Here is a 288,358-nt window from a genome sequence, read left to right on the forward strand (position 1 = left end):
CTCTGAACTCACCAGGAAAGCTTACTCTTCTTTACAGTAATGAGACAGAATTTTATCATCACACCAAAATAAGATGTGACTTATCTAGTGCTGTAAATTTACATTGGTAAATTGGTGTCACTGCATTCTGTTTGGTGATGATTAGAAAGTAATGGATTTTAGCAGGAAAAAGAAAATGAGCAAAGGATATGTAAAAGGCTACAGCACACTTTCTAGATGCGTTTCAGATAAATTAAATTAAATTTCTCTTAGTACACCCAAAGAACTAATCAAGAGCTTCCATGAAAGATGTATGAAATTTCAAAGCACCAGGTAAGGACAAATTCTTAACTATTTTTGAGTTAAAAGAGTAAGTGGAAAATTATTGACCAGTCAGTTCTATTTCAATTTGCCACATTAATCAAACTATTTCTAAGGTTAGGACCTTATGAAAACATATGGAGAAATAATGGTCAATATCAATTTTCTGGGAATAACTATGTCATATCAATCTAATTTATTTTTAAGATGAGCAACAGTGATGAAGCATAAAGAAGATGCAGAAGAAATCATACATGTAGCTTGACCTAGGAAGAATTCCTTTGCTCTGATGATGAACTTTTCATGATATTTTCGTAAGGTAAATATGGATGTCTTAAAATACATACTGTGACAAAAAGAAAGAATATACTTCATTCCTCACGCCCAACCACGAAGCTTAAAATGAAGCAGGGGAGATCTAACAGATACCAAAGAAAACTTTACAATGGGAAAAGGAATTGAACTTTGAAGCAGATTTGTGGCAGCTGTGGAATCTCCACTGCTGTTCTTAGCCTTTTTTTTAGGGAAGGATATAGATATATTTGTTTCCTTATTTTGGAAAATGGATCCTACTGGGGAATAATCCTACTGGCTACATCTATATTAGTAAACTAAACAAGGACACAGATGGATAAGATCACAAATTTATGGTCTTGTGAGCTGCACTTTTCTGTCAGGTACAGAGAAACAGAACATCTTAATTTTATTTATCTGTATGAATGGATCTATTGTGTAGAACATCATGGTTCTGGGAAAATAACAGATGAAAGCAGATTGTTACACAAGCACCTGTGTTAACTTTACCAGGAGAGTCTGTCCGTTCCTCTAATCCCATGAACCAGGAATTAATAAATCATGTAAAGGAAAGTTAAGATGATGAAAAAACAGTGCAGAAATTTTAAGGACAGAAAACTCACAATCAACTCTTCTGCTGGAGATTTTAGTAGAACTAGTATACACGTCAGGCCAATGTGTCTTAAGTACTGCAGTTTCAGTTTTTACATACCTTCATGGCTTTCCTTTATGAATGTTCTCCATACTGAAATGGTTTTCCAACTTCCTGATTAAATATGATGTATGAAAGACCACATTTTTCAAAGTGAAAAGGTAACAAACAATTATTTCAGTAATGCCATAAAGTGAATCTTCAGTGATTCATCACTTAAACATCAGATCAATGTTATTCTATAAGCCTGTTGCAGATTTGACCATTTTTGTTATTGCATAATAATAAATTAATAAATATGTCAGAAAACTTAACATTGAGGAAAGCAATATTATCTTAAAACATCTATAAATGATCCATCACTACTTGTTTTTCCTTATTCCATTGCCAATGTAGACTTATAGAATTTAGAAAACCAGACAAAAACTACATCAGAAGAGAGAGGCAATAGGTAATAGGAAAGTAAATCAGAGTCATTGAAGAAGAATAATTGCAAGTAATGACTTTTCTATATCAAGACAAAGAGATTTCCATAGTGGACCAAAACATGTATTAATACAGTGCTATGTTTTTTTTTTTTTTACTTAATGCACAATTGTATTTGATATTTACAGATATTTTTGAAATAAAGTGACTCTCACTAGGCTCTTGAATACAGTTTAACACAGCTGATTGCTGGAACTTTATCAAACTTTCCCTTGTGTCAATGAATAAACTGCCTTTGGGATGAGTGAAGATAACAGCTTTACTGAAAGTTGGTTAGGTTTATGACTGACTTCCATAATTTTTTGGTTTCAAGAACTGGTACAACTGTTAGATGTTACAGCCATTCCTTATCTCTTCTTACACTGAAATCATATGAAGGGCATATAAATTTCCTTCAAAGGTAAAGGTTTTCATTTTAGAAGGCTGACTTAAAGTGTCCATCATCATGCTTTATAATCAGAATGTTCAGCTTCTTCCTTGCCATAATTCCACTAGAATAAATTAAGTTAAATCTAAAGACAAGTTTAGTCAATGTAGTAAAAATTTTGCATCTACTTGATTTCTAGTGTGCATAAGGTATTTTTCTTGTAAGCTTTCTTATTTTTATGCAAAAAAAAGTGATTTATGTAAATTGCATGCACATTAAGCCCTGACAAAAGAAATTTTGCCTATGAATAGTCTTTGATTTGCTAGATGAGATTTCTCATTTCCATCTGGATTTGTTTTGTACCTCTATTGTATAAATAAAAGTTATATCTGCACATCATCTGTATACCAGCTAAGCAATTCAACTCCTATTATGAAACATGGTGTATGTTTTCTGGAGTCTTAAACATGAATTACCTGTCTTGCAAAATTCCTAATTAGTTCAACCAATTTTCTTTCTGTCTCCAGGTAATATGAGCCAATGATCTGAATCTGATGTTGTTAACAAAATAGAGTGCTGAACAAATGTTTTAGGTCACAGTCTGTTTACAGCACTACAAAGAGTGCCTTATTTGTTCCCTAATTTATATATTTGGATTTCTTTATTAATGTATCAGAAAGAAATAAGAAAAAAAAGAAGTCTTAGACCTTCATAATGATTCGCATCTGTTTCAGAGTATCCATTGATCCAGCTGTCAACTTTCAAGGGAATGCTAGTTTAAAATGTAAGATTTCAGTGTCAAAAGACAAAGGTATTTCTACAGCCATGGTCCACAATTCTGTCTGACTATCTACCTGTCTACTTTAAAACCACTGCAATTTCATTTCATCCATGGTGGTTTCTATTTATCTTAGTCTGAAACAGTTTCATTTTTAAAAAATCACAGATTAATGAACTTGAATATATGAATCCATCCACTCATGTTTTGGAATACAGTGCACGGTTTTGCCTATGTAATGCAGCTCATATTCTGCAATAGAATATTCCCATAATAGACTGGCTGACTGTTCAGAAGCTGAGCAACCTGTGGAAGTTCATATTGGGAGGATTTTTGTGGGATTAAGGAACTAACACAAAATACTTGTCAGGATGAAATTCTTTCCCACCCTTAACTTTAGCAGTGGAAAAAAGTAATCACTGAGGAACCTTCTATAATCAATGTATTTAAACAGACTTCAAAATTTACCTCCATTTTAAAATCCAGGCTGCACCTTCAGTGATGTTCAAACTAGTGAAATTTTAGAGAAATTCTCCCAGTTGACTCCATCCATTGGACTCATCCTTCCAGGGGAGGGCAAAAGTGTGGGAGGGGACACAGCCAAGACAGCTGACCTGAACTGACCAAAGAGATTTTCCATAACATAAAAGTCATACTTAGCAAGAAAATGAGAAGGGCAAGGGAGGGATGTTCCAAAGTAACCATTGCTCAGACACTGGCTGGGCATTGGTCTGCTTTGTGGGAGGTGGTGAGTGACTACTTTTGTATCATTTTGGGTTTGTTTTTTTTTTTCCCCCAATTATTAAACTGTCTATCTTGACTCATGAGTTTTTCTCACTTTTGCCTTTCTGATTCTCTCTGTCAACCCTCTGGGGAGTGAGTGAGCAACTGGGCTGGTATTAACCCACCACATAGGGAAAAGGTAACTTTAAAATTATATAAAAATAAAAAATAATAGAAAAATAAAAAATTATATCATGGTTGTGAAATTCCACTTCTTAATTTTATATTTAACTAATTCATAGAAGTTTGATATTGGTTATTCTCAATATAACTGTTATATAATAGGCATAAAACACATTCAAACACTAATCCCACAGATACCTATGCAGAGTAACTATGTCCAGCTATTACATTCTCAAATGTAATTGGACATGTGAAGATACTGTTACAGATTGCACATTTTCAGAGTCTGACTCAAGTTCTTTTACTTGCTTCAAGGTCTGTCTTTGAGTCAACAGTCATTTCCACTGTGAGAGTGCCTACCATGACAAAAGAAGATAAACATCATGTTATTTGGGTTTATTTATAAATGAAAAGATTAAGTTTTAAAATGGAGCTGCGTACATATGCCATACATGGGCATATGTTTCTGTAATTTCACAGAAGATTATTAGAAGCAATTTAAAGAAAAAAAGGTTGTAAAAAATCTTAATGCTGCCACAAGCATGTTCAGGGGATAGTCTTACCCCATGAAAGTAAAGTGTAGGCAAGAGGTGACCATAAGCAGTGTATACTAAAGCTTTCTATCTTTACCTCCTTAGGAAGAGGGGATAATCTCAGTGCTGTCAAGCAGATGGATACTGCTGAAAGAGACAGCAGAAGGAATCAGAGAAAGATCCAGAAATAATGTTTTTCAGCCATTGCCTGTAAGGAATTTCTAAAACAATTCATAGTGCACTGTGTATTCTGAGAATGCAACATGCAATTTGCTTTCACCTTGACTTCGCATGAAAAGTAGGACTACACATCTATTGGCCAAGTCTTAATTCCAGTGCAATGCATGAATAGAGCAGACAAGCCCTGTAAGTGTTTTAACTTTGGTTAAAAAATACAAAATAAGGTAATGACATTAAATGTTAAAGAAACTTGTTGGATAAAAAAAATTATGTTTCCTTCCTTATTGGTGAAATATTGTTAGACGTAGAGTAACAGTAAAGGAAAAATAACATTAAACAGGAAGATATTGCCTCCATCATTTATCTCCACATTCAGAAAACACCACTGAAAGGGACTTTTTCCAAAGATCTTCACTGTAAGAGGCCTCAACTCAACGGCATCATCTTCCAAGAGTTCATCAAGGTCAGGAAATATGTTTAGGGTTCAGGTGGTTTAGCTAGCTTGCTGCCTTGGTCTGGTCTCTAAGGATTTTCCTCCTCTTGACTGTTCCAGAGCATTTTTAAAAATGTCTTTTAAAAAGTCAACAGCTCCCTTCAGCCTTGTTCAGAGAGCTGTTCTGAAGAAAACAGTAATATTTTATGTTTGTTATCAGCTTAATTTTCTGTACATTTAGGGGTTTGTAATCATAGTCCATTTTCTTCTCTGAAAACCTTTAACACTGGCAATTTCAAGAGAACTTGACAAAAATATTTTTCTATTAAATAAATACTATATCATGTAAAAAATAAAGCTGTATTTTAGGCGTATTTTTTCATTTGGACAGTGAGTTATATTAACCTTCTTTATACTATCTTTTCAGAAAAAAAAACTATCTAAGGAGACTTAATCCAGGCTATTTATTTCCTATCTGACAATCACTAAGGTCCTCAAATGTTCTGAACCAAGGTTAAACTGCTTAAAAGAAATAGAACCAAGTATGGACATCATGCATTTCTTTTTCTTTTTTTTTTGAAAAAGCAAAAATAAGGAGCTGCATATCAGAAAAGGCTAAGCTATTATTGATAATATTGAACTAAACAAAGACTAAAGCAGTGAATCTGAGAAATTTAAGTCAAATGTTAAATAAAATAAATCATACATTAACACCAAAACAATAACACCTTACACACTGGAAACAAGATGTTGAAAAATAAGGTGATAAAAGGGGTTGGCCTATGTAGAAACACTGCAGAATTGTGCAAACGTCAGTCAAACTATGCATAAGATTAGAAATTATTGATGCAGTCCCTCTACCAATTAAAATCTTTCTTCTTAAAATACTACTGTTTGTAATAATTGCTAATATTTGCTAATCCTTCTCCTTCCCTTTCATCACCCTTAAGAGAGATAGAGTAATAACAGATTTAATAGAACATTTTTTATATGTAAATGGTTGTCAGACAAAGTTTACTGGACATTACTGAAAGCAGTTGTAAATCTCCCAAAACTTCCAAACAGATGGCAATCTCTGATTAATAGTGTTAGAGTTTTCTCTGTGTTTCCCAAGGAAGACTTTATGGAGTTCTTATTCATGTGCGCAAGCATATAAGCAGATATTCAGAGCCTGAAGAAAAGGAAAGACAAGACATAGAAAGAAAAAGAAAGAATAGATACAGAATAAGAAAAATCAAGGTATTCAAGAAAATGTAGAGGATGGGAAGGAGGATGAAGAGAAGAAACCCTTCCTTGGCCTTGTGGACAGTCTGAGTTAAAAATCAGACCTGAATTCTAAGAATTCAACAGCTCCCCTGTATAGCACTTTTTTCTAGGTGGCTTCAGAGACCAGGCAAAACCTTCCATTACCTTTTGGCATATTTTTGCCTTCTTTTCGACAAGAAATTTTTGATTCTGGAGCACCTGGTTTTCCTGAGATAGCTTCCTCTTGATTCCTACTGTTACTTTGTCTCCTGTTCAGTTCCAAGTTTTTGAGCAACTAAAGTTCAAATAAAATCTTTGTGCCATGCAGTGTGATCCAGTTTGGTCTAGTCAATAAACATCTCCATTTCTCTTTAAATATCTTACAAGGTCTTTTTTACACACTGCAAAAGCTGTCACTTCTCCTTCTTTCAGCAGAAAAATGAAAAATCTGGATATTCAAGAGCATGTCTGAGACAGTAATTGTTCTAATCCCAGTAAGGATACAATCTTTGAGCAGCAATATTGAAAAAGATCTATGCTGAAATGCTACAAAATTAGCTTATTGCTAGATTTTCTGTCAGGAATTGGTCACTTAATAGTCATCTATCAGCAACATTAAAAGACAAGTTAAGATCTCTATCATTATTCTTCTTGCAACCAAAAGTAATTCATAGAAATCTTTGTTCTCTGAAGCTTGAATATGGTCAAGCAGTTTATTTTACAAATCTTTATTTTGGTAGAGAAATGATACTCTCAGACCTACTAAGAAGACATATACTTATGAAATATATTTCTTAGCATATGTTTCTACATTCATGGATTCTTTCACAGGGAACACGAGGCTCATTAGAATATCTAAAAGCATGTTTTGGGGTTTTAGAGTTTTTTTGGCATCATACACTTAGTTATTAGCCTGCTACAGTCATAAATTACACATCACGAATTACATATAGAAATTATTAAACTGACAGCACCTAAAAAGTACTTTAGAGCAACAGTAGTCACATGAGTCTTGAAAGGCTGGAACCTATCATCAAGGTTAATCAAAGGGAAGATGGTATTAAGCTCCTAGATAAAATCTATATAGAGTCTCAGAACTTCCACTCTTTTCTAGCTCATTTAAAGATAATTTTAAAAGAGAGAACTTTATTCAGAATGGAATTTCTAGATGTTCCTTTAGTACAGGAAATTTGATATATTTATTAAATACAATGTAAAGGAACCACAAAAGTAGTTTTTAATCTTTGCAATCTATGAAGCTGACACAATTTTTCTTTCAATGTTTGTTTAAAGAATGAAAACAATGGTAGATAAATTGAATAAACAAGGGGTTTCTGGCGCAGACTGAAGGACTAAGCTACATTTTCAAGTCAATGTGAACAGAAGTATAAGCTGGTGCTAGAATTTCCATGATACAAATAAAAATAGGTGCCTTATAATCAATGCAAAATGAATGAAAATTTGTAATTTTACTTGTTTTTGCAATGCAGTGTGCCTTCTTGGTTGGTAAGCACATTATGAACTCTTTCTCAGATCTTCATCCATGAAAAATGGGTCCCATCTGCTACCAGATTGAGTTAAGAAGCCTATACACAACTCGCATTCCCTCAGTTTTGTGAACTCTTCTGAAGATCTTGTGATGCTTCCAGGAAAACATTTAATATGTTTATTATTTCAAGTGAAAAAAGGTTTTCGTGTACTGGTCTGGTTATGGGCAAGATCAGTGGTCACTCAGAAATGTCAGACAACAAAGTTTCCTGTGCTTACTATGACAGCACTATCCTAACAGTGCTAAAATAAAATAAAGGAATATCAGTGTCATAAAAGCTGAGCCTATAAGTAACAAATAAAATGGATACACTATGTGCTGTGAGTAGAGATACAGAATGTCAGCATACATGCGTTTATTCTGATATTTTTTAAGAAAGGGAATAGGAGAAGAGATGATTCAGAAAAGTGATAATGACTTTCATCTGTAAATTTGTGGTTTAAGACAAGAAGATTTTTGATGGCTGCCTTCTGATACATCTAGCGTATTGGCTTATAATTATCAAGGATGAAGTTAAGTATATGTTCTTGCTTGTTCTTCTAACAATTCCTCTGAAGTGGAGCACAACAGCGTAAGTTCATTATGTTGTTCTTTGTGAGTAACCAAATGCACCACTAAACATCCATTCCAAGCAGGACTTCCAGCAGTGCTGTTCTGATGTTTACAGCTTGTTAGAGAAAATAGAGAAGCATGTTGGCCCATAGGATTGAATAACCTTGAAGTTGTTATGCATTTCTAGGGTTTTTTTTGCATCAGCTGCCTATAAAGTGAATATGATTGTAAGAAAACTCAGATGACATTCAACATAGAGGGACCTGCCTTCAATTGTCCAGATGGACATTTGTTTTCTGCCTTTTATTGTTGTACCATCTTGCATCTTTGTCTCATTGTAGAATGTATCTCAGTGTCTTCTACCTTTTCTTTGGTCTGAAAAGAAAAATCTATTCAGTGTGAACCCATATTTATTCTACTCCTCCTTTTGGGTTTTAAAATAACTATGGGCTAAGGACAACGGATTTGTGACTATTTTCTTACCATGTTTTATGTTCTACTGCGTCATTATATTCTAAGGCTCATTACATGCCACTCAAGTGTGATCATGAGAAGATTAACTGTGGCTTTAGTAGGCACAATTAGATTGTTTTAAAAGCAGGTGTTTCTTGCAGCAGTAAGATGAAATTACTAGTGCTGTGTTGCAATCCTAAACATTCCCTTGTTCTTAGTACAGAATCATAGAATCGTTTAGTTTAGAAAAGGCCTCTAATATAATTGAGTCCCACCATTAACCTAACACTACCCAGTCCACCATTAAATCATATCCTTACATGCCACATCTACATGTCCTTTAAATACCTCCAGGGATGGTGACTCAACCACTTCCCTGGGCAGACTGTTCCAATGCTTGATAACCTTTCTGGTGGAGAAATTTTTCCTAATATCCAGACTAAACCTTGCCTCGTGCAACCTGAGACCATTTCCTCTTGTCCTATCACTTGTTACTTGGGAAAAGAGACCAACACCCACCTCACTACAACCCCCTTTCAGGTAGTTGTAGAGAGCGATAAGGTCTCCCCTCAGCCTCCCCTTCTCCAGACTGAACGACCCCAGTTCCTTCAGCCTTTCCTCATATGACTTGTGCTCCAAACCCCTCACCAGCTTCGTTGCCCTTCTCTAGACATGGTCCAGCAACTCAACGTCCTTCTTGTAGTGAGAGGCCCAAAACTGAACACAGGATTCAAAGTACAATCCCATCAGTGCCAAGTACAGGGGCACAATCACTTCCCTACTCCTGCTGGCCACACTATTTCTGATACAGGCCAGGATGCTGTTGGCTGCCTTGGCCACTGCGGCACACTGCTGGCTCATATTCAGCTGGCTGTCAACCAGCACCCCTAGGTCCTTTTCCTTCTGGCAGTTTTCTAGCCACTCTTCCTCAACCCTGTAGCATTTCATGGAGTTGTTTTGACTCAAGTGTAGGACCCAGCACATAGCCTTATCTTGGCATTAGCTAATATGTCACTGCAAGGAAGCAATGGGAAATTAATTATCCCATTATAGCAAAAGGTATCAAACCAGAGGTCTAGTAGAAATTGCATCATAATTAAAAATAAATAAATTTAGATGTCAACTTGTAGCTGTCTGTTCATGTGCTAGGTGTCTAAGTCCCTTAGCTGATGGAGGCCTGACTAATACAAAGAATTCTATATAGCTATTCATCTGATCAGCCAGAACAGGAGTCATCGAGTTGCCTAAATACAGTAATCTATTGCCAGTTTAGGCATCTTAAGGTGTCTGACAGATACTCAGAAGGTCATCACATATTACAAAGGACCTGGAAAAGATCCAAGTCCTTCCAAAGTGGCAGCAGGGGCACAGGAAGAATACCTTAGGGCAAGTCAAATGGCACTAGATGTTTGTGTTTAGGAGACTAAATTGAACACCATCTCTCTATTTAGTGTGAACCAAAGGACTAAATATAACCACTTTACTGTGTGTTGAATCTCACCTAATCTCTCATTTGGTTCTTTTGCAAATAATAAAAAAATTTCCTAAGATACACTCAAGGAAGGTTTCAGATGTAGCATCTGTATCTTCACTTTACATCTGTACAAAACAATATATTAGTAGGTACTCAGTTCATGTTACAGTTCTCCTTAATGAGGATACTAAAGGGTCACAGCTATGACAGACTGGTTAATCCACCTACAGAGAAGCCAATTTACAAGTATATGTAGCTGTGTCATGCCAAAGGTAAGTTGTTTCCTAGAAAATCAACCACAATGTCACCTACTGAGCTTCTGTTAGTGGGGCTAAACATGATGTTTAAACAGTAAGTGAGGAAAGCTTGTGGTACTTTGATCTCTACTATTTTTGTGTGTTTTCTTTCTCCTAATTCCTATCATGTCTTCTAGCTCTTATTAATGTTACTTAGATGGAAATTATGTTCTGTGAGATCTTCCATTAAGATCTTCCATTAAGGGCAGCTAGAGGTGCCTTAAGAGTCTGTAACATATATGGCATTAGAGCTGAACATCGCTGTAGTGATCTGGATAATTGGACCTTCAGACTGGGAACTATTTGGAAAGGGAGCATAGTGGGACAGTGCCTATTTGGGCTCTTCAACCAGCAAAAGAGAAAACAGATGATGGCTGTAAGACTGTGATTACCTAGCAGATCCTATGCCTGCATCCTTTTCCTCTTTCCTTCCTTTTTTAGATCAAATACAGAAAAAAACAAGGCTGTACATTCTGAATCATTTTCATTACTATTTCTCTCTCTTGGATTTTTCCATGAGAAAAAGGTACCAGCAATATCAGAAGGATATTTATAAAGCTAAACAAGCAAATGAAAATCAGTTTTCCTTATTAAAAGGATGTTTAATTACCCCAAAGTGCAACATCTATAACATTTAATCTGATAATAGAAATAGGGGACAAAAAATTTTAATTAGTCAGAGTAATTGGACACAAAATTGAAAGCAATATCCATTAACTAGGAAAGAAAAATGACAACATAGTAAAGTGCTGTATGCATTATTAATTGTTTTAGCAGATTCTATTAGAACAACTGGATTGAAAGGTCCTTTGAAGTTGTCTTCATAAGCTCTTATTTTCAGTAATCATAAATCAATTATAAAATATCATTGTTAGGTAAAAGACTTGGCATACTTAATCTCAGCTGTAAAAATTATTTTACTTTGTTCCGATCTCTACTCCCAGGATTCTACTTAACTGTTTCTAGGATTTCATCTTTTTGTATAAATTTAAAAAAAAAAAAAAAATAATTACCAGCTTCAGATAATTGTTTGCCACTTATACTCTGAAAGAAAGAACAGATTGTGCAGAACATTTTATTCTTGCTATGATTCTCACAAAAAAAATCTTCAGGCTGGTTATTTGATATTTAAAAAATCATAACTATCAAGCACTAACCTTTTAAAACTGAGTATGGAACATGTATTATGATATTTGAACATATACATATGATTAGAAAACTTTGATAATGCATACTAGACAACAGCTAGCATTTTTAGTAGTATTTGCATATTAAACTAGTCAGAAAATATCAACCTGTCTGGGGGAACTGGGGACATCAGTTCTAAGGTAGATGGGTAAAATGACAAAGAATGGAACTTTTTTCATCAAAGAGAGACAACAGGTACCATAGCACCAGGAATCTGGCTGCAAGCTTTTTGGATTTCCAGCTCTCTTTTCCTTACACCAGAATGTTTCATTTTTAACTCTGCCCTTTTGTTGGGTCATTACAATATTTCTGTGTGTAGCTCCCATGGAGATCAACTGGAGTTCTAATTTAGAATTCCTTTGAAGAAAAGAAAAAGAAACAACCAAATTTTTCACAGAATTCTTAAAAGAAACAATCAAATTCTTAAAATTGTAGAACTTTAAATGTATAGCTTCCATTATAAAAGATGTCATCAGCTGGTATTTTCTTCCAGGCTGAAATGAAGATACACAAGATTGCCAGTAAATCCTTTCCACTCTCCAAATCAAAGCAACTTATTCTTTTAGTTGTGTTCACTTCATCACTTCTTTTTCTCATAAAGATGCTAGGATATTCAAAATAAAGTGCCTTATCCTGTGAGAGCATTTCTCAGTGTGGCTGACTGTGTTAGGTATTTGTCAGCCTGTAGCCTGGAGGTTCTAGGCCAAGATGCAGATTCAAAAGATTTGGCTTCCCCGACGGTTAAGCAACAAACCCATCTGTGATGTGAAACTCATTTAATGCTCCCCAAACTACATAGATGGAATAGATTTGACTTCATAGAGTACATGTAAAGCTGAAAATTTCATCAGCAACTATTAATTCATCTTGTTTGCAATGTCCTTGAAAGACATTCTCATTACCTTGCTGGTAGTGTAAAAGCTTATTAAGCAGCAGAGTAAAACATAAACTGAAAACAGTAGTTTCACCAACGATGAACTTCACTCAAGAGAGAATGTTTCTTGCTCTGTGTCTGTGGCAATGACTTGTATTTTCAACAGCAGACAACACTTCACAAAAGCAGGGATGCGACACAAAAAACGCAGTAACGTACTTGCTGCCTGCAAGGACCTTGCGGGAAGGCCTTTGGAAAAGACCAGTGACACATCTGTCCATGCCTTCTACTTTCATTGGCTATGATTTTACTCCACAAGTCTGGCAAACCAGGAGGAATTTTGGATTCTTGTTCCAAAGATTATTGCCTCCAGTTTTTCATTCATATTTCAAGGAAGAATTTTCTGGAAGGACACACTACCATACAGGCATATACAAAGATTAATTGCCTGTACAGGAATTTATGGGTGAATGTATGGGTAATGGGAAGGACAGGTGATGTACCTGAGGATACACTAAGAATTGCTGACATTAAATCACAGCAGAGCAGCAGATTTTAGAATAGTAGTTTTGGTTAGCAAACAAGCACTATGTTGGAGCAATGAAATTTTGAGAACATATCAGTGATGCCACTGTAACTATTAGGTGTTAATAACAAGTGGTAACTAAAGTATGATTTCTGTACCTGTATGTATCTATAGATAGATGGATGTTTATGCTTCTGAAACGGATCTTTTTTTTGTAGACTGAAATACCCAATGTCACTCCAGAAAGACTTTCTCTGGTTAGTTTGTGCTAACAAAATATTAGTTTTTATCAGGGAACCACAGTCTGAAGGCTGCTGAAGAAAATCAAGGGCTTGAAACAGAGGCCCTGACAGTATGAGTAAAGATCATGGCATAGTCTTGCAAATATATGCACGTGATACTGGTCACCCCAGGGCCACAAAAATGTGTCACAAATGTTCAGTTACTATTCGCTAAAGGCAGACTTGTGAACTGGGAAAAAATGGTTTTGATGAAAACAAAGCAGCAAAGAATAAATATGCAACTTACATAAAGCAACCCATATATAGTAAAACTCGAATACAGCATGGAAGTAGGAATCAGTGAATAAAGATGAAGTAAGAAGACTGTTAGCAAAAATATATAAATAGAGTTTTAAGTACACTGAAGAGCAAGAGGGAAGAAACCCTCCATCAACATCAGACGTTTCCTTCTGAATGATTCACCACACCTGCATATCTTCTTCTTGAGGAAGACTAGTGCCTTTGACCTTAGCACCCTGGGCAGATTGCAGGGGTGAACCTAGCACGAGGGAGGAGGGTTGTGTTTATCAGTTTTAACTCTGTTATAGTAATTGTAACTGAGTTAATAATATCTCATTCACTAGGCTGATAATACTTTAATGAATCTAACAATAAATGCTTAGTTCTGTATATAAGGTGTAGTTTTTAACCCACAAAAATTACATGCAGTCTTTGGTCTGGTACCCTGCCCTTGAGCTTGTTTATAATTTTGATACAGTACAGTAATGCCAAAATAGCAGACTGAAAGTACCCACAATTCCAGTCATGCTTTCATATTTATTCTGAGTATTCTTGCTTTAATTCATTTGAATCAATCCCTTAGAAAATCATATTCAATTACCAAATTTAATTATTCTACAGTAGTCTCATTGACTATAAATACAATTTCTATGCCTAACACATATTTATTTCACAATATTTAAGGCATTTTTAGAAGCTTGATGTGGCATTCCTTTTTTCACATTTTAATGTAGACATTTTTGACATCCTTCATAGACACTGCCGGGTTGGGAAGCTTAGCTATGGCTTGTAATCATTTCATCAATACAAATAAAGCATTGGTTTTACAGAATGTACTTTAACATTCTGAATTTCAGAAACACAATCAGAGACTAACTCAGCAGACAACCAGACTCATTTAAGACTATAAAACATTTATATAAAGAAATAAAAATACCATATTACAAAATATCTAATGTACTATTTTAATAGTATAATGTAAAACAAAACTGTGAAATTTAGGCCAAAATAGAACTCTGTGATATTCATGTTATATTATTTTTGCATTTCCAAACCAAGCTACAGGTGAATGTTGATGCATGCTAGTAACTTGACATAGTTGCTGTAAATTAAGAATCACTAACAGCTGTACACCAATGAATATCACAAATATAATGAAATCTGGTAAATCAGCATAGCTCCATCGAAATCATTTTGCATTGTTGATTTATATGTTTGGTGTCAGTCACTATCTCCACTTCCAAAACTGCTAGGTACATTTTCGGTGTAGGAAAAACAGTCCATTTCTAAAAAAAACTGGTAAGGATATTGCCCTTACAGCTTAACCAAAAGCAAAATACAAGCAAATAGATAAAGAAATAAAAAAACACTATGAAACTGAAATAAAATGAAACCAAACCAGGATTTTTTTCTCACTGAAAACAAGCAAAAACAACGTTAAAAATACCTCGTCATCTACAAACACCTTTCAGTTGACTCAGAGTTATATGTTTTATTTGGACATTTTTACAAGGAAAGAAAGAGGTAGATTCATAGAACCATTTGCCATTGACCTTGTGTCTTGTAACCTTATCTTCTCCAAGGTATGTGAACTTCTGCTTTGGAGTTCTCTCTTACTCATCTGAGTTTGAATTCATATCTCCCACTTCCAACTAAAATGCTCATGACACTCCATTTTTGAGCAGGATCTTTTGATGAACATTCGCTTTGAATAAGTACTTTAAAAATGAGCTGCAGCCAGGGCTAGAACTATAGTTATCTCTCATCTGAGCGTCTGAATAGCAGCAATAGCCTGTCATTTCACTAATACTTAGTAGTCTGCTTATTGATTAACTTGTACAAAGTGAAAGATCTCCAGATGAGAGTATTTTGTGCATACCTGTTATTTGGTTTGAGGCACAATGGATGCCAAAAGTAGGTACACATTTTTGTGTCATCATCCCATTCTGTGCAGCAGATCTGCCAAGTGTAACTGTAGATTTAGCATAAACCAGGTTAACTTTAGCTTTTTCTCCACATCCCTACCTTCATAACTACTAGGGAGACAGGATGAGAGTGCTTAGTACTCAATGTTGAAGAGAGTCTGAGACAGTTTGTTCAAATCATGTATATGTTATATTTGCAGAAAAATGTGCGCATAGTGGATGCACAAACATATATTCCTTTGAGAGGAATGTAAAGGAAGAAATTAGCAGCACACTCCTTTGAAAGTGATCATAGATTCATAGAATAGTTTGGGTTGAAAGAGACCTTTAAAGGTCATCTAGTCCAACCCCCATGCAATGACCAGGGACAGCTTCAATTGGATCAGGTTGCTCACAGCCCCGTCCAACCTGACCTTGAAGGTTTCCAGGAATGGGGCATCTGCCACCTCTCTGGGCAACCTGTGCCAGTGTTTCACCCCCCTCATTGTGAAAAATTTCTTCCTCAGATCTAGTCTAAATCTACCCTCTTTTAGTTTAAAACTGTTACCTGTTGTCCTATCGCAACAGGCCCTTCTAAAAAGTGTGGCCCCATCTTTCTTAGCAGCCCCATTTCGATACTTGAAGGTTGCAATTAGGTCTCCCTGGAGCCATCTCTTCTCCAGGCTGAACAATCCCAACACTCTCAGCCTGTCTTCATAGGAGAGGTGTTCCATCCCGCTGATTATTTTTGTAGTCTTCCTCTGGACCCACTCCAACAGGTAGTGGAGGGCCAGAATCCCCTCCCTCGACCTGCTGATCACCCTTCTTCTGGCACAGTCCAGGACACAGTTGGCTTTCTGGGCTGTGAGTGCACATTGCTGGCTCACATCCAGTTTTTTCATCCACCAGTACCCCCAAGTCCTTCTCAAAAGGGCTGCTCTCAATCCCTTCATCCCTCAGCCTGTATTGATCCTGGGGGTTGCCATGACCTATGTCCAGGACCCTGCACTTGCCCTTGTTGAACCTCAGGAGGTTCATATGGGCCCATTCCTCGAGCTTGTCCAGGTCCCTCTGGATGGCATCCCGTCCCTCAGGTGTCTTAACTGCACCGCTCAGCTTGGTGTCTTTAGGGTTATTTTAAAAGCCTGAACTGCTAGGGTGTGTTTGGAAGAGAAGGCAGCAATGAGAAATTCACAGATTTCAGGACACAGACTTTGCACAGTTCTGTAGAAAATCAGAGTTATAATTTACAGTTTTAGCTCCAAACTCCTTTTGCCTTTGTGAATTGATTAACACTCAAAAACAATATTCATATTTCTGTCATTTTAAATGACTTTTTTAATCTATACAGTACTCTACAGCAGTGCTGAGTAGTTCAGGCCTATTCCTATTTCATTATCTAAGAATGGCAGATTGAATCCCTAGTATGCAAATTACAGAATGAAACATTAAACTAATAGTCTGATTTCATTATTCAGACTTGACACAAATGAGATGAATGTCATGGATTAAATTAACAAGTAAATAACTTTAAAAGGATAATAGGTGTTTTCATCCACCCCCAAAGTATTTGAGATTAAAGCAAACACCAAGATTTACATCTGATTTTCTGCCTGTTCTTAGATAGTCAGATCTGAAGAAAGTAACATGTGGAGCTCTGCTTTTTAATGGTAGATGACAGACAGAGACCCATCAAGTTTCCAGTTTTACAGAGGTAAAATACCAGCCACAGTTCCTGTCTTAAAATTACACACTGGTATCTATTGTGGCTTACCGAACAACTTAAAGTAGGAAATAATTCTCCACTTTTCCAGGACCAGCCATCAGATTTGCATTACTTCACTGACTGTTTCTTGAAATAAATAGAAATGCAGCCATACCACACTTATATGCCACAATCTGTTGGGACTGCGATGGAGGGAGAGGAACTGGAACCACAAACTTATTCTCCCTGAAGAATATAACACAGGAAAGAGCAAGCATTATAAAAAGATTCAGAAAATTTCATAAATCTTCAGTGTAAGAGACCCACACACATTTTGTGCCTACTCCTGAATAGACAGCCAGGCTCTGCACACGACAAACGCATCACCAGCTTTTTAGTGAATTGTGAAGAATGAAGTTAGTTGTCTCACTCTATTTCTAATATTTTAAATATTTTTATTTTCCAAGTTGAAGATCTGATCTGCTTTTATGGATGTCTTTGAACAGGTATAGGTCTTCTTACATTAATTTGACTTTGATTCCACAATACCGATTTAAAATCAAGTGTCCAATACATTAAGGGTAGTGTTAAGCCTTGAATATCTGTTTAAAAATGAAACAGGCAATGAAGCCAGTATTCCAGACAAGAAATACAAGACAGCTTTTGATGGTGTGATTTATAATTCCTTTCTGCAGCATCATTCTTTCTATCACATCGGATATTTCAGCTTTTAAATAGGTTGTCCTGCCTTAACAAGAACTATTTCCTTCTAAAAAATACAAGGATACTATTAGATGAAGCACAGAATTAAGACTTGAAAGTTCTTGTCCCTGATTAATTTCATACTGTGTTGCTGAAGTTCTTGTGTACAACCCATTCTCCCCTCCTCAGCGCGACGGCAGTACGGCAGCGAAGGCCTCTCCGCTAGTCAAAGTGCTCTGCTGCCATCTTAAGGCAAGCGAGGGGCACCGGCTGTGCAGTAGGTGCGGATGCTTTTAAGTGCCCGCTACTTAAATAGACCAATTAACCTCGCTGTGCAACACACCAAATGCCGCTTTGGTCCTTATGTCACTGCGGAATCTGTGCACAAATTACTATGGCGAACAGCACATTTAGTACTTTCGGTGTTACTGGGCTGCCTGGATAATCCTCAAAATGACAAATCACTGTCTGCACGATTAATTTTCTTTCTGTCAAGTCTGGAAAGATGAGAGATTTTGGGGACATCGTACAACATGTCAAGGAAATGCCAGCTGTCTCCATAACATCTCAGCACTAACAACAGAGAGAGATTGATGATTCGTACATGGTGCTGTTTTTCATAACTTTAACAAATCTGAATTCCTCAGCAGATAAAGTAATGGGATCTGTCAGTCAGCATGAAAATACTCAGAGCAGCAACAGATATTTAAATAATCAATATTGTAACACTTGAAGGTGGCTGCAATAAACCAAAGGAACTTAAATTTTTACACAATGAAAGAGATATTCCTTTTTCTCATTCCTCATGATGGCTGTACTAAAGACATAATCACAGAGAGAAACTCTTAAAGGAATTGTGATATATTTTTCTTTTACAAAGGAAAGTATTTCTTCTTGGCAGGTATTATGATTTGATGTATTTGCGCCAAATATTCAAAACAATGAAAAAGTCTCAGAGCATCAAGAAGTACCATTCAATTAGATATGCTAACAGTAATGACAGACACTTACAAGAATTACAAAGACACTCCTACAACATTTTAAGGGCTTATACACATCACAGTGCAGACTGAGCACGGATTGTTTAAGATTATTTTCTAGATCTGGGAAAGGTCTTCCAGGTCACAAAATAGTAACAGCAGTATCTCTCATGCATCTCCTTATAAACTTACCAAGGTGTTATTTGCTAGAAACGGCAGCAGAAATCAATGAGCTCTATCAACAAATACATCTAAAAAGAACAGTACTGTACCAAAAAAAGACACTGGTGTGTGCCTCAGAAAGAACAGTCTATCAGAACAGGGAGAGCATGCTCTCCCCTCTCTCTGTGGAGCCACTCTCAAAGGTTACTGTGGATTCTAGCTTACAACATAAGTGAGACTGGAACAGCCCTCACAACACCGTTTCTTGAACCTCCTGGACAAAGAGATCTAGATTTTTTCATATATTTTAACGTTTATTTCCTGGGATTTGCAGTCATTCAGATCCATCTGAATTTTTTTTTTTTTTTTTACACATGCCTTTTTCTGAGTTATATAGTTTCTGTTCTTGATGGAGCCCCCACATTATGAAGAAGCTTATACAGAGCTGTCTCTCCCTCTGTTTCTGCCTTTACTCTTATTCTTAGCCATAATGGATCTGAATAAGTATTTTCTTCAGGGCTGAGTTACTAAAGTTAACATAAACTGAACATGTTCTTTTGACTTATCTGCATTCTGAAAAGGGGTGTATTATGTCTCATCCTTGCACAGATGAATGCTAAACAACTTTGATGAAATAAAGGCCAGGCAAAATTGTAGACTTTGCTATTGAAGAGAACTAGCACTATCACAAAAATTGCTTCTGTCGCCACACCCTTTCATAGGAAGCACATTGCTTCCGAACAATGGAAATGAATAAAGAAGGGTGCTGAGGAAACAGACTTTTCCCTCTGAGCTAAACAGTGAAGTGCTCAGCTGCCCCATAAAATAAACTGCCCCAGCTCTCCTCAGGAGTGAATGAGAACAGAAAGAAAACTCAGATATTCCTCTATTCTGTACAATGGTGAACACATTAGTTTGGAATTCAATAAGTGTTTCTATATCAAGAGTTCTTACACTGGTCCCTAATTATCATATTATGGGTGCTACCAGAGGCAAGAGATGGGCTAGATGTACCTTCAGTCTGATCCTATTAAGTGGCTTTTTTATTTTCATGGAAGAAACAGGAGCCATGTGGAAAACCAGAAGTAAGGAAAACTTTGTAAGCAGATAAACTGTAAAGATGTGTAGACACCAGCTACAGAAAGCATATGCATATTATTGATGCTTTTAAGCACTTGAACAGGGATTCAGTTTGAGGTTAAGATACTTGAGGTTAGGTGCTAGCTCGTAGGTGACTACATGTGAGTTAAGTTTCTTAGCTAACATTATGGTTACATCTAATGCAAGATTCAGTTGTCTCGTTTCATTCTTTTCCAAATATTTCCTTCTTTATTTTGTCTTTTATTCCACCTTCTTTGGTATGTTTATTTTTCTTCTTTTATCACTTTTATTTTCTTCTTTTTCTTTCTATCATTGTGTGTTTTTCTTCCTCCTACATTATCAACCACGTGTAAAGTTCCTTAATTCTTTCCCTCTTAATCCCCAGCATGACCTATTATATTAGGTCCTTCTTGCACAACAAACCATGTGTTTAACGAAGCCAGGAATACACAAAGAAGAGTTAACCTCTGTCTTCATGAATTTACAAATAAGAATTCAGATTAACAGGTTACAGATATATCTCTCCATGGATTTTCTTTTTTGACTTTGTCCCTATTTCTTCTCTAGATACAATCTTCCCTCATCTAGTCTTTTTATTTTCATATGCATCATTGTTACACAAAAGTTCTTTCTGAATATTAAAAAATGATAATCTGCTACATTATTTGCATGGGAATAACATGCAGCAATAGAACCATGTAAAGCTAACATATTCTCCATGTGTAGCTGACAAGCAGAATATGAACCCATTCTTTCTGCCTTCTTACCTGTCGAGAAAGCTAGAAGGCAGTCTTCTTGAACTCAGGGAAGGCAGGAACAAAAACGGAAACCATTGAAATCGGGAAAAAAATCAGCTGGAAAACATGAAGTCAAGGTTGAAAACATTTCCTGTAGCAGTGCCAGACCAAAACTCAAGATACAGGCATTCCTTAAGCTCATTTTTTCTTACTGAAGTTTCCACAGCTACAGACCAGGACCAACTTTTCTGAGCTGATAAGATCTGACAAGATCACAGTCTGTTGTGGAATAGCTTCAGGCTACCTTTTTTGTTGTTGATGTTCCTGTACTTGCAAAGAGAGAGAATGAGATAACAGCAGTAGGAAACAAATCCAGATCTTCTACATAATGCTGCAGACTTGTAGAACTGGTTTAACTGGCAGAATTGAATTTAATTTATTATAATATTTAAAGGAGTAGTACAAATATGTGATATTCTGACTGCATCAAGTTGTGTATTTGGTATCTGTTTACTAGATTTTCTGATGGAATACAGTGGTGTATCATGAGAGAAGTAAAAGGTCTGATTTGCATCATCTGAAAATCTGATTGTCTACCACTTTCTATGAAATCTTTCCCCAAATGCCCTCATGGATCATTCCATGATGCATATAAAGAGTTCACAGTCTGTAATTAACTGGCAAATGTTCCTGTGAAGAGAATGCACTGTGTACACACAAATAATTATATTATCTCATTCATTACTGTCTTTTCATATGATCTTCTATCTGGAAATGAAGATTTGGATTAATTTTATCTAACTTTAGATATCTAAATTAGACATGTACTTTCTCTAGCCCCTTACCTCAAGTACCTTTTGTACCTGATTTTTTTATGTTGTGAATGCGATCAGAGTAGCGTCTTCTCCTGGCTTTTATTTTTTAGTTTCCATTGCAATGAACAAGTAACAAACTGATTATTTTTATGCCTTTTTTTCCCCACAATAATACTGGCCACTGGCAGGTCTGATATAATGACTTCACACTAATTTAGAAATTAGGCCAGAACAGATAGATTATTAATTACAGGATGATCTTCTGTATATCACTGGCCTTGAAAAATAATTCAGGGTTCTTAATAGCAAACCTGATGACTTCTGTTGAACCTAAAATTTCAAACTTAAGGCCAAAATATGTCCCAGGTCTAGGGAAAAAAATCACAGCATCATCAAAAAACCTAAGGTTGGGAGGAATCTCTGGGGTCATCAAGTTTGACATCCTGCTCAATGTAGGGCTAGCTTCAAAAGCCCAGACAAGTTGGGAAAGCCTCTATGGTTGAAGAATCCACAACCTCTTTGTTCTTGTGCTTAGTATCAGCATGAAAACATTTTTCTTCTTATCCACAGTTGGAATTTCCCTGTTGCAACTTGTGACCAATATCTTTTTTGTTGTTGCTGTGTGCTTTCAAGAATAGTATGCCTCCGTCCAATTTGTAACCTCCCACCATCAGATATCTGAAGATTATTATACCCCTGATCCATTTCTTTGAGAGCTGAACAAGCCATATTCCTTCAGTCACTCCTTGTATGTCTTGTGCTCCACTCCCCAGCCATCTTGGTGGCACTCCAAAAGTCATCTCTATTTGCTGATATTTCTGTTCCAAAAGTGGACCATTCTTAATGCAGAGGCATAGAGGGGAGTAATCACTTCCCTCAACGTGCTAGCAATGCTTTTGCTGATATAGCCCAGCATGTGCTTAGGCTTCACCATCTCAAAGGAACACATTACTGACACATGTTCAATCTGTTGCTCACCAGGACACCCAGATTCCCTCTCCGCAGAGCTGTTGCCAAGTGTGGGCCCTTTCATGGGGTCATTCTGCTCCAAATGTAGGATTTATCTTTGTTGAATTCCATGAAATTTCTAATTGGCCAATTCCTCCATCTTATCAAGAACCCTCTGTAAGGCAGACCTCTCCTCCAGCAAATCAGCTCTGTCCTGCATTGTGGTGTCACCCACAAACTTGCTAAGGGTGCATTCTTTCCCAAAGTCCAGGTCATTGATGAAAATATGAAACAATGTTAACACCAATATTTACCCCTAAGGAAAATAATTTTTAATTTTGGTCAAAACTTACAGCTTTGATCAAAAGACTGAGGTATGTTACTGCCCAGATGCTATGAATGACGTATCTGTAGTTTCCTTTGGACCACTACTGTAGAGGACAGCATTATTTTTGCACAGTGACTTTTTTCTCTTTTTACTTTTTTCTTCTTTAAAGTAAGGACTTCCCTAAAAGAATGCATGTAAATGGCATTATAGGATTTAACTTGACCATTGCAGATCATCTTAGGAGAGATTTTGAGAAAGGTTAGGTTTTTTTTCTTGTTCCATATCTATGACCTGTGATCGGAGCTTAGAAACCATATAGTAATATGGGTAATTAAAAATAATGCTGTTGATGCTTGCTTTCACCAGAGACAAGTTTCAACCATCTAGGAATTCTGATTGTTTAATGATATGAAACATGACTTTTGGAAAAGCAACTTTTGGGAATACTTGATTTGTGGGAATATATCCAAACTATTTTCATCGTGTTCCCAGGACTCTTTAAAAGTACTAAAGAAGAAATAAATAAACCCACAATAATCTCTAATCCTTTTCCTGTCTACAATGCCAAGTTACTCATACAGCCCAAAGTAGATGCCTTTTGAATTTTATTAGCCTGAGTTTTTCCATGGGATGGTGAATAATGCCAAGTTCCATTGGTCATAACATAAGCTGCACATATGTCATAATGTAACATGACACGCCTTTGACTGGGCATAGCTTGCCAAGGAGGGAGCATTAATTGAAAAGTGGTTTGCTTGCACGATGCCAAAAATGGCATTCATAAAGATAACACTTATGAGTCAAACCAGACAGAAGAATGCCTCCAAATTTCACTGAGCTGCATCAATACTAAACCTCACTTAATCTGAAGTGTCTATAAAAAAGATCATTTTTTGTTTTACTTTCTTGACAGAAAATATGCATATTACACTGAAAAAAACATATGTGCATGTCTACATATGTATATGATTGATTTCTTAAGGACTTGCCTTCAAATTTATTGGCGAATGCTCTAGCAACACTTAAAATTTAGCACCTCTATACAGTTAAATCTTCTAGGATCAGGCCCTTGTTTATAAATTCTCCTAAATACAGAAATTACTTTACAGCTGTCTTTGTAACAGCTTACCTCTTATCTGAAACTTTTCTTATTTTTATCCTTTGTCCTTGATATTTAGTGTTCCTTGACTTCTATACCGAAGAACGGAAAGATATATTTCAAGCAGAAAGGACAGCATCTATTTCTAACAAAGTAGCTTGTGTTTCTGATCAGATAAAAATGAGCGCTCTTTTGAATGCTTGCAAGAGTTAAACAAATGTGTAATAATGGAATAGGTTTCTGCCAGAAGGTCAGAATCAGCATATAATAGGCCCCTTGCTGATACATCAGCCACTCCACTTCCTCAGTTCTACTTTCTTGGAGCCTGATGTGTGCCTCCCCATCCTTTCTGATCACTCATACCCAAAACTACAGGGATATGCTGAAGGAAAAAGTATTGCTACCCTACAGAGGTCTCGAGCTATTGAATGCAGGGAGCAGTCCCTTGGAAGTGATTGCAGGTAGTAAACAGAGAACGGTTCTGAGGCTGCACATTGCTGCTCCTCAGGACTGTCATGGATCCCTCACCCTCCCATTTTCAGATTTTTACCAAGAATTGTCCATTAATTTGTTACTTTAAATTGTCTTACATTATTCTACAAGGCTGTGTTATTCAGAAAGAGAATTCCTTGTGTGAGTCTAGGTCTATTAATCTTGCTGTTTGTGCTCTGTTAAGTATTGTCCACATTCTTTGTCATTTTGCAACAAAAAATCCTTGAGATCCTAACAGACCCACACACACACTAGCATTAGTGATCCAGGAAAAAATGTCAAATTCTTTACTGACAAGTAACCCTTAGGTGAACTGTTGCTGAAATGACTCTTCAGACTTCTGTTTATATTTACCATCAATTTCACATCCTCATAACAGATCTGATTATGATTTCATTGATTCAAAATCATTTCAAATTGGGATTAAGCATCTTGAAACAAACAAAGTTAAGCCTGTTGAAAATTTTAATGAGAATCTGAATTTGCTGAAACTCCTGGGTGTTTATGGAAGAGCATATTTTTTATTACATTTCATCTAAAACACAGTCTATAAGGGACCGTTCATCTATATGGAGACTATGTGAAAACAAGATGTATAATATCCTGCACCATTAGAGGTTAATGAGCAAATCATTAATTTCAACAATTGCATCATACACGCATTGTGATACTTGATCAAAATAAAATATCTGGGCTGCTACACAACCATGTCATTCCTATACATCCTTGTTCCAGATAGTATCTTCTGGCAGTTTCAATAGGCTAAATTCCAACAACTTAAAGAAGAATTGCAGTCATAGAAGGAGCTATGTGGACGACGACTTACCACAACACATGGATTAAGTAGATAATAAAGAAAGAGGAAGGAAAATAACCTAATTTCAGTTTGGTTTCTTTTCTTCAATTCAGAGATTGTCCAGTTGCATACAGCCTCATTCTCTCTCATCCAAATTATTCTTCAGTAGTACTTAATTACTTCTCTACACTGTATATTGAAATGGAAGTGGAAAATATGGAATTTATCTATGTGCAGTAGGTTAAAAAATACTAAAAGTATTAATATAGGGAGTTATTAAGTCTGAAATTAAACTTGAGAGTTCAAAGACAGACTCAATTTCAAGACATACAATCATAGAACATTTTGGGTTGAAAGGGACCTTTAAAGGTCATCTAGTCCAACTCCCATGCAATGAACAGGGGCATTTTCAACTAGATCAGGTTGCTCACAGCCTCATCCAACCTGACCTTGAATGTTGCTAAGGATGGGGCATCTACCACCTCTCTGGGCAACCTGTGCCAGTGTTTCACCACCCTCATTGTGAAAAATTTCTTCCTCAGATCTAGTCTAAATCTACCCTCTTTTAGTTTAAAACTGTTACCTGTTGTCCTATCGCAACAGGCCCTTCTAAAAAGTGTGGCCCCATCTTTCTTAGCAGCCCCATTTCGATACTTGAAGGTTGCAATTAGGTCTCCCTGGAGCCATCTCTTCTCCAGGCTGAACAACCTCAACTCTCTCAGCCTGTCCTCATAGGAGAGGTGTTCACCCCTCTGATCATTTTTGTGGCCCTCCTCTGGACCCACACTAACCCACTCCATGTCTTTCCTGTGCTGAGGGCTCCAAAGCTGGACACAGGACTCCGGGTGGGGTATAACCCGAGCAGAGCAGAGGGGCAGAATCACCTCCCTCAACCCGCTGTCCACGCTTCTCTTGATGCAGCCCAGGAGACAGATGTCCTTCTGGACTGTGAGCGCACATTGCTGGCTCACGTCCAGCTTTTCATCCACCAGGACCCCCAAGTCCTTCTCAAAAGGCTGCTTTCAATCCCTTCATCCCCCAGCCTGTATTGATCATGGGGGTTGCCCCGACCCAGGTGCAGGACCCTGCACTTGGCCTTCTTGAGCCCCATGAGATTCACACAGGCCCATTCCTCGAGCTTGTCCAGGGCCCTCTGAATGGCATCCTGCCCCTCAGGCATGTCAGCTACACCACTCAGCTTGGTGTCACCTGCAAACTTGCTGAGGGTGCCCTCAATCCCACTATGTTATTGATGAAGATATTAAAGAGTACTGGTCGCAGTACAGAACCCTGAGGGACACCACTCATCACCAACCTCCATCTGGACATTGAGCCATTGACCAGTACCTTCTGGACGTGACCATCCAACCAATTCCTCATCCACCCAACAGTCCACCCATAAAATCCAGACCTCTCCATCTAGAGGGAAGGATGTTGTGGGGGACTGTGTCAAAGGCCTTACACAAGCCCAGATAAATGACATCCATAGCTCTTCCCCTGTCCACTGATGTGGTCACTCCATCATAGAAGGCCACTAGGTTGGTCAGACAGAACTTGCCCATGCTGACTGTTTCCAATCATCTCCCAGTCCTCCATGTGCCATAACAATGCTTCCAGGAGGATCTGTTCCATGTTCTTCCCAGGCACAGAGGTGAGGCAGACAGGTCGGTAGTTCCTAGGGTCCTCCGTTCTTTTGACCCACTTTAAAAATGGGTGTAATGCTCCCCTTTTTCCAGTCTCCAGGAACTTGTTCTGACTGTTGTGACTTTTCAAGTATCAGAGAGTGGCTTAGCAATTACATCAGCCAATTCCCTCAGGACTCTGGGATGCATCTCAAGAGGTCCCATAGACTTGTGCATGTTCAGGTTCCTCAGCTGATCTCAAACCTGATCTGCTCGTACAGCTGGAGGGACTTTCCTCCTCCTGTCCCCATCTTGCAGTCCATTAACTTGAGATGTATGGGAAGAGAAGACTGCCAATGAAGACTGAGGCAAAAATGTTGTTGAGTACCTTAGCCTTCTCCTCATCAGCTGTTACCAGCCTGTCAGTCTTGCTCATCAAGGGGGGTGTATTTTCTTTGACTCTCCTTTTCTGGCTGACATACCTGTAGAAGCCCTTCTTGTTATTATGCTCTGCATCCCTTGCCAAGATCAGCATCATCCACACCTTGGCCTTCCTGACCCCATCCCTACACAATCGGGCAGCATCCTTGTACTCTTCCCAGGATACCCATCCGTCCTTCCACTGCCTGTGCATTTCCTTCTTGCCCTTTAATTAACCAGCAGGTCTTGACTGAGGCATGCCAGCCTCTTGCCTTCCTTTCCTGATTTCTTACACCTGGGGATAGAGAGCTCTTGTGCTCTATGGAAAGTGTCCTTAAAGATCTGCCAGCTCTGTTCTGCTCCCCTGTCCCGGATGGCACTTTCCCAGGGGTCTTGTTGACTAACTCCTTGAAGAACTGGAAATTTGCTTTCCTAAAATTCAGGGTCCTGACTTGACTCTTCACCTACCATATATCCCTCAGGACTGTGAAGTCCATCAGTGCATGATCACTGCAACCCAGGCTGCTTCCAATCGTGATGTCACCAATTAGCTCACATGCATTGGTGACCAACAGGTCCAGTATCACATCCCCTCTGGAAGAGTTTTCTATTATGTGTCATAGAAGTCATCTTCCATGCATTCCAGGAGTCTCCTGGATTGCCTACAGCTCACCGTGTTACTTTTCCAGCAGACATTGGGGTGGCTGAAGTCCCCCAGCAGGGTGAGAGCCTGTGAGAGTGATGCCTCCTGTTAGCTGGAGTAGGAAGGCTTCATCAATAAGCTCCCCTTGATCAAGCAGCCTGTAGTAGACACCAACCAGAAGGTTCCCTTTGTTGCCTCGGTCCCTGATTCTTACCCATAAGCTTTCAACCTGCTTGTGGCTGCTCTTCAGAGGCAGCTCTTCACATTCTAGCCATTTCTTGATGTAGAAGGCAACACCTCCACCCTTCCTTCCTTCCTCGTCTGTCCCTTCTGAACAGCCTGTAGCCATCAATAGCCGCACTGCAGTCATGGGATTCATCCCACCAAGTTTCAGTAATGCAACCAGGTAGTAGCTTTCCAGCAGCACGGTGGCTTCCAATGCCTCCCGTTTGTTGCCCATGCTGCATGCATTGGTGTAGAGGCATTTCAGCTGGGCTGTTGGCCATGTTACCCTCTCAGAGGAACACTGCTTAGTTGCTTTTGAGGCCTTTCAGTGGTGCATCAGGCTGAGTCGCTTCGCTAGTAGCCCATCCCTCTAACCTTGGTGTGTCATCCCACAGCTTGTCATGGGTAAGCCTGATATAATCGCCCTCCCACTTCAAGTCTAGTTTAAAGCCCTGTCAATAAGGACAAAGAGAAATATTTCCAGATTAAGAATGTATAAAATAGCGAAACATATGAACAATTACCGCTTGAAGTACATCACAAGTTCTGCATGATAATTGTTAGGTAATTTATGTCACCTGCTTCCATTTTGTTAACAACTGAGATAATCTGGAAGTCTAATGATTTATTTATAGCATTCATAGCAAAATAACAATAACAGATTTCTTAGGGAGAGATTTACATCCAAGATTCTCTAGAAAAAAATGAGCAAGAGGGAAGTGTGTCAAGGTGATATCAAAATGTGAAATTAGGAGAATAACAGTTCCAATTTAATTAATAATATAAAATATATAAAATAAAATACAGTCATCTGTAATCAAATTACTAGTGATCCCTTTATCTGTGGCTGTCACGGTTTAGCCCCAGCTGGCAACTAAGCACCATGCAGCCACTCGCTCAGTCCTCATGGTGGCATGCGGGAGAGAATTGGAAAAGTGAGGAAACTCATAGTTTGATATAAGGACAGTTTAGTAGGGAAAGTAACAGCCGCACACACAAGCAAAGCAAAACAAGGAATTCATTCACTGCTCCCCATCAGCAGGCAGGAGCATCTCTGGGGAAGCAGGGCTCCATCATACGTAATGGTTTCCTGGGAAGACAGACACCATCACACTGAACGTCCCTCCACCCCTTCCTTCTTCCTCGTCCCAGCTTTATATATTGAGCATGACGTCATATGGTATAGAATATCACTTTGGCCAGCCTGGGTCAGCTGTCCCAGCTGTGTCCCCTCCCAGCTTCCCGTGCACCCCCAGCCTTCTTGCTAGTGGGCCAGCACGAGAAACTGGACTGTCCTTGACCGCTTCGCAACAACTCAAAACTTCATCACATTACCAACATTTTCTCACCCCAAATCCAAAACACAACCTCACACTAGCTTCTATGAAGAAAATTAACACTATCCTGGCTGAAACCAGGACAGTGGCCAAACAAAATAAGACTCTTACATTCTTAGTAACTATAAATTGCATCTATTATTTTAGAGTCTCTAAATAACTTGCTGCAATTCATGAAGGAGTTATTCAAGACTCTGTGGATGGCACTATGAAACATCAGCTAGGCTTTCAAGAGGTGTCAAAAAAGGAAAACAGTATGTTAGGAATTATTAAAAAACAAGTAGAGAGCAAAATACAGACTGTCAATATGCTCCTGCTTAAATCCATGGTGAACTGATATCTTGACTGTTATGTGCAGGTCAGGTTCCCTTTTTTTCCATATCTCTAATTAATAGGCAGAGAAGAGAAGCAGGAAGCTGTCCAAAATTAAACTTCAAAAATTGTTCCATGGGATGATATGGAACCCAAAGGTTCATGCGTTCTGAAGAGAAAGCTGATAAATTAAAAGCAAACATGTTCATTAAGTATTATTAAAGGCAAAAATATGTTAATAAGCCCTGATTCAGATTGCAAGAATTTAGGATGGTTGTTGTGGTTTAGCCCCAGCCAGCAACTATGCACCACGCAGCCGCTCGCTCACTCCCCCACGGTGGCACGGGGGAGAGAATCGGAAGAGTAAAAGTGAGGAAACTCATGGTTTGAGATAAAGACACTTTAATAAGTAAAGCAAAAGCCGTGCACGCAAGCAAAGCAAAACAAGGAATTTGTTCACCACTCCCCATGGGCAGGCAGGTGTTCAGCCATCTCCAGGGAAGCAGGGCTCTGTCACGCGTAATGGTTTCTTGGGAAGACAGACACCATAACTCCAAACGTCCCTCCACCCCCTCCTTCTTCTTTGTCCCAGCTTTATATACTGAGCATGACGTTATATGGTATGGAATATCTCTTTGGCCAGTCTGGGTCAGCTGTCCCAGCTGTGTCCCCTCCCAGCTTCCCGTGCACCCCCAGCCTGCTCGCTGCAGGCCAACATGAGAAGCTGGACTGTCCTTGACTACTTAGCAACAACTCTAAACATCAGCACCTTATCAACATTTTCTCATCCCAAATCCAAAACATAGCCTCATGCTAGCTTCTATGAAGAAAATTAACTCTACCCTAGCTGAAACCAGGACAATGGTATATGCAGAAATATATGTAGTCAATACTGCCTGGATGTCAATATTAAGAATCCAGATGTAGAAAAGCCACTGAAGTATGGATATGAAAAACATGAAGCAAGATCAGATTTTAAAAACATGAAGTCAAGGTTGGTTCAATGAAGTAGTAGAATTACAGGAGGTGATGCCTCCATGGGAGGAAATACCCAAATCTGCACAAACACAAATATTTCTTTAATCTGAATGCATTTAAAATCCAGTGATGAACTGTTACCAGTAGAAAAGATATGAAATTGTCATGTTTTTCTTCCTGCAAAACCATGGAAATTTGTTACTACCTTGGAGTGAGGGTGCAATATAGAAACGCTCTGGTCACTATTGGGACTTACTTCACAGTAGTCTGACTGTGGAAATCTAAAACCAGTCCTCTTCATTCCAGTTTTAAGATGTCACACTATCATCCCAGTGATGGTAGACATGTAATGATATTGGTAAGACATTTCCTCCTAGATAACTTGTATCTGTTGGAAAAGTTGCACATATCTAATCAGAAATACAGTGGGGAATGGAAGTGAAGCAGACATTTATCTATTTACAGTTCACTGACTATCTGAATGAAATTCAGGTGTGTGGCCTGGTTTGTGAAAGATAGAAGAAAAAACTTGGGAATGATACAAGAAAAAAAACTTTTTACTTGCTTAAGAGGGCTGATTATATATTCAAGAGACTGTTTCAGTTTGCTTTAAAATAAAGCAAAAATGGTATTTTGCTTTAATCACATAACTAATAAACACTGTTCTATTCCAGCCTACTTAAAAGCATAGAAGAGGTTGATATATTTTTACCACATTTGCCTGCAATGAACACAGTGACATATGGATTGGGATGTTTTTTCTCTTGAATCACAGCCAATTTAGTTAGAAAAATAATGGGAAATATTGGCAAACTAAGGTAAAAGAAAAAAAAAAGAAAAAAGAAAAAATAGAAATACACAGTTACAGGAGCTCAAAGCAATACATTGACTCCATTCTTACAAGTCACCCATTTGGGAAGCTGACAGAGCATTCATAGCTTATGCAGTAAGCCCATGCTGTCTCCCATTGAAATGAAGCGGCAGGGGGCTGAGCAATTCCCATTGAAATCAACAGTAGTTGACTTCAAGCTCATATTTTCCTACAGTCTGTGTATCAAGACTTGCTTTGCAGATAAGGTGTAGGGAATACTGATAATCGTTGTAATTTCACCCTACAAGACTTTCTGAAAGATGCTGCTTGATTAATGCAGGGCTGAATAACCTTTCTGAAATATTCACATTTAAATGAAAAGAGAAGCAAAGAGAGGTGATTGTATGCATTTGAACTTCAAGCTGGATTTAAAATCTTTGCTAAGGGATTTCCTGTGTGACCTTAGGGCTTGCAGTAATTGCCCATATGCCTGCTGTTTTCCTGTTGCAAAGTGTAGAAGCTTCTCTCCCCGAGTATCTCAGATTACCTCATACTTACCATGCATCAGCTGACATAACAAATTCACAGTATGTCTTACCCCGTTTATAAATCTATACTCCAATATGTCACTTTATCTCTTCCAAACCCCTGCTGAGCTGCCAATTAACTCCGCAGGATTCTACATTTCTACCAGCGGACGTGTAACGAGTTGCAAAGGCCTGTGGCTACCAAGACACTAGGAGTGCTAACTTACACCTGCTGAGCTTCCAGCAAGGCTTTTGGGCAGTATATTTCTTTCCAAATAAGGTTTAGCTCTGTAAGTGATCTGAGAGCATGCCTACACTACCAAATCAAGCACGGCACATGAGACAGTCACAGACAAACGTTTTTGGAGACTAACTGGTGCTAGTGTCCCTTTATTCCTTGTAGCTAAAGGCATATATTCAGGAAATGTATTAGAGCCTGTTATATAAATCCTATTCAGTCTGGTTTGAAGCAATCACTCAGATCTTCTACCAATCACCAGGATAATCAATACTCTGTGATGAAGCTTGTTAACGTGTTGACACCTCTTCATCTTGCATATGTTTTACATAGAAGACAAGGACATTTCCCTCTCTGCAACATACAGTGAAGTTTGCAGGGAACCCTTACTCTGCAAAGCACTTGCCTGACCTGCTTCACTGCTCCGTGTCTAATACCATGAGCAGACTTTCATCTCACAGCAATGCTCCTGCAGGGCACTGGATCGTGCCACACAGCACCAGTGCTAGTGCTAGGACCCACCCTCCAGGTGAGGACCAAAGGCAGAGAGGAATGAGGCAGTGTATCTTAGAGAAGTGTGAAATAGAACTGAAGTTTCGATTTAGGGAAATTTGACTTTGTTTGAGATGGGTTGAAGCTAGTGAGCTAGTTTGGGAAGACTGAGTATGCAACAGAAGGTGGAGAGTGATATAGTACTGTTCTTCTAAGTACAGATCTTAATAGCCTATTCACACATTGAAACGTCGCACTCTTACCTATAAACTGAGATTAAGTTTGTAAGATTTGTTTAGATTGAACAAGACAGGGTGATATAGTTTAATTTCCTTTAATAACTTTTGAGAAGTAAGGGGGCTTTCATGCTCCTGTGACAGAAGTGTGGGACAACTGGATGTTACAATTTCTGCACGTTTTTAACCCCATGCTAACAATTGATCATACCTGAAAATAAGTGTTCAAAGAAAAAAATCTGATTGAGATATTTTTGTACTTAATTGACTTTAGACACCTGCAAGTTCTTCCTCTCCTCCTCATTTTCTTCTCATTAGCTAATGTGGCTCCTTATTCCACTCACTGAGTTTTATAAATACCACTCTTCAAGGTATTGAATGGTAGTCTGAATGCTGTGAATTCTCTTAAGAATTTGTAGTTGCTGGCTATGTATTTCAATGCCTACCAATCTTTGTGGGTGTTTCCAAATCCAACAAGTGTATTTAGATTCTTAATTGTATTTCAACTCCAAAATTCCTATTTATTTCAATAGTAAATTAATAATGGAAAGATTCTTAGGACATGTATGTGACAAGACAGCACCTTCTAGATTGCTTTAGGAGGAGGTAATGCTTATTGCTAATAAGAAGTAACAGAACATCATTCAGTTGATACAATTCCAAAAGGAATCAAAGATATATGAAATAAGAGAGAAGAAGTGAGTGAGCAACTCTCTGGTTGAATGCCTGGAGTCACCACGATGGAGCATGACTTCTAGTGAAGTATATGGTCCACAGACTGACTGCTTAATAATGATAATTCTTCAAGGAAGAAAAGAATTAATTCTCCTGCATTCCAGGTGAGTGCTTTACATTAACTTCAAAATTATGTTCATTTTGCCTCTTTTCTTGGCAGTGATACATAAATTCTTTTCCACACTGGAACAGCTTCTTTGGAGATTAGGTTATATCCTGATGGTTAAGACACAGGAGATAGAAGAGTGGATGTGAAGGGCACTGGAACCAGTTTTTCCATACTGTGTAAGAATTCTAACTTGTAGGCTACTGTACAGAGGGAATAATGTTGCTTTCATTTTTTCCCACCTGTGTTTTTACTAAAAGCAGTTGCTGTTGCTTTGTTTCATAAAGACCAAGCCATCTGGTAGGTATGATCGGATGCATGAGGTCCCTCAGGGGAATTAGATGAAGGAATGCATAGTTTGTGAATCTTGATAGGACTTATACATAATACAGCTCTGAAGCGTCTCAGCTTTGATAAGATGAGACAAGTTTCAGGATGACTTAGACTTAGAAACTGAGGCAAACAGGGAATGTTAATAATGAAAATTTCGTCGAGTACTTATGGACTTAAGATAGTCCTGAATGTTCAGTCCCTGGCATCCTTATAAAATACAATAGATAATGAAGGTATGTGAATGGTGAACTTTGAACAAGAATACAACATTTAAAAATGCAAGATGAGATACAAGTTAAATAATATTATTATAAAATACATTTATGTTTTGTGTTATTGGATGAATGTTGTAAGACAAATGCTGGGAACATAGGTCAATAAAGATAAGCATGTATGCAATGTTAGGCACTGATTAGTAGTATTATTCAGAGATGTAATGGTGGTTTCAAATACTATTGTAGTACATATATGGTAGAACTCAGTTCATAAAATGCAGCTTGTGCTATTCATTTGAGTAAAGCCAGGTTTTCTTGTTCTTCAGTCTTTTGAAAAGAAATTTCTTTTACTTAGATAAAAACAGAATACAGGAAATAACAACTTTTTAAAACATATGTTTAAAGATATTATGGCTATCAATTGTTACCAGTTATCTCACTTGCATTGGTGACCAACAGCTACAGTATGTCATCCTCTCTCGTAGGGTTGTCTATTACCTGGTTTAAGAAGTTGTCTTCAATGCATTCCAGGAGTGTCCTGGATTGTCTACAGCTCGTTGTGCTACTTTTCCACCAGATTATATTGACATATTTAAGATGCAGTTAGAATTTATTCTTTTGTCTTACCTAGATTATTGCTATGGTAACATTTAATAGTATTTTATTATAAATATATAGCATCAAAATGCAAACTACAATATTTTACTGCTAGTGCCATGATATATCATCAAGAAAGGAATCACTGACAAAATATTTTCCCCTACAATAAGCAAGTTAAGCAATTCAGACCTCAGCCAACCCTTCAGCTGTTTTGTTGCTAAATTTATGAATCATCTTTTAAAATTGCTTTAGGTTGTTTATGAGCTATTATAATTCTAATTGTCTATAGGTGAGTGAATAATTTTTAAAAAAAGATTTTGATACGGGTATGCAGTTTGATGTACCCATTCACAATCATATCCATACTCTTTACATTTTTAAAGTATAAATTAGGGCTAACTATACATTGAGTCACTTGTATTATATAAGCATTAATTACTCTGTAGATTAAAAAACACATTGAAGTGTTTCAAAGAAATCCAAACTTAATAACATCAAAGTGTTATTAAGCAGACGTCTTTATTACAGTCGGACGCATGAGGGATATCTCCTCCTAACACGCATGCCTCGTGTTACCAGCATCTGAATTACATAAAGTACATACATTTATATTCATTGCAATTGTTAACATATTCATGACATTTCTGAGAAATGTTTAACATACTCAAATGTCCCTGATGCATGCGCTGTTAAATGAGTCGGTGGTCCTCTGGTGGTCTCTGGCGGGTTTTTTGCAGTATTTGGTCCCCTTGTCTGTCCTCCAGAGGAATTCTTTTTCTTACCTACTTGTTTAGCTTGTATTTTAACATTGTACTGGTTCTTATCGGTTCCTGCCAGTTACTTGGTTAAGATAAAAGAAGTTGTCCACAGTAGTTTATCTTACACAATCCTCCCATACAAAAGGAAATTTACAAAACTCACATTTGATTGATTTTGCATGTTAAAACCTTCTTCCTTGTCTCAGACCTTTGTTTCAGAAGTATTACACTCAAAAAATCTTGCTAGGAGACAAAGGTAATACATTTTATTTATTAACCTAAGAAATCTAATGTTATTCTCATTCATGTTTTACAATCTAAAAAAATAACAACACATATTTCCTATTATTTGTCAAGTTACAATGATGTCAACAATTATAGTCCAAGTTAATTTGATTACTTTTCTAATTATTACAGAAAAAAAAGTACATTAATAACACAGTTAAAATGCTGCATGCAAACTCTCTAGTCTCAACTACTTCTCTGTGTTTTTGTGCTCCCACTACCAGTGCTCAGCTGGGTCCCAGGGTCAGTGGCATCATCTCCAGGTGGGACCTGTCAGAGACTGGAGGCCTTTGCCAGAGGGAGCATATGGTCTTAATGGGAGAATTTCTTCCTCCCCTGTTATGAATACATTTTGAGTTATTTTTATTCATTTTCTAACAGTCTGTTCCTTGTTCTTTCTTTATTCGTTCCCAGTTCTGCATTAGACTGGGGTTTTTTTTCTCTTCTGTTTGTTATCACTAGCACAAATTTCACCAATTTATAAAGTTACATGTGTGAAAGTGAGTTGTTTGCCAGACAAGGAGGGAGACAAGGATGCTTATCATAGAATTACCAAGGGAATGTATTCTCTCATGTTAGCTAGGTGCATAGCAGTGCCGCAGCCTAATGCATGGAGGACCCTGGCATAGAGGAAGGCAGGTTTTATATATGTTACAATATAGTTGTGTATACAAAGCAAATTACTTGTGATAACGCGTGGGCTAATAGTTCTATTGTTCCCACAATCAGTACATGCTTGGCAAGTGGTGTAGAATTATGGTCAGTAGTGTGTTAATTTTCTTTGGTCTAAACCATGCAGGAGTGGTTTTATACTAGATTCTGGCCAGTTGCCATTCTGGCTGTGGTTATATGCCTGCTTTCTTGAGGCAAATCTCCTATGGTTTTATCATTGTTATGGGGTGTTCTGAGCTGGGGGAGTTGGCTTAGGTTGAATCTTCAGGACACATCAACTTTGAGATAAAAGCTCATAGTCCCAGGTAGTGTTCATTCTTCTAAGCAGGTCATATTGCAGTCAGTACCTTGCCTTTCACATACTCTGTTATAACTCATCAGTTATTGAATGTAATGATTAGTGTTCACTATCTAGGACTGCCAGTACCATCCTATGCCTCTCTTCTTCTACACCATATTTTCATCCTCCTCAGGATGAATATTTATAATTACTATCTATTAATTAGCAGGAGGTGTTGCACCATACAACTGCACAAAACTAAACAAAAACTAAAACTAATTTAGGCAGCAGTTACCCTACTGCTAGACAATAGTTATCACAGCTAAAACAAGCTAAAACATTCTTGGGCTAAAACAAGCCCAGGCAAGTCATGGGAGCCTGTGTTGTGAGGTCAATGAAAAGGCTGTGGCCCTTTGCTAGTAACGGCAAAGCCAGCCATAGTAAGCTACAGAAATAATTGCATGATTTGCAGGTCTTATTTAAATTCTTCCTGTAACAGCAAATAAGTAAAACAAGAAGCTCTGTTTAAACTGTTAAATATATTCCAAATTTGCTTAAGAATTATTAATAATACAATTCAGACCAACATTCCTAAATGTGCAATAAATTTAAAAATTACCAAAAAATAGATATCGCTATTCACACATAGACCTTTAGCACAGTTCTAGAAGTAAAAAATATTTAATCTGACTTTTCAAAAATCATGCATATTTTGTGCCTAGATTCATTGACATATACAAGCACATGAATAGCTTCAATCATATGTACAATCCCATTGAGTTAACTTGACTCTGTCATTTGCACAACGCTCTCAACTGATCTTTATAGATTTCACCCAGTTGTAAATCACTAAGCCTAAACTTCTGAACTAATTATTTCTTATTCTAAAAATAATATGATATAAATTATCTGTAAGTATTATGATGCATGATAGCAAGAGTACCACCTCATTCACATCTATTTACATGTATCTTTCATTTCAGAAAAGTTAATATATGCTTATCTCTCTCTGACTACTTCAGTATTTCCTTGAAATAGAAATAGTTCTCTGAGAGAAAAATGTGAAAGAAAAATAACAATTAGGATATTACTTGATGACAAAACTTGAAATACATAAGGAAAAAAACCCAATATTGTGTTAGAACTATGCTCAGCAGAAATTAAAAGGTAAAGCATGTTTCACAGCAAGAAAAATTCTGGAGAGTATCTGAAAGGTTACAAATGTGATTAACTGTGGCAGGTTTCATGTGCTCCACTCATAAATCTCACACCTGGTAATACATTAGGAATGGCAGGTGTAAATATTATGAAAAAGTGCAATTTCATAATGCCATACAAGATTAAGACAAGAAAATTAAATTGGGATTTGTAAACTTGTTAAAAAGTTGGTCGTGTATTATTATTATTAATAATAATATTAATATTAATACTAGTATTAGTATTAAACTTAATGCTGCAGCTAGTTTTCAGTTTCAAATTCATCAGCATTTATAAATATGTAGGGTAAAATCCTCAAAAATATTTTTAACGGCATCTTGCAGGTTACTGGTATCCATATGTACCCAACATATGTGCTCTGCAAAATATATCACTTAGTAGATATTATGGCATATGTCACCTTGGCAAGGAGGGCACTGTACACCAAACTCTTTAAACACAGTTTCTTTCATTTGTGCACTAAATATGATTTAGGTAGAATATTATAAAATAAAGCAAAAAAGAGGTTAATTTTCCACATTCTAAATAAGGTCTTACCAAGCATGTACTTAAAACTCTTTGAAATTTTAACAGAATTCTATTTCCTTTTGATAGGGGTATGAATTTGCTGACTCTAAGTATGTTTCCAGAGTTCAAATAAATACAATGATTTTTCACTGTCTAGGAGGTGAAGGGGCTACATTGATATCGAACACCACACACATGCACGTACTCTCCACTAACCCCATTGGATAGCTTTTTTAAGGAACAGTGTTACAGCATCTGGCATGTTTGAATTAAACAGAATATTGTTATAAAACTTAAATGCTAATGAGAGGAACTTCAACTGCACAATACAAACAACTTGATCTTTTCTAAAAAGATGCTTTACTTCATTGTTTAAAAAGAATTACCACTTTCTCTTTAATCCTTTCTCTTTCAGATTTACATTACTTCTTTGTTCTACACTTTCTTCTTTCCTCCCATGGTATACCCTTCTGCTTCCTTTATTTTAATCTCCTCAGTCCAATACAGTTTTACCTTTAAGCCACTCCTTCTCCACACTATATTCTCTTCTCATTAGCCATCTTTCTCTCCCAAAGTATCAAATGGTCAGTACCAGCATAGCATTAATACTTTGAGCATTGCTCAAATACTTGAAAGAATAGTGTTATTAACATGTCAGCTTCTACTTGGAAGAAAACCTGGTGGAATATTTAAGTATAAGAAAGAAAGACTCCCTTTTTCCTAAAGAAACATTTCACTAGATCACTTTGTCTCCCACAGCTTTGAGCTCTTCCACTTAAAGCCACGGTTTGCTTTGTCTGCCAAACCTAGAAGGCAGCTCACTTGCTGGTGGCTTGTTGGTAGACTTATGCCATCAGTGTTGGCATCCTGTTAAACATGTTCGGTTTCAGGGTGCCTACAAAACCAAAATAAACCACATCCATAGATTCCAGGTATTAGAAACATTCATGCTTTGCAGCCATTCAGATGGTCAAAGATAATTAGAAAACTGAGGCTTCATCGGGGGACATTTTTAGGTATATTCAAGCTATTACCAAACATCTTCTAAAAAATATATCTAAATTTCCATTTGTGATAGAATCATAGAACCATTAAGATTGGAAAAGACCTTTAAGATCATCAACCCAACACCACCATGCCTGCTAAACCATGTCCTGAAGTGCCACATGGCAGGGTTTTTGAAGACCTCCAGTGACGGTGACTCCACCACTTCCCTGGGCAGCCTGTTCCAATATTTGACCACACTCTAGGTGAAGAAATTTTTCCTAATATCCAGTCTAAACCTCCCCTGTCACAACTTGAAGCCATTTCCTCTCATCCTATCACTAGTTACTTGGGAGAAGAGACCAACACCCACCTCACCACAACCCCCTCACAGATAATTGTAGAGAGCGATGAGGTCTCCCCTCAGTCTCCTCTTCTCCAGACTGAACAACTGTGAGAAACTGAATTTTAAAACATTTGTCTCAAAGACTGTTTATCTAAGATAAGGATGGTTAGATGGCCACAGAGATCTCTGGTTGATGAAAAACACCCTGCCAAGATAATGGCTACAGGGATGAAAAACACCCTGCCAATTTAATGGCTACAAGACATGGGATAGTCGTGTGAGGAGCAGGGCTGGAGCCACCCACCGTGAAGCATATGTGCATATGCAGGAATGTGAAGATGTGCTAAATTGCAGGCCTTGAATGAGAATAAAAAGGACTGCCAAGACAAGCCCTGGTGCCGGCCACCTCTGAGCACGATCGCCCACCACCAAAAACTTCGAGACACTTGGACCCCAGGACGCTGCGGATCCATGGTGGCGACTATCCTTGCAAATCTATCACGAATGCTTGCTTGATTTCTGTCTTTTTATTCCATTCTGTCCTATTGCTACTAATTCTTTACTTTTGATAATAAAAACTATCATGGGTATACGGCATTTGACCTCGTTTGTGTCTTAATCTTGCTCTCGGGATCGTATTGAAACCTCCCCCGACATTGGATCGGGACAACAACCCCAGTTCCCTCAGCCACTCCTCTAAGACTTGTGCTCCAGACCCCTCACCAGCTTCATTGTTCTTCTCTGGACAAGCTCCAGCACCTCAATGTCCTTCTTGTAGTGAGGGGCCCAAAACTGAACACAGGATTCGAGGTGCAGCCTCACCAGTGCCGAGTACAGGGGCACGATGACTTCCCTACTCCTGCTGGCCACACTAGTTCTGATACAGGCCAGGATGCTGTTGGCCTTCTTGGCCACCTGGGCACACTGTCGGCTCATGTTCAGCCGGCTGTCAACCAGCACCCCCAGGTCCCTTTCCGCCGGGCAGCTCTCCAGCCACTCCTCCCCAAGCCTGTAGCGTTGCATGGGGTTGTTGTGGCCAAAGTGCAGGACTCAGCACTTGGCCTTGTTAAACCTCATACTGTTGACCTCAGCCCATCGATCCAGCCTGTCCAGATCCCTCTGTAGAGCCTTCCTGCTCTTGAGCAGATCAACACTCCCACCCAACTTGGTGTCATCTGCAAACTTACTGAGGGAGTACTCGATCCCCTCATCCAGATCATCGATAGAGATATTAAACAAGATTGTCCCCAAAACTGAGCCCTGGGGAACACCGCTTGTGACTGACCACCAAATGGATTTAACTCAGTTCACCACAACTCTCTGGGCTCAGCCATCTAGCCAGTTTTTTACCCTTCTTGTGTACTGGTCTTGTCTGTAGTATAGTAGGAGCAATGTAATTGCATTAACAGTCAGTAGCCTTAACAAATGGATTGAACATTCCTATTTTCTCAAATTTTGTCCTCCTGTTATCTAGTCTTCTATATATCAGAGCTGGCTAAAGTATCCAAGGACCATACGGCCTAAGTCAGAAGCCAAGATTATGATTAAGCAATAAAAACATGCCAATTTCCACACTAATAGACAGATCCCCGCTATGTTGTGTAAACAAAGCATTGTTTTCAGTTTCTGTCATTGACATTTAAAAGACAAACATTTTAGGAAAGTAAAAGCTAGGACCAATTATTATTACTGGAATAAGTTATGACTTATAAACACAGACAATGATTATGCATTTATGTGTTCAAGATGAATACAGCAAAGATTAAGACTTAACAAGGAGTTGTCTAATGCAAAAGCAGTTCTTGAAAACTAATGCTGCTATATCTATCTGGTTAAATTGTCTGGAAAATAAATTTAAAAAACCAACGATTTTCTCTTTTCAAGTCCTTTATGAATGTATGTCTTCAAAACTGCAAAAAAAAAATCATATATTTCTACTAATACCTTACAGAGAAAAGCTTTAGAAAGGTCAGTTGTTAAAAATGTTTATCAACAGTTCCCCTAGCACAGCTATCACCCACTACAGTAGACAAATAAGATAATCCTAAATGATTGATAAAGGAAAAGATACAATCTGATCAACAGTGGATGACGTATTACTTATTACATTAATTTGATAATTACAGTAATTATCTACAATTACAAGGTATTAAAAAAAACACATTGTTTAATTCTAAAGACAGGAATTTACATGAATCCTTTAAAATTAAAAGAATTTTCTAAATTTCCACCACCCTGAATTGAGATCTGAATTCATTAAAAAATAAGAAATTGTAGTCAAGTAGAAAAATAGTGTATATGCCTAGACTATTATGGACATAGAAAATTTCCATCAAAGTGAAAGTTCAGCAATATTCTTCAGCCCTATTTTTGCTTTCAGCAAAGGATTACTGGTAAAAAAAAAATCCACATTATTTTTCTATCAAAAAAGACTCACTCCAAAGATTATTTACAACATAGTATGTCATGCTTTCTTTTTCCTCTGTCTTTAAATTTTAAGATAAAGGTAAACTAAGCTAACTAATTCATAAAATTATTCAGCAATTATTTCAAGAGGCAGATCTTGAATGCATTGCAAAGTATATTATTCTCCTGAATCTTTTAATCAGCTTCATTAAATTGGAAATTTTTTTTCACTTATATTTTATTCTTTCACTTACATCAGAAATGTTTTTCTCATTAATTTCTACATTAATTACTTTTCTCTTTTCATTCTGTTTTGGTAACCAAAGTTATTGGTTATCATTAACCAAGTTATTATTAACCAAGTAACTTTCTTTAAAAATTACTTCTTTTCTTCCACTGTGTTAGTTACTGTTTATGTTACTCGCAGAACAACACATCTTGGTATGATTAAGAGGAAAGCAAGACAGCTGATAGGAAGTAGTACTGGTTACATTAACATTCAAAGGAGGTAACTACTGAAGTATCACAGTCATTAGACATTTCATTTAGTAAGAGCTAGAAATGGACGTTTCCCACAGATGATTCATATCATGGGTAGATTGAGTTCCTGCTGCTCTTAAAATGTTTATTTTTCTTCCCGGATTATAAGGTGAGCCAAAGGCAGGAAACTTGCTAAAAAAGGTATGTTGGTTATGTAGCTAACATTGGGAGGAAAAAAACTGAAGCCATTTACTGACAGAAAGTGTTACAGAGTATTTTAACTTATATCCTGAGTCAATGAATCCAGGAAGAAAAAATTCAGTGCCTTCACTTTTTCTGTCTATATGACCTTTCTAAGACTGGAGAAGCAGTTTAACAACTTGCTTTAGATAGCAGACCAGTGTCTAAAGCGAGCATTTTTATATTAGCCGTTCAGTACATATTTAACATAGATATATTAACTTCAGTGGTAGCAAGATCTTTAGATGTGTACATTGGTATGAACAGCAAAAATAAAGCAGAGGATTCCTTGTTAGAAAACAGAGCTAAAATTAAGGTGCTGCTGGATAATTCTTTGACTATAATGTGTGAAATAGCCCTTGTTATTCTGTTTCTTTGAGCACTGAACATACAGCTAGCATTTTAAGAAGATATGAGCCCTAGTCAGTTCATTTGCCACCATTTAAAAAAAAAGAAAGATGTCTAGGTTCCTCAAGCTTCCATCTCCAAATGTGAGTTTTCACTCAGATACCTACATCATAGTTTATATGGAGGTTATGCATCTAAATGCTAACTATAATCCAAGAACCTTACCTCTCCTGCCCGTCCACTCTTGGATATATTATGTATGGAGCTTAACAGGCTTGTGTATGTTGGTAGATGAAGGCTTGCACCCTCACAGCCCCAGGGATCGGGCATCTCGCTGGGGATGGGCTGAGGCTGGGCCAAGATGTGGGTCTGTGGGTGGTCCCAGCTTGGCAGGGCCCATGGGTGGTCAGAGCTGTGGGAAGCAAGAGACCGGCACTGCTACTGTGTCACCCATGGCCCCAGGTGTCCTGGGACATGGGCAGGGTTGGGGGAGCCCTGAGGAGTGGACAAGGACCGTGAGGCCTATTCATGCCCTCAGGGTTCTGACACTTATAAACAAACGCCACAAGGCAGAGAATAGTCTGCTCTGGGCTACAATGGGTATAGTGGGTTCAGGATTAAACCCTCAGAGACTGTCCTGCAGGAAACTACATAATTTATGCAGTAATATTTATGCCACAAAGGTTAGAAAATTTAAAAAGTAAAGTGGTTGTTTACAATAAGACAAAAGTACTGGCCTTTTTGAATTTTCACTGGCAAGGTCTTTAATGGACAATGATAAAATCGGAGGAAAATAAGCCCCTGTGGCTCACTTTTTGATAGTGAAGGGAGGCCAGGGCGAGCACCTAACCCGAACAACTGTGGGAGGAGACAAATCCCACTCTAAGAGGTCTGTCATACACACAGGAAAAAAAAAAAATAAATAAAACACCTAATATTATTCATTTTGATAACAAAACTCAAATATGAGTCGCAGTTTAACAAAGGCAAACCCCTACAAATCCTTAAATTGATGTATTGCTTGTTTCTGGCTTACACATACAGGATGGAAAGAAGGAACTTTCAGTACTCAATGGAGTCATGTTTCTTGCTTACTCCTTTGAATTACTTCTATGTGAAGATGTAGTCTTTATCAAATGTGATATTTTATCTATCTTTAGAAGAGTAATATATCATTCAGGTTACAATCCTGTCAGCTTTTATAACCTCAGTTGGGTTTTATCTGATACCTGGAATGACAATTGAAATCAGTTCAGCTATGTAATATACATAATCCACTGTTGTAGAAGTGCTTTATAAAGATGCCCCAACATGGTGCTGTTATACCATGAAAGTAGTGTCTGCTTTTACCCGAAACATAAAGACAATTTAGCAGATTTATCCTTGCTTCTTTTCTATTTGACTAATTATTTTATACAATTTCCAACATAAAAATTGTTCTTATTCCACCTTAGCTACCACCACATTTTGTCTTTTCATTTAACAAATATGGCACACAACTTATAAAATCCCACTTTGGGTGCCATGTAAGCCATAAAATTCATGGCTAATTTTTCCTGGAAGGGGACTTGTACACAAATATTTGAATTCCAGCTGAGTCAAGTAACCAGAGACCTCATCCAAGTAAACATTCAGATATCAAATTCAGTTTATAAACTTTAACAGCAATTAAAGTTCCTATGATGGAAATGGTCTGAAATTCAAAAGTGCAGCAGACAAAACTTCCAGCTAACTCATTAAAGTGCATCAGAGACCCATGTTGCAATAAAATTTCAGTACATATCCACTGATTTTTTTGCCATCAAATTCACCAACATTTCTACAGGATACATCATTATCAGGAGACATCAAGAGATATTGACTCTTAACGGCTAGAAAGTTGGGATTCTCTTCTTTTGCTCATTATTCCTATATTATGTTTTAAAAAGGAACAGAACAAAATACTTCTGCTTTTGAGACATGTTCTTCCTGAAGAGATGCTAATTTTCTTTATGTTGTATCCATCCTTGCATAATTCAACATTTGGTTGTTGGTTGATGAGAAGCTCAACATGACCCAGCAATGTGCACTTGCAGCCCAGAAAGCCAACCATATCCTGGGCTGCATCCAAAGAAGTGTGACTAGCAGGTTGAGGGAAGTGATTCTGCCCCTCTACTCTGCTCTAGTGAGACCCTACCTGGAGTCCTGCGTCCAGCTCTGTGGCCCCCAACATAAGAAGGACATAAACCTGTTGGAGCAAGTCCCAAGGAGGGCCATGAAGGTGATCAAAGGGCTGGAGCACCACTCCTATGAGGACAGGCTGAGAGAGTTGGGATTGTTCAGCCTGGAGAAGAGAAGCCTCTGGGGAGACCTTATCCAGCCTTCCAGTACCTGAAGTGGGCCTACAAGAAAGCTGGAGGGGAACTCTTTTTTACAAGAGTTTGTAAAAAACAAGGGCATGTAGTGATAGGACAAGGGGAACAGGTTGCCCAGAGAAGTTGTGGATGCCCCATCCTTGAAATTGGAAATTGTTCAAGACTAGGTTGGATGGGGCTTGGAGCAACCTGGTCTAGTGAAAGGTGTCCCTGTCTATGGCAGGGAGGTTGGAACTAGATGAACTTTATGGTCCATTCCAACCTAAACCATTCTATGATTCTTTGTTTTTATGATTTTATGAATCTGAGACCGTCAACCTACATGCAAAAAAAAAAAAAGTCTTTTCACCCAGAGTCTTCAACTACACAAAACCTTGCTCAAGTCACTTAATATGACAAGGTAGTTTCTGATAGCCTTTAATTGTTAACCTCTTGTCACACTAGGATGTCAAAGAACTATATTAATTGCATGTTTTACCTTACAAGATTAAAGTTCTTGCAAACGCAACATAAACCTCCAGAAGCACAATGTTTTCTCCAGGATAGAAAAAGGTTTATAAAAATGAGCATCAGTGAGTAAGTACTGTGTAGACTTCATGCTAATTCCCTCTTTGCCTCATTAAGGAGTGTAAAAAATACCACCCTGACAGATTAGACTTGATAGCTTTATGATGGAACCTATTTGCCATTATAAAATGTCCAAACTATAACATTTACAAACTATATATATAAATTTTATAATAATTTCAAAACCTGTTTTTTAATGGTGGAATCAGGAACATGAGGAGAATGCGTTCAGTAAATCTAAAAGCTGATATCTAGAATTCTCCTTTATAACTTAGAACATCACAGTCTTTTTCACTGGCCTAGTTGTTTCTGCCTTTCAGTGCTTTGATACACTCAGTAGCAGCATTCCACAGACCTACTGGTTTCTGTCCCTTTGAAAGAGTTAAAGATACAATCCATATCTCTGAAATGTCCTAACTTCTTCCAGACTCTGAGTATGAATTACGGCAATCATGAGGAACAGTGCAACAGCTCACCTTAGCCAGCTTCTAGTAAAGTTACAAAATACAACCACAAAACACAGGCATGCATTGAATTATGTGGAAGTCTTTAACTGCATTGTGATTCGGTAGAATTCTGGTACTGATTCTTCCCCATCTATATTTACCTCTTCAACAGTTTCTTTTGGGAGGAAGGCCATAGATTCAGTGTTCAGAAAGGCTTGAGAAATTTAATTATTCCTGGTTCCTACAGATGTAATTCAAAGTGATAGCAGCTTCTTTTAGTATTCAGTGCATGTCCTCGGAAAATAAGTACAATCTAGACACGAGAAAAGGAATGTAAGGATTAGGCTCCATGTGTTTCCTTTCTTTTTTTCTTGTAATTTTTTCTTCCTATCACCTCTTCCCCCCAAAAAGGGCATATTATTTATCATTACAGGGTTTTTCCTCTGAAAACTACTTAATACTGGACAAGTGAAGTGGAGGTTTTATTGGATTTTAATATATGTTTGTGCATTTACTATGCTCCCAGTGTTTTAGTTATAGGAAAATAAGAATGCTAAATAACCAATATGTAATTTCCCAGTAATAGGAATATATGCTATTTCTTTACTTTTCCTGTTTCTAAACTGTAAATTATATTTAGAGGCTTCTAAGAGTATGTTCACATTTGTTTTCATTTCAGTTTGTTTTTCTTTGCTGTCTTGTCATTTTCTTTGGGTTTTTGGGTTTCATTTGTTTTGTTGGTTTCTTTCCCATTTACATTTCTGTAAAGTTGTTAAGCCATTATAATATTTTCTTTCTGACCATTACAAATTATGAGTCCCTATTATACAGACATGGAACAGAGAGCCTCACATTCTAATTTACCTCTGGCAAACAATGTTCCCTCATGAATTGTTTATTTTCTTCTTGACATAATCTCAGTGACATGTTTTTTGAGGAAACCTGTTTGTGGAGTTAGTATTACTTTACAAGATTTTCTACATCCAAATGGCATTCCTGGTGTCATTGCTACAATTGGCAAAAGTTCCCCTCAGCTAAAAAAAGGGTTTTTTAGTGGCAGGAAGTTTTTTATTTTTGGTGATAAATTCTGTATCTGTACTGTACATGTTTCCAGTGCAGTTTTCTACAAACTATAGCGGGGTAGCATTGGATCATGTCTTGTGCATTCTGCACATGCTGTCATCGGTGCAAACAAAGCAGAGAGAATAACCTGTTTAAGAGGTGTCTGCTGACACTGTGCTTTGCTGTTTCCTATGGTTTTCTTGCTTATAGATTTTTATACAATGTTGAACTGTTACTAAGAAGCAAGAGACTGAAAATGCTGTCACGTTGACCTTATCCAGTAAACCCAGTGAAAAAAATAATTTATCCAGAACTTTTTCCTGAGCCAAAAAATAAATCAGATTGTCTATCACTCATCCTTAGTACACAAACAGTTCTTTGAAACTTATAATAAAGTAGGAATTGAGATAAAAACAAAAGAACAAAACTCAAAATAAATAGCTGAGAAAGGCAAAAAATGGATATAGTCCAAAGAAAGAAATTTGAGTTTCAGTCATCCGCTGTGCTTTAATAAAGTAATTCTGTCCTCTAATGTAGAAGTGTATGGAAGCCTAAGGAGAGGATCATATTATTCTGATATTAAGACACTTATGACTCTGTTCAGTAGTCAAAACATAGGTTTCTAGAGCCACCTGTGATGATTGACACTATCCCACTTAGGTGCAGCTGCTATAAAGAGTTTGAGTCTGTCATAGGTCTTGTTTCATGTTTGCCAGACCTATGCAGATTTTTCAAACAGTTTAGGATGGCCAATTCAATTGAGCTTCAATTGTTTATGATGGAATCTTAGATGCCTGTATTGCATAGAGTCTTACAAAGAAAACATATATCAATTCTTAATCCTGAGTCATACTCCCTTGTAATTTCATGACACTGTTGTTACAGGTTTAACTGTCATTTGAGCAAAAGTGGCATCTGGATGTCTCCGTCTATGTTCAGGACTCCATTGACGTAAGCTACATACATGTATGATCACAGAAACAAGATTCCTGATAAGGAGGTCTTATAATCAGAGAAGACTTAATTCAATTTCCTAAACATAGGCACGGGCTTACATTTGTGAAGCCGCAGCGTACCTAAAATATCCATGAAGGGATGGCAGACCCAAAAGACTTGCTGGAGATACATGGCCACTGCAAGAAACTGGCAAAGGCACAGAGAAATCTCAAACATCAGTCAATTTGTTAGAAAGTGAATTAAAATTTAAGCAATATCCCATGGGTAGTGCACACACCACAAGATAACAGTGAAATAATTACAGTCAAAATCAGTAGCACACAGGCACAGCATCACAGTTGTCAAGTGCTTAGGTGTACTAAGACATACATGAGTTTTAAAGGGAGATGTGAGGAAGGCTATCATGGAGACCTTCTCAAGAGCATGGAAAGTAGCATAAAAAATTGGATTTCTGCAGTTCATGCAGTTCCCACTTTTGCCTTGCAGCTTTTATGCCAAAACTGCACAGAAGAGTCATTAAAGTACATTAAAGCCAAATTTTATTTTAGTTGGGAATTTGTTACTTCGGTTAGAGAAAGACTAGAATCTCATAATTCAGGAAGTCTGTTGGAACACCAACAAACAGAAAGCTCCTCTGCATGTGCTCTGAAGAATTTCCTAGGCTAACAAATTGTTCCTTGCAGACAAATGACTCATTGTAAACATGCAGATACCAGTTTTCTACATTTTGATTCACAGTCTGGATACAGAAACACAGAGCTGGAACAAGCTCAGAACTGATACCTGTGGTCTGATCATGTCTAATTAGCACTGATAGTACAACACTTTATTACAAGGTCAGTGGATGCTACTAAGTTTCTATCTTTTGTGCATCAGCAGGTAACAAGAACCCAGAAAGTCAGAATGTTGAAGTGCTTGAACTCGTAAAACAGCAAGGTTATAGCCAGACATTGTAGCACAAGAGCTAGAGATGAAATGAACTCAGTGTGAAGATGACAGGCCTTTTAAAAATGCAAATTAGCTGGAAAATATGAGCTTGAATACAGGTATACCTCTTCCCAATGCCCTAATCACTAAACATCATTCCTGAGAAATTAGAATAATTTTGAAGCTGCTCTTTGTGGGGAAAAAAAATAAATCTATGCTCAACTGCCTTATTGATAATTGCAAAAAAAAGAAAAAGTATCCAGTGCTAAGGAATTATTAGTGTGTCCTCTAGAAAATTGAAGTTGAAATCTTCAATGGAAAGAACAACATTTCCCACATGCTGAGAAACCCAGCCCACTCTCTCCGTATGTTTTCCCTTCTATCTCCAGTTCCTGTCCTTTTTCTATCCTCTCAGCCTTAGGAAAAATGATAACTGAACTCTGATGCATGGCCTCTGTCAACAGTCTAGGTATCTTAAAATTGGACATCAGACCAGCATGCATAAGAGAAACAGCCTCAAGGCTTCCAAAGGTGACAGAGAGGCCATGTGCCAATGCTCTCTTCTACTCAATAACTGTGAATGTCTTTGCAAGGTAAGCTGTTGTTGACATATCATCACCAAAACGCTAGTAATCATACCAGTCCAAAGGGGCCTGATGATAACTTGGATTTGTCGGGTTGCACACGATGGCATACAGATAACTTTTCATCAAGATGATTGTCTATGGGTTTAGTGCTCTTCTGCTGTACCCTCTTGTTCATCCTCTCACCCAAGCTCTCAGATTCAAACATAAACTAAAGTTTTGTTTACTCCTCAGGGCATACACTTCTTTTCTCCCTGGGATTCATGAGAAGTACATAGAAGTACACTTCCAAAAAATAAAGAGCAAAGTTGGATTCTTGAATTCTCAGCTGGTGTAAGGTCAAAGTCACATAAACATCTTTTGCATATGGAATGTAGAACACTCAACAGAGCTCTTAGAAGCATTATCATGCATGCAAAGCCCTTTATAGTCAAATCCTTCTAACCTCCACTGCACATGCATATCACGACTGTGAATGTGCAAGCAGGGTACAAATGCCTGTAATGTTCATGTTCTCACAGTACTTGGGGAATTTTAATGAATACATGTATAATTCATTTAAAAGGAGATAACTGGCACGTGGCATACCAGGAACTGTGACCTGTTCCATTGATGTTAATGATAACAGCCTCAGCCAACTGCTGTGATGAACCTCCTTGAACCTTACAATAGCTCATATATTTTCCCCTTGCTATAAATGTTTTATTTTACCTGTTACAGTAATGAAATTGTCAAGATAATGAACAGAGTAATCATTTCACACAAATGGCTAACTTTAATTAAAAATCACGGTGTTGACTGCTAAAATATGGGGGTAACAGACCATTGATCAGATTACAGAGCACTGATAATTGAGATGTGGCTATAGACACAAAGACCTGTGAACTCCACCTTACCGAAGGACATAATGTTTGCTGTCAGTAAGCAGTAGTCTCAACACATCATTAGCCCATATACATATAATTCTTTACTCAGCTGTTAAATCCGCAAGGACAAATATTACCTGTTATACCATCTCCAATGTAACAGTTGGAATTAATGAGGCAACTGTTAAGGTGAGGGATATCAATGTTCTAAGAATGTGGTTTCCAGGAACAATGAATACGAAGGAGTGGTTGTTCTTCCCAGTATTGTGTTTGGTACTGAGGAGCAGAAAGTCTCCCATCTTATGGCTTGCCATTCTGACAGTCCTGCATTCAGGGATATTAGGGCTTTAACTTTTCCAGAGAAGTTTGAGATTTGGGAAGAAAAATGAGGAAGTTATTTCAAAGTAGTGTAAGACCAAGTTTTAAAATATGGTATTGCTGTGCAAAGTGGTAATTACTTCATACTTCAAAACACTACTGCAAATCTCTCCGCCCTAGAATAATCAGTGTGGATTAGATAGGATCATGCCAAACACTGAAAAGGTATGGTCATACCTGGCAACAAGTGTATTTACACAACATTTCTCTAGGTCAGTCTGTATTTCTATAGATCAGTCTCTGCAGACCAGTTCCCTAAGCAACAGTCCTTCTTACATTTAGATCTACCCTTCCATCAGACTTGCAATTCTTCTGAGAAATCATGCCAAGAGTTCAGGATACATCACACTATTTATTCGTATAATCACTCATAACAGGCAAATGTGGAAACTGGGCAGTACTGAACAAGTTGTTCTACCAGGACCCATCAATGCCCTCAGAGAGAAGGCCAGTAGTCCCTTTGCATTGTTTGTGCTCCTACAGAAGCAGAGGAAAACAATGACAACAGTAAAAATTAACAATTTTGATGAGTGAAAGTTAATGGCTGGCCTCCTTTAAAGCTGCATCCCATACTCTCACAAAGTGAAAAAAACCAAAAAGCTAGAGATTAGCATGACTACGGATACATAAACCTGATTTTACATACTCAACAAGCTAAAGAGGTGTTATCTACCAGATCCTACTGCTTATATGGCCATGGAGAAGAGTGTTTGTGATATGGACATATCCTTGACAGCTGCAATGCCACTACACTGTAACAACATTCAGTCATTATCAGTCAAGATGTATCTGAACAAATAACCTAAGGATAAAATACGCAATATCGATTACTCATTAGAAATATTCTGGTTTGTCTTTGGTTTTTTTTACAAAAATAAATAAAAGTAGTTTTAGTTAAGCAAATAAAGATTTAAACACATTTCAAAGTAGGTAAATACGTAAATATTCAGTCAAGACCTGTGTAATTTCAGGAGGACTATCTTTGATAGAAAATCAACATTTGCCTACCTTTGAGCTTTAATAAACTTGACTATGAGCGTTGAATTTCAACTAATGTCCTGCTTAGGGTGTATGATACATAAAATACATTAGAAGCACAGCATGAGACCAAGCAAGCTAGAAAGCTAGCACTTTGGAATGTCTCCAATAATAGACTTTGGGCTACTTTTCAGTCTGCTTTAGGGTATTCAGTGTTTATAAGGTATACCTTAAGAAGTTTCCCTTACAGTATATATGAATAGCAATAATAATAGTTATTACATATATAGCAGGTTATATCTTCAAAAAAGCAAAGATATTGGCAAGGTGTGGTATTTTTTTCAAAAACAGATATCTCTCTCTTTGAAATGAAGTATGATACTAATATTATGCATGGCAGCATGATATTCATTCATTTTATGAATTCTATCACTACTTAATAAATGTTATTAATTCAGCTTTAAAAAGTCAGACCCTATAGTAACTCATAATGGCAAATCAATTCACTTTAAGCAGTAGAACTGAAGTCTGTTTCAAGGGGAAAATTGGATAGGACCAAAGACAAAGCACTACATTATGCCTACAAGCAGAGACTTTCAGAAATGTCTGTCACAGTGACATGCAGATGTACACACTTTCTCCCTTGAGCAGCGTAACCAAGTAAGCTTCCTTTTTCTAAGCCCATTAACATCAACATCGATTCTGTTAACACAAAGAAATACATACTCTGTGTATGTGAATGTCAGTTTATCTCTTCTGAATAGAAATACATATAGCTCAAAGGTAAGAAGTTATTCTGAGAAGAAATAAATGTTTAGTTTTCTAATGTTTGTTCATGGTTAGTATTATAAAGGTGACTTGAGAGTATTTCTTTATTATGGCCCACTAAATATTCTCTTATACAATAATAAAACACTTGAAGTAAGTTAATATCAAACTGTTTTTTATATAATGAATGTTCATGACATAAAATTTCTCCGTAATTTCACAAAATAAAAAGCACTGCTAATGTCTGGCTTTCAGCTTCTTCACTCTCCCAGGGAATTTTCAGATTATAATTAAGTCCATTATATTTTTTTCTTCTAATATTACTGTTCTCTTCATTTAGTATAGTGCAAATGTAGCTATTTTTGAATATGGGGAAGACCAACTATGTCAGCATTTACTAAAAAGAGTGCAAGAACAAGCTGTGTCTTGAACTATCTATCAGCCTTCACATGCTGCAAAGAAAGGAAATGAAACGTAAGTACAAGTTAATATTAGCAGTCTATATTTTACAAGGCCATTCTAATTAAATCAGGGGCATTGTTCATGCTCTAGTCTTGTTCTTGATAACACAGATGTTTTTCCATTATTTTTCACACTCTTCATGTCACATTTTTAAGTAACACTAGTCTGCCAATAGAAATTATATTATTTTCAGTTCTCGTAGATCTTTATTTACCAAACAATCAAACTGTATAATCTTCATTGGCTTCTCCTGTGTTTCCATCTCACAGTAACCCAATGTCAGTTGTTCAACACTGTTAGTTTTCAAGTACTATAAAGCCTAACAGGCTGTCAAAATCATGTTGTCATTGTATTGGGAAAGAGACTGCAAGTAAACGTATGAGGGGCATGGTTTTAAATTATTCTTGTCAACTAATTTTCACAAAAGAGAATCACATGTTTGGAGTATACCCAGGTTGAGGTTCCAGTGGTCTTCCCATGCTAGCAGAGCCATGGTGTCCATTGCTAACAACACATACTTTCATGCACAAAACCTGGAAATGGCTGGAAGATGAAGGTGGCTTTTTTGGTTTAGAAGATACATACTCATTCAACAAACAAGGCTTCGTTTCCAACTCCACTTCCAGATCCTGATTCCAAACTCTGCAGTCCCTATGATGGAGAGTTTCCAAGCAAGGTCATTTCCAGACATCTTCACTGGGGAATTAAACCATAGTGTTACCAAAAACTCACTTTTATTCAGAATATGACATGCAGAAGACATTTTTTTACCTATTAAATGTATTTACAAAGTGATCAGTTGGGTAATTCAAATGTTAAAGCTGCTTATTAACTTTTCCTGTTTGTACTTAAAATATTCATAGTTCCTGGAATTAAATTAATTTAAATTAAATTACATTAAAACCAATTTCTTAATAAATTCTTGGCATTTCAAATTCTAGCTAGATTTGCCTTTGCATGGGTTAGCATTAACTTGGCAGAATTTGCAGACAGCAATTGTAGTTTATTAGACCAGCTGATATCAATGAAAGATACAGATGAGCTTTTAGGCATACAAGCCCTTCTTCAGACCTATAGTCTATTCTCCTTTTGATGACAGTTTGTCCTTTACCTTTCAGTAAATGAAATTTCAGTAAGCAGACCAAGGAATCCTGTGAGAGGCTATACAACATCATGTACTTTTTTAACACCCTTACAGCACTCAAATACAACACAGTTAATAAAAAAATAAAATAAAAAAAACCAAACACAAACTTAAATTTACATCGAAACCTTAAAATGTGGGAGTTAAAGCTTAACTTTCTATAGGTGAACTTGGATTTCAGGTTAAGGTCATTTTATGAAAGTTTTAAAAAATACACTTTGAGACTTTATGAGTTGATGGGAAGAATTATTCTTTAATGCTATCACAGACATTAATCCAGGAATAGGACCTAGGTAAGTGTTGTGGTTTAGCCCCAGCCGGCAACTCAGCCCCACGCAGCCGCTCACTCACTCCCCCACGGTGGGACGGGGGAGAGAATCGGAAGAGTAAAAGTGAGGAAACTCATGGTTTGAGATAAAGACAGTTTAATAGGGAAAGCAAAAGCCGCGCACGCAAGCAAAGCAAAACAAGGAATTCATTCACCACTCCCCATGGGCAGGCAGAGGTTCAGCCATCTCCAGGGCAGCAGGGCTGCATCATGTGTGATGGTTTCTTAGGAAGACAGACGCCATCATTCCCAAAGTCCCTCCACCCCTTCCTTCTTCTTCCTCCCAGCTTTATTTACTAAGCATGACATCATATGGTATGGAATATCTCTTTGGCCAGCCTGGGTCACCTGTCCTCGCTGTGTCCCCTCCCAGCTCCCCGTGCACCCCCAGCCTTCTTGTTAACAGCCCAGCACAAGAAGCTGGACTGTCCTTGACTACTTAGCAACAACTCAAAACATCAGCACCTTATCAACATTTTCTCATCCCAAATCCAAAACACAGCCTCGCACTAGTTTCTATGAAGAAAATTAACTCTACCCTGGCTGAAACCAGGACAGTAAGCAATTTATTTTACCTTCTTATTTGAACTGTTTTGAACTGGCAGGATTCAGCAGAAATGCAACATGGGTGTGCAAAACTGAGTTGAGATTCATAAAGTCACGTAATGTCCCTAAAATATATTCACATAAACCAAAGGCTCATTATTTGTCAAACATAAAAACTAGAAAAGTATTTTGTGTTTAAAATCTGACATAAAATCATTATAGTATGCACTGTTAAAATCAAGATTTAGTATAATTTAAATATATTTTTAATCAAGCTCTCTTTAATGATACTACTAATAAAAAGAATAATAATTTTCTTAAATAAGTTTAGATTTCACCACCTATGCGTGACGCACAATGGAAAGAGTATACACAACTTTTAAGCAACCAAAAGTATAGTTATTTCACTCGTATTTCAAACTAGTTTAATATTGTATGTGCTGTGAAAAGAAAACATATTTTGACATTTATAAAATATCCATATTATGCTATAATACACATGCAACTTGTTTGTTACTGCCTATTAAAAATATCTATTCAAGATATATTACTCACTATAAAAAAACCTCGGAACAAAATAAGATTGCTTTTTCAATATGCACAACACACTCTGCTACTGTTAATGTCCACGATCTATTTTGGTTCTTTGTGTCAGGTGCAACCTTTGGTCACTTACACTACTGGGAAATGCAAGATGGTACTCATTTTATTGACTGTTTAACAGAGTTCAGTCCATCATATTTTACCTAACACAATTTTCCACTGATACCAGAAGAAGAAAGGAAAGGAATGCTTATGCAACTGATGCAGTATTTCTTGTTTTGATTTGCTTTGCTTCTGAAATTTATAAAAAAGGGAATATAGGAAAAGGTAGGTTTTGAAAGTTTAATGCTATCGCACAAATGCCATTATTTTATCAATTACACTAAACACTAAGTAACATTTAAAACATTCCCCAGGGCCATTCAATTTACTTTGCTGACTGTCAGCAAATTCAGAAAAACCTTTCTGAGGCTGACAGAATCTCCTATCATTTTCAAAGTGCACTAAAGCCATCTTGCCCTAAGAGAATGTAAATTTTCGATCAGTTTAACCTCATCATTCAAAAAACAAAGACAGATCAAAGGCAAGACCATACTTCTGCACTAGTCTTTTCTTATCTCAGCCTCAGAATGTGTCAGCTGATCACCTACATTTGTGCTTCTGTCAGGTCCCATCACTGAAGGGGATCAATGCCCTGGATCAATGCCGTTCAGCCCTGGACCTTCTGATGAGACAGTCTGATTCTTTGTGTCTCTGGAAATGTTTCTCACACTTAATAATTTTTAAATTATTTATCATTACTTAATACTTAACATTATTAAGCATTTTTTTATGAGGAGGGAATATTTGAATCTGTTACAAGTTCATCTGCTTTGGGTCAGACACATTTCCACACAGAGCAATCAAAAGATTAACATTTTCGCCAGCTACTGATCTGATCTACCATATATGAAGCTATTATTTATCTACAGTCTTTAAAAAAGTACATGAGTTCCCTTTTTGTGTTAGTGTCACTAACACTGGTGGTCTTCATGCATTTCTAGATAATGATTGTTCTGTGATATGGAATTATTATAAACAAATTTTTTAAATATTTGTGCTTTGTGATGGGTTTATTATAGATTTGTTAATTGGATCTACCAAAAACAGGCTATCGGGAAACTGGGGGTACCATGTGAAATCAAGCTGTCATGCATGTTTTTTCATTAGTACAAGTAATATGGCATGAGATCAAATTTGAGATGTTTGAGGAGGTATACTTGATAAATGCAGATATTAATACTGCTTTATGAAATACCTAAATTCAGACACATCACGAATGTTAACTTTAATGTCATTTTGGGGTCCAAGAAATGTCCATGGCTTTGACAAGTTGTCTAAGTCATTAGGAAAATTTGAAATGGGAGCTCAGACCCACATTGTCATACACCTTTTCTAGCAGTCTAAATATTTTGCAGTTTTACTGCATTTTCTGTATTATGCATAAGCCATACGTGACCTTTTCTGCAAGCAGCATCTGCATGCTGTTTGCAACCCCACATTACCTAACAATATATTTGTTCCCTAAATTTACATATATATCGACACATATATAGCTGTATGTAAGTGAACATTAGTAACTTTTCATTTGGATAAAAAACAACTATATGTCATGAGATATATCAATGTTTGTATGTTTACCTAGGACATGGAGACAATTGACTCTAAAATATAGAATTAAGTTTGACAGGAATAGTCACCTAATATGATCATTAATAGGAATATATGAAACAGTCTCCATATAAATAAATATTTCAAAAAACCTACAGATGAATTATGAGAGACCGTAACAAAGGATGCAGTCAAAAGAATGAATCACTTACATTTTTCATCTTCCCTGTTAACACTGAATTCTCAGTTTTTCTAGCACTGCATTAGAAAGATTTAGACGTCTATCACTATTAACTAGGTTTTTCAATGCCACCATTTTAGATTACTCTTTCAGCGCTCTGAGTCCTCTATGAAGTTAACAGCTAACAACTATATTTGACCCAAAATACCTGCCTGTACAGTGCCTGTGGAAGACAACCATCTTACTCAAGTAAATATTTTCCCATATAGTGAGAATTAACATTTCTAAACCTGTAGATACAAAATTATGTGTTTTGAATGACTGAAAGCTGAGAATGCAGTTATAAATGGGTAATGTTGTACATATAGGAGGAAATCAAACATTGTAATTTTTTCTTAAATTCCACCCAAAAGAGAGTTTATATACATTCCAATAGCACTGAAGCAAAAACCTAAACACTCCAAGAATAGTACTCATAATGAATTACGCCACTACACATCTGCTAGAATAAGAGCTAAACTTACCCAAAAAGCTTTTCATTATGAAAGCACCACAAATTGTTAAGCAGACTGTGTTGCAAATCATTTCAATATTCATGAATATGGATATCCATTTTTAATATCTTTAGAAATAAGGATCAATAACATTTTCTGTTGCAAAGCAGAAAGCTCTAGATTGGAAATTAGTAGACATTAAGGTAACATCACTCATTTGTCCAAAATAGCTTCTCCCAGTTCATCCCAGATAACCTCACATGCACCAGGTACTGAGGAAACCAGGAAAAGAGAAAGTTTTTTAAGATTTTGGCATGATGACATCCAGTGGAAGCTATGCAATCACAAGCTATACAATGACTCTGTCTTCCATAGGAGATGTCATCTCTTCGCAGTACTCATAATAACAAGCTATATCTCTTGTAATGAACTATAGTCTTCCAACTCCATGAGCCACTGTGATGCATTGTAGAACTTCCTATCCAAAACATACTTTGGAGATATATCTGGCTGAGAACCCTGCAATGAGCAGGTGACTATGGATGAAAAAACTATAGATCAAATAAATCATTAAATTTATATTTGGGTTTCATTTTTTCTGTAGAAAACTTTTAGTTTTTATGTGTTACTTTTGACGAAAAGTGAGTGTCCCCATAAAAAGCAAGCATTAAAAAAAAAGAAAAAAAAAACAAACGGATTTTTAGTTTTAATCTGCATTTTATATTGGAAAAGCAGAAGGAAGAATAGACCATAAAGAGGGTGCAGAAAGGATTTTAATTTTTTTCTGACAGCCCTAGTAACTGTGTTCATAAGCATGGTTGTCTAAGCATTTTCACAGTCCATGTCCTCAAAGGCAAAGTATGACAAAAAGCTAAGGAAGGTTCATTGGGGAACCATTGACTCATCTCAGGAAACTGCCTTGAGAACAAGTAGAAAGGGAACATTTCTGGGCAACTGAAATTTGTCCCAAACAAAAGAAGCTGTTTTTGTTTATGGTAATTAAAAATTACCAGCTATCCATTGATCCTGGCTAGTTCTAATGAATGAAAGAAAAATGCTTTTGCAAAAGCATGTTACCAACACTGAGTAGTAAATCCTCACCTCTAAGACTTACTACATTTTGTGAACTAGTAATATATAGGCACAGTATTACTACTGCAAAAAAAAATGTTTCAGACATGACAATAGAGTAATAAACTCCTAGCCATAGAAGAAAAATACTACCAGTACTGTCTTACAACAGGCAGAGGTCTCAGAGTAGAAGCCTGGCCTATCAATGTGGTGTAAGATGGTGCTTGTCATTATCACTCTTCTACTAAAATGCCTTTTTCAGTGACTCTGTAATTGCAGTTGCCAGTGCCAAATACAGAACAGCAAGCTGAATGGAGTTTGAAGGTCTTCATTGGGTTAGGAAAATATTATACTCATCATTAAAGTTAATTCGTAATTATAATGTCATACAACACCAGTGCAAAGAACATTGTCTTTGAATGGGTTGTTATAGAGATTCTAGAAGAGAAAATTGCTAATTCTTATACAATCAAGATGCTAGAAAAATAGATTATAGAAGGGATCATGGCTCAGGAAATATTCAAAGGCATCGGAAGTCTCCAGACTTTGTAATGATCTCTCTGGAATATAAGAAAAGAGTAAAACAGGCTGAAGAAGCAGTAAATAAATTTAGGTGTAGAAAGTGCTATGGCCAGACAAGACATAGAAAATGCTCACTAAAGAATTACCTGTCACAACACAATGTCAAAAGATTACTGAAGTATCTATGAGAAGGAAAGATAAATTGCATTAAAGTCATCAAGTAACATTTTCAAGAGTGCCTTAGGGAATATTCAGGAAAGCTTACTTATCTTGGAGACTTTGATTTTCCTAAACTCCATCTGCAGTTAGTGTGTGAGAGTGATTTCTCCAGAAGGCAAGTCAGAATGGCTAAGTTGGCTCTTGCTTTGAATCACATCTAGAGAGGCCCATTTCCACTGGTGACTTTGGGAGCCTAGAGCAACAAAGAAATGACTATAGAGTCAGATAGAGTTTTTCAGCCAAATATTCTTTTTGACAAAAAAAACCACATTCCTTTATTTAATGATAAGGAAACATTTTTCTGAACTGATTTCTTTTCAAGTCTATTTTTTAATAAAAAAGATTAATGCTGAATCTCTTGCAGGGAGTATATGTGGCGTATATGGCGGGAAAGCTCTTTCTTTGGGGTGGGGTTGAAGAAAGAGTGATGTAATAACATAACTTTTCATTCTTAAATTAGTGATATTATGTAGTAGAGTGAAGAACATACTAACACTTTGTAAACTACTATATTTTTGGTATTGATTAAGTTACTATGGTGTGGATAAGAGCTTGGTGGGATTTTTGCCTCTGTTCTATTAGAAGCCACCCCTAGTTTAATAAATATCAGCTGAGGAGCATGAAGAAAAGAATTTGTGTTTCTTTATGGTTATGCTGCCTTCCTTCTTAGATACTTTCTGATACACTAAGAGCTGTGGGGGATTTTGAATCACGAGGAATTTTAGTTACCATAATTTTAAAAGGTAAAGACGGCAACATGTAAACATGTTTTAAGCCCACAATCATATGATTGGTGTGATACGTTCGTGCAAAAGTGATAGTTAGGAGCTAGTTTAATCTGGATAAGTAATGAAAATGACAGTAGTATCTTCCTCCCCAGGAGGTGGAGGTATTAAAAGTGGGTTTGGGAGATATAAAGCACTCCAGTATTAGTGGTCGGGCTGGCCAGAATGTTCTCAAAAATTTATCCTGTCCATTCTTATTTTCGTAGCTGTATATGTATTTTATATATATGCGCATACAAACACACATAAACACATATGTATATTCCAAACAGATAACATTCTTATATATATTTGTCAAAAGAAAGAAAAAGGTACATTGAAATATATTTAGCTCCAATGTTAAGATGCTCAGAAGTGTTTTTTGAGGAATTACAGTTTCCTTCTTGTTTCCAATAGTACTTATTTACCCTACGTATTACTGATATATCCATGCTAATCAATAAACATCATAACAAAAAGTATGATATACATCACATTTTACCACAACATAATTGCAATAATCCATAACTTCCTTCAGTTGTTATTAACCTAGGAGACTGGGGTCTATAGGAAGTACTAACTATCTGAATCAAAAAAAAGACTTTGTGTTAAAACACTTATATTCCAGCTTTTTGATGTGGTTTCCAGGGAATACCTAAGGGTTAAATATATCAGTCTTGTTCTTATAGAAGCCATTAGCTACAGAAAGAGGCAGCATAGTCTGGTTGCATGAAATGTCAATTTAGAAGTCATTTGCTTCCAGCAGAATCATTCATTATATGAAGGTAAAGGCAGAGCTATATCTCCTTGTTAGATCAAACACTCTCTGCAAAGAAGAATTTAAAGTCTGAGATTAAATACCTAGAAAATATCCACATCTTTATGTGGTTTCCATCTATAAATAGAGTGAAAATACTCCAGTGATACGCACTTAGGACTGTAAAAAATAATAGGAAAGGAAAATATGGAGGAATTTCTGTCACTATTGTTTCGGTTGTATATTTATTTTTCCACAGTGTAATGCTTTAGAAAAGCCTCTATTGCCAGAGTTATCATAAAGAAACATTTATTTTATTTACTTTCTTTCTAAAATTCTGTGTGGCATTTCTAAAGTTACATTGACAGTATAACATATAATTAAATTCAGAAATCATTTGAAATACAACAGCAAAATATTATGAAGGTTGTTTTCAAAATGTGTTATGACATTTCCAAGGTTATACTAGTAACAACATCTGAGTTGCAGGAATCGCGAAGTAAGTAAAATCCTAAATACTGATCAGAGCTCCAAAGACAACTGCGTGATACAGAAGATGAAGATTAATAAATGTCAAACTCCTGGGAGCAAAAAGAGTAAAAAATGCAGAAGGGAAATCTGCATGTGTCCTATGATAGGAGAAAGGAAGTAAACATGCTCAAGCCATTAAATTAGTCTCATTAGATATGAGAAATACAAAAACAAAGAAGTCCGTCTGTAGCTCTGAGACCAGAATAAATGAAGAAGGAGAATCTTAAAAGATTGATCCAGTATATAACCTGCTCAAAAAAAAACCCAAACAAAACCAAACAACCAAACAACCAACCAAACTCAAACACTTCCATAGCTAACAATGAGTACAGTACAGAAGATTAAAAAATGAATGACTGGGCTGACTTATCCTAAAACTACTAAAATTTTGTAATATAGACCCTGATTTTAATCTCAGCTGGAACAAGATAAACTAAAGCTAAACATTTTTTTTTAATAATACATCCTATAAACAGTAACATTTTCCTTGTTCTAAATATATTTCCAAATTAAATCAAAATTTTCTGAATATTCTAGATAAAAAATTAAGCTTTATGTCAATATTATAAAAATGGTTCCTGGGAAGGAGGTAATATTCCAATTTTGTCCACAGCGCTGTGGTTATTCACTCTGAATATGGGATACCTGGATTCAATTCCTCTCCCAGTTGTGTTGGCTTTAAATTCTCCCTTCAAGTATAATGACTTCTGAAGGCAGAAAGACTAAGAGGTCCAGGATAAACAACCAAGAAAATAAACTTATATCAGCAGACCATGCAAGAGTTTGCATTTTTTTCTATAATCAGTTTGTCCTTTTGGTATCAGAAATAAAAAATTAACAGAAAGAGAAACTGCAACAATGGTCTTCTGTCCCCCTGTATAATGCCTTTTGGGTCCTTTTAGAGACATTTCACATTATTTAAGATTGAGCCAACGATCAAGGAAATGATAATGCATAAAAATAGCTACAATAAGATTTCCAGAAGAGCACTAATTCTTGGGCTATTACGTAAAATAGCTTGTGGCTTTGTTTTCTATTAAGAGATTGGTAAAAATACACTTCATTTCCTTTCCTTTTACAAAGACTTAGGATCATTTTTTTCCTTCCAGGTCAAAAGGAACATTTTGAATCAAACATTAATTCCAGATTTTCAGTTTGGAGAGACATCTCCTTCCCCCAGACAAACATGAGTTTTAGCTGACATAATTTTTTTGAAGGTCAAGATAATTTTGAACTGCAAATACCCAATTAGTTATTCGCATAGTCTTCCGTTATGGTCAGTTGATTCGAATTCATTTTATGTTAATGCATTTTGAATGACTTATTTTAAGCCACTCCCAATTTGTAATCATCAAAGGAAGAGGAAAAAAGCCCATCATTTTAAACATGAACAGAGATCTCTGTATAGCTTTAAAGCGCTGGCTGTTTTATAGTGCCATCCATTGTATATTCCTGCATCATTAACAGGAAAGGTCAAGCAATATTTATTTATATTAGACAGGAACCTCATGAAACTATCACCATGAAACTATCCCTGAGACTACAAAACTAATACATATGCAATACTGGTTAATTCATTGTTCAATGAAAGCACAAACACTGCTTTAGAGTTCCAGCTCAACTCTTGTCCTCATGAATAGCTACTTTATTTAGCAAAGCTAATTTCATCAAACAAGAAAGTTCTTCTTCACGAAGACAAAATTATAAAATTCAAGAAAGAATAAATGTGTTCCAGAGATCAAAAGTGCAGTAGCTTTGTCCTTTAAATTAATATATATATGCCTTATATATAATAAATAGTATTCTGCATTCCATGCATAGAAACGATCTAATTTTCAGCCCTTTTTTTAATTTGATATTGTGAACTCAGAGCACAAGCCCAATTGTCATTCGATATTTGATTTGTTCAGAGGTGAAATGCTCTTTAGACAAATAATTTCCCTTGCTTGTAAAGAAAAAAAAATTATAACGATAACATAAAACAAATAAAAACAAATGCAGTCAGAGATTCAAGTAATTTCCTCCTCACACATGCCAAATATTCAAAAAGAAAATGTCACATTTCATAAAGAGTCAAAAAATCTTCAGAATTCTAAACATTTTTGTCTTAGTTTATCATAAACATTTTATTACTATACATATGCAAAAATTTGCTAGACTCTTAGAATTAACAAATTTTATGGACAAGCTGGTTATTCAAAACCTTTAGTGTACAACAGAACTGATATTGCAGAGAAGTTTAATGAGATAACTAGGAGAAAAATTATTCCATGTTTTATTTGATGATAAAATTTCTAGTTTTAGCAAAAACCCTGACAGTCTTTCAGTCCTTACAAGTTCTTTTTGTTACTTGATGTATTTACTGTTAGATTTCTTGTTTATCTTTCCTCATTTGAGACAATCCCCCCTTACTCTCCATCATTATTCTTTTTGTTGGAATTTCGTTGAAGCAGATTTGGCAAACACCATTGTAGAAATACGGAAAAAGACAGGTCCCTATTGAATATAATTTTGCTTTATACCTACTCTTAGATTCCCACTTGAAGAACATCTATGCAACCTTCATACCAGCAGTATGATATCCATTTCTAAATGTAGTTGTGAGGATAAAACATATGGAGAATATTTCTAAATTAAATATGCCGATCACATGTAGGCTGCAGGTGGTACAATGGCTGGCAGCTCTCCAGTTAAGCACAATCGTATGGGATTAGTCATTCTCTTCATCAAGTTTATGGAAAGTTCTATGCTACTGTGAGGTTAGGCTGCTTAAACTGAGAGCAAATAATTTTTGTCATTGGTCTCTACTAACAAGTCAATAAAATTGCTGTTTCATATTCTAAAATTGTTTTATCATTTTCTGATATTTGACTTTCTATAGAAATCTCTAAAACTCAGAGAGGAAAGAAGGGTGCAAAAAGAGAAATACCCTAGATGAGTCCCAAAAATTTTTTCATTTTTTTGGCACAGTTAATAAATTGACAAAAATTATGTGAGGTCAAATAGAGCCAAAAGAAGTGTTTAATTTCATTTTCTTTATGAGCTTTAAATCTTTGCTTTAAAGTTAAAATTTTCAGAATAAAAAATTTAGTTCAACAAGGGGAAGTGCGAAGTTCCGCACCTGGGGAGCAGCAACCCCAAGCACCAGTATATGCTGTAGGCTGACCAGCTGGAAAGCAGATTTGCAGAAAAGGACCTAGGGGTCCTGGTGGACACCTGGTTGAACATGAGCCAGCAGCATGCCCTTGCCACAAGGAAGGCTAACGGTATCCTGGGCTGCATGAGGAGGAGTGGTGCCAGCAGGACAAGCGAGGTGATCCTGCCCCTTTACTCAGTGCTGGTGAGGCCACACCTGGAGTAATGTGTCCAGATCTGGGCTCACCAGTACAGGAGAGACATGGAGATACTGGAGAGAGTCCAGTAAAGGGCTGGGCAGATGATGGAGGGACTGAAACATCACTCCTTTGAGGAAAAGGTGAGAAAGCTAGGACTGTTCAACCTGGGGAAGAGAAGGCTCAGGGGGATCTCATCAATGTATGTGAATACCTGAAAGGAGTGTGCAAAGAAACTGGAGCCAGGCTCTTTACAGTGACACCTGGTAATAGGAGCAGGGGCAATGGGAACAAACCAAAACACAAGAGGTTCCCTCTGAAAATCAGGAACACCCTTTTATTGTGAAGATGACCAGGCATTGGCACAGGTTGCCCAGGAAGGTTGCGGAATCTCCATCTGTGGAGATATTCAGAAGATGTCTGGACATGGCCCTGCTCTAAATAACCCTGGAGGTTAGACCAGATGACCTCCAGATGTCCTTTCCAAACTCAACCATTCTGTGATTCTGTGAAAACATCACTCTGAAAAAGATAATTCCCATTTGAAAATGTAAAACCAAAACCTTTTATTTTTGACAATACTTTCCCAGAACCGACCTCAATTTGCAAATATATGCAGTCTCTGCAAAGTTTATTTCTCAGTAGATAAAATATCTACTAAAAATGTAATAGCTGTCTAGCTCTAGGAGCACACTTGAAACAGAACTTGTCCGTATGTCCTGGTTTCAGCTGGGATAGAGTTAGTTTTCTTCCTAGTAGGGGGTATAGTGCTGTGCTTTGGATTTAGGATGAGAATAATGTTGATAACACACTGATGTTTTAGTTGTTGTTAAGCAGTGTTTACACTAAGTCAAGGACTTTTCAGCTTCTCATATTGCCCTGCCAGTGAGGAGGCTGGGTGGGCACAAGAAGCTGGGAGGGGACCCAGCCAGGACAGCTGACCCAAACTGGCCAAAGGGATATTCGGTACCATATGATGTCATGCTCAGTATATAAACTAAGGTGAAAGCTGGCCAGGGACTGCTGCTCAGAAACTGGCTGGGCATCAATCAGCAGGTGGTGAGCAATTGCATTGTGCATCACTTATTTTGTATATTATTGTTATTCTTTTCCCTTCCTTTTATGTCCTATTAAACTGTCTTTATCTCAACACACGAATTTTACTTTTTTTCCTGATTCTCTCCCCCATCCCCCTGTGCAGGGGGGAGTAAGCGAACGGCTGTGTGATGTTTGGCTGCCTGCCAGGTTAAACCATAACACCATATAAAATATTTTAATGTCTGTGTCTCTGATGGAGAGCTCAAATATGCCTCATAATTGCTATCCACTAGAATGACCTATATTTCTTCTGTTTCATGTGCAAGCACTTGGAGTGCCCCTGTGTAACAGACTGGCAGAGGACAGTGTCTTTAAAGTTTCTTAACATCCTCAACGAAGTTCACGTCTGAATGCCACAAACACACACCACAGGCAAAACTATGTCTCAGCAGCCTGAATAGCTTCATATGTGCCTGCTTTCAGAATGGGTTAAACTCCCGTCTGTTATACCTGGGGTCATCCCTTGATCGTACCACTGATGAGGCTGACTCAGTGATTGCTCTACTTTGGGAATCTCCCAGGAAAGGCCAAACTGCTTCACCGTGAGCCTTGTCCACTGCTCCAAAAGACTCCAGTGCTCCAAAAACTGGGCTGTGCTTAACAGATTTTTCTGAGAACACACTGCAGAAGTTCATGTCCAAGACCCAGGAGCAAAATATTTGCCTATCCATTAATGAAGCCAACTAAATGATCCTCTCCTCAAGCAGGCAAAAGCCATTTTTTATTGTGTTACAGAATTGAAATACTAATTATAACAGAACGGGCAAAGTAGCTCTCACTGTGACAAGCTAGCTACCCTGCTTGTCCTACTGACAACAAATGTTTACAGTCAAAAAATATTTCCAGCTCCCAGGAAGACAGAGATGGACATATCTACAGTGAGATATCATTAGCTCTGAGAAAATGTCTTGCTGTACATTGAAAATACTGAAGCTGAACCAAAAGACAAGTAGAAACCAAGCAGATTTCACCTGGCTTCTATAGCCATTGCAAATACAGTATTTCAAAACCACTTCCATTAATACAGCAGAGGCAGATGAGAAGTTCTACTAAAGCAAAAGAAATAGATGATCAAATGTTGAATAATTTGCTGATGTGTAAGTTACTGATGCCCTGCAGCTCTGGTAAATAATGCAACCTTTTTTAAAAAAAATCCTTCTTTTCATGATAGAGGTCAAAAATAGAAATGCTCTTTTTTCAAAGCTTCAGTCCTCTTTTGAATTTTTTCACTCCCTGGGTGCATAATTAGGAAACAACATGCTCTGCATTGTTCAAAAAGCATTTTTTTAAGTCACAGAAAATCAGACTTTAGATATAAAACTCCAATTAAGCTATATGATGATAGCATGGAGCCAGGAAAAGTAAATTAGTTGTGTCCTTTCCCTTTCTTGCTGTGACTATAAACAAACGTGTATGTCTGGCAAGAAAAAAGTATCAGCTCAGACTTCAGCAACTGACAAGCAGGCAGTGCTACCAAGGTAGAAAGCTAAATGCAAGACCTTACTACTCTACATTTTGTAATAAATTCTTTACACGTCAAGACTTCTGAAAATTGATGAAATGTAAGATGTTCTCACTTCCTTGTCTTATTTTATATTATTCATTTGGGGTGTAAAAATTTTGAAAAACATAAAACTAAATGCAACAAAATGACAGCTGACATTCATTTTAAGCTCCATACCTGATTTTCAGTTAATGCATCCCTCTTCCCTCTTTTGCTGTTCTCAGAAACATACTGCTGCTCAGTTTTCAAAATACAAGTTAAAAAAAAATTACACAGTTTAAAGGTAGAGGTTAGCAGAACTATATATGTATATATCACATACATAATAGATAAAATTTTTATAAACTTGCTATTGTTATTGATAAATTTAAAACTCAAATCAGGGATTTGAACAAGTCATGTCCTAAAACTATGAACTAATGCAGTGCCACTCTGCAGAAGGAGAGACAACAAAAAGGTGAAGAACACAATTTTGCTTGCAGAGCTGTTTCCATATATCTTAAAAGCCTAAAAGGATTTCAGAGGATTATCTTTGTCTAGATTGCTGTCACTCCTATTAATCAGTCTTTATTGATTGTTTGGTCTTTTGGTCTCCTCAAGTTCAACAAAAAGTCTATAATATACTGCCCTTGAACACATAAATGAATCTATTTGAATCACACATGGACTGGAACTATATAGACATATGATTTTTATGCCTCTCATAACTACAGACTGTGGAGGAGTTTACAAGCATTTTTAACAGATTATCTCAATCTATGCATCAAATCTCAGACATTCATTATGTATCAACAAGTAGAATAATTTTTAAGTGTTCTACACCAGTTATATGTAACAAGAATTTATGCTTAAATTATTAAACTGAAAGTGAAACAAACTAAAGCAAGACATGAGGTAGCTGTTCAGAAAATAGTTTTTTATAACTGCTCTGTGTACTGATGCAGAGTTTCTCTGACGTATTGATCTTACCAGCAAAAGTCACTTAATATAGGAAAAAAAAACAGTGAAAACAATGTGCAAAATAAGTGCAAAGTTAGAATATGAACTTCAGCTTGGTCCCTTCATGTTGTAGTTACACAGCTAGACAGCCTTTCTGTATACACACATTGCTTTATATTTTATTTGTGGAATATCCACAGAAATGCTTCCAGAAATCTGTTTCACATGAAAACAAATGTGATTTGAAGGGCTTCTATGACTACATGAAAATAGTGGTATTTTGGATAGGTTAGTTGATTAGAAAATGTTGTCTAAGTTTGGGGACTAACTACAAAGTTCAAAAAGAGATGTTTGACAATTAAATACTTGGATTTGTAAATTATCCTCCATTCTGCCTTGTTAATAAAATAATTTGGGGAATTATTTTGATAAAGAAACAAATTAGTGGGTTTTTACTTGTTTGCACAAAGCTCACATCTTCATCAGAAGAAGAAGTTCCTCAGAAGTATTTGGGTTGGTTTTTGTTGATCACCTAAACTTAAAGGTGATAAAAAAATTAGATACATAGTGTTATATTATGACCCTGAAAAGGTCATCCAAATGCCATGCTAATCAGATTTTTCCTTTCTCAACAGATAAAAATAGGCATCTTCATAAACTATTCATCTGACTTCATCTTTTCCCTAATTTAGGAAATGATGGTTCACCTTCTGAAGGTGTCTGCTTCTCCACAGGAGTCTCCAGGTTCACCTCGCAGTTGATGTTCAGATAGGGTCTTAGAAAAGATGAATCCTAGCTGTGACATGTCTTTTTTTCTTTTAAGAATTTCTGTGGTTTTTCCCCTCCTTTGGTCTCTTAAAAAACACAGAAACACACTGTAGCAGTTGCCAGTCATAAGGATGACGTGTTGCCAGCTGAGCCTGTTATCTTTTGTCTTCTTTTCACCTCTGTAAATTTAGCCGGCAGAACTCTTACAAAATTAGAAAGCTTTCATAAAATGACCTTTGTTGAATAAACTCAATAAAAAAAAAACCACAATGAAAAAAAAAAATCTTCCTGAAAAAAATATAGCTCCATTTTATGGATAAGAAACTCCAGAAAACTGGGCTTAGAAGGACAGCTGAGGGTCATTAAAAATTCAAGCTTGGACATTTTTAATTTATAGTTAGATTAGTAATGATAAAACTAAAAAAAATCTCCCAAAGTTATGAAGCCAGTAACAAAGTTCAAGTGCACAATGTTATGGTGAATAAAGTTACAATCCATATGCTCCTAGTGGTAGATGGCATTTTAATGTTATTGCTTAATGATACATTTGATTTCATTTTATGTTGTTTCCCATAAAAGGGGGGAAATGGCACTAGAAAAGTGTCTGTTTTCAATTTTCATATACTTCATGTATGCAAGACCTGAAACCAAAACAGTACTATACAAAAAGAAATTTTCTTTAAAAGTAATAAAATATGTGCTCCACAGGAGACTTATTGATCTTTAACAATTCTTTAAGGGAACCCAGTGGCTCATAACACTTTTACATAACAGGTTTGCATAAAAAATACAGCTTAAAACAAAGGCATGGATGACTACGAACTTCCCCATACACATTCTTATTAAAATGTTAAGTTTAGCCCTTACACGACTGATAGGTTTTATTTTCAGAGGAGGCACAGGGAGAGCTTCCAATTATAATATCTATTTATATTACTTACAGTTAAAAGAATTAACAGGACTGTTGTCATTATTGTACTTCCATTCTTTTTTAAAATTCTCCTAAAACTTTACTTGGCATGTGCAGATCACTGCAACATATTTATTTTAATATCTTTTAATTGAGGATCTGTCCCAGATGCTTCAAATAATGCATTTTAACTATAAGCCATAGAATTTTGTGATTTTGAATAGATTTTTCACCTAGCTCTAAGTTTTCTAGGGCATGAACCTGAAATTTTTTACCACTGAAGTAAACAAAAATTTGTTCTGTGTAGCATTGTCACTTTCCAGAACAATTGTTGGAAAACCAGAAGATGAAATTTAAATAAACAAAGAGGCTGGAGGGACAGGAAGAGAGGAAGTGATAAGATGCATTTACCAGTACATCTCACCTAATCTTAGCCATCTCCAGAAGGTGTCTTAATTAAGAACATATTTCTCAGCTCCCTGTAGGGAATGGAATGACAGAAGATGCCTCCAGAGGGCAATTAGCTCATCTTAGAACTGAATTGCACATTAAAGGTGTTTGTCATTGACTATAAAGAAAGCTGAGGGTGATTAGGGTCCTAATTGAGGTTCCTCAGTTTATATTAAATGGGCTAAATCTGAGTCCAACTGTTCAGAATCTGAAAAAAGAAAGGAATAGCTAGCACCAGATGGAGACACTGAACCAGTACTTTGTGGACATGTGACTTGAGTGTGATGCTTTGGCTTTGCTGAAAGTCTTCATAACAGCTTGTTTTATAGAGAGGAATGCACAACAACTTGAATTCTAAGAAAGGATTAAGCTTTTTATGTGTTTCATAGGTATGACAGTGGCTTTGTGTCCTCCCCATTTTCCTTACCTTAATCCAAACTGATGTAATCTTTAGCAAGGAAGCCTAGTGTAATGTAAAGAGTAGACTTCCACCTAGGCCTAAATTTAATCTTCCGTTAGGAATTATTGATAAACACCATTGTATGTAACATTCAAGGGAGAATTATGGGTGAGACTGACGGTATTGATTTCAGCACATCAGTGACATCTATTCCTTTAAAAACTTGGTCCTCTACACTTACCACACATACTCAAACAGAAAATATGGTTTACAAATCAGCCACCAGAAATATTTTCTTCAATTTCTAGAACCTCACCAATTATTTTAATGACAGAAAGAGAGGGGGGAACTTCACAATTAAAATGCATTTTTTTTCATTAATTTAAGGACTGGTTCTAGAATCAGGTTAATTGTTAAACTGAAGAAAACACTTTGGTAATCTGGACACTGTCAATATGTGAGGGAAAGTAAATATGGAAAAGTAATTTTAGATATACTAAAGAAAAAAGGATTTTTTTTGCATGCAGATGAAAGAATGAAAACAAAAAATAAAAATCCCCTCTCCCCCAACTGAATATCAAAACCCAAATTACAAAGTGAAGCACTTTGATAGTACTATTTCTGGTACTACTTTTCTAACAAGGTTCATTCCATTCCCCACCTCTTTTCATAAAGGGCAAAACTGGAATAATTCAGCAATTGCTTTCCTGTCAAACTTCCCTCTGGTAGTTAGGTGGCTTTGGGAAGAAAACATCACTCATGCTGTTGATGTGGAAAGACTAGGAAAGTCACAGACTGAAGGCACTGAAGACAAATCATGACAAGTATGAGAAAGAACAAATAGTTTCCTAATTTATTGTGTAATATTTTACAGGAAGAGAAAAATAGTTAAATTACTAATGGCATGAAATTTTAAGACTGCATCATAGACTATCCCATGTTTTGTTTGCATTTTGTCTTTTCATTTCTTTACATGTACAGCACAGCAATCTATGACAAACAAAATTTCAAAACAATGAGTAATATGTTCTAAATTAGTAGTCCAGCACAAGCAAAAATCTGCACTATGAACGCTGAAACCACCTTGTTAATACCGCAGCTGGAAAATTACCTAAGAAATTGCACATGTGATGGTCCTTGTCAGCCTTTTCCAGCAATTTACTTTTTATTCTGACTTCAGCTATCTCTGCCCACTCATGTGACTACTTTTGTGTGATCCCATTTGCTGGAATAAATGTCATACATTTATGGCATACTGTTTACTGGCACTGGAAGTGACTTTTATTTGGTGGAAGAAAAATTATAAATTGTGAAGAAAAGCAAAACTATTGTTTTTCTCTGCAATACTGTGAGTGGATACTGGAATACATATAAAAATAAACATAAGTGTGTGCATGTATGCAAGCACTTTCCCATAGGGAACATTGTAAAGAAGTAGTTAAATGTACTCCCATGAATACAGGGATCATAAAGAATATGCTCTGAAAATAAAGTTATAGTTTCACAGTTTTTAATTTCAAGTTATGGATGATATACAGAGTCAGTCAAGGACAGATGGCCACAGAACCCAAAAACCGTTGTGCCTGCCTTGCCAGGCTAGTTTTAAATTCACAACATGACTCAGTGAACAGTCATGCTGGATTCTAGCAAGAAAACTATGCAAGGCTTTAACATTTATCACTGACATCTTAAATTAATCCTGGAACTAATTAGGAAGCTTGCAGACAACTCAGAATCCAAGTGCTATCTGTTCCTATTGACTTTCTCATACAGAAAGTGAGGATTCAGAACTAAGAATGTGTCATATCACAAGCTTTTGTTCTTGTAATTGTCAACTAAAAGAAGGTGACAGTTACGTGGGAGAGAACTAACATTTCATAATTATCAACAACATTGTGCTAGAACATGAAGGCAGACTCGGTTTTGGCTTTACTTTTTAGAATTAATTTTCTTACAGTAAAAGAGAAACAGGGAACAAAGGTAGCAGTGAAAAATAAAGGGATTTTTTCAAACATTCTGACAAAATTAGAGTGAAATGAAAAACAAATTATCACAATCAAATATGGGTCATAACAAAATCATCCCCACAGTCAATGCAATATTGCAATCATTAATAACTGAATAGCTGAAGAAATCAGTCAAATTGTATTTTGTTTGTATTTGACTGAATGTTGTGATCCTTACATTTGTTATTCTAAGGGGGATTTATTTCAAAATAAAGAGGTATAAGTTTAAAATCCTGTAAAGTGGCCTAGCCTGCAAACTTTCTTTGTCAGAACTCATGATTTTTCCTCATATTCACAGAATCACGGAACCACAAAGGTTGGAAAGGACCTTCAAGATCATCAAGTCCAATCATTAATCCAGCGCCACCATGTTCCCTAAACCATATCCTGAAGCACCACATCCACATGGTTTTTGAACACTTCCAGAGATGGCGACTCCACCACCTCCCTGGGCAGCCTGTTCCAATGCCTGACCACTCTCTCAGTGAAGAAATTTTTCCTAATATCCAATCTAAACCTCCCCTGGCGCAACTTGAGGCCATTTCCTCTTGTCCTATCGCTGATTACTTGGGAGAAGAGACCAACACCCTCATCGCCACAACCCCCTTTCAGGTAGTTGTAGAGAGCGATAAGTTCTCCCCTCAGCCTCCTTTTCTCCAGACTAAACAACCCCAGTTCCCTCAGCCGCTCCTCACAAGACTTGTGCTCCAGACCCCTCACCAGCTTCGTTGCCCTTCTCTGGACACGCTCCAGCACCTCAACATCCTTCTTGTAGTGAGGGGCCCAACACTGAACACAGGATTCAAGGTGCGGCCTCACCAGTGCCGAGTACAGGGGCACGACCACTTCCCTACTCCTGCTGGCCACACTATTTCTGATACAGGCCAGGACACTGTTGGCCTTCTTGGCCACCTGGGCACACTGCCGGCTCATGTTCAGCTGGCTGTGAACCAGCACCCCCAGGTTCCTTTCTGGCGGACAGCTCTCCAGCCACTCCTCCCCAAGTCTGTAGCGTTGCATGGGGTTGTTGTGGCCAAAGTGCAGGACCCTGCACTTGGCCTTATTAAACCTCATGCTGTTGACCTCTGCCCATTGATCCAGACTGTCCAGATCCCTCAGCAGAGCCCTCCTACCCTCCAGCAGATCAACACTCCCACCCAACTTGGTGTCGTCTGCAAACTTACTGAGGGAGCACTCGATCCCCTCCACCAGACCTTCAATAAAGATATTGAACAAGACCGGCCCCAGAACTGAGCCCTAGGGAGCACCGCTTGTGACCAGCCGCCAGCCGGATTTAACGCCATTCACCACAACTCTCTGGGCTCGGCCATCCAGCCAGTTCTTTACCCAGCGAAGAGTAAACCTGTCTAAGCCATGAGCCACCAGTTTCTCCAGGAGAATGCTGTGGGAGACGCTGTCAAAGGCTTTACTAAAGTCCAGGTAGACAATGTCCACAGCCTTTCCCTCATCCACTAGGCAGGTCACCTGGTCATAGAAGGAGATCAGGTTGGTCAAGCAGGACTTGCCTTTCATGAACCCATGCTGGCTGGGCCTGATCCCTTGGTTGTCCTGCACATGTCCTGGGAGCACTCTCAAGACGAACCACTCCATGATCTTCCCCAGTACAGAGGTCAGGCTGACAGGCCTGTAGTTCCCAGGATCCTCCTTCCGGCCTTTCTTGTAGGTGGGTGTCACATTGGCAAGCCTCCAGTCTTCTGGGACCTGTCCTGTTAACCAGGACTGCTGATAGATGATGGAGAGTGTCTTGGCAAGCTCCTCTGCCAGCTCTCTCAGTACTCTCGGGTGGATTCCATCAGGCCCCATAGACCTGTGGGTGTCCAGGTGGATTAACATGTCCTTAACTGCTTCCTCCTGGATTATGGGCAGGTTATTGTGCTCTCCATCCCCATCTTCCAGTTCAAGGCGCTGAATACCCTGTGGATACCTGGACTGGCTATTAAAGACTGAGGCAAAGAAGGCATTAAGTACCTCAGCCTTGTCCTCGTCCTTGGAGACAATGTTCCCCACCCTATCCAGTAAGAGATGGGGATTCTCCTTGCCTCTCTTTTTGTTGTTAATATATTTGTAGAAGCATTTTTTATTATCCTTTACAACTGTGGCCACATTGAGCTCTACCTGGGCTTTTGCCTTTCTAATTTTGTCCCTGCTTGACCTAATGAGATCCTTGTACTCTTTGTGAGTTGCCTGCCCCTTCTTCCAGAGGTGATAAACTCTCCTCTTTCCCCTGAGTCCCAGCAAAATCTCCCTGTTCAGCCAGGCCGGGCGCCTTCCCCGCCAGCTCTTCTTACGGCACATGGGAACCATCTGCTCCTGCGCCTTTAAGATCTCCTTCTTGAAGACTGTCCAGCCTTCCTGGACCCCTTTGTCCTCAGGACTGTCTCCCAAGGGATTCTCTCAATCAGTGACCTGAACAGGCCAAAGTCTGCCCTCCGGAAGTCCATGGTAGCATTTTTGCTGACCCCTCTCCTTACTTCGCTCACAAGTGAGAATTCTATCATGTCATGGTCACTAAGCCCAAGACGGCCTCCGACCACCACATCTCTCACCAGTCCTTCTCTGTTTGTAAACAGCAGGTCCAGCAAGGCACCTCCCCTGGTGGGCTCACTCACCAGCTGTGTCAGGATGTTATCCTCCACACGCTCCAGAAACCTCCCAGATTGTTTCCTCTCTGCCGTGTTATACTTCCAGCAGATGTCCGGTAGATTGAAGTCCCCCACAAGAACCAGGGCCAGCGAATGCGAGACTTCTGCCAGTCGCTTATAGAATGTCTCCTCTGTCTCTTCATCCTGGTTGGGAGGTCTGTAACAGACTCCCAGCAGGATATCTGCCTCATTGGACTTTCCCCTCATCCTTACCCATAAGCACTCTACTTGGTCTTCACAATCATTGATTTCTATGCAATCAAAACACTCCCTAACATACAGAGTAATATAGTAGCAAAGTCCTATAGTAGAAAAGTCCAAAAACCAATATTAGTATCACTTGCACCTATCTACTTACCTGTCACCTATTATTGGTTTTTTGATTGTATGCAAGGTTTTCAAAAAGAGATGCTTAAATCCTACCCACTCTGGTTTATTTAGGCTGCTCATCAGTGACCTGCTTTTCAGAAGTGCCATGGATCCAGCAGTTCTCTGTGCTGATGGAAATTCATGATCAGGCCTTATATAAATCCATGAGTAGAATAGAAGTCTAATTTTAAACCCATATTTTAGAAAAATCTACACTTCTTTTTATAACTAAATAAGTTTCTGCTTTGTTGATGTAGAACTTGCTAGCATGTTTGACAGCCACTCTTCTCCTTTAGGGTGCTAATCACTATATTGAGCAGGGCTGTGCCTAAGTAAAATCATGCAACAGTACTGAACCAAGCTGAAGTAGAAAAGCAAGGAAGACAAGCGGAGAAAGCCATTAAATTGTTTCCAAGTAAGCATCAAATGGAACCATTAAAATTCTGGATTATGTATTTTAAAACTATTTTTGTCCTAAAAGGTCCTTTTCAGTGTTTTTGTGAGAACACTGCTATGATATTTTCAGATGTTCATTTTCAGGCTTCCAAGTTATTAAACTACAAGTAGTCTATCCTCCTTATCTAAAAAAATTGACAAGTAACACAAACAGTAAATCCACTTACTCTACCTGTGTCTAAGTGACCGTGGAAAAAAAAGTCTTTGTCTGACTGAGTCACATCACTTTAAAATTTCAAGCTGAAATTGATGTTCCATACACAAGGAAACCAGAAGAAAGAAAAATTACTGAAGAAAACTGTAGGCATTGATATTATTGGTCATGGAGAGTACCATTCAGGAGAAAATGCTTTTTATTTCCCCTCCTTTTTTTCTTTTAGCTGGATTACAGTAGTGCTATAGCCTGAAGTAACCATCAGGGTGGTTTAAGGAAAGTGGAAAAAAGGTTTAAAACCCTGTTCTTTCATTCTGTTCATTCGCTAGATTTCACTCTTACAAGCATATAGTATGCAGTCTTTCTCCTGCCACACCTTTCCTTTACAAGGGAGATTTGTTTTTCTCCTTTTTAGTACTAGGATAAATGCAAAGAATTTAGTAAGTTATTTCCTCACTTTGTGTAAAATTAACAACTTTGACAATTTGTTAGTCACAGATAACAAGAATGGCTTCTTTTATCTTTTTTTGTTAGGTGATGTTTTGGTTCAAGATATTTTCACCTTATCAAACTAGTATTTCAGGTACCTGGCCTGGTTTGCAAAGCAATCAAGAAGCAGAGGAGCTGCAGCATGGCTAGCACCTAAAAAATCCAACTGAGTTCAAGACTCAGCTGTAAAATCAGATATTGCCCTTGCTAAATACAGCTTAATGGACAGACTACTATCACACAGAAGATATATCTTTTCTCCTTGCAGCAAGGTAGCTGTGAAAAATATCTCTGAATCTAATGAGAGCAGGATTGTGTCCAGTATCACAGGTTCCTTCTATAGCACATTTTTGACAATACTAAAGAAAATGCCGAACCACCCTGTGTCTGGGTTCAGTAATGCTATTTTGTCAAAGTACTGAAAACATAGATTTGGTTGCTATTGACCAGTAATATATTACAGCACCCTGGCTCCAGGCCATGCTCAAAGCCATGAACTGGAAAACATTCATTTATTTCAGAAGCTACAAATTGCTGCTGTGTTTTCTCACTGCTTCTTACAACCTTGAAGTTCTTAGTAAGAACCCACAAGACGGACAAATAGATCCAGATATGGCAGATATTTGTCTTTAGTATACGATGGTGAGGTAGATGCCAAGGTCCAGTCATTTATGACCCCAGAAACAAGTAGTTCAAGGACAAGTGAGTGATCCTGAGAAATGTAAGCGTGAAAAGTATACCTGGTAAATCCCTGTGGCAAACTGAGCATGGAACTGTGAGGCCTGTAGCTTAATTCTCATAACTTAATACTAATACAATAATCACTCTCTATGGATGGATGTACTGATGTGTACTGCCAAAGTAGAGAGCTGTTAGACCTCTGGTATGAATATCTTGTTCCTGTTACTATCACAACTTATGTTGATTTCAGTGGAGTGGGAAGTGAACGGCAAGATCTATATTTCATGTGGTACTAGTAAAACTAGTTATTAGTAAAACTAGATATTGGGAGTTTTGGCTGTAGAGATGGCATTTGATGTATTCACAGTTAGCTAAATGAGTTCCTAAAATCTAATGTTTTGTTTGGAGTGTGCTTTGGCAGCAAATCTCCTCATTGCCCCACTTAGCACACTTTGATCTGCTTTGTGGAAAAATCTTGGCATGTGAAGAAGCACTTCAGCAGTTCATCTAAAACAAACAGGAGTTAAGGCCATTGGGCTGGTTTGCTCTGAGGATCTGCCATTGTTGCACAGCACGGCTTGTGAAGGTAGACAGCTGTTGTGTCCTGGCACGCAGGGACCCGGAACAAAGGAAAGCACCTTCCAGTTGTGAAGTTCCAGGCAAACTCAGCAGACTGCAAAAGCTCCCTATTTATCCATTCATCAAACAACAGGAAGAAACTTAAAGAATTAGTTATGGAAAACATAAAGAACTGTAGTAATTGCCACTTAACTTTATCACTGTATTTTTACTTCTTAGTTTTGTCCTCATACTGCCTTTTTTTTCCCCCTTTTTGGTGTAGTTATACACACCAGTTAACGAAACCATTTAACGGGTTACAGAGATGTGCTCTTTTTCATTCCTCAGTATCTTTTCTGTAAAAGACTCTTGTGTTGAGGTGACAGAAACTGGAGAGTAGTACAGATGAATTGACCTGGTTGACGCATAAGAGAGGTTTTCTCTCCTCTACTGTTTAATAGTTAGACATAACAGTTCATTGGTCCTCACTCTTTTATTATGAACTAAAAACCTAAAGAACCATACTCCTCTCAGATAAATTTGCTCAATTCCTGTTGTTAGAGTGGACTCTCACAAAACAGAACTAGACCCACTGGCTGACTACTGATACCAGGCTGTTATAGAGATATGTTTAAAGACATACAATCACATACAAAATTTTTCTATTCACTAGTCTGAAGTTTATATCATTAATAACATTTCTTTTTTAATTTCCACATGCAAATAAACCATATTACGTATATAATTTTAGTTAGTACTTAAGCTATTAACCACTATTTGAGATGGTATTAGCTTCCTACTTAAGTAATTCATGTGATACATTATTAGAAAACTTTGTAATACCAGTATTAATATCAATTATAATAATTAATATCTTCTGTGTTGCCATTGTATCAAAAAATCAAGTATATTAGGTTAACTAAGTGAGGCAACAGGCTTACAAAACTAAAGAAGCATATTGTGTGACTTGAACATATCGTAAACCCAGAAATGTGTCTGAACCCTGAAGTTCAAATCCAAATCTGAATATTCTTCCACTTAGGAATATTTTAATGTCATGCTGCAATGTGACACATGTTCACAAGGCTCTTTGCTAAGACTGAAGCATCTCATGTTTCTGAGGAGATTGTCCTTAACATTTTAGAGTGTGCTAGCAGGTGTTCCATGCAAGTTCCTTCATATATTAAAATGAAATACCTGAAGGTTCCTTCTGATCCTTTACCAGAGGGATAGTAGTGGATGTGGATACTAATTAGACCTTTCCCACACCTAGAATTCAATCCTAAGAATAATATTCCTAATTCAAAAGATTACTTGAATGCTGACATATTAAATATGGATTCTATATTGCTTGTTCAAGGTGACAATTGGCTGTCCTGTATTCCCAAAATTAGTGATTTATTTGTCTACCTTGGCATGATGTCATACTCAGATCTAATAGCAAGGAAGTGATGGTTATGGAAATTTACATAAAGGAAGAGGGTGTATGTGACCCCACCCTGTTTATTTGGCTTGAAGGTGAAGGGTAAAGCTTAATAAGGTAGAATATTTTGACAGTGATTCAGATACCTGTACAAAAAAAGCAGATAGTATTTCATAACTGACTTAAAAAGTACACTAATTCAAGGAGAAAAAACAGGGGTTGGTACCACTTTTTATTTTTCACTCTCTATTTGTGTGAATATAAACTTATTCATAAACACTAATCATTCGGGTGCTGTAAATAGTTTACTGCTAAGGATATCAGATGCTTTTCATGTTACTGTTCAACTGCAGCAAATTCTAAGAGTTATAAATTCTAACTATAACTATTCTATATATAGTTATATTCCTAACTATATATAAGAAGATATATTCTCTTCTTATATAAAGCACACAGAGAAAGGATAATCCTTTCCCTTTGGATGTTCACAGTACTTGGGCTCATGAAATGTAGAGGTTCCGAAGAATGCACAGCAGCAGGATTCTTCACAAACTTTTCAAGTCTTGTAAGAACCCGTTAAAAAATGAGACCTTCTGATGCCAGTACTTCAGACTGCTAATGCTCTTATCCGTTTCCTTTTCAGTACCCTTTCAGTCCCACATAAGAATATAATGGTAAGATAGATGTTTTTTCTATGTGAAAGTTATGAGATTTGTTTCAGTTGCTGCACCAGTTACATTGGTAAATGTATTCTTATACTCAGTGATACTTAATAAGCTAGTAGCCACTGGGAGAGTATTTTCACATATTTCAGAGGCAGACCCTTTGTAAACAGCCTTGCCCCTCATTTCTCTTGGCCTTTCGTTCTTCCTTTGCAACCCCTCAAAGACATGACACAACTGATGGTAAAAATATGAAAAAATTGACATTTTAAAACATTACTGCTTTAAAAATAAACTTTTTTAATAAAAATTAACCCTGGTTCAGCACACAGTCTTCTTGCACACAAGCACATGAAGAGTTGTACCATCACAGATGAAAAGGCAGCAACAGGAACTAGATATTCAGGTTCATGAAGCAGTATCTGCATAAACTGGCACTGCTGCCAAAAGCAGTAGCATGGCCTAAAGCTAGTTATCTATATCTCTCAGGCACGGTATACTTGAGAGTCATTCAAATGGAAGCACCAACAGGATGGCTGCAGCTGGAGGGAAAGATACCCAGATTGTCATTAAGATCCCAGCAGGCAATAAAAAATGAGAGCAAAAAAGACAAAAAGCAAAAAGACATTTGCTTACTGAGTTGCAAGTATGATTTTTCATTGCCAAATCTGAAAAAGAAGTTTCAGATGAGTCTGCTTGAGGAGATGGAAGGGACTCCAGAGCCAGAAAGACACAAGAGAGAGCTATCAAGCTCTACCTCAGGGTCATAAGAGGAAGTCCAGAGAGAATCTGCTAGAAGAGCTGAGGGTGACCACTGCTCTAAGTGTGTGGATTGCATACATGCTAGGCAGAGGTTATCTGCTCAAGGAGTGGCATTGTGAAAGACACAAAACAACTTTAAACTTCCTGTGAATTTAGAAGACATATGGAACATATCTACATTCTCATACTGTCCACCAGGCCTGTGAAACGAAAGAAGTGGTAGGTCTTGCGGTGGAGCAGGGAGCAATGTTTTTTTCCCCTTTCCCCCAAAGGCTTCCTGTGGTCACACCTCAATGTCTGCATAAAGAAGCATATCCTCTTCTTCCTCCAAAACTTTAGGGTCCAGGCCACACTATCACGCTCTGGGGGCTCTTGTCCATCTGCCAGAGCACCCGAACTCCACTCATTTGACATACATATAGCCCAGAGTCAGTGGAGCAAGTCAATATTGCACAAGTGTAAAACTTTTGACTGTAGAAGGATGTTTAATGTTTGTGCCCATGCATGCATGTATATACATGTGTAATAAAACTCTAGGAGAAAACTGCTGCCTAAGGTGAAACACCTTTCTTTCTTACTCATGCTTTCTTTTTACATATAAAGACCTTTGTCAAAGAATGAGACCTTAAAGCCAGTTCCTACAGAATAACACTTCCAGATTCTCCGAAAGATTTTCAAGGACAGAGGAATTTTTACTTTCTATGTAGAAATCAGGAAATGTAAAAGATAACCAAGTTTAGGTTTCTACAACCCTGAAAGTAGAAAGATTAGTGATGTCAAGAAAATGTCACCTGCAGAGAAGCTTATCAAAGTAGGATGTTTTTACAACCCACTTAAGAAAGGACAACTCCAAATTTGGCTTTCAAGTCAGTATTAATAACTGTCAGGGACCAAAGCAGCTGATACGAAAGAAACATGGAAAAATCTACTCCAAAAAGAGAAATCTCAATATAAATAAGTATACTTCAGCACTCCTGGATCTGTACTTTTTCAGCTCTGTGTGAGTGGGTGTTTCCAGAGCTGAACTTCAAAGCAAATCTTGCTCTGGTCCTACTTATTTGCTGGCTTTGGAGATTATTGTTGATCATTGGTCAAAGACTTTTTCTCAAAATACATTTCACAGAATCACAGAATCATTAAGGTTGGAAAAGACATTTAGGATCATCAAGTCCAACCATCAACCCAACACCACCTTGCCCACTAAACCAGGTCCTTAAGTGCCACGTCTACATGTTTCTTGAGTACTTCCAGTGATGGTGACTCCAGCACCTCCCTGGGCAGCCTGTTCCAATGTTTGACCATCCTCTCTGTAAAGAAATTGTTCCTAATATCCAGACTAAACCTCCCTTGGTGCAACTTGAAGCCATTTCCTCTGATTCTATTGCTAATTACTTGGGAGAAGAGACCAACACCCTCCTTCAGGTAGTTGTAGAGAGCGATCAGGTCTCCGCTCAGCCTCCTCTTCTCCAGACTAAACAACCCCAGTTCCCTCAGCCACTCCTCATAAGACTTGTTCTCCAGACCCCTCAACAGTTTTGTTGCCCTTCTCTGGACACGCTCCAGCAACTCAATGTCCTTCTTGTAGTGAGAGGCACAACACTGAACACAGGATTCAAGGTGTGGCCTCACTAGTGCTGAGTACAGGGGCACAATCATTTCCCTAAAATTAATTGGGAACACACACAAAGCGGGTGTATTTCCATACAGAATACACTAAAAAGCATTTGGATCATCCCGATAATCACCAAATCTTCCTGGTGTCAAATAGAAGAGATTAGGCCAGCTTAGGTCTCCATACTGCATTATCCTCCCTTCTAGATGTGTACGTTTACGAGGAACGGGACACATGGCAGTGGACCATGGAAAGGGTCATCTATGACTAGTATATTGATCTAAGCAGTGAAGGGAACCTGGCCTAGACAGCACATGTGATGAGTAGAGGATAGAAGGTCATTTAAAAGTGGCTCTCAGACATGATTATTTCCATACAGAAAAATCGAAAGGATAAGAGAAATAATTCATCCCAGTATATCTAGACCAACTGCTTATGACACTCCAGAAACTTTCTGCCACGTTTCTATAGCTTCCATGACCAGAGGATGCATTATCCAGTATGCAAAATCTGAGAGAGCTGGAAACTCATAGGATATAAGAAGGTACTGTGCAACTTCTGTGACAGATGATCCTCCTCTAACATCTCCAGCCCTGCCTGAGTCATAAACTTTTGGAAAGGTCCCACAGCACATTATTCAGAATCATCAGGCTATGATGAAAAGGTTGCTACATTAACACATTGCAGATTTTAGTAGGAAAAGAAAAAAAGGAGAAAATGCAACATGCAGAGGTTATGTCTTTTTTGGTCAAATTTTCAAAGAGGATAGAAGCAGTAAAAGCTGATGACATGTAGTAACAACTGTAGAATGGAACAGAGTAGGATAAAGATGACATCTATTTCCCTTTATATTACAGTCCTTCAGATTGTAAATAATAAGGCTCATATTTTTGGAATATTATAACGTCTGGTTTTTCAGTGTGATATGGACAGTCTTGAGTTGCAAAACATTATTAGTATTTATGCACAATAGATAAAGATTGGGATTTAGATTAACTGTGTAGTCAGTAAAACTGTTTGTATAACTTCACAGGTTTAAAACTAAATCATCACAATCAATTTGTAAATTAGTTTCTCCATAACTGACACAGAGCTAATGAGAATATGTTGTGATTTTATTGATCTTCATATAGGATGGTTGGAGAATTCACCTATGACTGACTAGCAGAATAAAAAATAGTGTGGGATCCGCTATCTCACAGTGTATTACCATTAATTTTGTGCTGATGATACAGTTACTAAGAGGACATACATTTAAACAATGTGCATTTAAGAAAATCTAAGAATAATGACACAGATTTAATATGCATAACTCACATTTAATATGTTTAAATTTTAATCACAAATACCACAGAATGATGTCCAAACCTCATGAGTTTCCTCATACTTAACATAAGAAATATTCTAAAGAAACTGATGACACTATGGTGTTTTATAGAAACTTACAAAAAAAGTCATCCCTTCCATCTCCCTCAGAAGTGTCTCAGATAAAACCTCAGAGAAGTATTTTTGCAATGCAGGCCAAATGGTGCAGAGGCTATTTGGGTCCCTAATTAAGACCAGCACAACACCACATACTCAGACATGCAAAGCCAGTGTCAATGTTTGTATAGCTCTTTTTGGTGTCCATTTTGAGCACTTCTTGCCTTTACAAACGAAGTCATGCTCCATAGTTTTGGAAGCATTTTTTAATATGATACCACTAAAATGGAGTACATAAGAGAACTCATAGACTCTAAAGACTTCCTAAAGCTATAGGAATTTATGGTTTTGATGGATTGACTTAAAAGATCAATTCAGATAATTAAGCCTGCCATGCTTAGGTGGTTTGCTTTTTTTTTCCCCACAAATTTTGTATACACAACCAGTACAAGTAATAAAACATTATCTTGGCAGATTTGATGTGTTTTTCTACTATTTGGAAAATACTTGTATGCATTGACAATTTGACATGCCTTAGGAGGCACATTTATCTTTTCAGAAAGATAGTAGTACAATGACCATCTTGTCTGCCTTCAGATTTCAACTGACTTTAACATGGATATGATTAAAATCTGAAATTTTATTTAAACTTATGTTTAGACAGTGATTAAGTATGAGATAAAGAGCATCACTGGAAAGTACTTGGTATAGTTATACATCATGTAATGAGGAGGGATAATCTCTAGTTATATTCAAGTTCAAGTTCTTAAAAAAATGAGTTGTACATCTGTCAAGATACTTACTGCTGCAGAGAATGAATTTAGTAGCTTGAGTAAAAAATATATATAGGTGATAAAAGAAATAAACTTGTGCTCTGCTTTTTTTGAGAAGTATGGCAACATACAGAAAAAAAAATCATCACTTTTCAGCCTTTTTATTAGTTCATGTTTTATCATATATGAAAACATAAAGCCTTAAAAGGAAGATGTCCACCAAAGACACCTCCAGATTATGTAGTTAGCAAATATTTTTAAAGTCAGTGGAGAGAAATAGGCACATCTCTGGGAAATTTTATGTCTTTGCAAAGCCACTTAATGTATAAGAAGAATCATGCACTGACAATTTTGTCCCACAACAAATAAAGGCAGCGTAGGCAAAAAGTTTATATATAGAGGATTACATTCTGTGCATCTGGAATTGGGTCCTCTCCTAAAGAGAAACACTTTCAAAGAACCCCCTTTTAACCCATTATTTAAAATAATGATTAGGGAAAATTCATAACAATCAAAACACAGATTTCAGCACAGTTCTTCTCTATGGACCTCAGGTTTTTTCCAACCTTCTGTCAACATTGTTCAGCCCAAATCTCCTCTACAAGGGATTATTCCCAGCCTCCTTATAATAATGAGCCACCTCCAAAAGCAAGTTCACAATATCCAAAGTTGATTAATTTAGTTTCATATCGGATTAACTGCCCTATCTCCCTTGACTGATGACAAAGGGAGCCTATAGCAACAGAAAAGTTATTGTTCCCCAGCCAGATGATTCTTACAAACTATTCTATGAGAACTGTCATAGGAGAACAATCACTTACAAGGTTATGACCAAATGAAGTTCAAAGCCTTGAATTATCTACTAAATAATTAAATGCCAGCTGTAAATTCCAGATACGGAAGCAGTGACTGTACAACTACCTTATATCCATACAGTATTCCCTGGAGAAAAATACATGTGCCTGCACTGCATACATAAGAGACCCAGTGCCTTTGGCCTGTGTCGTATTTAGTGCGTGTGAATAAACTCTACATTGTATGAGCAGTAAAACTGACACTGCTGGGAATTCACACAGATACAGGAAAGTCATCTAGTTGACTACCAGAAGATCCACATAGGCTGTCTGATGCCCTGATATCTGGATAAATAAAAAAACATACTCATATTCCTCCTGCATAAGCTAACATTTAAAAAAAATTTTAAAAAACAAAACAGAGAATTGAACCTGAGAAATCCAGCTGCATGGTAATCTTGGTTTGTGATAATGATAATCCCGAACATGAACATGGTGTTGTTTACCATGAAAACAGTCCCAGAAAGTTTGCCAAGAAAAAGAATGCCTAAAATCCTTAAAATGTTAAAAAAAATGCCTCCCCCAGTCATCAAGGGGAACATTTGGCAAAAATGCCAAGACTATTCCATAGAATGTATTTACGTTGGTAATAAGTGCCAAATAATAGCACTTGAATATACGTCCAGTGTTAATGCAAATTGCAGCACAGCGGACACAGTTGTAAGGGTTGTTGTTCTTTCTACAGCTCATGACCACTTCTGCCTCCTCAGAGCAATTATCACTTACACAGTAGAAAAAAAAAATGACAATGACTAGGGAATTCTGATAGCTTCTTTTTTCCTTTAGACCCCCCAAAAAATGAATTAAAATAATCAGTTCTTTTCAACATTTTCCATTAAACTACATGAATACTCCTATATTAAAATGTTACATTATTTGTGCTGGCTCAGAAAGCACTCAAATCAGGTCAGATTAATGTTAATCTCTGCACTTGACTGTAGTGTCATTTCTGGTGGGAATTTTATGTGAATCCATACATGAATGGGATAGATTTTATCTCAAATTTTCATCATGACTGTATATAACCACTACTTTTCTATTATTACTGTTAGTATTATTATTATTTCAATAAAACAAAACATATCTGTTCCCTGTTAGTTACACAGTAGAAGTAAAATTTAGCTACTTTTCCTAAATGCAAGAACTAAACTCATTCATTTACACTGCTTTTGCAATAAACACCAGTTAAAGGGCTCTTGGAGTTGATAATACTGGATTTTACTGCAGTTTCAAGAGTGGCCTTGGGCACATCACTTCACCTTGCCAAGCCTTTCAATCCACCCAGACAAAGGGACTAATGATATTTATCTATCTGCCTCAGAGGTGGTATTAGGCTTAATTCATTACTGATTATAAAAGATCTGATAAACATCTAGTTTCCAGGATACACTAGCCATTATCACTAATGGATTAGCTCCTATTCGATACACTGTATGAGTTCAAGCTCTCTATGATATTTTCATTTAACTTGAGCTAAACAACTGTGACTGACAACTGCAAAATGTCAGGAAAGACTTTCCTTTTAATTTTTAGCCTGCAGGAAAATTATGAACTTTGAATGGATATCTCTCAAGCAAATGTTGTTCCTAACAAATAATTCTTTTTTTTTTTTCACATACTGATCCTCACAAAGAAATAGCTCTTACATCCTCACTTTTATGAAGTTCAGCATTATTCATACTATGAACCATGTCAGAGTAAATGAAATTTATATCGTTGTGTCTACAAGTACAGAGTGGTTTCTTGACAAGAGATAAGGGTACAAAAACTTTTACTGAGGTGAAACTGTAGCACATTAATTAATCTCCTGTCTCCAAAAATAGAGTGCTTAGCAAATACCAGAGACACTACCCTGCATCATTGCATTGGGGTTTCGTGTATTTTGTAGTCGCAATGTTATATCATGTCACCAAAATGAAAGAGTGTGACTCAACCACCCTATAAGGAACTAAAGAAACATGATACCCACATGCACAGGACTCAAAATGGAAAGGAAATGTGGGGGGGTGGTTCCAAACACAGTAGGAATAGGGATCCTAATAGAGCTAGAATCTAACAGAGGTAACAGATTTCTTTTAAAAGAGATTGAGCATGCCCTACAGGTTGAATTCAAGGAAATCTGAGCTTTTGAGAGGAATACTGTGATGACAGTAGTTAGGGGAAACTGAACATTTAGCAGAGAACAGTGAGGTCTAACTAACTCACACACTTGCAGACAACTGCTCTGTACTATATGGCCTCTGAGTATGGCTCCTAGCTAACGGGTCCTTTAGGGCCAGCGCATAGCAGCAGATCTAGGGAAGCTCTGAGCTCAGCCAGAGGTCAGCAAAACTGCAAGATCAGTAAGTAAGATCTTTCCTCTTTGAGGATTAAAACTGCCCAGCCTCTGCTGAGCGCAAAACTTTGTAGGATCTATGATCCAATAACCTTTGTTTGTCCCAGAAGCAGACAATAAAGCAAAAGTTTTCATCTTGTCACAAGTGCATACAATAATTTGGGATTCAGCCTTCTCCACTGTGCTTGCAGATCCTCAGAGGGCCCAGTGACTGACAATGAGTTCCTGCAAGCATTACAAATGAAAACGTCTACCCCAGAATTAAAATATAAAGGTTTAATCATCGGGTTTAGTCCTCTTATTCCTTCACAAACTGTATAGCTGGGGAATCAAGAGATAAAGTGAATAGTTTTACGAGGATATAACAATTCATCACAGGTAAGACTTAGTACACTGAATACCTTCATGCCCAGATCATTACAGGAGAGAGGCAAATGTATTTTAAAGGAATGTAAGTAGGCCATAACACATCCAGATGTGCATTTACTACAAAATGCAACAACTATGATCATTTAGAAAGCCTTGTCCAAATGCCATCAGGCACATAGCAAAGCCCTTTCAGTGCCTATATATAGATACAGATATTTACTGAGAGTAGACCCAGGCTTTACTCAAGACCACTCCAAATAATTTTCTACCTTATGAGCCTACAAGAATGGACCCAGGCATGGCCAGAACACTTTAGCATTCCTGTACCCGCTGTATTCATTAAACACCAGGCACACTCATGCAGATTGCCTCCAGACAGTCAACAAGAAAACGACAGGGTTAGAATATGAGCAGGATTTAGATACACTGTGCACGTGGCCTCTCCCATAGGTGCTGTTTCACTGGGCTATAGTCATATACCTGATCTGTGTTGTTCAGTTCATACTTGTTGAAAGTCCTTGGTGTTTTTTAAACTGGACAAGCTCCATTCTTCTATGATTTTTCTCCATTCATTGTAAAAGAATTAATCTGTCTTCCTCTTCTTGATAAAGTACTAGTAATCATGGCATGACTATCTGCACTTGGGTAATTCAGTCTGGGACCTCACTATAGTCTGCGTAGTAGGGGTTAATTGCAATGAGGGTTTCAGCTGACTGAAACACTGTATGGACTCTAATCCAGTCCTAGACAAGTCAGGTAGCCCTTGAGTCACAATGACCTCTTGCAAAGAAGACAGCAACTAAGAGTAATTGATAAAAAAGAATGCAGGCTAGCTCTGAAGTAAAGACCTGCTCAAAAGATAGCTATAGTGAATTTTATTTCTTTTTTTTTTTTTTGTACATGGTTCACTGAGACTAATCTGGCTATTATGAAGGATTAGTATCTCAGAGAAGGGAAAAAGTCAGATTCCTTTGTTCAGTTCTTTTTTCCTAAGCTCTGTTACACTCAAAACCTTGTTATGAGAAAAAGGGAACATATCATATATACAAAGTCAAGTGGAAAACTTATGGCCTTTCACTAGGAACAGCAAAATTATGGCCATCTGTTGCGTTAAGAGGCAGAGCAATTTGGCAGAAACTAAACCCCCTTGCTTTCCAGTCGATCCTCAGATATCAGAAGGACTGGGGGCGGCTGAGCTTAGGTTCTGAGTGATGCCCAAAGTCAGCGTTAGTAGTCCGGTCGCGCCCAACACCTTTGTTGGACTATCACGGGTCCGCATGCACTACTAACATCACACTACCTGCTCAGCCGGACACCTCCTGAACTAACACGGCCGCACTCAGAGGTACGGTCGCGTTCAGGGACCACACACGGCTGAGTCAATCAATAGTGCGATTTATTGAACACACGGCTGAGTCAATCAATAGTGCGATTTATTGAAGCAACAGATATACAGGTTCTTTGGATTGCTGGTGATAAATTCACTACCTATAAAGCACGTGCAAATGCTAAAACTACGAGGGACACTACTTGGCTATAAACGCGTTAAAAGATGTAAAGTGACTCTCTATAGAGATTTCTAAGTTTCCCGGGAAGGCGCTTGGTATGACCAAGGGTTCGAATCTTACCCAACGGCGTCCCGATGGGGGGGAAGAGAGGCTCAGCCCGTCGACTGATCCCAGAAGTTAGAGTGGTACATGACGATGGTATCTTCCCTAACATGCAGCTCTTAAAACATTATTTTATAGTGTTTTACTTCGCAGGTGGAGCTTGAGTGACTCTAGTCATACATACCTTTATCAGGATTGGTGCAGAATTCTCTCGCTTCGCGTTTAAAGGTACAGACTAGGAAAAATTCAGTGCGCACACTCATTGAGGAGGGGTCGCACCTTGGGGGGGTGGTAGCTTTTGAGAGGGGTGTGCGTTTTAGTATTATAATGATATTATAATTAGCAAAGTTCACTCTAAGTACAGCACTTCATCAAAGTTGACAGGTCTTTGGCCCAGGACATTGTAAGCGCAGCTTATCAATGTACATCCTGTGCATCCCTAAACTCCCCTGTTCACAGAGCGTGGCCGCGAGGTCTCCACTCCGCTCCACCCTCCATGTAATCTCTCCCAGAGTCAGCACACCAGGCGCCCCTGATGTTGCCAACATCCAAGGCCGTTCAGGGAGTCTCCATGGCACAGACCCGTTGTACATGGGTGCTATGTTCCACCTGGTTTCAAGGCTGTTCTTAGAGGGTAAATTTCCAAAGTACCCCTCAGCGATTACTCCACACCATCATCATTGGAAAGAGGTGTCTAAAATTCATTGTTGTAGTATGTACTCATTCCAAAGAGGAATTAGGTAATCTTGGCATAACCCTGGAAAAAAAATTATCAAGATTTCTTGTTCTCCTCTTTATCCAATACAAGTCTGATACTCATTTTCTCCCTAAGCTGAACTTGTCAGTGTGTAAAAAGAGGAAAACATGTCCATACATATAGTAAAATTTTCCATTATGTAAATTTTGTTTTGGATTAGTTACTGGTATCTTGTCCAGATGTGGACAAAGATGTGAATCATGTTGGCTTTGTGTGTTGTTTTATCGACATGGACAATTAGCTATTTGCCCACACTGTATGTAAGATATTTCTCTCCTGGATTTACTCTTGTAAAACAAAATCTGGATGTGGTTCTGGGGATATAGGTCATTCCAGACACTCTTTACATTAAGCAGTATGGATAATGTCACACCAATGCATAAAAATCATACCATGCTTAGCTCTCTGTTCTCTGCAGTTCATCAATATCCTTCTGACATAGACTGTCATGTCACATTACAAAGTATGCAACAACTACTGTACTCTACTACAGTGAGCTGCAACATAGATTTCTTACTATTGCAGGTACTTGAAAATAAAAATTACACAAAAAAATCATGAATTATATCATAAGACCCACAGCATTCAAATTATGCTGTGTGGATGTGGCCAACCAGCTCCAGAGGGAGCCAGACCTCATGAGTGAGGGACAAATTCATCTGCACCATATGGCACACGACCAGGAGTTATTCTTTGAAATGGATGATGTCAGTGCTAGAGATGTATCTTTTTTAAGTCCTACCTGGTTTTAATGTTTTCCAACACAGACACAATCTGATTTATACCAAATATGAACTTCAGAGTCCAAAGCAATCTCATGAAGAAGCTGCAGTGCCAGGACAGACGAGGCCCCTGGCCATGCTTAGTACCAAGGTAGTCTTGCCAACTCTAAACTTCAGAGATTGGTTGGGATCACTTATCATCCAAACTTTATGCAGGCATATATATTACCTACAGCAGCTGCCTCCTGCTGTCAGACTTAATTTTCATCATTAAGTAGTCTAACTTGCAGACAGGCCAACCATCCAAAATACTATAACAGTGCTGCTCAGAAAAGTGACAAAGTTGTTTTTAAGCTATTCTGTAGTCTTTGCATTCTGTTTGGTTTTGCTCTGCCATACCTGCTCTCAGAGTCAAGCGCAGAGTACAATGATGGAGAATTGGATCTAGCCTGCTTTATTGATATCTGAAAAGATTCAGGCAGCTTTAAGAAAACTTAAGCTTAAATTTTTCAGCAAGGAAGACTGAATTCATCAAAGCATTGTGTTTCTGATCTGGTAACTAGGTTCCTGTGAAGACAGCCAAAAAATCCCCGCTATGTACCTCTTCGAAAGTATACATTTCCTATCACCAAAAATGCAATGTTTTTGCACTGACTTAACATTTCACATCAAGCTTTTCTTTTTTTCCAGAATAAGGACTCTGATTTCCATTCCCGTCACATTCTTCATTTAATGAAAAATATTTCCACAATGTTGCAACTAGTAACTGATTAAACCAGCAACAGAAACAGAATTTTTGTTTATTATTTTCTTTCCTGACATGCAATGACTATGCAGACATAAGGTACTCCACCTTCCTTTGAAATGGCATTATTCATGAGTATGCGCTTCTGCTTCCAATTTAAATACTCAAGACTTCTACCATTTTATTTTTGTTTCAAATGGCTTGTGTATTACAGTTTGTTTTGGGGGCATTTTTCATATCAGCAGGGTAAGATTAGCATTGACATTTGTCATGAGCTATTGAAGAGACAGCAGGAATGCAGTGTTAATGTTGATAGCGGTTTTCAATTTCCATCATACCAGCCTCAGAGCTCCTGCTGACATTATAACACTAACTCAAATATTAACATAAAATATTGAAAATACCATATGGATGCTGTTTGTGAATACTTACTGAGAATGCTGAAGAGATGTTTCACTCACAATAAATATTTATAACATTGTATGAAATGGCACAGACATTAACTGTAAAAAAGAACTTTCATCAGAGCACTGAAGTTGTGGCAAAGCCCTCCACTTAGTGAAAGCGCATTAAAATACAGCAGTAGTTTTCACTTAAATGGCCTGATTCTGCACTGCTGTGAACTTTGTACAGTAATTCATGCCATTCCAATAAGGCTACTGTATTACAATGGGAAGATTTACAAAGACATAAACTGTCACGACACAGGACAAAGGAGAACCAAACAGAAAAAAATTGCAAGGGTGGTTTTGTGATAAAGTGAATAGAACAAGACCTGGTCTTACAGTGCCAGATCTCTTTTTCGAGCTTGAAAGCTAGGTCCCTGAACTAAGGTTTTCATCTTTTTATTTATCTGTTTTAAAAAACACTCTGCGGTTCAGAAGTAGAAGCTAGGCACTAGATACCAATTATTTTGTTTCTGAATATGGACAAGTCTCTTCAGCTTAAATCCTAGTCTCACTGAAGTTGAGAGGAAAACATCCCTTTAAATTTGATGGAGAGAAATGGGTCTTTAAAAGCACAACTCATTTTACAAATGTAGACACTGTAGAGGTCAGTAAGCCGGTTGAAAGATGTACGTTTTTTAACTTGGTCTACAAAAGAGGTATTTTGATGAGGAACTATTTTCATTTCAGCAAAAACAGTATGTTGTCATCTCTTTGAACTTACAGATCTCCTTTTTGCAATGGGAAAAACAAACAAAACACCGACAATTACCTCCTCATGATATTCTTGTAAGCATAAAATTCAAGGTTAGTGTGGCACTGAGGCACTACGCAGGTGGTAGAAACCACAACTGTACCTTAGTTAGTTGACTCTTTCCAAATTAATGTGCACAGATTTTTGAATATGGTGATGCAAATCTGCAACTGCAAAGGTTACAAGATTACCCTAGCCAAGCTTCAAAAACCTCATTGCTACCTATCATAGATGGAAGGTTGATGGTAACATGACTTTTATATCTGGGAAATTGAGATAAAGTGAAATACAAAAGGTCTGGCAGATGCAAGAAGTCCAGACTCTAAACACTCCTGAATTATGGAAAGACCTGGTCTTACAGTGCCAGATCTCTTTTTTGAGCTTGAAAGCTAGGTCCCTGAACTAAGGTTTTCATCTATTTATTTATCTATTTTAAAAAACACTCTGCGATTCAGAAGTAGAAGCTAGGCTGCAACCCCACTCTTCCTTCCATTCTGTGAACAGTGTTGCTATGCTTAGGTTTACATTTCATGTAGTAAGGCTTGAGAATGTAAACTTTCCATGCTCTCTTTTTCACAGGGCAGGAAATGCATCCATTGGTATCAGTGCTCATATTCTGCTGCTGGGGATGATGTTCCACACCTTAAGCCATAAAAATTGTGACCAACTAACCCATTTATTCTGCTGCTAGTATATTTTAGCTATCCTGACTATTCACTGAAATGCTGTTTATGAACACTCTCAGTTGTCATCTTACAGTTGGTATAAGAACTATATAAGTTCTTTGGATTCAATCCATATACATCCCTTTGAATCCTCTTATATAAATATATAAGTATAAAAACTATAATTGACTTACAGTTAAATTTTGCCCTCATCAATGCAGTTTATTGAGTCCTATGCTGGTGTGAGTCCAGAATGCTGCCTGCTTCTGCACGAGCCTGGGTACATTGATCGGTCTCATATGGACTCACACAGCAGGTTCTTTTCTCCTTTGACACCTGCTAGCCAGAGGTTGCTCTAGAGAACATCTTCTGCAGAAATGTTTGTTCCTACTCAAGCATGGTTCAAATACATGGGAACAGTAACTTCTTGAAGAAGTTGAGGAAACCAGCAACAAGCAGTCACACGCCATGCAGGAATGCAGGCTAACAGACCCAAGACACTCTCCTTCAATGTAAGAATTTCCTGAGAGCCCTCTCCTGAGCAGAAAGACCCTGTCATTACATTAGCAGAAGTTTTGCTGGAAAGAACCTATTCACCTAATTTAAATAGACCAACATTTATTTTATTTTATTTTTATTCAGGCCTCAGATTACTCTAGAAGCATGAAATATCTCAAAAGCATTTTGTTTATTTATGTTTAAGCTGAAAGAGCTGTGTTGTCCATTAGTGAAGATATGGAGATGTAGATCTATCAAATGAGAAATAGACATAACACCCATTAATGGTAATGTGTGTTCTGTGGATAAAAATGTGGAAGAAAACACTTCTGCTTGCTTTTGGAAGTCATTTTTTCTGTATTAAGTGCAAAGCCTCTAAAACAATAGGCACGTCTAGGATCAGCTTTCTCAATACAAAATAGTGAAACCAATATAAATATGATTTTTTTTCTAAAAGTGCGTTTCAGCTGACAACCAGTGAGCTGTGACACAGTGATAAACCCTGGCAAATGGGGTTTATAATGGAAACACTGACACATTCCCTGCCCTCACAGCACTATCGTTATCTATTGCATTGCACATTAAACACACATATCACCTGATAAATACATAGCATGTTAAATCTGATAAAACTTTCACTGAATCAAACAGACAAGGAGTTGAACATGATAAACAAGCTCCTGTATCTGATTCATCAGTTTCAGAAACAGATAAGTAAACAACTGAACATGATACAGTACATCACTGTCATGTGATTAAGGTCACCCCTTGGGAATTGCCATCCTCTGAGTAAAAGTTGTGGTTGAAAAATCTGGCCAGGAGGTTTTATTTATCTATTTTTAATTGGGTTCACAAGCCTCTAACTAAATTTTGTGAATTGACTAATGTAAATCCAAAGAGACTCCTACATTAAAGTATGCAAAAAAGTCTGTAGCTACTTACCTACTTCAACCTCGTCATCTCTGTCAATATGGTCACTTCCTTTATGCAGAATAGCTTACTCATTTTAGCACATAAGTGTATGTTAAAAAATTTTTCAAGGATGACCCAGAAGGTGAAAGCTAGTTAGACCAAGAATGTGTTTGTCCAAGAGACAAATCTTTTCAAAATGGAGTGAAAATTATTTCATTATATTTATAATAGTAGGAACCACAAAAACACTTCCTACTGGAAGAAGCTGTTTTAGTTGGTCAGTTCTACAGGACTGTGAAAAGCTGAAGTGAGAAAAGAAGAGAGCTAACAGCAGGCTACTGAAAAGGATGCAGTGTTAAGAATGTTCTAGAAAGGTGAGTGGATTAGCTTCTGCAAGAGAGAACAGTTTGCTGATTACGTGTCACGTGAGGCTGAACTGTTGGATGTGAGACCTAATATTTTATGGGAACCTTCTAAACCTGTTCAGCATGTAGCTGGGCTTCATGTATTCCTCTGCTCTCAATTTTTTCTAAATGCATTTCTCAGGTACACTTGAATGAGCCTTTGTTTTTAGCTGGTAACAGGATCAAATGAAAATATTCTACATAGCTGCTGCACATATCATATTGGATTGTACTTTAAGTACCTATAGTCTAGCCATGCTCTTTTTTCTACACATCACAGTCATGGTCTTCCCCACTCATCGGTACTCAGAGCCAGAAAATTGTCATTTTGGCACATGACAGTCAGACCCCAGAACATCCAGAATCTTGCCTTTGACTCTGGTTAGTGACTGGTTCCTAGACCAAGGCGTAAAAATCGTCAGCATGGATCATTACAGATGGAACTAATCACAGCGAAGTGCTTGATAACATTTTTAGATATTACCTAATGCCTTGATACACATTTTCATAAATATATTTTTATCACTAACTAATCTAATAGCAGTCCTATACCTACTGAGGCCTGCTAAAATATCACTACAATTCTCTCAACAAAGAGAAAATAAGAAAAATAAAATATTCTTTTTTAATGTTTTTTTCTGTATGAATGCATGTCCTTAAATTTCACTGACAGTCCTCAGGAAAAAACGTTGCCTGACTTTTAAGCATTGACTAATATCTTCTCTTTCATTTACACTTCTTTTGTTCATTTTTCTTCAGAAATTTTCAAGTTTGGTTATCTAGTCTCTGTTACCTCTAATGTTTAATGTATTTTCCCATGCAATTTCATGGTATTAAAAAATGCCAAAGACAGACTATTTTTATATATATATATACTAAGTTGATTCATTTTGTAAAATCCTATTGAAAATAAAAAGGTTACTATATACTCAAAAATTACTTTGGAATTTCTCTTTTATTTTGCATGATTTTATGAATGCAAAAAAAATCTGTTGCCGTATCTTGAAGAACGTCCATTCAATCCTCCTCCATATATAATCTAATATGATGGATAAACTGTCAAACAGGTATTTATCCTGAGAGCTTGGCAGTATCTGACAAGTTCAGAGTCCACCATTCAAATTTTCTTGTGCAACCTTATAATAATTTATACTGCTCTTCTTATTTAACCATAAAGCTTTGTTGGTGTGAAAGATCATCAGTAAAACAAGTCTCTCCATGGCATTAAATATAGCAAGAATAAAAAAATCTAGACAAAGATATTCACTGTTTTGCAACTTATTTGGGGGGATATTTTCCTTGCAAACATACACATACACAACCTTCTTACATATATTTAAAATAAAATTCTATATACAAAGACTCCTGAATATTATGAATCTGAAATCTCTAGGTGTATGTTTCCCTTCTCAACTCTTATGATTTCTAGTTTTTTTCCAAATGCCATTTTTTTAAGGAGCTTTTAAGCTTTATGCTTATTATTTTTTCTGGAGAAAAAAAAAAAAAAGACGACGACACTTTCATCATCAGGAATTTTCCTGAGATCATTCTGCCTGAAGTAGTTGTGGATGAGGATTGTTTTACTAGACTAACAATGACCCACATGAGAAGCAGGATGCAGTAGTATGGCAGTGGGCCCAGAAGCAGGATGAGGATCCATCTTCAAGCTAAGGATGGGTATGAAGCTCCTGAGAGAAGTGAAGCTGTGGGAGGAACATGAGCTTTCTGGCAGTTAAGCATCTGATCACTTCTTTTCTGCCCAGCATATTCGCTGCAGTCTTTGTCATGATGGTTCTGATAAGAGACATCATCTCACTGTCCAGAGGGAAAGGGGATCATCACCATAAGAAAAGAAAAAGAAAAAGGCCGCTTCCCATCACTTGTTAAATGAGCTCCAACGAAATTGTGCCTATTGAGAAGAAGGGATTGTATGGGAGAAGCATGTCTCAAGTAAAAATGAATAGTCCAAATTGACAGCAAATCCCAACCTAGACAAAAATTGTGTGCTAGTTAGCAGGCCAGGCAGTAGTTTTTACTAGTATGTTGTCAGCTGTGCTGTAGAAAATACAGTGAATCACAAAGAACTGGGAAAATAAAAAAAGCAAATGGACATAAGAATAGAATAACAGGAAGCATAATCACTGCATAATCAGGAAATAGAATTATTTGTTGTGGATTTTCTTTTTTTCAAATTATAAAAGAAACTGAAAAAAACCACAAAATATGAAGAACCATAAAACAAGGGGGGGGAAAAAAGGCCCCTGATGTACTTAAAGCAAGACTTTGACATTCTACTTTTAAAAAGACAAATTTTATGTATAGAATCATATAATAGAATTATAGAATAGTTTGGGTTGGAAAGGACCTTTAAAGGTCATCTAGTCCAACCTCCTCTGCAATGAGAAGCAACATCATCAACCAGATTAGGTTGCCCAGAGCGCAGTGTACACATGCTGTATTTTAGCACATAAAAATTTGTTGTGAATTCTGCCACAGGGAGATTATTTGAAAATGTTAAACCCCGGGCTTGTGCTGTTTGTATATAGATCTTAGATGCATGATGCCTTTATGTTCAAAAATTATTTGTATATTTATAGACAAATAAATAAAAATCCATTCATATATGCATATATGCACACACATATGAATATATCTGTCAGTGGCACCATACTGAGTGCTAGAAATTATTGCACGTTGGAAGAATTAAGCTATTCCTATGTGAGGGTTTTTCATCTCTACTAGACATCTGCCACCTAAAGTAAGTAGTCTAATACAACCACAGTCAATTTAGTTTTATTGAGAACAGCTGATTGAAGCAGGAATCAAAAAGAGAAGAATTCAAGGAAATACCCTCACTCACACAGATACACACATGCAAAAATACCCTTATGCCAAAACTGAGTACCTGGCTGGCTGCTACAAAGGATCCTCAGAGACTGTGGCTCCAGAAGCTGATGGTGCTTGGCAGCTTTGGCTTAGCACACACAACCAGACAAATCCCCTGGTCACCTCTGCCCTCGGTCGTTCAGTAGCTCCAGTGGTGCTGGCTCTCTGCTGGGAGTTTTGTCATGGCCAGGCCACATCTCCTCAGGGCCAGCTGAATTCACACTCCAGTCAGGCTCATCACAGATTTTTCGGTTAGAAACTCCATCTCTTCAAACCTCTCTCCCTCTGCTCTTTGGTGACTCAGCCCATCCTTGGCCACATTTCATTCACCCTTCCTCAGTAAAAAACAAGGAGCTACAAAATTCTCCTCTGCCTGTATAGTAATGTCCTGGTTTCAGCCAGGGTAGAGTTAATTTTCTTCATAAAAACTAGTGCGAGGCTGTGTTTTGGATGTGGGATAAGAAAATGTTGATAAAGTGCTGATGTTTTGAGTAGTTGCTAAGTAGTCAAGGACAATAGTGCTTCTCGTGCTGGCCTGCTAGCAAGAAGGCTGGGGGGTGCACGGGAAGCTGAGAGGGACACAGTTGGGACAGCTGACCCAGGCTGGCCAAAGAGATATTCACAGAATCACAGAATCACAGAGTCACTAAGGTTGGAAAGGACCTTCAAGATCATCAAGTTCAACCATTAATCCAGTATCACCATGTTCCCTAAACCATGTCCTGAAATGCCACATCCACATGCTTTTTGAACACTTCCAGAGATGGTGACTCCACCACCTGCCTGGGCAGTCTGTTCCAATGCTTGATCATCCTCTCAGTGAAGAAATTTTTCTTAATATCCAATCTAAACCTCCCCTGGCACAACTTAAGGCCATCTCCACTTGTCTTATCACTAGTTATTTGGGAGAAGACACCAACACCCTCATCGCCACAACACCCTTTCAGGTAGTTGTAGAGAGCGATAAGGTCTCCCCTCAGCCTCCTCTGCTCCAGGTTGAACAACCCCAGTTCCCTCAGCCGCTCCTCATAAGACTTGTGCTCCAGACCCCTCACCAGCTTCTTTGCCCTTCTCTGGACACGCTCCAGCACCTCAACATCCTTCTTGCAGTGAGGGGCCCAAAACTGAACAGAGGATTCAAGGTGCGGCCTCACCAGTGCCGAATACGGGGGCACGATCACTTCCTTACTCCTGCTGGCCACACTATTGCTGATACAGGCCAGGACACTGTTGGCCTTCTTGGCCACCTGGGCACACTGCCGGCTCATGTTCAGCTGGCTGTCAACCAGGACCCCCAGGTCCCTTTCCGCCAGACAGCTCTCCAGCCACTCCTCCCCAAGCCTGTAGCATTGCATGGGGTTGTTGTGGCCAAAGTGCAGGACCCTGCACTTGGCCTTATTAAACCTCATACAGTTGGCCTCTGCCCATCGATCCAGACTGTCCAGATCCCTCTGCAGAGCCTTCCTACTCTCCAGCAGATCAACACTCCCACTCAACTCAGTGTCATCTGCAAACTTACTGAGGGAACACTCGATCCCCTCATCCAGGTCATCAATAAAGATATTGAACAAGACCAGCCCCAGAACTGAGCCCTGGGGAACACCGCTTGTGACCGGCCGCTAGCCGGATTTAACGCTGTTCACCACAACTCTCTGGGCTCAGCCATCCAGCCAGTTCTTTACCCAGCGAAGAGTAAACCTGTCTAAGCCATGAGCCGCCAGTTTCTCCAGGAGAATGTTGTGGGAGACGCTGTCAAAGGCTTTACTAAAGCCCAAGTAGACAACGTCCACAGCCTTTCCCTCATCCACTAGGCGGGTCACCTGGTCATAGAAGGAGATCAGGTTAGTCAAGCAGGACTTGCCTTTCATGAACCCATGCTGGCTGGGCCTGATCCCTTGGTTGTCCTGCACATGTCCTGGGAGCACTCTCAAGACGAACCACTCCATGATCTTCCCCAGTACAGAGGTCAGGCTGACAGGCCTGTAGTTCCCAGGATCCTCCTTCCGGCCTTTCTTGTAGACGGGCATCACATTGGCAAGCCTCCAGTCTTCTGGGACCTGTCCTGTTAACCAGGACTGCTGATAGATGATGGAGAGTGTCTTGGCAAGCTCCTCTGCCAGCTCTCTCAGTACTCTCGGGTGGATTCCATCAGGCCCCATAGACCTGTGGGTGTCCAGGTGGATTAACAGGTCCTTAACTGCTTCCTCTTGGATTATGGGCAGGTTATTGTGCTCTCCATCCCCGTCTTCCAGCTCAGGGGGCTGAATACCCTGCAGATACCTGGACTGGCTATTAAAGACTGAGGCAAAGAAGGCATTAAGTACCTCAGCCTTGTCCTCATCCTTGGAGACAATGTTCCCCACCCTATCCAGTAGGGGATGGGGATTCTCCTTGCCTCTCTTTTTGTTGTTAATATATTTGTAAAAACATTTTTTATTATCCTTTACAACTGTGGCCAGACTGAGCTCTAGCTGGGCTTTTGCCTTTCTAATTTTGTCCCTGCTTGACCTAATGAGATCCTTGTACTCTTCATGAGCTGCCTGCCCCTTCTTCCAGAGGTGATAAACTCTCCTCTTTCCCCTGAGTCCCAGCAAAATCTCCCTGTTCAGCCAAGCCGGTCGCCTTCCCCACCAGCTCTTCTTACAGCACATGGGGACCGTCTGCTCCTGCACCTTTAAGATTTCCGTCTTGAAGACTGTGTCCAGCCTTCCTGGACCCCTTTGTCCTTCAGGACTGTCTCCCAAGGGACTCTCTCAACCAGTGACCTGAACAGGCCAAAGTCTGCCCTCCGGAAGTCCATGATAGCAGTTTTGCTGACCCCTCTCCTTACTTCGCTCACAACTGAGAATTCTATCATGTCATGGTCGCTAAGCCCAAGATGGCCTTCAACCACCACATCTCTCACCAGTCCTTCTCTGTTTGTAAACAGCAGGTCCAGCAAGGCACCTCCCCTGGTGGGCTCACTCACCAGCTGTGTCAGGAAGTTATCCTCCACACACTTCAGGAACCTCCCAGACTGTTTCCTCTCTGCCGTGTTATACTTCCAGCAGATGTCCGGTAGGTTGAAGTCCCCCACAAGAACCAGGGCCAGCGAATGTGAGACTTCTGCCAATCGCTTATAGAATGTCTCCTCTGTCTCTTCGTCCTGGTTGGGAGGTCTGTAACAGACTCCCAGCAAGATATCTGCCTAATTGGCCTTCCCCCTCATCCTTACCCATAAGCACTCTACTTGGTCCTCACAATCTTTGATTTCTATGCAATCAAAACACTCCCTAACATACAGAGCCACCTCACCACTTCTCCTTCCCTGCCTATCCCTTCAGAAGAGCTTATAGCCATCCATTGCAGCACTCCAGTCATGAGAAGCATCCCACCATGTTTCTGTGATGGCAACTACATCATAGCTGTCCCGCTGCTCAGTGGCTTCCAGCTCCTCCTGTTTGGTGCACATGCTGAGTGCATTGGTGTAGATGCACTTGAGCTGGGCTATCGATTTCAACTCTGGCACGCCACCCCTAGGCTCAACTCCCCTCCCCCCTCCAAATCTAGCTTAAAGCCCTCTCGATGAGGCCTGCCAGCTCATGAGCAAGAATCCTTTTGCCCCTTGGAGTCAGTTGCACTCCATCTGCTGAGAGGAGGCCCGGTGCCGTGTAAACCACCCTGTGGTCAAATTCCATACCATATGACATCACACTCAGTATATAAAGCTGGGACTAAGAAGGAAGGGGTGGGGGGAGACGTTTGAAGTTATGATGTCTGTCTTCCCAAGTAACCGTTAGCCATGATAGAGCCCGAACACCTGCCTGCCCATGGGGAGTGGTGAATGAATTCCTTGTTTTGCTTTGCTTGCGTGCGCAGCTTTTGCTTTCCCTATTAAACTGTCCTTATCTCAAACCATGAGTTTCCTCACTTTTACTCTTCCGATTCTCTCCCCCGTCCCACCGTGGGGGAGTGAGCGAGTGGCTGCGTGGGGCTTAGTTGCCGGCTGGGGCTAAACCACAACAAGCAACAAACCCTTTATGTTATACATCCTATAGATGCTACATATTAAAGAGGTACTACCCATTCTCTGTATATCAATGTCATTCCTACAGGATGGTTTCTTGAAAGGACATGAACATATCTTGACAGTGGGTCAGGCTGTTAATGATTAACATTTCATGGAATTACACCAAGACTTTTCTTTTTTTATTCATAGTCAGATGGTCAAAAACCTTTCAGTGCTTTGATGTCACATAACTATGTCTGATTAATCTGTGGAAGCTAACAGTGAGTCAACCTTAACTCATCACTGAGGCTGAATGAAAAAACAGTGGATAAAGAACAGGTTTTATTCTGGACAGAATGCAGTAGATACTAGGTAAGTAGTGAAAGAAAATTATGTAAATACTACCTGCTTTAAAAGAGCGAGAAGACCAGCCACCAAACCCTGCCTTTATTCCAAATGATCATTGGAAGTAGTTTGTAAAATGTCCTTTTAAACAGATATTTTTGTAGCCAAGCAGATGGAAGATGCATGATTTAGAACTAGCATTTCCTTTTACAACAACTTTTAGGTTGGAATTCAAGCCACCTAGATTCCCTTTGCTAAAGAAAAGCAACAGAAGATGGTGGTTTAGTCTGGAGAATATTAAGATGTCTGAAAAATATGTAGAAAGTAGATGGAGATATGTGTCAAGGTATAAAACTGAGTAATGTGACAACAGGAAAAAAAAAATCAAGATCCTCATAAAGCGTGAATATATAATGTTTGAAGGACAGGTTTTTTAACCTCTGCAGTTCTGCAAAGAATAAAGAAGTACAGTACATGAACAAACATGAGAAAGAAAGATGGTCTCAAGGATTATCTCTTTCTGCATTTCCCACAGGATTCTCCTGGAGAAACTGGCTGCTCATGGCCTGGACACATGTATTCTTTGCTGCATTAAAAACTGGCTGGATGGCTGGGCCCAAAGAGTTGTGGTGAATGGAGTTAAATCCAACTGGTGACCAGTCACAAGTGGTGTTCCCCAGGGCTCATTACTGGGACCAATTCTGTTTAATAGCTTTATGAATGATCTGGATGAGGGGATCGAGTGCTCCCTCGGTAAGTTTGCAGATGGCACCAACTGGGCGGGAGTGTTGATCTGCTGGAGGGCAGGGAGGCTCTGCAGAGGGATTTGGACAGGCTGGATCGATGAGCCAAGGGCAACTGTATGAAATTTAACAAAGCTAAGTGCTGGGTCCTGCTCTTCGGTCACAGCAATGCCATGCAACGCTACAGCCTTGGGGAAGAGTGGCTGGAGAGCTGCCTGGTGGAAAAGGACCTGGGGGTCCTGGTTGACAGGTGGCTGAACATGAGCCGGCAGTGTGCCCAGGTGGCCAAGAAGACTTGGCAGTGCTTGGACTAGGTTAATGCTTGGACTCAATGAACGTAAGGGTCTTTTCCAACCTAAATGATTCTATGATTCTATGAGATCTCAGGAAAGAGTTTTTTTTTGTCAAGAAATCCCTCCAGATCCAGGATACTGTCCGTATTCCAGGCACCATAAGTGGAACACTTACTGAAGATGGGTTATTACTTATTAAATCATACTCGTCCCACAAAACATTTAGTGATCTAGAAAGTACTGATTCTATAAGACGTAGAAAAGTAAAGCATTAGAGTGACTGTTAGAAGGGAGCCTAGAGTATGCTGTCCTGTGGAAAGTCCTCTCTGAGGTTCCTGTTTTCTCTCAATAAATAAACGCTCTTGATGATCATCTACTTTTGTGATACGGAGAAGTTTCTTGTAGCAACCATGTCAGGTTTTAATTGCAAATAAAGTTATTTACAGAGTTCCAACAGCGTGTGTATTTTGGTTTTTTGGGAGTTTTTGTTTGGGGGGTTTTTTTGCCACTTGCAAGACTTTCTAAGTAGAGAGGTCTCTTTGTGAATTCTAAACAATTTTGAAGCTTAGACACAAAGCGAATATTTACTGGTTTGATTAGATTTTTGAAAAAGAAATCTAGTAAAATTACCTTTTGTGTTATAGAGTTAACACTCTTGCTCATTAAAAGTTGTTTATGTTTTAAACCAACCACATTTCCACAAGACTAATTCAAGCAGTAAAATCAGCCTCTATTTTTATGGTAAATCAATGCTTACTATAGTAAATAAAAAAAAAATCACCTGCATAGTAATGCCTGTTCTTCCAGCAATCCATTCTACCTCTCCATCATGAATCTTTAGAATTAAAACCTTTCCTATTTGTTAAATATTTACATTTGCAATCAATTAATTTTGCTTTTACAGCTTTCATTTTTAACTTCTGTATTATGAGTAAAGAGGTATACAAAAGCATATCCATCAGCAAGAACAACTTTGAGCTCAAAGTACACTAATAGAGTAAAACTGCTGTAATAAATTTATTTCATAGTACCAAGATGTATTTATTATTGGTATACTCGCAGGTGCTGCTATACACTGGTATGTGTGATAATTTCTGTCACAAACATAGTTTTTCAAGGTGTTATAGCTCATCTATAATACTCTGTTTTGGTCTGACATAAAAATCATAGACTAATTCTACCTCAGAAAAAAATCCATGTTAAATTCTTATGCCAATTCCTTCTTAAAAAGAAGTGCATGTTAGGGTGTTTTGTTCAAGAAGTTTCTTGGTTTGGTTTTGTTTGGAAGGCAAAATGGTGCAGTCGGAAACATTTCCATGGTGATAACTATTTGTCTTCTTTAAAGCATTAAAATAAGATTAACATGAACAAATGAAAATTAACATCATTTAGATCCCTGTTAAAGATAATAAATTGCAAATATGACAGGGTGGTTTGCAATCTGTAAATTAATTTCTCAGCCATAAATTCACAGTCTGTCATCACATGCTCCCATTTATCAAATAGTATACAGGAGGTTAAAGACAAACTTTTATTACAGCATCTTGCTTTTCTCTCAACTATGTTTGAACAACATTGTCATCTTCATCAGCCAATTTCTATTGCTATACATTGCATGATATGGAACCTCTGTAATGGGATACCACATAAAGCACAGTATACTCAAAGCAAAGTCTCTTCTGAAATATGGTACTCTATCCAAGTACTGGCGTATTATTTGCACTTTTGGGACAAACACTTAGAAACTTGATTTGCTTTAAATTCCATGCTAGTAAAATCTGAACTTGTGATTCTCAAATTCTTTTATTGTTATTTTTGCTGTTGTTTTCTTATGTTCCCTTTTAAGAGATACATGAAGACTTTCAGACTTATTTCCATATCTACTGTTTCCTTGCCCTTAGATTTAGTTTGCAATTGGATGTGATTTTTTTCTTTTCCTCAGGCCTAGGCTTCTTTGTTAACTAAATCTTTAAATACCTCTACGTACTGACTCCTTAGAATCATACAATCATTTAGGTTGGAAGAGACCCCTAAGTTCATTGAGTCCAACTGTTAACCTAACACTGCCAAGTCCACCTCTAAACCACATCCCTAAGTGCAACATCTACACATCTTTTAAATACCTCCAGGGACGGTGATTCAACCACTTTCCTGGGCAGACTGTTCCAATGTTTGACAACCCATTCAGTGGAGAAATTTTTCCTAATATCCAATCTAAAGGTGCAACTTGAGGCCATTTCCTCTTGTCCTATCACTAGTTACTTGGGAGAAGAGACCAACACCCTCATCACCACAACCCCCTTTCAGGTACTTGTAGAGAGCAATAAGGTCTCCCCTCAGCCTCCTCTGCTCCAGGTTGAACAACCCCAGTTCCCTCAGCTGCTCCTCATAAGACTTGTGCTCCAGACCCCTCACCAGCTTCGTTGCCCTTCTCTGGACACGCTCCAGCACCTCAATGTCCTTCTTGTAGTGAGGGGCCCAAAACTGAACACAGGATTCAAGGTGCGGCCTCACCAGTGCTGAGTACAGGGGCACGATCACTTCCCTACTCCTGCTGGCCACACTATTTCTGATACCGGCCAGGACGATGTTGCTCTTCTTGGCCACCTGGGCACACTGTCAGCTCATATTCAGCCGGCTGTCAACCAGCACTCCCAGGTCCCTTTCCGCCAGGCAGCTCTCCAGCCACTCCTCCCCAAGCCTGTAGCATTGCATGGGGTTGCTGTGATCCAAGTGCAGGACCCAGCACTTGGCTTTGTTAAACCTCATACAGTTGCTCTCGGCCTATTGATCAAGCCTGTCCAGATCCCTCTGCAGAGCCCTCCTACCCTCCAGCAGATCAACACTCCCGCCCAGTAGGTGTCATCTGCAAACTTTCTGAGGGAGTACTCGATCCCCTCATCCAGATCATTGATAAAGCTATTACACAGAATTGGTCCCAGTAATGAGCCCTGGAGTTCACCACTTGTGACCGGCCACCAGCTGGATTTAACTCCATTCACCACAACTCTTTGGGCCCAGCCATCCAGCCAGTTTTTAACGCAGTAAAGAGTACATCTGTCTAAGCCATGAGCAGCCAGTTTCTCCAGGAGAATGCTGTGGGAGATGGTGTCAAAGGGTTTACTAAAGTCCAGGTAGACAACATCCGCAGCCTTTCCTTCATCCACTAGGCGGGTCACCTGGTCGCAGAAGGAGATCGGGTTAGTCCAGCAGGACCTGCCTTTCATAAACCCATGCTGACAGGGTTTGATCATCTGATTGTCCTGTATGTGCCACATGATGGCACTCAGGATGATCTGCTCCATAACCTTCCCCAGCACCAAGGTCAGACTGAGAGACCTGTAGTTCCCTGGATCCTCCTTCCAGTCCTTCTTGTAAATGGGCATCACATTTGCTAACATCCAGTTGACTGGGACCTCCCTGGTTAACCAGGACTAGTGACAGATGATTGAAAGTGTCTTGGTGAGCACTTCCAGTTTCCTCGGTATCCTTGGGTGGACCCAATCCAGCCCTATAGTCTTGTGTGTATCTAAGTGTTGTAGCAGGTCACTAATCATTTCTCCTTGGATTATGGGAGCTTCATTCTGCTCCCTGTCTTCCAGCTCAGGGGACTAGATACCCCAAGAAGTATCATGTTGCAGTGTCACAGGACATATCGACACGTACAGCTGAACAGCAACATAAGCAGAACGTCTCTGGTATGACTTCCCATACTGTTTTTCTCTTGGGGTGTCCATAAGTGGCTTAAGACTGTCCAATAGATAGAACTGGTCTCATTGGAATCACAATATGGTGCTAAACAGAGGTAAGTTTGGATTTTTGGAATATTTATTTTTTGATAGAAAATTCCTGTACAATTTTTCCACATTTTCACTGTTTAACATATTAATATTCATTACACGAAACTCTTTTTTGAAATACCAGCTATTCTTATTGACAAGGGAACCATTTTCAAATAGTATATTCAGGAGGAAGTCAGTAATATCAGCAGGTATTTGGTAATACAAAATATGTAAGGGTACTGAAGGTGGAGCACCCCAAAATTTAAAAACAGACAGGCATCCTTCTTTACCACTGGTCGCAGCTGTGAAACCACAGGCAGCGACAATAGATTCATCCTTGTGGATGAAATGCAACTCTTAGTGCTTTAAGATTGCTTTCTATTTGTAAGGAAAACATCAAAAGCAAACCTTAAGCTAGACTTCTTCATGAATTTATGTAATTACAATTAAGAGTTCAGGAATCATATTGATGAGCAGTACATAAATAGATTGATATGTCACTTTAATGGAGGTTCCTAATGTTATTTTACTGTGAAATAATTCTGGATTTCCCTGCGTCTGAATGCTGAATTCAAAAGAAGAAAAATACATTTGATGGAAGTAATGAGATAATTTTAAACACTTGGTGAACTGAGACAGCTACATTGTTTTTAAAATCTAACTTTACTCTGTATTATTTACCGTAGAAACATCACAATCTATCATGTCATTTTGCCGCCATATAGACACCTAAATCAATGCATTAAGTTCCTTGTGATTTTTTTTAGATGATTGTTTACATACAATAACTGTTTTTCCAGCAAAAATAATTCACATGAGCATTTTTCCTTATATTTAGAGAACATGACTGAGTCTGAATTAGAGGCACTCAGAAATGAAAGGTAATGCTAATACAGAGATACTATTAGGAGCGATGAGATATTACCATAGTAATTCAATTAGTTGTACAGACTCTTCATTGTATTTCACACAAAAGTCATGTAGATCCAATTCATATTGTTTTTTTCTTTGTTTATCTATTTATTTATTGCAGCAAACCCAATGGTGATCCAAGGCTGAATGTGCTATGTAGAAAACTTACGCAGGGCTGGAACTCTATCGCCTATCTCCTGTCTGCCCTTGGACAGCATTACATTTGCCCTTACCTGCCCACAAGGTATTCCCAGGACAAACAGCTGTGGGTGCTGGTGACAGAAGCCCATTTGTGCTTCCACTGCCACTAAATGAGAAATAAAAAATCATGTGACCTGCATATGCAGCTGATGTTGACATTAAAATGCATAGCAGAGATGAAGGGAGAGGAAGGCAAGAGACAAATCTTTTCATGTGAGGTATTTGTGCATGCAAGTGAAAAGAATATAAAAGGTGGCAAATACAACAGCCCTGAAGGTCTGTATCCTCAGCAATGTCTGTGCATCACTCAAATAAGCATTGCAATGCAAACTCTGTACACAGCTTGACATTCAGGGGTATTTTCCATCAGATTTCCATCTTCCTCTTCACTGAAGAAGGTAGAGGGGAAACTTTTCATTAGCTGATAGAGGATCTGAGTGGGAAGCTGCTGAAATTATCCAGAAATTATATGGGCTGTGAGAGAAAAAGGGGAGCTTAGATTGGAGATCGAGACTGGCCTCCCTGCATTCAAAATCATCAGCTAAAAAAGCCCGTGGCATTATGTCCTTAGGCCAAGTCAGTCACCCATATCAGTCATCAAATTCCAAAGCTAGCTCTCCTGTTTGCCTTTTATTTCCCCAAGCAGTGTCTGCAGCAATTCTTGCTGCTGGCAGCAGCCCTGTTGATGCAGGGTCTAGCAGACAATAGCTGTTACACGTGTTTTCAGCTCACCTCTGAGATGGAGCTCTCTAATGAGGTGCCTGGATTGTGATACTAAAGTTAATACAAGCCACTGTATTTTTGGTTTTTGTTGTTGTTGTTTTATTTGATGTTATTAAAAAAACAAAAAAAAAACCCAAAAACCGCTGAGTAGCTTGAAGAGTTTTGAACTTTCATTGCCTTCTTTCCACGATAGTGTGCCATCACCACCACATTACGGAATACTTTGGAAATGAGCAACTTGCCGCTCTCTTTGCTGAAACTGAACCACTCTGAAGTCACACGTCTAAAACCCAAGGAACTGAAGAGGGAAAAAATAAGTTCAAGGAGCCTCTCTGTTTTGGCAAGAAAGTAACTTTTTACAGAGATAGGTCTATTGGGTCCTGGTACTTAGTAAACATTTTGTCAAATAATTTTTATATAAACAGGATCCTTGGAGAGCACAGCAGGGGGCAAAACAGTGGTGATTTGTTTTAGATGGATCCAGGCATTAGGTAGTACCTGAAAGTAGGCACCTGGAAGCACTCCGTAGACTGAAGGCATATCAGAGTTGGATAAGTGGGGGTATTCAGCCCCCTGAGCTGGAAGATGGGGATGGAGAGCACAATGTACTCCTCATAATCCAGGAGGAAGCAGTCAAGGACATGCTAAACCACCTGGACACCCACAAGTCTATGGGGCCTGATGAGATCCACCCGAGAGTACTGAGAGAGCTGGCGGAGGAGCTTGCCAAGCCACTCTCCATCGTTTATCAGCAGTCCTGGTTAACAGGGGAGGTCCCAGAAGACTGGAGGCTTGCCAATGTGACACCCATCTACAAGAAAGGCCGGAAGGAGGATCCTGGGAACTACAGGCCTGTCAGCCTGACCTCTGTACTGGGGAAGATTATGGAGCGGTTGGTCCTGAGAGTGCTCACAGGGCACCTGCAGGACAACCAAGGGATCAGGCCCAGCCAGCATGGGTTCATGAAAGGCAGGTCCTGCTTGACCAACCTGATCTCCTTCTATGACCAGGTGACCCGCCTAGTGGATGAGGGAAAGGCTGTGGACGTTGTCTACCTGGACTTTAGTAAAGCCTTTGACAGTGTCACCCACAGCATTCTCCTGGAGAAACTGGCAGCTCATGGCTTAGACGGGTTTACTCTTCGCTGGATAAAGAACTGGCTGGATGGCCGAGCCCAGAGAGTTGTGGTGAACGGCGTTAAATCCGGCTGGCGGCCGGTCACAAGCGGTGTTCCCCAGGGCTTGGTTCTGGGGCCGGTCTTATTCAATATCTTTATTGATGATCTGGATGAGGGAATTGAGTGCTCCCTCAGTAAGTTTGCAGATGACACTGAGTTGGGTGGGAATGTTGATCTGCTGGGCTCTGCAGAGGGATCTGGACAGGCTGGATCGATGGGCAGAGGCCAACTGTATGAGGTTTAATAAGGCCAAGTGCAGGGTCCTGCACTTTGGCCACAACAACCCCATGCAACGCTACAGGCTTGGGGAGGAGTGGCTGGAGAGCAGCCCGGCGGAAAGGGACCTGGGGGTGCTGGTTGACAGCCGGCTGAACATGAGCCAAGAAGGACAACAGCATCCTGGCCTGTATCAGGAATAGTGTGGCCAGCAGGAGTAGGGAAGTGATTGTGCCCCTGTACTCGGCACTGGTGAGGCCGCACCTTGAATACTGTGTTCAATTTTGGGCCCCTCACTACAAGAAGGATGTTGAGGTGCTGGAGCGTGTCCAGAGAAGGGCAAAGAAGCTGGTGAGGGGTCTGGAGCACAAGTCTTATGAGGAGCGGCTGAGGGAACTGGGGTTGTTTAGTCTGGAGAAGAGGAGGCTGAGAGGAGACCTTATCGCTCTCTACAAGTACCTGAAAGGGGGTTGTGGCGACGAGGGTGCTGGTCTCTTCTCCCAAGTAACTAGCAATAAGACAAGAGGAAGTGGCCTCAGGTTGCGCCAGGGGAGGTTTAGATTGGATATTAGGAAAAATTTCTTCACTGAGAGGGTGGTCAGGCATTGGAACAGGCTGCCCAGGGAGGTGGTGGAGTCGCCATCTCTGGAAGTGTTCAAAAAACGTGTGGATGTGGCGCTTCAGGACATGGTTTAGGGGACATGGTGGTGCTGGATTAATGGTTGGACTTGATGATCTTAAAGGTCCTTTCCAACCTAGTGATTCTGTGATTCTGTGATTCTGTGAAGTGGGCGTTGGGCAGCATGTACTTGTTCTGAATAAGCACTTTAGATGGAATTTATTTACTTAACTTTACCAAAAGTCTTAGCTTGTCCTAATCTGTTCTACTATAAAGGAAGAGAGATTCACCCTTCCAGAAGAAAAACTAATTTATCCTAAGCTAAATGCTTGAACTAGATCAGGCAAACAGTCTTCAGAATTTATAGTTGGGAACCTGTCTCTCCCCAGTGATTAGAAAAACTGCCTAAATTGCTATCTTGTCTGATGCCTAGCATGATGCCTAAAATTCAGACAGATCAACTTAGGTATTGTAAATGCCACATTAAGGTTCCAACATATAATATTCTAATCATTTTAAAGCAATTTTTCTCTCCTTTTATGAGTATATTATTTTATTTTGAAAAGAACAGGAACTCCAACTTTTGATATGTCAAGTTAGGTGGCACTTCACAGTCCTGCTATGGAGAAAAAAAATAACTGTATTTGTTCAAAGGCATCACTCGCAGAAGGTTACTGTTTTCATACTAAAGAAAAGAAGAAAGGGAAATAATTTACATCAACAGTCTAAGCTGACCCATTATTCCTCTTCTTTAGCACAATGAATGTGTACATGACTAAGTTTTTAAACACTGATAGAAAATGAGCTACCAAAAGTACAGAACCTACCAGACATGTTCTTAATGTTTGACATTTCCTTTAAAGCTTCACTGCCTGCATTGCTATGGTAATTAAAGCTGTTCTGGCATTTGATAAAATCATATCAACAAAGGTTAAGTGAGCTTTTTTAAATACCAGAATTCCAGAGCCCAAACTCTATTTAATGTTTAAAATTTCTCTCTTATTTGCAGAGAGATTTCAAATTTCTTATTTGAAATTCTGGCAAAGAACATATTCTAGACCTGGAGTACTGCATCCAGCTCTGGAGCCCTCAGCACAAGAAAAATATGGACCTGTTGGAGAAGGTCCAGAGGAGGGCCACAAAAATTATCAGAGGGATGGATAACTTTTCCTATGAGGACAGACTGAGAGAGTTGGAGTTGTTCAGCCTGGAGAAGAGAAGGCTCCAGGGAGACCTTGTTGCAGCCTTCCAGTACTTAAAGGGGGCTTATAAGAAAGATAGGGACAGACATTTTAGCAGGGCCTGTTGTGATAGGACAAGGGGTAATGGTTTTAAACTAAAAGAGGGTAGGTTTAGACTAGATCTAAGAAAGAAATTTTTCACAATGAGGGTGGTGAACCACTGGCACAGGTTGCCCAGAGAGGTGGTAGATGCCCCATCCCTGGAAACATTCAAGGTCAGGTTGGACAAGGCTCTGAGCAACCTGATCTAGTTGAAGATGTCCCTGCTCATTCCAGAGGTGTTAGACTAGATGGCCTTTAAAGGTCCCTTCCAACCCCAAATATTCTATGATTCTGTGATTCTATGATCACACCTGAAACTTTGGTATATTACCTGTACCAGGATAATAAGATATGCTTTTTTCTAGAAGTATCTGCTTTTGAGATTTTTTTTAAGTGTACAAGCCAGATTGTCCATTGGTCTAACTACACTTATTATCAATACTGTTGATTACTATGTGCATAAAAGGAAACATCAAACATCTTATTTATTATCCTTATTATCTGTTACCAGCTTTCCCCTTGTAGTGTCATTGTCTTAGAAACTCTTTAAGGTAGGCCACTGAAACCTCATTCCAGGTTGCATCTTCTTCTGCATGTAAATAAATAGGACATAAGGAGAAAGATATTTACTGTTAATTGCCACCTACTCACTCTAGAGGTGCAGCAGAGCCAATAGCCAGCCAAGTTAGGTTTTCAATACAGAACAGTACCTAGCTCTGGAGTATTTGATGACAGCTGCTTGACACTTCATCATTTTTCGATGGTACTTCAGGATTTTGAGGGATTGTTCCATTTCTTTCAGAGTCCACCATAACTGAGAGACTGACCCAAAAAATGGAATGCCTCATGCTGTTGGGGACTTCTGTGGCTCCCCAGTCTTTGTAGAAAGGTAGACCTAACCTTGTCAAAATGCATGTGCTTGCAGAATAGAATTTCAAAATTTCTTGGACCTAATATTCTCTGTGTTGACTTCCTGCATTCACACTATTTTCTTCAAAATATCTGGTTCCTCTTGAGTAGCTTAAACAGCTTCATGACATGAAAAAAAATTGCTTTTTCCTTTTAAGTTTATTTCAGTCTTCTGCACAGTTTACTACAAAGGACTTTATATCTAACCTTCCTGGTTCCATGTAGTTTGGGTTTTGTTTCCAGTAGCAACTTTTATATGAAATATTCTACAGAAAACAGACAAAAAAGTGGTAATGAAAAGACAGATAGAAAAATGGCAAACTAAAATCCTGTGAAACGTGTGCCATCAATCAGAGGAAATCCTCAGATATTGCGTCTGAGAAAGAGCTCTCAGTAAGCCTGGCATTAGCAGCAATTTCTAGGTTTTTCCTAACATAGTGATGCCTTTGGGCTGAAATCTTCACACCATTGTGATAGGCACAGGTAAAGCCTAAACATTGAATTGAGGAACGTAAGGATATTGGGCTACTACCAGGTGATGGTCCTTCATGACATTCTCCATGATTCTGGTCCTCCCATGTGACTGTTCACTTATGGGATAGTAACGAAAGATTGGTAAGGAGGATTGTAAACACCCTCAAGTGACTTTCAGCTGGGGTGTAAAAAACCACATATATCGTTCTAACTGTCGTTTGTCCTTGAGTGTTGGACAAGGAGAATATCTGTGTTTAGATTGCATATGCCTGTGATAGACTTAGAGGCACCTTGTCGAACATGCTTGAGATTCCTGCACAGCTATGGGAAAGACCAAAGCACAGTGGTAAACTACACCCATGCAAATCTCTGATAAATAGGTGAAAACAACATGTTCAGTGATCCTCCAGCATCGATCGAGCTCAGCAGTGCCTGTGTCCCCACTTGTGTGCCTCTGCCTGGGTGCTTCTTTGGGGATCTCCTGGTTGGCAAGGTAACATAAATAAATTTACTGTTTGCGTTTCATCCATGGTTTTGTGGTTGTTTTTGTGTCCTGCCTGTGCTGACTCACATATCACTCAATTCTTTTTCAGGATTTGGCCTAAGACAGCTCATGCTAAGGCCTGATAGATGCTGAGAGAAGGACCATTAGGTCGAAGCAAGAACTACACCCACACAAGACACAATGAACTGGAAGACATATGGGCTGTTCTGCAGCCATTATCATCTGCAGATAGGTATGATAGATTACTGTCTCAATCACCTCCTAGATTTTTGCATACTAACTGCTTGGCAGTTTCCTGGGAATCCACTAAGTTGTGGAAATGATGTAGACCAATCTTTCAAGTCTGGAAGGTATAAATGCATCAGGTTACCCAAAAAGATTTTGATGCAGATCCAACAGCAGCTGGGCTGGTGAGGCTTTCATGCTTCCTGGTATGATACACAACTTGACAGAGGAGAAAGGATGAGCACTCTCACAATTGGCTAGGTAAGTATTCTGTTTGTAGGCACATGAGTTAGAGAATTTGTGAGTTAGAGAATTTGTGAGTTACTTGTGAGTTATTCAAAAGTGAACTGATTAATTACACAATTCACGTGTTACATGAGTCTGTAAAAAAGGGATTGAACACCTGTTGGATTTGTTTCCTTACTTAATGAGCTCATGAAATAAAGCTTAATTTACAGAGTATGTTGTCCTATAAAGCTGAGAGATCCAAATGGACCATGACATCCAGTCATTTAGTTCACCTGAGCACACTGTTCATGACTGAGATTCCTTTACAGAGTTCATACTGGAAACTACAACAAAACATAATGGGAGTGGGCTATAGCTTAATACATCAGGACAAAGCATATGCCCGCAGCTGGTAACAGGGAAACTATCACAGAACTGCAGAATCACAGTATCACAGAATGGTGGAGGGTGGAAAGGGCCCCCCTGCTGAAGCAAGGGCCACCTGGAGACAGTTGTGCAGCACCATGCCCAGACAGCTTTTGAATATCTCCAAGGACGAAGACTTCACAACAACTTTCAGCAACCTGAGCCAGTGCTTGGTCACCCTCACAGTGAAAAAGGTGTTTCCTGATGTTCAGAAGGACCCTCCTGTGTTTCAGTTTGTGCCCATTGCCTCTGGTCCTGTCACTTGACACCACTGAATAGAGCCTGGCTCTGTCCACTTTGGACCCTCCTTTCAGATATTTATATACATTAATAAGATGCCCCATGAGCCTTTCTTTCTCCAGGTTAAACAGTCCTAGCTCTCTCAGCCTTTCCTCACAGGAGAGTTGCACCAGTCTCTCCACCTTATTTGTGGCCTTTCACTGGACTCTTCTCCAGTAGCTCCACATCTCGCCTGTACTGAGGAGCACAGAACTGGACACAATACTACAGGTGTGGCCCCACCAGCTCTGTGTAGAGTGAAAGGATCACTTCCCTCATCCTGCTAGCAACATTCCTCCTCATGCAGACCAGGATACCATTTGTCACCTTTGCAGTAAAGGCACATTGTTAGCCCATGTACAACTTGGTGTCCACTGGTATCGCCAGGTCCTTTTCTGCCAAGCTGCTTTCCCCCAGAACTTCTGCAAATCTGCTGGGCCTGTCCCAGTATATACTAGTTGTTCCTCCCCAGGTGCAAGGCTTCATACTTCTTGTTGAACTTCCTGAGGTTCTTGCCAGCACATTTCTCCATCCTGCTGAGGTCCCTGTGGATGGCAACATGACCCTCTGGTGCATCAGTCACTCCTCACAGTTTTTTGTCATCAGTAAACTTGCTGAGGCTACACTCTGCTCCATCATTCAGATAATTAATGAAGATGTTGAACAGTGTTGGATCCACCTCTGACCCCTGAAGTACACAGCTAGTTACTGGCCTCCAACTAGACTTCGTGTCATTGATAAACACCCTCTGGGCCCAGCTGTTCACCCAGTTTTCAATCCCCCTTTCCCAAAATAAATATTTTTTTGGTAGATCTATTTGGTAGATTTGCAGCATCTGCGTGGTGGTTTTGAGTATCGTAGTGACACTTAAAATCTCTGTGTGGATTAGCTCCGAAAAGCCAAGGGAGGGTTTTGAAGATACATAATTTCTACTGACCTTTTTAAAAGAGCTGGAACTAGACTCACAAGGAACTTCAATGTGACAACATTGATTTTTTTTTTTTCTTTGAGTATCTGACAGTGTATTTTTAGTTTCATTTCAGAGTATCCACATCCTTGATATGGATGGATAATCTTTTCCCCGGCTTGACCCTCATATACTTCCTCCCTTCTGTTCACTTTTCTACAAGCAGGACCATGCAGAACTCCCAGAATATCAGCCATAATAGCAAAATAAATGAGAAAGTAGATTTACCTCATATAAAAGACTATCTTTCAGTTGGTACAAAAGTATCTCAAATCACCACAAATATTTTTCTTCTTTTTTATTTAAAAAAACTAGTCTGTGTGCTGGTTTTGTCTAGGATAGAGTTCATTTACTTCATAGTAGCAAGTATGGGGCTGTGTTTTGGATTTATGCTGAAAACAGCATTGATAATATAGAGACGTTTTCACTACTGCTTTCACAGAGTCAAGGCCTTTTCTGCTCCTCAGTCCACCCCACCAGCAAGGAGGCTGGGGGTGCACAAGAAGCTGGGAGAGGACACAGCTGGAACAACTGACCACAAGGATATTCCATACCATATGGTGTCATGCTCAGCATATAAAGCTGAGGGGAGAAGAAGGAAGCAGAGGACATTTGGAGCAATGGCATTTTTCTTCTCAAGCAACTGTTACATGTGATGGAGCCCTGCTTCCCTGGAGATGGTGGAACACCTGCCTGCTGACTGGAAGTGGTCAATGAGTTTCTTGTTTTGTTTTGCTTGCATGAGTGGCTTTTGCTTTACTTATTAAACTGTCTTTATCTCAGCCCACGAGTTTTCTCGCTTTTACTCTTCTGATTCTCTCCCACATCCCACCGCAGGGGGGATTAAGCAAACAGCTGTGTGGTGTTTATTTCCTGGCTGAGGTTAAACCATGACCATGTTTAACACCATTAGTCACTTATGTCTTTTCCCCAGTGCTATCTTTTTAAATGTACTTAGTTTAAATAACAAAGTGGGGGGAAAAAACCCTCTTGAAACAGAGAAAATATACTGGAAGTAAGCAGGAAAGTCATAATACAGAAAGTGGTACTCCAGGTGGAATATTACTGCCTACTGCCTGAGAATTGATAGCTTTCCCTTTATTGGAGCAACCAACCTGGCTGAACTTGAGCCCTACAGTAGCACCCCAACAAAGCAGTGAGCAATAGAAGTGGGAGGCTCCCTGTTACGGGGGACAAAGGCTTCCATCTCTTGACCTGACCTGCTGTTTAGAGAGGTTTGCAGCTTGCCACAGACTCAGATCTGAGACTTTGTGGAGGCACTGCCAAGGTTTGTCCAGTCCTGCCCACCATATGCTTGTGCTGCCATTCAGAGGGACCTCATCAGCATGGAGAAGTGAGCAGAGAGGAACCTAATGAAGACCTACAAAGGAAAGTGACAAGTCCTGCACTTTGGGAAGAATAATCCCATGGACTAGTACAGGCTGGGGGCTGACCAGAAGCTGCTTTGCTGGAAAGGACCTGGCAGTCCTGGTAGACGAGTTCAAGATGAATCACCAGTGCACCCTTGGAGCAAAGAAAGCCAGCAGCTTCCTGGTCTGTGTTATCCAATGATCCTTCTCTACTTAGCACTGGTGAGACACACGGAATGCTGTTCTCATGCTGGTCTCCCCAGGTACAAGAGCAGCATTGACATACTGCTCCAGCAAAGGACAGAGAAAATGATAAAGGGATTGTAGCATATGACACGCAACGTGAGGCTGAGAGACCTGGGACTGTTCAGGCTGGAAAAGAGAAAGTTTAGGGGGAATCTTATCAATATATATGAGTACCTGATGAGGGGAATAAGAAAGATAGATCCAGAATTTTCTCAGTATTAATCAGTGAAGGATAAGAGGCAACAGGCACAAATTGAAATACAGAAAATTCCACTTAGACATCATAAAAGAAAATTTCATAAAGAAATTTTACAAAAAAATTACAGTGTAGCTGAGCACACAGTATTGGAATACTTGCCCAGAGTGGCTGTGGAGTCTCCACCCTTAGAGATATTTAAAACCCAAATGGGCACAGTCCTGAGCCACCTGCTCTAGCTGACCTTGTTTTGAACAAAGGGGCTGGACCAGGTGATCTTCAGAGGCTCCTTCAGACCTCAATGCTTCTGTGATTCTATAATTCTATTTCAAGATATTTGCTTTTATGAGTTTATCTGATATGACCTTTTGTGGAGCTTATTATTCTAATGAACCATTAACCTTTAAAATATTTGACCTAAATTATGGTAAAGGTATTTCAGTTATCTTTATAAGCTCATAGTGAAATGTGTAGTGTTAAGTATTACCACAAGGAGAACCTTTCCTGGAATACCTTGCAAAAGGCAGCATTTATTGCTGACCACAGTAATATCTTAGACTTTACTTTACCAGACAGATCCAGTATACAAGTCAATGTTGTTATAAACTGACAAAATCCCATAAGAAAATGAGCTCTTTCATAGTAAATTTTCTTGAGGTTAATGACCACAGCCTTCCAATAATGCTTAACTGAAAACTGTAAATAGAGTTTTATAATATTCTTAGGTCTGGTTTGTGACTGAAACCATAAATTCCTGATCTTAATTTGCTTAAGTAGCATCAGCACTGATAGGTCAGATCCTAGCTCCATGCTGGATTGCTCATATACATAAGATGTTGGGCAGCTGAGTTAGTAGCTGCATACCATTCAAAAATTACTTGGATAACCAAAGTGGTGGAAGTTCTTGTATATAAGCTATACAGACTGCTGATACTTAAGGCCTGAGAACAAAGGGGAGTGGAGAGAGCATTTTCTTTCATTAGCCATCACGGTCCAATCAATGCAGAAAAGACTTTAAAATAGCTTTAAAAGTAAAAGAAGAAAGAAGGGAAGGCATTTTGGTCATTTCTGAATCATTCAGTGTGTTACCCAGCTGGATAAGCTAAAGCTATTTATATATCATTCATTTCACAGCATAGTAGTAAGTCAGTCCCAGTATTATCTGTTGGTCAGCAAACTAGTATGTCCTTCATTCTTCACACTGTTTGGCAGCTGGTTTGGTTTTTTTTTCAATTAAATTATATTTAAGTTCATGTGACATATTAGATGTTCCAGCATCAAAGAAAAGAGATCTCAGAAATAACTTCAAGAGTTTATCTTTCTTCCCCAGGACAGGATCACCTCCACCTTATTCAGCCTTGAAAATTGTCTGCCCAGTCTGTTCTCAAAAACTTCCAGTAATGATAATTCCACAGTCTCCCTAGACAGTCCTTTCCCATGATTTATGGTTGAAAATCTTTTCCTAATACATAATCTAAATTTCCTTTGCTCTAATTTAAGACCATTACTTCTTGTTCTACCCAAGGCTGACACAAAGAACAGATTATTCCTTTCCTCTTTGTAACTACCTTTTGCATATCAAAGAGTGCTATTTTATATCACTTCCAGTCATTTTTTTTCTTCAAATCCTATCCTTTCTCCAGAGGTCATGTTTTCAAGAACTCTGCTCATTCTTCTTGTTCTTTTCTGCAATTTCTCTTACAAGCACCATTTTATAGTAATACAATGTTAAGATGATGAATTTAAAAATTTGAAATCCTTCTAATTTGGAAACCTGACATTGTGTGAATGCCTACTTTCACATTATTCTAGTTTCATAAAACAATTTCAGGGGCATAGTGTGTAATAAATTTCAAAATAATAGCTTTACTCTTTATGAAGTTAAGTCACTCCTAGATTTAGCTGCAATGGTTTAAGGTGTTGCTGATCCCAACAGTCAATACCTCAGCCACTCAAGCTGTCAATCCATACCTCAGCTGTAGAGTTTGCCCTCATAAACCAACCTGTGAATGGCAACTGTTGAAATATGAGTGCAGATTCACTTCTGTCAGCTTTGCAAAGGGACAGAATAAGCAGCTGGAGGCTGCAGAGCTTTACATACCACAGTTGTTTGCTTCAGTATGTGCCTCAGAGGTTTTTAAGTAACCCTAACTAAATCTATCTTGATGTATTCCAAAAGATAGATACAGTTTTTGACAACAGACAGGGCAGACAATTTTCCAGGCTGAGTGAGGTGGAGGTGATCCTGTCCTGGGGAAGAAAGATAAATTCTTGAAGTTTTTTTTGAGATCTATTTTCTTTGATGCTGGAACGTCTAATGTATCACATGTATTTAAATAAAATTTAATTGAAAAAAGCCAAGCCAGTGGCAAAAAAGTCTTCCAAAAGACTACCGTTGGGGAGAATAGGTGTTTGTCACCTCCCTGAAGGGTGATGACTTCCCAGAACAACTGTGGTCATCAACTGTGATTCTCTGTCAGCTACTGCCCAGACAATTCCTTACACAGGACAGTTACTATGACTAATGGAAATATGGCTGCTCAGATCATATTTCAGCACCTTCCTTTTGTAACAAAAGAGTGTGACCATCCATGCAACTGTCATGAAGAATTGGGTTGCAGACACACTGGGGAATCCTTGCTGTCCCAAAACACTAAGAAAACCTCAGACTCCCAGGCAAAGGGAAATCAGATTTACAAGAATGGAAGGAGAGAAGTGTCAGTTTCATGCACAGGGGAAAAAGGTCTGAGAAAAAATGTTTTTTAACTAAAACTTATGTTAAAATATTATTTAACAAAAATAAGAGGAAACAGTATTGATGATGTGATAGTGTTAATAATATTACTTAGTTTTAATATCACTATACAAACAATTCTACAAAAAGGCTTAGGCCTCAAAAAAAAGGTCAAATGTTTTCATCCATCACCTCTCTTCTTCCTTGTTCTCCTCTCATCACTTTGTGCTCAAATGTTCTCTGGTCACCTGATCTTCTGTATAGCTATCAGCACTATACACCCTTTTCTTGAAAACTGAGGTTAATAGCTAGTTGGTTTTGTACATCACTCACCTTCCCTGAAGGCGCTTTCTTTCATTTTTTGCCCTAATTTCACATAAAAGCTATTACGCTCCATGAAAGGTGTTGAGTTCACAGCTTAACATACCTTTTCCTTAGGTGTCTCCAAGTGTGCTAGATAGCTAAGATCCCATTAAACTCAAAGGAGATCTAGTCAAGAAAGTCAGTGAAAACATTTCTGGTTTTGTAGACTGAATTCACATGAATCCTCAACCAATTAATTCACAGTCCCTATCAAGGATTCACAAGAGGTTCCAGTTATTTCCAGCTAAGGGATAGAACACATGACCAGTTTTGACCCTGATCATTAATAGAGTCATAGAATCATAGAGTAGTTCGGGTTGGAAGTGACCTTTAAAGGTCATCTAGTCCAACACCCCTGCAATAAGCAGGGACATCTTCAACTAGATCAGGTTGAATGTTCCCAGGAACAGGGCATCTACCACCTCTCTGGGCAACCTGTGCCAGTGGTTCACCACTCTGTGAAAAATTTCTTCCTCAGATCTAGTCTAAACCTACCCTCCTTTAGTTTAAAACCATTACCCCTTGTCCTATCACAACAGGCCCTGCTAAAATGTCTGTCCCTATCTTTCTTATAAGCCCCCTTGAAGTACTGGAAGGCTGCAATAAACGTCTCCTCAGAGTCTTCTCCAGGCTGAACAACCCCAGCTCTCTCAGCCTGTCCTCATAGGAGAGGTGTTCCATCCCTCTGATCATTTTTGTGGCCCTCCTCTGGACCCATTCCAGTAGGTCCATGTCTTTCCTATGCTGAGGGCTCTAGAACACAGGACTCCACGTGAGGTCTCATCAGAGCAGAGTAGAGGGGCAGAATCATCTCCCTTTACCTGCTGGTCGTACTTCTTTGGATGCAGACCAGTATACGGCTGGCTTTCTGGGCTGTAAGCACACATTGCCAGCTCTTGTTGAGTTTCTCATCAACCAACACCCCCAAGTCCTTCTTGGCAGGGCTGCTCTCAATCCGTTCTCCTCCCAACCTATATCTGTGCTTGGGATTGCCCCAACCCATGTCCAGGACTTTGCACTTGGCCTTGTTGAACTTCATGAGGTTCACATGGGCCCACCTCTCAAGGCTGTCCAGTTCCCTCTGAATGGCATCCTTGCAGTGTTGGGACATTTGAAGCCCATAAACGATGTAGTGAATCACTTGGTATTTGGTAATCTGGTTAGAATCCAAGAGTTCAAAGTTAGTTAATAAATTTGAAATACTTATTTTGTAAATAGTTCCAACACTTTCAACTGTTAAGAATCCAGATGTCATAGAAATGGCCAAATTCTAAAATGTCTCAACAGAACAGAGATATTTTCAGGAGTAAGCACTTTCCAGGGAGTTTGGAACCCATAACATGTATTTAGACCAAAATAGTGCAAGTGTAGACTGAAGAATGTAGTGTTTCTGAAGTCACTGTTCAGATTATTCCATTAGGAAAGTCAATAGGGATTTTGTTTTACAGAAGATGTAACTGAGATGAAGAAGGAATAATTCCTCTGTCCTTGTTCTATGATCCACCGGCTTTAAGTGAGGCAGACATAAATCAGGCTTCCCATGATAATTCTTCTTAACTAAAATAATCTGTTTGAATTGTCTCCTTTATTTCACTTCAGTTTCCAAAGCTTGAAGGCATTGCCTATTTACAGTGTCTCTGATGCTAACCAAATAGCACAGAATAAATATTTGTCACAAGTGCGCTAGGTGATACATATTTTTTGGTCTTACAAGTGGATGTGGGACTTTTGTCTTCATATTATGTGGATAAAAATTCACTGTATATATTCTGCATCTGCCACACCACAGGTTCATTCTGTTCAAGATGTTCTCTGTGTGTCTGTTGCTGATGAAGTCTCATCTTTGATGCAGTTCTACTGATAATTTCTTTTCCACATCATCTCTCTTCTGAAGATTTAATGTGAACACAAAAACTTTCAGACTATACAGGCCTGTTAAAGTGATGGGAAACATTATTTCCAAACCTGAAGAATCTTGCCAGTTTTATAAGGTTGTACCTCATATTTAGTTTCTTCTAAATCCTAGTGCAGAACCTACTTCTACAGCAACAAGGTATGAAGCTAAACCCTAGGCTGAATTATGACGCCCATCTGAAAAACAGTTGAATTTACTACATTCCAGGTATGATCATGTCTCTAAGGCAGTAAAAGCAAAAGAATCTTCAAAATAGAACTTAAACGCTGCAAATAACGTAGCTATTACAGGTGCCTGAAATCATATACAGTACTTTTAGAACTTGATATGGCAGAGCTAAGAGCATTGTGGTATGCATTTCCAGGCAGAATTTATAATTTATTTTCTCTGATGGAAAAAGAGAAAATGAAGGTGGAATAAAGAACACTTTTATTACAACAATATTAATTGTATTTGTTAAAGTACATAATGGTTGTAATTAAGGTATGATGTACAATTACAAGGCAGGAAACTCAAAATATATGGCTCTTTCAAAGTACTGTTGTTTTAAATACCAAATTGACATCGCAATAAAGAAAACTGGAAATTACTTCAACTCTGCATCCTCATGTGAAAGGAAACATATTTTTGCACGATGAATTTTCTACAGCCTGGAGATATAGATTGAAACCTACTAGACACAATACTCAGCAGACATATCTAGATTGACATGATCACCATTGCAGGTATTCTAAGGTGACACAACTCCAGGACTGTTTGTTTATGCCTAGACCCATGGAAAACCCTAGGTTCTACCATGTACAACAGTACTCTAGTGACCAGGCGTGACTTCCATAGGGGATAATGGAGTCTTTTCCCATCAGAGCTTTACCAAGGGTCACCTGAGTAAAGATTTTCCAAGTTATTTTCTTCTCAATAGGGGCAATGCACATGTCAGCAGCAAACCCAGCACCATAGCATATTGGCTAATTAAGTGTAAACTGGAATGAGAATATTCTGCCCCTGCACAGTGGCCCTTGTTCAGAGGGGAGGGCATTCACCAGCACAAAAGCTTTAGGGCCACCACAGTTAAGGTTTAAGTTCCAGGCACCTCTTTGCTTATTGCACCCAGCAAATCTGAATTAGGCATCCAGTTTTCGACAGGAAGTATGGAAAAGCATAGTCACCTGAAAATGGATTTATATCAACTTATATATTGAGCAGAGCCTGAAATTAATTTACAGGATATATTGGGAAAGTTGTGTTTTAAATCATCACCATCTCCTGGATTTAGGAATCTTCCTGGAGCCACCCTCATCCTATTCATAGCCCACAGCCGTGCTTTGTCACCTGGTACCTGCCACCTGTCTTCATCATCCAAGAAAGTGAACCGTTTTCTTCTTTTCTCACTATAACACAGGATGCTATAAACTAGCAAGTATCAAAGGACAACAAGTTATCACATCTCAGCCCAATCATACTAACCATTGTGTGCAGTGTGCTATTTTGAAGATCAGCATACTGGACACAGATTTTTCTAATTCCTTTCTGAGTCTGAGTCTCGCTGCACTTACAATTCAGTATTTTATGCTACAGTCATGTTCCCACTGACTTCAGTGGGAACAATGAATATTCAGATCTGTACACATTTTCACAGGATGATGTGCTGACATTCATTTTCCCCAGCACCCTTCCTCAATAACATAAATCCTGTAAAAAATGACTGGAAGAGATTTTAAGTGTAAAGCATTTCATTATATACATCTCTGATAAAATACCCCATTAAAGTATATAAACCACCCATGAGTAACAGAAATAGACATGTTGCATTATTTCTTCTCTCATGTATTTCTGGAGTATTTCTCACACTTCCTTGTGACTAGAACATTATTCAAGAATACAGTAATAACAGAAGTCTGGATTGCCTTTTTGTTACAATACTATTCATTCAACCATGGTATCCTACATAAATAATAATAATAAAAAAACATTCCTATGTCAGAATTTTTAGTTTTCAAAGGGCCCTTATCTCTGACCTTGGAAATACCAGGCTGTGTTTTAGGGAAAGTCATCATCTATATTACTAAGTATTATTTCCCATCTTGACACTGACTACCTTAGGGAGGAGAGGCTCTGATGTGTTGTTCAGTTCAGGGATAATAAAAGTGCTTAAACCCTCAGACGACTCCTTACAATCATTCCCTTACGCTACATATGGTTCTGTGGGACCCTTTTTCTTTGAAAGAATTATGTACTTATTTTTATTTAATAATCTTACTCTCTTTAACAGAAATCCTTGATAGAACTTCTACATCCCACAGATGTATTTATTTTACACAACACTTCTGCTCCAGGAGCATTTGCTGTTGCTCTGGTTATGACGTGATAAAAAACCAGATTGTTTACATAAGTGAACAACAGTGTTCATTGACATGCTTGCACTGTCTAGCCCTATTTATTTCTTTAATGAAATTTTCTGAAGTTTTAACATTTAACAATTAGCTGCCTTGATTCTGCAGGTTTTTTCTACATATCCTGGATTAAAGGTTTTATCTATATTAACTTTTTAATAGCTTCATATTATGGATGGACCTAATATATAGTCATAACTCTTTCAGGACAATTATGATGTATTATACCAAGCATGTGTTTCCTAGTGTCTCCATGTGTGGCTCTACAAAGAATACAATTTATTAGGGCAACATTTTGCTTAATTAATTTTTTATAAGCCATTAGTTTTTATTTGTGCCATTGAATTTCAAGAAGAAGTTTCCAAGAACAGAAACACTTTCCATAAGGTTAAAGCAATCCAAAAGTTTCCAGCATGAAGAAGATAACTTTATCATCATTTAATTTGGCAACTGCAAGAGAAGGAATCTTCTGTCATTTTGCCATATTATGTTATTTTTCAGCATCAGAATGGCAGAAGCTGTTTTTAAATCAATTCTCAATGGTTGTTAGGAAGATTCTTATTAAAATTAGGTGGTGTTGGATAAGGCTACTGTGTTGGTTTTAGCTGGGATAGAGTTTGTTTTCTTCATGGTAGCTAGTATGGGGCTTTGTTTTAGACTTATGCTGAAAACAGTGTCAATAATAGAGAAATGTTTTTGTTACTGCTCAGCAGTTCTTACGCGGAGCCAAGGCCTTTTCTGTTTCTCACACCACCCCACCAGCGAGTAGGCTGGGAGTGTACAAGAAGTTGGGAGGGAACACAGCTGGGGCAGGTGACCCCAACTGACCACAGCAATATTCCATGCTACACGACATCATGCACAGTATATATAGCTGGGGGAAGAAGAAGGAAGGGGGGGACATTTGGAGTTACGACGTTTGTCTTCCCAAGTAACCGTTACATGTGATAGAGCCCTTCTTTCTTGGAGATGGGAAGTAGTGAATGAATTCCTTGTTTTGCTTTGCTGTGTGGCTTTTGCTTTGCCTATTAAACTGTCTTTATGTCAACTCATGAGTTTTCTCAATTTTACTCTTCTGATTCTCTCCCACATCCCACTGTGGGGGAGTGAGCGAGTGGCTGCGTGATGCTTAGTTGCCAGCTGGGGTTAAACCATGACAGCTACACATCTTAGTTTAAATAAGGAGATATACAATTAAAATGTACTTAGAAAAAGGAATAATAAAATTAGTTTTCATGTGCAAATAAGGAAGAGGGAGAATCAAGGAAACACAAATAAAAATATTCCTATACATCACAACCTTCTCAGCTGTTTAACTGTATGCCACTTTAGTAATAATCTCTCAGTGGAGTTCATCCCACCTAACTACATATGACTAAAAGTGTGCAGCTGGTTTAAGCTGATCATGCAGACTTCCTGCATAATCAAGAGAAAGAGAAGTGCGTCTTCCCACCTGTGCTAGACATATATTTTAGGATGAATCATCTCTTAGAGGTTCTTATACCTCCCAACAGAAAAAACTTAAACTAGTGCAGAACAAGAATTAAGTTTTACCTGTTTAATATTGGTAGAGTTAAAGATATGTGATTCCTCCTCAATTGCAGAAATGCTGTAATTTTTAGCCACAAATAAGCTAGTCTAAGATAAGTTCTTTCTATTTCCTTATGCTTTGCTTTTACTAGTTTATGGTACAGGTCATCAACATTTTTCATCATATTTATTTATGTGATTATTTATTTCTATAGCTCTCAGCTTAGTCTATATAAATAGTATTTCTTTCACCTATCTAGTAAATTTTGTCTCCTATACAGAACAAGAAGTTGCAATATTTATAGAAAAGTCATGAAAATATTTAATATCAGTTAATAATCTTTATTTTAATTAGTCTCCACCAGATTCATATAAGAAGGACTTACTGGACATCAACATGGGACTTACAGTTTAGTAACTGAACTTATAAGAGGTAAACATATAAAGTAAAGACTGTTAAGATCAAGGTCCCAGACCTTGGACTTAATAGCAAAAGTGTTTTTCTCTTCTCCACTGAAATTGTCATTTTGAAAAAATTTGCAGAGAAATTTTGTAGGTGTGAAATCAACAAGTATGGGTGTTGTTTTTTTTCCATTAGTAAGAGACATAAGGAATGGAATGAGTGCTCCTTTTTTTTGTATGCTTCTGTTTATTGTCTGTATTGCTACAGCGATCATGCAGTTAGCAAATTAGTGAAACAAAATACTCGCTTAGCTGAAGAAAAATCAAATATATGTATCCAGCAACATAGTAAATGTTACAATTAAAGAAATATAAATTAAGAACTTTTCATTTGCTTCAACTGTGATTAGAAGTAGTCTGCAAGGAATGGGCTGTATTCTCCAAAGACAGGAAGACTTCTGATCAACAAGGGGTTTTTTTGGAAGTAATTATGATATTAATTGCCTAAACCTGACATATTAAATAAGGGTTTTTTTGACAACAGGGTGTAGAATGAGATCGAGAGGGTCAGACAAAACTGGTTGTAATAACCTCTAACGCTATTTCCAAGACACAAAGAATATCCTGGGAGTTGTTCTACTCTAATTAGTTGCTGTCTTTAATTTCATACTTTAAACTCCATACGTTATAGGGAGGATTTATCTGATGAAATTTATTGAGGTCAATCAACTACAGCCTTTTAAGAAGAATGAAAGAAAAAGGTACTTCTACAGCATGGCTCATCTCATTCAGTGTCTAAGATAGGTTGAATGCACTGTGTCCTACAGTTCTCCCTGTTACTACAATGGATGCCTAAGTGACTAGTATAAATGGAGACACCTGCGCTATAGTTGTCTATAGTCAGGTGAGAACATCACTACAATAAATTTCTTTCTTACCAGAATAAGAAGAAGCTTAGAATAAGAAGAAGCTTCCTTTTATAAACTCAGATATAATAATACAATACTTAATTGACACTGTTTTGCTAAGAAATTCTCATTTGAAAATGCACCTATAAAGAAATTAAGTTAATGTTCTTGTGTGTTGTCATTATTTATGAGGAGTTTCCACCAAAAATCATTAACAAAAGTTAATCTTTAGTCCCAGGGTCTGCTATTCTCTAAAAAATTTCCATTGGGAATCAAGCACTGTTCGTGGAGATGGAGAAAGGCAAGCCAAAAATCCAACCATTATTTTGTTTTCTGGAGTTGCAGAAGTAGTAAAGTTACCCTTGCAAAACAGTCATGAGATGAGACATAACTGAACATTGAGCCTACAGGAATTAATATAGGATTGTTGGTTTTTTCCCCTTGTTTTGGGGGACCACACAAATAATCTGTAGAGTCAACATGGTCACTTAGCAAACTGCAATACATTTCACCTGCTAAGCAACAGCACAGAAAGGAAACCAGATACAAAGGACATTCACAGCCTTAGCTGAACACTTGCCTTATCAGAATGAGAAATCATTTTGTTGACTCCCTCCTAAAAGATGAACTGGGAAGAACTCTATTCCCACTGTACTTTCTGAATTTGTAACTTCCTTTTTTTTTTTTCCCTGCACAATCCCTCCATCTCATTTAAAAATAAAACCGGAAACTTGAGCCTCTGTCCTGGTTTCTGCTGGGATAGAGTTAATTTTCTTCCTAATAACTGGTATAGTGTTGTGTTTTGGATTTGGGATGAAAATAATGTTGATAACATACTGATGTTTTGGGTTGTTGCTGAGCAGTCAAGGACAGTCCAGCTTCTCGTGCTGGGCTGCCAGAGAGAAGACTGGGGGTGCACGGGAAGCTGGGAGGGGACACAGCCAGGACAGTGACCCAGGCTGGCCAAAGGGATATTCCATACCATATGACATCATCCTCAGTATATAAACTGGGGGAGTTGGCCAGGGAGGTGCTGTGGTTTGGGAACAAACTGGGCATCAATTAGTGGGTGGTGAGTAATTGTGCTGTGCATCACTTGTTTTATATATTCTTTTATCATTATTATTATCTTTTTTTTTTCTGTCCTATTAAATTGTCTTTATCTCAACCCATGAGTTCTCCTTTTTTTTTCCAATTGTCTCCCCAGTCCCACTGATAGGGGATGAGGGGGAGAGAACAGCTGTGTGGTTGTGTTAGCTACCTGCTGGGTTAAACCACAGCAGCCTCAAAATAATATTTTTTACTCTATAATTGATTTACACCAGGTTGAAAATTATATGGATTAATATTAATTTCTTATATACAGAAAATCTTTTAATTTTATAATAGTGCAGAAGTTATTTAGTTCTCACATCAAGAAACGGAAGCATCTGCTGTGTGTAAATTAAAACAAATTTACTATTGCATTAAAGGACAAGCAATTGTAATTGCAGTAAAAAAGTAATGCCCTGCAATTTATGTATATAATGGTATTCTTCATATTTAATGACTAACCTTTAAACCAGAAATTCAAAATAATAGTAATAAAATTGATCTAGTAAAATATAATTTATAAATGTTATCAATGTTCAAAAAAATTTTTAAAGAAAGGCTTTACAAACTGCTTTAGCTAAATAACTTTTTCACATTATAAAATATTCTTTCTTCAGAGAGGTTACTTAGAGTAAAATCCTCAATGGGATGCACTATTTTCAGATTCTGGATTGTGTTCCTTACTTTCCTTACTTTTGACTGTTTTAATTTTAACCTTATGTTGAAATTGGGTATGAAAATAGTACCAATTATTCTAGAAGTCGACAATTCCATGCACATAAAGGGGATGATGAAACATGCACGGCAAGGTAAAACTTACCAGGATTTAACCTCTATAATGGCTAATTTTCTTCTCTTTCCACAGCACAAGTAATGGTTGTACCACTGCAAATACTTCTAACAATTCCAACAGAAGTTGCATTCAAACCTCTGAAAGCAGAACTTAACACTGACATTGAAGTGACATGGACAGTTAGCAATACATCCTGTGTTTCTCAGTTGTTCTCTGACTTTGACATTCATTATGGAAATAATTTAGAAATTGCTGCAGATCGTAGCAGTATAAAACTCTACCTTTAGTCTCCATGGTTAAATACTTAATTTAGGTAATTCCTTTCACCTTTGGTTCAGGACTAGAAGAAAATAAGAGAAGGCAGGCACAGAGTTCCTTAAATTTTCACTGAAATTATGTTGACCATCTACAGTCACAGAAACCTTCCCCTGCAAATGCTACTGGGTGGAGTTTAGTGGGGTATTGCAGATAGAAAGTGCAGATTAGTGGGTATCTGTTCACTTTTTATTTTGAGATACACAAGGAAATACATCCACCAATTATTTTGGAGATTATAGTCACTAACAGTGTTATCATAATTTCATTTCAAATATTAGAGAAAATTTTATATATTGGAGAAATATAATTTTGTTAATTTGTGGTTTTATTTCAGTTTCAGGGTAAAAAGTGTAGGCAATATATGTATGTAACAAATCTATGTTTGCCTCCACAAAAACTATTAAAGTATCTCTGAAAATTGCTGTATATAAATGAAATGGTAATTTTTCTTTAAAAAATGCCTAACATTTGGCTACCTGCATTTTAGCTAATGTTTTCAAATACAAAACAATAAAATACATTGCTAAATGTTCTCATGAAGAGGTTTCTGTAGGAGTAGGCATCTGATATACTATTTATGTATTATTCATTTCAACCAGTGCTAGAATAACAATATGAGAAAATACATATATTATATAAATAGCTAGGAAGAGAGAGGGAAAAATTCTTACCTGAATTATTCTTATACACTTATACAACTGGAAATATTCACTGATTTCTTTGAAGTTCTTCTAATGTAGCTAAAATCAGAATTTAATCCAGAGGGGAAAGAAGGACGTAAAACATGAAATAAATACTATTTTTAAGGTAAGGTAATTTTCAATAGCTACTAGAAAAAATAATTATTTACTTGAAATGTACTGCAAGTTTTAAAAAATAATGGTGAATACAAATCGATGCAGTATTTGGGAAATGACTTTTATATCAATAGCCGAGATTACACTGGGCTGAAACCATACATGAATCAGAATAAAATTTTTGCATATATACACCTTTTTCATAGCAAAACAGAAAAAAATAATGTGTTTGGAAATGTAAATTCCATTACAATTTTGTTCTAGTCTGTATATTTAGCATTTGAAAGGAAACAATCTCCTTAGAAATGCCATGGATAAGGCATGTTAAACAAAATTCTATGACTGCAAATAGAAATAGGTCTGTACTTTATGCAGAGGTACGTGAGAGCAAAAATGAACACTGAAATTGATTTGCCAGTACGACCTTATTTCAAACTGCTTTGAAATGGCTTCTGCCTTTAACTGTACATATTTGTCTTCAAAAATAGAGACATGTCTTCCTGCCTGCTGCATGACAGCTAACGATGTAGAAAGCTTTACACCCGTGGCGGTGCATTCCACCACTACTCGCCCCACCTCGCCTTGCACCTGGGCCACTCTACGATGTGAGGAATCCAGTTGCCTGACAAGTCTTGGCCTTTGAACAAAGAGTTTGGTGGTTGAGAGTCCCTCAACTGTACCAGGCGCTCTTGTGTAGCTGAGGTGGAGAATGGCACTGACTGTATCAGGAATGCGGTTGCCTGACCAGGGTGAGGGACTAGAACAGGACTCCTGACAACACTGGAACAACTGGTGCCAGTGCTACTGGAGACTTGTGAAATTACCTGTCTGGGTTGTGGCCAGGATGGAAATTCACTGATGCCTAAAGTCAATCATCTCCCGACCCTTATAAACAGTGATCCCAAGTGAGGCCCTGTGAGCTCTCCTGGCTGCGACCAGCATCTGCCTCTGAGAGGGACGCCCCTCCGAGCTCGTGAACTCTTTAAGTTTGTGGCAAGTTCGGAAGACTTGCCGAAGACTGGCACAGGACATGGGCTGAAACCCCTACACCTCGAGGCTCAACCCTCAGCCGCTGAGAAATGCAAAAGCATTCGATGTGAGTATTTCACTGGTCTCAAGGGGAATTTTTAACAGGTACCTTTGTGCGGGTGTGTGTATATATCTCTATCTATATCTTTTCTTTGTACCTCTTTATATGTTTTTATCTCTACGTCTGTGTGTGTGTGCATGTGTAATTAGAGAATCTTGGTAAGTTTTAAGTTGTTATGTTGTTAAGCTTTGTTAGGAAATTGTCACGCTAACCCGATTTGATTTCCCTGACCGTGCATATCATTCCTCCCGATCTACGTGTACATCATTCCAACCTAATTGTAACTTTGTTTCTCTTTGTATAATTTTTCCATGTTGAATAAGTAATAGAGTGGACTTTTCCATTGAATTCTGTTAAGTCATACTTTTAATTAATTTATATTAAAATCATTTGCTTTCTAGTATCTTTGGCAGTGATTCTTTAAGCAGCCTAAGCCACTCATTCATAACAATGCCACCTTCATTCAGCTTCCAGTTCTGAGCCGCTTCTTACTGATAGGATCTTGTCAATGTGTATATATATATGAATGGAGGCTGCAAAGAAGACAGAGACAGGCTCTTTTTTGTGGTGCCCAGTGACAGGACCAGAGGTAATGGGCACAAACTGAAACACAGGAGGTTCTGCTTGAACATCAGGAAACACTTTTTCACTGTGAGGGTGATGAAACACTAGCATAGGTTTCTCAGGGAGGTTGTGGGGTATCCATCCTTGGAGATATTCAAAAGCTGTCTAAACACAGTCCTGGGCCACTGGCTCTAAGTGGTCCTATTTGAGAAGGGGGATTGGACCAGATGCTCCAGACATCCCTTCCTATCTCAACCGTTTTGTGATTCTATGAGTGCTCTCTCCTGGCATAAGTGAAAGTGTCCTGAGATTATTCTCTAAATTTCAATGTGCATCTCTAATACTAGAAGACTGCAATAGTTCAGAAAGACAAGACTGTACAAGACCGCCACAGAACTGGTCTTAATTTTGCAACATAAAAGAAGAAAAAGAAGTTGGGATAGAACCCTGTAGGTTAATTCAACAGAGTCACAGGGTTTTAGATTCATTGCACCTCCTAATCTGTCTGAAAGTTTGGAATTTTTGAGGAAAACAGAAATTAGTTATAAAGGCATATGTGTTTTTAAGGAAGAAAGAGAAGAAATTCTGTAGGTAATTCATCTACCCCAACTTTTATGGCCACTTCTCTCCAACAGATTTAGATACAGCCAAGATGATTGATTTAAACTTGGAATCTGATATTAGAAGATGGATGTTAGTCACTTTAATGTATCAGTGACTAAGAAGGTCCTTCACAATAATCTCCACCTGAAATGTCCTTATCTGGGCTCAGTGGGTTATCTGCCAGACAGCCAGTTTCTCCCCAGGAGGCTGTCACAAAGGCCATGGAAAATCTTATAAGGGAGGTACAGGATTCCCCTGTAAGGGAAAACTTCAGATTCAACAGATCCAAAGTTTTGGCAATTGCCGTAAGGAGGTTTCTCTACAGTACCTGACACTTTTAAAGGATGAACATTCAAAAGTGGGTACATTGGAAGTGGAGAATTCCATACACATATGTAATCAGAACATTGAAAGTCATTAAGAAAATAATTTACAACTAAATTAAAGGACTTCCTGAAGTCTTATCAATTTAAGAAATTAATAGAAAGTGGGCAGGAGACAACACATGATGACAAGGTGGTTGAGAGAATTGACAGACTTAGAGGCCATTCACTTCATGTTCATGGCTCCAATGTGGGCTATGCCAGCATAAATAAAATTGTGTGTTGCTCCATGACTCTCCAGTAACCTATAAATTGGTATTCTTACGATAACAGCCCCTGGACAGATGCCTTCATCCCCTAATCCTTTGTGAAGTTAACCCAAGGAGCTAGAGATTGAAAGGAGCATAATTATCAATCTACTTATTTTATCACAGAAACATTCTGAAACTGTGAAGAGTTTAATTTGAAAGGATACAGCTAGGCATGCTTTGTTCAGGGATTAGAAACAACAAAGAGAGATGGTTTAAAAGCTACTATAGACAGAGCTTAACTAATAGAATAGCTTAAGTAACCAGTTTGTATTAAAAATTAAAAGTACAGAAAAAGCCAATATGTCTGTCTTCCACTTTGGGATCTTAATCCTTGCTGAAATCAAATGGGAACACCTAGTAATTAGAAATGTGATTTCAATATACCTAAACACAGCCATATTCTATTTAATACACAGAATAAGAGAGTAAAACCAGCACTCATATTACTTATAATTTAATGATGAGTAATTCAAATTTTTTTTGCCAGAAAACAGTTTTTAATGATCTGTGTTTAAGAATTTGATGCAATGATATACTTAAGGTCATTTCAGAAATTTTACAGGCAACAGGTGTTTAAAAATATTTTAGATGAGTTACAGAAAATGAAACACAAGAGGCTGAAATGGAGTGCTAACACCTCATTTAATTCACTCCATCCAGTCACCCAAAAAAATTGTAATAAAAATGGCATCTCACCCTCTACTCTTATTATAGAAGTCACTTATTTGAATCTGTTCATTAGTTTCCCTTGCATTACATATGCCATGTAAGCTTCTTGTTCTCATCTTTAAATACTTCTTTACATCACTTTCCTTTTTGTTTTTAATTCTTCTTTCTGACTTCACTTGTAACAATTCCTTTTAGTACTTTCCATCTCATTTTCCTCCTCCGTGCTTCATATGCAATTCCCTCCTGTAATAAAAAAATTCCCTTTTCTTTCCTGCCATCCTAATCCCTCCTCACAGTCTCAAATATTTCTCTTACACATTTTACCAAATGGTGGTTGGTTTTTTTCTTTGTTTCTCTTTTTCTATTTTTTCTTTCTTAATTCTGTATAATCTTTGAATCTCCATGTGACCACTTGAAAGGAAACTTTACACTGCCAGGCCTTCCTCCTGAAATCCCATATCTGTTTAATATGAATAAAATTAATCAAGTTCAACAGCATCTTTAAGAGTGTTGGTTAGTTGTGTCAGAAGCCCTACATTCCTCCATGTAATATATATTAAAGGTTGCACTTATACTGTGCAAAACAAGAAGTAAACATTAAAAGATACAAGTTAGAACTAAAAACTCACTGGTGGTTTTCAACATGCAATATTCCCAGGACATCCTAGAGGTGTCTAAGCAGTGGGTTCAAGCATCTCCTATCAAAGACTGTCTGGTCATAGTGCTGGGCAACTGGCTCTAGGTCACCCTGCTCGACCAGGCAGGTTGGACCAGGTGACTTGCAGAGGTCCTTTCCAACCATTCTGTGCAATTCTGTGTATCAAGACATTAAGGACATACTTCTATTTTCAATTCCATTAATACAAATCCCACTGATTTTACCAGGAATTACATGTCTATACATCTAAATGCAGAATTTGCTTTTTTAGTTCTTTTAGTTCTCACTCCAGCTACAGGAGGCATCATGCTTGCAGGCTCTCATCGTGCTGGGGGACTTCAACCACCCTGACATCTGCAGGAAAAGTAGCACGGTGAGATGTAGGCAATTCAGGAGACTCTTGGAATGCATAGAGGGTAACTTCTTAAGTCAGGTAACAGACAGCCCTACGAGAGGGGATGTGATACTGGGCCTATTGGTCACCAATGCATGTGAACTAATTGGTGACATCATGATTGGAGGCAGCCTGGGCTGCAGTGATCATGCACTCGTGGAATTTGCAGTCCTGAGGGATAAGGGGCAGGTGAAGAGTGAAGTCAGTTTGAATTTTAAGAAAGCAAACTTCCAGCTTTTCAGGGAGTTAGTCAATAGGACCCCCTGTGAAAGCGCCATCAGGGACAAGGGAGCAGAACAGAGCTGACAGATCTTTAAGGTCATTTTCCATAGAGCACAAGAGCTCTCGACCCCGAGGTGTAAGAAATCATAAAAGGAAGGCAAGAGACCAACATTCATGAGTGGAGACCTGATGGGAAAACTGAAGGGCAAGAAGGAAATGCACAAGCAGCGGAAGCAGGGATAGGTATCCTGGGAAGAGTACAGGGACGCTACCTGGTTGTGTAGGGATGCACTCAAGAAGGCCAAGGCGCAGCTGGACCTGAACTTAGCAAGGGATGCAAAGAATAAGTAGGGTTTCTACAGGTATGTCAGCCAGAAAAAGAAAGTCAAAGAAAGCATATCCTTAATGACAAGCAAGACTGGCAAACTAGTAACAACTGATGAGGAGAAGGCTGAGGTACTCAATGACTTCTTTGCCTCAGTCTTCATTGGCAGTCTTCACTTTTCCCATACATCTCAAGTCAATGGACTGCAAGATGGGGACGGGAGGAAGAAAGTCCCTCCAGATGTAAGAGCAGATCATGTTCGAGACCACCTGAGGAACCTGAACATGCACAAGTCTATGGGACCTGATGAGATGCACCCCAGAGTCCTGAGGGAATTGGCTGATGTAGTTGCCAAGCCACTCCCCATGATAGTTGAACAGTCACAGCAGTCAAGACCCTGGAGACTGAAAAAAAAGGGAGCATTGCATTCCATTTTTAAAAAAGGGTAGGGGGGACCCTGGGAACTACCGATCTGTCAACCTCACCTCTGTGCCTGGCAAGATCATGGAACAGATCCTTCTAGGAGCTATGTTAAGGCACATGAAGGACAGGGAGGTGATTTGAGCCAGCCAGCATGGCTTCACTAAGGGCAAATCCTGCCTGACAAACCTAGTGGCCTTCTATGATGAAGGGACCACATCAGTGGACAAGAGCTATGGATGTCATCTATCTGGACTTGTGTAAGGCCTTTGACACAGTCCCCCACAACATCCTTCTTTCTAAATTGGAGAGATATGGAATTGATGGGTGGACTGTTGAGTGGTTGAGAAGTTAGTTGGATTGTCGCGTCCAGAGGGTAGTGGTCAACGGCTCAATGTCCATACAGAGGTCAGTGATGAGGCATGTCCCTCAGGGCTCTGTATTGGAACCATGTCCTGGTTTCAGTCAGGACAGAGTTAATTTTCTTCACAGAAGCTAGCGGGAGGCTATGTTTTGGATTTGGGATGAGAAAACGTTGATAACATGCTGATGTTTTGAGTTGTTGCTAAACAGTCAAGGACAGTCCAGCTTCTCATGCTGGCCTGCCAGCAAGAAGGCTGGGGGTGCATGGGGAGTTGGGAGGGGCCACAGCCGGGACAGCTGACCCAGGCTGGCCAGAGGGATATTCCATACCATATGACATCATTCTTGGTATTTAAAGCTGGGACAAGGAAGAAGGAAGGTGTGGAAGGACGTTCGGAGTTATGGCGTCTGTCTTCCCAAGAAACCATTACACATGATGGAGCCCTGCTTCCCTGGAGATGGCTGAACACCTGCCTGTCCATGGGGAGTGGTGAACAAATTCCTTGTTTTGCTCTGCTTGTGTGCGCAGCTTTTTCTTTACCTATTAAATTGTTTTTATTTCAAACCATGAGTTTTCTCACTTTTACCCTTCCGATTCTCTCCCCTGTCCTACCATGGGGGAGTGAGCGAGTGTCTGCATGGTGCTTAGTTGTCAGTTGGGGTTAAACCACAACAGCCCAGTACTCTTTAATATCTTCATCAGTGACATAGACAGTGGAATCAAAAGTAAGTTTGCAGATGACACCAAGCTGAGTGGTGTGGTTGATACGCCTGAGGGACAGGATGCCATCCAGAGGGACCTGGACAAGCTCAAGGAATGGGCTCATGTTCATCTCATGAGGTTCAACAAGGCCAAGTGCAGGGTCCTGCACCTGGGTCAGGACAAGCCCGGGTATTAATCCAGGCTGGGGGATGAAGGAATGGAGAGCAGCTCTGCCAAGAAGGACTTGGGGGTACTGGTGGATGAAAAGCTGGACATGAGCTGGCAATGTGCACTTGCAGCCCACAGAGACCAACCATCTCCGACCAACTGCATCCAAAGGAGCTTGTCAGGCAGGTAAAAGGAGGTGATTCTGCCCTTCTACTCCGCTCTGGTGAGATCCCACCTGGAGTCCTGTGTCCAGCTCTAGAGCCCTCAGCACAAGAATGACATGGACCTATTAGAGAGGGTCCAGAGAAGGGCCTCAAAGATGGTCAGACAGAAGGAACACCTCTCCTCTGAGGACAGGCTGAGAGTGTTGGGGTTGTTCACCTGGGAGAAGAGAGGGCTCCAGGGAGACCTTGTTGCAGCCTTCCAGTACTTAAAGGGGGCCTACAGGAGAGATGGGGACAGACTTTTTAGCAGGGCCTGTTGCATTAGGACAAGGAGCAAAGGTTTTAAACTAAAAGAGGGTACATTCAGACTAGATCTAACGAAGAAAGTTTTCACAATGAGGGTGGTAAACCACTGGCACAGGTTGCCCAGAGAGGTGGTAGATGCCTCATCCCTGGAAACATTCAAGGTCAGGATGGACGGGACTCTGAGCAACCTGATCTAGTCGAAGATATCCCTGATCATTGGAGGGGGATTGGGCTAGATCACCTTTAAAGGTCCTTTCCGAAGCAGAGATTCTATGATTCTAATTAGACCTGTGTGGCAAACAAAGAAAAAGTCAATAGCATGCATCCCTAAGAAGATAGCTACTAGTCCTCAGAAAACACCAGAAAATAAAACCCCAGATATTAATCTAAAATTCAAATCAGATGTTAATAGGCATAATTTAAAACCAAGCTTTATCATCTAGACCAATTATTTCTAATTTCTACATTATTCTGCACTGCAAATTTTTAAATACCACCAGAGATACCATGGCAATTGTCCTAGAAGAAAGTATTTATAATTCTATAACGGTGCAGTACTAGAGACATTTTCAGTATAGTTTTGTAAGCCTGCCACTAAGGTTTGTTACAAACTTCAAACAAAATGTTACCCATCTGAAAACAGTATTTAATGAAAATCAAGGCTTTCTATGGAAAGAGCAGTTCTGGTGTAAGTTGCATTTTCCCACCCATGGGGCACCCAGAAGTTTGGCAACAAGGAGACTGCATTATGCATGATGATCAATTGAGTCCTAGAGTACAAAGCTTAAAAAGGAAAGTGGAGAAATGGAAAATGAAACAAAAATTCCACAAAGTACTGTGACTGTGACTGAATAAGCTTAATTCTGTCCTGAAACAAAATATTTAAATTTTCCAAATTATTTCTCTCTTTTAGAACCTGTTGTTTAAACATAAAAGAGAGTTTTGAAGAAGAAAAGCATATGTCAAAATACCAGATACACAGTGGAATTAAACCAAAAAAGAACCAAAGTAACACCCCAAATAACCTTTCTTTCTTGAGAAAGAATCCCAGAGAGTGAAGGACAGAAAATAAGGAAAAGGAAGAGAGTATTTAGAAAAATATTTTTAGTTTTCCCAGTATTTCTTTTTCTCTTTTCTTCCAATTTAGTTCTAGCTTTCCATTGCTCCTGGCCACATTAACCATACCTGAACCAGTAAGCTGACCAGTTCCACCAGCTCTTCATATAATACAAGTACAGGCTTCTCTCCTATGTTTTCAACCCTTCCTTTCAAATTTTTGGATAGCAGTTTAACTTATATTTAAAACTCATAATGTAATTCATATCTAATAACCTAAGTTTGTATATATTTATATTGAGATACTATGCAGAAAATTGCTGATTTTTCTGAATCTTCAACATCTGTTATCCAAGTTTCTCCTCATAATTTCAGTGGTTTATTTCAGTTCATCCAGTCCAAATACTGAGTTCTAGAGCAGTGTAGTTTATTTTCAGAATGAAACTTTGTGATTTGGTAGTGTGTGTACCAATAAAACATTAAGGGAATTATGTCTCCACACTAAACAGATGACATTTTATTCTCAGTTGCTTAGAATATAAGTTACACAGGGACTTAAACTTGCCTGAAAAATAATCATAAGTATGTATTTCAAATTAGAGTAAACTTGATATAACTGCACAGTCTCTGTATTTGAGACAGGAGGAAAAATATATATTTTGTGGCCTGGGGAAGGGAATGAGAAAAGCTTTCTCATGTGCTGTTATTCGCACTGAAAGTAACTTGAAAAATTCTCACTCTCTGAGTTAATCAACAGTCAACATAAATTTTTCAAAACTGAGAAACTTTGCCCTCCTTCAGAGATAATAATCAATATCCTTTGCTTGGACCCCCAAGCTTACAGGCTAACAGATTTAAGTCTATTTGAGTAAAATATGAAAATTAGTTGCATATAATATTACCCCAGGAGAAATCCTATGGATTTCTTGTTCTTTTTTTAGAAAAAAAATTAAAATTCAAACTGTTCTATTATAGATAAAAAAACAGAGATGTAACCTTTACTGATTAACTGAAGAACATCTGAGTGAGTAAGAGTTGCAAAATAGTGTTTCCTCTACTTAATAAACTTTGTCATATCAACACCTAGCAGTGGGTATAATGGCCCATGTTCTGTGTATGTACAGCACCAAGCACCAAGTTTGCTGTTTGCACAGCATCAATCATATATTGCACCGCAATATATTTGAGAAATAATTGCAGTTCTTTCTTCCCAATAGTTGGTCATTGTATACTGAAACATTCATATGAAAACAAAGATGAAAATGGGCAGCAGGCCGTAGGTACCCAAAAAGGTGGAAGCTGTGCATATAAAGTAAAGTAAAGTAAAACTAAAGTTAATAGATCCACTCACAGCAAATGAGATTAAATGTGCACATACAACAGAGGAAAGGTCTGAAAAGAGGTTGTATGGAAGTATGTGACCTATCTATTTAATAACTATGTAATAGGGTTAGCTTTCAGTGGGGAAGGCAGAGGTGTGGTGATGCATTTCCACACACACCCTTGCTCCTGGACACTCTATGACCTTAGGAACTCTCATCAAGCCTTGGCCTTGCTGCAATGATGCTGCAAAATGCCAAATGCTTGGCAGTTAAGAGCCCCTTAACCATACCAAACATTCTTGCATAGCTAAGGTGGGGAATGGTAGTGATCGTTCCAGGGATTCGGTTGTGGGAGTAACTAATCATCTCCTGATAGCCCTGAACCATATTTTATCTAACCACAGCTCAAGTAGATCAGTAGCAACATCACTGTAATTTTGAGAATTCCAGAAATTACTGGCAAATGATTGTGACAACAATGGAAATTTACTGATGCCTAAAGTCAATCATCTTGCAACCCTATAAACAGCAGTCCTAAGTGAAGCCCTTTGAGGTCTCCTGGACCACAGCAGGCTGTGACCAGCATGTCCCTCTGAGTGGGACACCTCTCAGAGCTCAGGAACTCTCAAGTTTGCAATAAATTCAACGACCGTTGCCAAAGACCAATGACGGGGCCTGGGCTGTAACCCCCACTCCTTGAGGCTCTAGCCCACTGAGAAATGCAAAGTCATGCGACATGAATATTTCACTGAACTCAAGGGGAATTTTTAAGAGGCATACCTTTATATATCTCTATATCTATGTCTATATCTGTGTATGTATGCAATTTGCCCTTTAGACATAAACCATTGACCAAGTCTGGGATTAGGAATAGACTCAGCCACACCCAGATTCCTCTCTGAGGAGGAGTTTAGAGAGCAAGGGGGTCCACTCTGAACCTCATGACTCAACAGGAGGGTCTCCATCTTCTTCTTTCCCTAATCCCTATAAAAATCATACCAACTCGATTCTGACTCAACTTCCCTTTGTATGCTTTTTCATGTTGAATAAGGGATAGAGTGAATCTTGCCATCAAATTCTGTTAAGTTGCACTTTTTTCAAATTCATATTAAAAACCTTTCTTTTCCTAATATTTTTGGCAGTGATTCTTTAAGTGGCTCAAACCACTCATTCACAACAAGAGATTTTTGTTACTATTTAGATTGAATTTGTTAAATATCAGTTAAAATCTTTTGTGGAAAAGGCAGATTTAAATAGACTGGTATTTAATTAAGGAGAAAATAGGAGGGAGCATATACATGATAACATCCTGGACAGATCTTTGCATTGTCTTTTGTTCTTGAGAAAGTCACTAAGGAACTCATAAGTCTCGCAGCTTACCTGTGAATTAGGTTGGGAATATATATGGCAACTGAAGTGCACCCATCTTTAGGAATGAATACAGCAGCTGCCTGAAGTATTGAACAACACAACAACACTGAACAGCACATTGAAATGTGAAATGACTTGAAAAAAACTGAAGGGAAAATTCTGGAAAGCAGAAAGTAATTGAAAGACTAGAAAATTGGCCAGAATGCCGTGTTCAGCATTTCTTTAAAAAGGGCATGAAAATATACATGATCATTTCAGAATTTTATCTTTAATTTTTTTAGAGCAGATTTATTTTATGTAGGACTTTCCCCTAGAAGATATCAAAACATCACCTCTATTTTACAGATAACCAACCGAAGTGTTGGCTTGAAGTAATCCAACAGTTGCGGGAACATAGCACACATCTCCACAGGTCTCTGTTCAATATGCTGTTCGCTACCTACATTATTTCTTACCCAGAGTGCAGTACAAGTTCCAGTACCCTCAATCCTCTATCTCTAGACACGGCCTTATATTTGTACCAACTTGTAGGAAAGAGTGCCAGATAATGAAATACCAGCCTTACAGTGACAACCTGTCATCTACATACTGCTTCAGTCCAACTCGCCTTGCCCCTGAGACTTAAAAAAACATTGCATCAAGTGGTACAACCATGCTTTCTAAGATCAGACAGGAAGCATATGCGATAACAAGACAATATGTCATTTCAAAAATCCTATTTGCAGATGCACAGATGTGGCCATTAAGAGAAGGGTTATGCTTTTAAAGTGTCTGTGGAAACTGTTTTCAAAAAGAGAATGCATTTTTCTTCGTGGCGGCAACCACCTGCTGTAAGAGATAATATGATGTTTGAGAAGTGATTTGATTTTATTTTAAGATGATTTTCAACTGCCTACTCATAATACGCCTCAACTGTAGTTATCAAAATAAACTTATTCAAGAAAAAACTTTTTGAAACTGTACACATATATATAGAGTACAATCCCTGTTTTGACAGAAACTGTAGCACATTTAGAACTAGATACAGTACAGTGTATATTGAACTTAAAGGCAAATGGACTGATGGGCTGGAATTAGAGTTTATAACTAATTGAATCCTGAGTGCTTTCCTGAAATTATAATTAATTTCTAAATCATTGTTTCATACCTCAGTATTTCACATTTACAATATTTTTTTTCCTATGAGAAGTTTTATCTTGCTTACAGATAACACACAGGACTAGCTGTTAAACATCTCCACAGCTGCAGCAGCAACAACTCTACAGCCTTCTTTGGCAATAAAAGTTGGTGGATATTTGAAATTCATTACCTTGTCTATCATTATAAATAGGAAGTCAGTCCTTGTCTTTTTCCACATCTACCCTTCACAGGTGAGTAGGGGGTCTAACAAGGATCCTTCAGGTCTCAGATTCCATATTTTGGACTTGTGCTGGCTCATTTATGAACGTGCAGGAAAGCTGCACCAACTTACTGTGCTTCAGCAAGGAAGTAGAGCACTAGAAATTTCTAAAAAGTGGATCATTTTTAAAGTGATACAAGTATTTGAGTGATTATGATTTTACTTTATTTTACACACCTAAAATGTATTGGTATGTTGCGATCTGGTCATGGAAGATACCTCTAACCTCAACAGAGGGAGATGAATACTTCCACAGTGTTGTTCAGTCCATCGTAAAATAGACGCCCAAGATAAGCAGGATAAATTTCTTTTATAAGTGGCTGTTCTTTTTCTGGTGATTACTGAAGGACACCAGCTATATTACATGACTTCCACCCATGCTGGTTTATGGTGTATTTATTTGCAGACTGGATTTCAATATGTTGACCAAATAAACTGATGGTTATTTTGGCCATGGTGTTTATCTGGCTTCTTTGATAAGATACATTTTTTAATCCTATATATCAACCTTAAGGTTTCCTCCATTTGTTTGCAGTCTATCCACAAATCTGCACGTTACCAATTTTTCCTTCTTTACAGCTCACTGACTTGGTATTGATTTCATCATATTTTATATTGTTTATACTTACATGTCCCACTCTTGGTAAGATACAATTGTACAACAGTCAGAGTCTTTATTCAATTATAAGCAAACCTTTCATCTCCATCTTTACACAAGAAAACTTGAAAAAAAAAAACTTTTTCCTACCTGTTCCTGCCATTGTTTCAGTGCAAAGTTATGTGCATGTATGTTCCATACGCAAGGAACCACTGAGGATTTTAAACACTTGAGGATATAATTTGGAGATGGAACACTGAACTCTCTCAATGAAGTGTTAAGTCACGAAGCAAAATTCAGTAAGGCTTTCATGCCTTGTGATGACACAAGACCCAGAAAACATAACTTCACATCACTGGAATTTCTCACTGCTTACTATTGTCGGCAGTGATTATAACGGTGGCTTCTAGCCTAACTCATCTTTCCAGGACTGCAAAAGTACCACTGGAAGTAGAAAGATCATCTGAGCAAAAAAGGGAAAAATTAAAGATCATCAGAAGAAAATTTTATGAATCTGGTGAAGGCAATCTACTGGAAAGCTAGATATTGGACCAATTCAAGCTCACTGGTCCTGTAACTAGTCAGTAAAAGCAACATTCTTCCTCAAGTTGTTCAACATTTTAAGAGACAAACATAAATATCTAGTCCCAATTCTGCACAACCCTTCTCAAGGTTAAGTATAAAAAGAAGGAAAGTGTTTATAATCTTTAAATTCACATATTAATTATAAGTAGTGAAAAAATGATTACCAGATGTGCAGTGGATATTTTGAAGTACATTTCCACTACTCCCCTGAGTACAGACTAAGCATTCATAAGTGGCTGTAAGCCATGAGTATCAATAAATATCCTTTTCAATGATCACACGAACACTATTAAAATATTTACTAAAACATCTACATTTTATACACTGTTCAGAGGCAGAACTCTAAAATAGCATGTAATGGTAAAAATGATTTTGTTATAAACCTCAGGGAAAACTACAAAGTTAAAACTGAAAAAGAGAAATATACAGATGTATATTTAGACAATATTGGTACAGACTTAATTTGTTTCTTGAAGCTTTGATAATAGTGTGATTTTAAGCTTGTTATGAATGCAAAATAAATACAAAGAAGAAATGGAGTTGATTCATGAATGCCCACCAGGGCTATGTAGAGAACAGGAAATAAATCTACTTTACAAATTATATGTCTTTGTATATTAAGCAAAACAAGTTTAATCAAAAGAGCATACAGGAAAAAAAATAGAAAAAAACAAATGGAGAAAACAAATAAGTGAACACACATTCTTTTTTCAATCAAGTTACCTTTATTGAACAAGTTAGCAATCAGCAGAGCCACCGTAACTATCTACATATTTACTTATTTCCTTAAAAAAAAAGTTACTGAGACTTAGTTGAGTAGCAAGAAAATCTCCCTCACTTCTGTCAAAGTAGTAAAGCTTATATGTTGACCTGAAAATACTTGCCACCAAATTAATTTAATGTTTTGCAGATAAGTATAGTTCCTCACTCTTACCCTTCCTATCACAAATGTAAGTCCAACAAAGCAAGAAAATACAGCCTACTTCTGACCAAAATACTTACTAAGTACTGACCAAATTTGTTTTTAGATTATTTAAAAAAATAGCCATTTGTACCCATTCATTTGAAGGGACTCAAGGACTTAGTCCTACACAGTCAATAAGATTTCAGCTTCTCTGAACATGAACATGAGTTGACACCTAAATTCACATGTGATTTTCAGATCAGGTCTCGCTACAGTGGTAAAGAATAATGAATATTGATTGCTAATGTACATGTTGGCTTTCAATAAATAATTCTACAGACTAACTGTAATTACTTCTCCTACCTCCCCAAGAAAGATATTGGAACATGTGAAAAGAAGATATCAAAATGGATTGAGTCAAGCTTAATGAAAAGTATTTTATCATGTGCACTGGGCAAACACACAGTACTATCATCCCAATATCCTTGCTGAGGTTTAGGGTTTGCATTCTCTGGAAGAATTTATTAATATTTAGGCTTAAGCCCACTGTTGTGCTTTCATATTTGTAATCGCAGAATACAGGGTGAGATGGTTCACAGTTTCACTGTAGCCAGTCAGTTGTGCCAACATGGTCAGACTATCATTTGCAGAGACATGAATTTGGCTCTGTATATTTATTTTGGGATTTATTATCTGAACAAGTAATTTCATTATGATGAATACAGCTTTTGCATCCTATAGAGAGTCATTATTTGGGCTGTAGAAACAACTCTCAATTTGATCATCTCAAGCCTTAACATAATTTAGGATCAGACTTTGTTAATGAAGCAAAACTAAGAACATAAGTACGTCCTGTGGCTCCAGAGAGGTCCTAAATTCAGTCCTACACTTGCATATTATTTATTTATTTATATTTAAAGGGACATTTAAAAAAAAGGCAAAAAAGAAGGAAAAAAAATAAAGCAAGCCATATTTCGGAATTTCAATTAAAAAAACTGAGGAGATACTGAGGAGAAACAGATATGATTTGTGGCATTTTTTTATCCCTCCTTCTGTTTGAAATGATCAAATAACAGATTCAGAAAAGTACAAAAAAGAAAGAAAAGAAAAAATACCCAAGGAACATTTAAATGCAGGACCATCTGCTTCCATGAACCACTTACACAACTCCACTGAGGGCCCATCCTTACATCTCTGAATCGCTAGGAGTTTTACCATCAGTTTCAATGAATGCAAGATCAGAGTCTGAATCCCAGCAACAAAAACAGACATACATTTTCACCAATAACTGTATCATGGCGACAATTATGCCCTTCCACTGAGTATAGCTCATTACAGATCTAAACGACAAAAGTATACACATTTCTTTAGACCATAAACACTAACTAGCATAAAGTGTTTGTTAACAAAAATTAGTTCATGATAGTGACACGTTGCTTATCATACATTGAAACATGCGCTTCATGTAGCAGTCCTGTTCAAATTATCAAAACTCTGCTTTGTAAGTGACATTACTTGTTTCTGTAAATACTTACATACTAGTAGTTATTTCTGTTGTAAAAGCGAAGGAGAAAAGCTTGTCTTAGAAATATAGTCTTCAAATTATGCTTAAATATGAATTCAGGAAACTTGTTGTAAATATCTGGATTTGTATATTTATTTTTGAGACTTTGCAGATACAAGGGTCGGATCCTACTCCCACTGCAGGATCAAACCCTTAGCACTTTATGCTCCAAGTGCACTAAACATTTCCAGTGTTCATTGTTTTAAATTGCTGAGAATACATAAGATGTATTAATAAAGAAACATGATGAGTTAAATATGAGCTTTGAAGATTATTTCTGCCTGTCGTATCTGTATTTGCAGGATTAGATGATTAGACACAATGAAAAAATGTTTCTATTCCTTTCTGATTGAAGATTATTCCCTGTCTTTAAACTCAGTGCTAATCTAATTTGTTTTATTTCTAATACTTTTTAGCAATATCCACAAGGCTGAAATTAAGGCAATTTTACAGCAGAATCACTTTTGGCTACAAGTTTTCAGAATTTGCATAAATACTGAAAAATAAAATTAATACACTTAAGAAACAAAGAAACATATCAAATTTATTTGTTTGTTAGAAAGAAGATGGTAGAAAATACCTTTTAGGACATTTCCATAGTAAGACTTGTGTATTGTTTCTTAATAAAGAAAAACTTGGAACAGAGGTGGAAGATTAAAAAATTGATAAAAACTTTGGTTTATATGAACTATTTTTTTATTAGTTCTATGAACACTTTTGTTTCAATTTGGAGTCAACTGTCTCCAAGGGGGAAAAGGATTCTTGCTTATGAGTTGGCAGGCCTCGCTGAGAGGGCTTCAAACTAGATTCGAAGGGGGAAGGGGATAAAACCAGGCTTACTAGAGATGAGCCTAGAGCTGGCATGCCAATGTTGGGGGTGAAATCAATAGCCCAGCTCAAGTGCATCTACACCAATGCACCCAGCATGGGCAGCGAACAGGAGGAGCTGGAAGCCATTGTGCAGCGGGACAGCTATGATGTAGTTGCCATCACAGAAACATGGTGGGATGCTTCTCATGACTGGAGTGCTGCAATGGATGGCTATAAGCTCATAAGAAGGGATAGGCATGGAAGGAGAGGTGGTGGGGTGTCTCTGTATGTTAGGGAGGGTTTTGATTGTATAAAGCTCAATGATTGTGATGACAAGGTCGAGCGTTTATGGGTAAGGATGAGGGGGAAAGCAAACAAGGCAGATACCCTGTTGGGTATCTGTTATAGACCAATCAACCAGGACAAAGAGGCAGATGAAGCATTCTACAAGCAGCTGGCAGAATTCTCATAATTGCTAACCCTTGTTCTTGTGGGGGACTTCAACTTATCAGACAACTGCTGAAAGTATAACACCATAAAGGCACAGGAGCAGGCAGTCCCCATGTGCCATAAGATGAGCTGTCAGGGAAGATGACCGGCCTGGCTGAACAAGGAGCTTTTGCTGGGACTTAGGGGAAAAAGAAGAGTTTATCAACTTTGGAAAAAGGGGCAGGCAACTCAAAAAGAGTACAAGGATCTCGTTAGATAATGCAGAGAGACAATTAGAAAGGCAAAAGCTCAGCTAGAACTCAATCTGGCCACGGTCATAAGGGTTGACAAACAGTGTTTTTACAAATATATTAACAAGAAAAAGAGAGCCAAGGAGAATCTCCATCCCTTATTGGATGTGGGGGGGAACATTATCAGCAAGGATGAGCAAAAGACCAAGGTACTTAAAGCCTTCTTTGCCTCAGTCTTTAATAGCCAGACCAAGTATCCTCAGGGTATTAAGCCCCCTGAGATGCAAGATGGGGATGGAGTGCAGAATAAACTGCCCATAATCCAGGAGGATGCAGGACCCACTACACTAACTGGACACCCACAAGTCTATGAGGCCTGATGGGATCCACCCAAGAGTACTGAGGGAGCTGGCAGAGGAGCTTGCCAAGCCACTCTCCATCATTTATCAGCAGTCCTGGTTAACAGAGGAGGTCCCAGACAACTGGAGGATTGCCAATGTGACACTCATCTACAAGAAGGGCCAGAAGGAGGATCCTGGGAACTACAGGCCTGTCAGCTTGACCTCAGTACCAGGGAAGATCATGGAGAAATTCATCTTGAGAGTGCTCACAGGGCATGTGCAGGACAACCAAGGGATTAGGCCCAGCCAGCGCGGGTTCATGAAGGGCAGGTCCTGCTTGACCAACCTGATCTCCTTCTATGACCAGGTGACCCGCCTAGTGGATGAGGGAAAGGCTGTGGATGTTGTCTACCTGGACTTTAGTAAAGCCTTTGACAGCGTCTCCCACAGCATTCTCCTGGAGAAATTGGTGGCTCATGGCTTAAACAGGTTTACTCGTCACTGGGTAAAGAACTGGCTGGACGGCTGAGCCCAGGGAGTTGTGGAGAATGGAGGTAAATCCAGTTGGCGGCTGATTACAAGCAGTGTTCCCCAGGGCTCAGTTTTGGGGTCAGTCTTGTCTAATAGCTTCGTCGATGATCTGGATGAGGGGATAGAGCATTACCTCAGTAAGTTTGCAGATGACACCAAGTTGGGTGGGAGTGTTGATCTGCTGGAGGGTAGGAGGGCTCTGCAGAGGGATCTGGACAGGCTGGATCTATGGGCTGAGGTCAACTGTATGAGGTTTAGTAAGGCCAAGTGCCGGGTCCTGAATTTCAGTCACAACAACCCCATGTTACACTATAGGCTTGGGGAAGACTGGCTGGAGAGCTGCCTGGTGGGAAAGGACCTGGGAGTGATGGTTGACAGCAGGCTAAATATGAGCCAGCAGTGTGCCCAGGTGGCCAAGAAGGCCAACAACATCCTGGCCTGTATCAGAAACAGTGTGGCCAGCAGGAGTAGGGAAGTGATCAGGGAAGTGATCGTGCCCCTGTACTCGGCACTGGTGAGGCTGCACCTCAAATCCTGTGTTCAGTTTTGGTCCTCTCACTACAAGAAGGATGTTGTGGTGCTCGAGTATGTCCAGAGAAGGGCAATGAAGCTGGTGAGGGGTCTGGAGAACAAGTCTTATGAGGAGCGGCTGCGGGAACTGGGGTTGTTTAGTCTGGAGAAGAGGAGGCTGAGCGGAGACCTGATCGCTCTCTACAACTGCCTGAAAGGGGGTTGTGGTGAGGTGAGTGCTGGTCTCTTCTCCCAAGTAACTAGCAATAGAATGAGAGGAAATGGCCTCAAGTTGTACCAGGGGAGGTTTAGACCAGATATTAGGAAAAATTTCTTTTCTGAGAGAGTGGTCAAACGTTGGAACAGGCTTCCCAAGGAGGTGGTAGAGTCACCATCACTGGAGGTGTTCAAAAAGGGTGTAGACATGGCACCTGGGGACATGGTTTAGGGGGCATAGTGGTGTTGGTTTGATGGTCGGACTTGATAATCTTAAAGGTCTTTGCCAACCTTAATGACTCTGTGATTCTTTGTTTCTTTGAATGGAAGAAACAACTTTAGATATACAGATACATTCCTGGAATTAAAGGGAAAAAATTCCAAGAACTAAAGAAAAAAGATAATAACAAGGCGCTCACAATTATGGTTACAAATGAGCCTCTGTCTCAGCCATAATTTATACTAGGTTCATACAGAGCAGTTAAGTTAGATGAACTCTGTAGGACACTTGATCCTAGCAGTGAATGTCTATTAAGAATATGCGCTTTATGGAATGCTAATAGGAAGCATATAAATACATCATTAAACTCTTTGTTGTCTGAAGGTAGAATTCTCTATACCGACTTTGACAATATTACAAGTCAGGTAGTCATTGGGGGACTGTAAGAGAGAATAAAAATATTTCCTATTGCAGAGCGCCTTATGGAATTTCAAATACTGAGCATCTGTCCTGTGTAAATTAGAGTCCTTTAAGGTGACTCAGGAGAACTAGACAGTTTTTAACGTGCATTTCCCTATCTGCTGGTGGATATATGTGATTGTTTCAATGTAATTTAAAGCAATATGAATTATTGTACATTTGCAGCAACACTTACAGTAAAACTAATTTTTTCTTACTCATTTCCACCCTATTCCCCTTTGAATTGCTAACTCTCCATATTGTAAAATGTTCATATTCCCTGTTGCTAACTGTTTATTTTGCTTTGTTACTCCTAGAAGAACGATCATTCAGATGACAACTCAGCAGAGTAGTTCATTTTTGCCTCTATACTTCTTGGGCCATAGAACTGTCATGGATATTGTATAAATAGAAGATCTTATGGATGTGAAGTGCTGTTGTGCTCATATTTTTATGATTAGCAGTGTGTAATTTACTGTGTTATTTTTTAGGTGATCCAGAGCATCTGTCTGCTAGTAGAACTGTCTTGAATGATCTCTGGGAAACATTGGGTGTCTGATATTTTTATTATGTCCTGATTGGAAGCAAAATCGCAATTCTTAACATTTCTTAAGAAAGCAAACACTGCAGTTCAAGAGCTTACAGGACTGTTCCTACTATATGTCCCTCTTCACAGCTTTCCAGAGGAAAGAAAACTCTGGGCTAAAATCAGAATGTTGGCAAAGAAAGTGTTTGGGGAAGAATTCATTGAATAAAAAGTAAAGTCACAATTAGGTATGAAATGGTGATGGAAGCACAGGTAACTCATCATGTTGGCTTCCAAAGAAGCAGAACTTCTACAGTGCTTTGGTCTCACCATCCGGTGAGCTTGTGAGAACATAGTAGCATTGGCACATCAGCAACCTGTTTACAGGTTGTTGGGGAGATGAGGAGCTAGAAAGATACTGTATGCTGTCTGAAATATTGGGGTGTTCTGTACCTGTATACTTAGGATGCTGAGAAACTAAGAATCTGGGAGCTAGGCTGTCCTGCTTTCCCATGTCCCAGGCTTTGTGTCAGACTGGAGGCAGCTTGCTGTTGGGACTCTATCCAAGCTCTTCTTGGCTCTTGAAATTTCGCTGAAAGTCTTGAGAGATTTTCAGTTCCAGCAGTTCTCCATTTCACAGTGCTGCTGGAAAAAAGAGTTCAACCTGCCAGGGACATGGATGTGTTGCAGTTGCCAGATACTGAACTTGGCTTTTCAGTTCAAGTTGAAAAATCATACTCCCAACTCTGTACTTCACCATTTTCATTACTCATATAACAATTCTTTTACATTTGAATTTTGTACACCCGTGTGCCTAGATTAGGTGACACGAACAGAGGTTGGGGGCACCTCCAAAGAGGGTGGTGTCAGAATGTTGCCAGGAATACTATGACTATCTTATTAGAATTATGAAAATAGAAATAGAAATCTCTATCAACTATTTTCTCAACTAGTTTCCATTTACTAGTGTGCATACTATATAGTTCAGTTAATTAAAATCAGATGCACTGAATGTTCTGCACTCTGTAAACTGGCATCAACCACGCACGAATACTTTAATACTTAATAAAAATAAAATACCTTTATAATTCCATATATTAATTTCTGCTACCTTACTTTGATAAAATTCTGCCTCACTAATTACTCTTATTCCTTGGAGAGGCCATAGACCTTGTGCTATTGTGTGGAAAATTTTGTACACTTTTCTTCAAATTACATTTTTCAGTACACTGATTTCAACTGGTTACACTACTGAGAGTCTTGTCTACTGCTTAAGAAACTTTATATTTTAAATTTATTCCAATTTAAAAAAGACCTACTCTTCATGTAAAGAACTATTACCCAAAATATTTTTTATCGTCACTTTCAGTGCCCTGCATGTCAGGCAAGTCATTAGGTTAGTTTGAGTATCTCTGTAGGAGGAGCTACAATTATTTCTTCTAGAAAGTTAAGACAATTAAATCAAATCAGCTCATAATATGGCTTTCTATGACTGATTTAGACCAAGTCAATCCTCAGAAAAGATCCAATGAGAACAGCGTATATACTTCATGAATGACTTTGGTGCTTCAATTTTATGAGCTTTACCATTTTCTCTTAATATTCATAGGGTTAAACTTTGAAATTACTTTAATTACTACCCTGATGTAACCTACCACCAATATTCTTGCAGTCTAGCATTTCTATCAAAATGAATGTGAAAAAACCTATCTTATCTGGCAGTGCTGGAATCACATTTCCGCAGCATACTTCTCATGTTCAGCATCTGCATAATGGTTAACATAAAAATGACTCATACCACTCTATAACAAACAACAGAGCTGAATGGGTCTTTGGTGTATTAGAAAAACAGTCTACTTATTTTACTGCTTAAAAATTAATTTAGGAGCCTTAATGTATTCTAAAATTTGAACATAGTTCCTTTGATATGCTTAAGGTGGAAGTGATAACACTGCTCATCTTCTAAAACCTTTTGTCTATATATTTCAATTGCTTTATGGTAGAAGCTTATATGCATACAGCATATAAACTGCTTCTGACACTGACCCATGTTCTTGGCTGAGGGCCCTAGGCATAAGTGCAAAAGATCTTTTACACTGTCAGATGTGCAATGATCATAAAATATTATTGTATTCTTTTTATTATCTTTTATTTTTTTATTATTTTTTTATTATTATCAAATGTTAGCAACCTTTCCACAAAGTGACCTTGGGTACATGATTTCTTATATTTACTTCATTTCTAGAAATGTATTTATTTCAGCAAGGAAGTGAGGATTGGGCTTGCCTCTCAGTTTATCTTATGAGTGCATTTGTAATGTAATTAAAAAGTAAATAAAGTTTTTATACCTAAGAATATAAACCTCTACTATATAGAAGTATTTACAAAGCTATAACAGCAAACAATTACATATCCTTTTTTTTTTACTACTTGTGATTTATACTATATCTACTATAATATAGTTATATTTATATATACTATTTATATACTACTCACATACTTAAACTTATGTGCTTTAACATATTAATCTTGTATATACCAGTATATTTTTAATGCTCATTATTTACTCTTCAGCTAGTATTGGTTTCAAAAAAATGTCCGTAATGTAAAGTCCTACTTGCACACTCTTTGATTTATAAATCATTAATCTAATTGAGCTGCTACAATACATTGCAGCTGTATGGGTTCTACATATTAATGGTAAATTCAAGTGTTGAAAGGTACTGTGAACCTTACACTGAATTTCTTAAGTATACAAAATAGTAATCAGTAATCTCAGAGGAACGTAGTGGCTCAATTCCTTAAATTAGCTAGCGGATATTGCAATTATTGTCCAAATTTTTCAATACATTTCTACAACTAAAGCTAACTTGATTCCTTTGCTTTTAATGCAAATTGAGGATTTCTTTGTTTTCTTGACATTTTTATTTGCTCTATAACATCATCATTTTAAGAAGTACTTCCCATTCTATACATTTCCTGTTGTGTTATAGGATTTGTCTGACACTAAAGGTTGTCAAGAATCAGTCCTAAATATTAATATCAATACTACAATACTACCAATACTATCCAATCTAATGGAAGGGACACAGAAGCAGTCATGCTGCAGCACAGTAAAGGTTTACTCAGATTAGTACCCTGTCTTCAGTAGTGGCCATTATCAGATAATGTAAGTATCTCTAAATGTTATTGCAACTGTAAAAATAACCATCTAAACCCCTGTGCCCTACAATGCAACCAAATGCAGTGCATATGAGATAAAGCTGATGCTGCTTTAATTTCTCAGAGGTTTAAACCCCAAAAAACTATGCAGCTGTATTTTCATGAGTGTCAGCATCCCTATACTGAAATGTCTTTTATAAACCCATACTTCATTCTAAATAAAATAATTTTTAAAATTTTTCATTTTACTCTCTTTGTATTTACTAGGGAATTTATCTGTTGTTCAGTTCTCTAACTGCTCTTCAAGCTTGGAAAGGGCTCTCTTTAAACAACTGCAGAGCTATTTCATTAGCTGTTGCTATTTTTCTTCTTACATCCTCCTTTGAAAAGGTGTTTACAAAAAAATGCAGGCTGGTGCTGCCCAGAGAATACAGCCTATGGCATTAGCTGTGCACGTCTTCCGTTACACCTCACTCACTCACCTGTGGGCGACTGTATCCAGGTGTTGCATTTAGGGTTACATTTGGTTGGCAAGTTCTTGAGAGTACAGATTGTCTTGTTTTCCTCCTGAGTTTGCACAGAATCTAGTACACAAGTTTCAATTTCAATAACTAAGTCTCCTAGCTGTCATAATAATATGTAGAATAAACCCCAGCCTCTCACCAAAAAGCTTTTGATTTGATCATATTTAAGAATATGCACCCTCATAAGAAGGTTTGTAGGGTTGCACTAATGTGATTCCCCAAGCTGTGCTTTTAAAATATGTATCCACTCTGCTTTTATGTTATTTCTAGATTTATGGCACTCCTGCGAATGTTCTGCCAATAAATTGCCAGTCCTGCATTATTCATTGAAATAATGCATAATACCATAGGAATCCATTTCAAAATAATTAGCACTAGTAAGCCCTTCAAATTTAACAATAGATGAAAAGCCATCTGCCTGCTGCTTTAGATTCGTTAAGCAACCAAGTCGAAGTCAAGGCATTGCAGAAGCTTAACAGAGCAAAATGATTAGAGCCAAAGCTAGCAACAATTATACATTTGTTTAAAACATTTCCAAGCATTTTGAATGCTAGTATAATACACCTTCTTTAGACATACAAGCTAAACAGGCAACCCACAAGAGTTTCAATCATTGTGAGTCATAGTATTTCAGATACAGAATCACCACTGGCTACAGTGAGAGCTCTATATCTAACTGACATGTAAAGGCAAATCCCTTAAATATTAACTAACTAATGAGGATGTCAGAAAGAATTAAGATTTTAAAAGCCTGACTTTTAAATATAATCCTCTTTCCAAGCATCACCCAGCTACCCTTCCTCCATTAACACAGCCCCAGAGAGGCTGCATAAAGCCCCCTAGTCCACCCGGTCAATGGTGAGTGGGAGGATTCCCGGAGGTGGGACAGAGTTCCTATCACAAATCAAAGGGCACAAAAAGATAGTCAATAAAAACACTTGACACTAAAACAAATCTGAACTTCTACTTTTTCCTGTTGCATATGTATTTCTGCCATTTTCAGAAATCTTATAATTTCATATTTTAGGTAATTTTCAAGATAATGCCAGTGTCAGCAGATACTGAGATGGAGCTGCTGTTTGTCTTTCTATGACCTACCATAGAATGTCAAAGAAATCAAAAACATCTCAGGTCAATTCCCACATTGGACTAGAGAAATTCAAAGTCACAGCTCCCACTTTTCAAGTGGAGGTGAAATTGTCACCAAAGTAGCTGGCTGGGAGAAACTCCCACCTTTTCCGCTGAAGCTGGGTGTCTACATCCGAATTAGAGGAGTAATAGGACAGTTCTGAAGTTGAATTTTTAATCAGGTAGTGGGAACAGGAGGCCAAGAGGAAAAACACTCAACTTACAATCTCCAATTGCTGTTTCCTCTATACATTTTCTCCAGGTATTAAAAAAAAAAAAAATTGACAGAAATATTAAAGTTGTTTAGTCAGGCTGGATGCATTTCTTTTTGCCTTTTGAGCCAAATCATTGGACCATTTTTTGTTGATATCTCAGAACAGCTTCTTTTTAGCTTCCTGGAAATTGTTTGCATAGGAACATGCATGCAAGTGCTGTTCCCATACTCCAGTACACATGGTCCCCAAATTTGACTTGGCCTGTTTTGCTGGCAAGCAATTTAATTCTCTATATGAAGCCTGATCAATAGGAGAATTTCAAAGTACTTCAGCAGACTTTGGACAAATCCTACACTGGCCAGCAACTTTAACATGCTTCTACAATGAAGAAATTTTTACATAGATTTCTTCTGGAGTTGAACATCGCCCATCATAGAATAGTACGAATAGATAAATACTACATAACAATGCTTCTGCCCAATTTGACATCCATGTCATAAATCAGCATTTCAGTTATTTTTCTGCAAGTGTTTTTGGGTGCATACACCATCAAGTTGAATCTTCTTTTACAGGTCATTCAAGCAATGTTCAAACATTATTTTTAATGACCATTTTCTCTTACTGCATGTTTTTTGTTCCTTTCTATCCTTGAATAGGCATAACACTTCTTGTTTTAGTATTTTACACAACTCTCAGTCCACAAAATAAGGAACTGGTAGAATTAATTCAATGTTATTGGATATATGGATATAATGCCCATGAATTTGTCCTTTTTAAAGCATCTAATGCCATCTGCCTTCATTTCATGTTCCATAAATTCACCAGCCACTGCTTAAAGTACTTTCTTTTTTCTGTTTTAAACTGTTGTCTTTGGTTCTCACACACGTTATGTGCACTTTCGGTGGTAGATTGCTCCCACTGAAGTGCACAGGTTCCTGTGAAGTCTCCATGCTCCTGCATGGAGAACTCCTTGGGGCTCATCATAGGCAATGTGTCTCCTTTTCCTTCAGAGACTATTCATCTTGAAATTTAAACACCTATAAATGAGAAAAAGAATCAGAATTTCTGCTCTGTGAGGAGTTTTAAACATTTTTAGGTTTTCAATGACAATTTTGGAAACAGAATTGGTACACAAGTTCTGAGCATTGTCTAGTTCTAATTTCTGAATTAAGTGCAACTTCAGATGCTTGTGAAGCTCAGATTTGTACTACCAAATTTGTTATTACCCTACAGTGCCCATTCGGAACCAGAAACTGCAGCATAACAGCTGCAAGCTTCCTACAATACAAGATTCATATAACTACATCACAGTATAACCCCAAACTGAAACTGTTTTTAGAAAGCATGTTCCCTCAGTCTTCAGGACTTCACAGTAGTCCTTTGCTTACAAATAAACAGACATTTGAATAGGTGTGAATTCTTCTATCAGCACTAGCAACCATAAATAAATAGTGAAAGCTGTTTATCACCACCATTTGACACAGCTGACAGTGTTTACTCAGTTCAAGCTCTTCACAGAGACAGCAACTTCTCATTAATGCAGAAAATTACATTCATGCAGGTCAGGGTTAAGGTAATTGGTGAAGTATGAGAAGGGAAGCATACGCTACAATTGTCAGCCCCAAAATGAAATGTGAATAAATGTATAACATATCACTTTCAATACATCATCCACAACAGATAATACGTGAAGAACACAAACACTTTGCAGAATACATAGTACTGTTGTGAAAGCAATACTGCTGTAAAAATAGTAGTGCTTCCTAGTGTGAAATGCTGATGATATACTTCATTCCAAGAAAATTTAGGGGAAGAACATTTGCTAAATACAAATTCCCTTTTAAAATCTGTCTACAGATAATCTACAAAAACTAAGTAATTGTTTTTTAACGTAATTATTAGAGGAGCATCCACTGTTAGTGGAAAATCTTAGAACAGTTGAGCTTTCTGTAAAAGTTAAGAATGTGTGACCAATGTGATTTACAAAGCATGGACCATGAAATCTATTTAAAGTTTGATGCTGCTACGTATTGCTAAATCAATTGTTCTCATAAATAAACTATGGCCTGAAAAATCAGAAATGGCATTCACTAATACTTTCTCTTTTCTCTTACTTTCAAGAGGCTATAGGAAAACCAATCCTAAGTTTGTGGTTTTTAAAATAGCCATCTTGGTGATGTTCAGTAACAATGCAGTAGACACAGTGATTAGGTATTTTTAAGTGTAGGTCAGGAGGAGCTGGGACAAGACCATTATCACACCCATAAATTCAAGTAGGTATCAAATGCCTGGGTACAGGAAAATATTTGGGGCAAGATGTGGTTGTTGTGATGTGTAGGGATTTATAAGTACAATATCCTGCTCTGTGGGATGAGATCATATTCCCAAAACATATATTACATATAACGTCCTGGATATAAAGTGTTGACACCACACAGTCAAGAGAGAAAATAATGTGTGAGACACTGTGATACCAAAGCTGCAAGTTCTTATTAGCAATGAAAGTTACATCTCATGATACTATGATCCATCTAAGACAAGTCAAACCAAAATGTAATTAACTCCTTTCACCACTGCTGAGACATAAAAGTATCATCTGCCTGACATTCTGTTTCATGCTTCAGTCATGAAGTAAGTTAAATGCTGTGGCTTTTGGGAAATCAAAGTACAGCACTGAGGCTGATAATTTTAATTTTTAACTTCTCAAATATTTTATGGTTCAAAAGGTTAAAAAAATCTAGTGGGGTGAAATTATTTTTTTAATCAAAAAACAAAAGAATTTTTACAGCTTTTTTAATATTTCAAAGTGTTGGAACTTTGAAAAGAAACTCGTTGTGTGAAAATAATGTTGAATTTGATGTCCAGATGTCAAATTTTTTCACTCTGGCTTCACTAAAGCTCTAATTCCATAGCGTTTGTGCAGCATGAGTCTTGTGTTACTACTAAATTTATAACCTGCAAAGGTAAGAAACACATTTGAAAGAAGCTGAGCAAGAACTAAAGAGTAAGATAGAGAGTTTGAAATCTATATGGTGAAGCTACTCAACTCTGCTTTTGCTGTAAAGCTCTGAAACTTGGCCCACAGTGGAACTCAAATCTTTTCTAGTAGTCTCAGCATCTTATCCGGTGTTACAGACTCATCCCTAACTTCTGACTTTTTTTTTTTTAATTCATTTTCATGTCTGTGGTTATTTTTTGCACCTTCTTACCTAATTCTCTGAAGATCCCAAACTAAGCTTGTATGTAGGATGAGATTTACAATTTATGATACATGACAAAACTTGTTGAATAAAAGTATGGCAAGATAGTCATAAAGCTCTCCATAAAAAATTGCTTTAGCACCACACTATTTAAACTGCCTATTATTACTGAAACCAAATAACAAAATATTTCTTTAAATTATCGTTTATCTGAAATTTATGCCACACATCTATCTCATGTAAGCCACATGTTTTAGTCTGATCTATAAATGTAATAGGAAAATTGGAAAAATTGTGTGGAACAGATAAATACCTACAGGAATTTTAGTTAAAGGAAACTAATTGTAAATTTCAGCCTTTGTGTTTGCAAAACAATATACAAATTTGATTTCAGGGTATTCTCACCCGTACATGTGATAGAAACACACTTCAGTTACATCCCCGTAATGAACAAAAAGGCCTCATGACTTTGAAAAAAAAAAACTTGTTGTGGGGTTTTTTTTCCCTCATTGTCAAGAACTTTCTTTCCCTGTTATTGTCATCAGGTTTCTAGGGAAAGGCAGGGAGTCAGGGCAGAGAGGCAATTCACAGCCAAGAGAGGCAATCACAAAGCCAGAAACTCACTTGCTCTTAAAGCAACTTCCCTTATAAAAAGTTGGATGTAGACTGAAGGTTAGGCCTGTAAAGTAGCTAGTGGTGCCTAAAAGCAGAAAGAAAAATGGTAAGAAAACAGCATCCCCTTAGCAACAATCCCTTAACACTCCTAAGAAGGACATAACTAAGAAAAATTTTTAGGCAAAGACTAGGAAGTGGAAAAGTAAACAACAACCATCTCAAGACTGCATGGGAAGACTCAAAAGAAAAATTATATATAGCTTGTTCTGGCCTAATATAAGCACACTGTTGATTGTCTCCTAGTTCATCTTTCAAGTGGTCCAGTTTCTCTTAGACTACTCTCAAGTCCAGTTTCACACTCCATGCAGTGGACAGAAGTGCTGACTCAAACCCTGCTGGACCATGTGTGCTTGTTTACAGTTTTGTAAGTCTGGAAAAGGCTTAATACAGCGCCATGAGAGCCCAGGGATGTTGGCTGCGTGGCACCCAGGGCAAGAAGCCATCTGCCACAGGGCGTACTCTACGTGGTTCCAGAGCCACTTGCTAAAGGCTACAGAGATAGAGCTGACACAGCTGTGTACATAAATTTAGTCAGTAGCAAGTGCTGATGCAGAATAGCTGCAGACCCAAGTGATTTCCTGACAAAAAGTAACATAAAATGAAGTCAGAACTGAAAATATAGTTGCTTGTTTTCACATAAATTTTAGAGGTTAATTTAAGAAAAAAAAAAACCCACAAATAATTATGCAGGACTGTTGAGTGGACACAGCCTAACTTGAGTTAGGTACCATGTTTACTGCTCGGGTTTTAGCCCATTTCTGTTTTAGAAGTACCTTGTTGAAAATATGACTCATGAAACACCTGCTGCACTACCACAGTTTGTAACCTGGCATATTAAGGGAAGAAAACACTGGAGACTGTCCTCTCTGAAAACCTGTGGGAAAGAATTTTTTCCTTTGGTTGCTGAGCAATGGGGAACAAAAATGTCCTGGAATACTAACAACCATTACTAAATGCTTACTGAAGAGTCCTTGACCAACAGACCTGAAGGACATGAACCACTTGAGTGTAGACATGGTAAAATGAAATTCTCACAGAGGATCTCTAGAACCAGAGGGATGTGTAATGCGATATGCCACAGGACTGTTTCTGAGGAAAAACTTCCTGTTCTTCAACCTCTACTCAGGACTGTCCCTGGGAGAATCTGCTCCTCCCAGAACAGGACAATTTCTCTTGTAAGTGACACATGCAGAATGAAAGCCTAACTTTTCTTACACCTTGAGCAGTTTCAGCTCTTCACAAGGACCGGTGTTTCACTCTCCCTCCTCCTCCTCTTTGTCTTTCAGCTATTGCCTCAGAATGACAGGAAAGCAGATAAACTGTGGTTAAATGTCACAATTCACTAAGGCCACATATAACTATTGAGATATATCCTTTTAGTTTATTTGGGGCTGATGACGGATTAGTAAAAGTTCAGTAAACAATCAGAAAAACTTAAGGTATTATTTGTGGAACTTCACTGCAATCAAAACAGTGCATTTTTTTTTACCTTTAGTTCTATCTGTTTCAAGATTGTCTCCTCTCGGTGTCCTCCCCATCCTTCAGGACAACAATAATTTTAAAAAAAGATACAGAGAAGCAGAGACAGTATCTCTACATATATTTCTTTCTTTTCTAAGTCCTATGAAAAATCAGCAAGCAGATATCCTTTCATCTCAAGCAAAACGTTTACATCTAATAAGACATTTTCAAACGTGTTATCCTATTCCATAGCAATATAGTGTTAATTTTTGATAATCTGCTACTGTTAGAGAAATGATGCCCTAATCACCACTAAATATTTTAATTGTGCTGCTTACACTTTGCAGATATTGTTCTCAATTTATAGTTTCCCATTCACTTTGGTCATTTGATTTTTTTGTCTTTTCTTTAGCTTCAGTTATATTTTGTGGGTGCCATGCTGCTATAAAATGTTGGAGTCTTTAATGAGCATATTCTCCCTGTCTTCTGTGCTTATAGTGTGTTTGCTTTTATATTCTTTTCTGATATTGGTTTGAGGCATTGCTGACCTAATATATCCTAGTGACTGCCAAAATAATTACTTAGTTTGAAATACATTATGTCTAGTGAATCCCAGTGCTGAGGTTATTGTTCATTATAGCTTATGTGCATTGTTTTGTTGACTAAGGATCAGTTAATAGCTTACTGACTTCATTAAGGGCTAAATCCTGCCAGGGTCAGAACTGGGATGGAGGTTCAGTTTCATCAGATTTGCATTTTGGGAGGAGTCCCTCGTTTTTAATGAGTAGTATTTAGATAGTTTGTAAGAAGTGCATTCAAACCCTTCCTTGACAGAAAAGTCTGTTACTAATCTGTCTTCACCACTATATATGAATGAGGGATTCATTCTATGAACAGGATGAAGAAAATTAACCCAAAGGTATTATTTAAGAATAATTGGAACAACTACACTTCTGAAAAAGATTCCTGTCTCCTAATTTTAGGTACTTAATGGAACATGAGCAAGAATTTGTTTTGACAAAGAGCAGATGAAATCTGTTTACATAACAGGGAAGGTATTTGGCACATGTTATAAAAGGGAGAAGATTTACCCTATCTAACATTTAGGTGCTTGATTTAGAGGTCTATGTTAGGAATGAAGTGACATTGGGTAAGTGTAAAGAGATTCACATTTATAAGACGACATGCAGAGCACAGGTGCAATGATCCATCTTCTGAAAGCACCTCTCTTTTTCTTCTCTCTCTCAGCTGTAGGGAATCTAGAACAATCAAACTCCTAGCTCTGATAACTCCTAGCCATTTCAGGTACATTTCTAAAATTAAATAAAGAATTCCAAGACTGTGCACCAAAGTCTGATGTGCTAAAGACATTTATTGCTGTTTTCAGAGGCCTTTTGGTCTTTCCTTATACCTGCTTCCTGTGACTTTAAAGGGCCTAACTACATTAATGTCATAAGAACCTAGGGAACAATTAATCTCTCCAAAACTGGGAAAATCAGAGAAATAAAATCGGGATAAATATTTATTATACTACTGAATTTAGATAATATGTATAAATACAGTTCTATGTATGATTAATATCAAGCATTATTAAGCAGTATGCTGAAATACAACTTACATTGAAAAATCAAATCTAATGCTTAAAGCTGGAGATTCATGAAGAACATTCCTCTAAGGTGGATTGTTTGCAGGCATTTTGAATAGCTCAGAAAAGTCAAACGGGACTGTGCTGGTTTTGGCTGGGATAGAGTTAATTTACTTCATAGTAGCAAGTATGGGGCTGTGTTTTGGATTTATGCTGAAAACAACGTTGATAATACAGAAATGGTTTTGTTATTGCTGAGCAGTGCTTTCACAGAGTCAAGGCCTTTTCTGCTCCTCACATCACCCCGACAGCGAGTAGACCAGGGGTGCAGAAGAAGTTGGGAGTGGACACAGCTGGGATAGCTGATGTCAAGCTGGGATAGCTGATGTCAAGTGACCAAAGGGATATCCCATGCCGTATGACATCATGTTCAGCATATAAAGCTAGGGGAAGAAGAAGGAAGGGAGGGATCTTCAGAGTGATGGCATTTGTCTTCCCAAGTAACCATTACGTGTGATGGAACCCTGCTTTCCTGGAGATGGCTGAACACCTGCCTGCTGATGAGGAGTGGTGAAGGAATTCCTCGCTTTGCTTTGCTTGCGTGCGCAGCTTTTGCTTTACCTATTAATCTGTCTTTATCTCAGCCCACAAGTTTTCTCATTTGTACTCTTCTAATTTTCTCCCCGCTCCCACTGGGAGTGATCAAGTGGCTGTGTTATGCTTAGTGGCCAGCTGGGGTTAAACCACGATATGGATCTTCCAAACTGGAAATTTGTACCAGGAAGGGATTTCTGCCAACATCACTTAAGGCCATTGTAGTCTCCCCTAAGTATGACGTAGTGTGGTGGTTTAGCCCCAGCCAGCAACTAAGCACCACGCAGCCGCTCGCTCACTCCCCACAGTGGGACCATCCCTCTGGCCAGCCTGGGTCAGCTGTCCTGGCTGTGTCCCCCCCCAGCTTCTTGTGCACCCCCAGCCTTCTCACTGGCAGGCCAGCATGAGAAGCTGGACTGTCCTTGACTGCTTAGCAACAACTGAAAACATCAGCACGTTATCAACATTATTTTTTAATCCCAAATCCAAAACACAGCCTCAACACTAGCTTTTATGAAGAAAATTAACTCTATCCCAGCTGAAACCAGGACACACAGGCAGATTTACGTTTCCCCTGACATGACAGTCATGGCCTTATGGCTTGAAGACTCCTTCCTGCTCCACATCATGGCTACATTTAGCTTTGTCTAAACTAAGAAAAGTGTGTCCACATTTTCTGTGGTGGATGGTCTGCCAGGGAGTCAGGAGCCAATGTTGTTCAGAAGACAAAGACTCCTGTCCTAGGGGTTTTTAGACCCCCAGCTCACACCAGTGAGAGCTACTGAACTAAACAGCTTTGCAGAATTGCATCTTTCTTAGCTGGGAACAGATACCAGTGGAAACAGATTAAATGGAAATTTCCAAATTCACTAAGGCAACCCATTCAGCTGAATTACATAAGTCTGAAAAATAAAGATATGAAGTCCAGTGCTTCAGATTGCAAGCCAATCTTGGCTTAGTGGTCTTTATGAAAAAAACTTATGGGCATGTTACTTCACAGTAATCAACACATGAAGCTGATTAGACTTACCACTTCCTCTAAACACCGGGTAGTTGCTGGAAACAGGACACCAAATTATGTGGACCACTGGACTTTCCAAGTATGGCAATTTTTATGTTTTACATTTCGGTTTGAGCTATACTTCGTTTTCTCCATTAATTAACGAGGTAAGAAAGAAATGTGTGGCTAACAGTTTATAGTGTTGTAGCTTAAAGGCTTTGATAAATATAGGACATCATTTTCTAGTGATTTGAATAAAATACTTCAGTTGTTCAAGCTTCTTATTCACAAGAGTGGTGTCTGTTACAGTGTGCAAATCACTGAATCTTCTAACATATAAGTTTCTGCAAAATGGAAATAATGACAGAATGTGATGTAGACAGATATGCAGATCTAACTGGGACTAAGAAATCTCAGCCATTTCTTCCTACTTAACTGGAAATTACCTCTCCATAACTAATGTCTTACAAGGTATTGCAAATAAGTATGATACAGCACAGTGATGTGGGCTTACTTAAATGAGATAAAGTTATCAAAGTGCAGTGTATGCTTTAATTTTTATAACACTGAATAAATGAAGGATCTTTTTTGACGGCAAGTTGTAAATAATCGATGCTGTGTCCTAATTTTGCTTCTGTTTTTCAACAAGTCCTATAAGCTCCCTTCATTCTGTTAGAACTGTGTATGAATGTGGTACTTAAACCAGCTCTTTTTTACAGTGTTTTATGGCTCTCTAGCTGCAGGCTGGAGAGCGTCTCAGCTAGAGCATCATCACTTTGTCATTCTAGTGACTGAGCAGCTACTTGTTTTAGATATCTCAAAGGTGTAATACTCTCTACTATAATTTTTAAATAATGGTTAAAGGATACTCAGGGAAAGCAGCTCTACTCCACTTCTTACGTAAACACCTCCAAAATTAAAGAAAAATCGCTATGGTTTATGAGGCCAAACGTCCAAAGAAAGCAACTCACTCCTTTAAAGCTATTTACAAAATAAATAACATAAAGGTACTGAACAAAGGTAGAGGGGAAAGACAAAGAAATGTTTATATTTATAGTATGCATATTTGTGCCATTCTGACATTGTTCCAAAATGAAACAGAAGCTTAGATAAATGCAGCTTTTAAATGCATTTTTTTCAAAATTATTTTTGTCTACCAAATCTTATAAAATGAGAAATAGGACAGCTGTTTTCAATCTTATTGGAAAGAGTTTCTCATTTTCACTCTTCTCATGTATGGTTGTTGACAAAATGTATTAAAGAAAACTACAGAGAACTCAAACTGCTGAAGACATAATGGTATATCCAAGACATGGAAGGTTGCACAGCAGGTGTTATCTAGTTTAGAGGACATCTGGACAATACCAGGAGAACATTTTGCATTCTGGAGATGAACTGCTGTGAAGGAATTTGGGCAGTTTTATTTATTACTGCATGTCCAGGTTGGCAGAAATGGAGTTATTCATCAAACTGAGGGACTATCACAATATGACTAAGGCTTTAGTTGGAGGAATGCTGAAAATCTGAGATGGAAAGGATGAAATGTTGAGCAAATGTTAAGACTAAACATGTCACCAAAAACTGAAAGTTAAGGCAGAAGTTAGACAGGTGTTATGGACCTGCTGTGACACGTTGAACACCCTAAATTCCTTTCCAATGTCTATGGAAATTGCACAGCAATATCTAGTAGGATTAAGTCCTAGGACACAAAGACACTTTCTGCCTAGTGAGTTATGCGCATAGGTTTTTTATTTCTTCACCAGCCTTTTCCACAGACTTTCCACTGACATTGACTTGACAAAGTGCTTAATCAGTCTCTCTCACAAAAATGGAACTAACCCACAATTTCTCATTTGTTGAAGTTATCTGCAATAATCTACATAATAATCTAAAATTATCTGTAATATATATAAAAAGATAAAGAAAGAAAGAAGGCAAAAGTGACTTAAGAAGGACAGCATGAGTCTGGCAAGGCTGCTAATGATATATTTGTTCCTAAAGAGAATATAATTTATTGAAAGTTGCAGAGTGTTCAAGTGCATTAAAAAGCCATTTCAAGGTGTACCGAGCTAAGGAATTTCCACCAAAAATACTCCTCATAAGATTTTGATTAAGCTAGATGCTTAAGCATGGAAGCACTTAAAAGCTTGGTATCAGTATAATAAATGCTGGTTTATGGATCAGTTTAGGCTAACAATTCCCATGTACACTTACGACATCTGCATGTACACCAGACAATCCCTGTGTCATCACCAGCTGAAACTAAGTTCTTACTACACAGGTTCATTTTGACATTATTTGTCAAAACTACAGCCACTCTGTTTTTTCTGTTGTAGCCCATGCTTTGCCAAACACTGATTTGGACTACAGTGATTATCAATGTACTTAGCTATGAATGAGCTGTACCTTTTTTCCGTGCATTTGAAGCTGTCATGGTGAAATCAAAAATGTCCTTAGCACTAGAAAATGCATCTAATTAACTAGCTGAGGGACAGGTAAAATTCATTCTTAATATTACCAAACTGTCAGCATTTGGAAAGTGAAACAGTTGAACAGATATTTCACCCTCTTTCAAAGACAGCATATTTAGAAATTGAGATGACACTAGAATAATTTATAGTAGTCATAAAACTTAGCATGCAATTTTCTCAAAGATAGGATGGTTGCTTACTATTTTCTCCTCTCTTTGAGCTAGGTGTATGACCTCCTGATCTGTACCACTTGCAGATGCAAAGTTCTAGTCAACAGATGTCTTCAGAATTAACACTACCTACCCTAGCCTTGCTTCTTATTTCTTTGTCCTTCCAGTGATGATCAAATTTTATTAGCCCTTCATCATCACCTTAGGTGAAACAACTTGCTTATGATATAACTCTTCTGATGTCAGTAGATTTCAGTTGGAAGAATCTGCAGCAAAATGCAAAGTAAGCTTAGAAAGTCTGTGGAAATCTCTAACACTAATTCTTTGTGTACTGTCCACACCACTTTTGGAAAGAAGATACTTTAGACATCCTAACACTGATTACATTGTGGGCTGAGAGATTTTCAAAGCACATGAATTTTGAAAATATAAAACTTTTTTTTCCTGCCCCTGTCTTTGCAAGTGTTTGTTCTTAACGTTTTCAGAACATTCTTTTTAATTTCATAGCAGCAGACAAGATACATTAACTGTCACCTGCAATAAAAAACACAAAGTAAATCACAGGTGGAAATGGTTTATAACAATTACTCAAGTGTCAGATAGGAATAAGCTGTGAGTAGCTGGTAGCAAACCTGAAGAGGACTTTATGCTTTGGAAGAAATTCAAAAACTGCCACACTGAACCTTTTTAATATTCCTCCTGTTCTTAAGTATAAGATAAAATAATCCAAATGCAGTGAAAGTACCCTGGTATTGACAACAATTACCAGCTGCTACTGGATACCGTGTTCTTTTTATTTTTGTTTTATTCATTCATTTGACAGATGTTTATCCTGTTTTGGAACATACCATACAGAGACAATTCAACTTTCCAAAAGGAAAAGCAGATTAGACTAAATTCTCTTCAGGAAATACATATGAGAGATTGAGGACCCTATGACCATTACATTTGACAGAAGTTCACAGTGTATGAAAATCGTATCATTTTTTTAAAAAAAACAAGAGGGTTTTTTTTAAAACCTGTATATTGCTGCTGAATATTCTATCTAATCTGAATCTAATGCCAATCTTAATGTTCATTTTAAGAGTTTTTATTGCACAATAGTGACACCGCTCTACAGATCCCTACTAAACGAGTCCTTGACTAAATCATCAGGCAGCAATCCAGACTGCAGAACTGTGAGGAAAGAATTACAATTTGATTCTATCTAGTGCCACCTCTGATTCAATAAAGGGTTTAAGAATGGGAGTGATCCACTGTGCATATGTGCACAGTGCTCTGCACTTTCTATCATCAACACAGGAAAATATCTAGTCAGTAAAAATCCCATGGTTATGTTACGAAAGTGTTTTCTTTTCTAAATAGTTCTAAAAGCTATCAGAGAATCACAGAAAATGTACAATGCAGTCATGCTGTGATGAGTTCAAGCAGAGCATTACCTTTGTGTACCATCAGCTTCATTGCCTCATGCAGAACCTAATGTATTTAGGCCACTCTCCTCAGAAAGGAGGAGAAACTTCCTGCTACAGAAGGGTAATCCAATCACAGCAACCATTTCCCAGATCATTGGAAAGAGTATTTGAGGTTTTTCACCTTTAGCCAATCTCCTAGCTTGATAGCGCACAGTCATGTCTGAAGTTAGTTAAGGATTTTTCTGCCCCTATGCCCCACCGTATGAGAGCCACCCATTGAACAGCCAAAGAGTTCAGGCTCCAAACTCGGCCTCTGCCCCAACTTCTGACCAGTGGCTGGCAGCGTAGAATGGTTCAGTGGAAGCATTCATGATGAGACCACAGAGCTGAACCCAGCCTGGCCTGGGGGCACAAAAGTTCTGTAGGTTCTTCTGTGCTGTTATAGCCACCTGCTCCTTAAGTACTGCAACAGAAGATGCTAAAATGAATGCTGATCAAGTCAGTCCAATCCTCCTGGGGATTCTTGCTTCCTTTAATTCTTCCACCACACTGGATGGTGAGAGGGACATAAGGCAGGCCTGGGGACATACTTTGATACGTTAACTTTCCCATCTCCTATCTCAATTTCCCAAGAGTCATCCTATCATGAAGAAAACCCCTGCCTTCCTTTCCTGTACACTTGAAATTAACACAAAGCAAAGGCACATTGCAAGGTATCTGCAAGCTTTTACTGAATTGTGAATCACTCTGGGCTGCTCCCGGCTAAGCAGTGTTATAGCAATTGATATTGTATTGCAGTAAAGTAGTTAGAACATGCAACAATAAAAATGTTAAGAGCTTTCCATAGAAAAGTAGTTGTTTGCATTGTATTCATGGGAAGACAGAAGTTTCAACTAGCACATCTAGTCGTTCTTTGCACTGCCTTTATTCATGATACTTGCTCTTCAGTATAGCAGTTTAGTCTATGTTGCAAAAGCTTGGTTTCGACTCTCTACAGGAAACAAGGTAAATTATAAAAAAATGCAGTTTATCTCAGTGCTATGGTGCAGCTGGCTGCACTAATGCTTGCCACATTAAAGCTGTGAACTGAAACATTGTCTAAGCTGTTCTGGTAATTGACACAGGTAAATTCTTGAACAAAAGAAAAACATGTTTGAGAAAGAACCTTCCAGCTCACCCAACTGGTATGAGCTGTTTCTTCCCTGTTTTCCCTTCATTGACTAAAGGCCTGTTCTATATTAAAATACATTCCGTGTTATTATATTTCTTGCTGTAAGTCTGGACCAGAAGTCTCTGGGTGCTGAGGGTAATCTCTGCATCTATGCAACCCTAATTTGAAGATTCAGAAAAGCTGTTTTTCTAAAACTGAACTTTTTGGTATTTTACTCTACTAATGTCGGTTTGTTATCCTAAACTGCCCCCTTGTGTTTTTTGACAAGAAGCAAACATTTTGTTCCAGTGTGCGAAACAAAGGGACTCATGATAGGTAAATATTTATCAAAATATCTGTTAGCACCTTTTGAAAACAGCACTAAATCTTGGACCATAAACAGAAACAGTTAACCTATGTGCTATGTGTTATAGCTGGAAGCTACAGGTGTTGCCACACTAGCAATAAGTAGTGTTTTGCAATGGCAAAGATGATTTTGAAGCTTAATAATGCAAAAATTATCAAGACGTTGGGCTGTCCATGAAAGTAGGGGGGAAAATTGGTCAACAATATGATAGGATGAGTTTCATCATCAATTTGCACTAAAGAAATAAGTCTCCACCAAAAGGCATAAGCTTCCCTTTCTGCAGATCAATATCAGAGAATTTAGAGGATTAGGTGTGTTCAATGATACCACATTTGAACTAATCTCAAAGTCAAGTTTTTAGTAGACTTTCTACTAGATGACAAGATATACTCTAATAGAAAGTAAAACCAGAACTATCACAGCAGAGCCTCTATCAATGACAAAACACATGAACTAAAGTTGATTAATCAATTCAGAAAAAAAAAAAATCAGTATAACTTCTCTGAATCCTCCTTATTTTTGGAACATGGACAAAAAAAACACCCTTCATATTCTTGGATGAGTTGTGATTCAGAAGTACTGGCATAGTATTGAAAACCAGTTCCCTTATTTCTTGGTAATGAAAATTAACACCAAGCAAGAGAGATGTTTGCTGATGTGCACATCACGTGACAGAAAGATAAAAGTGGAAGCCACTGATTTCCTATTTAGACAAGGGAGAATTTCCAACTTCTTTTGTGGAACTTTATAAATGAACCCTGAAAAGCCTGGTGATAGGAAGTACCCTCCTTATAATTTCTTCTAAAAGAGCAAATAGCTCAGATGGGTGTGGTTTTTTAATGTATGCATGGATTCCCATCTGCAACCTTCAGTCTGGAACACTTGAAATTTGATAATATAGGTAACAGTAATATTTAGTAGTAATAACTTTTCAGTTTAATTCCAGACTAACCTCAAAGTATCTCCTACATCCCAGAGATACTTCAAAAAAGGAATTGTCTTCCTGTGTAAATGTGATTTCAGTAATGCCCAAGTAGTACAATATAACACAAAGGGTTAAACTTAATGATAAGAGAGTGACACAGGTTTGGGTACAGTGGGTGAAGAATGTTATTCACCTTCAGCACTTTCCTCTCCGTTATATTCTGCGTGAAATCATATACAATCTTTTTGTTTTGTTCATGTAGAAAGACTACTCATGACCCTAGTAGGAAGACTATATATCCCACATTTTTATGATAAGATGTAACTCATTTTACGAACATATCTCCAAAAATGTCTTTAGCAAAGAAAAAGGTATGAAGACAGGCTTAGACAGGAATATTCCAGGATGATATACAACCAAAATGTTAGTAGAAAGACCTTAAGAAAAGAATAGAAGGTTTATCCTTCATGTCACCATGTGATGTCTCATTACACAACTATGGTAAATGCAGGTAGAAGCTTTCATAAGGAAGAATTATGCAAGATGAGGGTGTTCTAACTTGACATAATATAGACAGGTCATAGCTTTTGATCTGTGACACTCACCTTCTGTCGAGCACTACGGGCAAGGAGATCATAAGTCATCTTATATAACAGACATAGCCATCACAGAAAATCAATATGAGATTTCAGTTTCACCTACAAAAAAGAGGTAGAAGAGACACAAGATGCTGAAGTAACTGGGAAAGATATCACATTAAGTATAACATTAACAGAGTGTATATTTTTTTCAACTGTGTTCTGCTGTTACAAATTTACAGAGTCTAGCTTTAAATAAATGTGTTCTTTCATACCTAAAACTAGTGACAAAGCTGGCTTTAACTGATTTGGCAAGTGACAGACATGATATCCCTGTTAGAGACCCTTAAAAATGGCATGCTAGCAAGTCCCAACATATTCTTGTTTCATGGTATTGTGGATGTTATTTTTCCACAGAAGCAGCAAAGAGTAACTTAAGAACTGCTTTTGCAGCAAAGAGTAGAGAAAGAATTGGCTTTTTCCAGTAACAATTAAGAAGTTCCTCTAGTGTATAACAAGATGATGGAAAGAAAACTTGAACCCTGAGAGCATCTAGAGAGAATGCAACAAAGCTCAAAGTGAAAATGAAATTAAGTGAAACAAGAAAACTTTGCAAGTTATTCAGCTACCTAAGCACAGACATATGGTGCAGTTTTAGACACGGGGGTAGCCAAGATGCCCTCATAGAGGTAGGGGATGTGGTGCGGGAGGTCCATGCCCTTTGGGGTAGCAGCTGGAGGTCAGCTACACTTCAGTTATCTCAAATGGCATTAGCTTCCTGTGTGCAAGCAATTGAGCCCCTCTGCACCATTTATGATTGACTGAGAGAAACAGACACGCTTAGAACACAGTGAATCTGCTCTGTATTAGATGGTTACATTACAGTGAAGACCTGTCTGTCTCTGCATTGACCACAGCAAGAGTTATGCCTGTGTAGAAATTTATATTTTAGATCTGTACATTTAGATACATCAATCTAATGACAAACGTTCTGACACTGTTGAAAAAAAATCTTAAAATTTGTTTTAGCATCGTTCAATGAAAATATTTTTAAACTGACATTTCAGAAAACTTTGATTTCAGTGAAACTCCAATTTCTAATAGATAAAATTTTGAAGTCACTCTCCTATATACTATTAAAAGCTACAAGGGGATGGGGGGTGGAAAATAATAAAAATACGGATTTCTTAACCATGTACATGACAAACATTATAAATGTATCTCACTTTTCCTCCATATATAGTAATTGTGAGTATATTTGGCTCAACTAAAGTCTACAGTGCCTTTTTACAGGTATGAATTGCATTCTTAGCTACATATAGCTTTATTTATAACTCATAATGAAGTTAATTAACAATTTCATAACTAGAAAATGTTTTGAAGAAAAGGAAATTTTTTTATTAGAACATTAATTCCTGAAAACATTCAGTATTTTGCAACTTGTGTGCCCTTACACTAGTTCCAGTGAAGTTACTCATTAATAAAACCATGAAGGTAAATGAGGAATCAAGCCTCTCACTTGATCAGAACAAGCTGTGAGATAAGCAAACATTGTATTTGGAAACAAGATTTTAAGGCAAGTCAAAAAATTATGGTAAATATTGTCAGGTCTTAAACTAACATTAGAATATGTATTGTGCAACAAAGACATGTCAGAGCACGAACCACAGAAATGTGAGTACCAAGAAAAATGTAGTATCTTAACAGTGCAATAACACATTAGGCAACGTGTAGTTCTAGAAGAATAACAGCCATCCTAAAATAATTCTGACCATGCAATTATGTCCTTCTAACCAGATGGGAAAGCTTATAGAATTAAATTCAGTAGAATTCATATTACAGTAAAGATTCTTTTGGGCCAGTTTTTAAATAACAGCTACCTTGCACAATAAAATTAATTCCTTGACTTTCTAGATAAGAAAAGAACAGAAATCTAAAGGCTACCTTTGAATTTGAATTACATTTGCCCACATTTTGATTGCTCATCCATATATTTTAGTTTAATGACAGAATATTTGCTTTTCATCATGGCCCCTATTTTGCATTTGCACACCTCTTGAGGACATTGTGTCATGTGAGAGAATGAAAGGCAAGAAAAGGTATAAATGCACTGTTAGCCACCAGCAGAAGATTGACACCTGTTTAGTTCACCAGATTAAAAAAAAAAAACAAACAAACAACTAGATCATTTGATATGGTCACCAGCAATTAAATGGAAGGACAGAGCAAAATGCAGAGTAAGCGAGGCTTAGTGTTACCATAACACTGCTATATCAGGTGTACTGCAAACACAAGACAGCGTGACTGATGTACATAACCTGAAGGATCCCTGTGCCAGCAAGGGATTTGGTGTGATTTTACCAAACCAGTCTCGGAATCTTTCAGTGCCTCTACACAATTCTGTAAGATTGTAGACTGTGGCAATAAGGAGGTAGTTTCTGTGGAACTCCTTTTCATTAATCCCAGAGAAGCTGAATATTGAGTTCCCTGCAAGTTGCTGTCTTTTCCAGGTTGTTGCTGCTATTTCTGACCTTGCAATAAATACAGTGTCAAGGAGTTAAGCAGAAAGTGTAACCTGAGGGAGAGAAAAGATTTTCAGTCTCCTCTAGGGAAGCCAGATAGATGGCTGTCTGAGACAGGCAGGTCACAGAGTGATTGTAGTGCAACAAGGAAGGAGTAAAGCATCTTTCAGTGCTGGGTATGAGAATGGGAGTGTCCAGGCTTGAGGTGTGCATGCATTAGATTCAAGATACAGGAGAAAATTTCAGTGAAGGAAAATGTGGTTTATTGGCACATCTGATGGTTCAAGGATACTGCAGGTAACTAGCATGTCAGGGCCAGGTGGAACAGTGGTGGAATGATTCTGGAGGTTATTCCTAGCTGGAGGACTAAAAGGGGCAGCCTGGAGAGCAGAGCGCTGGGTTTACTAGAAACTACCCTCCGCCTCTAATCCTAAAGTGCTAGGACAGTTTTTAATTCCGTATGAGAAGATCATGTCAGAGTATAGTGTATCAGTATCCTTTCTCTTCAAAATTATTATCACTCAAGCTTTGCATGTTGCCCTTATCCTCCTGCTTCTCCCTTTCTATAACAGTCATACACAGAACAAGCAAACGTAGTGAGATATGAACGGACAGGAATGGGTGCATAAGAACAGTCTGCTAACTGAAGACCTAATGGTTATTTTTGGGGGCCAGCTACTTGTGGTGCACTGTGCACACGGTACTGGATGTTTCATTTTTATAACAGATCAATTCAATATGCCTTTTGCCAGTCTGATTCATCTGGGCCTTCCAAAGACTGCGTCTGTAAAACTCACTATAGCACAGACAACATGAAATAAATGTTGAAGTGGATTGTCACTAGCCAAGTTGTTCCAACAGGTTTTTGAGATCTAGCTATATTTAAGGAGAACAATCTACTCTCTATACCAGAGTAAGAAATGAAAAATGACAGCATTTATGCAGTCACACTACCAAGAAAAAGAGCTGAATTTTATCTCTAGAATCTAGACTTAATTAGATATTCCTTGGCATGTAATTTGACAGGACACATTTTGGTGTTACTATAGGGAGAAATGCAAAAACATGTGTTCATAAGGAACGTGGAATACAGTTAATGAAGAATCTTTTTTCTTTCTGCCAAATATGAAAAAAAGAAGACAGAAATACTAGCTGCACTGACATACAACTAGACTGAAAAACTGGAATATTATATAACAATCTTTCCAACTAGGATTAAGAAAGAATGACAGTAACAAACCTTGAGAGGAGAAAGATATAATATTGTCAAAGCAGAACAGAGGCCACAATCTGAACATGGAAATCCTTCATTACAGGCCAACAAACAAGAAAGATATTTCAACAAATTAATTGCATTCCAAGAGTCACACTAACAGACCACTTTGCTTTTTTTGCTTACCCAAACTGCAAAACAGAAAACATTAGCTTACAGTCACAGGTGTGATCTACTTTTTAAATAGGAAGAGAACTGTATGTTCATAGAATGAAGTAATATGCAACAAACTCATAAACTGTTGCAATTTGATTGACTTTACTCAAGAGCCCATCCCCTTCAGTCTGCCTGTATTCCTTCCCTTTAACTGTTGAAAAGGATCTTGTACAGGACCACTCTGTACAATTAAATGTGGATCTGCTTTTTCAAATGTGGATTTTCAGAGCCCTATAACTGACTTGCTGTCTGAAAATTCACTGCATTTTGCTACCTGAAAATTAACTCAGTATGAAAAACTAGTGAATTTTGCCCATTTAAAAGCATTCACAGAACATGTCTGATGTAGCACTTTTTGTCTCATCTTCCATGTCCATCTTTTGCTATTCTTATTTACATTAGGAGCTACTATGTAAAGGCAAAGAGCTCTGGTTTGGTAACATTTTTCATAAACATTAACTCGCCTATAGTTCTATCACTGTTGTGGTAGTCAGGGTCAATGGTGGAAATAATTTCTGCTCCAACCTATACTAAAGGGTCTATCATCATGCATGCATTTCTGTTCCTTTACAGTCTACTAAAACACACAAGACAATCTTAAACCCCTTGTTAGTCTTGTTAAGAGAAAAACATCAGAACAAAGCTGGCAAACCATCTCAACACAGGCTGGCACTTAATAAATTTAATCACACACAGAATCACACAGAATCACTAGGTTGGAAAGGACCTTCAAGATCATCAAGTCCAACCATTAATCCAGCACCACCATGTCCCCTAAACCATGTCCTGAAGCGCCACATCCACAGGTTTTTTGAACACTTCCAGAGATGGCGACTCCACCACCTCCCTGGGCAGCCTGGTCCAATGCTTGATCACTCTCTCGGTGAAGAAATTTTTCCTAATATCCAATCTAAACCTCCCCTGGCGCAACCTGAGGCCACTTCCTCTTGTCTTATTGCTAGTTACTTGGGAGAAGAGACCAACACCCTCGTCGCCACAACCCCCTTTCAGGTAGTTGTAGAGAGCGATAAGATCTCCCCTCAGCCTCCTCTTCTCCAGACTAAACAACCCCAGTTCCCTCAGCCGCTCCTCATAAGACTTGTGCTCCAGACCCCTCACCAGCTTCGTTGCCCTTCTCTGGACACGCTCCAGCAACTCAATGTCCTTCTTGTAGTGAGGGGCCCAAAACTGAACACAGGATTCAAGGTGCGGCCTCACCAGTGTCGAGTACAGGGGCACGATCACTTCCCTACTCCTGCTGGCCACACTATTTCTGATACAGGCCAGGATGCTGTTGGCCTTCTTGGCCACCTGGGCACACTGTCAGCTCATGTTCAGCTGGCTGTCAACCAGCACCCCCAGGTCCCTTTCCGCCGTGCTGCTCTCCAGCCACTCCTTCCCAAGCCTGTAACGTTACATGGGGTTGTTGTGGCCAAACTGCAGGACCCTGCACTTGGCCTTACTAAACCTCATACAGTTGACCTCTGCCCATCGATCCAGCCTATCCAGATCCCTCTGCAGAGCCCTCCTACCCTCCAGCAGATCAACACTCCCACCCAACTTGGTGTCATCTGCAAACTTACTGAGGGAGCACTCGATCCCCTCATCCAGATCATCAATAAAGATATTGAACAAGACCGGCCCCAGAACCGAGTCCTGGGGAACACCGCTTGTGACCGGCCGCCAGCCGGATTTAACACCGTTCACCACAACTCTCTGGGCTCGGCCATCCACCCAGTTCCTCACCCAGCGAACAGTAAACCTGTCTAAGCCACGAGCCGCCAGTTTCTCCAGGAGAATTCTGTGGGAGACGCTGTCAAAGGCTTTACTAAAGTCCAGGTAGACAACATCCACAGCCTTTCCCTCATCCACAAGGTGGGTCACCTGGTCATAGAAGGAGATCAGGTTGGTCAAGCAGGACCTGCCTTTCATGAACCCGCGCTGGCTGGGCCTGATCCCTTGGTTGTCCTGCAGATGCCCTGGGTACACTTCGAGGGCTCTGAAGGAGAATCTGGAAGAAACTTCTATAATAATCACACTGACTTCCTTAAAATCACTGTCTGTACATGTTTTCGCACTGTTGGAAGCAAAGGGTGCAGCAGCCCACCTTTTCAGGCAGCATGGAAGATGCCAGAGGGAAAAAGAAAGTCAGTAGGTAGCCAGCAGGAAGGTGGGTCAGGCACAGTACTTCTGCAGTCAGGAGCCTTAGCAGGGTTGCTTATAGCTTAGCAGCACAGGGAAGGATCAGATGGTCTGCCAAAGAAAGAGACAATGAGACCTCACGCTGACATGATGGGAGGGTCTTCCTGCTGCAGAGGGAAGTGACTGCTGCAAGGAGTGAGGAGACAAGCAATGGGTGTGTTCCCCTGAGTGTGGGCATTGCCCAAAGCTGCAGTGTGGTGGCACAGGGGCTACAAGTCTGCTCTGGCACAGGATGGTCCCTTCCCTTCCCCACCTGCCAGGAGCAACCTGCCAGGAGGAGCCCTCTCCCAAGGAGGTAATGTCTGTACATGAACGTATACGCCAGGCACTGAAATGGAGTGCTCTTTTGTCTTGTTAAATAGTCCTTTCTCAATCTTCCCATCTTATTCTGGAAAATTATAGTTCTTTTCTCTGATTATACCTTTCCTGTATCTTTCACTCTGCTCAAAGTTGCCTTGATGGTAGTAGCTCAGCTACGCATGTATCTTTTTTTCTGCAGGCAAAATAACCTCTCTTCCTTGTCAGGTACTCTTCCTGCCTGTGTTGTGCAAGGTTTCCATTGCTGGATTAATAAATTCCAGCTGTTTTCCAGCTAAATTTTAATCTACTCCAATAAGAATGTAAATTCTTATTACACACTGATCACAGAATTTGGTAACCCCCTTACACTGTTACAGTGAAACAAATACCAGAGTGGTAGTGAGAATATATTTGAGAGATTTGACTGGTAAACATGCAATTTCATTACTGTCAATTTCCTGCATTTTGCAAATTTGCAACAACTATTTCACCCTTGCATAATCATAAAATATTACTGAATCAGAGTAGTTTGTGGTTCTTAATTGATATTTGAAAGTGTGTCAAGTCTCTTTTATTTTGCATACTGTGCAGTCACTCTGTATTTTTAAGTTGATTTCTAAGGGTATGTAGTATGACTTTGTATTTCAATGCATTAAAAAGAGCACTAAAAAGGGGGACATTCACAGACATTTCTTTCTCCTGCACAAATAAACTTCAGCCATGGGCCAGCTATTGAGAAATTCTGTCTTCCATCTTCTTCCTTTCATAATCCATTGCTCTTGAACACAGTAAACAATTTTGAAAGATTATAGTTACAGAAAGAGAATTCATGATATTGGTAGAGAAGTGGTATCTTTGATAGGAATTCTTTAATATCAGGAAGGAAGTGAGCAAGTATGGACATTCAATCAGTATTCAGAGATATATTTGGATAGCCTAAATTCCTTGAAAGGCTGTCTTCCAGGGCTTTTCTAGTGTTGACATGTTCACTTGATAAAGAACTATACTCTAGGTGCTATCAAGCAACTGTGGCAGTTGAAAGGGGCTTTGGAGGTTGAAGTTACAAAAAAGCAAGCTACCAAAAGGACAGTTAATTTGAGAGAAGTCAGAAAGAAGCACAATATTCTAGTTATTAACAAACTAAGGGCATAAAGATCATAGAAATTCATAGAATCATAGAATCTTTGGGTTGGAAGGGAGCTTTAAAAGTCATCTAGTCCAACCCCCCTGCAATCAGCAGGGATATCTTCAACTAGAACAGGTTGCTCAGAGTCTGTACAACCTGACCTTGAAGTTTTCCAGGGATGGGGCATCTACCACCTCTCTGGGCAACCTGTTTACACCAGGTAACGTGAATTTGTTAGAAATGTTATAGTCTCAGTGGTTTGGTAGTGTCTGTGGAGCAGCTCTGCTAATTGACGTGTTGATGTGGGGTCCCAGATTCCCCAGGCTTCCCTCACCCAAGACCACATGCTGTGAATCTCACTCAAAGCACTTCTCCTCCCCCCTAAAAGGACAATGGACTTTAACAGCAAATCATAGGGTGAGGATTAAAAGCAACAGCACAGTACTATGAGAGACAGCTGTTGAAACAGAGTGTGCTTTTTGGTAGCATATTAATAATAGAGACAGGAAATTATGATTCAAATATAGACTGAGCTTATTCAAAGGCTACTCTTGTTGAACCAAAACAGAAATCTATTAGCAGAGCAACTTCTTCCCTGGCTAGTCATTTCAGAGGGTTCCGACGTCTTATGAAGTGTTTCATAACCACAAGGCAAGAGCAGGGATTTACCACTCCTGACAGAAAAAGCCAATGGACTGAACACTGAAGAGGCACAGCAGTATGCTTTCCAGCCATAATTGTGATGCTGACTGCACACAGTTTGGAGCAGTTCCTCAAATTTTCTGCATTTCATTTTCTTAGTTCCTAAAGGGATAATATTTTCTAAATATTATGTTCTGTTTCTCTCCATTTCAAGCACTACTTTATTTACAGGTTGAGAATGCTTCAGATTATTAGACATAAAGAAAGCAGAGGAGTATGTCCTTCACTCTTTGTAAAGTGTTTGAAAGTGCAGTATTTAAGAGTGGAGATGATGTTATTTAGGCAGAGTGTAGATTAATTCAGTTGCAAAGCAGTGTACTCAGTTCATTACAAAGGTTTCTGTGCTGATCTTTGAAATCAAAGAAATTAATACATTTTGAATGAAATAAAACATTGTATTTTTACATATTTTAGAATGTTGAAAAAAAGGCTCTGAATTCAAAGTAAACAAATACTTCAGCATAAACCAAATGAAGAAATATAAAAGATTATTTCACGGTTCAGAGCACTGTATCCATTAAATGCTTCCAAAAAACTTTTGCTTAGACAAAAATATAAAAACAAGAGGATTGGAAAAGAGAAAGATATCAATAAACAAAGGCACAAATAGATAGTGACAGGTATGAATTTTTACAGTGGTGATCAGACTGGAAGAAGCCACTGAAGACAAACACAATATGAGAGTAAGTAGAGATTACTCGGCTGCACTCCCTGAAATCCAAAAACCATTAAACATTTTACTGCAGATTACATCCTCAGCCATAGTGTTATCTGAAATCTAGTGTACACTAAATTACAGTAAATAACCTCAGGCACCTATTAATTGAGAACATGTTTCAGAAGCTTTTAAAACACATCCCCTTTCTGTCAGACTCCTTAATGGTCAGGCATTCCTTCCATATTTTAATTCTGTATTTCACAGTTGGGAATACTGGGTGTAGGAAAAAGTCTTATTGCTTTTAGGTTTTTAGAGTAGAATAGAATAGAATAGAATAGAATAGAATAGAATAGAATAGAATAGAACAGAATAGAAATTTCAGTTGGAAGGGACCTACAATGATCACCTAGTCCAACTGTCTGACCAATTCAGGGCTGACCAACTTAAAGCATGTTGTTAAGAGCATTGTCCAAATGCTTCTTAAACACTCACAAGTTTGGGGCATTGGCCACCTTTCTAGGAAGCCTGTTCCAGTGTTTGATCATAGAATCATAGAATCATTAAGGTTGGAAAAGACCTCCAACATCATCAAGTCCAACCGTCAACACAACGCCATCATGCCCACTATCACCCACTTGGTAGAGAAATGCTTCCTAATGTCCAGTCTAAACCTTCCCTGGTGCAGTTTTGAACCATCTCCATGCATCCTATGACTGGATACCAGGGAGAAGAGATCAGCATCTCCCTCTCTACTTCGCCTCCTCAGAAAGCTGTAGAGAGCAGTGAAGTTGCCCCTCAACCTCCTTTTCTAGTAAATCACATACTTCACATTTTGATTCAAAAATTCGGTTGTCCAGGACTAAGGAAAGTTTGTAGTTGGTTTTATAGTTACAGTAACAGCTTTGTACATGCAAAATTAGATTTGGACTTTGACATGAGGCCACCAAAATTTAAAACTTAAACTCACCAGCCTTGACTTTGGACTGTTTCTCACGAGGTCACTAACTCAAATCAAAATCACTGATTGTCACAGCAAGATCCTTCTAGATAAAACTGTTTCATAGTATGACCATACTACTGCAGCAGTACTTTTGTGTTTTTGATGATCTAGATTTCCCTGAAATATGATGACTGAACCTTTGACAGGAAATGAAAGACAGTTTATACAGCCTAATATGAATTTCTGAGATCCAAGAAACCTGTTTTCTATTTAACTGTTTCCATTAACAATGCCAAATATATCACAACATTCAGGTAGGTAAAGGTAGAAAATACTTACTCTCATCATTCTGATTCAAATGTTATAACAGTCACATTCCATAAATGAAAACATCTGAGTGTGAAAAATTTTCTAAAATGTTCTTAATGGAGCTGAGTTAACCTGGGGAACACGAATATCCTTCCATTACTGCTTGGCTAAACTGAAGTTTAAAGTTAAAAGCCAAATGCTCTAAGACTTACCCATTTAAAACTCATACGCAAAAATGCCTGTTTTTTAGGTGTCTGTGCCTCTTCACAGAATCCAGAACCCAGACTCAATGACCATATTAAAATCTCTGTTCAGTGTACTGAGAAAGGTAGGAACGGCTATTTTAAGTGGCTATTGGCTGTTTAAATAGCTATCTGTAAGGCTGTTTGAAGTAGGTAGTGCAACAAGCAGGGAGCAAGAAGCCACTTAGAGTGTTAACTTCTGTTTTCTTTTCAACCTAAGGGTATTCAAAGTAGTATGCTATTTCCCCAAAGAACTACAGAAAGAACTGAAAGCTGTAATAATCTTGTTAGTGAGTTATGTGCAGAATGTGGTTCAAATCTTACAGGGAAAAGCTTACCAAATCTTATAGCAGAAGTACCACTGTGTAAAACTGATCTGAATATATTTAGTTTCAACATCACAACAGGATCAACAAAGACCAAAAGATGTACTACCGTTGTGCTCTACTTCAGAGAAGAAAGTTATGTAAAAATGAGCTGAATGAGCAGACAGTGAGGTGGATTGAAAACTGTCTGAATAGGCACTGATCATTTCACCAGACCCGGAGTGGGCTGATCAGTGGCACAAAGTCTAGTTGGAGGCCAGTAACTAACAGTGTACCTCAGGGGTCAATGCTAGACTCAGTCCCATTTAACATCTTCATTAATGATCTGGATGATGGGGCAGAGTGTACCCTCAGCAAGTTTGCAAATGACACCAAACTGGGAAGAGTCGTTGATATGCCAGGGGATCGTGCTGCCATACAGAGGGACCTGAACAGGCTGGAGAAATGGGCTGTCAGTAACACCTCGAGAAGTTCAACAAGGAGAAGTGCAAAGTACTTCACCCGGGGAGGAATAAATCCATGCACCAATAAATGCTGGAGGGCCAGCAAACTGGAAAGCATCTTGGCAGAGAAGAACCTGGTGTTCCTGGTGGACACCCGGTTAAACATAAGCCAGCAATATGCCCTTGCTGCAAAGAAATTTAACAGTGTCCTGGGCTGCATGTGGAGGCATGTTCCCAGCAGATTGAGAGATGTGATCCTGCACCTTTATTCAGTGCTGGTAAGGACACACCTGGAGTATTGTGTCCAGTTCTGGGCTCCCCAGTACAAGAGAGACATGGACATACTGGAGAGAGTCCAATAAAGGACCACAAAGATGGTGGAAGGACTGGAGCATCCTTTCATTAGCCTACAGAAGAGAAGGCTCAGAGGGGATCTTACCAATGTATACAAATACCTGAAGGAAGAATGCAAAGAAGGCAGAGGCAGGGTCTTGTCAGTGGTGCTCAGTGACAGGATCAGAGGTAATGGACACAAACTGAGACACAGGAGGTTCCTTCTGAACATCAGGAAAAACTTTTTCACTGTGAGAGTGACCGAGCACTGGCACAGGTTGCCCAGAGATGTTGTGGAGTCTTCATCCTTGGAAATATTCGGCAGCTGTCTGGGCATGGTCCTGGGCAACCAGCTCTAAGTCATTCTGCTTGAGAAGGAGGATTGGACTAGATGACACCAGAGGTCCCCACTAACGTCAATGATTCTGTGATTCTGTAATTCTATGAACTAATACAAAATATTATTATGCTGTTGTACAAATCTATGGTATGGTTCACACACTGAATTTTGTGTGCATCCTGACCTCCTCCTCTCAGAGAAATATGAGATCATGTATTGTATATATACAAACAACTCTACATGTTCATGAAGAAAATGAAAGTTAGCAAGTCAATAGATGGAAAAATCACTTTTTTTAGTAAGAGTTCATGCAGAGGTGGGGGATGTTTGCATGGACTAAAGAAATTAACACGATTTAACTATTCTGGCTGAAAATGCAATGTGTAAGATGTAGAGACAGGAGCAGAATAATCAGGCTTGTCAGTTTGAGGAGATGCTCTTTTTTTCCCAACATCTTCATCTATTAGACTGAACACTTACCATCACTGCATTTTTTCTGTCTGAAGGGGCTGAGATCTTCTAGAACAGTAATCACTTCTAAAAAGTGAAAAGCCATCTTCTCCTTCAGCTGTGATTTTCCTTCTGCCACACCATCCTCCACATCATATACACTAAGTATTTAAACTTGTATTCAAGTCCCTGTATTCATCTCTTCTCAAATACATTAATTCTAATGAGAAAATATGCTTTGTTATCTGTTATCATCCCTTTCAACTATGAGACTAAATTCCCCATGGAAATTTTTCAGTGTGAACACTCTTAGTGCCTTTTTCTATCCAGTCATCTTTTCATTGCTTTGACCTGCTTCCTTACATAAATCAGGGTTGATCAAATCAACCAAGGTTGAAGGATGCAAAACCCATGTGATGAAAACACTAACAGAGCACAGTATTAAACAATCGGCAATAGAACTCTGAAACGATGGATAGGGAAGTAAGGAACAGAGAGATGTTATTTTAGAACTGGAAAAGTTTCAGAGAAGGGCAGCAAGGATTATCAAAAGTATGCTCAACTCCCACATGAGCAGACAATTCCATATGAAAAATGGGTTAGGCTGAGACCCTTCAGTATGGGCAAGAAGTGGCGTACTAGATTCTCTATGGTACTCCTGATTTTGTAGCCCTGAGGGCTACAAAATCAGGAGTACCATAGAGAAGGTGGATAGGGATCAACAATTCATTGTCTCTTCCAGCAAAAGAATTATGGGCCATCATATGAAGCTGGCAGGAATCAAATTCAAAACAAACAAAAGTAAATGGTTGTTCTCTGAATGGGTATCAGACCAGTGGAACAGTGTGCCAAAATCTATGCTAAGTGCAAGAAATGTATATAGATCCAAGGAGAGACTGAACAAGAACTTGCAAGAAAGATCAGCTGAAAAGCTAGTAAACAGACAAATTACATCAGGCTTATGAATTACTCTGACCTGAACATAGCTGAAGGCTGGTAAGCATTTGAGGGAAATAAATAGCATATGTGCTTGTCCAGTTATTTTTCCTTAGGCATCTTCTCCTGCAAGGATTTGATTCCTTTGTTTTACAGGTAGTCTGAAAACAATGCAGCTATAGGGGAGAGTTGAGCAAGAATTTGGTCTTTCTTCTCCCAGCCTATTTGAAAGTGTTTTCTGAAAGTCTGTTTGAACCTTAAAAAACCCTATTGTCCATCATTCATGCCAATGAAAAAGCCATCTGGAAAGAAGAGGGGAAGACAAACAAATAAAGCAATTAACACTTAAGTAAACAAAATGCTATTACTTTCCAAAATGTAATTTTGTTATTACAGTTACTAATATTTTAATTTAAAACAGTGGTTAAGGCCAGAGTCATCTGAATATGCCAGCAGACGTGAAGAACCATTAGAAACTGATACTCATTTCACAAACCAAGTTCTGATGTATCATGTTTCAGTGGACCACAGAATGTGTATCAGAGATGCCACAGATTCAACAAATGTAGAAATTAAATAGTTCAGGCTTATTAAACCTGATGAAGGGAATGAAATTAAGGAGAAGTAAAAGTAAAAAACCTAAACAAAACAAAACAAGACAATCTATTAACACTAGATTACATCAAGTTATGTATGTACGTTTACCTCCTCAAGTTACGTATGTACGTTTACCTCCTCTGGGACATCTTTCAACTAGTGACAGCTACTTTAGGGAATTCCCTTCTTTCATTGGGAGGGGGAAACATTCAACTATATGTGGGCTTGCTTTACAAAGTCATACAAATGTACTGCTAGCTAGCACTACTTTAAGAGAAATTTTACCGATTTCCTCTTCACCTAATCATTCAAATTTAGGCAATGTGTTCTGCAGTATGATATGTCCTCTTAGACTCAGTTTTTCTTTCTAAACTGCTGTGCTTGTAGGACTCTCCTTATTTAATCAGTGACACCTAGCATGCAATAGTTTTTATAAACCACATACCGACAGCAAAATATATCAGATCATTAATAATCACTTTAACCGAATCTGAAGCAGTCTGCAGTTTCTTGTGAAAGACATACAATCATATTTCTGCACATACACCAATAAAAATATTACAGATTAACTACTGATGAACAAACATATTAAACTGAGGTCTGCTATTATTTTGGTTATCCATACTAGGCACATTTTCCAAAAGATGTCACAGAATCACAGAATCATTAAGGTTGGAAAACACCTTTAAAATCATCAGGTCCAACTGTCAACCCAACACCACAATGCCTATTAAACCATGTCCCCAAGTGCCACGTCTACACATTTTTTGAGCACTTCCAGTGATGGTGACTCTACCACCTCCCTGGGAAGCCGGTTCCAATGTTTGACCACTCTCTCAGTAAAGAAATTTTTCCTAATATCTGGTCTAAACCTCCCCTGGTGCAACTTGAGGCCATTTCCTCTCGTTCTATCACTCATTACTTGGGAGGAAAGACCAACACCCACCTCACCACAACCCCCTTTCAGGCAGTTGTAGAGAGCGATCAGATCTGCCCTCAGCCTCCTCTTCTCCAGACTGAACAACCCCAGTTCCCACAGCTGCTCCTCATAAGACTTGTGCTCCAGACCCCTCACCAGCTTCGTTGCCCTTCTCTGGACATGCTCCAGCAACTCAATGTCCTTCTTGTAGTGAGGGGCCCAAAACTGAACACAGGATTCAAGGTGCAGCCTCACCAGTGCTGAGTACAGGGGCACAATCACTTCCCTACTCCTGCTGGCCACACTATTTCTGATACAGGCCAGGACGCTGTTGGCCGCCTTGGCCACCTGGGCACACCACCGGCTCATATTCAGCTGGCTGTTAACCAGCACCCCCAGGTCCTTTCCCACCAGGCAGCTTTCCAGCCACTCCTCCCCAAGCCTGTAGTGTTGCATGGGGTTTGCTGTGACCCAAGTGCAGGACCCAGCACTTGGCCTTATTAAACCTCATACAGCTGACCTCGGCCCATAGATCCAGCCTGTCCAGATCCCTCTGCAGAGCCTTCCTGCTCTTGAGCCAATCAACACTCCCGCCCATCTTGATGTCATCTGCAAACTTACTGAGGGAGCACTCAGTGCCCCCATCCAGATCATCAATAAAGATACTAAACAAGACTGGCCCCAAAACTGAGCCCTGAAGTTACATCAGCATTTTATTAACTCAGTCTAATGACCTTACTACTGTTTATGGGAATTACCATAGAGAAAGGACCACTGAAGTCAATTGTTACCACGAAGCAATGATTTTCTGTCTAACTTCAAGACAGTGGACATAAAAACCCAGTAGTCTTAATTACACTCCTATACCTTCCTTTACAGCTTCTAATATTGCCAGCAGACAAAACACACGGTTAGGCATCTCAACATTCAGATTTCCTCTATGATCAACACAGAGACAGAGCAATTCATTCCACCCTAATATGTGGGAAACAGCTCACTGTAACCCTAACTTACAGGCAGTTGTTAGATGTGTACCTGGGGAGAAGTGAGCCAGACCCTGTAGGGAGAAGCCTGTAGGGCCACATCTCTATGCAAAGAGTCTCGGGGGGACAAATGGAAGGGCAGCAAAGTGGCCATTGAAATGGGTATGAATTCTCTAGTTATTTGACTTTCCAAGCTGTTACAGAAACTACCATGGATTTTTAATTACATGGTCACTTTATGGCCTGAAGGAAGATTTTCTCTTTTGCTGGGTTTCATTCCAGAAGTAGAAAAACAGGTGGCCATTTTTTGCTGACATCCTTATATTTCTGACAACAGCAAAGTTATTCCTCACTAAATTTAACTGGTTTTCCACTGAACTTTAAAATGCAACTATATTCTTCCATTATTTATTACTAGTCTGTTAGCATATTAAGGACATCTAATTTCAAAATGCCACAAAGTGGTCCAAACAGTAAAATCCAGAACAAAATTTCTAGAATTATTAAAAATGAACTTTAAAACCTTAGCAGTGTTGTCAGGAACAGTATATGGATGATGAGAATTTTCTTGACTAAAGGTAAATTACTCAAGTTTATTAGTTGCTGGTAAAAATTTAATGGAGTAACTATCTATAGGTTAAGTGTTGTAAGAACAAAGTATGACATGGATAAGAAATAATGAATACTTACCAAATGTAAAACATAAAACTATATTTTAGCTTGTATTTATGCATGCATTTAGCTTTCAATGAGCTCAATAACCTCTTCAAAAAATTTCAGCAGTGGTAGATTTCAGTATGAAATATTCAATTACTGATTTGCAAAATGTTATTATAATATCATTCCTAAAGAAAATTTCTTGTGTAACCAATGTAGAGGTAAACTTGGAAATAACACAATAATAATATAAATGTTATCCGTTTCAACATGAACAGCACATCCCCAATCCCTGGGAACATTTACATAGTTTCCATATGGAGGGTGACAGACAACATTTTAATGATGAATAATCAAGCTAATCATGTCAAATCTAAAGGTCATTTCTTACATTTATTCATTATGAAAGGGAAAATATCACATTAACCAAACTGAGAAACAGTGAAAAGGTTACGTTTTTGGAATCGTAAAAATATCTCAGATCCTATAAACCTTTTCACCTTTCAGGTACCAGAAATGGCTACACATGCATACATAGGTCACGCTCCCATGAAGTGGCCGCCTAACTCTCTTCTCTACTTGTGTTTGGAGAAGTTTAAACTTTAGCAATATTTGGTCAGAGAAAAAAATCCCACTGGACTCTGTATCAGATGTTATTAAAGATTATTTCCCCTAGAGGACTTTTAAAATTTAGGTTTTAATTCTGAACAGTGCCTTTCTGGGTCGCAGAAAGTAAAAAAGAAAGGACTATCCACCAAATCAAACTAGGAAAGGCGTCCTAAACTGCACGTGTGGTGAAGAACGGTAGAGTGCGTGTGGCCTTCTCTTACAAAAGCTTCTGCCATGGGGATTCCTGAAGTGCAAAACTGGCCCTTTACAAAGCTGTTCAGGGCATCACACTATAGCGCAGGGAGAGATGTGGCCGTAAAAACAACTGCTCACATCAACAGGCTTGTGAAATGTCAGTCTTACTGTAAGGGTGCCATGAGGGCCAGCGGCTCCCTGGGGGTGGGGTGACAGGGGTGTTGGGGTTTCCCCGGAGAGCCAGCCAGGCCGGGCCTGGCAGCCAGGGCCCATGTCACCCCCAGCCAGGAGCAGGGCAGCCGGGGGCACAGGGGCAGCCCCAGCCTTGGGCATCAGGCACCTCCCTGGGGATGGGCCGAGACCAGGCCAGGATGTCGGCCTGCATGTGGGCCTGGCTTGGCAGGGCCAATGGCCGAGCACTTGGCTGCGGGGTGGTGGGAGCTGTAGCTCAGGCAAGCCCAGGCAAGAGCGTCAGCTGTAAGTGGCTCCCCTGGGCCAGGGGCTGGCCCTGACCACGGCCACCTCCAGCACCTGGGAGCCTCTCCCGACTTCACCAGTTGTTCTCTTGGCCCTGAGCCCTGGGGGCCAAGCCCCCAGGAGCGGGAATGCTCTCGGGCCCCTTACACTTATTACTGGGTAAAGGTCACAGATTTTATTAGAGCTACATCTTTAAAAAAGCATTTATATTTCAGTATGCTCTGTATTTTTCATAGGCACACCTGCAAAGGAGGAGCTGAGTTAGTTGAGTGCAAACAATTTTCAGTACCACCAGGCTTTCTGAGGAAAGAGTTGTTGGAGTAAGACTGCTAAGAAATGAAACATCGGTCTAGGTTTCTCTAAGGTATTACTAATGTGCCAGCCTGGGCTCTCAGAGCACTTTCTTTTGGACTGACTGCTCCTTCTCGTCTGGTCAGATCCTTCCCTCACTGTGTCTCAGTTTCATTGTGCTCCCTTGGGACTCAACATCATTTTCTTCCCTGACAACGTCTATCTTCCCTGAAAATCCTTGCAGTTACAATTCAGGGTGAAGTAAAGCCTGATAAAGTGTAAAACTCAAAAATGAAGATTAAAAAATCACAAATAAATAACATCTAAACAAGCGGTACATGAATACTGTTGCCAGAATTGATAAACAAGTTTCTGACTCTGATACGTGGTAGCACCATGACACAATAACTATTATTGCTGCTCTAGCTTGGAACAAACTTGGGATCAGAGGCCTGCCCAGGTAAACAAAGCAGTGCCAGAGCCTGGGCACAGTCCTACAATTATCTTGAATGTTAACACAGCCTCTGCATCACTCGTGCCAGCTAGCACTCTCCCAAGAGGTCCTGGCACCAGAGCATTTCCAACAGGCAGTTCAGCTTTAGCCACCCACCTGGAGAACACAGCCATGGAATAACCATAGTCGTTCTCATCAGGTTCAGTGCCAGAAGTCAGGCAGAGGAGACACTGTCTGGTACTCTGACTTATGAAAGGATCTGATATATAAGATAGCCATTCAAACTGTCATCTTTAAGTATGAACATCTTAAACATGCTGCAAAATTTCTTTTATCAGATAGGTATTTTGCAACGTAAGTGTTCACATCTGCCCAGGTCCAGAGCATGAAATTCACCCAGTGGTCGGTCCATGTTTCACATTCTCCTGACATGGTGCCCCTGTCTCACACGCTGCCATAGTAGGGCTGCAGCTGCCTTCCTGGTCTGGACTGCATATGCCAGTCATGATCTGCCATGTGAGGCAGAAGAAAAGCTGCTGCATTGCACCTAAGGTGTTCTCTAACCCCTTTACGCAGTGCAGAGTCTGCCATAAAGCAGACTGCATCCATAAGCCATGCTCCTCCAAACATCTCAGGATGTCTGCCTGTCACATACCTCAGTACAGTTGTGCTCCTGCATTTTCTTCTTTAGATTGCCTTTTTTTACTCCATTCTGTCATGGTTTTTGTCTGTTTTCTTTTGTCTCTCCATTTGTCTCCTTTGTAGTTAATATTTGTTCAGCCTTTAATTAGCTATACCCCCACTTCTCTTTCTTTTCTCATTCTTTTGCTATTTTACTCTCTCACCCGTGACATCACTCTCAGAACAATCCTTAGTTCTTCAGACACTCCACTCCTGCTTATTCTCATTAAGTCTCCCATTGAATAATTGTCTCACTCTTCCCAAATAGGTACACAAAGCTGTTCCTACCAGAAATCTAAGCAGACCTCAGACAGACTCCTCAGTCCATCTTAAGATGTCTCTTACTGAACTGCTGCAAACATCTCTTCCCAACTGTCACTGTATTTTGTACTACAAAACACTTTTCTGTTTGTTCCTTAAACTCTAACTACCAAATTCCAAAATGGAACTTTAAAAAATATCACTACATCTCTACCACAAACACATTGTTCTGAGCAGCTAAGGGCTCACTTTTCTCCCAGTGAGATCAACTGAACACTTTCCATGGAATTCAGTGGCAAAAAGATTGATCTCAATAAAAAATAATCTAGAATAATATGAAAGTATAATACATCAGAATAATCTTTTTTCTTTGCTGCTATCGTCTTCATTATCTCCATTGATCTGTTAACATATCTTTCTAGTTTTTATTTAATTTCTTTCAGCATTCCTGACAAATTAATACAAATTAGAGAACAGGAAATAAACACACTTGGTATGTACAACTGTTTCAAAGCAGAAGAAAAAGGTGAGTTACACACTCAAGTACTCTTCAAACAGTGTATTTCTTCCAGCTTATTTGCTTTGACATTAGCTGTACAAGTATGTCTTCTAAGCTTGACCAAACAAACCTCTTTTAACAATACAACTGGGAATGTTAGGAAGTCTAAGGAACATCTGAAGTGATCTAGCTTGTTGTCCGGTTTGCTATATCATTTTTTAAAATATGTTTGGCAAAGAAATTTAACACATAGATCCAAAAATGTGTCACTGAATATGCTAGTCAACTTGTTCACATCATTGGTTTCAGTCATTTTTCATACGTGGATGACATTTCAAGGTTTCAGTTTGAGGAGTTTTAAACTCTAGTATGGTACCTCTCTCTCTCCATCAAAACTTACGTACTAGTAGCTAGAAAAGTCAGTCACATACTTCAGTGACACAGTCTGTTATGGAATCGTTCTGAAGTATTTTCTACAGCAAGTGATGAGCAAAGGCAAACCACCACCTATGTAGAACTCACGACAGACAAGAGAACAAGACAAAAGCCACATTTTTGCTACATTTTAAAGCATACAAGACTACCAATTTTCCTGAAGGTGACTGAATTTGTCATGGAACAGTGTCACAAATGAGTGGATTGGCTGCTTAAAGAATCACTGCCAAAGATATCAGAAAGCAAATTTTTAAATATAAATTTGTAAAAAGCACAACTTCACAGAGTTCTATGGCAAGGTCCACTCTATCTAACATGGAAAAAGTATACAAAGAGAAAAACCAAATTACAGTTAGGTTAGAATTATTTACAGAGTCAGGGAAATCGGGTTAATGTGACTTCAGCGTAGATTGAGAAGAGAAAGTGAGGGAGACCCTTCTGCTGAGCCACAACGTTCAGAGTGGATCAAAATCCACCCCCAGTCCCAGAATTAGTCAACAGTTTATGACTAAGGTTAGGTAAGGAAAGTTAAGGAATGCCCTCCCATTGAGTCATGAAGTTCAGAGTGGATCCTCTTGCTTTCTAAACTCCTTCTCAGAGCAGAGTCTAGGTACAGCTGAATCCATTCCTAGTCCCAGACTTGGTCAAGGGTCTATGACTAAAGGAATAAAGTATCAGGGATTCTAGTGTGGTTATATAGCCTATGATTTTGTGCCTGGTGTAACTTCAGGATGGCAACTATCTAATACAAAATAGCAGCTATCAAATTCACTAATGCTATTGAGGTAAATCACAGTATTAAACTGTACTATTTCCTAAATCAAACATAGCAACACAATCAATTTAAAACTTACTAAGATTCTCTTAATCACACACATGCACACAGACATAAAGACACATAAAGAGATGCAAGGAAAAAAGATAGATAGAAATATATATATATATATGTACGAAGGTACCTGTTAAAAGTTCCCCTTGAATTCAGTGAGATACTCACATTGAATGCTTTGATCTCTCAATGGGTGAGGAAGATGAGCATCAACAGGGGTTTCAGCCCAAGTTCATGCCAACCTCTGAGTGGACTGTGAACTTGAGGGTTCACAAACTCTGAGAGGCAGTACCTCAGAGGGAGGTACTGGTGACAGCCCTCTGCGGTCCAGAAGAGCTCAAAGGGTCTAACTGAGGACTGCTGTTTATAGGACTGGGAGATGATTGACTTCAGGCATCAGTGAATTTCCATCCTTACCACAATCCAGACAAGTAATTTCTCAAATCTTGTTCCAGGGTTGTCAGGAGATAATTAGTTAGTTCTGTTCTCGCTCCTCACCCTGGTCAGGCAACCATGTTCCTGATACAGTCAGTGCCATTCTTTACTTCAGCTACACAAGAGTGTTTGGTACAGTTGAGGTACAGAACTCTTTGTTCAAAGGCTGAGGCTTGCCAGGCTACTGGATTCCTCAGGTTGTAGAGTAGTCCAAGTGCAAGGCAAGAGCAGGGGCAGGGATATGAACCACCACAAATGGGAGATTTAACGAGAACATACGACAGTTTCTCTTGATAACAAATGTTGATAAATTTCTCTGTTCTGAAATCAAGGAAGTACTAGATCTCCCTACTAATAATACGTAGAGTCTAGGAAAAAGACATTTTCAAGAAATACATTTAGAAATGCAAATTGGATGGTCTGTTGTTGTCCATCCTGAAAACTCTTCCTTATGCTGCTAACTGTAATTTTCTACTCAAGAGGTTTCCAGGAGAAGGCCCTAAGTTCTTTAAAGAACATCCAACACAAAAATTGTTAGCACTACAACTTTATTTTAGTTCCATGTGTTCAAGAAAAGAGCTAATTATTGCCTAGAAATAAACAAATTGAAATAAGAAATAAAATGCTTACTGTGGACACTGTGTTGTATTGCAAATGAAAGTCTGGAAAAACGGCTATTTAAAAATATTATTGCATAGTGGTTTCTCAATCTTTTAAACAATAACTTCGTCTCAAAGTGGAAACCTCTCAGGCTGATGATTTTATAAAATGACCACAAGTCATAATCAAGTGTAAAACTGAAACATAATGTATTAACCGATGAATTACAGGAAGCTGCTTAAAAGAAAAGTTGTAGGAAAAGTCACATTCCAGGCTAACACTGAAACACTTTTTTTTTTTTAAATAATCTCTAATTTCACAAAAGACAAACTTTCAAAGCCTACCAATAGGGTTTTCTATTTCTTTTCACAATCTTACAGCTATTCTGTCTCAAGGTCATGGAAAATTAAATTTAGACTCTGACAATCCCATCATTTTATAAAACTAGTCAGCTATGACAGCACTAACCATCAACTCAAAGAAAGCTAAGGCACTCAGTGGCTATTGTGTGATATCTGATACCTGCAGTAGATTAAGCTCAACAAGCAAGGATCTGTCTTTCAGTGCGTGCTTAGAATATAAACGAATAAAAAAAATAGGATTTTTTTTCCAGATTCCACTTCCTTTTTCATTCATTGTCCTGTACTTACGGATGTTCCAAACTTCCCAACACCATTTTTGTTAGCAGAAGGGTATAATGATTGTCAGTTAAAGAAGCTGATCCAGACCATTACAGTTTTGCAAATTAAGGTCATCTAGTGCTTTACACATTCAAAACATTTATTAACCCCAAACAAATATTAAAAGACAAATGTAAAATCTACCTGAAACAAATGTAAAATTGTCAGAAGAAGTTGCATCAGACAATTATTGTAATATTAAAACATGATAAAATGTGGAAAACTTGTTTGGTAATGTTACTCGATTTAGAGCAGATCTACCAAAATGGTATCTTCTTTTTAAATATCTGGGGATAAATTGTCTATGTGTTGCAAGAGAAATAAAACATAGATGTCTAATATACATTCATATTAATTAAATTTTTAACACATTGAGCTAAAATATACACTGCAGAATCAAATATATCTGGTGGATGACTTATTGATGCCTTGATTATTAGCAGCTGTTTTGAATCTGTGGCTAACTCCATCTATATGTATTAGTAACTCCATTTCTGACTGCTAGATTTTCAGAAATGAATTACTTTACTTATGCTCACTGCCATGTGGTAAATAATGGAAAGAACTTAGGAAAAATGCTTGATTATCATTGCTGACAGCTCCATGAAGGCACCTGGTCAATGTGAAGTAGTGATTGGCTTGTTATGCAGTATCAAGTTTATTTCCACACATACAGAGAGGTGGGTGGCGGAACCCAAACAACATCCTGCACCATCAACTTCTAGAGCCATTAGAGGAGACATCAGCCCATCAAAGGCCCATTTCCACAAGCTTAGAAGAGCACAGGAGTATAAGGGCAGGAGGGAACCCCAATATCCCAGTTAAAGAAACCTGCTCTGCCTCCCTCCATGGCTGTCCCTGGATAGCCTCAGCCCCATGGGCTATGAGGTGTCACCATGAGCGAGTGGAAGGTGCTTTATGGGATAGCAGGGAAGAGCATTTTGACATTGTACAAGACTTATTATGAGATGTCTGAGGGACGAACCAAAGGTGAAGAAAGAGAGGGATCTAAATGGTTTGGGTATGAACAAGCACAGGAATATAGATGGATAAAGTGATAAAATGGGCTAGTCACATGTAAACAGGTCCTCATCAGTATGCCCGTCTGGGCATCCCCTGCACTTGATCAGCAGTCTGCCCTGTCTTCTCATCAAATTCCATTTCTAACTGTTTTCCTGAGTGAAGGGGCTCTTCCTGCTGGTGGTTGTGTGTATGGAGGTCTGAGTGCCAGTGACTGGAGTCAGATCATACATCGTAGGGCCTGTGTGTCTGCCATGCCAGCAGCTAGAGCAGGTGAGGGTATGTGCACCACAGTATGATCATTAGCAAATATCAAGCTGGCATATCCAGAGAGCAGGGAAATGACCTGGGAGCCAGGAGGGTGAGCTTGTCACTCGGAGAGAGACAACAGGAGTTCAGTACTGGCAGGACCAAGGTTTGTCGAGGCCAAGTGCTGAGGACACTGGGGCTTGGGGAGTCAACTGTGAGACCCATTTGTACATATATGTTTGTCTCTGGGAGTGAGACAACTGGGGAGAGCAAGGATCCAGATGCCAGCTACAAAGTAGTCATTGTGCATCTTGTACATATACATTGAACATATGTATACTTAATATTTCCTGCTAATAGAGCTTCACTCTAATCAGCCAGAGAGGGGACCAGGATGAGGTTTTTAGTGATGTTTGATGTTTGTGTGAGTGCTGAGTGTTTTCTGTCTGGGCTGGTCTCTGTGGCCCATCATGTATACATGTATAAATGGACTATATACTGTGTGTATGTGTGTGTGCCACTGGCAATACACGCTCAGCCTTACTGCTGGTTGGACCTGGGCGAATGGAGCTGCAGCAGCCTTGCCTCTTTCAGACTGCAGGATTCATCAGCCTTATCAGTGATAAAAACAAAAAGATTGGAAATACAATACTGGGATGTCATCTAATCTTTTACATTTTATAACACCACAGAATAAATCAGACAATATCCACCTGTAGAATACTCTGTTCTAATACTAGGTTTTCAGAAAAAATGTGACAGACATGGAAAAGGTAAGACACAAATAGTGAAACTGGCTTTCTGATGGAAAGGCTTAAATAGCAGAAAGGTTGAAACCCGAGAGGATTTTCTCCAATAGGAGAAAAGTTAAAATCTACTGCATTCAGACATGCGTGCAAAATAACTAGAAGGAACTTTGTAAAGGTATGAAAGTAAGGTTGGCTTTGTCCATGTCCTTTCTTAATATAATAAAAAGGGATATTCATTTAAACTAAAACCATATCTAAAAGCAATAAATGAAAATGCTTTGTTACAGTGTGCATAATTCAGCAATGATATTCATTGTCAAAAGTTAATAGTTAACACAAGGCAAATGGTTAAAGATGCATATTAGCTCAGTGAAATATTAGAAAGATTCAATTTGATATGAAGACTGAGAATATTCACAACTGTGAATATTAAGTAGGATAAAATAAAAGGAATTCAAGCCTTCATACCTCAGGGCATAAACTAATGACTAATTAAATATGATATGAAGGTAATGCCCTTCTAAACATATTTTTCTGTAATTGTCTTTTTACAGTATTTCTTGTATCTGGTAGTCTCTGCTGATGAAGGCAGAACACTATAATTGAGTGATCGAGAAACTGTATTCAATATGACATTCTTAGATCTATTTTAGCTTATCTAGTTTTTATTTATTTAAATTACCTTAGCACTATACAGCTATCACAGCTCTCTCACCTATAAAAAAAAAACAGGTTACCCACCTTTGAAAAGTTTAGAATCATTCTAATTTTTATTGCCAGTTTTGTAATGCTGATGTTTCAAGCAGAGACACTTTTAAGTTGACTAATTTTTTTCCACAAATATGTATGTTTTACCATTACAGATAACATTACAAAAGCAGATAGTTGTAACTAATTATGCAACATCTTTGCATAATTATGTTTCTCATCAGCAGAATAAACACCCTAAATAATGAATATGAGTACTTTAAAATGTATGATAGATCATATATCAAAGGCAGATCCTTTGTAATGTTGTTTGCCTCTTAAAGATAATACTAATCTTAACATAAAAGGCCATATCTTTTCTCTACTGAGAGGATTTGTTTTTCGTTAGCTGGAAGTCTTTGTTCTGAATGCTTCACCATGGCGAAATGTACAGTAATGAATTTCAGCATTTTTATTACAGAGTAGATTACCTATTGTCTTCAAGTTGTTAAAAGTCCAGGAATCATACTGTTATTGTTCAAAGCATTTAAAATGGCATCTGCATGTTTTTAATGAGCTGTGTTATCTTTTTATTTATTGTACATTTATTACAATGATATGAACGTACACTGGTGCTTCTATTTTTGATTTAGTAACTCTTCAGATGTGGAAGTCACATCTTTCAATGAAGTTCTCATTTAATATTTTACAAAAAAAAGCTCTTAGCTTGCTGAAATGTTATGGTGCTTATTTTTAAAACTTTGATATTATTTTAAGATATTACACAGAGTGGGGAAGTCCTAGGAAATTATAAAGAGAGGATTACCATTTCAGCTCCAGGTTGTGAATTTTACTAGTGACCTACATGGTTTAAGCTTTGGTTATAAATGCACTTGTTGACAAATGGTTTCTAACTACCTAAACTAATGGTTTCTTTCCCAGTTTTGGAGAATGGGAGGTCTCCCCACTAGGGTCAAGAAATCAGATCAAAATCCCAAGGTTTACCTTGCTCTCTTTGTAGCTTTTTCTTCAGTATACCAGCTCTGTGTGCACAGATTTAGTGTCTGTGAAAGTCGCTGTAATTGTATCTCTGGAGACTGAAGTCTTTTTGTGTAGTCACAAGGAAAACAAAGTGCAAGCAGCAGTCAAATGCATTTTCCTTCTGTCACAGTTCAACTTTAACCTGACAACACACAACTCTGGAGGTGATAAAATGCCATTCCCTATTGTCCTCTGAGGTTATGCTGCTCAACTGCAATTTATAGGAAGGATGTAAGTAAGGTCACCTTAGAAAAAGACACATCCCTACAAGCTTACAAAATAGCCAGAAACAGTAAGTGGTTCTGTAAAAGGAAATATTATGTCCAGACAAGAATTGCAGAGAGCTCAGTACACAAAACAGTCTTAACAAATTATCCTTACTGAAATATATGATCTAGATAGTCTGTGTTCTAATATTCTATGAAGTGCTTATACAGCTCACAACATATTGAACTTCTCTGCCATTGAAATCTTGAGAAAGATTTTACACAACATACATGAAGAATTTAACCTGATTTTTTCCTTTAGCATGCACCTGGCCTCATCAGGAATATAACCAAGAGCCTTAAAGTCCCCAGTGTATTCAGCTACAGACGCACTTTTGCAAATAGAGAACTGTGGTTATTATCATACTATAGCCAGAGAATTACTTACAGAAAAGGATTTAGGCAACAGAAATGGGTGCCTGGGCACCACACCAAGCTAATGTGTTTACAAAGCTTCTTATTTCTGAGGAAGCTTGTTTGAATAAAAAGAGGTAAATGGCACTGACATGTCTTGTGTAAATATGCTCTCTTTCTGCACGTGCATAAGAGTCTGTAGAAAATCCTATAGCTGCCAGTCCTCGTCCTTTCATTTTTTCTGCTAAAAATAGCAAGGAGAACTATTAACTATCTAGCACCATGAGAATTCATTGTGGATTGAGACTGAACAAGATACTTTCTCAGAATGTCAATGAGATGAGGTTAATGTGAGATGTATGTAAAGACAACTTAGTAGATTTCTTCCTTTTTTAAGTGATTTTAGACAGACCATCTGTCAAAGAAATTATTGTTCTGGTGTGAATGTAACAGAGGACAAAAAGCAATTTAAGTCTCTTCCTATCCTTCATCACTCCACTTCTTAACCTGCCTTCCCATCTTATTGACATAATTTCCAAAGCAGCATTGTAGAGCCTTCCTGACCCCTTGACACCAAATCTCAAACAAAAAGGACCAGCACACTTCACTTACTTACAGAATGTTCTGTTACCTCTAGAGCAGGGTAGCAAGGCAAATGATCCAAACAGCTCCTCCCACAGCATCCAGTTTTTCAGTTCAATGATCCATCATTCAGTTTTTACCTTGATAAAACTGGTGATGCAATACAAACTGGATGTACTATTGGAACTAATCTATCATGGCTCTAATCTGCAGTAAGAAAAATAAAGCTACAGCTTTGAGGAAAAGAATCAGTATTGTATTAGTTTGCAAAACCCATGAGATATTGACCTGAACAGGACCTCTCAGATCAGCAAATACTGTTCCATATCATGTTACAAATACCTGTGCAGAAATATAGCAAATTTCATCTTAAAATCAATTGTTTCTAAGCCTTTCTTTGCATACTTTTAGCAACAGTTTTGTAGCTTATCTTGCACATAAATAGCTACTGAACTGAATTTTAGAGTGTGTGCAAAAAAAGAAGATAGAAGGAAAGAAAGAGTCTTTAGGTATAGAGTGGCAGAAAGAGATTAGCTGCATGAAAACATGGCTAGATGAGCAAACACAAGACAGTCTGTGGATATGTCAGCAGCAAAAAGGATGTGTTAAGTTGTTAAGTATATAAAGCAGAAGAAAGAACAAAAAAAAATGGGAGTAGGAAAGAGATTGGGGAAGAAGAAAATTGTGAAACTGGAAACAGAACACAAAACTTCCTTTTTGATTAATAAAGACATGGAACAAAGAAAAAAAAAAGATTTAAAAAAGTTTAAAATTAAATGTACAATGTAAAATTACAAGGAAAGGAAAAATTAAATAAAGAGGGAAGTACGTAGAAAAGATTAAAGATAAATGAACACGGGTTGGATAACACAAATAAGAAATCTTGAGCAACCCACAAAATTTGGTAACTTTCCTTGCTCTACCAATGTGTGTTAAATAAAATTAACAGGGTGTCCAAGTGGTTCTGGTAAATTAAGGAGAGTTTTTGGCCGTTCAACAAGATGTTTCCCAAGTGATTCTTTACTGAAAGTGCAGCTGCAGACTTGTTCAACACTCCCAAATGATAATTAATTCAGCAGCAATTGAAGATACTTGGCAACTCACTGGACTAGGCTTTATAGCCTGCAGTACTGGCCATTTTTAGTGCAGTTTCTTAATCAGCAAAGGAAACTATAGGTCCCTGAAAACAACCACAATATTAACCACTTGCTTGTTTTGAAGAGACTGCAATTTTTGGCAGCCAAAACTGTAATATATACATTCCACCAAGAAATGGTGGGAAAGCAGACCTTATATTGCCCTTCAATACTGAAATGTTCACTTTCTCATATAGGTAACTGGCTCTTCTTCAGAACAGCAAGGACACAAAGGAGACTAGAGTAAATTTAATCAAACACATACTACTATTGCTGTTTGTTAGTTTGTTTAAGGCTTCACTTTGACACAACCACATGCTCTAATTCAGAGGGAAGTTAGAATGACCTGCAAAGACTAGCACTGACTTTTCTACGATCTGAAAGTGTACAGCATTTTAGAAGTATATGTCCTGAAAGAGTAAATTCACTAGAATTAAGGGGAGGGGGGAGGAGAGAGGAAATATAGGATTAAAATAAAACTAATTCAGTGTTAAGCCTGTGTCTCTAAAATTTTCAAGCTGCTGTGAAATGCAGACATTTCAAGAGAAAGAAAACCTCAGCTCTTGCATATAGCCTTGATATTTTCCAATAAAATTATAAGTGTGGTATGACAATAATTGTTAGCCAGGAATATATATGTATGTAGGCTGAACAATAATATTTGAAGAAACATATTTATTGACAAAGAACAAGAAAATCCTATGTTTATATAACGTAGCTCGGATAAGAGCACTACTGGAAACTTACCTATTTCCTATTTTGAAGCAATTCTAGGTAAAATCTTAATACCGTATAAAAGCAATCTTAGAATATGTATACCTGCTTTAAGACAAAGAGGGAAAAAATAAATAATCCATTTTTAATACAGCCAATGCTTCAGTTAAATTTCAATTTTTGTTCGAGATAGGACAATTCATTACATACGAAGTCAGAGGAAACCTTTTGATTACTACAGTTCATAGAAGGTATTTTCTGTGAAAATATTTTTTTTCAACTTGCTGTAGTTCATACATTGTGAAATACTGCTGTCTGTGGGGTATAGGTCACATTCAAAGCTGACTTCTGTCAAAAGGAATTTGTGTGTATATAATGTCTATATCAGGGTTTCCATTCATATCAGAAACTTTTGTTTAGATTCCAAATGGATTTTTTTTTTTATTTTTTTAAATTGCTCTAGGTTATTCAAATCATTTTTCCATTTCCGAATATGCCCAGCTCAAGCACAAAAGGTAAGTGTATCCAAGTCAGTACTCTTAAGCCAGGCCAGGTTTGGGAACAAGGGTACCTCCACTGAAATGCTCGTAACAAGGTTCACCCAGTTCTGGCTACCGCCGTATGTACTGAAGCACTGACTGCTGGTGAGGGAGTATTTCACCTTTTGGAAAATTAGCATCTGCTGTTTTGCCGCTGGTAAGCTTATCCTCTGATGTGGGACAGAGAAAATACAGCCTAGTTTACCAGGTGTCAGGTCCCTGAGTGTGGCAACAAACCATAACTGCCTTGACCAACTTCAGCTGGGATGCCCCCACCAGGCACCCATGGACAAGGACCCCGGCCCTTGCCCAAGCGGATTGCCAGGGAGCAGTGCCAGCAGGGCTGCGCTGCGATGGGGGGTGAGCCCCGTGCTGCAGGTGCCGAGCGAGTCATTTGGGAGTGGTGGTAGCTGCCTGTCTTCAGGGAGGACTCCACTATGTCAGTGCCAGCAAGTCAACAGTCCCACTAATAGAGTATGTAGAAGTGCATATAGAGTCTGAAGAGGGTTTTCTGTAATACCCTTCTCTCTGAGATTAATATATAGGTTATTACTCTCTATATATCTTTTCCCTTCTATTTTTTTCCCAAGGAGCATAAATACACTGTAATTTTTTTCCTGTTGTTGAATTTTTAGTCAGCTTGAATTGTTGCTTGTACCTATAGGAAAAGCATATTCCCATCAAAATACACAATGGGAGCATTCCCACTTATGTTGAAGATGTTATACACAGTTTAGGAGGAGCTGATGTTATAGGACCTTTGCTGTATTTGCCCAGGACCAGAGGTAGACAGAGCTCATGGATGTTTACTGAAAATAAAGGCCAAGTATCAGGTCCTGCACTTGGGTCACAACAACCCCATGCAACGTTACAGGCTTGGGGAGGAGTAGCTGGAGAGCTGCCTGGCAGAAAAGGACCTGGGGGTGCTGGTTGACAGCCGGCTGAACATGAGCTGGCAGTGTGCCCAGGTGGCTGAGAAGGCCAGCAGCGTCCTGGCCTGTATCAGCACTAGTGTGGCCAGCAGGAGTAGGGAAGTGATCGTGCCCCTGTACTCGGCACTGGTGAGGCCGCAGCTTGAATCCTGTGTTCAGTTTTGGAACCCTCACTACAAGAAGGACATTGAGGTGCTGGAGCGTGTCCAGAGCAGGGCTGGTGAGGGGTCTGGAGCACAAGTCTTATGAGGAGCGGCTGAGGGAACTGGGGTCATTCAGTCTGGAGAAGAGGAGGCTGAGGGGAGACCTTATTGCTCGCTACAACTACCTGAAAGGGTGTTGTGGTGAGGTGGGTTCTGGTCTCTTCTCCCAAGTACCTAGTGATAAAACTAGAGGAATGGCCTCAAGTTGTGTCAGGGGAGGTTTAGACTGGATATTAGGAAAAATTTCTTTACTGAGAGAGTGGTCATACATTAGAACCAGCTGCCCAGGGAGGTGGTGGAGTCACCATCACTGGAGGTGTTCAAAAAGGTGTAGACATTGCACTTCGGGACATGGTTTAGTGGGCATGGTGGTGTTGGGCTGATGATTGGACTTGATGATCTTAAAGGTCCTTTCCAACCTTAATGATTCTGTGATTCTATCAATAGCATAACTCTGCCACAAGGAACTTTGAGTCTAATTAGACACAGCACAGAAAAGGTTGACAAGGTACAAGCACACAGGGAAGAGGAACTAGTTGATAAAGGTGAAGATAACAGAATCCAAAATCATGGGTTGTGCTTGTTTTTAGTCAGTGTTTAGGAAATAGTTTATTATTTACCATGTTATGTTAAGGAACAAAGTGATGCTTGTAAGCTATATTATAAACAAATGGAGTACCTTTCTCATGTATACTTATTGAATGACAGTGGATGTCTGCAATTCTATTCACTTGAAGAGTACAGAATTTTTTCTCTCTCCTCAGATATAAAAATTTTATTAGGAATCAGCTATAAAGAACTCAGAAGAGTCAAGCAAGTATTGGGTGAGTTGTAAGAAATGTTACAGACTCCCTGTCATGAATGTTGGAAAACAGAAAAATTCAGTGGTTGGTTTTTTGTTGGGTTTTTTTGGGGGGGGGGTATATTTCAGAGATTTTGATACAGAACGATCTTACCTGTGTGGGAGAGAACAGAACCAAATAATTTCATTATGATATATAACTAATGGGAAAAATGCAATCTTGCTTATATTTGTGAAAGTGATGTTGTGGTTCCTTAGTCTTACTGAGGAGCACTTACTACTGAGTGATCTCACTGACATTTGTGTAATGCATCTGCAGTGCGAAATGGGGATTCTTGACCTAGCACAAACTGAAACAGTAATCAAAAAGAAGCTATTTTTTCCTGAAAAACATAGTTTCTAAAATAAGCCAAAAAAAACCACCGTAGGATTGGTCAGTTAGTTAAGTGAATGGTGGTTTTTGTCATATCTCTCCATATTTAACGTTAGACATGAAGATGCAAACACTCATCACTTCTAGGCATACATAAATCACTACAAAAATAACACAGTTTCAGTTTTCCCAGGAACAAATATTGGACTCTACAGGAACAAAAATGCAAGGAAAATCCAGGGAAGTATAACGTAAATCCTTGGAAACTTGGACACCTAACGTGCATATTTTTTTAACTTGCTAGGTTTGGGTGCCATAAGATGAACTTCCTACTTTAATCAAGTTTGATATTTATGATCATTGCTCATATATCTCTCTTATAATTTAATAAATTAAACAACTAATTGTACAATACAATAAAAAACTGCAGTACAGTGCTGAGCATTTTGTTACTTTTATAATGGACTTAATGGGATAACACACTTTGTAAAACTCTGTTCTAACTATTTTTTACAATGCAAACTTATGCATTAACAGAACAATTTATATAAGCATCAAGACATAAATATTTGATGATAGTTATAAAACAAGAGGGATGCTATGCCTCTAAAATGTTAACATTTCTGGTAATAAAGTCACTTTTTCTATTAAATAAAACTTTTTTTCTACATCTAAGTTTGTTGTCAGGCTCATGTAATAAAGAGGTCAAGAAAAGTACTGCTAAAAATACAACTATGCTTTGTTTACTTTATTAATATCTTTAATCATTCATTCATTAACTTGTCCAGAATGTCCATTTTTATAGAGTATAAAATGTGATCCCTGACAGTATCGTGCTTCATAAAATACTGCTCATAACAATTCTGTGTAGAAATACCATCATATATGTTTCCATAAAGTTTGTCCTCAGATCTGGATCAACAAATCATACCGTTAGAAGCAGAGAAGCCATTCTCATGATCAGATTTAATTCAGTTTATTAATAACCAGTATTTCCCCACATTCTTGTGGAACCTTTGCCCTAATTTCTTAATTGACAGCAGTAGAGTCATAACACATTCTATTGTTGTGCCAGAATGTGGTCCTGTGATGAAATGAGTTGTGACTACTACATTTCAGATCCTCTCCCAGTCCCTAATGCTTGCCAAGAAAGCCCATGCTAACGTTATCAAAAATAGTCTGTTCTCTACGTGCTGCAAACTTGTGCCACCTGTGTACAATCCTGACATGTTAGTGGAGGACTTCTACTAAAGCATTTGCATTTATACATGCAAGTTAATAGCCTGAACACTTCGCTGGCCACTCTTTCTGGAGAATTACAGTTACAATAAACTTTTGAGCATTGGTTTGTAAGCCAGCAAACACACTCTGTCATCAGGATCCACTTCCACACATGGTTTATTGTCTACATTTATTTAAAGTACGTTTAGTGATCTAAGTTTCTGTTGGCACATAAAAGTCACAGTCCTTGAAAACGACTTCTGTCATTATTATCCACAAGGATCACATCTTTGCAGAAGTAAATTTTGCAAAAATCTTTGCAGCTTCAGTATTTTTCTTAAATGTTTTGGAAGCACAGCTAAGTTCTTTTAATAATTGCCATGTTTTTAGCTAATATAATTCCAGGGGATAATTAGGTATTTTAATTAAATTGCATAATTTAATTTTTTTTCTGTACCAGTGGTTCATTTTTATTCATACATCCATGACTGTAGTCTTAGCCTGTGACTTAGTAATAGCCTTATACTCCCACCTTCTGTCTTATTTTGTTATGAAATCTTAAACTTTACTTTCACATCTATGCTTACATATATACAGACCTGAACGGCATTCAGTTTTACTGAAGAAAAAAAATTTAGTACCTTCTGGATTCCTCTTAGTTCTATTTCTTTAATTTTTCAAGAAATTGACAGCTTGGTTCAGAGGTATTACAGAGAGGCTTACTGTAACTCTGTCTTTTATTTTACCTCCACACTTGAATTTTATCTTTAAGTTGTTGTTTTCCCACTTGATTTAATTGTTTATGAGACATTTTTTCTTAATATCTCAAGGCACCATATTCCAACTCTGGTCTGAGCAAGGACACCTCTGCTGAAAGCCTAGAGTTGCGTCCATTACCGCTAGGGTCAGCATGTGGCATTTTATGATGTACTTCATGGCTTCTGATGACAGCACATTTCATTCTAATGTGACCTGGAGAGAAATAAACAAAGCGTTGTACTGTGGCAGAGTGGGAAATGGGGAACACTCAAATGTATGCATTATTTCAGTAGAGGTCAAAGTTTTACTTATCCTAACTCAGAAGGGGTACAAATAATCAGCCTTATTTCCAGGACTCAGCTCAAACGTCAATCCGGAGCACGTATTATGTAGATACCTAGAAGGTTAGTAATAAGAAGACGTAATTATTACAAAACAATACTGAGAGCATTTTCAAGAACAAGTTTTCTTCAGAAATACTGATACTTGAGTCTCTTCTTTGTTCACTCAGTGCATGAGACATGTCCTGCTGATTAACTAATTCAGCCTGTACAAAAAGGAACTATTGTGTGGACACTGTCTCAGCATGTTGAGAGTTTTCAGAAGGGATCCTGCTTCCTGGAGCTTCACATAGCACCCACAGAGAGATGAAGATGATTGCATGATACAACAAGAACTACCATTTCACTCCATTATTTTGTTGCTGTGAGCACTGGGAATTGTCACATTTTTCACTACTCACTTTTAACAATATGTTCCTTTCGGATCCCACCAAATTTCCATTCTCTCTCATGCTTTTCAATCCTGTTCATTCAATATATGTGGGCACTAAAATACTTCATGTTGACTTATGTTGGTATTTTCTCATAAAAAGATAGCTGGAATAAGTATCAGGATAAGCTTGCTCCAGTGTAGGTCCCCCACAGGCCACAGGGAATACCTGGCCTCCCATGGAGTGCCTCCTCCTCTGATATTGGTGTTGCCTTTGTTGTTTCTCACTATTTTTGTTCCCTCTCCTCTGCCTGTATGGTGTTTTCTGCCTCTTCTTAAATATGTTTTCCCAGATACACCGCCATCGTAGCTGAGGGGCTCAGCTGTGCCCTGCGGTCGGTTTGTTGGAGCCAGATGGAATCGGTGGTGTCCAGCAAAGGGGCAGCCCCAGTCTCTTCTCGCAGAGGCCACACAAATGGGTCAACAGATTTTATTTTTTTATTTTTATATTAAAAAATCCACCCTCTATGGAAAAGTGAGCTCATTAGAATTGAAATTTATCTATAAAATTATCTGGAAGGAAGGCTCTGTAAAGAGGATATATTAATAGAACAAATAATTGTTAGAGGCAGTATTATTTTTTCACCTTTCTTATGGACAACACAGAATTTCTTGATAAGAAGGATCCAGAATTAAAATTCATGTTCAATATCTTCTCTCAACATTTCCAAAAGCAAAGGAAATGGGTGGCTTGCTTCCGAGCTTGCTATTCATTTAGCTATAAAACTTTCTGGAAGACACTGGAGAAATGGAAGCTCCATGTTAGTGCTGTACGTACGAAAGGGAGGGGCAGAATCTGGAACATTTAACTTTTCTACCAGCCAAGACACCTACAGTGTAAAAATCAAACCATAAAGTATCAGAATGGGAGGAGGAGGGATAGGAGAAGAATAAAGTTATAATTGATGTGATATGTGTTTTTCTCTCTCTTACACTGAAAGGCAAGGAAATACAGCAAAATCTGTATCAGGTTATAGCATAGCGTAAAAGCCATTCCTCAGCAGAAGGAAACGATTCAACTCATAATTGTAAAGGACATAGCCAAGCTGACTGAGCTTGGCATTTGGGAACAGTATAAATGGCTATTAAAATATGGGTCTCATTCAAATTACTATGACAGGGCAGAGAGATAGAACATTACAAGGTCAGGCCATGCCAATTTTCATGGTAGACTTAAGTCCAGCAAGCCAATCAATCATCCAATACATTTAAGATTTAAACTAAACTAAGCTTGAAATAGAGGTCCACAGTTATATCAAAGATAAATGCGTGAACAAGTGTGGAAGCCGATTTGGACACAAACAAAAAAAGAAAGGATTACCCATTTTGGCTCTAAAATGTTACCAATTTATCACAGTAAGTGTAGCCTTTGGGAAAGTCAGGATTAAATATATTTTTGCTGCATAAATATCAAATAACAAACACTTGCTAAGGGAATATTTCATTTATTTTATATTTCTCATATGTTGCACATTATACTGGGTAAGAACTGCTTTGGGTACACACTTTCTTGGATTAAGTGTGTGAAAAGCCATAGAAATCTGGAGAGGTGAAATTATCAAAAAGGAAGAAAAAAATTATGAATAATGAGAGATAATATTATATACCATCTCGGTCTTTTAATTTATTTTTAAATTATGCTTACATGTTGCAGTGAATGTTATGTAAAGCTATTATCATATTTGCAAACTTTACTAATGCCATTTGTACTCATTCATTTTACTGTATGAAAAATATGAAAAAAGATTTTAAGATTTTTTTTTCTGGCCTAGATCTCATCTGTTTTGTATTGTTTTTAATGTTGGCAAAGGCTGTTTTCACAAAAAAAATCCTTTCCACTTATGCAATTTCATTATTTTGGACTCCAAAAAAGAAGAGCACTGTAGTAGAGAAGACAAAGAGATTTCTCAAACTGCCAGGGATGTTGTACAACAGCATAGCTGTTTGAAAATACATGGTCAGTAGGTACGTATTGCCATGATAGAGTTCGCTTCTCTGGTACATTTCCCAAATTAAGAAAGTCAACAGTTAACAGAAGATCTTCAAAGTAGAGTTCATCTTTTCTGAGACAGAAAATTGAAGCTTGACTATTACAAAAGGAAATCATTGGGGTTTTTTCCAGTTCTAAAGAAGCCTAGGTAAGTAGGGGAATCAAGGACCAAGAAAATATAGCCAGAGAAATTCAGAAAGTATGAAATACTTCAAAAAATGCTAAAATGGATGTGTTTTTGAAGCTTTGAATACTACCAAGTCCCCCCTAATTTGGTTCCAGATGCTTCTCCCAAAGCAAAACTGTAATTTTATCTATTTGTAATGCAGCTTAGTATATTCTCTGCTTTTCCATTAAGCATGTATGAACTGAGGTAGTCATGAGGAACCCAATACCTGTGTCGGGTACATGGGATCACAAAAAAGAAGAATCTGATGGTAAGCTAGTTAACAGAGTTAACACTGCTCACACTTGAAGTTCTACGTATAAAATTCAATTACAAGGTTCTTGGTAAAGACAGAACACTGGTACGTGTGTAGCAAAAGTTTAACTACAGTGCAGAAGAGAGGGTAAAAAGGCAGTAAAAGATTACAAAGTTCTTTTTAAGACTGGGTCAGTATAAGGGAAGGAAGTGAAAATATTTTACTGGTTTAGGTCAATTTTTATTTTTTTATTTTTATATTTAAAAATCCACCCTTTATGGAAATTTGATTTCATTAGAATTGAAATATATCTATGAAATTAAAAATTTTCTAAAAATGTCTATTGCAATGGTTTTCTTCTTGACCAATAAAATTAAAAGAATTAACTGAAAATATAAAAATTATTTACTTTTGGTAAAGAATGATCAGATGTTAATATTTCAGACATTATACAGACATTATGGCTTCCATAATATTTTGTTCTATGAATAATTTTTCTTCTTTTTTAATATACTTAGTCCTCCACTAGTGGTCAGATGGACTTGAATCTAAAAGTCCCGAAGAAGTTTACTGACTAAACTCTCCATTCTCCTTATATTTACATTGATCCCCTAGACTCTTAAGAAAAAAAAGGGAATTCACTCCAAAAATAAGGAGAATGTGGAAAACTATTTGAGGGATGTAATTGCTTGTAAGGATAGAGCAATGTACCTTCTACTAATATAAAGATAATAGATGTTGTGCTTTATTCCTGAATTTCTGTTATTCATATTATTATACATATAATTTTCATATCTACTCCTCTTACCAAAATGCATTATAAGAAAATAAATGCCAATTTTTTCTGGTATTCATTCCTAACTCATATCTGTACATGTTTAATATCTTTATCAATGATCTGGATGAGGGCATTGAGTGCTCCCTCAGTAAGTTTGCAGATGACACCAAGTTGGGTGGGAGTGTTGATCTGCTGGAGGGTAGGAGGGCTCTGCAGAGGGATCTGGACAGGCTGGATCGATGGGCCGAGGTCAACTGTATGAGGTTTAATAAGGCCAAGTGCAGGGTCCTGCACTTGGGTCACAGCAACCCCATGCAACATTACAGGCTTGGGGAGGAGTGGCTGGAAAGCTGCCCAGCAGAAAAGGACCTGAGGGTGCTGGTTGACAGCCGGTTGAACATGAGCTGGCAGTGTGTCCAGGTGGCCAAGAAGGCCAACAGCGTCCTGGCTGGTATCAGAAATAGTGTGGCCAGCAGGAGTAGAGAAGTGATTGTGCCCCTGTACTCAGCACTAGTGAGGTCACACCTTGAATCCTTTCTTGACTACAAGAAAGACATTGAGGTGCTAGAGCATGTTGAGCAGGGCAACAAAGCTGGTGAGGGGTCTGGAGCACAAGTCTTATGAGGAGTGGCTGAGGGAATTGGGGTCATTCAGTCTGGAGAAGAGGAGGCTGAGGGGAGACCTTATCGCTCTCTACAACTACTTGAAAGGGGGTTGTGGTGAGGTGGGTGTTGGTCTCTTCTCCCAAGTAACTAGCAATAGAACTAGAGGAAATGGCCTCAAGTTGTGCCAGGGGAGGTTTAGACTAGATATTAGGGAAAATTTCTTTACTGAGAGAGTGGTCAAACATTGGGACAGGCTGCCCAGGGAGGTGGTAGAGTCACCATCACTGGAGGTGTTCAAAAAACGTGTAGACATGGCACTTGGGGACATGGTTTAACGGGCATGGTGGTGCTGGGTTGATGGTTGGACCTGATGATCTTAAAGGTCTTTTCCAACCATAATGATTCTGTGGTTCTCTGTGATTCTGTGTATTTAGTAACCTAAGTTGGAAAAGTTAAAATTCACAGGTTATTATTTTATAAATAATATAAATGGTCTCTTCTTCAATACCTGTGTGCAGTATTAATATCATCTACTATCTGGAATAAAACCTGTTAGCTTTTCATAGAATGAACAGAGAATTGTCTAGAAGTCCTGGAAAACGACAACTTGAATGTAGTTTACTATAGTAAGCTTTAGGCTTATACACAGATGTAACACTTAAACCAAAGAGATATCTTCATCAGTGACACTTTCAGATAAGAAAGACAGTTCAGGCAAGTAGAGGATCACAACACACTCAAAAAAGAAGACAACCTTTTTGTTAAATAGTCCACAAAACCGCAAAGCCTAGGTAACTGATGAATTTCCCAATTTCTTATGTTATGGCATAGAGGAAAACAGAACTAGAAGACCTGCCTAAAGCTCTAACTGAAATTAAAAAGCAAAATTGACATATCCACAACATTACAATTAAGAAGGAAATAAATAAATAAATAGAAATCAATACAATTAGAGACAAAATAAAATACTAAGATATCAACACACACAATTTGTCCTGAATACTACACGGAAGTTAAAACACTTTTGTGTTGGAGAAGAGTCTTTGAATTGTGTCATTTCAGCTTCCTGTCCTGAAAGTTGTTTTCTAACACTGTCAGATGAACAAGAGTGAACAAAGTATTTCAAGCAGAATGAATAAATGCCTTATATCTTAAAATTATGTTAGAGAACATAAAACAAATCCATCCTATTATTCCAGATGTTCAAGGAGTTCTGTTTGTCTTCTGCTTAAAGAGATCTAATGAGATCAATGAGAACAAAAGGAGAACTGGGGACTTCTCATCAGAAAGACTAATGAGTATTGAAATATTGAACAGACTCAGATAATAAATACCATTTTTTTTTGTCAATGCACATGGTTACAAAAATATGTGCTGCAGTAAAAGGCTGGATTTGTGCCTGGAAATAAGCATAACTATGTGCATATCTGGTAACTGTACCACTGAGAACCCATTTGTATAGGAAATTATGTACTTCTGAACTACAACTTCTCTTTAGTGGAGAGTCTGACTGGACCTAAAATAGCAGGACTTTTTTGTTCACATGGTTACAGATGTTTTTCAGACAGGAAATGCAGTAGAAATCAGGTAGGTAGAGTTGCCCACAGTTGTTTCGATCAATCATGTCAGTGTTGCAGGAAATGAAAATAAATATTTTCAGGATATGGCCCAATCCATAAAGTAGGTTAAGCTATATCCCTGTAGAATATTTTCTTAACCAGTACACATCCAAGAACCGCTTTTTGTTTTGTTTTTGTGAGGAGAATAAGTTACATAATTTGCTTCCTTTTGAATAATTAACCGTTTCATTCTGGATCCACATTTGTGCTTTGAATTGCTATTGACAGTAAAAGACGAATTCTGCCTTGAATATATGGACTGGAAGCAAAAACCACTGTATTAGTGAAAATGAATCATACAGTAAAAACATTTTATTGAAGTAAAATGCATTCTAACTTTTCCTTGCTTACCTTAAAAGTTAATGTTAAATTTCATCTCAACTTTGGTTTTGAAAATTTTATACATCCACCAGTCACTAGATGCTCTATGCAACAAAAACTCAATGCTGCCATGAGCTTTAAGACAGGGAAGAGCACTATGATAACATCTAGCAGTTAGTTGATAAAATTGCACAATATTATGCTACAGGAGATACTGCAGAAAAAGAATAAATAAAACATGGAGCTGAGAATTCCTGAAGATATTAGGATAGAATCATAGAATCATAGAATTAGTCAAGCATCCACCAGGACCCCCAGGTCCTTCTCTGCCAAGATGCTTTCCAGTTTGCTGGCCTCCAACATTTATTGGTGCATGGGTTTGTTCCTCCCCAGGGGAAGGACCTTGCACTTCTTGTTGAACTTCACAAGGTGTTACTGTCAGCCCATTTCTCCAGCCTGTTCAGGTCCCTCTGTATGGCAGCGCGATCCCCTGGCATATCAGCCACTCTTCCCAGTTTTGGTGTCATCTGCAAACGTGCTGAGGGTACACTCTGCCCCATCATCCAGATCATTAATGAAGATGTTAAATGGGACTGGACCCAGTGTTGATTGCTGGGGTACACTGGGCGATCACCCGTCACTGGCCTCCAACTAGACTTTGTATTGCTGATCACCACCCTCAAGGCCCTGCCATTCAACCAGTTTTCAGTCCACCTCACTGTCTGCTCATGCAGCCTGTATATTAACAGTTTCTCTATGAAGACCTTATGAAAAACAGTGTCAAAGGCCTTACTGAAGTCCAGGTACACAATATCCACTGCTTTCCCCTCATACAGCTTTTGATTTTGTGGCGGGTTGACCTTGGCTGGCTGTCAGATCCCCCATTCCATCTCCCTCACACTCCCCCTCCTCAACAGGACAGGAGATAATAAGATTAAAAAGCTCATGGATTGAGATGAAGGTAGTTTAATAGGAAAAGGAAGGGCCATACATAGAAATAAAGCAAAAAGAGGGTATTTATTCACTGCTTTCCATCAGCAAGCAGATGTTCAGCTGCTTCCGAGGACACAGAGCCTCAGTATGCATAGTGGTTGCTTTGGAAAACAAACACCACAAGCACAAATGTCTCTCCCCCGCCTCCTCCTTTCCCTCACCTTTGATTGTTAAGCATGTCATATGGTATGGAATAACCCCTCCCAACATCCCATGCACCTCCAGCCTACTGGCCTTTACTGGATCAGAGTTGGAATGACAGCCACGGTGCTGTGTGAGCAACTGCTCAGCCAAAATATTGGTGCTTTATCAACACTTCTCTAGCCACAAAAGCAAAGCACAGCATTATATGCGCTGCTATGAGGAAAGTTAACTCTATCCCAGCCAGACCCGGGGCGGGGGAAGCAGGAGCGGAGTGGTGGTGGTGTCCCACTTTTAACATCCTTTTAAGTCTTTTGAAGGAAGCAAAGAGGATTAATAGAGTTTTGAGGTCCATCTGCAAAAGAGATGAGACTAAAGAGCCAGCCTGAAAAAGCAGATTTACTGGTTTTAAAAATTTTTAGTTACTTTATTTCATTCCCACAGTATTTAATGATTTTTTTTAATATATTACCTGAAGTACTATAGGATTTGTGACTGATGACAAGATAAAGCTATACATACCAATGTGTAAGCACAATGAAAGAACATATTTTAGAGACATCACACCTAACTTCAGGTGTTTGCAATGTTAGCTACTTAACCTAGGCTCCCTTTATTGTCAGCTGAAAGCAGTACGCATTTTTAGTCACAGTTCCTCAAGATCTATTTTAATTTTTTTTTTCAGAATGAGGTGAACAAAGTCCTATTCTGTCCTAACCTATGGTTACTAGTTCATACTACGATGTCTACCAATAGCTGATAAAAAACATCCCCATTATACAAGGTACATGACCGATTCAAGTGTTAGTGTTTGGAAGGAATTGCATTGGAAAGCTTTCCACTGGATTCAGCTCTATTGAAATTAGTTAGGTCTCTCCTTAGAAAGACAAAAGAATGAAGAAAGTCATGAAGAACTATAAACAAACTGAACCCCTCCAAGTCCTGTTTGCTCTCCTGATAAAGAGTGCTGGCAGGTTCTGGGATATATTTCCGTGCATGCTGCAACAAATGTGCACCAAGGTATTTCTGGATATAAGAAGCATACAGATTCTTCTTCAAGTGTTCGCAATAATAGCTACCTGCCAGAACACTGCTGTTGACTACGAATCATTATTCTTTCATTGGTTTGTAACTAGAACATCATAAATGAGGAAGATTCTCAAAGAGCTCTTCCTTTCCAAGACAAATGTTATTGTTTTGGTTTTTTACCTGATTACTGGCTGTTGTAATAGCAGAGCTTCTGCTGTAGAATGCCTAATTAGGTAATTTGTTGAGTTTTTATTGTATGTTGTTCTTTATCAAGTGACAGCAGCTACAAAGATTAATAAAGCTGTCAGCTGTGGAAAAATTCGTGATTATTTCAAATTTTATTCTCTAGTGATACTTATTAGCATATTGTCTTTTTTATTGAGGGAACTGAAGTGGATAGATTGAGTGGAGTTCTCTCTTTAACATGAGATAACTTTAGGTTTTGTTGAATAGTGCCCTCCCTAGAGAAAGGTCTAGTAGCAGTAGAATTTTAACTAACTGGTAGACAAAGTGTTATTATTAGTATGAACTACATATTTAGCTGGCAATAAGGAGCATCATAAAGTGCTCATAAAAAGGAAGGAGAATTCAGTAGCAATTTCCAAGTATACTTAGGCTAAATATTTAACAAAAATTGCATCCTTTTCTTCTTGAAGTATATAATTAGAAAAGTGGCAGAATTAATTTAAGTACTAATATACTTTTAATTACAATAGTTTTTTTATCAACATAGTATTATATCATTTTCCCTTTCTTAACAGAAGCTTGCAAACTACAAGTCTTTAACTGAAAATGTTCAGTGAACCCATACATTTCTTTCCAAAAAGAATTGCATGATCAGACTGAGTGCCAGAACAGCACTGGAATTTTTATTTTTGATTCCAGTGGATCCCATAATTCATCTTATCTCTCTGCCTCCACCCTTCTAGTTAATGATCACACTCTGTCGTTGGGTGGTTCTTAATTTAGACATTGGTGCTGTAAATGGCATCAGGAGGGATGGATGCGAATTTACTGGCAAGAATCCAGGTGTAGGACAGAGACTTTAAAATTAAAAGTCTTTATGACAGATTAGATTCATATTTTTATTGTAAAACTGGAAAAACTGAATTCAATCCCTTTAAGACACCACATGAAGCACAGCTGCAAAATATAAATCTTGGTGTTTCTTAAATCAAAAACATAAGGGGTTTAAAGGTAAAACAATTATCTTTCACCTACTTAAATAGAAAACAGATAATCATATCTTTACAACATAACACAAACCAAATGTTTACATACTGCTGAAGACACTGATTTGTCTACTTTATATACACACTTACACTACATGAGTTGCTATTACCTGAAATGTAATAAACAGTTGTCTTGCATGTTAATTTTTCATTCTAGGTGAGAAAAATCAGCAAGAATTGTAAAAGGCCATTTTTTTCCTTGAAAGTTAATTTTTTTTTATTTTAAAGTAACTCAACATTTATACACTTACATTTGGAAGAAGTGTCTTATAAAAGTGTTAATTGTAATGGTAAGCTTTATAAAGGCTGCTTTCTTCTCTACTGCTTGGTCTTTCAGGAATATAAGGGTTGTCTGTGGGTCTCTCTCCTAAAGGATAGTCAAGATCAAAAGTGTCTTGACCATAAACCCACTCTGGAGTGCTTCTCTGTCCCCCTTTTTATAATTACCTGTATTCGTGTGTGCATGTTTGTAGAGCAACAGAGGCAGGCACTGATTAGCAAATGAACAAACAGATAAGGTACTTTGGTTTGCCTTGCTTACCTAACGCCTTCTTCTGCTTTCTTTGCTCCGACAGAGTTCCTTAGTCATAAGAATATTGCCTCGTATTAAAAATGACATTTGTACACCATTCACTCCAGAATCTTTCCCGCAGCTCATTGATCAGATTATTATGTGATTCAAGCCCTCCGTACTCACTTTCCGATAACATGAACTTATCAAGTCTGACTGATGAACATATTAATAGAAAACTAATTTTAATTGCATTCACATTGCTTGGTGCTAAATCAGTCTGTGCACATATTAAACTAGAACACAAAAATGTGACTTACCCACAGATATTTTTCAAACAAAAAAGAGAATTTACATTCAGTAAATGAACTGTCCTTTATCCATAGTGAATCAGGGTGGAATTACACTATTTCTGTGTGAGGTCGTGGAAATGATGTGCAGAATCTCATTATCTCTGAAGAAATCCAAGAATAAGTTTTGTTTCAGGACTTACTCAAACTGATGGAATTTCTCTAATTCACCCTGGCACTTTTCAATGCTCACACTTTTTTTGCTTTACTGTGCAACAGTCCAGCTTTCTAGTAGATTATGGTCATCTCTTTATCACATCCATTCTTTTAGGACACACTAACTGCAAGAGAAGTCTCAAGGTCAGGTTTTCCAAGTCTACCCAGAGCTGGACATAGGGCAAACTTCCTAACACATCTAGCCAAAGGGGAGCAAAAGGTGGACACCTCAAAGACTCACTCGGCTTTAAATACCTTTCATACACATATTGCCTTCAGTGAAATCGAGCCTAACCTATTGTGTTCATGTATCCCATCTGCTCTTATTACATGATCAGTAACAGTTAAATACAGTGGTTTGGAAATACTTCTTCAAAGGTTCCCAGTGCTGCCTGTTTAGACAGCTATCATGGATGCCCAGAGTCAAGTCTTAAGGTTACACTGGGCTTTAAGTCCTGGCATTGACCAGATCAAATATGGTACAAAGAAAGCATGTTTGCTTTAAAGTATGAAGTCCCCTTGTTTTCTCGAGTCCAAGCTTTTCAACTGTGTCTGGGTTTTGCATGGATCCCTCAAAAAGGAAAATGTTTCTGCCACATTTTCCCCAAATATCCCCAATTTGATTGCTTACAATATGGTTATTTGAATAGGATCTATATTTTCATAGAGTCCACTGGTTTCACTGATGATGCCAATACTGTAACAAGCCAGAACTGTTTATATTCTCCATCTTGATCTACACTTGTCACTCTTGTCTAACATAATTTATGCAAGGAAAAAAAAAGTTAACCATGTCTTTCCTCAGTCTTTATTGGTAGAGGTGTCTAATTACATCAAAAAACTATGTTTAAAAATATTTCTATACTTTTTTGTAAAAAAACAGATGGTTCAACTAGCCTGATAATATTTAATTAGTTTCCATTACAACAATCATTTGAAATATAACTTAAATTCCAGCTACTGGAACTAGAGTATAAGCTTCATCCTACAGTCACGGAAGAGGAGATCAAGAAGTTTAACTTGACAGAGACAGTTAAGTCATGACTAGATCAAGGTTTAGAAATACTCACTTAGGGAATAGAAAATTTATGATAGAGGATTCTTTAGACTAGCACATAAAGGAATAACACAATCCAAAAGCTAAACAAATTTCAGGGTAGCACTAAAATGTAAATTTTTATCACTGAGTTTTAATTCAGCAGGGGAACAATTCAACACTGGTTGGGTGAATTTTCAATCCATTGTACTTCAAAGAAACTTTACATGTGAAAATTCTCTGGTCTGTACTATACAGGGATTTGAATTAAAATCATCATGACTGTCCCTAAGCCAACATAATATACTGCTGTACGAATCTCCATTGACAAATGGGAGTGAGAATACAGGTGAGATTTTCACAATATATATGTGAATTAAAACAAAGACAGAATAACCTACCCTTAAAAATATACCTATGCTTAGAGTAAAGCAAGTCACCTTTTCCAACAAGTAATTTCTTAAAGTTTTTTAAACTTGAATAAAGGAGAAGAAGGTAACTGCATTGCAGAATATATTAGAGTAAAATGGACTTTTCAAGTTATTTTAGAAAGTTCCACTTGCCATTAGGGAGCAAAGAGCTACTTGAACAAGCTTCGTAAGAAGTGCTTTTTTTTATAACTCAGAATTTTCCCATATAATTTTGTTTCTTCTTCCTTTCTTCTTTCCACATAGGCCCAAAGCAAAAAATATTATTTTTCTGAGGCCTTTCTTTCCCCATTTTATCTTGGTTTTAACAGTCAGAAGATAAACCTGTAAAAATAGGTCTTATATCGGAGACTATGCAAACATGACTGTAATATCATGAGCAAGGATGTTATCCTATCATCATTCTCTCCAATAGGCATTGTAAACATTTTAATGTTTGTTTACATACCTATGGGACTCATTGGATTTCCTTTAGAAATGTAATTTATACAACTTTGAATACTATACCAATAACGTCAGGGATAATTAGTTTTAGCTGGTAGCCGACCTGACCTATAAATTCTTAGGGGAACCACTGACAAGGCAAACCACAAATCTTTTTTTTTTTTTTTTTTTTTTTAGAACTCAAAAGGAATCTATACAGCTACAAATAATATTTTTGGGGGTCTCAGGAGTGAATAATTGCTAAAGCTCTGTTGCTGTGTTTTTATATTCTTCTCTGAAAAATGAGAATACAAGGCATTTTTAGCATAAATCACAATACAAATATGAATTGTTTCAACACTGTAAACAAAATTGTCTTGTTCACTCTGAAAGTAGAAAATATTTTTTGCAAAGAGCTGATTAGCATCTGTGTGCGATGTATTTGGAATCACGTGTTGTGATTTAGGAGCCTTGTGCCATTGTTGACCATTTTCCTTCAGCTGGTAGATCAGACAAAAATTTCCTGGATTTGGGCCATTTGTTGAAACATTTCCATTAAGTCATTAAAAATGAAGCTATCATACTTACTAAAATCAACAAGGACTGTCTTTCCTATGTATATGTTGTTGGGATAGAGACTTTAAAAATAAGTTTAAATACATAAAATAACTCCAAATTAATAGGTAAGCATATTAAGCATTAGAGTTTCATGATAAACAAAAAACTCACCACAACAAAATATTTTCAGGCATTGACCTTCACCATGATATGGTAGAATCCTAAAATCTGAAAACAATACACTAACTTGAATTTTATTCAATCCTAATCTGATTTATACTTTCTGCTCAGCAACTCATCCTGAGTATCCAAATTAAGAATTAAGGTTAAACACCACCTAATTATTTTTAGATTATATATTTTAAACCCAGAAGGAAATATTATGATATCTATTGTAACCTCCTCCACAGCAGACAAATCGTGCACTAATTTCTGCACCAAGCTCATAATTTTTGTGTAAGACATAATATATCTCTTCAAATGCCATCCAGTGTTGATTTAAAGATTGTAAGTGATGGAGAACACACCACATCCCTAAGTAATTTCTACCACTGGTTAATTATCCTCATTATTAAAAGGTGCCTTATTAGGAAGCTGAATTTCACTAGCACAAGGTTCCAAACATTGGCTCTCATAATATAGCATGCTTTGAAGATTAAAAGTATTTTACAACTGATAATTAGTAGTAGCAGTAGATAATTAAAATAGATCTTTTCATGACTATGTTCGAACAAGGAGTTTAGGTGTTCAGCGGTCATATTCTTTTTCTTTTTTTAGTTAACATCAGTACCAATAGTCTTCCACAGAATTTTATTTGAAAAAAATTGGAAAAGATATTTAAATTCAAACCCAAATAAATTGTCAGATTATTTTGATAATTGTAAGGAAACTTTTTTTTTTAATCTCTGTATATTCAGATGTTAACAGACAGTACGTTAGACGTGCTTAGCATATGACAGAAAAATCACACTATCTTTAAACATGAGAGCTCCTTGGGTTTAAGTTTATAAATGTTGTTATTTATACTTAAAGTAGCATATGTTTGCATAATAACCATTATCATACAAGATAGAGAAAAAGGATGAATCACACCAGGTGTTTAGGGATGAACTAAGATTAAATATGGTAGAGAAAGGGAAAGACCTAGAGAAGTATTTTTGTTTGCAAACTCCCTTAAAGCTTTTCTCCCTCCTGTCCCTCTCTTTATAAAGAGGTAACCATAACTTGCCTTTATAAGAACCTCACTAAAGTTCAAAAACTAGCACTTCTTTACTCCTCCTTACACCATTTTTTCTTGAGGTGCCTATGGAAATTAATGAAATGGCCTAACAGAAAAAAGTTGGTAACTTAAATATACATTTTTATAAATATTGCTACACATTGAAAATCACCACATTTATCATTAAAAAAAAAACCCAACAACAATCAAATAAACAAAAAACGTAACTGATCTATTCTTCACTAATGCTGTCAGGTAAGATTCTTCATTATGTTGCCCAACACCTGGAAAATACAAACGCAAAGAAGCTCAGTGAATTGATGTATGTGAAGGGCCTGGGTGAGCACACAACAAGGAATGGATAAATTAGTGCTTCTGTTGCAAGATTTGTTTCATCACTGGTGCCACTAGAAAGCTAGAACACTTAAATTCAAAATCCTAGTCCTAAAGTGGGAGAATTGTAATACTGTCAAGCTCCTGAAGGAGCAGCATTTTGACTCTAATGGAGTTCATTGTGCCGCTTTCAAAAAGCTGGTGCTCAAAATATCAATAGAGACAAACTATTAACTCAGGCTCACAGCTCAAGCGAACAATTTCTGTGTAAGAAATCTCTTAAAGAAATAAGACTCTAAGCAGCAGAATACTGGACGTGACTTTGTCTCCTTGACTTCATTAGCATATGCTCCTCAATTTGGAGGAAGCTCTGGCCTGTGGATCTACAAAGCTAAAGGTCCATCAGTCACTGGACTTCAGACAAAAAAGGGCAGGACAACTTTTAGCTTTGAGTCAACTTCTGGAGTTTACCCCTTCACCCTACTCCACTCTTTAGTAGCAGGTGCAGATATGCTTGTGTATTTATTTCTGACTTTCAGACTTCAAGTTTTAGCTGCAAACATTTCTTCCAAAATGTTCCAGAGTACTGGGCGCTTAATAGATTTGAAGACTATAAAGTTTAAGAGGACACAGACGCTTGAGAGATCTGAACTGGTAAATAGTAGAACTGAAAGTATACAGAATAATCACAAAGCAATTCTGACACCTCAAAACCCAGGACTGTAGCTTTGTAATTCAATATATGACACACCCATGGGATGCAATGCGGTCTTTAAATTCCTTGCGGTGTGCAGTTAAATCGAGACATGTTTATGCTTAGGATATGAAAGACTGCTGGTATTACTAAGAGTTATGGACTGACTCAAGCCAAGTGAAACAGAAAGTCGCTACCAGTGCTCTCTTTATTTGTGCTATCAAAGGAAATGAAAACACACTTCCAAATACCAGTATTATTAAAGTTTTTCCCATTCTTCCCCTTTTTAAAAAAATGAATACAAAATTATTTTAAAAACAATGGGCAAGCAAATTAATAAAACTCCAAGAAGTCCAAGTGTTTTGAAATATTAGGTCTTCTTTTGACTCAAAGAATTACCTGAAGATTAGAACTCTTCTGGTTGTTTCTATAGTGATATTGCCAATTCTTTTGATAAAATTATTTTAACAAAATTCTCTTTATTTACAAGTAACAGAAAATTCTCTTTCCTTGAATACAGAAAGGCTCATACAGAAGCAGGTACTGCCCTAATCTAAGTAGTATAGAGCTACTCAGCTTCATAACAGAGCCACTCTGCTTTAACTGTAGTAGCAAGGAAGTGAGAGGAGGCTAATCTCTTCACACAAATTCACACCTCTTGTGCTTTCTTACTACTGTCGCTCAGCTTCTTGGGTCTCGCCTGAAGGTCTTTCCCAGAAATGGCCAAGGCTTATACAAACACAATTCCAGTTGAATTAGTCTTTCCACTCTTGCCCTTGTTACCAGTTGTCAGGAAAACCCATTGGAGTTCTCTGGTCAAACTCTGCCTTGGTATATGCAAGTTATTTTGGGTGGTGCTCCTGCTCTTTCTACCTGCTCCATAAAGAAACAGCATTATTTACAAATATTTTCGACCGCCTTTATTTGAATCCAGTAAAACCAAATGCTGTTCAAGTGACTTCAAACAAGCACAAGGGAAGCCTGAAGATACTTTTTAAAACCTTGCAGTATATAGCCATTCAGAACATAAGTCATTGTTTTATACACTCAACACCAGACTCCAAATAACCACTTATAGGTTGCCTTTTCCCATCTTTCCCCTTGTTTCCTGACACAAGTATCCATGGACCTGTCAGGAACATATTGCAAATCCAATTTTTTTCTCAAATTCAGAAATCCATGCTTCCTCAGAAGTTTCGCTGAAGACACAGAGATGCTCTTGTGCTGATGGGTGAACATGCCACCACTTTCACATTCTCCTGCTTTTTAATCCTCTCCCAGAACTGATTTTTTTTCCTCCTGCCTCTTTTCTTATCTGTGTATTTCTAATCCCTCTTCATAGCCCTCTTCTCTGATTCTTTATTTCATCAGCTTTCTCAGCCAGGTCATTAGAGCTGCCAGCTCTTCTTCCCAGTCTTAAGTTATCCTTTTTCCATTTTTTTCCTCCCTAAACTCTTTCTGTCTTTCCCTGCTTTCTTTTTTTATTTTATTTTAGTTTATTTTAGTTTAGTTTAGTTTAGTTTTTCCTCCTTCAAACTTTATTTTGTGCTGGGCTATAAGAATTTGGAAGTATCAAGACCAGAGGCAGATGCAGCCCTGAAATGAATGGGGAAAGAGTAGAAAGTTGAGTGGCTGTATCTACATCATGTGACATTTCTACCCATACTATCATGGCTAATTCTAATGAGCAGAAAAAATGTCCCCTTAGCCATCCCTCTTTCCCACAGAATTCAGACACCAGGATTTTTTCATCCTTCCCTTTTTCTATGTCTGTTTCTTCTACCCTGTTTTCCCTCCATGCCCTATCCTACCTTCCCCATTCAGCAGCATGATCCCTACCAGTCCATAATAAAGCCCATTTTATTGGATTTAGGATTTTAATAGAGTTTTGAAGAATATTTTCAATATATTAGTTTCTTCTAAGACAAAGGAGCTGGGGCAAAGTTCTGCCCTGGGAAATGTCCTTTTTTATTGTGAAAAAATGATGGCAAAGGTTTCTCTGTCCAACAGTATGCTTTTAGACATTCTATAGGAATCATATTTTCCTGAGAAGCTGACAGGTATAAAGTGTAATATGGAATAATAATAACAAGGACTCCACACTATTCTTCAACTGAGAGTCACCTCCTTCTCTAGTCTCAACTGTAAACGACTGTTATAAAAATAAAGTCTCAGAAGCCTACTTAGCTCCATATTTAATCTCTTTTAAACCATTAGGATAGCTTGCAAAGAGAAAATGATTGCATATGATTCGTATTTCCCTTAAGCCCTAAAAATAAAATTTATATTGAAGTCAATATAGTCAAGTTAGACTAGTTAGTCTCTCAGGTCACAGGCTGAGAGAACTCATGCCAATGAGCTATAGAATCTGAAGTACAGAACATGGGCTTTATTATTCAACTGAAAAATTTAAATTAGTTTAAGAGTTTAAGCTTAAACTTAAACTCACATGTTGATCAATTAATTATGCTGGGGTTTTGTGACTCTTCCAGTTAATTACTATCAGTTGTATTCTTAGAATACTATAGTGAATATCTTTCATTTCTTTTTTCCTAAAATAAAAATTGTCAGCTGACTAAGAACCTGCTTTCTATTTATGTGTTAGTGAATACCCAAACATGATGAGACAATGTTCTTTCAAATTTATAAATGACATGGACTTAAGTCATCATAAAATCTAACGTCTAAGTATGTGGATGTAGATCATGTAGATGATTCCACATCCATGTATAAAGTATGCGGGTTTCTCCTACAATTCATAGGGGCAGACAGGCACATCATACTAGACTCCAAAAGCCTAGGCTGACAAGAATGACATGCACGTAGGAAATGATAGTAATAGGATGATTCTCTGGACCTTAAGCCTCCTTACTGGGCACAGAATCATTTTGGTTGGCAGGGACCTCCTGGGATTATTTAGTCCAACAGCCCTGCTCAAGCAGGGGCAGCTAAAGGAAGTTGCCCATGACAAAGTCCAGTCAGGTTTTGAATATCTCCACAGATGGAGACTCCACAATGTCTCTGGGCAAACTGTTCCAGTGTTTGACCATAGTCACAATAAAAAAATATTTTTTTAAAAAGTGTCAGGTACTTTGTGTCCTTCAGAACTTTATCTTTCATGGTTTAAAAACCTTAAAAATGCAAGTTTATTTGTAGTTTGATCTCTTCCCCACAGCAGCTGTCTTCAGTTATTCTCAGAAGCCTAGAGATAGAACTCACTTACTCTTTTCAAAACTAGAAAGGAGATGTCTTTTCTACCCATACACAAAGACACCTTCACTGTTTTCTAATAACTTCACCTAGGGTTTTGAAAATATTCCTTTTTCTAAGCAAGTTTAAAAAAAAAAACACAAAAAAAATATAGATGACTTCTTGAACTGCTAAACCTCCAGTTTTCAGAAGAATGTCCAGGCTACCATGATTTATCACCTGAAGGAGCTAGGACATCTCTGTCTAGCAAATTCACTTAATTGTCTGGAGAAGACTAATAGGATCAGAAAGGAAAGGACATACAAGAAGGAATAATTGTATTTAAGCACTTATGACACTCATCATAGAAGGTTAAAGTCTGATTTCCACTTCGTGTGGAACATACACTTATCAAGTGCTTGGAAAACATAGAATATATAGAAATCAGAGAGCAACCTCTAAGCTGAAGAGTCATGCTTTCTGTTTAACCTTTCTTTCTCTCCTTCTGTGCGAAGTTGCGAAGTAACTCAACTTTAAAAGGTCTTCTTCCCCTACTCTTCTCTTTCTGTAGCTGGGAGTTCAAATAGTTCCCTATAAAAGCATTGATCCTTCCATAAGAAAGGAAAGGGCAATTAAACACAGGTTTCTCAAAACCTGAGGTAGATTCCTCATCACCTATCATCTCAGCAATTGATGGTAGTCAAAGGGTGGTGATATCACTACCAATACTTCTACTGCCATGTTTTGAAGGAAAACAGAACTGATTTCTATACTTTTAAGAAAGCCTGATGTGTTTTAAGTATACTTATCAGAGTGATTTCCTTTTGAACATAAGTGAGAGAACATCTCATTTGCAAATCTTACATGGAGTTGATCATTAGCTGAATACCAAGTTGCTTAGCCCTGTTCAGCTGGAAGTACTTCTGGTTTGCCTAGAAAATTACTCTTAGGCATTACAGATGTTGTAAGCTTAGCAATGAATGGAACTTTGGAATTCATGTGCACATCTGTAGGTAGACCAATGGTGGTTTTAAGTACAGTATTTTTGGACTTCTGTGACTTATATCCTGCTAAAGTCCCGTTGTAGACACTAAAGTCTTTCTGCAGGCTTCAAAATCTCCTAAGTGCTAAGATCAATTTTATCTGCATTCCCCATTTTATAATCATATCCAACTCAAATAAAACATGAAGGGAAGCAGTTCTTGGCTTTAGACAAGCAGCATGCACGTCTCTAACTATGTAGAGTTTAGAAAACATGCTTGCTGACTAAAGCCAAGAACTGCTTCCCCAACCACACTTGATTAATTAGCATTTGCCTAAGCCAGTTCTTGGCTTTAGACAACAAGCATGCACTCGTCTAACTACGTAACTTGTGAAAAGCAAATGTTTGAATAAAGCCTATGATGACAATATAAAGAGGTATATAAAGCCCTCTTACTTCCAAGTTTCATACCAGAGACCACGTACATTACAAGTTCCTTCTAAGTACTCCCTACAGAAATACTTCTTTCTCTAGGATCATTGTAAAGATTTGAAGTTCCTTTTCTAACATGAATTTCTGAATCTTGAACTTGTTAAATCTTGAGCTATCTCTTCACTTGCTTCATTATGATTTACTCCTAGGTCTTTCATATTTCTTCTTTCACATAAATAAGGAAAAAAAGAATATGTATTTCCTTCTGGAAAGGGTCATACCGATCACTACTGAGCAGTGAAATGACTTTTCTATCAAACAGTAGATCCTAAAACTGTACCATAGGACACACCTGTATCTTTGAAAATCTGAAACATAGAGGGACTTTGAAGATGGCAGTGCTGTATTTTTTTGTATTTTGAGAAACATGCCTACATCCCTTCTCTCACCTTATCTGTTGGCATGTTCTGAGTGTAATCAGGTCAGTATAAACTCATAAGCATTCAAGCCCTTAAATAAGACATGCAAGTGAAGACAAGTACAGACCAAAATAAAAGCAGCAAGCATGCTTTCATTAGCATAGCAAGCAATTAAACGGATCCAGTGTGGGAAATTAAATGGTCCCTCCACATAGTTATTCATCTTACTTATATGTTCAGGCCATTCCTCTGACTACTATCACCTTCCCTCTGCAAGTGGATTAGAAACAGAAACACACAAAAAAAGCCAATATCATCCCTTCATCCCTGAAAGTATATGAATAATATCTTTGATATATTTATTTTCAGACATTGACTGTTTTGATCTGTTAATGCTACCAGCCACCAGCTGTAATGAACAAAACTTTCATACACTTTTTGGTGTGAATTACAATAGCTGATTTCTATTTTAATACACCTTCATGATGCTACAAGTAAGTCAAAGATATCCTCCTGATTTCTGTTAATTTATCATACTGGGGGAGAAAAATTTCCAACACCAAAGGGTATTGTCAGACTGACTTCTAGTATCCTAATTAACGTATATCACATATTACAAAAACAGAGAATTTGGCTCAGTTAAGCTGAATGAGATGTTCCAAAGGAATTGACCAATGGTTTTATGTGAATAAAGAGAGTGAATTAATAAAAAAACCCTCTTTCCCTCTCTGTCTAAACTGTAGGAGATAGAAAGCATTTGGAAAAGGAGAAGCTCATATACATAGCCCCTGCTGTTCATTTCCCTTTCCCTTTTTCCAGAGTTGTCCAGTTAAGCCCAGTTAAGTTTGCTGTCAAATTAAATAGTTCATGGTATTTAGTACAAAAACTGTTCCAGATTTCCAACGTTAAAAGGAAGGACAGATCACTATAAAATTTTGTGTTCAGGGGCAAATCTGTAAATAAATAGCATAAGGTAACCTCTCAGAAAAAGTAGGTTTACAGATTCATTTCAATGCTGCATGCTCACGAGTGGAAGAGAAATTTTCTCATTGCCACAAGTAAAGCTGCAGTATAAAACAAATGTTCATTATAAATTAACTCAACACAAGATGGAATACCCGTGCTACTTAATAGCTGTCTTAATGCAAAAATATTGCTGGATCAAGTGTTGCTGCATCCTCTTTACTTCTTACAAGAAAGAAGTCTTGAGGTTTAACAGCCCAGAGTCCTAGTGCATATGTTCAGTCTTGGAGTTCATACTCAAGTACACCAGAGGGAACACTTATATACTCTACTGCAAACCCTGGCTTGGTAGACCTTTAATGAGAAATGTGGTTTGTAGGCTTGATTAATTAGCATTTGCCTCTAACAATAAGCTAATGAAAAGAGCTCAATTACCCATAGATCTGCAGAGGACTCACTGAAATTCTTCTACTGCTACAGCTGCAAATAAAGCTGGACTCTATCTGTAACAAAGAGCATTTTAGAGTTCTGGGCTGCCTGCTATCAGACTTTTGCTATTAACTTTGCTGGGAGGTCAACAGAGTAGCTCATGGAAGAGATTTGACCTGGTATACATTTGTGTTTAACATGCTTCAATTTATTTTCAGATCCTGTTTTTCTTAAGAATATTAATTTAGGAGAGAATAGACGATTCATAATGAGAAGAATCACTTAATCATATTCTAAGTTTCTACTTCATTTTTACTCAGTTGTATTTAGAAGATTACATTATGGACCTGTGTCTCTGCTATATTGATCTGTGGTTATGCTTTATCACCTCCTGTTAAATAAGCTGAAGCTTTGAAATGAACAAAGGAAGCATACTCCTCCACACAGTTCATAAACCTGTGGAACTCATTGCCATGAGATGCTGTGGATGTCAAAAGTATAAGTGCTTACAAAGACTGTTACACAAATCATGGATGAAAAGTGTGCTGGGCACTGTTACACAAAAGATGCAGCAACAGCTTTCACCTCAGGAAATACCTGCACTACAGCTTCTCTAAAGTGAGGGCATTTTTCAAGGGAAGTACCACTCTATATGAAGCCTTTCCTTATCATCTTTTTCTGGAGATAGCTCCTATCAAAGACATGATTCTGGGCTGAAGGGTCATTTAGTCTCTTCCAGACACAGCAATTTTTCTTGCTGTTCCTAAACTGCCTATGTGATCCAGCACTACAGCCCCACTTGAATGACTGCAGCTCTTCCAGAACTACTGAAGTAGCCACTGCATCCGAGAAACACTCCTCAGCAATCAGCTAAATGAGACATCTGTCCAAGATGCTCTGTGTTTATCTCTGCTTATGCCTTATCCCTCCTATTAAACAAGTGCCATGTATGGCAGAAATGTAAAGCATAAAATCAAGATATTCTCTGACATACAGACAATTAAAACTGTGATTGTGCTCTCTGCTAGTTCACTGTAAAGCTAATCTGCTAAGATGTGCTACAGAGATGTGTGAGTTGTGCTCTTCACAAAAACACAGTTTTGGAAACTGTTTTAAGTAGAAACAGATTTGGACTTGTAGAAAGATCCTGTAATTTCAGTGAGTCTCTGTGTGAATGGAAGCACCCACCAGCGGATGCCCAGGAGAGGCACTGAAAAAGCTTTTCTTACACAGTCAGTCATCTGAGACTCAGCAGCAGTGTCCGTCCTTGCACGCCGGCACAGAGAGGCACTTCCCTGTGTGCGAGAGGAGGAAGGAGCTGCAGTTGCTGACTGCTTGGCTTTTCCCAGAAAAATTACCTACAAAATTAAACCACCACACTTCTCAGTGACAAACCAGTCTTCCAGTCCAGAATTACCGCAGTTTTCAACGTATGGTAGCATAATGGATGAAATAAGTTTCTGCAGTTCCCAGTTTATGTGAGCTTTTTCTTCTAAATCTTCTTGATATGATTATTAGAAATTAGAATTATCTGGCACCGATACCTGTTCCAAACACTAAAATTACTTCATATTGCACAGCTTTTTTGTATTATCCATTTTTCATGCTAATTCTATGACTTGTCAGTTCTCTTACACTTAAATAATAATAATTTCGACCTCCACGCTTTATTTGGTAATTTTAACATATTCCTCACACACCCTGTCTTCTCTTAGGGTAGTGACTTGACAAAAAGGAAAAAAACAAAGAATCTATTAATAAATTCAGCACGATCTGTAAGAAGGAAAATATATGTTGTATTGGGATAAAACTAAACAGTGTATTTTGGGTTAATCATTGTCAGTTAAACAGCTATGAAAACTGTTATTCCTCACAGGCCTGACAGAAAACTGGGTATAAATGTTTTAATACCTAAACGCTTAGTTATAAAATCAAAGCCATGCAGCAGTCCTCCTTTTAATAACCTTATACATTTTATTACAATCTCATCACCCTGATTTTCACCAAGACATAAGATACTTACTTGGTCAGAATCCTTACTTAAACAATAAATAAAAAAATCTACCTAAAGCAGCATTAATAAAAGACATTTAAAGCTATTAACATTATAAACAACTGCAATAAATCTTTGTAGCCAGGAAACTCAGTCTACTCAGAACACAGTAATTAGCTTTGCTTCATTAAAGCACTATTTGTGGAAAAGCTCACCTAATTTAAAACAGTGCTGCTTCAGATATAGAACTTCTGCATTTCTCAGCTGCATCCTCAGCTGGACTTTGGATTTTGATCGGAAGTTTCTTGTCAGCCCCCAAAGTAACAACATTATCTACATACTATTTATATTTCTCAATGTTCCTCAAAAATAAGTAATTATTTACTTATACAAAGTATAAGTAAAAAATTGAGGACAAAATTGGTTGATTTCTTTAGTTCTGGCTAAGTGATTCCATGGCAGTTCATTTAAGAATAAACTACATGTAATGAGGTACTGGCTTTTACCAGTGGCCATGTACCTTTAAAGCTATCTCAAAAAAAAATCCTCCCGGTAGTCAAAGGAACAGGAACATAATTTAATTTTCTCTATTTTAATCTTGAGGTTCTTTCTCATACTACAAAATGGTAAATAAATGTCAACTCAAGAAGCAGCAGCAATTTATATTCTTGTGTACTAGAAAGTCAGTTCCAAGCTCTTAGATTTATTTTGCTTTTACAACTCTTAGATCATACCACCCTTTTGGTATTTTTAGGGTTGAAAAATAGTTCCCAAGTGTCTAAGTTTGTTTGTATCATATTAACAGTGTGCACCATTCACTCCTCAAGTTTGTTCTTTTTTCTTTTTAAAGATTCTGTATTTATTCTGAGCATTAAATACAGAAGTAAATTTCAGTTATAAACCATAAGTTATTGACAACAAAGTGGTATTCAAGCCTTGTTCAAAGTAATTTTTTTTCCATGTGACACTAAAAGTGCCATTAAAGTCATCTTAATTTTGAAAGTTTAAAATAGATTGCTATTTTCCTTTTAAAACAGAGGAACAGCTTTAAATGAGTTTCCAGAGCTCTTACTTGTACAAGAATATAGCACATATTTGTTCCCACAGAGATAACAGCTATTCTGCATCCAACGTGTACAAGCATGTCTCTTGTGTAGTACCGTTGTGAAAAGGATCTTGCCAGCCTCCCTACTCTTACTCTGTGTGAAGCCCAATTACCCTTGCCATAAATAAGTACAGAAAGCTTCACTTTCACTGAACATGAGTTTGTTTATAGTTACCATCAATTGAAATTAGAAAGCAGTTTAAGCTGGTTCCTCAGAAATCTGACTCTCATTTTTTAAGGTATTAAAAGATCATATGAAATGCTCCTGGATACAGGCTCTTATATTTAAATCAATCTATTAGAAAGAATTAGAAACACAAACAAAACAGCAGTTCTGTATGTCTTCATTGATGTCTGTTGCACATCCTGGGAACCCTTATTTCATCAGACTACCACCTTGTCTTTTGAAGCAGTGACCTTCAGAGGGTGATCTTTGAACCACAGGTGATCCACAGGGCCAGATGGTGCAGTTTGTAGTGGACTCATGCATTAAATTGTGTTTCAATTAAAATTGTGAGAAGTATGCATGTATGGGTGCATGGAATTTTTTGACCAACTTTGGACTTTGCTCAGAGTACCTGGGTATATCTGTTGTACAACTAGATTGCTAGAATAAAATCAAATGTTTTGGATCCTTTATTCTTTCTTTAACTCCCCTCTTCCAATTCTCTGTTTTCAGAATGCAACAACCTCAAAATGCTCATCAGCCCTGACCATCAAAAGGGCATCGCTACCATCTCTGCTTTCAGTGCTGGCACCCCGTTGAATATAATTTGAAGCTCAGTGTTTCAGTCCTGATCTTGAAAGGCCAGCATGTGACTGGCCTTGGCAACCTAAACGATGGTCTCAGTCATCCCGATCACCACCTCCCATGAGAACTACATTCCTCTGCGGAACAGGAAATGTCAAAGAAAGACACATGAGCGTGGCAGACAGTTTTCTCAGCAGCTGGCTTGTGACTAAGAAGTTCACTGTGACAGAGATCAGAGTGACCACAAACAAAACGTAAAGTTCAGATGTTTGACCTAGCTTTCCCAACATCATGATAAAAGCAAAAACATCCACTGACAAGAGGATGAAGAAGAATATCAGACAGATCCTCAGCTGCTGTAAAATATGTTGTTTGGATAAAGTCAAAGGAGATAAGGATCCTCAACCTGTGGGTCCTCACATGTATATAATACTGTTGCTAGAGAAAATTTTGCTGGAAGATCTGTGTGGTAGATACTGATGATTTGATTAAATGGAAGGTTCTTACCAGAGTATATTAATTAACTTTTTTTAAGGTATGAGAAATAACAGAAGTAGCATGTTCTGCTAGAGTTATTATATTTTACTTTGACCTTATGAAACATTTTTAGTTCAATGAAGTCAAAACATGTCAACTTTTATGTTAATTTGATGTGCTGTAATTGTTACACCATGTCAACTAGTGCATTATGCCAAGTCAAAGTAATATAATATAATAGAATATGACACTTTCTGTCATAACATAATATTTCCTGGTATGTTTTGACATATTCTATTATTGACATGACATTGCTAAAATAAAATAAATTTGAAGTAATATTTTAATTGTTCTATCACAATAGAAATATTTCAATTTATAATCCAATTATCAATATAACTATTTCATCTATTGCTTGCAGTCACAATAAAAATTTCAGCATTTTCAGCAGAATGGAATTTTCAGATTTTCAAACTTTTCTCACACTTAATTTTTATAATGCTTAGACAACCAAATACTTCAATGGTAAGTATAACACAATAAGATAGAAAAATCAAATGGCATTCACTGTCTCCGTGTTTATGTCATAAATGGGCTTAGCTATTTAGAAAGACTGCCAATGATGTCCAACCCTTCAAAGATGTTCAGGTGCTAAGAAAATATTTGTAAAAGCAAACAAACCATGGATATATTCTACTTACACAGGGATTCAACAGTTTTCTCTCTGTAGCTTAAAGGCATATGTCTCCCAGTTTTCTTCCTTTACAACATGCAGATGATGAAAAATAGTCTTATCACCTAAATTATTTTAGATATTCGTCATTAAATCGTATTTATTATGCACAGAATCCATTAAGGAGGATTTGTCTCTGTGGTAAAGGCCTGGGTTTTGTAGGGGTGGCAGTAACATCTGTGTAGTCATCCTGGTAGTCCCTTTACAGTGTGACACAGACCTGCATGATAGAATTTTGTTAAGCACTAGGCATTTCAAACAAAGCCTGCAACAGTAGGTAACTGATGTATATAAAAGCTTTGATCCACTAATCACGTGTAAAGCCCTGTTCACCTACCTGTTCGCATCTTGAAAGCCCATGAGAGTATTCAAAGAAATACTCTTCCCGTAGACAGAGGAAAACTTTCTCATTGACTTTACTGGAAGCATGTGAAAAACATAAGTGATATCTCCAAGTGCTCTTTGGTGATAAAGTCTGTTCTTTTCCTATGGCTGCAACACACATGATAAGAATATCTCTACCTTAAGCTATGCACATCAGGTTTTGGGCTCTTTGAGGCTTTTGGGTGAGGACTGAGACCGTAAGGAAGAGACAAGAAGCAAAAAGCATACCCTTTTATGGGTATTTAAAACCCATTTCCCAGAGCCCTGAAGGTCAGAGGGCAATGTTTACTGCTGCAGGCAACACAGGACATGATCAGGCTCCATAGCTTCTTCTCTTTGAGAAAAGCTACTTTTTGAAATACCTGGAAATGATGAATTGTAATTTGTTTATTACAAAACCATAATTTCATATGAAATCAGTATTTATAAAATCTGAAAATAAAGGTAAGAAAGAAATGTAATGTTCTTATGTGGACAGGAGACTGGCTTCAATAACCAAAACTTTTCTGGAAGGGTGCAAGTGTTAAAGTATAAATTTCCTGCTGTTCCATTTCTCACTAAGGTTTGTGTGTTTTGTGGTTGTTGGGGGTTTTTGTAGTTTTGTTTAGCTAACAAAGCTAGCAAAAGTGGGAAGACAATGTGGACTCAAGTACAAGAAGGGACCAGACAACTCACAGCTTCGCTCATTGCTTATTGCTAACTGTCTTGCACATCTGTAAGTTCATCTACTTTGATAAAAAACACTTTGCTCTATTCACTGGTTTCTCATGGGAAAAGGTCTGTTTTACAAAGTACCCATTGGCCTGGACTTAGTAATATAAAAGATCACTAATGCTCTGGCATGAAAACTGTGATCAGTAATTTTTTCTAACAAGGAAAAAGGGACAAAAATTGAAGTTCATTTCTACAGAAGCCAATTCTTTTAGGATCTCTCAGGTGGAGCTAAGAGTAGGCTCAAACGCCCATGAGAGCATCAGCATTCTCTGACACAAGTATCAGATTAATTTCTGTGATTTTGCTTCTTTTAATAAAAAGCACTCAATGTTGCACCCATAACAAATTCTCCATGAACATATAAATCAAAACAAATACCAAAATACAGTCCCATAGTCATAATTCTTCTTTATGGAGGAATAAAGAGGAAAAGACTAAATCTGACATGATGGAAACCAGCAATGTTATTTAATTTACTAGTTTAAGGTACTCGCAGACACCGCCAAGACATCAACAGCATAAGAACCAAGATAGACCAGGAAAGTCTTTTCTACTTGATTAACTTTCACAGCTACCTCCTTTTCGCATACAAGAAGTGTTTCTGCCAGACTTCTGTGCTTGCTAAGTAATGTTACTATCTCAGGCATACTTAAGACTCTTACCCTGAAAAATTTACAGTATAAGTAGAAATAACACGGAAAGAAAATTTTTTATGTATATATATATGTGATCACAGAATTATTATTAATACATTATATTTGTGAAGGGGAAGAGATCTACAAGGGGACACAATAGTTTTAAAGTGGAATTAGAGAATTTAAGTCTGAAAACAAAGAACACTTAAGAAACTACAGGATACAGGCTTTAGATATTTTAGCATTTATTTAAGTGCACTAAATATACAGAAGTAGCTTGGTAGCTCTGCAGCAACTTAGCACCTATTTTACACCCTAATCCATGCTAGGGTTTTTAAGGTTTGCTTTCTTACTGTATACTCCAAAATGACTGATCCAGCAGATGTGCTTTAAAGACATCTGTTTCTTGTCCACAAGACCAAATTCTTAAAAAAAACAACAACAAAATGGCAATTTTTGCTCAAAAATCTGTGTTGCTGTCATCATCCCATGCAAGTAAAACCACTTGGTGTTGTTGTTCTCAGATTGTCCTTTAAAATCAGCGTCAAGAAGATCCCTTTGGGGAAGAAGATTCTTCCCTCCCAAGGAAGCAAAAGGTCCAGACCATGAGGTATAGCAGGTGAAGCAGCAGAAGTCACAGCAAGTAGAAGCTTGAAACATAAGAAAGTCTGAGGAGACTACAATGAGGAGCAGACTCACAGTCCTCAGAGGCAATGGAAAGACCCTCTCACAGGTCAATCAGGAACTACGAAAATTAATTAAAAAAAAAATTAAAAGCAAACAAACAAAAAACCCCCACCACATTGTTATTACTGGTCTTAAAGAAAAATACAGATAAAGCTTCAGGAAAAAAACAATGCAGGGCACACTTACAATCAAATCCTCAACTTGATTCTGATAGAAGTCTCTTCTTTGTATTGAGCATCCAGATACACATTGGGACTATTAGGTGTTTGAATACTCCCAGGTATAAATCATGACTGGTCCATAGCTAGGGTAGTCAGAGGCTGCCCAGAGTTTGTGACATCTCCATACTTGGAGGTACTGAAAACACCACTGGATTGAGCCCTGGGCAACCTGTTTTAGGTTGTCCTGCGTGAGCAGGAGGGTTGCACATGATGACCTCCAGAGATCCCTGCCAACATCAGCCATTCTGTGACCCTGTGATCTCAGATAACGCCTGTTGTTATGGCACAGTGAGGGCCAGGCCAGGGAGCTGGGAGCCGTGGGGTTCCCGGGGGCGGCAGGGCAGGGCCTGGCAGGCAGAGCCCGTTCCACCCTGGCAGGGCAGTCGGGGGCAGCCAGGGCCAGCCCGAGCCCCAGCTCCAGGCACCGGGCACCTCCCTGGGAAGGGGGACAGACCGAGACCAGGCTGGGACGTCAGCCTGCGGGTGACCGCAGCTCAGCAGGGCCCACGGCCAAGCCTATGGCCATGGGGCAGCAGGAGCCGTAGCTCAGGCAGGGCCCAGGTGAGAGTCTCAGCTGAAAGCAGCTCACCTGGGCTGGGGGTCAGCCCTGGCCGCGGCCACCTCATGGCATCCAGGAGTCTCTCGCAGGGTCACAGCAGGGAAGGGGCCGCTCCCAGCAGCACCAGCGCTGAGCTGGCCCCGAGTCCTGGCAGCCAAAACCCCTTCCACCCATGAGGTGAAGGAGGTCTCCTAGTGCTGGGTTGGTATTACAAAAAATAATAAAGCTATACTTTCATTTTCCCAGTAGCTAAGTGCCACTAACTCTGATATTATGCTCCTGAATGCCCGTCTCTGCAGTGTCTGAGAAACTGCGGATCTCAGCCAAGAACAGTAATGGGAATTCACAAGCAATACAACTGTGCTGTGGAAATGAGAAAAAGATGGCCTGAAAGAGGGTGAGAGACAGTTCAAGGGTATTATTATACTTGACTAGGCAGGTCAGGCTGAGACAGAGGAGTCCCTTAAGTAAAGAAACAAAACCTGAAGTGTTTCCTCTCAGTGATAAAGGGCATTCGAATGAATTGCTTGGGGACACTGAGTGGGCCTGCCTATATACACTTTGGGAAAGGGTAACTGCGGTGAAATGAATTCAAATCACTGTGCTTTACACTCGAAGGTCATATAAGTCAATGCCACAACTTGGAACGGGGCTGCAGTTTCTGACCAGAGAAATAATTTCAACATGGAGCTTGCTAAGCTTCAAAGAGCGCCTACATAATATCAAATGTCAAATTGATATGTATAATGTCAAATGGCAGCAGTGGGCTAAACTTACCTGTTACAGGCCTATACTTTTTACTTTCTACTTTTGAGAAAGCTGGCTCCAAATATAAACAAACAGCAGCAACTATCAGCTTAATATACATTTGGAAGAGGTTGCATAGCAACAGTTTCAGAGATAGCTTCCTTTTTCTTGGAAATTTATTGCTGTCATGGTGACTGGTGGGGTTAATTACCTGTTTTGCTGCCTTTTGTCTCTGATGTACTTTGGAATTCATATCTGGAAGAAATGGTATTTTTCCAAAAATATTTTCCATTGGTCTAAAAAAAATAGGCTCTTATCACAGTAAATACAAAGTATAACGTATATTAGATGCAGATGCTACAGCCATCACTCTCACTGGTGATTATAACAGTCAGTTGGAACATGCAAGGCTTAGTTCAAGTCCCTGCCAAAAGCCTGAGCATCCCTTTTCCAAATCAGAGGTGATAAATTCAATGGAGTATTGAATAAGGAAAAGTAGGGATATAATTTCCTACAAATGATGCATATACCACTCATTATTGATTATGCTATTACACTATTGTACTTCTGAGTAATATGGAACAGATGTCTCTCACTAAGATTTTCAGCTGAGAAAGCAACCTATTAAAACTGGGAAACACATCCTATGAATAAGTTCAGTTTCAACAAGTGTACAGTATTTGTGGGAAAATAAGATAACAGTTCACTGAAAATTCTCGTCTACTTCTTACTGAAGATTCATTCCCAGGCTATAACCTGATATTAAACTTATGTAAACAGATTTTATATGTGCCTAGCATGGAAGATAAAGAGTTTGTTTCTTAATCTCTGGACTGGAACACCAAACAAGTGAATTTACCTTTCTCTTGCACTCCATTGATTCTGTTGTAACCACCATCAGGGGATGACCAACACTGGAGTTTTGGGACTTTAGATGTCTGTTCACATACTGTTCACATGCAAGCATCAGTTGAAAATACCTTGTTTATCGGCTACATGAGTAACTGAGAGATATTCAACCATCCAAAGCAAAGAACATTCTTAGGTACTCTTAGCAAGACTCAATTTCATCATTCTCAGGCACTAACCTTTGGAAAGGTTTTGTTGTACAATGCAGAGATTTCTGTGTTAGACTAGGAAACATGGCAAGTTTCTCTATGAATAGTCTTCATGCCATAGAAAATACTGTGCACTGTGGACAGTTGCACAGAGGATTTGGCCTTTGGTGCTACACTTTATTCTCCTTATGTGAATTTTTAAAATACAACAGACACAGCAACACATTTTTAATCTCCAGTATCTTTGTATTAAATGATTTTTTTTAAAAGATTGGATGAAATAATCTACGTAATATGATAACCCATTCATTTTTAAAGACAGACTTAAATATGAAGTAAACTAAAAAATGAAGTTTTAAATCATGTTTATTCGAACATAACATTTCAGCTCTATCCAAGTAATTTTTTGTTAGAACCATAATTTGTGTTGTTGTTTAAAAAAGAGAGTTTTATACGCAGAAGTTTGGGACTGTCCCATGAAAGTAAAATATTCCTGACATAAAGAATCCAGCGATACTGTTAGTCTCCTGCTACTGTATTTTGCTATGGGTTGCTAAGGCATAAAAGACAAACCAATCTCTCTGATTTACTTGGAATAATTCTTCCTACTTTCATAAGATCAACATCATCATCCATCCATGTCCTGGCTGGTCAGCCACTTGATCCTTTGCCTGGTTAAAAGTATATCATTTGTCTGAATCTTCTTGCTTTCACCATTTTTCAAGCCAAGTTCTAACACATAGCTTTGACTTAAGCTTTTCAATGTCATTTCTTAGCCAAGTGTTATCTTACTGCTGACTCTATTCAATACATCTTCTATGATATTATTCTCGTCTTAAAAAGTTCCTCCTGAAGTTGCTTCACAGTTCCTTTTTAAATTGTTTTCAGCTAAATACAACTGTGCTCTTAATACAACTGTGCTGTATATCTCTAAGTGCACAGAAGGTAGATCAAAACCACAAACACAATAGATTTTCTAACATAATTTTCAGAAGAAAAGTCTAAGTAATTCAAAAAGAACTACTGCACATATCTGGAAAGAGCAGATCATGTAAAGTGGGCAAAGATGTGATAGAGTTATATTCGGTTGCAAAAGATAATGTAATGAACTGCTTAGTCCCAAATATCTCTCAAATTGTGTTAAAAGAATGATGACAACTTCAAAAACTTAAGTTACATTTACCGATTCTAGATCAGTTTTCATACAATACATTTTATTATCCCTTACAACTGTATGGCTATTTCTTCTGTTCTTGCAGATCTGTAAGGTTTTACAAATTAAATAAATTGTGTTTCCTCTCCACAATAGCACTGGAGAACTGAGATGGGCAATAACAAATTTAAATGCAATGACTTACATTTATAAATTGCAGAATATGACACATCTTTCTGATGCATGTCAGTACTCAGTTTGGTGTTTTTCTTCAGACTAGACTTTCAGAATGAGGTTAGTTCTACCACCTGCACATTCTGATAAAAAGCCATACAAATACTCCACACTGTCACAACAAGCCAGAACACTGCCATTAAAAAAAAACAAACCAAAAACACAGTAAAAATGCTCTTGTACAATAAAAGCTGTTAGTGGACAAACTGTAAAAGGGTTCATAGACTTTCAGTCTTTCCAATCTTACAAGTTTAAGTATGGGGAAAAACTCCACAGGATGTCTAAAATACATGTCTCTTCAAATATTCTTTAGGGGTCTAAAATACTCTTCAAACAAGAACCTTGAGCATTCACTTTGCATTGTTCTTTTGTATTCGGAGTGACCTGTGAAATGCTGAGAATGCAGAAAAATATGTTAGCCAAAAGACACTGTGGGATAAGAAATAAGACACTGTGAGACGTGAGTAATGGCATATTACGTCATGCCTGGCATGTTGTTAAAGACAAGTGCCATTGGTGAAATGAGGTATGAAATAATACTTCATAATTCACACATAGGAGTGTCTTATTGCAATTATGACTTGCGTTGTAAAGTGGATTTAAAAAAATGTTTGTATATGTTAAGAAATAGGGTTCATAAATTACAACCAATTCTTTTTATGATCATTAGATCACTCAATTTCTACTGTCTATTTCTAATGACAATTAAGGCTGACTTTTATTAAAATAATCAGACAGTTATGACTTCTAAATCTCCTTAAAAATTATTGCAAATTTTCTTTCCATTTCAATGGTCATTTTTTTCCCTTTCTTAAAAAGAACTTAAAAAGAACCTAAAAAGTCTTTCTTTCTTAATATTTTAATACATTTTTTAAAAATACTTTCTGGTTGTTTGATTTATAATCAGTTTCAGACATTATTGTCATTGTGAATTCCCTTCGTCTAAGCAGTGGTATTGAGACAGATCATGTTCCCATCTTTCTATAACTACATGTAAATAAATGTATGATATTTAAGCTCAGTCTTGAGGTGATCAAGTAGTCTGAGCCACTGAAGCCAACCTTCCTTCTTGACCTTATCATCATTATCCACATCAAATTGAACCATATTGTGCTTCTTATTTCTTGAGCCTGACTCCGAGTTCTGTCTCAAGTTTCCTTGCAGAGCTTTCCAGGTATTAATCTGCAAAATACTTGTCTGTATGTCCCTCCAGATTTGTTTCTGCTCATTGGCACTAGAAAGAAAAATTGTTGCACAAACGGATGTAACCCAAAACAGACAAATCTGTGCTAACCAATTTCTTGTGTTTGAAAACTACTCTGTATCTAATCTCTAGCCACTTTGGAGTGGGAAGGTTAGGGAGAAGCCAGGCTTATATGTGAGAGTTCAGCAAAGCCTGCAGGCTCTGAGAAAGCTGTCACTGTAGATTAAGGTCAAAGATTTAAAAGTTACACTTAAAGACAAGCCTTATACAAAAGATGGCCTGTATAACACCCTGTGGGGATGCTTGCATGGCTCACCCTTGGCAGATGGCTTGTATAACATTTGTGAAGAATATGGGTGCAGATGATATGGGTGCAGAGGCTATGGGTGAATCAAATACAGCAAACTCCCTGGGAGGTCATCTGCTCCAGACAGGTCGTGTTGAAGAAGAAGATGACAATCGGCTGGATTAAGAAGTTACCAGGGGATTACTAAGGAAAAAAGAAAAAAAGCGGAAAAAAAACCAACAAAAAAAGAAAAATTAGAAAAAGGGGAGCGGGCCTTAAATGCAGTATACAAGAAACATGAAGATTTGCAATGGGGGAAAGACCCTGGGGAGGAAATGGGGTGGGCACTGGCTGCCAGCACTGCCGCTTCCCCGAGGGAAGCCACAGAGGCAGGGGCAGCAGGCGTGGGGGGCGGCGGGGCACCCTGGAGCCGGAGCACCCGCATCTGCCCAGGGGTGCTGGGGGCACGCCGGGAGCAGGGTGCGGGCTGGGGAGAGCAGGGTGTGTGCGACTGTGTGGTTGTGAGCCGGGGGGACTTAACACTTCGGTGGATAAGCTCTAGAAGGGGGATCAGAAATTTGTGTGTGTCTAGTACTGCAGTTTATCTGGGGTTTTTTTTGTACGGTTCTGAGTTTCTGAGTCTCACATAATTATGCCATTAATAAATCAAATGGCTTTAATCCTCATTTGATGTGACTAAGTGAACTGAGCAGTTTTTCCCTTCAACACAATATACAGTGTGCTTCCATATATATATAAGCAAACTGAACACACATGACTTCGGTCAGACTAGCCCAACAGCCATGTGATCCACATCAGCTAAACACAAGCTTTCCATGCAAACTTGACGGAGACTACTAAGGACTGCACCTCAGCCTGTGAGGATTAAAGAAAAAGGAAATAATACATGCCAGAGGGATAGCTGGGAGGAAAGGGACATTGGGAGTGAATGAGAGGATTGAAGGAAAGTAGCATATATGTCCCTAGGAAGGATTACAGGGTGGAGGAAAAAAAATGAGGTGAATGAAAGGTTGTAACAGGAAGGGGAAAAAAACAACAGTGCTACAATAAAATAAAAAAAAAATTAAAAGGGTGGGGGGAAAAGGAGTGCTAATAAGCTGTCGTTCCTAATTGCTCACCTATTTCTTGAACTAGGCATTCGTAGGATAGTTGTGGATCTGAGGAAACCAATATACTCAGTCTTTACTAAGACTATGCAGATTAGACCCAGAGAGCTGTTTCTGGGGAGAGCTGCACATCTGTTTCGTTTCTGCTCTCTAAAGAATTCCAGAGAAGAGGATCAGTCCTCCTCTTCAGAGAAATCCCAAGCCTATTGGTCCAGAGCAACTGAAATAAATTGGTATTGGTTTCCTTGATCACCATTGTCAAAAGTGTGTGAAAATACATGGATGCTTGATGCTTTTCACTGCTGATGAAGCACTGCTAAGATGACCATAGTTTACTTATTTCTGTCATCCCATAGAAAAAATGCAACAGGGTAATTATAAATAGTTAATTATGGGCAGTTTCAACTGTGTAAAATTATCCTAAGACAGAACTTGCATTCCAAATTTATGCCAGTTGAGATCTTCCTTGACTTCATAAGGATGTGTGTCTTTGCTAGATTAAGCCCAGTTTTGTACACAAAAGGGGATTTCCTTTGGGATACTTAGTTAGGTTGAATATGACTTGAATTACAATAAAAATTGAAACAGAATGAATTAATTCTGTTCTGTTTCTAGTGTTTTCAGGATTCCATCCTGATCCATGAGGTCTACATTGAAATGCACCAGTGTCTGGGACTTGTGAGTACAGCTTCACTGAATTATAGGTAGAATTATGTGTTTGAATTCATATAATGCATATCTTGCTAGAAAAAGTTCTTTCTGAAACTATGTCTTTATAAACCTTGGAAGGGCTCATGAGGACCATTCAGCTGCTTCATGACAACAGCTACTTAGAATATTTCTCTACAGCTGGAAATTTATGCACAAGCTTGAGTCAAAATGACAAGAGACACCCCTGGGATATTCTTTGGAACAGATTTTAATAGCACGGTTACATCAAGCTTTGCATTTAGAGCAACATAATATCAGAATGATTACTAAACAAGGCATTTTTCATGCATGCAACATAGCAAATCCCTTTTAGATTGCATCATGAAAGCTAAATTTATTGATCTAAAAACTTCGGTAAATAGTACAGTCCTAGAAAAATCACATTTTCTTGTATTAATCCTACTACAAGATGGAAGATGAAGAAGAACTGCTTTGGAAAAAAGTGATAGAGTGTAAATGAAGCAAAGTTACACTTCGGCTAAAGCTTTTTTGATTACCCAGAAATAAGATGTGAAATATTTCACTTAATGTACAATAGATATGACAAGCCTCTGATGTTTCTCCCTCCCAAGAAGACAGGGTGAATTTGTATTAGTCAGGGGATTTTATCCATTCACCTTATTTTAAATGCATAGGTCTGGAAAAACTGAGTATCTACAAGTCTTCTGAGGAAAATTCCTGGAGCTTTCGTCTGCCTCCTCATTCTTTATTTCTCATGCAGCTTAAATGAAAGGAGGGATGCTCTGACATAAATTTCATTTAATTATATTGCAGTCTTTTGTCGCTCTTTGGTCATATTCAGTTTGTCCAAGGAATTGATGGCCACTACCAAAAGGGTTAGATACAATAATAAGCTGCAGTTAGTGCCCATTTCTGCACTAATGAGGGTGTTTTCTAAAGTGGACATGTACACATACACACATGCAACACCTCAGCTCTCCTAAAACACTTACTACAATTTTCAGCCATACAAACGTATATTTATTACCAAAGGAAAATAAAATTGTGTAGTTAGAAGGTGTTTTAAATAAAAATTCTCTTATATACTTGACATGCTTAATAATATTTCATTTTGTGGAAATTACGAATTGCATAAGATCATATGACTAAAACTGTTGCTGTCATGGTATTTTGTGTGGTATCATCTCAGATGAATATGTACAGTAAGAAAGTGGCCCTTGTTTTCTTTTCCAATCTTCAGTTTCTTCAATGAGATATTATTTTCCAACCCAAAACTTAGGACAAGAAAAAAAAACATGTTACAATCATTCAGGTAGTTCTCTCTGCAGTTTGATTCAATGTTTGAAGTAATTAAAACAAAGCATGAATCTTGCTAATTACAGTGTGCAGTGTATACAGTTAGCTAACAGGTAAATGCTTTGTTACACATCAAAGCAGTATTCCTTTCCAGACAAGAAGTGGGGTAGTCTTACAGATGTACAAGCATTTTAATTGCTATTAATCAATTTGTACAGAGTCTTATTCACTGTTAACGCACCATATATAATACAACATTTTTAACAGTTAGATTTTGAATCCTGGTAGTTGTCCAAGTAAATGAACTTCTCTGTCAACATATCTTAATGAAGGGTGTGACTAGACTTTACATAAACTTATCAAGGGTGTATTAAATATTGATCTCCTGGTGTGCTGGAGCAGATCATGAGCTCATTTATTAGATTAGCTCTTTTTTTTTAGAATTAAGTTTTTGGAACACTTGAATACAAACTTCACTGTAACTAAGACATCTGAAACTTATTTTTAAATGGAAGACCAGATGGCAATATTCTATCATTAGAGTTCAAACCTATACAACTGTCCTTTCCGTAAAGTTTTCACATTTGTATATTTTGTATGCAATCTCAAAAGCATACAATACTATGAATCAGAAGTGCAACAAAATACTTTGGGAAGGATCCTGTGCTTAAGAAACAGGACTAGATTAGTTACAAGACCTTGCTAAGCACACTGTATGTTTGATGAAGAAAAAACAGAAATCTTTTTCCAGAAGTTTACTAACACAGTGATCATGAAGGATACGTTAAAACTTATCTTCAAATAAACTGTCACAGGACTGAGCCTGGGGCTATTCAGTCATATTTGACCAGGTTCTTATCTCCAAGTACACACCTCCCAGGCGCTGCTTCTACCTCTCCCCAAAGCCAGGACATTTGTGGTAAAAATCATCCCAGTGGCAGAAGCCTCCATCCAAACCTGAATCTGGAAATCTGTCTCCCTACTCCTTTCCCTTCTCCCCATCCCTTTCCCTGCATTTTAGAGAGCACAAACTGCTGGTTTCCTGACCTTGAGTGAACAGCCACACTGCACAATGGAGCTGGGCGATACTGGAAGGACGGCACACTCTTGACCTGGTTAGAAGAGAGTGCCAAAACCAATATGAAGTGTTCCTGTAATAAATAGCTGAACAGGTCTGAAATACTTTCTGTGAGCTTTGCAATGTTGTCTGCTTTAGACTGGCTTTCCAAATTTTTCATGTGATCATACCACATGGTTGCATATTCATGTCCTGTAGCTATTACTTTCTTAATAACTTTCAAATGTATTCCTCAAATCTAACCAATGGGTAGAAGCTTCAAGAATTATAACTCCTTACAAATGAATAAATGGAAAAGACATTTACTACTGGCCTGTTGAAGAAAAATGTTAACAACCTCACTCAGGACTATGAGGCTCCACAAAGAGAGAGTTTCCAGTGATCCAGTTCTTCACAGTATCCCTGTACTTTTCTCAGTTCTTCTCACAGAGTTATTTTTGTTTACCACTCAGGGAGGAAGAAATAAAAAAAGCCAGCTCAAGGCTTAAAACCTTTCTTATATTGTATTGTAGCTGTAGATTTAAAGCATCGAATTGGACATCTTCTAAAATAATGTATTAAACCAGCACTTCAGGAGCCAAAGAGCTTTACCATCTTTTATATGTTCCTGGCAGCGGCCTTAAAGAAAGAATGGGAATCAATGGACTCAAGGAACTAATGGACCTGCCAGATCTCTGAACACCTCTAAGAACCATGATCTAGACAAGTGATCAAAGATAATGAAAGGAGTGAAAAACAAAGGCACCAGAGAGAGAAGACCAAAATCTCTTCCGAGGTCCTTCAACATTTTTTATCCTTTCTTTTTTTCTACTGTGTTGTTTATCTGCCTTTGTCTCTTGACTATTAATTGTACTTCAAACCATTTACCACAATTAACAGAGGCTGCTATAATTAAATTGTGAAAGGATAACGTATTTTTGTTTCTCAAGCTCTTGCACTCAATAAAGGAGCCACATTTTAAGTTGAAGTGCATTGTGATTAAAGTATTTGTTGTGGTTTAACCCCGTGGACACCTAAGACCCACCCAACCACTCAATCCCCCAGAGTGGGATGGGTGAGGGAATCAGAAGGTTAAAAGTAAGAAAACTGGTGGGTTGAGATAAAGACAGTTTAATGGATAAAGCAACGCTTTGTATGCAAGAAAAGCAAAATAAGGAATTCCTTCACTACTTCCCATAGATAGGCAGGTGTTCAGCCATCTCCAGGAAAGCAGGGCTTCATCACACATTAATGGTTACTTAAAAAGACAAATGCCATAACTCCAGACATCCCCCCCTTCCTCCTTCTTCCCCCAGCTTTTATTGCTGAGCATGACGTCATATGGTATGGCACATCCCTTTGGTCAGCTGGGGGTCAGCTGTCCCAGCTGTGTCCCCTCCCAACTTCTTGTGCACCCCCAGCCTACTCACTGGTGTGAGAAACAGAAAAGGCCTTGACACTGTGTAAGCACTGCTCAGCAATAGCTAAAACATTGGTGTCTTATCAACAATGTTTTAAGTCACAAATCCAAAACATAACACCATACAAGCTGCTATGAAGAAACTGTGAAGAAAGTTTCTATGAAGAAATTTTTTTTAAGACAAAATGAAGTATAGGCCTTTTGGCATTTAGGCTCTAATGTCAGGCATCATTTTGTCTACAAAGACAGAAGAGTGTACTTGTGTTCTCATTCTCCATTCACAGTAGTTGGATGGAAGATCAAAACAATGCTTCCCTTACAATTAACAACGAAACTGTGAGAAGGAAGCTTTTTGCAGAAAATCTGCAGCTTACACATTTTCGTAGATAGAAGAAACTTTTACTCTAGCAATGCAACTTTCATCACTGCCATGTCTTTGTTACTTGTCCTAGTGAACACTTTAGTGATGGACTTGCACCGTCTCCCCTGAAAGCCGTTCCTTAGAGTACACTGTACTTCAGGCAAAAAAAAAGGCATTTTCTGTACTCCAGGATGCTACTGATAAAATAAAGGAACTCAAATCACAAATAAATTACTTCAATCTCAGGAAAAACAAATCAGCAAAATAAGAAAAATCCTGCCAAGATATAGAACTGCAGTCTTTGCTATTTCTCTTTTCTTTTTCACTAAAGAACCCGTCTCTGCAAATCTCTCTCTCTGACTTTCATTCTGGTCTCCACTGTAATTATCCAATCATTAGCAATGAAGTGCAGCTAAAACATCTTCTTGACTGGATTTGGAATTTGGTCTACCAACAGTAGATCTTCTGCTGTTTAACACTCTATTAAATACCAAGATACAAAGAGATTACTGTTATTTCTAGTCTGATACTCTATACATTTTAGAACCTTAGGAAAAAAAACCTTCTCATCTGTATCAGAAAGCGATCTAATCTGAGCTAGATTCAAGCAAAACTTTATTTCATTTAGATAACCCAGCATAGACCTTGACTGCATAAAATAAAGTTTCAGAGAAGGAAACATCATCTTCAAAAACGCAAACTTTGTACACCTCTTTGCTTTAATCAGTTTTCCTTTTGCATTTCTCAGTCGTCTTTGTAATGATGCCAGGCTGACTGGGTGATTTGCTTCCTTGCATCATTCAAACTGTCCATGCTACAATTCCAGTATGCAGTCTGTACTGCTGTACAGAACAGAGTACTGCATGCTGCCCACCTGTGAATGTCTCAGCATTTCTACCTGACCTTTCTGACTTAAGTACATATATAATAGAAGCAAATCAGACAGAAGATTATAGCATCAGGATATTATTATTACCAATAGCTGATCAGTACCTTGGAATTTCACTGATCGCAGGGTAGAAGATAAACTGAGAGAGAAATACTAAAGGAACAGGAAAATGGAAAATTAATAGATGCATATGGAGCACATGTAACTGAAAGCAGTAAACTGACACATTTTCATCCTCCCTGGAAAAGATCTGTGGCAAAACAGGACTGACAGAAATGGAGGCAGGGCAAGAAATAGACTTGGCAGACCAAACAGAAATACCAAACAGAAATTTCTCACATAGGAGGAGAGGTTAGAACTAACAAGGGAAAATGTAATTAGAGTAACAGCAAAGGGGGGGGGGGGGAGGAAGATGGATTGAGATAAAAAGAGAAAACTGGAAACAAAGGACTAAATAAGAAGGAATGAATAAATAGAGATCAGACTGCAACATGTAAAGGCCAAGGACAAAATGCTGAATGGGAGATAGAATTGAAACTACAAAGAAAATAATGGGTGAATAAAAACTAGTAAGAAGAATATATTTTGTGGGACAGTTACATAAAAATAATAGATCTTAAGAAAAAGACAGATAAGGATGGGAAAGAAGAAGCCTCACTTTTTACCAAAGTGAGGGGATCTAAATATTCTATGTCCTGCCCAGCGACTCTCACAACCTAATGCATCAAAATTCAGACAACAGTATTTTGGGTCAAAGTAGGAGACAATTAAGGGCTAAGCATCCAATAACCATTGAAACAAAAGGTGATGAACATTAATATCCATCTGAGGATATTCATATATCTTATCTGTCAGGTGTTGATTCAACACTAAATAGCAGGAAAGCAGAAATAAGTTATAGCAGCTAGAAAGGTGTTCTTATTTCTCTTTAGATTCACAGTTCTTGAAACTCTAGGGGAACTGACAATTTTCTTCTTCATAGAGGTTTGGGTTATAGCAATGCATTCCATGTATAGGGCATCTGTCAGCCAAAGTCCTTTCATCTTGAGGGAAATTTGAGAATGTAGTAGTTACCCTACAGGCAGAGGGAAGTGAGCAGACCAGTGCCATACCAATTATACCATTTCTCAAAGGGATCCATTACAAGCACTTAAACTCCTTCAATTCTGCTTTATAAAGGCAGGCTGTGTCAAAAGCTGAAAGCCACCGGTTGAATTCTGAGCTGCAGATCTCACTCTCAAGGATTTGAAGGAGTGGAATATGACTGATGCCTCCCATAGTGATGAATAATCTTCTTTGAAATGTTAACAATTGTGCTGCATGTCCCGTATTTCTCTATTTGTGCACAATTCTTATGCAGCTAATATGGATATAATATGCAGGGACTAACAGCTATAGTAATGTTTTTCACTTCTTTTTTTCCCACAAACAGAGAAAAGAACAACGTCAATGAAAAAGTTTTTATACTTCACTTTGAATTTAAATTGCTTTAATTTTTCCCCTCCCTGGGTTGTGGTCATTAATAATGATGGCTATCTGTTGAAAAACAGGTCTTTATAAATTTTCACATATTTCTGTCGTTCAACTGTTGGAAAAGTACCATTGGGACTGTCATGTGGGATACTAATCAGTCTTTGGGGGGAGGAAGAATTCACTCTGAAATAGGTAGCAAGGCCCCTATTCTGTCCTTACACAGCTAGGAAAGAGGTAGACAGATCACATCACAGCAGAATAATTTAGGCTGGAAAGAACCTCTGGAGGTCATCTCATCCAAATCCCTGCTGATAGCAGGGTCAACTTCAAAGTTGCACAGGTTGTTAAGGGCTTTGCCAAATTACTCTCTGGATATATCTAAAGATGGAGATTCCGCAGCCTTGGGCAACCTCTTCCATAGCTTAGCCACTCTCTTCGTGAATTTTTTTTCTTCCTTGAGTTGGATTTTGTCTTCCTACAGCTTGTGCCCACTGCCTCTTGTCCTGTTACTGAATACCTCTGAGTCAAGGCTGCCTCCATCTCTATAACCTCCCCTTCAAGAGTTAAAGATGGTTGTCAGGTCTTCCCTGAGTCTGGTCTTTTTCAGACTGAAAAGAATCTGTTCTCTCAGGTTCTCTTTGTGCATCACATGCTCACTGAAGCATCTTGGAAGCCCTCTGATAGAACTGCTTCAATGTCATTCTTGTATGGGGGAGCCTGGAACTGGACACAGCACTCCAGATGTGATCTCACCAATGCGGAATAAATGGGTGATCATCCTGTATGGGTTCTGACTACCTGCCTCACTGACAAACTCACTCCACATTGGGCTGAGATGATCTGGATATGCACTTTTTCCCCTCAGAAAGTTGCAAAAAAACAATGCTAAAGAAAGAGAACAGTGGTATGGCAACTTTGCATTAGCAAAGGAGAACTAAATCAAGGAGTACCTTCCTCAATATTTAGGCTCAGGGCCATAAAACAGGAAAAGGCATCACCCTTGGCTAAGACCTGACTACCTCCTTTATGGTTCATGGACAATTTTTCTAAACATGAGATTTTAAGGAAGGTTAATTTACTGGGGGTTTCCAAAGATCAACAAACTTCATACAATGAGGGAAAAAAAGATAATTTTCTACAGAAAACAGGTGTTTTAATAAAACTCCTAATTTCCTCCACTCCTCCTCAAAGCTGATGGCAGGATATATTATGCAGTTCTGCTGAAGCTTGGGTCCTGGATTTGGAGTTCATATGAAAAAAGATGGAGGGGATGCAAGAACTAAAAAAGGAGAGAGCAAGGATGTCTGAGAGGAACACAAGAGGCTAAGTGCAGAGGCATTACTGAGAGGACACTGCCATGAGGGCTTGATGGTGATAAAATTGGTATGTGGGGCTCAATGGGGGCAAATGAACTGCTGGGAGATACACCCAAGGAAGATATCTCAGAGCATCTGTCAGTACTAAAGGTCCGGGAGAAGATTTTCAAACACACAGCTTTCCTGCAACAGATTATTAAAATTTGTTTCTGATTTTAGGAATCTTCCAAATTCCTCTGTGCAGAATGTATTGCATTTCAAGGGAAGTTTGATTAGCCAAATGGAGAGATGTTGCTCTGCCTACTTGAGTGAAAGAAAGAGAAAGGAGGAGTGGGAAGTTATGTTACTTATCCTTTTAAACAGTGCTCATCTCAATGACATCACTGTCTGTGCCTGAGAGGACAAAAAGCACCATGCTCCAAAAGAATATAACTCACAAAGATACCGTCTTATGCCACCCCAGGTTCTCTGAAGAGCCTTGCAATTACGTTCTATTACTAAGTGTTACCACTGATCCTTAAGTAGATGCCCCCGCTCAGCCCAGAACCTGTCCTCATCTGCTGCCAGACTGTTGCTGCCTTGAGCCTGTCCATATGGCAATGCGAATGTCCACAGAAATCAGAGATGTTCCTCTCCCTCCTCTAAATTTAGCTTGTGCTCACTGTGGCATCTATCCATCTTTTGCCTCAGCAAGAGAGAGATGCCTTTATCAGTATACTTCTTCACTAATTAAAAGTCTAAATTAATGCCAACTAATAAAATTATTTACCAGGAAAAGCTGCAGGGAACACTCCAGTTTTTATGTTCTGTTTGCATTTAGTGCCAGAAAGGAAGGGGTCTGGTAACAGAACAGAAATCAACGAGCACCTGAGGCACCACTCTAAACTGAATGCAAACTGATAGAATAAGAATTAAGAGGATGGAGTCATGCAAATATTTAAACAGAGGAACCTGCCTTAATCTATAAGGAACCTTATTCTTAGGTGTTGTAGTTCTTACCTCTGGATATCAGATCTATGTACTTTGTTAACTCCGAGCAACAGAAAAAAAAAAATCTGTCCCTTTGTTACAGACAGAGGGTATTGACTAAAGCTGCCTGGAAGAAAAACAGTGGTATTACACCACACCCAGAGGAGAAAAGACTATTTTCCATATTTTTTTTTAACCAAACACTGTTTAAAATTATTCTTTAGATGGTTTGATTACTTCTCTATCCAAAAAACCCACAGAGGTTTTCACTAAACAATTGATAACAATTACAATTAAACTTAACCTGCAATTTGAAGTAACTCAAATTATGCCCCAAAGCTCTGCAGCATGTTCACTGCTGCTCCATCAAGTCTCACTCCTCATCAAATCTAGAAGTTTTGCATTCTCCTTGGACCGCATTTTCCTTTCTCTCTTTTAATGCTATGAACACTTCCAACACTACAGAAATAAATAATTTGTTCATTAATCAGTTTCCTCTGAATATCAGCTGTGTTTGTTTATTTCTCTTGTAACTTGCCAAAGCAGGATTTTTATTGTCTTTGTTAAAATGCATTTACCTTGCAAAGATTCAAAATCAGTTCTGTTATTCCATTTTCTGGTCTCATTCTTACATGGTGGTACTTCTTGTTGAATAATATGAATGCAATTTCCATAATGAAAATATAAAGACAAATTAAGTGTAATTTGTTAAACATATGCAATATGGCAGCATCCTGCTGACACCACTGCACAGATGCAGAAGCAATTTAATTATCAAGATGTTATTCTCTCTGTAAAATACTTAGAGCTGCTAAGAAACAAGACATATACAACACTTGAGGTTAGTTCTTTCATTTCTATTTCACCTTCATAAAAATCACATGCATTTAAATGTAATAAACATGGGACACAAACCAAACAAGCTTACTCAACCCTTTGCTAGTATGACTCTGTTCAATGATGGTGTTAAATTTATGTAATTAAAGTTTTAATGGTCTTCAGATACATTGTAGAAAAAAATATTTTTATTCATTACTTACAATTTCATGAAAAATTCACTTCCAAATCAAGTTATAATCTCTTTAGAGCACACACGAAGTTCAGGAACTATGCTCCTGTAAAAGTGAAAACACATTTGTACATTGATGAAGCTGGACTTTCAAAGATGAGATCCTAAAGATGAGATCATAAGCCACACTACTACTGGCTTGTGACTTACTTACCTAAATGTTCTGAAAACCAGGAGGAAAGGGGTGCAAAGAGTATGCCTACAGATTATTTTCATTCAGAGATGTTTTTCATCTAACATTCACAAGTATATAATATATAATGAAGATATAGAAGAAAATTATGTCTTCTTATAGTGCAGCAAGTATATTTTTAGGAAACAGACAACACTCCTAGTTACCTTATGAGAAACAAGACCAGCTTCCTCCAGGAAGTTGACTCATATATGACTCTTTGTAAGTCCAGTTTAAAATAGCGTTTGTATTTTTGTTGTCTTCGAAGTCCTGGAGCCAGTGATGCAATCTCCAGCTCACAAAAAGGCAGTGGTAAGGTACTAGGTACTGATTCACTACAGCTGCCTGCCCAACTCCCATTGCTAAGACTACAAAACTTCACTGCAAGTTAGAGCTGGCTTCTTACTGTTTGCTAAATGAGATTAATTGGAGCAACACAAATGCTAGATTAGGAATAGGAGAACTTCACCTTCTATGCCTTGCAACTCAGGTTTGATTTGGTTGTATGGTAGCTACAATTAAGAGGAAGATGCTGCCTTCTTTCCTCAATTCCAATGCAATATATCAAATGTAAATGCAAGCAGAAAAGCATGAGAGAAAGCATTCCTGGGGAAGATACTTGTAACAGCTCAGCTCTACAGATTTGTGTACATTAGCTGAAGTGTTATAGGGGCAGACCTTCAACTGGCATTTCAGCTCCATTAACTTTCAATAGCACTATAACAAATTACATGAGCTCACGATGTGCCCCATGATGTTTAATACCTGACGACCGGAGAAAAGTGGATTAAAGAAAGATCAAAGGCATACAGGCTCCTAACTCTCTATATAGATCAGTGTCAGTTTAAGCTTAAATTTATTTTTGGGTTTCATCCTCCACTTATTTCAAGCCTCATATTCAAAGAGAGTGAAACATTGCTTTTGGGAGTCAGTATGATCATCCACTTATACTGTAACACAATATATTAAGTGGTTTTATATTTGCTTTTCAAAAAAGAATTCTGTATTTGTTTAAAACTGAAAATATTTTTTGTGCAGTAATTTATCATATTATATTATAAAACATTTAACATGTTCATACTGTACTTGAAATTTGTTTTTTTCCACTTGAGGATTATATGTATAAAACTTCAACTATTAACTGCATGAACTTTCAGTATGTATCTATAACCATTTCTGATGATACAGTACTGATCCTTGTATTGATAGCTTAGATATCAGACCTGAACTACAAACTTCCACATATAGGAGGCACTAACACACAGATTCACAAAAACAAAGTAGAAAATTATGCAGTGGAGGAAAGTAGTTACAAAGAAAATGAACAATTTGTTAAGTTTAAATAATGCCTGCCATTTCAAAGCACTTTTCCCTCCAGAATCCCCAAACCAGTATGTGACACTGGTAAATATATCATGATCACAGACTGAAATAATGTGCATGTTTATCTAGGATTTTTTCCACTAGGATACTTCAGATTTAAAAAACAGACAGACAAACAAACAAGCAAACAACAACAACAAAAACCACATAGAAGCTATTAGATGTTAAGCACAGTTTCTGGCATGCTCATATTCAAAATGTTGTCAAGTTGTAATAAAGTTGTAAATAAGTTGTCTCAAATACCTGCAACTCTTTTTGAAGAATCCAAGTACTTGGAAACTGCATCTTTGCATGTTTCCTACTCTTTAAATTGCATATAAATAAAACAAGATTTTCCTAAAATGGATTGAAACCTAGAGTGAGAGATTTGTTAACTGAACTGAGTTATGAAGCTATTCATATAGTTGTCATAGACAAAGTCTGTTCATAAAAGCTCTGTTTTCCAGGTCATGACTTGGAAACAGGTGCCTGGAAATTTCATTTGCTTGAAAATGAACTACTTGAAACAGAATTCAGATGCTTCTCTGTATATCCTTCATTGACAGTAATTCAGTATGCTACACACACTGAATAGGATTGTCATGTAACAGGTTTACCCTGGATTCTTCAAAGATAGTAAGAGATTTTACCTTTTTCTAACCCATCTACCTTCTCCTCTGCACAACAAGTATAGCAGTCATTTACTCCTGCTCCACTGAGGAGCAACCACCAACACAAAGAGCTGGATTGCGCCAAGATACACACCAAGCTCCTCACATGTGAGAGCAAAGTCAGTGATATGAACAACAACAAAAAAAACTATTCCTGCATTACATGGGAAAGCTGCTGTGCAGTCGTCTTGTTAACTACTGACTGATAGCAAAATGAAGGCCAAGCAGTTTAGTGACCACTTACATGAAATAAGATCATTTAAATCTGTATTTCTTCAAATATCTTTGTTTTGTTTGCACAACATTACTTACCATGTGTCCTAGTAACAAGAAAGCAGATTAGAACAAGACTTTTATCACTGCAAGGAAGATTATTCCTAATAATCTATGTACTTAGATTTCAAAATCATGAATGTGTTTCTGCTTTCCCATGCAAATTTTAGCAATAGGCTTGTAATCCCTGTTTCAAGCTACACAAAGTCTGGTGGGAAAGCCTGAAGCCAAGGCCAAAGCATAAGGACCAATGTATAGGGAAGTACTGGAATGCGAGCTACGTTTGGAATGAGTGAAGAAAATGGGTGTAACTAAAAAGTCAAAAATGGGTCCCAGTTTCTCCTTCTAGATTTTTTCCTCACTAAATTAGTCTTTATCAAAACCATTTCATCTGAAGAAATAAAAGTAAGCCAAAATGAAACTTCAAAAATATTCTTTATCAACATTCAATCAAGAAACTGCACAGAAAAGTATTCATGATCACGCAACTATAATACAGCTTAATCCCATGAAGGAAAAGAGGAAAACTGATTGAAATATAAAATACAAGAAAGTTTGACCCAATTCAACCATCGGTAAGCGTTATTCTAAAGTAGTGTGGCTGGAGAGAGGTAGAGGGAGAAAAAATCTAGAGCTGCAATGAACACTGTTTTTCTAATTGCATCTGGAATAAACTTGATTTGAATAATCTGCTTGTTACAAGATATGATTATCAATTTTGACAAGATCCCTCACTATGTGACATTGCTGGATGCCATGTTAATACTTTAAGGCACAAAGGCTTAAACAGCATCTTTCTAGGAAGCACATAGAAGGCTTGAGGAAAATCAGGATTAGATGATATCTGCAGGCAGAGGGATTAGCTAAGGTCCCACTATGAGAAAACATTTGTGGCTGCTTATATTGAAGAAAAAGGTGAGGGTTATTTTTCTGAATAATGCAACTATGGCAAAAAAAATTGATTAGCAAGTCAAAACCACGTATTAACCATTTTTTTCACTCCTTTATGATTTAAGTCACTGTGCTGATGAGACCAGAATAATAGTTTTCAGATATATTCTGTATATATCAGCCGTACTCAGCTTTTGTTTGAACTGGATGCAAATGGTCCTCCACTTGAATCCTCACTTTCAAATAAATCTGCACCAGAATTGCATACAAATCTGAACTGTTCACAGATTCATATATCTTATTTTTAACACAAAGTGCTTTGCAGTATAATTTATATTTAAACATACATTTTTATTGGTGTCAGAAAAGTCACTTATTAGGATACAATTTATATCAGAATGTGACAATTTAGTTGAAAACAATTAAGAAAAACTATGTTTTATTGCATAGTGTCGATAACAAAATGGAAAATTTATTGGTCTTTTCTCTTTTCCGGTTTTATTTTGGCTCATGCACTAGTAATCTCTGAAAAGATGATCTTTTTATTTGGACGACCTACATTTCCACAACTATGCTTAGTAAAACTGATGAGAATGTTCTTGGCCTGTTTTTTCCAAATAACAAAGGAAGCCTGATATTTCAATGTATATCCAAAAAATGTCTTTAGGAAACTGACAGTTTTGACATATATCAAAAGAAGATTCCTATGTCTTTATGCTGGAAAGTCCATTAAGTACAAATCTGTAATTGAAAAAAGGACACTAGTTTGTTTACAGGCTTCAACACTGGCTTTCTGTAGGGCATAGGCAGCATCATAAACTAAATCTCTTCTCAGCAAGATCACTTTCCACAAATGGATACATTAAAAGTTAATTGCACTTCACAAATTTATTTTTAAATAAATTCCATGATTTGATAAAACATGTCACTCTCCTGAACTTTTACAATGATAAAGCTTATGAAATATTCAGTAACATTTTCTTGTGAAGAAATTACTGTGCTTACACAATTCTACAGTTACCAGCTGGAATACCAACAACGCAAGATAGCTAACTTTTCAGACTACTTCTAGTAATTACTAATTAGAAAAGGAAGGAAAATATAAGATTTACATTTAGCTTTAGGAGAATTTGTATCTAATGTAGCCCCAGTGGATGTTTCTCACTGTTGAAACTTCCTTGTAGCCCTAGGGATGGGATTTAGGCAGGAAACCCCAGAGGTACCACCAAGGACTCTCTCTCCTGTGTCACTTCCATCCAGCTTTGCTGGGTGACAAATGACTAGTCAAATTCTGCATCCTATGTACACAGGCTATGAAAGTAAAAACAGTGATATCATTTGTGTTTATCTAAATAGTGAAATCAGGGTCTTACTGAAGTTAATCAATGTGTGCAATCAGCCTCAATTAAGTATGATTCCATCTTAGCAGACAGTGTGGCCTCCAGGGAGATTAGAATAAAGTTCTGCAGGAGCTCCAGGGCAATTTCTTGGCCACCCAAAAAACATTTTAATGTTCATTTAACTTCTTATACTTGAACAGCTCCACTAAATGGAGGGGGAGGGTGTACTCATGTTTAAGAAATTAAGTACAGGTGTAAATATTTGCAGAATCTGTGTCCATATGCTTCACGTATTTTGACATTTCACATGGTCACATCACTTAACATTTTACTGTTATTCAGAATAAGCGAGTATTCATAGTAATCATAATAAATTTATGATGTGAATAATTTTAGGAGGAGTGTTAAAAATCTTCTAGAGCATAAAATGCATCTTACAAAATGTCAGTTGTTGGTGGCGCTCTCACTTTTTCTCTAACTAAAATATGATTAATTCAAAATGTTGTCCAAAAACTGTCTTCTGGACTGAGAATATGGATGCCAGGTTTAAACCCAATGAGGATTAAAATGAGATTTAATAATGGAAACGCTGTCAGATCTTTAACGATAGCAGAGCTTCCAGGCACAGCAATAATACTAGCAACAGTTGTTTGCAGACGTTCTTGTCATTTTAATCATCCAGTTAACAGAATTAGCAGTGATCCACAGTTGTCTTTAGTATTCTGTTCGCAAACTGTTGCATTGTGAAAAGATGAAGGGAGCCATGACAGTTTAATAGAAAAACATTAGGTCTTTTTACGGTATTTAAATGTGGAGTGCTGTTAAAATTACTAAAACTTTTACTTCAGGAACAGTTCACTTATATTTTTTTACTGCAATTTTTATCTAAAACTAAGTAAGACTATTTGCCTTCGGTAACTGTTACTGTTAGTTACTCTTGCACAGTAATGCCCCAAGTAGCACATAATACCAGGCTTCCCATTGCAGCCATTGTCTTTAGTGTTATCAATTATGTATCAAGCACATCTTAAAAGCCTTACTGAGATGTAACTGAGGAATGAAAATAGCCTCCACAGAGTTAAAGAGCAGGCAAAAATATATTCTTGTAAACCCAGATTTTGTTTCTTCAGTAGTTCTGTCTATTCTGCAACTGCCTAGACATTTTCTAGCTAGTTTTGCTCTAGATAGGAGCAGGTACTAAAGGATTCAGCTGCAACAGCTATGAAAGGCACACATAGGGTGCCAGCTGAGCATAGAAAGCCCCAATTATCATGGTTAAATTGCTGTCTGTCCCCAGGCAAGCTAGTTTTAAAACAGAGTTGGCATGTTTACACGTGGTGCAGTCAAGCTGCTAGACTGAAACACAAACACATTAAAGTTGTGCTGTAAGTGAACAGAGAGATCATATAGCCTGAGAATTATGGCCATATTGTCATGCTTCAAGACATCTTCTTAAATACTTATTACCATTAAAACAGTGCCTGCAGTTAAGCCGAGAATCAGACTCCCTGTTGTGTGAAGCACAATGTAACAACAGAATAGGACTGGATGCTCCTTGAGGCAGGATTTAACAAAATCTCTGAGTTTGCACATGATATTAAGCTCATTTTTGTCAGATGGCAGTAACAAGGCATTCCAGAAGTAAATCACAAAAGCGAGTGGGCAAAAAGTAATATCAGATGATCTTCACTGTAGATTAACATAAGGTAATAACACATCTAGGGAAAAATAATCTAATCCGTGACTACACAATGCTGACCTCAGAAGCAGCAGTTACAATTCAGGAAAGAGATGCTGGGTTCATCAACAGTTCACTGAAATCATCAGTTCTGTATGCAGTGGGAACCAAGCCAACAAGATATTGGGAAGAATCACAGAATCATAGAATGGTTTGTGTTGGAAGGGACATTTAAAGGTCATCTAGTCCAAAACCTGCAATGAGCAGGGACATCTTCAACCAGATCAGGTTGCTCAGAGCCCTGTCCAACCTGACCTTGAATGTTTCCAGGCATGGGGCCTCTACCACCTCTCTGGGCAACCTGTGCCAGTGTTTCACCACCCTCATTGTGAAAAATTTCTTCCTCAGATCTAGTCTAAATCTACCCTCTTTTAGTTTGAAAATGTTAACCCTTGTCCTATTACTGAATATTGAGAACAAGATAAATGTATCATTTTGGTGTCATTTAAAACCGATCGTCGTGGTTTAGCCCCAGCCAGCAACTACGCACCACGCAGCCGCTCGCTCACTCCCCCACGGTGGCACGGGGGAGAGAATTGGAAGAGTAAAAGTGAGGAAACTCATGGTTTGAGATAAAGACAGTTTAATAAGTAAAGCAAAAGCCGCGCACGCAAGCAAAGCAAAACAAGGAATTTGTTCACCACTCCCCATGGGCAGGCAGGTGTTCAGCCATCTCCAGGGAAGTAGGGCTCCGTCACACGTAATGGTTTCTTGGGAAGACAGACGCCATAACTCCGAACGTCCCTCCACCCCTTCCTTCTTCTTTGTCCCAGCTTTATATACTGAGCATGACGTTATATGGTATGGAATATCTCTTTGGCCAGCCTGGGTCAGCTGTCCCAGCTGTCAGCACCCCCAGCCTGCTCACTGCAGGCCAGCATGAGAAGCTGGACTGTCCTTGACTACTTAGCAACAACTCAAACCATCAGCACCTTATCAACATTTTCTTATCCCAAATCCAAAACATAGCCTCATGCTAGCTTCTATGAAGAAAATTAACTCTACCCTGGCTGAAACCAGGACACCGATAAATGCCTATATCCTGAATAGTGTGTGTTGCTCTGGTCTCTGCATGTCAAGGAGGGCATAGCAATGTTAGACATCAGCTGAAATGCTAAAAGCAATAAAGCAGCTGCCTTACAAGGAGAAACTAAAAAGCCTGTGACTCTTCAGTTTGGAGAGCAGAGGGGTAAGAGATATGATCGAAGTTTACAAAACTCAAGGTGGCAGTGGCTAAGAAAAATACTAGACCAGGTATGTCTCCTCTTCCATTTCTAACATGACAGCTATGAGTGCCAAAATGCCTACATGGAGAATAGACCACAGAAAGTGGTGAGGCTGGTGCTCTTCTTAAATACTTTGTCTTGTTGCTACTGCTTTTTTTCCCCAGTTCTGGAAGCACTGCAATCAGTGCTATACACAGACTATACAGAACTAACTTCCAGTTCCAGCCCCCAAAATCTATCTAATATATAGATCCCAAACCAAGGACTATGAGATATTAAACTGGTAATAGCAAATTGAAGACTAGATTGATTGGGTGGTTATTTTTAGTATTTTTAGACGAGGTTGAAGCCACAACGTCTTGACCATATCCTGTTATAGTTCTATCTTCCACAGTACCCTCCCATTGATATAATCAGGACATCAGTCCCCATGCCTTGAAGCAAGTGTTTACACTGAGGCCTCAGTAGGTTGCACACACATCCTTTGTCTTTCACCCAATATGAAGACCAATACTAATTTTTCCTCCAAAAGTCCCCAGTTTTTCCTTTAGAAAGGGTATAGCAACAAAAGTCAGACAACAGCTCCAGGCTTTTCTGGGTGAAACCATACTGCTCCTAATAACCTTCCTGCTTGGCTAATTCAGGACCTCCATCCTGAATGGCAATAGTCCCTTCATTTACAGCTCCATTCTCTTTGGACTATACCCTTATACAGCAGCTATTTTGAGGGGAAGAAATTTAACAGCAGCTAATCGAGAAGATTAAGCTCTTCATTTCCAAACTTGCCTGAATTAACTTAATGATGGTGCTCAAAATGGAAGGCTTCAATAACCATCCATAGCCCAAACTCTACTGGGAACTCAGGGGAAGCTGCAGCTACACACAAACACAAGGTGATATAGGTATTCTGCCGTGTTTTGTGGAGCAGGCTAGCTTGGGATTTGTCTTGTACAAAAAAACCCCACATGCAGCTTAGTAGAAATTTCCAGCAGAAGCTGTAACTGGCTGATTAAGCAACATCTTGTTTATATGAGAACTAATACATCTTAATTCCTCCTGGCTGGAGACATTGTGCAGGGACATAATGTTCCTGTATAAAGCAGTGATTTGTAGTTTCCTACCCAATGGGGTAATAATACTTACCTCAGGCATTGCCTGTCATTAGGGTTTGCTAGAATTATCCTAGTGTACATTGTTAATTGTGGAAATAAGACTTTCACAAGTGTTTGGTTTCAAATTTGCAAGGTTGATACATTTAAAATCTGACTATGCATCTTCAGCTTACCACTGGATTGCAACTTAAGCCCTACATGGTTAAAATCTTTGACAAGGTGCAGTTGCAGCTGTATATATAAACTCTCTGACTTTGCTGGGATTTCTCATGTGCTTAAATCCTTTTTTGAAGTGAAGCTTTAGCCTATTAGAAAAGTCAACTATCTGAAGCTTTGAACTTCTAAAAAGAAACTCTGTAATCTCTTTATGTTGTTATACACTTGATCTGATAGAAGGCTTACAAAGGAAAAGTGTGGATCCTACATTACACTGGAACAAAAACTGTGATTTTTGCTATCCCCTCCAAAAACTACAGCAAAAAGAGGGATTCTTTACAACACTTTCATGCCCTGCCAGCAGAGCTATGGGCCTGTGTGCTAAAATTAGCCTGAACACAGGCAGGAGTTGAATTATATGAACTCTACTGATATATACATACTTGGCCAACTATCAGAAGTACGTTATATACTCGCACAAAATACTTTTCTTTCTTTTTTCCCTTTGATACAGCAACTCAGCAGTCTACCACTACTTTATTATTTTAAATATATATCCTGAAGGCCACTGTGATGATCTGTTGAAACTAAACAGGAGAGGCATGTATTGTAAGTATTCATTAGCTTATTAATAAATTAGTTAGCTTATATATGTATTATGTTAGTAGTGTATTTCCTAGGCATATATAAAGAGAGAAACCATGCCTTTGACAGCGCATCTGTAGCACAAAGATAGCAGGCTCTTCATCAGTCAGTGTTCTTAGCGTCCAGGAAAGCAAGACATGTTAAAAGAATGACCTCTTCATTGCACTGATTTTAGCCAACATCTTGCACAGGCTAAAATATGGACATACTCTTACCTCCTTTAAGGAAGCTAGTACTTTATATGCTTTTCCTTCAACTTCTGCATTTTAGGTAAACAAGCAAAGAGTCCTTCGAGACCTTTTGTACCTCTAAGTAGTACACTTTCATGCTTCAAAGTAGCATAAAATATGATTGCAGTGTGCTTTATTCTTGAGTACAGGTGAGCACAGACGGGTACTGCAGAGTGCGGGGAAGCCAAACATTTACTGCCACTGGATTTCTTCATAATTTCTTCAACCATTCTTCAACTTCCTTAAAAAAAAGCAGAGGAAACTATTTTCTCTTATACAGAAGCTTTTTACTTTCTCTTGGTCTACCTATAAACAATTTCACACCAACTCCTTCTGGTTTTCTCTTTGCAGTTTCACCAGTGCCAATATCCTTGTTACCACTGCTGTAGTAATGCCAATACTAGAGCATTCCAAGAAATCAAATTTTTTATTATTATTTACTATATTCAAGGGAATTTTTTTTCTCTAAGTCTGTTTTATTGCAGTTTCTGAGTCTTTAGATATACTTGGATAGCATTTCCAAGCAGTTCTGTGTACACACTGGAGTGGGAATTCCCTAAATATCAGGAAGTTACAGAAGCAATGTTGAGCGCCATTAACACAGGATCTTCTCAACTCCTTTGAGCAAAAAAGCACAAAAACCTATGCTCCTTAAAGAGTAAAAGATGACCCTTTATAGTAAAGGTGCATATAAACCCAATTTTGTTCCATTTTCTAGGATTCTTTGCTGTCTTCCCTTCTGACCTGAAGCAAGCACCCAACACAGATCATATAGGTAGCTTTTTTGAAGACTAGTTTCCCTCTAACTGTCAGTATTATTATAATAGTTTCTTGAAGACTTTACTGTGCTTTGCTGTATAGAAGTATGTTAATTCTTAAGCCAAAGCATTTACAAATTCAAGAAACAAAAAATAATTAAATGATGGGAAAAGAGAATATTATGTTGAAAAATAGAAAATTGAAAATTGAAAAGAGAGTATTATGTTGAAAATGAGAAGATGGGCCACAGGTTAATTACCAGCAAGCCAGACTTTTACCAAGATTGAAAGAGTTCATAAGAAATGCCAGTCTCCTCCATTTAATTGTAGCATGTTTCAACCAGAAAGCCAGCTTGAATCTTACGTTTACACATGAAATGGAGAGACCCTACTTAATAGAATATTTCTGTGTACACCAATTCCCCTTATATTTGTTCTAATTCATATAAAAGCATGGATCCCTGGCTAGTTCACAGAAAAATTGTCTTTGGTACTACTAAAGAAATAAACTAATAAATAATGTTTTTATTATTCTCAAAAGCCTGAGTCGAATAAATCCAATATATTCTTAGCTGTGGGGAAGGTACCTCTTTGGAAAAAAGTGTAATTAGGTAAGGAATTGTTCAACAGTCAGTGACTGAAGCTGAAATTTCAAGTACATTGAAGCTTACTGCCAAGGGGACATTAAATTTGATTTAGCTTTTCAAAGATGACACATATTGAGATATTACACAACAAAGAAATCAGTCACCTCAAAGAAACCAGACAGCCTAAGACATGCAGTAGCTTAATTTTTAAAAGACTAGATACCCAGTGATATTTTAAAAAAAAAATCCAAAATACTCTTCAATAGGTTTTCCATCACTAACCAAATACGAAACAACCATAACAATATTGTTCATCAGTGATAGTTCACATTCTCCAAAATTAAATAAAGTTGAAGTTCCTCCACATCTGAAATGTGAGGATCAACAGCTGTAACCATTGTGTCCCTTTTTTTTAAATCATATCAGTATTTGGTTTATATATATAATATATATAAATGCATTATTTCTTCAATATCCTAACCACTAGGCTAGAGTCAAGTTTTTGTTCACTTGTTCTTTTTCCTCTCTATAATTTACATTTAGGGCTCCACAGTGCCCCTTCTTCTTCACAGTGCTGAGGTGGGCTGGGTTCTCCTTAACTTGCCTGACAACAGAGCTCATGGTTAAAGAGAAACTCATGTACCTGGAGGAGACACTCTGGAGCATTTACAAATGACTAATGTCTGATGAGTTTGATGCCTCCTGATCCAGACAAATAGATTGGAGAGCTGCCTAGACTTAAAAGGACTGCTAGCTGCCTACAGTCAAACTATGTCAGGATCTAGATAGACTGGATCGCACCTACTGTGTTTTTGCAGTGAGAGTCAAAACATGACTACTACAGCTTCAATACAAACCAAGACACAAGCTGAAAAGACACAAAAAATTGTGACATCATACCGCATGTACTCCATATACTTCATTAGTTAACTGTAAATATTTGGTATCTGAAGAGCATTGCTGGGAGGAAAGGAACTATTTTCTACAGATGTGGAGCTGAAGCAGAGATAGATGCAGTTGTTTGGTCAAGTTCAAAAAACTCCAACTGAATAGATAGCTTAAGCAATGCACTGATGCATAGGCTTAATTTTAAACATCTAAGTTTCATCACTGAATACAATGGCATATATTTGATCAATTTAGAGCTAAGTTATTTACTTTGGTGCCATTTAGGTGGACGTTGAGGTGTCATTTTTGGAAGAACGAGAAGTCCATTATAAAACAGGTATTGAAGCTTGGCTTTGTGAATATTTAGTAAAAATGTTCATATTCTTTCATGTGACATTGCCTATCCCTTACAGTTTTTTACCCAATTTGTTGAAGTGATGTTTCATTTGGATGTTTCTACCCAAGACTATATGGTTGTGTGTTGTCCTTTGCTTCTATAATTTTATGGGTTTTTAACTCTTAGTTTAAGTTGGAGCCTCTGAATGAGAAGAATGCCAAACATCAAACAGAAACTCAGTTAAATCCATTAAATTTCACCTGCTTGAAATTGAAACAGTGATAAATTATTAATTTTATCTGACCTCAGTACAAAAACCCAGTAAATTAGCCCAAGCAAACTAGAAATTTGGGCTTCATGCTCCTTAAAACAAACATACCGGGAAACTCTCAAAAAGTTCCAGGTAGGGTCAGTGAAGTTCTGTACTGAGTTGTCCTCACAAGGTTTTTGCATACTGCATACCATACATTGCCTGAGTTAGCTCTTTACCCTCAGCATCCTACAGAAACAGATCATATAAAGAGAAAACAAAACCTTCCCAAAATGATCAAAAACATTTATGTTTATGCTATAATGATACCAAATTGCTTAACTTCTTTTTACCTAAGTAAGTTTAAATGCCTCCATAAAAGATAAACATTTTGTTGCTACCATAACATTATTCAACCTGGAGTGTTACCACTATTGCCTGCAAAATCCAACTATTTTTACTCATAGCCAAATCACTGGCATTTAATTATTATGGAAACTTTTTGTTTCTGCAGACAGTCTATATATAGAATGAGATCTCCAAGGGCTTTGGTTTATATTTCATGGAAATATAAAATGTGCTTTGCACTTTGACTCAAATACAATCCATAGCTTACAAAACGTACCACTGTTTAACAATGCGTAATGTGATGGAAAAGATAAAATAATGTTCTCTAACCAATATCGGTAAATTACCAGATAAGGAAGCAGTGATATATGAATCCTCCTTAATCTATAGAAAGCTACAGCTTGATAGAGAAGGATTACATGACACAAACACATTATCTGACATTTACTTCTGGTTTATCATAAAATGTTTGTCCCCCTTATACAGTAAGAGTTAAACCAACCTGGAGCTATACAAGAAAGGAGAGAATGAGAACAGTTCCTTTACCCTCATGTTCAACACAGACATCAAAAGCAGAACATCACTTAAATGGTTTAACTTAAACTTATTAGGGCATTGATACGTGTTGCTGTTTTAAGGATTGCAGTGCCTATCAACAGAGGTATCAAATGCACGCAAAATGCTGTGTATCAAACAGTAAAACTACAGAAGACCATTATTTTGAAAAATAATAACAATAATAATAATTCACCTATAAATTCAGGTTGTTAACCAGACTTACAGGTAGTCATGTAACACTGAAGAAGAATTTGTTTATTGATAATAATTCTTGCCTTTTAAATCCCTTTTATATATTTGCCTGAATTTGAACAGTTGTGCTTTTACAGAATATTATATTACTTAGAAAGGCAAAGACAAAGATAAAATTACAATGTTATATTGTGTCATTTCTAATTCCAACATGTCAGAAATACATCATCATGGACTTCATACTGCTCGAACATTAATCAATAAATGGCAGAACTCCTGTTGATTACAGTGCCCTAGAAAACAGAACACAGGATGACATTCAAGAGCTTTAAACATATTCCCAGTTTAAAGTGTCTATCTATGCATATGTATATATTTCTATTTAAAAATAGATGAAAAAAGCAATAAAGAGTACAGAAAAGATCATCTGCTAATGTCAGTTAGCTACATTGTACTGTCTATTTTTAGGTACTGAACTTTAATTCTCCTGCATTGCATCGTGAACCCAAAGCACAAACCTCCTTTCCAGTAAATCGCAGGGTTCCTACAATTATTTTCATTATACTGGTAAGTCTTCATGTGTGTCTTACTCTGACACTCTCTAAAGATGAGCTTACTACAAGAACATTACCGTCTTACAATATTTAAAAAAAAAAAATTACTTTGAACTCAGTTAAAACAAAACAAATTCATTACGTACTGAATTATGGAGAAAAAGACTTATTTTTGCCAGAACCTAGTTTCAAAACCAGAATTCTTGCTTGTACTGGTTTTGACGAAGATAGGGTTAGTTTTCTTCACAGTAGCTCATATGGTGCTATGGTTTGGATTTGTGGACAGAACACTGTTGACAACACAACAATGTTTATGTTATTGCTGAGCAGTGCTTACACAGCGTCAAGATCTTTTCTATTTCTCAACACCACACCACCAGTGAGTAGGCTGGGGGTGCACAAGAAGTTGGGAGGGGACACAGCTGGGACAGCCGACTCCAACTGACCAAAGGGATACTCCATACCATAAGACATCATGCTCAGCAATAAAAGCTGGAGGAAGAAGGAAGGGGGAACGTTCCAAGTTGCAGCATTTGTCTTCCCAAGTGACTGTTACGTGTGATGGAACCTTGCTTTCCTGGAGATGGCTGAACACCTGCCTGCCCATGGGAAGTGTGAATGAATTCCTTGTTTTGCTTTGCTTGTGCGAACACCTTTGCTTTACCTGTTAAACTTTTAGCTTTCTGATTCCCTCCCCCATCCCACTGGGGGAGAACAAGAGAGTGGCTGTGCAGGGCTTAGCTGCCCATCAGGGTTAAACAACAGCTACAGAAACATTAGAAGACAAACTTGAAAACATTACTTGCTATGATGCATTGACCATCTGCCAGATGCCACCCCGCCTCTCTCTCACTTCCTTACCAACGGAACAGGGGAGAAAATAATAAACAGATCACAGAATCACAGAATCACAGAATGGTAGGGGTTGGAAGGGACCTCTGAAGATCATCTGGTCCAACACCCCTTGCCAAGGCAGGATCACGTAGGGAAGGTTACACAGGAATGCATCCAGTCAGGTTTTGAAGGTCTCCAGAGAAGGAGACTCCACAACCTCTCTGGGCAGCCTGTTCCAGTGCTCCGTCACCCTCACAATAAAGAAGTTGTTCCTCATTGCCCTTCGTCCTGTCACTGGACACTACTGAAAAGAGACTGGCTCCTGATTCAAAAAAGTTAAAGAAATTTAAACTCAATAACATCAAAGTGTTATTAAGCAGACATATTTATTGCAGTGCTGGATGCATGGGGGATATCTCCTCCTACCATGCATGTGCTGAAACAAAAGTTCATCCTTTATATACCTTAAAGACATGAATATTCACGTATTTTCCAAGAAATCACCGCCTCCTTGCTTATCTATTACATTTACATAATGCTGGTGTTGCAAAAGTACACTACGCATGCGCGGGGGTCTCGGGTGGTCGTTGGTGGTTGTTTGGGGAGTGAGCCCCTACTCCTTTTTCCTTTTTATGGTCACGGGTCTCTTGAAGATAATTTCTTCTCCTTGGATGTTTGCCCCTTCTGTTGTCCAGCCAAGCCGTTCCTTCTTATCATCCTTGTTAAAGCATTCCTGCCAGTCTGTCCCTATGCTCAAGGTTAAGATATCTTCTCTGTTCTCTTTAATCTCTCAGTCCTTGCTCTTAACTCTTCTTTGTTTTAATTTTCATGAGGCCTGCTTTCCTCATGATTCACCGTTTACACATAGCTACAATGTTAGCATTGAGGCAAATACAGCCTAAGGACTATGACAGTAGGCTGTTAAACATAATCACATGGTTATTAGGCTGAAGAATTCTATACTGAAGTTAAACTAATCACCTAATAACCTTACAGAAAATACACATATTAAGAAATTTGCAAAACTTGCAGTTGATTAGTTACACATGCTAAAACCTTATAATTGTTTTAGATCCTTGTTTCACTCCATCCCCCAACAGTCACTCTTCAGACATTTATAGACATTGATAAGGTCCCCTCTCAGCCTTCTCTTCTCCAGACTAAACAGCCCCAGGTCTCTCAGCCTTTCCTCATATGAGAGATGTTCCAGTCCCTTAATCACCGTCGTAGCCCTCCGTTGGACTCCCTCCAGAAGTTCCCTGTCTCTCTTGAACTGGGGAGCCCAGAACTGGACACAGTACTCCAGGTGAGGCCTCACCAGCACAGAGTAGAGGGGGAGGATAACCTCTCTCAACCTGCTGGTCACACTCTTCTTAATGCACCCCAGGATACCACTGGCCCTCTTGGCCACCAGGGCACATTGCTGTCCCATGGAGAACTTATTGTCTACCAAGACTCCAAGGTCCTTCTCCATGAAGCTGTTTTCCAGCAGGCCAATGCCTAACCTGTACTAGTGCATGGGGTTCTTCCTCCCCAGCTGCAGAACTCTACACTTGTCCTTGTTAAATTTCATGAGGTTCCCCTCAGCCCAACTTTCCAGTCTGTCCAGATCCTGTTGAATGGCAGCACAGCCTCCTGATGTATCAGCTACTCCTCCCAGTTTTGTATCATCAGCAAACCTGCTGAGGATACATTCCAAACCTTCATCTTGGTCACTGGTGAAGATGTTGAACAAAACCGGACCCAGTACTGATCCCTGGGGAATATCACTAGCTACAGGCCTCCAAGTGGACTCTGCACCTCTGACCACAACCCTTTGAGCTCTGCTGCTTAGCCAGTTCTCGATCCATCTCACAGTCCACCCATCCAACCCATACTTCCTGAGCTTCACTACGAGGATGTTATGGGAGACAGTGTCAAAAGCCTTACTGAACTCACGGTAAACCACATCCGCTGCTCTCCCTTCATCTACCCAGCTAGTCGCTCCATCATAGAAGGCTATCATGTTGGTCAAGCACGACCTCCCCTTGCTGAATCCATGCTGACTACTCCTGATAACTTTCTTTTCACCCATGTGCCTAGAGATGGCCTCCAGAAGGAGCTGTTGCACCACTTTCCCAGGGATGGAGGTAAGGCCGACCAGTCTATAATTTCCCAGGTCTTCCTTCTTGCCCTTTTTGAAGCCTGGGGTGACATTGGCTTTCCTGCAGTCCTCAGGCACCTCTCCCGTTCTCCATGATTTTTTCAAAATTATGGAGCAAGATGCTGCAACAAACCAGCCAGCTCCCTCAGCACTCATGGGTGCATCTCATCAGGGCCCATGGATTTGTAAGTGTTCAGTTCAGCCAAATGATCTCTAACCCAAACCTCATCAACCAGTGGGGAGTCTTCCTCCCTCCAGGCTTTTTTGCTTATCTCCAGGGTCTGGGATTCCTGAGGAGTAGTCTTAGCAGTCAAAACTGAAGTGAAAAAGGCATTCAGTAACTCTGCCTTCTTTGCCTCCTCTGTCACCAGGGCTCCCACTTCATTCACCAAAGGTTTTCCACATTTTTCCCACATTTTCCCTAGTCTTCCTTTTGCCACTGATATACTTGAAGAAGCCCTTCTTGTTCTCTTTTACTTCCTTCATCAGATTTAGTTCCAAGAGGGCCTTGGCCTTCTTTGTTGCATCCCTGCATATCCTGACAACATTCCTATAGTCCTCCCAAGTGATCAGACCCTTTTTCCACCTACTGTAATATCATTTCTTCCATACAAGTTTTTCCAACAGTTCCTTGCTCATCCAAGGTCTCCTGCCTCCTCTACTTGATTTCTTACTTAAAGGAATGCACCGATCTTGAGTTTTGAGGAAGTGGTGCTTGAATATTAATCAACTCTCTTGGGCTCCTCTACCTTCTAGAGTCCTAGCCCACAGGATACCTCGAAGTAGGTCTTTGAAGAGGACAAAGTTATCCCTCCTGAAGTCCAGGGTCACAATCTTACTTATCACCCTGCTTCTTCCTCGTTCGATACTGAACCCCACCATGTCATGATCACTACAGCCAAGGCTACCTCCAACCTTTACGTCCCCAACCAGTCCTTCCTTGTTTGTTAATACAAGGTCCAGCAGCACACCTCTCCTTGTTGGCTCCTCCACCACCTGCGTCAGAAAGTTGTCATCAATGCACTGCAGGAACCTTCTGGATCATGTGTGCCTAGCTTTGTGGCCTTTCCAGCAAATATCTGGGTGATTGAAGTCACCCATAAGCACCAAGGCATGTGATTTTGAGGCTACTTCTAGTTGTTTGTAGAAGGCTTCATCTATTTCTTCTTCCTGGTCTGTTGGTCTATAGTGAACACCCACAACAATATTGGCCATATTAGCCTGCCCCTTGATTCTTACTCATAAACTTTCAACAGGTACTTCATCCCCTCCTAGGCAGAGCTCAGTACATACCAGCTGTTTACATACATACAGAGCAACACCACCACCTTGCCTTCCTGCCCTATCTTTCCTAAACAGGACGTAGCCATCCATGACAATGTTCCAGTCATGCAAGCTATCCCATCATGTCTCTGTGATTGCAACGATATCATGGCCCTCTGACTGCACCCAGATCTCTAGTTCTTCCTGTTTATTCCCCAAGATGAAATAAGATGAAAAAGCTTATGGGTCAAGATAAAGACTGGTAAAATTAATTTGTTGCCAACTAAAATAGATTTGAGTAGCAAGAAACAAATATAAAAATTGAAACAAAAATAAAAATTGAAACAATACTTTCCTCCCACCCCTCTTCTTCCCAGACTCAACTTCACACCTCCATTCCTGACTCTTCAACCTCTTCCCTTGAAGCGGTGCAGGGTGATGGGGAATGGGAGGTTGTGGTCAGTCCATAACAGGTCATCTTCACTGCTTCTTCCCACTCATAATTTTCCCCTACTCTAGCATGGGTCCTTCCATTAGCTGCAGTTCTTCAGGATAGATCTGTTCTATTGTCGTCTCTCCATGGGCTGCAGGGCAGTCTCTGCTCTAGAGCCTGAAGCACCTCTTCCCCCTCCTCCTCTGACTTTGCTATCTCGATGGCTGTTTCGCATTTTCTCACTCCTCTCTCAGAACTGCTGCACACCTGTTCTCACCTTTTCTTAAACATGTTATCACAGAGGTGCCACCAGCATTGCTGATGGGCTCAGCTTTGGTGGGTGGTGGGTCTGTTTCAGAGCTGGGTGGAACCTGCTGTGTCCAGCACGGGGCAGCCCCATCCTCCCCTCACAGAAGCTGCCCTGCAGCCCCCACTGCCAGCACCTGGCCACCCGATACAATTCCCTGTGTAAATTTACCAATTAGGGGTTCTTGGTTTCATCATATTACTCACACAGTAAAAGACAAGAAAGCTATTCAATACCATTGCAATTCACGATTGTTTGCTAGTTAAGTGATAATTTTTCACCTTTCTTAAAATGAGTGTAATTTCAGATTTCATGGATGCAAAATAAAATTGAAAAGCACAGCTAAAATTCAGTGCATACATGAATTCGTATTTACAAGAATATTTAATGAACAGTACTAATCAAAAAAGTTTTACCTTTTTGATGAAACACTTTTTGACAAACACACTTTAAAAAGTTACTTTATACAAAAAAAATTATTAAGGAGGTGTTTAATCCAATCTCATACTCTGTGATTCTCTTAAGTAATATCTGAGGCTCCATTTTGAATGTGGGAGCTAGCTCACAAACATTCACCATGGCTTTCAGAAGAAGAGGCACAAATGACTGACATGTCCTATCACAGATGCACATATACACAAAATACCTTCTTCCCCAAACAGAGCAGAATGCAGCCTTCTGGCTACAAAACACCAAACCTTTATCTGGATGGCTTTCAGCAGGCTCAATTAGAACAGAAAGAGATATCAGAGTCTGCCCATTTCACATGTACTATCAATCAGGTTAAAGAAAAAGGAATAAGAAATCAGAATATAAAATCAGCCCCATGGGGTTGGGGCTAGACAGGTTCCTAAAAATAACACTTACAAAAAACTAGTAGTATTCAAGGTCAAAAAGCATTTGTAGTTTGTACACATGCAAGCAAGTTTATTTTTTTACTACATTTTTATTCTTTGAGCGTTTTAAAGTTAAAATATTTTCACACTTGTTGAACACTGACCAGATGCTGATACCCTTATTCACCCATGAGATACAGACCTATGTTCTAAAAGCGTTCCCAGCAGCACTGGAATTCGTGGACAAAAGCAGGACTTGAGATAAGAGTGGTTATCAAAATCCAGCCTGCAAACGTCCTTAACCTCTTTTTTTGTTCTCTTTTAATTTTGACATTTAAGAGAAAAATCCATAAGCACACCCTTCATTCAAGTTATGCTAAAAGTAGCATGCTCTCTCCAAAAGGGGGAGACGAGAGAGTTAGAATGGTTCCATATAGAGGAGCTATATTCAAACCAGAATTTTAAAAGCCTTCTTTTCTCAGAATAATAAATTTAAATAATCTTTATTTGTATCATTCTCTATGTAAAAAGGTATGTATCAAATTGCTTTGTGGTATGAGTGTCTTACGTGAAAATGGTAGGGAAGTGCACCATAAAATAAAAGAAATACAGGCAGACAAGGAGAGTCTTTTTAAACACTTTTTTTCTGTAATGTTGTTACATAGTGGACTTCAGCAAGCAGCAGGTGTTTTCTTATCTTTCCAGGATAATCAGTAAATTGCTTGCATTGTGTATCTGTCAGCTCTGCCATGACTCTTTCAGTGTCTGCTGCTATTTCATACACTCTGGGGGTCTTTGGTGTAGTTCAGTCTCCTGACAGCTATTACAACCTCTTCTCATCACCTCTACTTTAGCAGTTTTCAAAAACATGGAAGTCAGACCTTTAATTTAGATGTAATTCCCCTTAGGAGATTTCAATTTTTTTTCTTAAGAATATTAGAAATTTTACTGGCAAAGTCTAGTGCATCATTTTGGTTTGGGGTTTGTTTGGGTATTTTTTTATGTTGCAAAACTATTATGACATTCTAACTAAAGGTGTTCATTTCTTCTAGCAAAAGAAACAAGACAAAGTAGGAGCATGGCTGTGCTAAGTGCTCATACGTGTTGGGATGCTGAAGAGTAGGGGAAGAACTACACTCCCTTGCAGGGGAGAAGAGGCTTCCATGTAAATTCTCATCTTTGCCTCACAACAGGTCCAGATTAGAAGTGCCCAGATTCAGTGCTTCCTGACCAAGCCCTGAGCATCTTGACCTAACACCAACCCAAACACAGGGTGGGACTATAGGTCACTTACAACCTAGGCCAGTCTATGATTCAATTTCTTGCTCTCCAGAGATATCATCCTTTACACTCCTGAAATCTTACCCCTGACCTGCTTTGTCCTACAGGCCCTTCACACTTCCCAGCCTAGAGCCACCTTCCTTCCTCCCCTTTCAGCCCAAAGTGTCTCCCAGAATAGCGTTAGCTCCTTCCCTTTCACCAGACCAGTCTATTCACCCTTGTGGCGGACTAACGTGCGGACTTTGTCTTAACTTTTCTTGGTACGGAGGCCTGCAGAGCAGAGCCACAGCGCAGGCACCATGGTAAACATGGCACTTGAAGAGCGCACCCGACAACCGATGACCCCCCCCAAGCATGTGGGGGTTCCGTCGCATGGAACCTGTGAGACATGCCGTTTCCTCAGGCAACCGGAGTGAAACGGTGGGACTAAAAAGTGTAAGAGGCAGTGCTCACACTGGCTGGGGGGGACCTCCACCACCAAGGAACAACAAGAATCAAGAAGACCAACAGGACACCACTGGATCCATGGGTGGTGATATCTTCTTTGTTTTCTCTGCCTCTCTCTGTCTTCCTCTTTCTCCTCCTCTCTGTCAAATTGTGGAAGACATGTTGCATGGGACTTGTTGGTCTAGTCGGGTTGTTTAGTTAGAGTAGTGGCCAATGAGTTATTCCATGGAACCTCAAGCCTTGCATTTTTGTACTCTTAAATTGTTAAATTGGTTGGCTGGTGTCATTTCACCTTAACTCCGTCCAGGGACCAACGAACTTGGTTGTTGGTCCCAAGGGGAAGGAGGTCATCCCACAGCTCCTTTCGGGCCACGACAACCCTATCTCAAACCCTTCACATTTCTCTTACTTCCATGCCAAATTCTTTCATTCAATTTTTAGTTAATTCTTTGAAACTTTAATGCTGTAGTCTTCTAATTCTAAAAGGAGGCATAGCATATAAGTAAGTGTATGTTTGTGTGTGTGTGTGCAAGTGGGAATCATGGCCACTTTTTCTGGATATAGAAAAGAGAAAGCATCAATCAGTCTTTCTATGAGAAATGAGTAACTTTCAGGTTTCACACGGGTCACAGTGATTATTTGCTAATCAATAACATCATTATTTTCAAGAAAATAAAACCTGGCTTGGCAAAGCTTTGGGAGGGAGGTGACTGAATATTTTACTATAAAGCAAGGATCAGCTGACTCGCAAATAGATGATGGGAGCCTGGACTATTGCGAAGCCACTCGCTCCTATAGACCATTCCCTTGGCTTCAACAGGGTTATAAAAGAAAAAAAGAAAAAAAAACCCCAACAACAAAACGAACAAAAAAAAGCCCAAACCACCTCTCTTAAGCAGAAATTAAGAAAATGTATGTAAACAGCTCAGCCATGCATGAGTTTGGGTTTTTCGGAACATACCTGATTATACAACATCTATGTTTCTTTGGAAAAGTCATAAAAAGCTTACAAAGGAAAAAGTAATAGAATTTAAAGCATTAGTGTTCAGCCAATATATCCTTCTTAATTTTGAATTCTGAGATGAGAATAGATTTTTTATGAGAATAGATGCAATAGATTTTCTCTTCATACTCCAAATTGAAACATAACTACTTATTGAAAAAACACATTCTGAGGTTAATTACAATGAGATGACTTGGCTTTTCATTGGGAAAAAAATATTCTTATAACATTTTTTCATGTCTTTTAACTTCTTTTCTTTCTTTTTTACAGAAAAAAAAGTAAAACACTCACTCAAAAGTATTATTTATGGTTTTATATGGTATCTGTTCTTTAAGAATTATTGTTAAAAACTGCTTTTAATGAGCAAGTGGTTTTATTAGACCTGCATTGAGGGCAAAATTATTAATTACTCATAATCGTATTTTTTAAATAAAATGATGGAGTATATTATAGCAAACCAATGCAGGAAAGGAGCAATATTTTCACACCAGCTATACCTTTTTAAAAGTATTAACATGTAACTTTCCAGCAACTCTTTCTATTGCTTCAAACAATCATACCACAAAGCAGAAATCTTCTAATCAATATCTAAATAATTTTGCTATAATAAACTGCAGCACATGGATGGTAAGGTTAAACTAAACATCCAGCTAAACATTCTTAATGCTAATCATTCATCCCTATAACAGTTTATGTCTAATAATAAAATCTACATTGTTCACGTCTGTGATTTACAGGATCTGCAGGAGCAAATGGTTGGGTGCACATTGCTTGGGTAACTGAAGGGTTATATCTGTTACTGTGAATAAGTTTCTGTTTTGGCCATAATGTATGCCATTAAATTAAATCATGACAAAACCTAAAACTGGAAATAGTTTGTAGGTATGTGGGATTATAAATACATGATACCCGATTATTGTTTTCAATTTTGTTGTCTACAGATGATTAATGGCCATAGCCAACAAAGCCAAACACTATAGCTACTAATGCAGGAGACTTATATTTACAATCAGAAAATCTGCATCTGCCTGTATCTTTCACCCAGTGACAGACAACATGGAATTGCATGTAAAGTGATAACAAATTCTTTTGAAAAGTGAGTGCCCACTCTGATAAAAGGGTAACTGCTCAACTGGAAGAAAAGCAATGTTTTCTCTTCCAGTCCATCTCAAGTCGTCGTCTTAGCTTTCACTGTGAACCACCCTACTGCTTCCTGTCAGGCTATTAGGCCTAGTTCAGTTTTTACTTTTTTGTTTTGAACACCATTCTGACTCCACCTCCACAGCCCACAAGCTCTTGAGATGAAAGCCAGCAGAACAAGTACTCTACCATTTCTGCTACAGAAACCAGAGCAAAGACGGTTCAGTTACCAGGGCATTAGCTTGCTCTACTATGAACTCTCTAAAGCCATCTCAAGATGACAGCACAAATACACTTTACTGACTGCCCTGTCATCCTGGTAGGGTGGATACCCAGACTGAAGGAACCTTCGTAGCATGTTACTCTCCTGTTCCAGCCCTTATGGTGGCTTTTCTTTTCTATATGGGACAGGAGAATGTAAGTGCAGGGAGAGTGTGGGGCTGTGTACCTGCACCTTGAGAGGTGCTTACGAAGGGCACTCACCTAGATTTCTGCAGATCCTCAGGCATAAATTGGGCTTTGCTCTGACTGACTTTGAAGTCTATGTCTTATTTCTAGAAGTAGTTACATGCCCTGGATCTTCAATGTGAAAGGACACACTAAAATATCCAGATGGAAAGAAAAAATCTAGGGATACATAGCAAGTATGGTGCTATGTGTGATTCAATTTCAGTTGAGTAATAGGTATTCTCATTTCAAACTTCAACCTTTGCAAACACATATATGACTTCTGCAAGTAATTTTCATGCACATTTTTCTAATAAATTAAGATTAATTACTAAATTAAGATGGATTAACTAAAGTAATTTTAAAAGTATCTTTATACATATTTGTGTACATTACTAAGATAAAAAAATGCACTGAAGTGTTAATGATTTAGTGTATAATGTTTTGTTGTGGTTTAACCCAGCAGACAGGCAAACACCACACAGCCGTTCACTTACTCCCCCCTATACAGTGGGATGGGGGAGAAAATTGGGCAAAAAAGGTAAAACTCATGGCTTGAGATAAAGATAATTTAATAGTATGAATTGAAAAAGGAAGGGAAAATAATAATAATGATAAAAGACTATACAAAACAGGTGATGTACAATGCAATTGCTCACCACCTGCTGACCAACACCTAGCCAGTCCCCAAGCAGGGGCCACCGCTCCCCGGCCAACTGCCCCCAGTATTATTGTTCAGCACGACATCATACGGTATGGAATATCCGATTGGGTCAATTGTCCTAGTTGTGTCCCCTCCCACCTTCTTATGCAACCCCAGCCTCCTCCCTGGCAGGGCAGTATGAGAAGCTGAAAAGTCTTTGACTTAGTGTAAGCACTGCTCAGCAGAACTAAAACATCAGTGTGTTATCAACATTATTCTCATCCTAAATCCAAAGCACAGCACTATACCAGCTACTAGGAAGAAAATTAACTCTATCCCAGCTGAAACAAGGATATGCTTGTTGATAATTTTTCAGAACACAGTTTGCCACAGGTAAATTATTTCTATTCCTTCTTAGATAAGTAATCTGTAGAAGTACTTTTCATTCAAATGGCTTACAGTCTTTAAAAAAGTAAGAAATTGTTTCTTGCATTTCATATTTTTCGAGGGGAAGACCCTTTCCAAAGCAGATGTGCATTGGAGTATCCAAGTTGTTGGATACTCATCATCCTAAGATAATGAATCTTGTAAGTAAGCTGTCTCCACAGCCAATCTTCAGTATTTTCCTTCAGTAAATAAAATTACTAATTACATTATGCAGAGGGCTGAAATAATGGAAATATATTTCTTTGTACTTAATTCTGATTTGTGGTTCTAACAGTTCCAATGTGTTTCTCACTGAGGTGCTTCTCAGGTTTGCGTGTTCTTAACACAGCAAAGATTTTCATGGCACCATCAAACTTCACCAGATTTTCAAACCTCACTCGTCATTTTTGACAAAAATATCTTCTTTCAATCAATTCAATATGCAGCAGGATGCAGTTGTTGTGTTGATATTAAGTTTCTCCTTTTGTTTCATCTATGTAAACAAAACATTTGCATGACTATTTAAATACAGTTCTAAACAGAATTTCTTACACTGAAATGTTTTCCCAGTCTCTGGTAAATCATCTGAATATCTGACACGAGGTACTGGAAAGCTTACCTTTCCTTTTTAAAAACATAGGACAAAGACATCTCAAGCTATCATCTCTTTTCAGGGAAATGATCAAATGTTTTAGAGGTGACAAGCAGAGATATCAATCAAAAGTACTTATAAATCACACCTTTAAAATTATTAAAATATTATTTACAATATTATTTAAAATACCAGATAATTATATTTCTTTCTAAGCACCCTTTCTTTTTCTCTTTTGCTGAAAAAAAAGCTAGCTGAAACTACAATGGTGCTGTAATTTATAACCATGGCTGGATCATTAGGCAAAAATATTGCCTTGATGAATTCTTACATGCAGTGAAGTAGTCCCCAATTACTCCTAGAACCTGTTTTATTCCACCTAAATGATCATATTTTTTTAAAAAAGTCTACTACTACTTTTTTTCCTGAACATTAAGCATCTGGTTATGGAAGCAGTTGAGACATCAGTACCTTGCAAATGGCGCAACTGGTCATCTAGAACAGATTCAGGTGAGAGGTATCTATTACATATGCTTGCGGAGCTTCAGATCTTTGTCTACTAGAGCCCAGATTTGGCATTTTAATTACACAATTGAAGCATGGACACAAACTACAATATTTCTTAACAGAGTACTTTTTAAAAGCTTAAAAATGTTCAAAAGACCAAACTCACAACTGATGTAATGGTTTGGGGGTATTTTTAGAGAATTATTTTAGAACAAATCTGGTCTACTTAGAAGTTATCTTAAGGTGTTATACCACATGCAGTGGATGTTCCCCTAATAATCTATTTTTACTCTACTGGACACTAATTTTTAAGTAAAAACTGTCTGCTGAAACAAAAAGAGTAAAATTCATGAGCAAAATTTTTTTTTCATTTCATCAAAGGTTCAAACTCACCACTATATACTGATTTTTATTATATCATGTGGTACCATTAGAGGATTCTCTTGGAACAGAATTGTTGAATTAGGTACAGTGTCTTTGTTCTCTTGGGATAGCCTGCTAACTTTGTGCAGCCATTAAATTATAAAGCCTCGTAAGACATGAATAATAGGTATGTTCTACTTCTGCACAAATACTTTTAGCTGAAGAAAAATTTACTTCTCAATGGGACTTGACTCAATGCAAATAAATTGTACTTCACTAAGATGTATTTGCAGTCCTTATGATTTGTTCCTGTACTTGACTAACATCGTTTTTTAATCTCTAATATCTATTAAAATAACTGAGACTTGGTTCATTCTCCTAAGAACTCTGTGTAAAGGGATGTAGAGACCAAAAGGGGAAAAGCCTTGGCAAGAGAAGTTGGTATATATATCAATCCTCCAGCTCCTGCACAGGGAACTGTAAATACCCAAGAATGTGGATGCAATCAAAAAGCAACTGGGCAGGCCAGGAGGTAGCTTTGGGGTGAAGCAAGACTTGTAGGATCTCATTACCTACCTCACAGGAAAATAATAGTTCTTTCTTCCCATTTACACCTTAATGTTTTTTTAAAACCATTTGAGACTCAAGGTCTTGGATCCAGCTGCCATTACCAAGCAAGAATAGCTCAGCAGACACTCTGTTGACAGAGAGCAAAAGACGCTCGGTAGACAGAGAAAATGTGAAAGCAAAGGACCATCACAGGGATGCCCTGGCCTCCTGACAGCTTTCAGACTTCAGCATTCTTGGAGGCAGCCCCTGTAATTGCTCTCCAGCAGAACAAACCTTTTATTTTTTGAAGGAATGAAAGGGAGAAAACCTTCCCAAGAGGAAACTTGCAGGGATAGTTCCCACTTTGTTCTCTCCATTTTCCCTCACAATAGGGAAGATCTGTCCCCACATTTCCCAGATACTTCAAACCTGAAAGAAAATAATCACTAAAGTAGTTCTCACATTGTTTTTTTGTTATCATAAGGGAAAATTTTAGGGGTGCATGACGCGTTTCAAGCTACAATTATAGCAACTCTACCGTCCTAAATACATTCCCTCCTCCAAAGTGCTGCTTAGCTCTTCTAAGCTGGATGAGTGCGTTTAATGATTTTAGATATAATCATTATGATTTGAAATCACAGAAATTGCACAATTGTAGTAAATATTAAAACAGGAAAAATCAGGCCAATTATTTAATAAGGCTATATGTTTAGCCGATTAGAAAAGTCTACTGTGGAATCTAATTCACTGAAATGTTGAGGAGAATGGGAATAAATGACACAGCACAGACCAAATTAATTTGCAAAACAGATGTTCAACAATTCTCTGTCTAGCTTTGGTTTTTGCTTTAACAATCAAGAATTCACAACTGGTATGCAGATTTTTCTATAACAGAATCCCACTTGTGCATAAAATAGCTCTTTAATGTACTTTTTAGTCAACGACATTGTTATGCATTGAAGGATAGATGAATCATCTCATTGCTGCTCATTGTTCGGCATTATTTGTTTGGTGATACTCCAAGTCACATGTCAGATAATATATCAAGAAAATTCTCACTCTAATATTCCTGCAAAAGCTGCATTAGGTTTTAGTTCAAACAAAATCCGATGGATTTACCTGGACTAGTTCCAACATGGCTTTTGGATTTGTCTGATCTTAAGCTAGTGCAAGAGCTAGACAAGTTAGCCTTTAATATGCTTCAGATAATCATAGTCAATTCATCTGTAAGTACTGGAAATCCCACAGGAGGTATCTGTCATCCTTAAGACCTCAAAGAAAGGGATAAATGGAATATGAAAGGAGTGTGTAAGGCAATGTGGAATGCTCTGGTTTACAATAAAAGAAGAAAGAATCAAACTTCTCATTCCCAAAAAATCTGCTCTGACCAGAAACCCTGTAGTGTGAAGTAAGGAACACCCACACACCTTGGTGTAACTATAGTAAGTCTTAATAGGATATAGAGACCCTCTGGAGCAAATAAAAGGGAGAGAATTACAGCCCAACAACCAGACCAGTACCTTGACTCCCACTAGTGAACAAACATAGGCTAAAATAAGTGTTTCTATCAAGCTCTCTAAAGCAACGGTTCTTTAATAAGCAATAATATTCTTCTGAATACTAGTAACGTAGGAATCAGTCTCAAGATGGTTTATCAACAATCCAACAGTGCCATCTATCAGATTTCATCAGAATTATATTTTTCCATATAGCAACACAAATGTGTCATTTTCTAATGCTAAACAATTGCAAGGTTTGAACTACAGCAATTGTACAAAAGACTAAACACTGCTCATTCATACATTAAATTAATGCATGCAGAGTTCTAGCTAATCATAAAGCTATGAGGATGGAGGGGGAAAAAAAGAAGAAAAAAAAGCAAGATTAGCTTATCTTTTAAAAAATGTTACATCTATTTATTGGACAGCATCAGTTAAATTCTTTTTCAGCAAATTTATTATCTTCTCCTGTGATCGTCAAGTGATTTTCTGGAGTTAGAATTCTGAAATACCCTCTGAAACGTAACATTTTTATATAGTGATATAGTCTGTATATAGTCAGTATCATCTAAAATAATGAAATAAGAGGTAACTCCATGAACACAATTATTTTTTAAACTTTGTATCTGAAAAATTATCATTAGGAAAAAATGTGTCTCCTCTTCTCTTGAGAAGTCAACAGACAGGATAAATAAAAAGTTATCCTACCAGAAAACTCCCAAAACTCATATAGAATGCGATTAGAACTTCAGAAGTACAAGACAGCTGTGTCATACTTGACTTTCAATTTAACATGTAAGTTTTAGTTTCATCTTCCTTCGATGAATAAATCTACATTGTATAAACTTAAAGTAATTTAAATAAAGGCAATACGCAGTTGAGTCAGAGGACAGGTAATACTCCTAATACATAAGGCTCAAGCAGGGAGAGGTAGATGTCACCTGTAAAATCAAATAAAATTGTTCCTTTTTAAAACACAGCAGGGAATGGTGCAGTGGTACTTTTCAGAATTCAAGTGGAACTGCTTTCTATTAACCCACACTTGGAACTGACCCATTGTCACCGTGTAGTAGTAAAAGCAAAAGAGGGTAAAAATTACCTGTTTAATAAGTACATAAGTTCTATGGTGCTCAAGGGAAAAGTAGGTACATTCCTCTTGACTGTGATATACAACTTGCAACTAGTTGCAGCTGTACAGTATTGCACAAGGATGGTTCTATCCCCAGACCAGTAAGCAGTACAGATCTATCACAAACAGATATGCAGATGTAAGTCCTTCTATGGGAACAAAAATTAGATGTTTCTGGTCTTGAATTTATGTGATGAGTTTTATTCCAGCCCATAGCTATCAGTGAACAAATCAGATTAAATGTTACTTGACAAATTCCATGAAATTCCTTCCATAAATTATTCGGTAATATTTTTCTTACTCTTAACAAATTTATAGAGATAGTAGAATAATTAGTAAATCATTCAGGGATAAATTAATCTCTTTTCCATTCCATTGGCACTAGAACATTCTAGATTGCACGCAGAATATTATATTCATTGGTAAAATATCCAAAGTTATTTGTAAATTAGACTAATATCTGCAATTTTTATTAAGCATGTTTAAATTGACAGTATTATAAAGCAGATTCCTGCAACTCAAAATGACAACATTATGACAATAGAAACCCTTCTTTTACAGTGAGGAAAATTAATTCTGTCATTAAACCTTAAATGTTTAATTGTGTCCTCTGTTCTTTGCTCGCCAATCTCAGTAGGAAGTTCTCTCTTGAATAGTCTACTGGCTGGCCTTGAGCTGGACACCTAATTTTTAGACACCTAATATCGGGTGAGACAGATTCCATCAGATACTTTGGAATCACTGAGCTGCACAAACTTACCGTCAAATCAATAGTCTTCATTATGAATAATCCAGTAGTATCTTAAAAATCCATATAAAGTGAGATTTTCAAAAGCCTACTTTATTGGTCTAACTCTGCCCCCATTAAAGTCAATGGGGGTTTTATCACTGACTTATGGGAGCACTAAAGAAGCAGAAAGGGGGTAATTTGAAAGTATCTTACATGGCAAACTTGGCAACATCAGCTCAGGATCAAGTACTTTAAAAAACCTTACCCTAAATGTAAATGTTCTTAGCTATTTCGATGCAACACCTATTCAAGAAACTGTTTGTTAGAACAAGTCTTAAAATCTCCCTCAAAATTATATTTCACTGGTTTAGGTCGTACTAGAGCTTAAATCTTGCAGACTAAATTCAGGCAACACACGTGTGCTTTAATACTAGTTTAACATCACCATGAGCCTGTATTCAGAGCAGAAAGGACCATACCAATTGCCACTTGTGCAGATTACTCCTACCGGGGCAAGACTAATGTATCTGAGATGAAGGACAATGGGGTCACAGAAGGTATTTCTAGATCCAACAAATACATTTGGATCAGAAACATTTTCTGCTACAGCTGGAAATGTTCATGAATTCTACGATATAATTTTGTCATTTCTACCCTATTCTATCATGTGACATGTTCTATCATAATGAGCATGAATTCTGTCATCTCTGGGGAGACCACAACATGGGCATTCAAACTCTACCCTTACAACAACAACCCTCTAGCTACAATATATAACCAGAAATAGACCTTCTGTGGTAGCCTGTCTTCAGAAAAAAAAAAAAAACAAAAGACAGTTATATAGCAGCATAATAAAAAGAGAGTATTCTTAAATTATCTAAATTAAAAATTTTTCTGCAAATGCAAATATGCAACAACCACAGTTCCAGCACAGTGTAGCAGTCCCTTGTTTATAACCAAGTACATTGACATTCAACAAACAGCGCTGCATAAAATTTCATCTCCCTGTGGGGAAAATTTAAACTTATTTTATTATTCCTTTGGAATATTTTAAATGAGAAAAAAATGAAGATAAACTACAGTTGACCCTAGGCATTATAAATGCCATTAAGGCTCTCGCTCTGTTAGGCCCATCTGTTGCTTTTCAGGCCAGCTATTCATTAACCTTATTAGCACCGGCCCCTATAGCCTTGAGTTGACATTTCCCTGGTTAATATGGAAAGACCATTTCCTAGCACACATGAAGATGCTTATGAAAGAATTTGTATGAATTGTCCAATAGATGCAGCAGGATAGAGAAACAACTGATCTGTTTTTCCAAATCCAACACAAACTTCCTTCCTCTGCGCTTCTAGGGGACTGCAGTGTTCCTATACATTAATACGCAGCTTTGCACAGCTACTGTCCTATTCAAATCAGCAGAAAATCAGTCTTCTTGGCATCAGTAATAATCTCTATCTGTTGCACCAATATAAATCCAGCAGGCACACTCCCAGATTTTGTACTAGATTTACTGATGAGAGGAAAAAACAACAGCAAATGTATTCATTTCACTGATACACCCAGCAGCTTAAAATGATTTGAATACGTAAACTGTTTATCCTGTTTAACCCATTGATAAGAAGTCACAGTAAGGTGAATTGTTTAGCATTTAATCCCAATGCTTCTTCATGCTGGGCATTGATGCAATTTTGTACTCCCACAGAGAATATCGTAAGCAATTTAATTTGCAGAATGAGTTCAGAGGAAGTGTTTTTCCCGCTCCATTTTGTTAGGCATTGCAAGCATAAACAAAATTCCATATATTTTTAAACCTGTGCACACTAAAACAAATGTTTCA

Source organism: Phaethon aethereus (assembly GCF_964289735.1).
Source record: "Phaethon aethereus genome assembly, chromosome: 1".
NCBI lineage: Eukaryota > Metazoa > Chordata > Aves > Phaethontiformes > Phaethontidae > Phaethon > Phaethon aethereus.